This window comes from Prionailurus viverrinus, chromosome B3, assembly GCF_022837055.1.
Source record: "Prionailurus viverrinus isolate Anna chromosome B3, UM_Priviv_1.0, whole genome shotgun sequence".
NCBI lineage: Eukaryota > Metazoa > Chordata > Mammalia > Carnivora > Felidae > Prionailurus > Prionailurus viverrinus.
In genome coordinates, this window is record NC_062566.1 from 83,423,090 (window position 1) to 83,666,882 (window position 243,793).

Consider the following 243,793-nt stretch of genomic DNA (forward strand, 5'->3'; position numbering starts at 1 on the left):
TTAACCCTCACAACAACTATTTGAAGTAGATATTATTATTCCCAACTTATAGATTTAAAAAAAAAAAAACAAAAACAAAACAACTGAGGTTCAGGGAAGCCATGAAACAACCAAAGCTCTATAGTCAGTAATTCCCCATGTCTAAACATTTCTTTTTCTTTATAACTTGAAGTAGTGGTTCTCAAACTATGGTCTATACAACTCTTGAGCTCCAGTAGTTATCCAAGGGGCCACTGTGGGAATGAAAATCGAATGAAGCTTGGCTCCCACCCCTGCTTCAAAGTGCAGCAGCTCTCCATTTACCTATTTCTTAAATAAAAGGGATTCAGAGGGAACGTGGGAAGCCATGTAAGATTCCACTTGGAAATAAGGAATTTGGTGTTGAAAAAGCTTGAAAACCTCTTCCTTAAAAGAAGATGAGTATCTTTTTTTACCCTACAGAGTTGCTCCTGAACAATTCCCAGCTGCTTAGTTTAATATCACTTTTCTCCTTCTCTAGTTTGACTCTCAGATTAAGGGTGAGAACTGCTTTTTTAATATCATACTGGTACCATCTAATTGCTCCTCTCCTCAATTGATGACTCCTACTAAGAAAAGATGCTTTTAATTTATCCCAGAGTTTGACAGACTGTTAGCACTCTTGGCCCTCTGCATTCTGCCTCCTCTCTCAAGACTGAAGTCCAGGAGCCTTCTCTCCCAGCCGGCTCCAAAGCCACCTGCTCGCTCCCTCTCCCATTTGACATGAGACTTCATGTTATAATCCAGCCTTCTGCTAAGTCTGTGGGACTCCGTAAAGGAGAAAAATTAGTTTTACTCTAGAGAGTCTAAAATCATAAAACATATGTAACAATTTTAAAATAAAGCCACACAAAGAAGTCTACTGAAACTCAGATTGGCCCGCTCCTTCCCCAGCAAGCCAGGAATGTCAGATTGCAGCACAAAGGGAACCATGCATAAGGTAATGTACCTTCATTTCACATAAGAACTTTGCATTAAGTCAAATCCAGGCATTAAATGAGGGGTACTAAGAAGTACTTGTCCTTGACCTAGAATTTGTAAATCTTTTCACTTATAAAAATTAATTTTATTTCAACTGAATCTAGTATTTCAGTCGTTATGTGAAAGTTATATATTATTATCCTTTGGGAATGAGGTAGGGTATAAAGATTATAGAATTTGGGTCATTTGTAATTAGTTATTAATATGCACATAAAGAAAATCTTTGTGCATCTTAAGCTTTGTCAAAGAATTTCTGCAAGTAATCAAAGAGCCATAATATGACATTGGGTAAGGATGCAAATTAATTTTAAGCCATGTGGAGCCATTAAGAATGAAAATGAACATGCCATGGAGAATTAAGGGCAATTAAAAACACTTATGGCTTTTTAATCTGTACAAAGCAAACTATAACATTTTATCATCATAAGCAACTAGTCTTCATAATATTTAAATGCTCACATAAGAATTAGAGAGAATACCTTAAATCAAAGGAAAATAATCCCTTAGGGTTATTCTGTGTAGCTTTATCATTTCCAAAATACTTTTCCTGATCACTCATACACACTAAAGAACGTTTTTTTTACTCAGGAGAGGTATCTATGCCCAGAGATATTTGGTGTTAAGCCAAAGATCACACAGAAAGGTGAAGAAAAAGACTGACATATAGGTCTTCTGTCTTCTACTAAATTACACACGGAATCCAACAAGGCAAATCAACATAGTAACATGCTTTTGTTTGCACAGTAGTGTAAACATATGCTCGTGTGCACACACAGGCTTTACTTATAGCCTACATCTAAAGGAACCATAAAAAAATTCAAAATTATTCCAAAATATGGCATTATGAAACTATAAATTCACATAGCTAAACTTAATTCTGTTACATATGCATTTTTCACATTCTGCCAGGTATTGGTATATTTTTATACATCTCTATTTCATTATTAGACCACAAACTTCTTGAGAGAAAGGACCATACCTTATATTAAGTGTATTTTTTGTCCTCAGAGAATTTAATAAAATGTCTTACATATAATGTTTTCAATATGAAGAATGAATTACAATTCAAGCATAACTATATCACAAATCTTTTAAGACTAAAACAAATATAATTGTTTCTACATAGAAGTGAACAGAGGCAAGATGTTTTGTGAATTAACCGAGGCAAGTTAGTGTCAGCATCAGATCTAAACTGTAAAATCTAGACAACATAACAATAGAATTTTGAGATTCAGAAGTCTTTTCATAGGCTTCTGTTTACCCATTACCCCTGTTTTAGGTAGCTTTGGGTATGATTAAATCTGTGGTCAGAATCCTAAATCAATGCACATCAGCTTACTTGACATATATGTATTGAGCCACTGCTAGATTCAGAATAAAAATACATTGTGTGGGGGCGCCTGGGTGGCGCAGTCGGTTGAGCGACCGACTTCAGCCAGGTCACGATCTCGCGGTCCGGGAGTTCGAGCCCCGCGTCGGGCTCTGGGCTGATGGCTCGGAGCCTGGAGCCTGTTTCCGATTCTGTGTCTCCCTCTCTCTCTGCCCCTCCCCCGTTCATGCTCTGTCTCTCTCTGTCCCAAAAATAAATAAACGTAAAAAAAAAAAAAAAATTTTTTTAAAAATAAAGTGTTTAAAAAAAAAAATACATTGTGTGAATGAATGAAGGATGCCATCAGCAAGTAGCCCAGTGACACCAGAAAGATGCTGTGCAGTGTGGCTCAGGCTCCAGGCATTGATTTCCACACCAAGTAAGATTATCAATTGTTCCTCCAGCTTGTTCAAGTCTCCCCACTGATCTGAAAAGCAGATGGGTCATATGCTCACATGCTACACCACTTACATCCTTATTAGCCTACAAAAAGAGCTAACTTGCTGCCATTGAGGCCGTAGTAAACTAAGTTCTTACCTTCATAGCAAAGTCCCAGCTCAGGACCCGTCAGCTTCACTCACCTGACAGCCATTGGAGAGAAGAAACACTCCTTTACACTAGGCACCTCATTGTGAGTCCTCTTCTCTCATTTTTTACTGTGAGATAAGTAAGCACTTGGAATTTTTATGGTCAGGCCAAAAATGAATGAATAAGCATTCTACCCAGGACCGTATAAGTTGTATACAACATACATCTCGGACTTTCATAATAAAAAATGTTTTTCATATTACATTCCCCAATTACATTTAAACCCTATAGTTAACAACTTTTCACTAACTTAAGATTTCATTTAGGGGTGCCTGGATGACTCAGGTGGTTAAGCGTCTGACGTCAGCTCAGGTCATGATCTCACCATTGGTGAGTTCAAGCCCCACATCAGGCTCTGTGCTGACAGATCAGAGCCTGGAGCCTGCTTCAGATTCTGTCTCCTTCTCCTCTGCCTCTCCCCAGCTTGTGCGTGCGCTCTCTCTCTCTTTCAAAAATAAACATTTAAAAAAATTAAACTTTCATTTAAAGATGAAAAAAGAGTAGCTTGACTTTATTTCTGAACATATAGATATGAAAGCCATCTCTTATTTTTTAAATTCCCTATTGGAAGTTTCTAAAAAGTTCTTTGATTTTCATTAATCATGGGCCTTGCTATGTTTTAACCTAATACTGAAGAATCACTGTAGCCTGTGTGTCCTACATAAAACCATAGTCAATATTTCTCACAAACTCTCCTGATAAAAAGTTTGGCTATGTGTATTTAAGTAATAAACGAGCAAAGGGGTTAAGGAACTAACATAATATCAGTAAATCAATCCTTCTCAAAAGCAAATTTGAACATATGCCACTTCACTGCACACATTACCTCCTTATCAAAATTATGTGAAGGATAGTTTTAAAAATCATCCAAAATCTTCTCACACAGCTCAGTTCAAGACATATGAACTGCAGTGTTTCAACTGCAGTGTTCACACTTTCCATGCTGAACTACCATAGTGTTCATTTTGTCTCATTTCACGTAATGAGATATTTTGTGATATTTTCCTACAAAGCGCAGCATATTAAAATAAACTATACAAGGGAGAATGCAAATAATTTTTAAATTTGGAAGAGAACCACACATAAGTAACATAATTTCAGTGCTCTCCTGAGCATTTACAGACTGATCTTTATTGGTGGATTTGTCTTTGTTTTACTTAATAAAAATTAATTTATTAACAAAAATATAATCCTACACTACCCTACAAAGACTTGTTTCTCCCAAAGGAAGCTTTGAAATACAGGAAAGGAAGTGTGACTATTAGCTGATATGACAGATGGCAGAATGACATTCCAACCAGGCATAGCTGTGATTAATGTATGTGCAAACATCCATTCAAAAGAAAAATCTCTACAGCACCAAGTAGAAATTCTGACCAAATCACGGGTTGTTATGACAAGTCTTCATTGTTTTCATAACCCTGGAAACTGTTACCCAGTTAGAATCTAATGGTTCAACCAACCTCCTAGAGGTAAAATAAGGACAGATACCCCTAAAAAAACTTTTACTTATTATGGGCATGTTCTCTGAAAATGGCCTCTCTGAGCCCTCCTAGCTCTCTTTCTATTACATGGTTGTGCAAATCATGGTTGGTTAGACTAAGGACGGATGCTCAAACCAATAAGCATAATCACGTTTTTCAACTGAAAATTTGGAATTGGAATCAAGGAACCAGTCAGCAACATGCCAACCTGAGCACCACAGAGTACCTCAGAAAATGAGTCAGTGGTAGGACTAGCTAGAGAGGAGGGGAGACAAAGAAAGGAAGAGCGGCTTTCCCATTCTCTCCAGCCCCTTTTCCTGAATTCCTGCTTTTGTGATATGTTCCTGTCTCCTTATAATAAATTCCTCTGCCGTATTTAATTCCCCTTGAGTTGCATGCTACCTGGAACTCAGAGCCTTAAGTAATCATACACCCATACATTAAATTAGTTGCTCTTATATTTTTATTTACACTTCCATAAGTCTATAGCTTATCTCCTCATCCAAAGTGTAAGTTCTCTGAGAGCAAATATTTTTTTTTAATTTTTTTGTCAATTTGAGTATAGTTGACACACACTGTTACACGAGTTTCAGGTGTACAATTCAGTGATTTGATAAGTTTATACATTACACTGTGCTGACCACAAGTATAGCTACCGTCTGCCCCATTGTATCACTATTACAATATCATTAACTGTATTCCTTATTCTCTGCTTTTTACTTCCGTGACTTACTTATTCCATAACTGGAGGCCTGTATCTCCCTCTCCCCTTCACCTATTTCACCCAACCCTCTGTCCCCCTCTCTTCTGGCAACCATCAGTTTGTTCTCTGTATTTACAGTTCTGATTCTGTCCTTGTTTATTTTTTTAGATCCCATTTATGTATGACTGGAATCATATAGTATTTATACTTCTTACATACACACACCACATACCCAAATATAATATATTGAACATGCAAGTATACATTTATATTACTTGAATATAGCAATGTATTAAATATAGTCAGCCAACTTTAAATATTGCTCAGTAATTACAGCTCTGTGTTGACATCTTTTTTTCCTTTTATTCAAAAATGTTGTTGTTTATAATCATGATCCACTGTATGACCCACATACAAATACATATGTTGTTTTTGGAGTATTTCCTCCGTATTTGCAAACACCAGGAATTAACCCCCTGGCTCTGTTTTGCAACTTTTAGATGACAGATTGTGTTATGTTCTGTTTCTTATATTGCTACTGCAAATAGACCACGTTAAAATGCAAGCTAAGAAAACCAAAGAGCACCTCTTGGGAGAATAGATATACTTCCCTGAGGGGAAGTAAGATCCCCTTCCCCTGGAAAAAAAAAAAAAAAGAAAAAAGTTCACATAACCAAACCAGAAGTTCTGCTAAGTTCAGCTAAGTTCAGCTAAGACTCCACTGCAGGTGGTGGGGAAGAGGAGAGCTATCTTTAGTTATCTTCTAGCTTTCTTTCTTGAAGTCTATTTCGGCCTGTACCCATCACCTCTTGTCCTGAAATTGCCACTGGACCCCTGACAGTTCTATTTGGATTATTTAACCCCAGAGTGACCAAGAGCAGGTCTTTGCTTATTCGTGTGAAGGTCCTCGTATTCATACCTTTCTATTCCCAATAACAAGAGTCAATGTGCTCATTACTTCACTCTAGATCTGGCAACAATCTCCTAGTGATACTCTTTGGTTTATCTCATTTCTTCTCAATTTGTCTTCTATAATACTACCAGTTCTAAAGTCGTGCGTATCTGTATCACTCCTTTACTCAAAAATCTATATGGCTCTCAGAGGCCAAAACTGCTCCCATTTCTTACTATGTGCATCCATCCATTCAACAATGTATATCAATCACATGTAAGGGCACACATTTGCTAAGCACTAGCAACACAGTGAGGAATACAGACAAGTGAACAGAATGCAGGACCGTGGTGATAAGCAGTATAATAGAGAAATACATATAGTGTTAAGAAACCATACAGGAGGGGCGCCTGGGTGGCGCAGTCGGTTAAGCGGCCGACTTCAGCCAGGTCACGATCTCGCGGTCTGTGAGTTCGAGCCCCACGTCAGGCTCTGGGCTGATGGCTCAGAGCCTGGAGCCTGTTTCCGATTCTGTGTCTCCCTCTCTCTCTGCCCCTCCCCCGTTCATGCTCTGTCTCTCTCTGTCCCAAAAATAAATAAAAACGTTAAAAAAAAAAAAAAAAAAAAAAAGAAACCATACAGGATACTTCCTGGGAGGAAGATGGTAGCAAAAGAGGACGCTGGGCTCACCACATCCTCCTGATTGCTTAGATTCCACCCACATCTGCCTAATTTACCCCGATAACCACCAGAAGACTAGCAACACAGACCCTCCAGAGCCAAGCGTAGATAAGAGGCCCACAGAAGAGGGTAGGAAGGGTGGAGAGGCGGTACACACTACACGGACTGGCAGGAGGGATCCAGGGCGGCGGAGGGGCAGCCAGCCCACCAGGCAAGGCAGAGCCCCTGAGTCTGGCTTGCCAAAGTGGAGGGGCTGGACGGAGTGTGTTCTGACAGCCAGTGGGACTTAACATCTGGACTGTTATAAGTCAACAGCTCTGTTCGGAGAGCGGGAGGGAGAGTTGTTGAGCCCCAGAGGACAGAGCTCAGCCTGGCGGGGAACAAAGGTGCTGGGAAGCGGTGTCTTCCTGGCCCATCCCCCAGCCAAAATCCCAAAGGGAGGTAGTTCCCATCACGGAACTTGCTTGCACCACGCAAACACCCAAGCTGTGCTTCTGCACATCCATCCCTCTGAAGGGTCTGCCTCCCTCCTGGTGCCGCAGGGCCCCACCGGAAGAGGACCACCAAAGGAAAAGCGAGTTGAGTCTGCCCCACCCACCCCTGTGCACCTTGCAGATCCACCCAGCTAATACACCAGATCCCATCGAAGCAGCACCACAAGCCTGGCAGTGTGCAAGTAGCCCAGACAGAGGCCACACCACTCCACAGTGAGTCCTGCCCCGGGGAGAGGGGAAGAGAAGGTACACACCAGTCTGACTGTGGCCCCCCAGCGGCGAACTGGGGGCAGACATCAGATCTGACTGTGGCCCCACCCACCAACTCAAGTTACTCCAGACAGCACAAAGGAAGAGCCCTGCAGTTCCACGCCGCTCCAGGGACTATCCAAAATGATGAAACGGAAGAATTCTCCTCAAAAGAAACTCCAGGAAGTAACGACAGCTAACGAACTGATCAAAAATGATTTAAGCAATATAGCAGAAAATGAATTTAAAATAATAGTCATAAAATTAATCGCTGGGCTTGAAAAAAGTATAGAGGACAGCAGAAAATCTATTACTACAGAGATCAAGGGACTAAGAAACACTCAGGAGGAGCTAAAAATGCTATAAATGAGCTGCAAAATAAAATGGAGGCGACCACAGCTCAGATTGAAGAGGCAGAGGAGAGAATGGGTGAATCAGAAGATAAAATTATGGAAAAAGAAGAACCTGAGAAAAAGAGAGATAAAAAAATCCAGGAGTATGAGGGGAGACTTAGAGAACTAAGTGACATAATTAAGCGAAATAATGTACGCATAATTGGGATTCCAGAGGAAGAAGAGAGAGGGAAAGGTGCTGAAGGTGTACTTGAAAAAATCATAGCTGAGAACTTCCCTGAACTGGGGAAGGAAAAAGGCATTGAATCCAAGAGGCACAGACAACTCCCTTCAGACATAACTTGAATCCATCTTCTGCACGACGTATCATAGTGAAACTGGCAAAATACAAGGATACAGAGAAAATTCTGAAAGCAGCTAGGGATAAACATGCTCTAACATATAAAGGGAGACCGATAAGACTCGTGATGGATCTGTCTACTGAAACTTGGCAGGCCAAAAAGGAATGGCAGGCAATCTTCAATGTGATGAATAGAAAAAATATGCAGCCAAGAATGCTTTATCCAGAAAATCTGTCACTTAGAATAGAAGGAGAGATAAAGGTCTTCCCAAACAAACAAAAACTGAAGGAATTCATCACCACTAAACCAGCCCTACAAGAGATCCTAAGGGGGATCCTGTGAGACAAAGTATCAGAGACATCACTGTAAGCATGAAACCTACAGACACCACAATGACTCTAAACCCCTATTTTTCTATAATAACACTGAATGTAAATGGACTAAATGCACCAACCAAAAGACATAGGGTATCAGAATGGATAAAAAAAACAAGACCCATCTATTTGCTGTCTACAAGAGACTCATTTTAGACCTGAGGACACCTTCAGATTGAAAGTGAGGGGATGGAGAACCATCTATCATGCTACTTGGAGTCAAAAGAAAGCTGGAGTAGCCATACTTATATCACACAAAGTAGACTACAAATTAAAGGTTGTAACAAGAGATGAAGAAGGGCATTATATAATCATTACAGGGTCTATCCATCAGGAAGAGCTAACAATTATAAATGTCCATGCAGTGAATATGGAAGCCCCCAAATATATAAAATAATAACAAACATAAGCAACCTCATTGACAAGAATGTGGTAATTGCAGGGGACTTTAATACTCCACTTACAACATTGGATACATCATCTAGACACAGGATCAATAAAGAAACAAGGGCCCTGAATGATATGCTGTATCAGATGGACTTGACAGATAAATTTAGAACTCTGCATCCCACAGCAACAGAATATACTTTCTTCTCGAGTGCACATGGAACATTCTCCAAGATAGATCACATACTGGGTCACAAACAGCCCTTCATAAGTATACAAGAATTGAGATCATACCATGCATACTTTCAGACCACAATGCTATGAAGCGTGAAATCAACCACAGGAAAAGTCTGGAAAACCTCCAAAAGCATGGAGATTAAAGAACACCCTACTAAAGAATGAATGGGTCAACCAGGCAATTAGAGAAGAAATTTAAAAATATATGGAAACAAATGAAAATACAACAATCCAAACACTTTGGGGTGCAGAGAAGGCAGTCCTGAGAGGAAAATACATTGCAATTCAGGCCTATCTCAAGAAACAAGAAAAATCCCGGGGCGCCTGGGTGGCTCAGTCGGTTAAGCGTCCGACTTCAGCTCAGGTCACGATCTCGCGGTCCGTGAGTTAGAGCCCCGCGTCGGGCTCTGGGCTGATGGCTCAGAGCCTGGAGCCTGCTTCTGATTCTGTGTCTCCCTCTCTATCTGACCCTCCCCCATTCATGCTCTGTCTCTCTCTGTCTCAAAAATAAATAAAATGAAATAAATAAATAAATAAACAAACAAACAAACATTTAAGAAACAAGAAAAATCCCAAATACAAAATCTAACAGCACACCTAAAGGAAATAGAAGCAGAACAGCAAAGACACCCCAAATCCAGCAGAAAAAGAGAAATAATAAAGGTCACAGAAAAAATAAACAATATAGAATCTAAAAAAACTGTAGAGCAGATCAATGAAACCCAAGAGTTGGTTTTTTGAAAAAATAAACAAAATGGATAAACCTCTAGCCAGGCTTCTCAAAAAGAAAAGGGAGAGGACGCAAACAGATAAAATCATGAATGAAAATGGAATGATTACAACCAATCCCTCAGAAATACAAGCCATTATCAGGGAATACTATGAAAAATTATGTGCCAACAAACTGGATAACCTGAAAGAAATGGACAAATTCCTAAACACCCCACACTTCTAAAACTCAAACAGGAAGAAATAGAAAGCTTGAAGAGACCCATAACCAGCAAAGAAATTGAATCAGTTATCAAAAATCTCCCAACAAATAAGAGTCCAGGACCAGATGGCTTCCCTGGGGAATTCTACCAGACATTTAAAGCAGAGATAATACCTATCCTTCTCAAGCTATTCCAAAAAATAGAAAGGGAAGGAAAACTTCCAGACTCATTCTATGAAGCCAGCATTACTTTGATTCCTCAACCAGACAGAGACCCAGCAAAAAAAGAGAACTACAGGCCAATATCCCTGATGAATACTGGATGCAAAAATTCTCAATAAGATACTAGCAAATCGAATTCAAAAGCATATAAAAAGAATTATTCACCGATCAAGTGGGATTCATCCTGGGCTGCAGGGCTGGTTCAACATTTGCAAATCAATCAATGTGATACATCACATTAATAAAAGAGAAGAACCATATGATCCTGTCAATCGATGCAGAAAAAGCATTTGACAAAATTCAGCATCCTTTCTTAATAAAAACCCTCGAGAAAGTCGGGGTAGAAGAAACATACTTAAACATCATAAAAGTCATTTATGAAAAGCCCACAGCTAATATCATCCTCAATAGGGAAAAACTGAGAGCTTTCTCCCTGGATCAGGAACACGACAGGGATGTCCACTCTCATCGCTATTGTTTAACATAGTGTTGGAAGTTCTAGCATCAGCAATTAGACAACAAAAGGAAATCAAAGGCATCAAAATTGGCAAAGATGAAGTCAAGATTTCACTTTTTGCAGATGACATGATACTATACATGGAACCTGATAGACTCCACCAAAAGTTTGCTGGAACTGATACATGAATTCAGCTAAGTCACAGGTTACAAAATTAATGTACAGAAATCAGTTGCATTCTTATACACTAATAATGAAGCAACAGAAAGACAAATAAAGAAACTGATACCATTCACAAGTGCACCAAGAAGCATAAAATACCTAGGAATAAACCTGACCAAAGATGTAAAAGATCTGTGCTGAAAACTATAGAAAGCTTATGAAGGAAACTGAAGAAGATATAAAGAAATGGAAAAACATTCCGTGCTCATGGATTGAAAGAATAAATATTGTTAAAATGGCAATACTACCCAAAGCTATCTACACATTCAATGCAATCCCAATCAAAATTGCACCAGCATTCTTCTCGAAACTAGAACAAGCAATCCTAAAATTCATATGGAACCACAAAAGGCCCCGAATAGCCAAAGGAATTTTGAAGAAGAAGACCAAAGCAGGAGGCATCACAACCCCAGACTTTAGCCTCTACTACAAAGCGATAATCATCAAGCAGCATGGTATTGGCACAAAAACAGACACATAGACCAATGGAATAGAATAGAAACCCCAGAACTAGACCCACAAAAGTATGGCCAACTAATCTTTGACAAAGCAGGAAAGAATGGAAGAAAGACAGTCTCTTTAACAAATGGTGCTGGGAGAACTGGACAGCAACATGCAGAAGGTTGAAACTAGACCACTTTCTCACACCATTCACAAAAATAAACTCAAAATGGATAAAGGACCTGAATGTGAGGCAGGAAACCATCAAAACCCTAGAGGAGAAAGCAGGGAAAAACCTCTCTGACCTCAGTCACAGCAATTTCTTACTTGACACGTCCCCAAGGCAAGGGAATTAAAAGCAAAAATGAACCATTGGGACCTCATGAAGATAAAAAGCTTCTGCACAGCAAAGGAAACAAATCAACAAAACTAAAAGGCAACCAACGGAATGGGAAAAGATATTTGCAAATGACATATCAGACAAAGGGCTAGTATCCAAAATCACCAAACTCCACACCCGAAAAACAAATAACCCAGTGAAGAAATGGGCAGAAAACATGAATAGACACTTCTCTAAAGAAGACATCCAGATGGCCAACAGGCACATGAAAAGATGCTCAATGTCGCTCCTTATCAGAGAAATACAAATCAAAACCACGCTCAGATATCACCTCACGCCAGTCAGAGTGGCTAAAATGAACTAAACAGGAGACTATAGATGCCGGAGAGGATGTGGAGAAACAGGAACCCTCTTGCACTGTTGGTGGGAATGCAAACTGGTGCAGCCGCTCTGGAAAACAGGGTGGAGGTTCCTCAAAAAATAAAAAATAGACCTACCCTATGACCCAGCAGTAGCACTGCTAGGAATTTACCCAAGGGGTACAGGAGTACTGATGCATAGGGGCACTTGTACCCCCAATGTTTATAGCAGCACTCTCAACATTAGCCAAATTATGGAAAGAGCCTAAATGTCCATCAACTGATCAATGGATAAAGAAATTGTGGTTATATACACAATGGAGTACTACGTGGTAATGAGAAAGAATGAAATATGGCCTTTTGTAGCAATATGGATGAATCTGGAGAGTGTTATGCTAAATGAAATAAGTCATACAGAGAAGGACAGATTCCATATGTTTTCACTCCTATGTAGATCCTGAGAAACTTAACAGAAGACCATGGGGGAGGGAAAGAAAAAAAAATGGTTAGAGAGGGAGGGAGCCACAACATAAGAGTCTCCTAAAAACTGAGAACAAACTGAGGGTTGATGGGGGTGTGGGAGGAAGGGAAGGGGAGGTGATGGGTATTTAGGGCACCTGTTGGGATGAGCACTGGGTGTTGTATGGAAACCAATTTGACAATAAATTTCATAATGATAAAAAAAAAAAGAAAGAAACCATACAGAAGACATACCATATCTAGTCTGGATATGTTTATCAGAAAACATTTCCTGAAAGAAATGATATCAAAAAATGAAATCTACAGGGCAAGAAGTTATTAGGAAGTTGATGATGAACAAGAAAGTAGCCTTGGGAGAGCAAGGGGTAGGATATGGAGAAAGAAAAGTATTTCAGCGAGGAAGAAATAGGCTAATCAACAGGTGGTGGCAAGGAAGATGAAGAAAAGTAATGAAGATGGGGAGAATCAATAGGACTTGGTAACAGATTAGATGTGGGAGGTGAGGGAGAGGGAGAATCTGAAAATGACTACCAGAGATCTAGCATGAGAAACTGTGTGCATAGGAATGTCTTATAATGAGGCAGAGAGAAGTGTTTGATAAGGTCACACAATCTAAAAAGAACTTTTGTTCATTATGGCATCTTGGGTACAGGTGAGAACATTTTAAAAGCTGAGCTCCTGAGAATTATGAATCAATATATTTTTACAGAAGGATGTGCACCAAATAGTTAACATTTTCTAAATCAGGATAGTGGCCTTTTTATTTATCTATATTTTCTGAATGTTCTGATATGAGCACATATTACTTCGTGACATGAAAAATATAGGAATATTTTAAACAAAGTATTATTTAAAAAATCTTCATATATATATGCAAATATATATGTTGTATTAAGGCTTATATGAGATAGGAGGATGAGGCAAGATTGTATGAAAATATAACAATTTTTACATTTTTCTGGGACCAATATGATCCCTATTTCTCGTTTAAAAAAATAAAAGAATTGCACTTTTGTAAAAATACAAATGAGGTAGCACCATCTGGTATCCAGAGCAAATTCGTCTGGTAATTGTAGCAAGGCAATATTTCAAGGCTCACAACATCTACTCCTGTGTTCTCCATGGTGTTAACTTCCTCCACACTGAAGAAAGCAGTAAGCAACGCTGATGTTCAGGGCTCAGCATAGCTCATCAATAGTGCTAAGAAATTAAGGCAAAAATATTTCTCATAAAGATTATGAACATCATTATTTGAATCTGTGTACTTCTACCCCAGGCTTTCTGGCTTGTATCAGTCAAGTTGTTTTACCATTAGAGGCATGAATGTATTTTTTTTATTTGTTATTTTCTGTCTTCATCTCAAAGAGCTTGAGGTCACTACAGACCTTTAGCTCCCCATGAAAAATGAGGAAACCACCATATTCTCGCCTCACAATATTCAGCACTTTGAAAAACTAAGTAATGTTAATTATATCAGATAATGGCTATGAGGAAGAGATAATGACCATTAGCTGATTACTCAGTTTAGCACCCATGGCAAAAACAGACTACTTATCACCAAACAGGTTTCATGTTCTCCCTAGATGCACAACTATACTGGGTGCAGCCACATGGCTATTTGGAGGAGAATGGTGGCAAGTGGAGATGGAGAAAAGTGATGGATTTGAGGCTAGATAGAATTATTAAGACTCAGTAAGAGATTGGATGTGGAAGGTGAGGAGAGAAGGAGGTATCAAAAATGAGTACCAGATATCTAGCATGAGGAGCTTCATGGACAGGAATGTCCCATAATGACATAAAGTGGTAGACTGATAAGGAAATCATAAAGTAGAAGGGAGAATTTTAGTATGACACCTTTGCATGGGTGAATACAATGGAATGTGATCAAAAATTATGTTTGCCACTTATCCTGGTCCATAAAAACCACCCACTACCCTCATTCATTCTCTTTCTTCACCCACTGGCTAAATGCAGTATACTCCAGGCCCTAGTATCTGGTGGAGACATCAAAAGAAAAGAAACTGGCTCCCTGAATGACCATAGAAGCTATTTTATTTTCTCATGGCCACTGTAACAAATTACCACAAATTTAGCAGCTTCAAACAACACAGATGTATTCTCCAAATTTCCTGGAGTCTGTAGTCCTAAAATGGGTCAGCAGGGCTATGTTCCCTCTGGAGGCTCCATTTCCTTGCCCTTTATAGCTTCTAGAAGCCAAATGCATGGCTCATGGACCCATCCTCCATCTTCAAAACCAGCAGCACAGTATTTTAGTCTCTTGGTCACATGGCATCTGAGCCTGTCCTACTTCCCTCATTCCCTTTTAATAACCCTTGTGATTACACTGGGCCCACCCAGATAATCCAGGATAATCTTCCCATCTCAAGATCCTTAACATAATAACATCTTTAAAATCCCTTTTCCATGTAAGGTAACATGTTCACAGACTGTGGGGATTACGACATGGGCATCTTTGGGGGTAGGGGTGGTGACATTCTATTTACCACAGAAAGTACTTTGGACTTCACATGAAAGAAAGAAAAACAGGTAGTGTGTTAATTCATTACCTTCAAGGGGTTTATTTCATACTAGCTGATATTACTTTAACCAATAGCACTTATAAATCCAACAGTAAACAACTGTTCCTAGCTGAATTGTAATTAGGACAGCAACCACACCTTACTTCATTTTGTTACTAAAAAAATGCCATATAAATAACATGTTATAATACCCCAAAAATGTTTATAATGATGATAAGGACATCATGTTAATGATAGCTAGAAATAGACTAGGAGTAGATCAAATTTTATTTTAGCAAATAGCTTCAGCCTTTACCCGTCTTAAAACTTTAATCAGAACTTTTAACACCTGAGGGAAAATTGGCTATTTTACATCTTAACCTTTCTTTGCCTGAATGATTTCTAGTAAAGGTGCTACCAAGAAATAAAACGGTACAAAAAGAAACAGGAAACACAAAAATATAAGATAACTTATGGAAAAGTTCTAAGTAGTCATATACTTAAAGGTTTTTTCCTCCTTTTCACGAAATGTAGAACTGTGGAGTTATTACTTTGAGGTCAAGTCAACCTCAGTGTCCATGGACTTTACTTTCTGTAAACTTTGTATTGCAATCATAATTGGGTTATCACCAAATGTCGTTTTTATGAGAAGAAAACTAAAAGATGAGGTAGGTCATGTTCCCTCTAGACATTCATCACCAGCAAATTCCTTTATTACTCTAATGACTGTTCAATGGGAAAATATTTTAATGCACTTTCATGTTTTCCAATTTAAAAAAAGAATCAGAGTTTAATGCGAATGCATTTTTAACATTTTTCTGTGCTTTAGGGAAGCTGCTTTTAGGAGGGAAATGTAATGAATGTTTTTAATCATACTAAAATGGTTTGCCCAGAGTCTGTGGTTTAATTCAACTTTTCAATGACAACAAAATAGAAAAGACTAAGCACATTTATCAGCCAGGGTTCCTCCCTTCTCAACATGGCTACCTACTGCTTAAATATATCTGGAAGATAAAAGTTATTTAGAAAATAGGAACAAAGAAGGCCACCTGGTTAATTTTCAGTCTTTTTATTCCCATGTAGATCTGTATGGATCATTGCCACTCCTCAAGAACCCCTAACCGCATGATCCAAGCTGTTCCCATCCTCAAAATACTCTTTACCCTATCCCACAGATACCTTCCCTTCCCCCTTTTCCCTAGTTTGTTTTTATGTGCCCTTTAGGTTTTCAATAAATTCTTAATGTCATCGATGAAAATGTCACTGCTAAGAGATTTAAGTCCCATTGTTCTACTCAGGCCTTTAACTTCAAAGTAAACAATGCTTGCTATAAGCTTGTCCTCATATTTAAACTGAACAGAAATCAAAGAATAATTTCTGTGCCATTTTTCTCTTCCTTGATTTGAATCATAACCTCGGAGATTCTATCTAAATATCTCCCTGAGGATGTTCCAATCGCCTCACAATATCCACATCGCCTCACTGCTTTCGAAAGTGCCACAACCAAACTTCAATGACACTCTAATAATATCCTTTCCTTAATATCCTATCCTTAATAATAGCCTTTCTTGTCTCAGTCTAGAAGACAGGATCTATCATGGGGAGGCAGATTTGAAGACTGTACTAAGGAAAGTGACAAAGGCTTTTACACATAATGAAGAATTGATCTCTAAATGTTGACTGGTTCTTTAGTAGGGGAGAGTGGATACAGGAAATAAATTATCTAAGAGAAGCGTTTGTCCTACTATTTACATCTACTGCCCCCACGAGATATCTGTGCAATGGATAGCCACAACCTTAATGAAGTTTCCAGAAAATGAAATATTTAATCATTATCACGTTCTACCATTAAAGATGTTTCAGAATATATATGAGCTGTTAGATGATACCACACTTACAAGTTTTCAATTAAAAAAAAAACTCACTTTGGGATGAGCACTGGGTGTTGTATGGAAACCAATTTGACAATAAATTTCATATATTGAAAAAAAAAAAAACAACTCACAAACTAGATTGTGGAAAATGAAATGGAAGGCTGATGCAATCAAGTGGGTAACTTGTGCGAAATCCACCTGCCTCAATTCTAGTAATTTTAAGTAGTCCACTCCCCTATCCACTTCTGTTGGTTCTCCATAACATCCATTTTCCAGTCCATTTAATGAAAAGAAAAGGTATCATGCAGATGTCCTAGGCAACAGTGGGAGGGACTGGTGAATGTAGACCAGTGAGTCCCTGTGCTTGCACCATCCAGTTTTGCCTGGCTCATTTCTCTTTAGGCTCCCCTGGGTAATGTTCCCTCTATTGTCTTTGCACTCTGGGTAATATTACAAGGTAGCTCCAATAGCTGGCAAAAATTTAAATGTAACAGGGGCCCCTGGGTGGCGCAGTCGGTTAAGCGTCTGACTTCAGCCAGGTCACGATCTTGCGGTCCGTGAGTTCGAGCCCCGCGTCAGGCTCTGGGCTGACGGCTCGGAGCCTGGAGCCTGTTTCCGATTCTGTGTCTCCCTCTCTCTGCCCCTCCCCCGTTCATGCTCTGTCTCTCTCTGTCCCAAAAATAAAAAAATAAAAATGTCGATGAATGAGGAAAAAAAAAAAAAAAAAAAAAAAATTTAAATGTAACAGTTATAAAGTAGCTCCAGTAACTCTCATCATTGTATATGTTAACTACCCCCTCTCAAGATCTACCCCCAAGGATATAGGACAATAGACTTTATTCTAAGGACTTCAGAATTCTTCACTAAAAGGTATGATTAAGGACTAAAAATATTACTATCCAAACTAATTAGAGGGAGTTACGGTCTAATTTAGTTCTATGATGTGAAGCTGTTCTGAGCTGATTTTATTGGAAACACAAATTCTATTATATTCTAAATTCAATTGCACAATTCCACAGCAAAGAATTGGGTAATCCATATAGCTCTTCAATTTTCTTGCTAAGATTCAAAGTTTTGCTTATTTCAGGTTCTGAAATATGAATTATTTCAGTGAATCAACCTCTAATTTCAAGGAGATTTGAGGAACAACTCTTTAATTAGTCTTTATCATGCTTGCTTAAACCTTGCCAGCCATCTCTCTCCAGAAAGTAAATTAAAGTGAGAGGGGAAAGAATCTGAATGACCTGTCATAACACAGCTGGCTACTTGACAGATAAGTCTGCATAAGACCCATCATTCTGAAGAATGACATAATTTTAGTTCCAAGCACCAAGCGTGCTCAGAAAAAGTTAGAAGGCAGTGTCATGACAAGTCAGGGTAATAATTTGTATGTGTGTGCATGAATAGACTATTTAGGTAAATATTTACATTTGATAAGTAATGCATGCTCATTATTTATCATTCATTTTTAAAAAGTAATATTTATTTTCTTTTAGCCATCATAAAAGATTAGAAGCAGAAAAGACATGAAGTAAATAGACTGACAAATACTTCTATTTTGTGACTCACAGACGAAGTAGCTACTATTATGTGCTCCCAGACATTGTACAAAGTACTTTACATGGATTATCTGATTTAATCGTCATAAACACTCTCTAAGGATCTTCTGTATTATTTCCATTTGATCAGTGAAGAAACAGAAGCTCAAAGAGGTAAAGAAATTTGCCCAAGCCCTATAGCTAGTTAGAAACTGGCCTGCAGTTTAAGTCTAGATTTGTCAGGACAAAGTGCTCAATCACTGTGATATGTTGCCTCTAGGTACAGGCCCAGGCCCACCTACAAACTGACATGTGACACCTGCTCACGTGCTAAGGCAGAGATGGTAAGCTGTCTACAGTTTGTGCCATCCTTCCATGCATAATGTTGATGCTGGTAAATGTCCACTGAGGGACTACATTTTTAACCCCCTTTATATCTAGGTGAATCTGTAATACTTACCAATGGAGTAGGGACAGAAGTGATGTATGTCACTCTCAGACCCAGCCCATAAAAACCTCCGAAGGGATTCTCTATGGTCACCCGCCACCCCATCTTTTATTTGATGTCAACTAGGGTTATCAGATAAAATGGAGGACACACAGTTAATCTTGAACTTCAGAAAAACAGCAAATGTTTTAGTGTGAGCATGTCCTATACAATATTTGGGACATACTTGTATCTGGGGCATTGACATTTGGGTTGCCAGATTTAGCAAATAAAATGCACCAAAAATGTAAGTGTCCCAAATATTGCATGGGACATACTTATACCATGAAGTTATTTTTCATTTACCTGGAATTCAAATTTAACTGGTGTCTGTGGTTTGACAAACTGGCCCCCATACACAGAGGGTAAGAAGAGACCAAAAAAAGATGCAGGACACTCCAGACTGGTAGGTGGTATGTTTAATAAACAAGGGAACTTAACTTACAGGCTTGTCTTAGGCAGCTGCAAGACAAGTAGAGGTCCAAATCTGTGGGCCAGAATCTTAAAAGTTCATATAAAGGCCTTGACTGGATTCGGTCACATATACCATCCAGAGGGTCTTAACACATTGGTCTCTCCAGGCAGCATCCTTGAGAAAGTTTCCCACTCTGGGAATGGTGGACAGGATGTGCATTCCTAGAAGTCATGTCATCTCGATGACCTCCTCCAACAGTGTCCTATGTTTTAACTTGCTAAATCTAGCAGCTCCAATACCAACACCTCTAGAAACCTCAGAAGATGTCACAGGCTGAAGGTGGCAGAACCATCAACATGGTCTGATGGGGGCGCCTGGGTGGCTCAGTTGGTTAAGTATCCGATTTCAGCTCAGGTCATGATCTCACAGTTTGTGGATTCGAGCCCCGCATCAGGCTCTGTGCTGACAGCTCAGAGCCTGCAGCCTGCTTCTGTGTGTCCCTCTCTCTCTGCCCCTCCCCCACTCATGTGCTCTCTCTCAAAAATAAATAAAAATGTTTAAAAATAAAAAAAAATGGGTCTGATGACTATCACCTAGAGCATCTCCTCCTTTGAGCTTTACATGGATGAGAAATAAATCCCACTGTGTTAAGCCACTAAGATTTGTAAGCTAACTAATACAATACAAACAATACTGACCTGACTAATTCTAATACAAATGCCAAGAATCTACCATTCAGGCCCTATAGAGAGGCAACCCAGAGAGCGGAAATCACTTAGGTTTGGAGTCGCACCAGCATGTTCTGGGTTCAAATCCCTGCTGTACCACCTCCTAGCTTTGTGTTTTTAATTTTTAGCCTCAGTTTCTTCATGTGTAAAATGGTAAACCCAATTCTTTCTTGAGAAACTATCATAAAAATTAGATAATATATGCAAAAAACCTAGAATAATATTTGGCACATAATAGATCTATTGCTGATTCTTATTATTTAAAATAATAGGCTCATTTTACATTTTTTAATGTTTATTTATTTATTTTGAGGAAGCAAGGGCAGAGAGAGAAAGAGACAGAATCCCAAGCAGGCTCCACTATCAGCCCAGAGGCCAATGCAGGGCTCAATCTCACAAGTCATGAGATCATGACCTGAGACAAAATCAAAAGTTGGCTGCTTAACTGACTGAGCCACCCAGGCACACCAAATTTTACATTTTTAATGCTTATTGAGCTGTAAAATTATATGCCTTTTTAATTAAAGCTCATTTTATTATATAATTATTTAATCCATAAGACTTGGCTTCATAATTAGTTATTTTTTATCTCACTGTCTTTGAACTCAATAACTGGCTTTGCTGATTTTTAAGCTGAGATCAGCCTTTTCCCTGAGTTTTCAATTTGGACTGGCACTCCCAAATGGACTAGTTTTTGCTCATGGCTCTCAATACAAAGCCCAAATGGCACTATAGACAAAATCTGAAATCTGCCTTTTCTCCATATTGCTGAGTATATCTCAAATTGATCAGCTCACCAGGTAGAATTCAAAAGCCACTTTCATTTGAAATTGGATAACCAACAAATCACTCTATTACTATTAAAAGCCAGGATGCTCACCATCACAAATCATAAGACAAAGGCATACATTCAGAACCTGACTGCCCCTAAGCACAAAATTTTGGCCCCCTTTCTGACTTATGCAGCTTGCTGTAAAACAGAAAAATTGAGGCCCAATTTGAAGTCACTTTTTTGAAATAGTTTTGGTTGAAACATTTTAATCAAAGGTTTTTCATCTTGAAGGTGATCAAAATTAAGCTGTGTTTTCAAATGTAAATCAGTTACCATAACTCTCTTCTCAAAGAAAAAACTAAAAATGAAAGTGAATCCCTGGTCTGTTACTGATTTGGAATTAATCATTTTGTTACAGTCTCTAACCTCAGTTACAATACCACAACTATAAGCAAATTTTTAAAGGGGCTTAACCTGGCGTGTATGAACCTCCTAAAGTTATATGCAAAAGCTATGTGCATTTGTGCACAAATATACTTTTTCTCAGATTCCAAAAGGCATTCAGGCGCTTACAGAGTGTTCCACAGGGTTTATGTCATTGAAAGCAATAAAGCCATGTTTAAATTATGACTTTTTTTTAAAAACTTAAGAAAGGAATTAATATTTCCCCTTCTCAAATAGCATTTTGAAGGACCTCCAAGTGTGATTCAAGTAAGCGGAGATCCAAAGAACACACCCATATCCAGTTTCCCACACAGCTGAACACAGCCAGCTGCCAGAGTTCATGTTGCCACTAAACAGTTACACAGGACTTTTATTTTTATTAGTCAACTGGTTGATTTCCACCTATAATGGACTATTGGTTAAATTCAGGAAGTTTAAGGAACATCAGCATTAACACCCAATTTAAAGAGTATAAAAGTGATAATAATTCTCAAATTTCACCTCAAAGTCATCTTTTTCAGATTTCTAAATTGCATTCATAGGATAAAAATTCTTATCTAGAATTTAAAAACATCTCCAATACTGTAAAAGCAAAGTTATGAGGATGAAATAGAGTGACAATTACATTAAATTTTGCTTTCTAATTCACTGGAAAAAAGCTCATCCACACCTGTACAGCATTGCCGAGAAGTGCTTACAAAATAGCAGGCAGAAATTTTGGTATTTCGTCACATGGAAACAAAACACAAAAAAGATACAAAATAAAGCAATCACTTTTCATTTAAAGCACAGAATGCAAGAAATCCACACATCAGATTTTTAAAAACACACACACATTTTCTCCCATTTCAGATGCCTCCAAACAATATGATAGGATATCATGTCTTGTTCTTGCAAGGGTAGGGAGGTAAAAGTTATTTGTCCTATTCTTACAACCCTTCTAAAAGTTTGAGATTCATTCAAACTTTTAAAAGTTAATCTATATTTAAATATCTTTTTATCCTAAAAGTCAAACACAAATAATGTCATTTTTAACTTATTTGTTGAAAAACCATACTCTATCTGGGGCGCCTGGGTGGCTCAGTCGGTTGAGCATCCGACTTGAGCTCAGGTCATGATATCACAGTCCGTGAATTCGTGCCCCACGTCGGACTCTGTGCTGACAGCTCGGAGCCTGAAGCCTGCTTCAGATTCTGTGTCTCCCTCTCTCTGACCCTCCCCAACTTGTGCTCTGTCTCAAAAATAAATAAAAACATTTAAAAAAATTTTAAAAAAAAGGAAAAACCATACTCTATCAATTTAAAGTGAATAGTATATATTTCTTGCTAAATACATCTAAATGCTTTCGGATCGTTATATTTAAATGTATTACATTTAGAGTGCATTAGGAAGACTGCAATCTTATGCTGTGCTTTTTATCTCCATGACTTGTAATAGCAATGTAATGGGGCAGATAGCAGCTACACTTGTGGTGAACAGTGGCCTAATGTATAAACTCGTCAAATAAGTTGGACACCTGAAACTAATGTAACATTGTGTGTCAACTGTACTTAAATTTTAAAAAGTAAAAAAAAAAAAAGATACTGCAATCTTTAATAATCTTATCTAAAATAAGATTTTTAACTTCACAATATTACTTTATCATATAATTTTCAAAAATGATGGAATGAAATAATGAGATTATCTATTACCATGAAAGGAGTTGGAGTATCAAAAAGGTTTGTAAATGCCCAAGCTCCATTGTGTTCATTACTGATCAATTACAGGACGGGAAAAATGGAGCTTGGAGGGTCCCAGCTCCCGGAGAAACACCTGTATCTCTCAGCAGAGTATACAAGGATGGATTTGGAGCCGAGGGACACATAGCTTCACAACTGGTATAATTGGAAGCTGTAATTTAGAGTTTCCCAATGAACACAATTGCTCAATTTTCTATAACAGATGAGTTTAGAAGGCAGATGGTTATATTGGTCCAGAGTTGCAAGTTTGATAGACAGATGCGATAGAAAACAGAGGGCAAGGGAGTTGAAAATTCTGGGGAGAGAGTAATTCAAATTACTCACTAGATAGTATAGGTCCTAGATAGATTGGGAAAAAAAGGTATAAAGAAGCCAGGTGGGGGATGATAGACTGGGGGGAAAGGGGGGTGGGGAACTGGGAGGATCAGAGCATAAATATTAGAAATGGGGTATTTACGGAGGGAAGAAATTTTGTGGTTGTGTTTGCAAAATGGAATTCTGGCTGTTAAATAGTTTTTTGAGGGTAGAGAAAGGTTGATAAGAGAACTTGTGGTAAAATCCTGTAGTGGTGTGGAGGTAAAAGTCACTATATAAAGAATGTCAAGAAAACTCTAATGGAGTTGGAGGGATTTTCCAGATGAATATTGTAAAATACCCAAACAGACAGGAGTTAGTGGTAGAGAGGAATATTATCATTCAGATGCCAGGGGGTTATCTTTAATTTTTTTTTTAATGTTTATTTCAGAGAGAGAGAGAGAGAGAGAGAGAGCACACGTGGAGGAGGGGCAGAGAGAGAGGGAGACACAGAATTGGAAGCAGGCTGCAGGCTCTGAGCTGTCAGCACAGAGCCCAATGCGGGGCTCAAACTCATGGACCACAAGATCATGACCTGAGCCGATGTCAAATGCTTAATCGAACTGAGCCGAACTGAGCCACCCAGGGAACCTCCAGATGCCAGGGTTGTTAATGAATTCTGGGGTTAACCAGAATGCATTGTTAGGAAGATGAATTTGGGGATGTAAATAGCAAGGCTTCAGGTCCAAGTTCTTCCACTTACTAGCTAATCTTGGACAAATTATTTACTTTCTAGGCCTCTTTTTCCTTATCTGTAAAATATAGTTAATGACGTTGCATAGGATTTTGTGAGGATTAAAGAAAGCTATTTAAAGAAACTTAAAATAGTGTGTTAGAGAAACTTGTGTTTCTCTATGCCCCTTTATCTCTGTTTGCACACCTGAGCTCATTTCTTTCTTGTATAATACCTTGACAAATGCACCCAGTAGTTATCAACACACACCATTATCATTTTCCTTTCCAACCTCTCCCCATGGAGTAATACTCTCCTTAGACACATGTCTACCTTCCAAGGTAGTGCAGGTACCTATCTTACCAAGTGTTTTACCAAATGTATTAGGTGGATCTTCATTTTCCAGCCTCCAGTCATATTCTCACTGCCCACTAATCAATCTTAAGCCAGTGTCACATTTTTTTCAGATGTCTTCATGGCAGCACTCCACTTCTGGGTATGAAATTCTATTAGGGTCAAGATATTTAATGCTATGGCTAGCATTAAACATTCTGAGCATGTTTGAAGGTGTTGGAAGAGAGGGCCCTGGAAAGATGATCCAGGAGGGAGGAAAGGAAGAGCAAACCTAAAGGAAAAGCAGAGGTGACACAATGGACTTGCTCTTCAGGACAGGGACTAAGATATTCAGAATGGAATTAAGTAGCCTTGATTGAGCTCCTGTTGGAATCTAGGAACAAATGAACTCCTTGGGTGTTGAAACTGGTGGTGGGGGTGGGGCTCTAGGTATTGCTTGGTTTGATAACTAAGGTGTCTCATTTATCAGAATTCTGGTTTTATTACGTCTCGGGGTCCTTCAATTTGAACTTTTGTAGTCAGGCCTGCTGTAGCACTTCTAAGCAGTACCCAATTCTTGACACCCAAACCCTTTTGACAAGGGTACAAGATTCACAAAAAAAAAAAAAAAGGTGAGACTGACTACTACTATCAGATAAAATCCTGGATTGAGTTTTCTCAGAACTTACTGCTTGAGAGGAAACTGAAAATTTGTTCCAGAATTATGCTTTTCAGCCAAGTTTTCCTAATTCTACCATAACACATAAAATTGACTCCTTAAATTTTCAAAAATAAGGGGACAATAAAATCCAAGTGATATGATTGTCATCACTATGAAATAACCACCATTACACCACCACCTCAACGGCCATCATCATGACCTTTCTCTTTCTCTCCATCCTTCTCATCACTAAATATTCTTGAGTGCTTACTTTCCAAGGACATTGTGCTAGGTGCTGGGATTGCCCAGATGCAGTCTGAGGCAGAACTCCTTGTTTAGTCTCCATAGGACATGCTGGTAATGAGTAATGTTGGTAAATACTCTTTTCTTTTTTTAAGCCTTATGTGCTCAAGAAGTGCTTACAGAGGTTCCCCTATTCTACCCCAGGGCTTTGGGCCAGTTGCACTAACTTCAGCATAGACTTTGTCATTTATTGAATAGAGCGCTACCAATGTCCCCAAAGCTGTTGGAAGGAAAGCAGAAAGGCAGGAAGGAAGAAAGGAAGGAAGAAGGGAGGGAGGGAGGAGGAGGGAGAATCTAATATACCTGTGTTTAGGGAAATAAGAGATTGCATTCAAATGAGAAAATTGAACAGTTCACAAATTATGAATTAAGCAGGTTTGCAACTTACTAGATCCACAAATTCCTCAGAACTCTTGAATCTATTACCTCCTTAGAATAATAAATATTAAATACATGCACATACACACACACACCATAACTTGTGTGGCTCTGTTCAAAGAATATTTAAAGCCATTTACCTTATCAGTGCTAATAGAACCTGAATCACCAGAATCTGCCTCTTTGTAACTTCTGTCCATTTGTGTGGTTATCACCCAAGAAGACAGGCCACATCTCATTTCTCAACTATTTTAAGTCAATTATTGTGACTCTCATAAATCCTTTATCCAAGCTGAACACTCTAGGAGCCTTCTACTCTTCCTTGACGGATAGGACTTCAGTTCTCATGGCTGCTTTTCTCTCTGGAGTATTCCATTTTGTCCACATCAAAGATAGCACTCCTGGTAACAGAGCACTCTCCCAGACTGGATTGGCACTCTCAAAACCAAGTATTTTACTGCTGGTATTGCATCCAAGGATGGCACTATTCTTTGTTTCTTTTTGAAATTTTCCACTAAAGACTCGGTTTTACATTTGCTGTGAAAACAGTCACCCCACCTGCACCAATTTCTGTGCCTGAGGAGTCTGCCAGTGACTACTTCTTAGCACTCTCCAACTACCTCGTATTGTTCTGCAGTGCTGCAGGGTATTTAGAGTGAGGGGTTAGATCCTAGAGTTCATAGTTATACTCTGCAAATAAAGTATTGTTATGGTTGTTAAAATTTTACAAAGGAAATGCTCTCCAGCTGCTCTTCTTTCCCTGAATTAATTAGCTTTTCTGAAGATGTTTAACCTTAGGAGCTCATTGTATAAGGCATGCAGGATTTCTCCTTACAGTATTGTTACATTTCATATCTTAAGTCAGAATTTTGTTGTTTTGAGCTGTTACAAGATTTAGAAAATAAAACAGATATACTGAATGATTTTATTTTAATCTATGTTTATTTTTTGTGTGTTTATTTTTTTTTCAGAGAGAGAGAGAGCACGCTTGTGCATGTGGAGGAGGGGCAGAGAGAAAGGGAGAGAAAATTTTCTGCAGGGTCCATTCCCAGTGCAGAGCCTGTCGCAGGGCTCAAGCCCATGACCTAAACTGAAACTGAGTCAGACACTTAATTGACCATGCCACTATAGTATGATTTTTTTTAAGATGATAAGAATCAAACAACAAAAAAATTCTTCGTCTATAACTGAATTAAGAGGACACAATATACAAACCAGCAAGATGACAACATCAAACCAATATATCACCACATCATTTTAACTATATAAGTAATAAAACAGCCAGGGTGTGTTTACTGCCTCTTATGTGTCAAAGATAATTCTAAAAGCGTTTATATCTACCATCTCATTTAATCCTCAGAATAACCCTATGAGATGGATATTGTTATTACCTGCATTTTACAGATGAGGAAATGGAAGCCCAGAGAGCTTTAAAACATGTTAGTGAGCAACAGAAACAAGATTTGAAATGAAGCTACATCAAACACATACCATTTCCTGGTACCCATTACTTCCAGTCAAAGGAACTCTGCCTGAAAAACCCAGTGATGTACGGTAAGCACATGGAGTGTGTGGAATCAGGCTTCAGTGACCGCTGGAAAGAGTGTCAGCTGGTACAACCCTTCTAAGAGTAATTTGGCACTCTCCATCAAAAGCCTTACAATTTACCCTGCAGAAATTGAACAAGTGTTGAAACATGTATGTTCAGCAAGGTCAACTGAGGCAATGTGAATAACAGCAAAAAAAAAAAAAAAGTACCTATTATTCAACACAGGTTTTGGTAAATAAATGATGGCACATTATACAGCGCGATTATTGCCCAGTCAAAAATTACGATTTAGATGTTTATAGTTATAAAAATGTAGACACAATTTACTGAAAATATATGTATAAAACAGAACCTAAAATACATCATTTATATATATACATACTTTTAAAAGCTCAGAAAGATATAAACCTAAATACCAAAATGTATCCCTGTATATTTTTCCATTATTTCTTCATTTTTCTACATTAAACATATATTTTTATTAAAGAAATAAAAAAAGTTTTAATTCCTATTTTTAATGATCGTTTAAAAAAAGAATGACTGATAAGATGTATACTGTGTTTAAATATGAATCCAAAACAAAAAAACTGTAATCTCATCTTTGTGAAAATATGCATATTTTTTATTAATATTAATATTATATTACATTATATGAATATACAGTAGGGGCGCCTGGGTGGCTCAGTCAGTTGAGCGTTTGACTTGGTTTCAGCTCAGGTCATGATCTCACCATTGGTGGGATCGAGTCTCATATTGGGCTCTGTGCTGACAGCATGGAGCCTACTTGGGATTCTCTCTCTCCCTTTCTTTTTGCCCCTCCCCTGCTCGCACTTGCTCTCTCTCTCTCTCAAAATAAATAAATAAACTTAAAAAAAATGTTTAAAAAGGATACACAATAAATTTACCATTATGTCTGAGTGGTAGGATTAAGATTGTATCTTTCTTCATTATGTTTGCATTTTAATTATGTGCTTTTATAATTAAAATGTGTTATTTTTAAAGGATCTACTATTAATGGTAAGCATTAATGAGTTGTATGAAAAATAGAACTCAGGACACCTGGGTGGCTCAGTCAGTTAAGTATCTGACTTATGCTCAGGTCATGATCTCATGGTTTGCGAGTTCAAGTCCATGTCAGGCTCTGCTCCAACAGTGCAAGCCTGCTTGGAATTTTCTCTCTCCCTCTCTCTCTGCCCCTCTCTCCCTCTCCCCGCCCCCTTTCAAAATAAATAAACGTTAAAGAAAAAGCAAAAAGAAATATAGAGCTCAAAGTTGCATAACCACAGCACAAGAAAAAAAAAAGCATTGTGTTCCAAATTCGGTAAACAAATGTAAATTGTTAATTGTCTCCTAGCACTCAGAGACTTGTCCGCTGTGATGCCCAGTGAAGAATATTAAAATTAAAGCCTTAATGAAACTTGAAAAGATGAGGATTTCAGCTGCAGTTCTGAAATGTTCTTAATACAAAACACACACAAAAAGCCATCAATTTGTTTGTTTCTGAGACTTTTTTAAAATGACAACTGGGAAACATTATAGTTTTATTATGAGGTAAAAGATATTCGTTCAATAAAAGCTTTAATATTTATTAAATGGAACTACCCTGAGATTTCTCCATAACATAAAAATTAACTTTTCAAATATATGAAAATGGCATATTAACGTTTGTATAATAATAATTTATTATTGCACATGCAATAAATTTGTCAAAATAGGGAGGTATAGCATGTTAAATAGCCTCTAATTGAATCCCAGTATAACTCATTATGTTCTTTCCAATAGCTCTTCACTAACTTGATGTATAGAAGGCAGGAACAAGAAAAAAAAGAGCTAAATGCAAGCTTAACAAAGCTTGTACAAGGGGAATAATTTGCTGTCAGAGAACAAGAAAAGATGCATGTTATTTAAGGTTAAATAACAGACAAGGAACACTAATAAAGAATCAATAGTTTTGACAAGTTAGGGCAATTACTCTGTAGAAAAAAAGAGAAAATCACACGAGGTAATAAGAAATATTTCACAATAATTAGAAATTCAGTTACTTGAGTCTTATTTTATTCTAATAAAATATATAGCAAATCTGTCTACCTTAAGAATGAGAAGTAGAATAACGGGCAATGAAAGCATCAAAAATGCAGCATGGAAGACAATTCTAAGAGAAATACCCACCAGAAACCATGATAGACTCCTAATTTTCTCCAGGCTAGAAGGTGTAATCAATACTCTTTCCAACCATTTGATTAAATGATTAAAGAGTTAAAGATGCCCAGATACAAAAAGCTCCACTTGACTAAGATTAATGTGCATCCTTGCCAGAAAACAGACCATTTCCAAAAATACTGAGTAAGTGGAACCAGCAGATGCTAGATTGGACACTTTTGTTGCCTTATAAGCAAAGAAGAGAACTACTTTAAGAAAAGCCCTTGTAATATGTGTTTTCAAGGCAAAAGCTATCATTTCCCACAAAAGAATCAGTGCTGCAATACAAACCCTGGGGCACAAGTCACATAGAGCACAATGGGGCCTCTGGAGCAAAATGGTGACCTGATACTGGGCAGTGCAAAGAAAAAAGCTGATGAAACAGAACCAGTGACATAAAATAAATGTCACAAAAGGAAACACTTAATTTTAATGTCACTAACCACAAAGGATTGGACTTTCTACTGACCAAGCTAAATATCTCAATAAAAAACATTGCTTGAATACACAAGAAGATTCTTTTTGCGTGAAAATGTGTATTGTTTTCTTTTTCATACTCTTTATAACCGAATCCCTGTTTCATTAGCTAGTCTTCAGCATAGAAATGCAGCTACATTAACAGGCAATCACAGGGTTGGTACCGACAGAGTAAGGTTAGTTCAATCCTTCAGCAGTCAGCTACAGGATGAAAGGTTGAAGGACACCAAGTCTAAGAAAGTTTCTCTACAATATATCCATCATTAGAGTAATTCCATGGAATTAAGCCATTGTACCACTTCAGTGCATCTATCAAATGCAACTAGAAGACATCTGAGGATATTAAGAATGCATTAAAAAAAAAAAAATTGCATTCAGTGCAAGATGCCTAAATCATCTAAGTGATTTTCTTATTTCATGCCACAGTCTTGGGGGAAATCTCTACAGAGCTGGTATTCACCAAGGACCCAGGTCCTTCTATATTTTTGCTCTGCATTTCTTCGTGTAGGACTTTCTTCCCCAAGGTCACAAAATGGCTTCAGTAAGTTCTATCCCCTATTAAAAAGCTGAAAAATGACAATAGCAAAAAGTAACCTGATAACTCCAGAAACCAGAGTTTTAAAGCCTCCTCTTCCATTCTTCTCTAACAAGAATAAGACTAACTTCTGATACATGCGATTACTGCCTGTATTAGTTTCAGTTGCATACTTAGAATAAATTGTTCCTCTGAGCTAGCAATGACATTGTAAAGAAGGATCAGTTATAACACCTTACCTTTCGAAATTGTTTAATTTGGAAACAGGGAAAGACTTCTAGGTAAGTGCCAAATATTTCACAGCCAAGGCTAAAATGTCCATATCTCTTACCAAATAGGGAAGGACCAACAGGGTGGGCCTGGAATACGATCTACTTCTTAGTAGATCAGTAATAACTACAGCAACTACAATAATGTGAGCACTAATTGTCTGACAGATGCTGTGTTAAGCACTTTATACTTACTGCATGAAATCTGAGCAATACCCCTGTGTTTGAGATAATTCTGTTAGCACCATTTTATTTTTTTTAATTCTATTTTTTATTTTTTAAAATTTTCATCCAAATTAGTTAGCATAGAGTGCAACAATGATGTTCCCCTTACCCATTTAGCCCATCCCACCTCCCACAACCCCTCCAGTAACCCTCAGTTTGTTCTCCATATTTATGAGTCTCTTCTGTTTTGTCCCCCTCCCTATTTTTACATTATACGTTTCCCTTCCCTTATGTTCATCTGTTTTGTCTCTTAAAGTCCTCATGAGTGAAGTCATATGATTTTGATCTTTCTCTGACTGACTAATTTCACTTAGCATAATACCCTCCAGTTCCATCCACGTCATTGCAAATGGCGAGATTTCATTCTTTTTGATAGCTGAGTAATGCTCCATTGTATATATATACCACATTTTCTTTATCCATTCATCCATCGATGGACATTTGGGCTCTTGCCATACTTTGGCTATTGTTGATATTGCCACTATAAACATGGGGGTGCATGTGTCTCTTCGAAACAGCACACCTGTATCCCGTGGATAAATGCCTACTAGTGCAACTGCTGGGTCGTAGGGTAGTTCTATTTTTAGTTTTTTGGGGAACCTCCATACTGTTTTCCAGAGTGGCTGCACCAGCTTGCATTCCCATGTTAGCACCATTTTAAAGCTGTAGTACCTGAGGATTAGGTTTAAGTAACTTGTTAAAATCACACAGCCAAGAGGTGACAGAGCTAAACTTAACCCTAGATTATGTAAGTTGAGTAGGAGGTTAACACTCAAGTATTCATAGCCCCTTTTTCAAATGGACTGTGGCAGTAGGCCAAACGCTTTAGTAAAACACCTGTTGCTCTTCCAGAAACTTAGAATACTTTCAGCTGAACAGGAAAAAAGGAGGCAATAAATTGCAGCTTCAACACAGACCATTAAGTTGCAAAAAAACCCTGTTCATCTGTGTAGCCCATTTGGTAGACCCAGGGATCCAGAGCCATGAGGCTTTAAAAGATTTTATTTTTTAATTTAGTTGCTAAAATCTTTTCTATGAACTATTATATCTTCCCATAAATTAAAATGAGCCAATACAAATCACCAACATCAACTCAGCTTAGATATTACATCCACTTCACAATTGTCTATTGCTACAGGAAGAGTCCTTGTTTGATCATCGGACCAAATGGATAAATGCCATTGATACATTTTTCATATTAAACAAACAGATACTCATAACATCAGAGAGGGAAGAAGCAATACCAACCAAAACATCTGAATAGTGAAAGATACGGGGTGGCCTTCATGGCTCAGTCAGTTATAGGCATCTGACTTCAGCTCAGGTCAGGATCTCAGTTTATGAGTTCGAGCTCTGCTTCAGACTCTGTGCTGATAGCTCAGAGCCGGAGCCTGCCCCAGATTCTCTGTCTCCCTCTCTCTCTGCCCCCCCCTCCTCACACTCCATCTCTTTCCCTCTCTCTCAAATATAAATAAACATTTAAAAAAATTTTTTGAATAGTGAAAGTTATTAAAACCCATGTACCACAAACCAAGTTTAAGAGAATATAGTAGTACAATGAAATCTATCCTTATAAAGATCAACATATCCTCTATTCAGTTCAAACAACACACAGGTGCATGAAAACTATGCAGATAACATGAGAGAACAGGATTGTTGACACTCCCTTAGGTCAGTAAAAACCCACAGTCAGAAAGCCTCACAGGTAGCAGTGTCATGCTCCTGCAAAGTAATAAACATGCCTAATAATTTTAAAGGTTAAAGAACAACAAGGTAATCCTTCTTTTTGCTCTGTTCTGTGCTCTTCTTAAGCAAATGGGCTACTGTTTTGTGAGGCCATGGCTTGGGGAAGTTGGAACTTCGAAGATTTTGTGGATTGGGTTTTTGCTTTCTTTTTTTTTTTTTTTTTTTTTTGCTTTCTTTTTATGGAGGTGAAATTCATACATCATAAGATTAACCATTTTATAATGAACAATTCAGTGACTTCTTAGTACATTCACAATGTGTGCAACACCACCTCTCTCCAGTTTCAAAACATCTTTCTCACCACCCTGTACCCACTTGGCAGTTGCAACGTACAGCACCCTTCCCCCAGGCTCTGGCAATCACCACTATGCTTTCTGTTTCAATAAAGAACTTATGAAATGTGTGTTTAGATAACTTTACCCAGAAGTTTTAAATATTTTTACAAGTTTTTATTATATAATCACTAAGTAAAAGGGACAGACTTACTAAATCAAGGAGATAGTACAATTTAGATTCAGCATCTCTAACAAAACGGCTCCACATTTTTTTCCCCTTTTAGCATTTTTACCCACAAAATCAACAGAGTGCCATGTACTCTGGATGTAAATAACCGCTCACGCTAAAATAGAGAAAGGTGGGAAGCCTGCCCAGGATGATTCTCTGTCCTTCCCTATCTATGCCAGTTGTCTAGAATTTTGTTTGGCTGATTCTGACAAAGACACTATGTGGGCTCCTAACTGATATTCCTGTACCTCACTTTACAAATGTCAAACCATCCCCCATAACAACAGTGAGCTACACTGTTAGCCATAATATCCTGTTACAGAAAACCATCAAAATAAAACCTGCTAACTTCCAGGCTCAATTCTCTGCAAAGGGTATAGGAAATAGTTGTTATAGTAGATAGAAGTTCATCTGAAGGGAATGAAAAAGAACAGGACTAAAAGACACTCAATCATTCCACAGGGGCTTATGATCTGCAGCCTGGGAGCACAACCTGGTAGAAGTCACTTGGAAGGAGATCAGAAAATAATCACAAATACTTAAATAGTGCTTACTCTGTTCTTGGTACTATTCTAAGCATGAGTGATTGTGTTTAATAAATTAATTTAATGAGTATATGTATTCATTTAATTTTCACAACAATCATGGAAGAGAAGTATTTTTATCATCATCCTCGCTCACTTTACAGAGAATGAAACTGAGACACAGAGAGGTTAAGTGATTTATCCGAAGACACACAGCTCCTAGAGTCAGGATTTGGCCCAGGCCACTAGGCTCCATGGTTCATGCTCTTAACCCCAAGGTCAGGCTGATGTTCTGCCCAAGTAAAAACTCAGAGAAACCTGCTATTTCGTTGCTGAACTACCCATGGCATAATTGATTACATCCCACTCAGTACAAAAAAGAGAAATTCTCATTTTATTTGGTGCCTCAATCCGTATGAAAATTATCACAAGGAACATTCCCATGAAATGCAATAGATAAAAATCTTCCAAAGTATATGGTGTAAAAAGTTAGCTAAGCTTTAGATGGGTCTTAATTTTATAATTAATTTAGAAAAAGAATGTTTTCTATCTATAAAGAAACAACAATGAATAATAAATTTGCTCAGCATTCACCAAAAAAATGACTTACAGAACCATTCAGCTTTGAAGTAAATCTTAATTCTACACAGAGAAGTATTGTGAGATGACAAAATACATATAGTGGTCTCTGATCCAGTTCCTGGCACAAAGCTCCTAAAACCCTTGTAAATTTCCTAAGTGAATAAGAGCACTATGAGCATTTCTTGTTCTAATATTTGGTTTTTGACCCTGTCCCTGACATAGTCTTAAATCCTTGTACAGTAGCCCCTCTCACCTGCAGGCTATGTGTTCCAAGACCCTGAGTGAATGCCTGATACTGCAGATGTACTGAACCCTATATAAACACACAGTCCCTGACTTACAATAGTTTGACTTGGGATTTTTTTTTTTTTTTTTTACTTTAAGATGGTGCAAAACAGATATACATTTAGTAGAAACTCTACTTAGAATTTTGAATTTTGACATTTTCCCGGGCTAGCAATACACAGTACAATATTCTTTCATGACTGAGCAGCAGCCACAGCTCCCAATCAGTCACACAATCACGAGAGCAAACAACCAATAACACAACCATTCTGGTTTTCACTTTCAAGCACAGTGTTCAATATATTACATGAGATATTCAACACTTACAAAATAGACTTTGTTTCAGATGATTTTGCCCAATTGTATGTTACACGTTAAGTGTTCCGAGCACATTTAAGTTAGGCTGGGCTAAGCTATGATGTTCCTTAGGTTAGGTGGTATCAAACGCATTTTCAGTTATAGTATTTTCAACTTACGATGGATTTATTGAGCCGTAACCCCATAAGTCAAGGAAGATCTGTACTATGTTTTTTTCCCATACCTACATGCCTATAATAAAGTTTAATTTATAAATTAGGCACAGTAAGATACTAATAATAACTGAAAATAAAATAGAGCAATTAAAACAATATACTGTAATAGTTATGTGAATTTCATCTCTTCCTCTCTCTCTAAATATCTTATTAACATCTTATACTCACCCTTCTCCATCTTGTTATGAAGCGAAATGATAAAATTCCTACGTGGTGAGATGAAGTGAGGTGAATGACACAGGCATTATGACATAGCGTTAAGCTACCACTGACCTTCTGACAATATGTCAGAAGGAAGATTATCTGCTTCTGGGCCACGGTTGAATGCAGATAACTGACGCCATGGAGAGCAAAACCATAGATAAGATAGAACTACTCTAAATTCCTAAGTGGTAAGAGCTGAAGGAGCATTTTTGTTCAAATGAGGCAAATCTGGGTGGGCTCCTCGATGTCTTCTGGCTGGTCACCATAAATACCAAGCCTGATCAGAAGCTTGGAATTTTCAGCTCCTTCTTCCTCCCCACCTCTCCAGAAAGGACAGCAGGGCTAGAAACGGAGTTAATACAAGAAGCTACACAGGAGGAAGCCTCCATAAAAATCCCAATACCACAGGGGCGCCTGGGTGGCTCAGTCGGTTGCGTGTCCGACTTCAGCTCAGGTCACAATCTCACGGTCCGTGAGTTCGAGCCCCGCGTCGGGCTCTGGGCTGATGGCTCAGAGCCTGGAGCCTGTTTCCGATTCTGTGTCTCCCTCTCTCTCTGCCCCTCCCCCGTTGATGTTCTGTGTCTGTCTCAAAAATAAATAAACGTTAAAAAAATTTTTTTTTTTAAAATCCCAATACCAGAGGTTTCGGGGAGTTCCCAGGTTGGTGAACACATCTACACTGGAAGGGTGACACACCCCAACTCCATGGGGAGAGAAACTCCTGTGCTCAGGACCCTCCTAGGCCTTACCCTACGTATCTCTTCATCTGGCTGTTTATCTGCAGCTTTTTTCATATTCTTTAATAAACTGGTAAATGTACGTAAGTGTTTCCCTGAGTTCTTTGAGCCACTCTAGCAAATTAATCAAACCTGAGGAGGGGATCACAAGAATCTCTGGTATAGCCAATGGGCCAGAAGCACAGGTGACAACCTGGGCTTGAGATTGGCATCTAAAGTGAGGGCAGTCTTGTGGGACTGAGCTCTCAACCTGTGGGATCTTATGTTATGTCCAGAGAGATAGATAGTATCATAACTGAGTTAAACTGTAAGACACCAGTGAGTGTCACAGAATTGCTTGGTCTGGGAAAACCCCATACACATCTCGTCCCAGAAGTGTTGTGAATGCAGTAGTAGTGTGAGGGTAAAGGAGAGACACAGGAAAAGACACAAGAGGTTTTTCCCTACTCAGGAGGGAGGGACTGGGTGTTTTTCCTGATACAAATATTCAGTGGGTTCCCTGAATTTTCCAAAACCACAATATTCCACTCTGTCCCTCTTTGCTCTAACTTGGCCAGAGGATTCTAAATATTCTACCATAGATGCATCCCTACCTAAAGAAGTTTTAAAAGTTTTTTGACTAAATCACAGGAGAAAGCATAAGTTGACGATTGCAATTTACAAACTACAATAGTGCATGGCCACATGGCAATTATAGTAGTTTATTTGTCTGTTTATTGCTATATAGAAGGATCTAAGAAAAGCCTACAAAGATACATGGAGAATTGCAGTACTCTAGCACCTGATAAATTCAGTTTTTAAAAAAGGCACCTTGTTTTAAGGATATACCAAGTATGTATTTTCATGTTCTGATTGTTTGAGCCTCATGTTGTCTAATTTCCCAAGATCACTACCTATCTCCAAAATCCCATTCCATCCTTTTCCAATACTCTCCTTCATGTTCCCTATATTCTAGACCAGACCTACCCAAAGAATTTTCTGTGATGAAGCAAATGTCTTGTATCTGTACTATACAAGACAGTAGCCACTAGCCATTTGTATCTAATGAGTACTTAAAATATTGCTGGTTCAACTGAAGATCTAAATATTGAGTTTATTTCATTTCAATTAATCAAAATTTAAATAGCCACATCTGACTAGTGGCTACCATATTGGACAGAGTATCTCTAGACAAAAAGACCTAATTGTCCTTCTCCATCCGTTACTCATTATTCCATAAATATTTATTGCCCATCTGCTTTGAGCTGGCACCATGCTAGGCTCTAGGCATTTAATGTTGAACAAGACAACTCTGTCTTTATGAATGCTGAGGGAGATAGCTATTACTCAATTACACAAATGATTTCTTAATGCCAAATCATAGTACTATACCTTATCAATTTAGTTTTTTCATATATTAACATTTCTAAAGTCAGGATGTATGCCTTATATCAACAGCATCTTATAACCACTTCCAGCCAGGCCAGTCATGGCAAATTGTCATTGCCTACACATACAAGAACTCAGTTATTATTCTTAGTGGGATGACCAGACAACATGCAACTCCTCAACATTTCAGCCAACAAATTAAATGAGGATCATTTAAATAAAAGGTATGAGTCCTGGCCATTATCAGAAAATATTCAGTTAACACTTCTGGTAAGATCACAGTATCTATTTGCTGCCTCCTAGTAAAGTCAAGAGGTATAGATTAGGTGCCCAGTTGCTTAGAATAAAATTCCAAAGACACAAGTGGAGCACCCCGTTCACTGATGCACTGAAAAGCACAAGGATAACACTGTGTAGAAGAACATGGATATTACCAATTCTACATGGAACAGTGATTCAGAAGAGTCAGATTCTGAATTTAAAAACCTATTAGGAATATTATTTTGTTTATATTTTCCTTTTTACAAATGCACAAGAATAAAATATGATAAAATCCACATTACATAAATCTGAAAGCACTCTTAATAGCATGAAATAAAAATTATGAAGAAAAAAAATCATATAATGTATTAATTGGGATTGGGCTTTTTCCTAATATATAAAATTGTTGAGTATTTTCCAATAGATGCATCTTACAATCAATGGAATTTGGTAAACGCAATACTGAAATGTTCATGCTTCCAATTCTTTTTTTGATACTTTCCCCTCCACCTGAAATGCCCTTTTTATTCATCTTTCTGCTCCAGGTCAGATGCCAACTCATCTCTGATCTTCATGTCTTTTCCATCACAATTAATTTTTCCCTCCCCTGAATTCTCAGAGTACCTTCCCAATACCTACTACAGAGCACTTAGCATTCCCTTTGTTGTGTTATCATTACTTGTGTGTGTCCTTAGCTCCCCGAGCAGAGTACCTGGAGTCTAGACTCCTTACAGTCTAATTGCATGTCTTATTCAGATATTATATCCCAGTTGGGACACAACTTTGCCCTTCAAGTATTTAGCAAATATAGGAAGGCCCTATGCTATATAATGTAACAGGGAGAAACTTAGCATGTCTGGCTGCATGTTGCTTCTATTTCCCTTGCTGCTGTGATCTACAGATTAAGAACTTCTGCTTAGCCCTGTATGTAGGCATGTTAATCATCAAAGGAATTTTGCTTATAGCTAAGATTTTCAAAACTGCTCTTTACCCAAAACCTACCTTAGCAGAGGAGACAAGGAAAGCAGGCAGAGTGGACACCATCCCCATTCCTTCAAGACTGAAGAATGATCATAACTTACGGGGAACTGAAACTATGTTCCATAAGGTTAATGAGGTAAACTAGCAGGAAATTTAAAATTTGTTTTCCAGAGAACTGTTTCTGCTTAATCAGCTATTGTGTCTTTTTGGACCCCACTAATAAATCTACTCAGTATCTCTGCAGAAACCTGGACTCAAAGTCAACTAATATGGTTCCAACCTATGGGCAAGCAGGGCCCTGTACTCCTTACCTGAGACAATGAGCCCAAGACCCCACCCAGTTTATACCAGCTCTTAGAGAATGCCCATAGCCCCTTCTCCTTGTCCTCTGATAACCTCCCTAGGTGAGGAGCTGAATTTTGCTTCTTTCTGATGTTAAGTCTCCACACCAAAGTGAACATGGGATGTATGTTACATATACACTTGCTCAAGCGCTTTCCTCACAAATAGTCACATTTCCCCACTCTTCAATAGGTATGTAATCGCAACCCCTATGATTATAAAATCTTTTTCTCTCCTTCAGGGAGGCAGATTTGAGTCTTGCTCTCCTGTTTCCTCCTGTGGCTGCCTCTCAAATAAGCCCTTCCTTGCTGCAAATCTGATGTCTCAGTGATTAACTTTGTTGTGCATGAGGCAGACAGATTTGGATTCGGTTATAATAATGTCACATAGATCCCCACATAGTGATGTAATGTCCTTCAGACCTGGAATTTGGCACGTGCTATTTAATAGTAAACTTCCAATTGGGTCAACGTATAGCATGAATGAGATATGCCAAGAACCATATCTGCAGTGGTCTGGGAGCAATGCCACAAAGGTATCAGGTCTCTCAGTGCTATCTTCAAAGATCTCACAGGGTTAAGCATAGGTAATTGTACACAATCCTTGTGCAAGTGATTACTTCTGCTTCTTCCCCAAAGCCCAAAACGTAAAAGTAAAGGAAGTAACATTAATAAACCAAAATACTAAAGAGCCTGAAAAAGGAAATGACGATAAAGTGTCAACAAATCTTGGATGCTGATAAGCAGATGAACAAGAAATTTTCAAAAATGAGAAACAAAGCCTGCCTCATAGGTGGGGTGTGGCACAGTGCTAACAATAGAAGGCTTTATAGAAATTCTGCATTAAGGGTAGAGACCCAGGTCCCCTCCTTCCAGCAGACAGTTTTAGTTTTGGAGAGGCTGAACTGGAGGAGCTCTGTGCTCCATGTAAATCTACATTGAAGTATAATTAAAACAGAGGAATAAATTGGAACTCTGCACTATGAACAATGGGACCCTTAGCCTACTCATTCAGCTCTGAGAATAAAAGCTTATATACTTCCAGAAGCAGATAAGTAAATTCTTCTTCATGGAAAGTAATCACTCTCTCAAATATAATTCTGGTATTAGCTATTTAAAAAGATAATATTTGGAGCACCTGGGTGGCTCAGTCAGTTAAGCACCTTGACTGCGGCTCGAATTGTGACCTCATGGTCAGTGAGTTCGAGCCCCACATCAAGCTCTGTGCTACAGCTTGGAGCCTGGAGCCTGCTTCAGATTCTGTGTCTCCCTCTCTCTCCACCCTCCTCCGCTCATTCTCTCTCTCTCTCTCTGTCTCTGTCAAAATAAATAAACATTAAAAAAAATTTTTTTAAGAAAATGCTGGTATTATCTCCCACGAAATACTAACTTCCTTGAAGGACAGATCTGTGTCCTATCCATATTTCCAGCCCAGAATATCAAGCTTTGTATGTAATAAGTGCTCAGTAAACATGTGTTAAATGTAAACAGAAAACTTCCAAGAATACAATGTTTACTACTATCTATCCAGACATGGAGTTTGATTCTGAACAACCAAAAGCTGTTCAGCAAAAACGTCTCACCTCCAACTAAAAACCAAAAATAAAATGGCCATGAGCAATAATTGAGTCCACAGTGAATGTATACGACAAATTCCTCTCTCAGCTCCCAGCAGGGTAGTGATCTGAAGCTCACTGTGCATGCTCTGATAAGACTGTAGTGTTAATTTTCATAGTGAAAGCCAAAGGTTTAATGGTTGGTGCCCACACAATCCAAAAAACTCTATCATTTCTCTACAGCCTATTTAGCAATATTATGGCTGCCTTATAAAAACATTTATAAATGAAGTTTTAAATTTAAAAATGTGTTAAAATTTTCAAAATTTTTCTGATGTTTTATTTTCCTCAAATATAGTTCAACCAATTGCATTTGATATTATTAATGTACAACAGGTAGGCATGATAATTTAATGCTACAAAATATAAAAAAAAATTTATAAGATAAAAGTTGAAAAAATATGCTTACTTTACTTCCATAATTTTTTGACATTTCCTAACAACAACAACAAAAAAAGATCGCTCAGACCCGATTGATTTTATGCTGTCAGTTCTGGGAAGACATCTGTGGTTTTCATCATTATCCATTAATATTAGCTGTTGATAAGCATCACTGAGTGATTTTAAGGTTTTATAAAGCAATTGGAGCCTTGGGAGTTCTCCACAATGCTGTGCATATACCAAGAGTTGGCAACATTTCAGCAATGGGGTGGCCAAATTACTGACCCCTTTTCCTTAAGCAGAGGTACATAAGATGAAGAGTGGCAATAAAAGGAAAAGGCAGAAGCCAAGAATCTCTTTTTTCCTATTGATGAGATCAGCTTCATTTAGGGAGTAAACTTTTACATTATGATGCAGGGTTGGAAAATAGCAATTTCAAAACAAAGGATATGTCCAAGGTGGGCAATTGTAGTTGATCTTCACAACAGTCTTGCCTGTCAGGTATTTTCACTTCCACCCGATGCCCAGAGAGCATGAGTAAGAGCCCAAACTACTGGTGACTGCCTTGAAAACCCTCTTCCTTCACCCTTGACAGCCAATGTGCTGACACCCAACTGAGGCTTGCTTCTCTCTGGCAGCATAGAGCTCTTCAATGCCAGAGTGATAAAGAAACAGCAGTCCCAGACAAGCCAGGGTGGGGCTTAAGGAAACCAAAAGTAGTACCAGGTAATGCTTTTAGAAATAACTATAAATAGACCATGTTTAACTTTAGGTACATTTTATACCCTACCTCATTTCAACAAGGATTTGAAGGAGGGCTACAAAAATACATAGCATATTAAGATGGTTAATTTTATGTGTCAACTTGGCTAGGCCATAGTGCACAGATATTTCATCAAATGTTATTCTAGATGTTTCTGTAAAGATATTTTTAATGACATTAATATTTAAGTCAGCAGACTATAAGTAAAGCACATTACCCTCCATAATGTAGATGGGTCTCCAGTCAGCAGAAGTCCTTAAAAAACAAAAAACAAAAAACAAAAAAGGAAACACTGACCTGCATGGACCTAGAGGGTTATTTGAAATAAGTGAAATAAGTCAGAGAAAGACAAATACTAAAATTTCACTTATGTGTGGAATCTAAAAAACAAAACAAATGAATAAACAAAAAGGAGAACCAGACCTATGAATACAGAGAACAAACTGGTGGTTGCCAAAGGGATGAGGGTAGAGGATTGGGCAAAATGGGTGGAGTGGAGTGGGAGATACAGGCTTCTAGTTATGAAATGAATAAGTCATGGGAATAAAAGGTTCATCATAGGGAATACAGTAAATGGCAATAGCATGTATGGTGACAGATGGTAGCTACACTTGTGGTGAGCCTAGCATAACATACAGAATTATCCAATCACTATATTGTACAGCTGAAACTAATGTGACATCATGTGTCAACTATACTCAGATTTTATTAATTAATAAAATTAAAATAAAATAAAATAAAATAAAATAAAATAAAATAAAAGACTGATCTCCCTAAAGAAGAGGGGATTATGCCAAAAGGCAGCCTTCAGATTTCAATTGCAGATCATCTCTTCCTCGGGTCTCCAGCCAGCCAGCCTACCTGCAATTTTGGGACCTGCCAACCTCCACAATTACATGAGCCAATTCCAAGAAAGAGAAAGAGAGAGACAGAAACAGAGACAGAGGAGAAGAGAATGGAAGTTTAAATTACTTAGCTATCACATGAATGCTTTCCTGGACTGTTTTTCAGACAGTTGTTTAATGTGGTATAGGTGCAGTCCTAACTTTCATATTAGCTCTAGACCTGGCTACTGGACAGGGACAGTCTTTTACATTATTATCAAATATAGCATTATAAACTGTATTAAACCTGTTTTATCAAGGAGGGTTATAGATTGCAAACTAAAAGGACTTCTTGGGTGCCTGGGTGGCTCAGTCGGTTAAGCAACTGACTTCGACTCAGGTCTTGATCTCATGGTTCGCGGGTTTAAGCCCCGCATCGGGCTCTGTACTGACAGCTCGGAGCCTGGAGCCTGCTTCAGATTCTGTGTCTCCCTCTCTCTGCCCCTCCCCCACTTGTGCTCTGTCTCTCTCTCTCTCTCAAAAAAAAATGAAATGTAAAAAAAAAAATTTTTTTAAGGACTTCTTAGCTGTTTGGGGAAATTATTAATTCCAATATAAACTTTTCCATTCCAACAAGCTATTATTTTTTCAATTCTGATGTCATATTTAAAACATATATTGAAGTTATATTTCATATATATATAAGAACTGCTCCCACTCAACTTCATCACCATCACTTTTTACTAATTGCCTTGTTTACTTGAATTACTTATTCAGAACAGCATTTGATTATTCAAAATAATACTGCTTAATTTTAATTGAATCCTCAAGCAAGCCAGCATGCAGCTTCTCAGCTTGCATGGTAATTCATCAATACATTTATTATGCATTTCTTATGGATAGGACATGGATTAAAATAAGAGATATGGTTGAAGCTTTGTCTACTTTTCTTTAGGCAGAAAAAAGAAGGAGAAATAAAATACACATATAAAGAGACTTTTTTCTAAGAAGTCTAAATGCTCTATAGAATCATATCAGTTTTTTTTAATTTTTTTTTTTAACATTTATTTATGAGTGGGAAAGGGGCAGAGAGAAGGAGACACAGAATCCAAAACAGGCTCCAGGCTCTGAGCTATCAGCACAGAGCCCGACACAGGGCTCTAACTCACGAACTGCGAGATCCTGACCTGAGCCGAAGTCGGACACTCAACCGACTAAGCCACCCAGGCGCCCCCATATCAGTTCTTTTTAAGTTTATTTATTTATTTTGAGAGAAGCACTCAAGTACGGGGCACAGGGCCAGAAAGAAAGAAAAGAGAGAATCCCACTGTCAATGCAAAGTCCAGCACAGGGTTCGAACAGATGAACCGTGAGATCATGACCTGAGCCAAAATCAAGAGTCAGACACTTAACGGACTGAGCCACCCAGGCACCCCTCATGTCAGTTGTTTTTAACTTTTATAAGCACCTTTACTCTGGAGAGTTAAAAATATCTGTCTATACTCCAGGGAGTGACATTTTTATCTACAGCCAAAGGATGAATGGCTTGAGACCCACAACAGCTAATTAGTTGGTCCAAAGTCACAGATGGTTCAATGGAAGAGACTCTTCCAGAATGCAAAAGGCCAAACTCCTTCCTGGGTCAGTGCAGTTTCTGTGACTTATACCACACATTTTAACATATAAAAAAGTAATTGGAAGGACTACAACTGCATTTCCATAGAATTTGTATGGTATCATCACTTGCAAATGGACAGCAGGAACAGAATTCTGCTCTACATTTAGAAGTGGTTTTTTGTTTGGTTTTTTGTTTTGTTTTGTTTGTGATTGTTTCATAATGGATTTGAACACTTCTAGGCTAGGATATACTTCCCAGGCCACCAGAATCCTTGTCACTGACTAAAGTCTTATCTGGACTTCACTCTCTTAGGCAGTCTGCTAACGTTGAAGGCCTTTGGGCTTATGTCTGATCTATATGGACTACATACTCTATTTCCAAATTTTATCCTTATTGTTCTTCATCTTTAAAGCCATTTCTTCCTTTTTAAGTTTTTTATTGTCATTCCTTAAATCTTCTAACCCAGTCTCACTTTCATAAATGCATGTTATCAAGTGTATTTATTCAGCAAATGTTTACTGCATCTTTACTAGTATGGTCTACGTCAACAAAAAAGACAAGGCAACCTACTGAATGGAAGAAGATATTTACAAATGATAAATCCGATAAGGGGTTAATATCCAAAATATATCAAGAAGTTATACAGCTCAAAAATCAATAATAATAATAATAATAATAATAACTAATAATAGTCTGATTAAAAATGGGCAGATCACCAGAATAGACATTTTTCTAAAGACATACAGATAGCCATCAGACACATGAAAAGATGCTCAACATCACTCATCATCAGGGAAATGCAAAGCAAAACCACAATGAGATATCACCTCACACCTGCCAGAATGGCTAAAATCAAAAACACAAGAAACAGCAATTATTGGTGAGGATGTGGAGAAAAGAGAATCCTTGTGTACTGTTTGTTGGAGGAAATGCAAAATGGTGCCGCCACTGTGGAAAACAGTATGAAGGTTCCTCAAAAAATTAAAAGTAGAATTACCATCTGATCTAGTAATACCACTACTAGGTATTTACCCAAAGAATATGAAACATTAATTTGAAAAGATATCCACCCCTATGTTAATTACAAAATTATTTACAATAGTCAAATTATGGAAGTGGCCCAAATGACCATCAAAAGATGAATAAAGAAGATGTGATAGATATAGATACAGATAGATATAGATATAATGGAATATTACTCAGCCATAAAAAAAGAATGAACTCCTACCACCTGCAACAACATGGATGGGCCTACAGGGTATACTACATGAAATAAGTCAAAGACAAATACCATATGATTTTACTCGTATGTGAATGTAAGAAACAAATGAGCAAACAAAAGAGACAAAAAAGTAGACTCAAATACAGAGAACGAGCTAGTGGTTGCCAGAAGGCAGGTGGTGGGGGTATGGGTGAAATAAGTAGAGTACACTTATCATGGGGTACCTGGGTGGCTCAGTCGGTTGAGCGTCCAACTTCGGCTCAGGTCATGATCTCGCGGTTTGTGGGTTTCAGCCCCGTATCAGGCTCTGTGCTGATGGCTCAGAGCCTGGAGCCTGCTTCGGATTCTGTGTCTCCTTCTCTATGCCCTTCCCCAACTTGTGTTCTGTTCTCTCTGTCTCCCAAAAATAAATAAATGTAAAAAAAATTTTTTTAAAAAAGAGTACACTTATCATGATGAGCGGTGAGAAATGTCTAAAATTACTGAATCATTATATTGTACACCTGAAACTAATGTAACACTATATGTTAATTATACATCAATCAAATGACAAAAAAGAAAAGAATACAGTCCCCAAAAGTATTTGCTAAGACCCAAATTGAATACATACCCATTTATACTCTATGAGCTGTGCTACATTTTGAAGTATTTTTTTTCTTTTGCAGTATCAAGTGATGTTTCTATAGCTAGCAGCTTTGTGGAACAAATATCTTTTTTAGGAGTCTCCCTTCATTTTAATTTTCACCAGAATAGCTAGTGTTTCAAGGAATGTGCTTCTCAATACTTCTTTTGCAAGCAGATCCTACTCCTTTTTGCAAACAAGTCTTACTACCTTCCTCCCTTTCCCATCATCCTCTACCACATTGTAGTTCACATTATAAGTTGAAATATAAAAACAAACTCACATGAAAAAAAAATGTTCATACAGAAGAAACTTTAAATTCTTCTGTATTTTAGATCATTGGTTCCCAAGTCAATCTGCTCATCTGGGAAGTTGGTTTTTTGGGGTTTTTGTTTTTTTGTGGGGGGTAGGGGCGGTGGGTAATGTAGATTCCTAGGCTCTACTCCAGACCTATCTCAAAATAGAATCTTCAAAGTAAGGTTCAAGAATCTGCATTTAAAATAAAATTTTTGGGGCGCCTCGGTGGCTCAGTCAGTTAAGTGTCCGACTTCAGCTCAGGTCATGATCTCGCGGTTTGTGGGTTCCAGCCCTACATCAGGCTCTGTGCAGATAGCTCAGAGCCTGGAGCCTGCTTTTGATTCTGTGTCTCCTTCTCTCTCTGCCCCTACCCCACTCACGATCTGTCTCTCTCTCTCTCAAAAATAAATAAACATTAAAAAATTTTTAATAAAATAAAATTTCAAATATTAAAAAAAAAAACCTCCCCAGTTGATTTTTAAAAAGTAGCTGGACTTGAGATCCACTTTTGTAAACTGTAAGGACTTGAGAAATTCAGAAACCATAAATCTGTCATGGCTGAACAGTCAGGGAAAGCTCTGTGGCAGAAATGGGATTTGACCAAGCCGAGTAGACTGTCAACTATAGTAGACTGCAGACTAACAGGCGGGGAAAGGGCATGGAATTCTCCAGGAATGAGTAATAATATGACAAAGGTAAGAAGTAACATAAGCTGCTATATCTGTGGCTCTGTGAGATCATTAAATTCACCAGAAAGCAGAGAGGGTGCAAATAGGTCAGATAAAGTGGCACCTTACAGATAGTTTTATAAGTAATGGCTTCAACTTCAAGATAGATGAGTGTGACAGAAAGAAGAGGAGAAAGGGAGTCATGACCCTTCCTGAGTTTTATCACAGCTCTGATCTACCGGTGGAAGTCCCAAAACAGGTGATTCTGGATTATGATTCTGAGCAAAAGGAGATTTTGTCCTCATTTATGATTCTCAGTAAAATGAAAAGACAAGACTAAATGGCATCTACGATTTCTTCCAGATCTAACTTTATGATTCTATTTTGAAGTCCCACTGTTTCATCATTTCCAATGAATCCTTTTAAGCATTCTTTGCTGTTCTTTGAATTTTACTCCCCTCCCTTATGGACAGATTAAATTGCCCAGTAATGTGAGCAATGGCGGGTGGTATTTTCATTAATCTCACAATAGGAAGTCCTGCATCTACATTCTAGTAACAATCAAGCTGGAACGATACATACCTTTCTCCAAGGCTTGCTCTACAAACTTTGTCACCTTAATACCAATTTTTTTTTACAGAGATAAGGCCTTAAAACACACAGACTAAAGATGGATTCATATGCCACATTGACCTATAAGAATAAAAGTCTGCAGCAAATACCATGTTAGATAAATCTGACCTGACAAGCACTTCTGCAGTAGTAGCCATTTTTTCCCAAGGGACTTAGTGATATATGAAGACTCATATACTCGTGGGATAAAGACTACACCCTCTATTTCCAAGTACACTTGATACAACCCCAAATCAATTTTCTTCTCTTTTGAAGTTAGTTCCAATCTGTCAAGATCCATCCCTCGTTGGCCTCATCTCCGGCCATGTCTCTTTTTCCATCATATTATATAATGACTACCATTGCAAATCACAGAGATGAAGATTCAACAGAAGATAAAATGTTGTTGCTGAAATAGAGAATTCAGTATTACCCACTTTGAAACTGTCTTGTTGAAAGCTCATGAGATTATGCTCATAATTCTTAGGACTAATTCTTCTGTTACTTTCCATAAAGTATAGAATAAGGTCCAAAAAAGATTTCAAGGACAAAGGAACTATGATAAAGGTCTACCCACAAAGCAAAAAGCAAGATGAAGTTAATAAAGCCTCTTTTCCTTAAGTCTACTTAGTGCTATGACTCTGTACTGTATTAGGGATATCTGATGGTTTATCCAAGTTCCAAATAAAAAACTTACAGGATAAAAGCTGTAGAGGAAATAGAATGATTTACTCTGGAAGCCCTAGTTCTGTTCCTCTTATATGATTTGTGTCCTGACAAACGATCTCTTTAAAAGTGGTGCCACGGGGCGCCTGGGTGGCGCAGTCGGTTAGGCGTCCGACTTCAGCCAGGTCACGATCTCGCGGTCCGTGAGTTCGAGCCCCGCGTCGGGCTCTGGGCTGATGGCTCAGAGCCTGGAGCCTGTTTCCGATTCTGTGTCTCCCTCTCTCTCTGCCCCTCCCCCGTTCATGCTCTGTCTCTCTCTGTCCCAAAAATAAAAATAAAAAACGTTGAAAAAAAATTTTAAAAATAAATTAATTAATTAATTAATAATAAATAAATAAATAAAATAAAAGTGGTGCCAGAAGAGACTCTTAAAAACTGAGAACAGGGGCGCCTGGGTGGCGCAGTCGGTTAAGCGTCCGACTTCAGCCAGGTCACGATCTCGCGGTCCGTGAGTTCGAGCCCCGCGTCGGGCTCTGGGCTGATGGCTCAGAGCCTGGAGCCTGTTTCCGATTCTGTGTCTCCCTCTCTCTCTGCCCCTCCCCCGTTCATGCTCTGTCTCTCTCTGTCCCAAAAATAAATAAACGTTGAAAAAAAAAATTTTTTTAAATAAATAAATAAATAAATTTCCAGGAGAAGAGCATCATTACCAAATCCCTAATTGTTTACTGACCCATGTTGACTATAATTAGAATTATATATAATAAAACATTTACATATTTTATGCATATTTATATATAATACATATTTTATACATATATTTTTATATATTATATAATATTTATAAATTTTATATTTTTTTATATTTTATTTATGTAAAACAAAGTTTCAAAAGCTAATAAGCTAGTGGATAAGTAAAGTGTTACAAAACAAAATCTAGTATATACTTATTACAGTGCACATAAAGCTAATCCCATATGTGATGAATAATGGTCTTTCTTAGCTCTAAATTATCAGGGATACATTTATGGAAAACCAGATGTGAACTAGACTTTGATGGATCAGCAAAGTTAACGACCTTAATATTTTGAGGGTACCCTCCGAATATCCCTGTCAATTCTACCACTAAGTGGGTTTTACATTTGTTCCCTTCTCCCCATCTGCTCTACCACTGCCCTAGTTCCAGCCACCATCATCTCTCACCTAGATGACTGCTACAGCTTCCCTTCTGTTTCCAATGCAATCTATTGATTATGTCAGCCTCCTTACTGTTCCTGGAACATACCAAGTGCTTTCCACCTCATTGCCCTGTCTGTAGCTTTCACTGTTGCAGTGTGTCTGGCACATTAGCTGCCCAATAAATATATGCTGAATCAATGAACAATTGTTTCTTCTGCTTTGTAAGTTCCACAAGAACAGAGACCATATTTGTTGGGTTCCCCACTCTATTCCCAGAAGCCAGCATAGCACTTAAGACATAGTAGGTGTCCCATAAATATCTACTGAAAGAAGAAATGTAGGAAGGAAAGGAAGGAGGGAGGGAGGGTTAGAGGGAGGGAGGAAGGAAGGAATAAAACAATAAAGCCTATTTGGCCCTATTAGAATTGTCTTATAAATATTTGACAAAATGTGCTGTTCTGAAAAATAAGAAATAGTAATAAAAATTCCATAATTGCACCTAAATTAGCCCCAAGCATTATCACTAACACCTACAGTCTGTATTTCCAAATGCTAGCTAATAACTAAATATACACATTTTCCACCATTTTAACGAGGTTTTTTTTGAATCTTAAAAACTACTAGGCACATGATAGAAACTATCTTATAATATCCATATTTGGTAGTTTGATTTCTACAAAATAATTGCATATGCTCAGAGAAACATCATGTTTCTAATGCTGGAGGTAATATTACTTCAGTGACACTATCAAAATGAATTGTACTTCTTGTTAAGTATAGCAAGGGATATGCCATTATCTGTTGGACTAACAAACATATATCATCAAAGCTGTTTCATATTTAGTACCCCAGGGTATACTATGCAATAATAAAGCATTATGAAAGGAAAATTGTTTTGCACTCTTCCTTGTAAATTATTCTTTCTTTCCCATCTCCATGGCTTCAGAGATTTTTTTCTTTTAAAAAGGTAACATTGTTAAGCATAGAGATGTGCATGGTACTTGACCAAGGTTAATAACAAAATCATATTTTGTCAGCCCACTAGGAACTTATAATACAGTATGAAAACAGTGTGAAAACACAGAAAACAGGATGAGAGGATGTCTTTGGTTTTTTGCTGTTGTTGTTATAATATCAAGAGAGCTGCACAGACTGCTTTTGGTAAGGAATTTACAAAAATATCCTATACTTTGTGGGGTGTATGTAAGGTCTGCAAAGGACAGTTTTGGTCTCATGCACCATAACAGAAATGTCAATCTCATAAAGAACATTAACTATTTTTCTCAAATCAGAAAAACAAAAATTGAATTTACTTTAAGGTGAAAATAAATAAACTTGAACAAAGGAAGTTTTTAGAACTAAAGTTTCCTAAACTTGAATAATCTTTGATTCTGTTTTAAGAGTACTGGTTCAGGAGTGCTTGGGAATCAATTAAGCCTCCAACTTTGGCTCAGGTCATGATCTCACAGTTCATGAGTTTGAGCCCCATGTCAGGCTCTGTGCTGACAGCCTGGAGCCTGCCTCAGATTCTGTGTCTCCTCTCTCTGCCCCTCCCCTGCTCGTGCTCTCTCTCTCTCTCTCTCAAAAATAAATAAACATTAAAAAAAAAAAAAAAAAAAAAAAGAGGGGCACCTGGGTGGCTCAATTGGTTAAGCGTGTGACTTTGGCTTAGATCATGATCTCGCAGTTCACGAGTTCAAGGCCCGTATCAGGCTCTGTGCTGACATTCAGAGCCTGGAACCTGCTTTGGATTCTGTGTCTCCCTCTCTCTCTGTCCCTCCCCCACTTGTGCTCTGTCTCCCTCTCAAAAATACATAAACATTAAAAAAATAATAAAAATTAAAATTAAAAAAAGAATACTGGTTCAGTTTTTATGAAGCAAGATTTCTCTAAGAACAGTACACTGCCATCTCAGGAGTTATTTCACTGGGATTATAGTTGACCTTAATGATTTTCTTTGCTGTCAATTTTTATGATTAATTTGATTGATCTTCTGCTGATATGTTAATAATACAGACCTAATATAGCAAACTATTCAGTTTCATTCTCTGCTTTTCATCATGACCATTAAAAACAATAGTGTACATTATTTCAGTAGATTTATAAGTTAGGCTCTTTATATCAATTTTAATTTCTTCTAACTAGACAGAAAATTGCAAAATATAGAAGAGCTCTAAAAATAATACCATTACCATAGTGAAGTCAAATTCAGCCCCAGTCCCATTATACCGGTAACTGAGCCAAACGGCTGTCACATGCCCTAGAACCCGGGGATAAATTTGTCTGCAGACAGGGCAAAAAAACAGACAAATAAATACTACTATTCTGCCTTCAAGAGTTAATCACTTGTAACATTTTTGTCATCCTTTTCTAGTTAATGCATTTTAAGTAGTCATTCAGGCAATTAAGAGACAAATATTTATTGGGGCACCTGGGTGGCTCAGTCGGTTGAACGTCTGACTTTGGCTCAGGTCATGATCTCACGGCTCATGAGTTCAAGCCCCGTGTCAGGCTCTGTGCTGACAGCTCAGAGCCTGGAGCCTGTCCCAGATTCTGTGTCTCCCTCTCTCTCTGCCCCTCCCCCGCTCATGCTCTGTCTCTCTCTCAAAAATAAACATTAAAAAACAATTTAAAGAAACAAATATTTATTGATTGCCTACTATGTGCTAGTCATTGTTCTAGGTATTGGCAATACTACTATGAACATAAGAGTTAAAATGTCTGCTCCCATGAAACTAACATACTAATAATGGAAGTGGATAGTAAATAACTATATAATATGGAGTGTAAGTACTCTGAAGAAAAAGGATTTCAGCTAAATGGTGTAACTTACAGAAATAAGAACATTGGGAAAAGAAAACATTGAAAACAATCACAAGTGTAGGGCTTTTTAAAAAATGTTTTATTTTGAGAGAGAGAGAGAGAGACAGAGCCCACAAGTTGGGAAGGGGCAGAGAGAGAAGAAGAGAGAGAATCCCAACCAGGCTCTGCACTGTCAGCACAGAGCTCCATATGGGGCTTGAACTCACAAACCATGAGATCATGACCTGAGCTGAAGTTGGACACTTAATCGGGGCTATGGTTTTAGATATACTCCGTTTACAAGGGCCATTAGTTCATCTGAGTAGTGATGGTACCCTATTTTTCCTGTTTGTGGTCTGCTTTTCCACTGGGCCTTTTATGGGGGTTTTCGCATTAAAAAATACACGTATCTGTGGGCGCCTTGGCGGCTCAGTCGGTTGAGCATCTGGCTTCGGCTCAGGTCATGATCTTGCGGTTTGTGGGTTCAAGCCCCGCGTCAGGCTCTGGGCTGACAGCTCAGAGCCTGGAGCCTGTTTCAGATTCTGTGTCTCCCTCTCTCTCTGCTCCTCCCCCACTCATGCTCTGTCTCTCTGTCTCTCTCTCTCAAAAATAAACATTTTTTAAAAATATATGTATTTGGTAATACTAAAAACCTACCTAGAAAATTCACCTATTGGTGAATATTTAATTGTCCCCTTCTGATAATTATAAATAAGAGTTATCAGAAATTCTTTGCATACATATTTTTAGAAATGCCTAATTATTGTTATAGTAATTCCTAAAAATGAAAATATATGATCAAAGAATAAGCGCATTTTAATGCTTTTGATTTTTATTGCCAAAAAGATTATGTAAATTTTCACACACACTAATTTGCTACTAAGTATTTTATCTTTTTTTGAAAAATAAAGTGTTTCTTTTCTATGATATAATGCAAAAATTAAAGCTAGCATTCATTGAGAAATTATTACTTGTCAAATGGTCTGGTATGCATTTACCTGTATCATTTCATTTGAAACTTATGAAATCAAAGTTTTAAGAGCTAATAAATTGCCATCGGCTATTAAGTCAGAGCTAAGATCTGAATTCAAGTCATCTAGTTTAATAACCTCTTTCTATTAAATCACATTATATGCAACTTAATTAATAAGTGATTTGTAATTAGTGTTTAATTATCAGTGTAATATTAATATATTTTATATGTTCACTGGATTTCTTGTAATTTTCATGTAACCAACTCATTTGTACATTTATTTTTTCTGTACCATGATAGACTCTGTGGAAATGATGTTGCGTAAAAACAGACACAGGCTCTTACCTCATGGAGGACATACACAGCCCAGTGCGGGGAAAAAGAGCAAATTCAGATTAGAAAAAGAACTGCAGGCAGAGGTTTGTTTTTTAAATCCATTTCCAGTATTGGCAACTGTGGAAGGTCAGGGCCAGGACTACTGCTTGGGAGGGCACTCATCCGGACTCTTTACTAAAAGTTGGAGAGTCCTGAGTTCTGTGGCTCAACTAGAAACCCAACTTTTAAACTGCAGAAGTCAAGCCCAAGTTATGGAGCAGCCACAGGACCAATGCAGGGTTTAGGATGTAATGCTGTGGCTTACTGAATTGGAAGGTATGATGGTTATTTTTATGTGTCAGCTTGACTGGGCTAAGGGATGCCCAGATAGCTGGTAGAACATTATTTCTGGATGTGTCTGTGGAGGTGTTTCTAGAAGCAATTAGCATTTGAATTGTTGAACTGAGTATAGCAGAGGGCCCTCTCTAGTGTAGGACATCATTCAATCTACAGAGGACATGGATCAAAGAAAAAGTTAGAGGAAAAGCTAATTCATTCTTTCTGCTTGAGGTATATCTTGACAGAGACAGAGAGAGAGAGAGAGAGAGAGAGAGAGAGAGAGAGGATAGAGAGAGAGAGAGATAGGGAGAGAGAGAAATAGAGATAGAGATAGACTTAGAGATAGACTTAGAAATAGACTTAGAGATAAAGATAGAGATCCCATTGGTTCTGATTCTCTGGAGAACCCAAATACAGGAGTGAGGGAATTCATAGCTCCTCTGCTTGGCAGGTCCCCCACCCATATGAACCAGAGGACCCAGGGTACATCTTCATGTAGGATGAGGAAAGCACACAGTAGCTTATCCACTTCACCAAGGTAACGTTTCGTCTCTCTAGTTAAAAGCCTCCTTTCTATAGACTCACTAACTTGCAGAAATCTTGGGTTTCCACAGCTTGGAAAAGCAGCATTTTACAGAGAAGGAAACAGTTTCTAAATCAAAATAATGAGCAAAGTGACCTTTGATCAATCACATCATCAGAGATTGAAAAATATGCCACTAGAAATGATTCCTGAAAAAATGATAAATTGAAAACTTCCAGTCAATTCCACCAGGATCAGAATACAGAAGGTATCAGCTAACGATAGCTAAACAGAGGTATCCGCAGCAGAACAGACCTGAGAGCATCTTATTTGACACACTGAGGAGTTGGTCTTATCAGCTGCTTAGTGTAAAGAACTAGATTTGCCAGAGGATCCTTGTATAGCCTGTATAGTATTGAATTTACCATCATTTAGCTGATGGAGAGTCGAGTGTATATGGTTTCATTAGGAAGTGTAGATTCAATCATTCTCATGGAATCCTTTTGTCATCTTCCTAAAATCTAAGCTAAGAACCTCCCTTTCAAAGTATTACTGTATATGGATTCCTGAGCAATGAAGTCAAGATTCTGGTGCCTAAAATGAGCAGAACCAGATGCACAGCCTCTCTCACAGAATGCTGTGTGCAGGCTTATTTCTCGTGGGCATGCTGTACTACTCTTTCATATTCATCATTTAATTTCTTCCTTACAACAGTCTCATGAATTATGCTAGAACAAACACTATTAAGCCCCCAAAAAGAATGGATAAATTAAGACTCAAAATGGGTGACTGGTCCGAGGTCATAGAACCACTCAGTGAAGCCTGGAATTCTGGCTTCAACCACAAACTCAGTTCTTTTCCATCTCATCGGACTTTCTGTAGCTCATCATGATTTTTAAGTTTTATGGGAAAAAAAGAGAATTATATTAAGACTCTTCAGTTCAATAAGCTAATCATCAAACTTGCTTTTTAAAATGGAGGTAACACAGTTGGTCAGAGGCTGTAAAAACCCTGCCTGTGGCTTTGAGAGCCTTGTTTACTGCTCATTGATCGCCGTGACAATGCTACCATAAATAACCCCAGATAAATTGCTATGTATAATCACAGAAGACATCCATATGCATGAGTCACCTGTCAGCTCTCCAATCCCATCATTTCCAGTACCTGTCAACATATCAAGGACTCTGAGTTTGTGACACAAACAAAAACTTACTCTCTCAAGAAGGAGAAAATCACGCAGTGCTACACAGATTTGTGGTTGAAGAAAACAAAATAAAAAGTGCCTGCCATTTGGGACAAAGAATATGTATGGATTCAGCAGATCACTCTGAACTGTTCTTTGACCCCACCCCCACAATGGAAGTATCCAGTCTCAAGGACAGAAATTCAAACCCACTTTTTACTTGTGGTTAAACAATACCCACTGACTCACACCACATGAACCATGAGGCGAGGCATAGAATTTTCTTGGAATCCTCTAGAACAAACTACCAAATGCAAACTTACCTGACATGGTGTATGTCAGCCACACCAATTTTTCAGGAAAGGCTCTTGTCTCTTGGGGAGGACTGGTTGTGATGGTTGAGTATAACCAGGAAGATGTTTAGACTCGGAGGTCATCAGCAATATAAGGGCAGGTAAGAATCAAAAATCAGGACACAAGGACTAGCCTCCAGGTCAGCAAGGTAAGCAGTATCCAATTCCTCGAACCCAGGAATGGAAGATGAAATTCCATCAGGCCAGACCCGGGAACCAAACAATTCACAGCAAGACAGAGGCAAGAAAGCAGTAATCCACATAGGCAATCCATAGGTAGGGGAAGGAGTAACTAAAGGAGTTAGTCACTGAGGAAAAAAGTGAGTCAGCCCAAAGCATCAGTAGTCAAGGCATCATGTTGTAAATTTCATTCTGATACAAGACATATCTCCTCCAAGGGTCTCTTACATACTGGCTGCCAAGTCTCAGCACACAGCTGCAAAGAGATGAGTGACTTCACCTGTCTAGGAGACAGCCTCTGGTGGTTCTGAAAAAGGCAAAAATAAAAGCTCAAATGAGAGCGAGTTTGCAGTCTTTGTGAACAAACACATGTGCCATTTAAATAAGGCTAAAAATGCACAAAACTATACCCTGAATCTATGTCATACCTATAGGAAGTGACTAATATGGGTAACAATAATAATGTTAGTAATAATAACACTGCTACATGCCAGATACCTTTTTAAAAGAATTTTTTAATGTTTATTTTATTTTTGAGACTGAAAGAGACACAGAGACAGAGAGAGAGAGACAGTGAGGGGGAGAGGCAGAAAGAAAAGGAGACACAGGATCTGAAGCAGACTCCAGGATCCATATTGTCAGCACAGAGCTCAATGTGGGGCTCAAAGCCACAAACCGTGAGATCATAACCTGAGCCAAAGTCAAACACTTAACTAACTGAGCCACCCAGGCACCCCAAATGCCAGATGCTTTTTTGCGGAGAACAGCAAAATAATCATAACAATACTAATAGCTAATTTGATCAAGCAGTTGTTAAGCACCAAGATCTGTTTCTAGGTGCTTTACATGTGATGCCTTTTACTCCTCTAAATAATTCTCAGTTAGGTACTGTTATTATCTCCATTTCACAGATGAGACACAGAGGCATTAAATAATTTTCTCAAGGTCACACAGCCAGTGAATCTGGATTTGAACCCATGTTTCCCAACCTCAGCCACCATGCCTATGAGGAAGGTCTAACATGAAACTAGATCTTATGATGGATCAAAGGAGAGAGAAAAATGTTAACTCTACACTCCAAAATCTCCCTTCTCAATTCTGATTCCATCTAGCAAATAGCCTAAAATTCTCAACTTCCCTCCTGTCATCTCCTTCTTCTGATACCTGAAAATGCTAAGGATAGAAAATGGCAGGAAATTGCCATTCACTGAAGTGTATGTCATGACCTGTGGCAGGTTCTCTGCTCAATACCGTATATATGTACCCCCATTCAGCAGCTACCTTTAGAACATTCATTTCTCTGTTCACGCCCCTCCAAAGCAAGCCAGAAGATCTGAGTGTAACCTTACTAGCAGCCACTGTTGCACAAAGCCAGAGAGCAAGTACCAAATTATGCCAAAAGCATAGTTAGAAAGGTGGGTTTCAGAGATGGGGGTAGATCAGTAATGGAAGGTAGATGGGGCACCTGGGTGGCTCAGTTGGTTAAGCGTCCAACTCTTGGTTTTGGATCAGGTCATGATCTCATGGTTTTGTGAGTTCGAGCCCTGCATCAGGCTCTGTGCTGACAGTGTGAAGCCTGCTTGGGAGTCTCCCTCTCTCGCTCTCTCTTCTCCTCCCCTGCTCACGCTGTCTCTCTCTCTCTCTCAAAATAAATAAATAAACTTAAAGAAGAAAGAAAGAAAGAAAGAAATGGAAGGTAGAAGCAAGAAGAGAACTTGTGAAGGTCTTGATGAACACTATAGAATATGAGCTCTATGAAAGGTGCCTAGATGCTTGTGTGTTTGCAATAGACCTTGGTGTGAGCAAGTCAAGGTATCTGAAGAGCCTAGAATAAAAGAAACAAGTTCTTTGAACTTCTCAAGGTTGGGCCAAGCTCAGCATTCCACATTTCCTGTGTGATAAATATAAAGTTCACTCAAAACTATCTTTCCAACCAGTAATGAATATATGGGGACAGTAACTCCTTGTTTATAATCAGACACTGAAAAATTATAAGAAATGGAGAATATAATATAAAATATAATAAATTTTACAATGAGGGCCTGAGTGGGTCAGTTGGTTGAGCATCCAACTGTTGATTTTGGCTCAGGTCATACATAATCCAAGGGTCATGGGATCAAGCCCTGTGTCGGCCTCCACACTGAACACAGAGCCCACCGGATTCTCTCTTTCTCTCTCTCTCTCCACCTCTCTTGCCTGCTTGCATGCTCTCTGTAAAATAAAATAAAGTAAAATAAAATAAAATAATAAAATAAAGTGAGGACATATTGAAAAGAAATGAGGAGTGAATATTATCATGAGTGTGAGAGCAGATAGTTAAGTGGCTGTTTCCATTCAATCCATCTAACCTTTCTCATGAGGGCGTGTCACACATTAAGAAGGGACAAGAAAGCAACCAATTAAACATCTGTCACCACTTTCCCGTTAGTGTTTAATTTTAAACAACTTTGTATTTCCTTCTAAATAAGAGTTGATTATTCAGAGGAGAGCTGGCTGCTTTGTACATGACTTTGGCTTGGCCTAGACTAGCATTAATCAGTCAACACATCATGTTGAAGCCTGCTGGTTCAAGAAGATGGAAAAGGAACATTTTCATGATGGTTCAGCAAAGCTGCCTGTATGAGCACTTCTTTCATTGACAGTAACAAGATTAATGAATACAGCCATCTGGGCGGTGCTGTGAACATTACTCTCAAGCTGGTTTTCAAATACTGTTAACCAAGGAGCCAAAAATCACGTAATGAAACATATCTAATATCTATATAGCAATACATCTATTAGAGATTGTGGGAAATGCTTCATGTTTTACCTGAATCTTAATTTTTCAGGTCTTAATTACGAGGAGGCTACCCCAATAGCCTTTGTGATGCAAATATACTATGACTATTAGCCCTGACTGACCCTTCTTTTTTTTTTAATTTTTTTTTCAACGTTTTTTATTTATTTTTGGGACAGAGAGAGACAGAGCATGAACGGGGGAGGGGCAGAGAGAGAGGGAGACACAGAATCGGAAACAGGCTCCGAGCCATCAGCCCAGAGCCTGACGTGGGGCTCAAACTCATGGACCGCGAGATCGTGACCTGGCTGAAAGTCGGACGCTTAACCGACTGCGCCACCCAGGCGCCCCTAGCCCTGACCCTTCTTAAGAAGTCCAAGGATTTTCCCACTTGTGCTCCTTTTGCTCCATGATCAGGATTAAAAAAATTTTTTTTTCAATGTTTATTTATTTTTGGGACAGAGAGAGACAGAGCATGAACGGGGGAGGGGCAGAGAGAGAGGGAGACACAGAATCGGAAACAGGCTCCAGGCTCTGAGCCATCAGCCCAGAGCCTGACGCGGGGCTCGAACTCATGGACCGTGAGATCGTGACCTGGCTGAAGTCGGACGCTTAACCGACTGCACCACCCAGGCGCCCCACCATGATCAGGATTTATAATACAAGAGGTAGTAAGCCAAGTAGCCAGCTCCTTCATGGTTATCCAGTTATTCAAAAAACAAGCCTAACTTTCTCACCTCCCACCACATCCTCTCATATGTCCCTGTCTCCAGCCCATGAAGCTGTTCATCTTTGTCTAAGCAACCATGTCAGACTCTATCCTCGTAAGAACTTTTTCCTGTGTGCACACAGAGATAAAGACAGCTCTGGTATCTCTTCCTCTTCTCACAAGGACACCAGTCCTGTCAGACTAGAGCCCCACTCTTATGATCTCATTTAACCTTAATTACCCTCTTCAAGACCCTATCTCCAAATGCAGTCACACTGGGGGTTAAGGCCTCAACATATGAATTTGGGGGAACACATTTCAGTCAATTGCCTTTCCCAATCACAGATTTGAATTATTCAGAGTAAATGAGAACTTGGGCTCAACTAAAAAAAAAAAACTACAGGGGCACCTAGGTGGCTCAGTCAGTTAAGCATCTGACTCTTGATTTCAGCTCAGGTCATGATCTCATGGTTCATGGGATTGAGCTCCACATCTGGCTCTGTGCTGACAGCATGGAGCCTGCTTGGTATTCTCTCTCTCCCTCTCTCTCTCTCTGCCCCTCCCCTTGCCTCTCTCTCTCTCAATTTAAATAAACATTTTAAAATATAGATAAATAAATAAAACTATATATTCATTCATATTAGATATAATTTTCTTATATAAAATAGAGATCCTTCTATATAATTCATTTGAGTAAAATGAAGAAACAAATTAACCCTTTTTTTTAAAGTTTATTTATTTATTTTGAAAGAGAAAGCACACAAGCAGGAGAGGGTCAGAGAGAGAGGGAGACTCCCAAGCAGGATCCACACTATCAGCACAGAACCTGATGCGGGACTCAATCCCATGAACCATGAGATCATGACCAGAGCTGAAATCAAGAGTCAGATGCTTAACCGACTGAACCACCCACATGCCCCAAGAAATAAATTAATCTTTTTTTTGTCTTTTTTTTTTTAACTTTTTTTTTCAACGTTTATTTATTTTTGGGACAGAGAGAGACAGAGTATGAACAGGGGAGGGGCAGAGAGAGAGGGAGACACAGAATCGGAAACAGGCTCCAGGCTCTGAGCCATCAGCCCAGAGCCTGACGCGGGGCTCGAACTCATGGACCGCGAGATCGTGACCTGGCTGAAGTCGGAAGCTTAACCAACTGCGCCACCCAGGCGCCCTTTTTTTTTTTTTTTTTTTTTGACAGTCAGAACAAAGTTTATTGCAATGAGAGGCAAGGCCGACCGATCGGGACTGACACTCTTGATCAGAGTGCAGCCAAATTAATCTTAACTGAGAGTCATTCTAACAACATTGAGATGTTCATGAGACTGTCATAGCTACAGTTAGTAGCAACAGTTAGTCTGAAAATAAGTTTACAAGTAATAAAATACAGAGCTGCAAGGCAGTCAAGTTTGGGTCACATCTTTCAGATCAAACCAATTATGCACAAGCTTCAGTATGATTGTGAGATCTGCAGCTGCCACTGATGATGCACGTGGCTCCTTGAAGCGGTTCAGCAATGTTGCTAAACACTAAATGATGAGACAGATCACCAATATCCAGGACCTGAAATGTAATCAATGCTCTGACAAAGAAACTAGGCTTCTTACATTTCAGCATGGCTGGTTTAAATGGATAGCAGCAGAATACAAAAACAGTTCTTCTCTGTATTTTTATGAGAGGGACACAGAAGAAACCCTTAATAAATGGGACAAAATACAGCTTCACATGCAAGAACAAATTTTGACTGAGCAGTCCCTCTTGGCTCAGGGACTGCAATAGACCTGACAGCTAAGAGTTGCTGCCAAATATCAGCACAGACAGCCAACCCACCGTAGTGAGGAATGTGAGAGATGTGAGTTCTGTTTGACTAACATTTCACGCTGATGGCTGCTCATCACTGCACACAATCTCCTTGATAAAAACGCACCTAAGAGAAAGCTATTTGAATGTCAAGGGTTTTAGTGTGGATTTAATCACCTAGCAATTCATTTTGATAAAAAACTATTAACCAACTCATAATTTTTTAATTTAATTCTACAAATTAGTTTCAATATACTGTGTGATTATACATTATCTTTCACAAACTGATTTTCTAAGACAGAGGAAGACTAAGAAGCTGATTGCAGAAAGCTGTTCACTTCAACTGTGAGGACTCAAGCAAGCCAGAAAATAATGTTCTGGGAGCAGACTATAGAAATGTTCTCACAGCCGGGGTGCCTGGGGGGACTTTGGCTCAGGTCATGATCTCGCGGTCTGTGAGTTCGAGCCCCGCGTCGGGCTCTGTGCTGACAGCTCAGAGCCTGGAGCCTGCTTCTGATTCTGTGTCTCCCTCTCTCTCTGCCCCTCCCCCGCTCATGCTCTGTTTCTCTCTCTCTCTGTCAAAAACAAATAAACATAAAAAAAATTAAAAAAAAGAAAAGAAATGTTCTCACAGCCTCCATTATACTTGCAAAAGTAATCATTAGCCACACATCACCTTCCCTTACAAAGAGTAAAAAGATCCACATACATATATAACAATGACAAGTATAAAATGACAGGATTGGGGGTGCCTGGGTGTCTCAGTAGGTTGAGCATCTGATTCTTGATTTTGGCTCAGGTCATGATCATAGGGTCATGAGATGGAGTCCCTCATCAGGCTCCACGATGAATGTGGCACCTGCTTGAGATTCTCTCTCTCTTCCTCTGCCCCTCTCTCTCACTCGTACACTCTCTCTCTCTCCAAAAAAAATAAAATGAAATAAAATAAAATAATAAAAATAAAATAAAATAACAAGATTGATTTTCTTATACAACTTGGTTTACTTATACAAGTCTCATTTCTTTGTAATTATAGCAGATATACCTTGAAGTACAAATGTGAATACCAAAAAAACTTACAGTATCATGAGCTATAGATTACCAAGTACTGTCATGTACATTATCTCAAATGATTCTTAAATATCCTGAAATATTATTATCCCTAATTTCAGCTGTAGAAACTAAGGTTCAGAAAGGCCAAGTAGCTTGCCCAAATGCATGCAGCTGGTAAAGTCTGAGCCAGAACTTTGCCACAAAATCTAATTCCAGCCCTTTTTCCAGTGTACCACTGCTGCCTCCATGTATCTGTGTGGATCCAACCACAACCACATCTGCATGACTGGTAATATGAATCCACCCCTTCAATAAACATTTATTAATCATCTACTAAGTGCTTAGCACTATGTTAAATGCTGGGTATTCAAAGATAAACCACGTAACTCCACTGACTCCTCAGGAGCACACAATCTACTGGGAAGACAGTGACATCATCAGCATTATCAAAAGCATTAGTATTTACCATGTGCCAAGCACTGTTCTATGCAACCTACAAGTATTAACTCAATTTAATCTCATAAAAATTCTATGAATCGGGTAATATTACTATCCCCATTGTGCAGATAAGAAAACAAAGGCAAAACCAAACTGACATAAAGAGTAATAATTAGAAAAAGACAGTGTTAAAGAAGTTCCAATAGAGTAGATCCTATCTGAGCTAAGCTGTAAAACATGCACTGGGCTGTGCAAGGTGGAAAAGAAGACATTCCAGGCAAAAGGCATAGCATGAAAAATGTTGCCAAGGCTCAAGAGCTACACTACCTCCTCAAATGTGTTACCTGCTCTTTGGGCTCCCTGTCTTGACACATTATTCCGTTGGCTAGAATTTTCTTCCCCCTTATCCAACCTTCTATATCCATCAGGACTAATGGTTAATTGGACGTGGTTGGGAAAAAGAACAAAGTCGAGGACAACTGCAAAATATTAGACTGGAACAACAGGAAGGATGGAATCGCTATTATCTGAAATGAAAACCTGTGGGAACAGTTTGAAGAGAAAGACAAGGGAAGCTGCAAAAAAGAGAAGCCAAAGCAGTGCACCCTACACAGGCAGCATCTGTCTAGAGAAAGATACGTCTTTTTCTAATTTGCTATAAGCAAATGTTATGCGAACTCTAAGAAAAATCAAAAGCCTGTTTTGGGGCATGTTAAGGGATTTATTAGATATCCAAGAAAATTGGTCAAGTAAGCAGGTGAATAAACAAATCTGGAGTTCCCTGAACAGATCCAGAAAGGAAATATAATTTTGGCGTTATGAGCTTAATTATATTGCTTAAAACCATGACACTGGGTAAGTTCACCAATAGAGAGGGAAAAAAAATGAAGGTGAAATGCAAGGACTGAGGTCCAGAGTATCCAATGTTAAGAGATTAGAGTGAAGAGCAGGAACCAGCAAAGGAGACCAAGAAAGAATAACCAGTGGAGTAGGAGGAAACTTGGAAGGTATCCTGGAAAATTAAAGAAAGTAATGTCAAATACTGCTGACAGATCTGAGAAGTAACCCTGGAGTTAGCGATCCAGCAATCAGTTGGTGACTTTGACAAGAGAAGTTCTGGTGAAATAGTAGGGAAGAAAGCTTGATTGTACTGAGTTTAAGAATGGGAAGTAAGGAATTGGAGACAAGAAGAGACAACTCTTTAATAGTTTTGCTGTAAAGAAAAGCAGAAAGGTGGAGCAGTTGCTGTCCGTTGTGTTAACCACTATTTTATTTATTTTAGGTTGGGAGAAACAGAAATGGAAACTATCGTAGAACAAGGGTAAATGATGATGCGGGAAAAAGAGGACAGAATTCAATGTCCTTGCATAGATAATAAAGAATGGATCCAGGGCACAAGTGGGATGATTGCTACAGCTAACAGCAGAGACCATTCCTCCATAAGCATAGGAGAAAATGCATGTACAGGGGCAGTGATGCAGATGGGGAGGTAGAAGTTGTGAATTGTGAGCTGTGGCGTGTCTATTCCAACTGTATTTTCTCAGAGAAACAGGAGAAACAGTATTCAGCTGAGAATGAGGACTGCAAAATATTGTGAGCATTACTGGCAAGAAAATTAAAATTTGATACAAAAAAAGGAGTTGTCAAAGATTTTAAACAACAGAAACCTTCATATACTACTGGTGGGCATGAAAATTAGTAGGACTACTTGGAAAATACTGTGATATTATTCAGGAAAGGCAAAGACATGCATATTCTATGACTCAGCAATGCCATTCTTAAGTATTCATCCTATAAAAATGTGTGTGCCTGTAATTGTGGCCCTTGTATAAGAGTAATTATGGTATGATTGCTCTTATAGTAGGTGGTAAAATTATTTAAAAAAAAAAAAGAAAAAAGAAAAGCAACAATAACCAATCATCAAGGTAGTGTTTACCATTAGGAGGAAGGAAGGGGTCTATGATCATGAATGAGCATGCTAAAAGATTCTCAATTACTAGCAGTATCTTCTTTCTTAAACTGGACAATTTGTTAAGCCGCACAAAGAGGTTCTATGTATTTTTATATACTGTTCAATTTCAACATCAAAAAAATGAATTCTGTTATGTTTCTCCAAAGAGTTTTATTTTCGTTTGTCTGTTTATGTCACAAAAAGTTAACTAGGCTGAATTCAAGCTCAGAAATCTCAGCTCAGTTCTTTAAGCCTTGGCTGGGAAGCTTGGAATCTTCCCATATGTGTGTCATTCAGGGCTCATTCATACATTTGGGCAATTGATAGGAAGAATTTGGGCTCCCTCTCCGCAGCTCTCTCTTTTCAAAAACTACCCCCTTGCATTTCAACTGCTGTGGTTGCCGCAAACTTTAAACTCAGGCTATAGGGTTTCTATCCATGTTTGGTTTTCTATTGTGACAACTGGGACTTAGCTTCAGACTGAAACCTGTAAGAAATTGGAAACCCACTCAGTACTGCTCCCTTCCTCCAAAAGTCCACATAAAATACATACGATAAGTGCTTACTTTGGTTTGCTTCCTGATGTCTTTAGATGGTTGTGTTTTTTATTTTATGCAAAGTTTATAGTTATTTGTGGAAGGGTTATTCTGATAGAAGCTACTAAGCAATTACCAGAAGCAGAAACTAGCACTTGTTGTTTAAATAAATTAAATTAAATAATTAAAATCCAGGAATTTTGTATCTATTGTTTCTAGTGCTGTTGTTGTCATTGCTCAATCTAGATAGAAACTCAATGAGATCTTTTTCTTCTGTGTTTCTTGGTATTCTTCCTTCCCTTGGCACTATAGGATTCAACCTCACTGTCTAATCTTAATGCTGCAAGGGCTAAACAAAATAAGGGAAAAAGTGCATAAACATTTGAAAATATCCCTCTATAAATGCAAATATATCAGGTTAGAGGTAACACATTAGAATAATCATTTGAACAAATTAGGTTGCGGTTTAGGAGGTCCTGAAGGTGAAGGATACATGAGAGGAGAGAGTACAGAAGGAAAAAAAACAAAACAAAACACCTAGAACCTGTAAGAGACACAGCTGAGTGAGTCCCCTTAGTTAGGTCTGAGATGTGGCGAAAAGGCTCACAAATAGTAAATGAGGGAGGTGCTCCAAAGACAGCTTAGAGACAATAGACAATCCCTAAATTTTAGAATTATAGCCTCATGCCATTTTAAGCCTAAAAGATAATTGTCAGATCATCTAAATCTTAAAGCCTTATTCTGGGGACAGGGAAACTGAGTCTCACACTTTGCCTGCCTCATAATTTAGTTAAGGTGCCCAATCCTCTCAGCCAAGTTTCGGTGCTGTCAGATTCTTTTTAACAACCTGGGACCTGTTCACATTTATGTTTTGATTAATCAATGTTGTGTATGATGGCTTTAGGTCTGAGCCACTCAATTCATTCTTAAACATGCTGGAGAATTCCAATATAGAGCTTTTTGTTCCTTCTCTGTATATCTTGGAGTTTTAATCACAGAAGAGTGAATTGAGGCTTTTTTATGATTGCATAGAATACACCAGGCTCTAACTCTTTTCTAATTATGAGAAAGCCATGTGGCCTCTTATGAATTGCTTGGTATAGTGTCCAGGTATAGATGGCTCATGGGATTTTACAAAGATTAACTCAGATTAGCTCATAAATTTATTGAAGGAGGTATCTATTAGGTGTTCTTGTCAGTCTTTGTGACTGCTATTGACAATAATAAAATGATATGAGTTTCAAACTCCCCTGCCCCGTGCTGCCTTCAGATTTAATCATTAGTCAGAATCTGCATTCTTCCCTAAGGTATCTTTTTATTATCTCAAATAAGAATGACAAGTTGAGATCAGTGAATTTAAGAATTTTATTTTAAATACTACCTCTATTTCCACAGGTTTATTCTCTCCTCTCAATATCTAGGCTACAATAAAAATTAACATCTTCTGGGCAAATCAATATACATCAAAATGATTATAATTGTCTTTTTACTCAAAAGATAGTATGCGCTTCTAATGACAGCAGTAGCCAAGTGAAGTAAGAGTAAACCATTGTGCACAACCCAAGATCAAAAGTCACTATGGTTTCTTTTAAAATGATGCACTATATCCCTCTGCCCTCTTCCAACCAATAAGAGCCTGAATAGTAATTTAATAAACAGTCCCAAAGTGTTTGATGTAACCAAAGAGTAATTCTAGGGGTGCCTGGGTGGCACAGTCAGTTGAGTGTCTGACTTCGGCTCAGGTCATGATCTTGTGGTTCTGAGTTCAAGCCCTGCGTCAGGCTCTCTGCTATCAGCCCGGAGCCTGCTTCTGATCCCCTGTCCCCCTCTCTCTCTGCCCCTCTCCTGCATGCACTCTCTCTATCTCTTTCTCAAAAATAAACATTAAAAAGCAAAAAAAATCTTTAAAGAAAAAAAGAGTAATTCTCCCACAAGTAATGGGGCTTGTTTTTATTTCCTTCTCTTAAATAGAAAAAAGAAATGTTAATATTCTTTTAAAATGTACAAATATTTACCATATTATTTTTGAGACTGTAACTGTATAGCCCAAAGGCAATTTAAAATTTAGCACGTGGGGACACCTGGTTGGCTCAATCAGTTTAAGCAACCAACTGTTGATTTCAGCTTGGGTCATGATCCCATGGTTCATGAGTTCAAGCCCTGCATCCAGCTCTGTGCTGGTGATGCAGATCCTGCTTGGGATTCTCTCTCTCTGCCCCTCCCCTGCTTGCTCTCTTTCTCTCTCACACACACTCTCAAAATAAGTACACTTAAAAAAATTTTTTTGATAAATAAATAAAATTGAGCACTTGGAAATAAAAACAGCATCCATTTGTTTAAGCAACTGTTATGTATAGAGTCAAAGAGCAAAAATCATGTTATACCCAACCCACTGGGGACGTTAGGGTCTCTTTTCATGCCCTAGGGATCATTTTTTTTTTAATTTCTTGGTTTAATATTAAAATCCTAAGAATATTTTCCCAGATTACTGCTGTTAGTTGCAGTGACAAGCCTGGCAACCACCACAATATATAATCAGAATTCATATGCAAATAAGACACTACATCCTGATCATTTTTAAATGTAAGATAAATTATTTATTATTTCTCAACAACTACCTATGTAAATATACTAGGGAATAAATTCTACCTGATTAAATAAATTTACACAATCAATAACAACAAGCTAGGGTCCGAGATAATACCTCAGATATTGCCATCGGGGTCCCATACCAGGGCCCTTGCCAATAGCACTGGTTAGCACCAATGAAAAGCAGCAGAAAGGGGAAGTGAAAGAGACATCCTTTTAATACTTTGACACCATCTCTTTGCACTAGATTTTTTTCCACCGTGTCCCTGACAGTTACTGGACTGTATCTCCAATAACCCGGAGAAAATAAATATTAATGCCAGCTCCCTTTAGCCTCCAGACTTCACCTTATTTGAATACAGAGTAAAACCTTGGATTGCAAGTAACTTGTTCTTCAAGTGTTCTATAAGGCAAGCAAACCATTTCTAATAAATTTTAACTTGATAAACAAGCAATGTCTTGCAAGACAAGTAGTATGTGACACCGAACATCACATGATCACAACTGAGCCAATGGTTCTTTTCTCTCTTTATCTTTCTCTCTCTCTCTCTCTCTCTCTCTCTCTCTCGCTGTAGGATTGTGGGTGATTGTCTCTCATGTTCGGACGTTCAGTCTTGGGTCTCGGTATTTGGCAGAAATCGGTGATTTTTCAGAATATTGGAAGGTGCCCACAACAGACACTAGTGTATTTTTTGTCACTTCAAAGCACCTATGGACAGTCCTTTGATTTCCCATACAAGAGTAAGCTTAGGAATGCTTTGCTTCAATTCTAGGTCAGGCTGCCTGCAGATATAGACCCTTTCCTGTGCTGCCTTATTGCCAGCTCATTAAATACAGTATATGACTGTATTTAATGTTGTAGTGTAGTCAACATTCATGCAAACATATACAATCGTGCCCATGCAGTAAAAGATTCCATTGAACCAATAGATAACAGTGATTCCATTAATGATAGTCAAAGTCATCCTACACAATAACCTTCCTCTCTCTTTTCTCCCTCACACCAACCAAGAAGATTTTCAAAGGTAAATGCAGGTTAATTTATTTTTCTTTATAGTTTGTATTTTATTATTTTGTATTATATTAAGGTATTGTAATCATTTTTATATGGATATTTTTGGGTTGGGGAGATAAATCATCTCAGGTTCCATTATTTCTTATGGGCAAATTCACTTTGATATGCAAGTGCTTTGGATTGCAAGCATGTTTCAGGAATGAATTATGCTCACAAATCAAGGTTTTACTGTAACTGGTATATAATATTAATGGACACGTTTCTACCAACTTATTTTTTTGTTATTGTCTACGATTAACTTAAAAAGCTCCTCTCTAATTACTGAATGTACTCATTCAATGGACAAATATTTGGGTGCCTGCCAGGTGTCAGGTAACATAGAAAATCAGGACCAAACTAAAGAAGGGATGGGCAGAGGAAGGTTTGTGCAGTTTTCCTCATGCCAACCAAGTGCATCTTTGGCTGTTCAGTAGCCTCTAGCCACTGAGCAACACTGATCCATCTGGGGTCTTGGGTGGTCTTACCTCTGTTAATCCTTGCCCATTAAAGAGAGAGTCTTTGTCAAGAAAAATAGATTCCAATGTATAAAGACCTATTTCAGTGGGAGCTTGTAGTTCACCCCAAATTATTGATAATCCTTGAAAATGAATCCATCAAGCTAATTTTCAAGAAAAACAATGTGAGAGTCACATGTTATGTTAGTACCTAGGTAAGTGACTACTAGTGTGGTAGTACAAGATTTTCATATGGGAAATGCACTTTTGTAATATAATGTTGTATGTCAATTATATCCCAATTTAAAAAAAAAAGAAAATGCTTTTTTACATACATGCTTCAGTGGAGTTAACAGTGTAAATGACAGGTAAGCAAAGTGTAAAAGACATGTGAGAACAGTGGTATCAACAATATGGTTTTTAAGATGAATTCTATTTTATAGCGTCTAGAAGGGTTTTTTCAGAAACTCTAATGCTAACTAAAAATGCCTGAATAGATAAATTGTCATCACTAAGATACATGTAATTTTTGGCCTGATCATACTTTAGCAACAAAACATAAACCCATTTCTTATGTATCATAATTCCTTGAGGTCTTTACGAAACAAATGCATCTTGAAACAAAACGAAAACTATAAGCTGAGAGCCATACTTGGTTAGATTGAAAAAGAATACACTTGCTTGTAGTTTAGCAGTATAATTATATTTCTAATATACAGCATGTCCCTGAGGGTTTTACTGCAGATACAATCCCCTGTGAGTCCATCTCAAGACATTAATACATACATGTATACATGATGTATGACTAATACAAAAATGTAATGTCTTAAGCTTTAAACAAAGTATATTAGTTTATTCCTTTTTAAAAATGAGTATTTATATTATTCCAAAAAATGCATTATGAGTATAATATTTAATATTAAAACTGAAATACAAAAATTAAATGCAAGGCTACCTCAAACACATCCCCTTAAGGGTAAATAAAAAAGAAAACTATAATAACCAACTGAAAATAATATCAAGTAAGATTGTAAGCATCCTGGTGAAAAAAATAAAGAAAGCTACATTATTTCAGATAGAGGCAAAAATTTGGGCAGAGTTAAGCTCTTGTTACTACAGTTTTCTAAAAACAACTGAAAAGGAGAAGGGAGGTAGGGAACTTCCAGAAGACCAACTCTAGTCAGGCACTGTGGTGGGCTCTTGGGATTCACTAAGGAACAAAACAAATTCATCCACTACCCTTATGAAATTTACATGAGAGAAACAAATGAGAATTGAGAAAATACAGTATTGCAAATAATGAAGAAACAACCAAGTGCTATGAAAAAGAACAATGAAAAGCTCTACTTGGAATTAGTTCCCAAAGATTAATACAGGACTTTTTGCTGCTGTTTTAATGTTTTTTTCTAGTTGCTATGCTGAGTGGAAAAAAATAAATGACAGCATCAAAATTTTTAAAAAAACTTTATCTAGGTCTATAATCACTGTCTTTGGACTGTAAGTTTGTGACTCATGTTTTCTTGTGTTGTGATAAAGCCATAGTGTTTGTTTTATACTGAAAAAAATCTTTATGAAGAATAATAACCCATTTCAAGAATGACTTATATATACGTTTAACCCCAGCAATAGTACCACACAGAATGTATGGCCCCTGGCCCAGCCAACTTGAAAAATACAAATGGACATACATAACATGGTTGCAGTATTCAATCTGGTCTTTAACCACCAGTTCCAGGCTCCATAAAATTGACTTAGTCAAAACAGACATTGATCATGAAGACAGCTAAAGCAAAGAGGTGAACTCTATCCATTTCTCCTCATTTTCCCAACAGCTTCTCAAGGTCAAGGAACATGTTTACCTCATTCTGTAAATCTTCATTAGGTCTAGGACAGGGCCATCTACAAAAAGAGCCCTTCCAGATACCCTTAAAGGAAGAGAAGATATTAAAGGAATTCAGTGAGTTATTTTCACGGAAAGTAAGGACAGCATCTTGAAACAAGTAAATAGATAAATCTGACTGAGAAAAACATGCATGTGAGAAAACAGAAGAAATGAGATTGGAATTGTGGGTAGGGGGACAGCCTGAGGAAGACCTGGAAAACCAGGTCAGAGAGCTGGAACTCTGTGGAAAAGGAAAAGTCATTAAAGAGAATTCCAGATCTATTTCTCTTCTAGAAAACTACGGGGAGCTTGGGAGGGAAGAGAGGCAGAATTCAGAGAAACTACCAAGATGTGATTAAAGAAAGTGGAAAAGGATAAGAGCCAGGAGTCTGGTGGCAATGGAATCATAATAATTAATGGTATGGGGGCACCTGGGTGGCTCAGTCGGTTGAGCGTCCGACTTTGGCTCAGGTCATGATATCACAGTTCATGGATTCGAGCCCCGAATCAGGCTCTGTGCTGACCGCTTGCTCATAGCCTGGAGCCTGCTTCAGATTCTGTGTCTCCTTCTCTCTCTGCCCCTCCCTCGCTCATGCTTTGTCTCACTCTGTGGCTCAAAAATAAATAAATATTAAAAAAAAAATTTTTTTTAAATAATTAATAGTATGAAGGTGTATGGGGAAAGAGAGGGAACCAAAGGATACTAAAAGGCTCTCACTCGTTTGGCTGAAAAAATAATAGTGTCACTAACTAAAGGATCTCAAAAAAATCAGGAAGGAAGTCAATTTGGAAAGAGGTTAAAGAGTTTAGTTTTAAGCATGCTGAGTTTGAGGTGATACTGAAAGATGTAAATGAAAATATTCAATCAATAGGTTGTTTTATTTATTTGGATCTGCCAAATAATCTGCCACCTGTTTTAAAAAAGATTGAATTAAGATTTTTAAATTCACAATAGCACATGATACAATTGCTTTTTTTAATGACAGCGATACAAAAACCCATTAAAATAATTAGGGAAATAGCTATTACCAGATATCAATGACTTGTAGGGAACAACTGGAAATTCAGAACTGTAGCTGAAATGTGAAGTCTAGAACTATATATATACATGTAGAGGTCATCTGCATACAAATATTTTTAATGTCTGCTCTAAGAGGGCAGGTGGCCAGTTCAGAACAAGCAAAGGGAACAGGGCACAAAATTAGATAGAAGTAATAAGGACTTTACAGATGACACTGAAGCTCAGAGTGGTACCCATGCATACCCAGCTAGAAACAGAGCCAGTTTCAGAATGCAGGTGAGTTTGACTCAAAGCCTATATCCCTATCTAGTTCAGCAGACTCCCCAAACCTCATCCTAAGGGTCACCTAGGGTGTGTGTTAACATATAGATTCCTTGATCTATGCCAAAACCTCAAAATCTCATAGGATGAGAATCAGTTAGAGCCCCACATAAAAGACACAGTACATACAAATTGGATAACTGGAAGAGAACTTAATAAAGGACCTGTTTTATTTGCCTGGGGCTGCTATAACAAAGTATCACAAACTGGGTGGCTTAAACAACAGAGATGTATTGTCTCACAATTCTGGAGGCTGGAAGGAGAGTTCCTTCTAAGGGCTGTGAGGGAGAATCTGTTCCAAGCCTCTCTCCAGCGACGGTGGCTTGTTGGCCATCTTTGATATTCCTTGGCTTATGTCGAATTTCTGCCTTTATCTTCACACGGCATTCTCCCTGTGTGTGTGTGTGTGTGTGTTTCTGAGTCCAAATTTCCCTTTTTTTATAAGGATACCAGTCACATTGAAATAAGGACCACCCTAACGACCTCATCTAACTTGATCATCTACAAAGACCCTATTTCCAAAGACCCTCCAAATTTCCAAAGGTCTTACATTCACAGGTTAGGACTTCAATAACTTTAAGGAGATACAATTCAACCCATAACTTTTTTTTTTTTTTTTTTTTACAAAGATGTGGCAGGGAAAGCACAATGGATAGTTCAATATTTGAGACTAGCCTCAACTATTACCTCCCACCACTCACAGTGGCCTGCAGGAAGAAAGCTAAGCAGGGAAGTACCCCAATTGCCCTCCCTCCAACCTCTTACTGATTGAACCCAACCAGAAGCCAGGAGGAAGAGGAGCTCTTTCAAGTGTTAATAGAGGTCACCCTCCTGGGACATGGAGCTGGATGGAGAAAAGCCAAAGAAGTGGGTCCAGAGGAGCAAACACAAGCTATCTAATCAGAATGCCCTGAACACCTTTAAAATCAGACCCCAGAGAATTCTCATGCTCCAGTGTAGTTTAGGAAATGTTATGCTACATTAAAATGGTTAGAAAGACAGGGTCTTGAGTATCAATCACTCCGGCTTGTGTAACCTAATACTTCTTTCATTTTTTTAAAAGGAAATATGGAAGACTTTGAACTACTTAAGAAAGACATCTATTAATTGCACTGGAGGTAAGAAAGGGTTTTTTTATTTTTTACTTTAACAACCTGCAGCTTGAAATAACATCCCAAATCTCGAAACTTAAGGCCAGATGATTTGGGAGATGAAGACCAGAGTTATCACAATGGGACGAAAAGCGCCCTGATTGCTGCTCATCATCAGTGACTGTCTTGTTCCTCTGCGATCCTGGGCTCACAGATACTGTGAACTAATTGAGAAATCCTGGAGAATTGGGCCCAGAAGCTCTGATGCAAACACACACGCACACACAGAACACCACACTGAAAGAGCAGTCACCTGGGAGGCTAAGTATCTAGTTCACATGGCTGTGTGTTGATACCAGTGAACTCTCATTAAAATACTATATCCCCCCAAAATCCTGTATTAAATACTATATCAGAAACACTAGGGGTGCCTGGGTGGCTCAGTCAGTTAAGCTCAGGTCATTATCTTGCAGTTCATGAGTTGGAGCCCTGCACTAGGCTCCGTGCTGACAGTGTGGAGCCTGCTTGGGATTCTGTCTCCTCTTTCTGCCCTTCCCGCACTCGTGCTAGCTCTCTCTCCCTCTCAAAAATAAATAAACAACAAAAAAAATACTATATGGGAAGCGTTGCAGAGGCAGGGCTATATGCCACCTTAATGCCCACGGAGAGTTTACAGAGGCAGAAACCTCTCTTTTCTCCCACCAGCTGTTAAAGCCTCTTCTTACACTCTTTGTCAGTTGCCCACCCTGATTTAGGCCCATTATCTTACCAGGACAGAATTAAATACCTTATTGACGGAAACTCCCCCACCCCCCACCCCTGCCAAAAAAAAAAAAAAAAAAGGACACAGAGACACAGGAGGGGATGGAGGGGAGGGTACAAGAGAGGAGAGGAGAGGAGAGATCAGAGGTATAATATCTTTTGGCAAAGTATCTGAAAATTTCTCAATAAGGCATTAAGCTTGTAAAAATGTTAGAATGTGAGTCATTTATGATAACAAATACTTGGCAATTGGTGAACTCTTCAACCACAGGGGATTGGTTAAATATTCATTATGGACTAGCCATACAATGAAATAGTCTGCTGTGACTTAAAGTTATGGGATAGACCTGTTTTCACTGACATGGAAACTTGTTAAGTAAGAAAAACAGGTTACAAAACTAGAAATATAATGTGATCTCATTTTTAAAATATGTTTGTTTGCATGTATCTGAATATGTGTGTATGTATACACAGAAAAAAAGGGAAAGGGAAGAAAGATTTGATTAAGCACCAAGATATAAATGGATATTTTTGGAAGACAAAACTTGTGGATGATTTCTCTTTGCTTATTTCTATTTTCTAATTTTTCTATAAGAACTATGACTTACATGGGTAAAAAGTAAAAAAACAAAAACAAAAAACTGCCAAAAAGAAAACTGAGTAGCTATGGCTGAAATTGATCATTTAAGTAGTTATCTAGCATTTACTTATTTCTTTTTACTGTATCACTTTTTTTTTTTTAATTTTTTTTTCAACGTTTATTTATTTTTTGGGACAGAGAGAGACAGAGCATGAACGGGGGGGGGGGGGGGGGGGGGGGTGGCAGAGAGAGAGGGAGACACAGAATCGGAAACAGGCTCCAGGCTCCAAGCCATCAGCCCAGAGCCTGACGCAGGGCTCGAACTCACGGACCACGAGATCGCGACCTGGCTGAAGTCGGACGCTTAACCGACTGCGCCACCCAGGCGCCCCACTGTATCACTTTTTAAAAGCAAGCAATATTATGCCCTAAATACAGTGATAAGATTTGTACACAAATTTCCAGAGTCCACATCTAGTGCACTTTAAAAATCATCAGTTTTTACATATCCAACATGTATTAAGTGAAAAAGCAAAATGAAGAGGCAGAAAATATAGAGTATGCAACCAACTGTTCATAAAAGAAGGGGAAATAAAGAAGATACATTTGATTGGTTTATATGTGCATACGTGCATAAAGTTATCCGAAGGGTAAGTAAGAAACTTCAAACAGTGTTCACCTGTGAGAAAACCAACTGAGCTGATGGGCGACAGGGATAAACCTCTTATTTTTTGATGTTTGAAACTTGTAACTGTATTACCTAGTCCAAAACAAAATTTTTAGTTAGTCTTGTACTTCTCAGTGACTTATCATGTATTCCCAGAATTGTGCCTAACTGATGGGTTTAGTGGTTTAGTCTTTATATATATATATATCAGTTGTATTCAAATATCCATCTGCATGATTTTTTTTATATATATATCTACCTCATTTCTTTTCAAATGTTAAAAGGAAGATGACCTGGGTAGAAGGATACAGCCATACATTTCATATATTTTCACCTCATCTTTCTTAATGGTAGGTTTACCAAGGTCAAATACAAAATAAACCACAGTTGAGAGTTTGCTGCTAACAGGCATGTAGGAGGCACATGTTCTCATTCATCGTTCTATTTTGGATCCAATATTAACTTCTCTTGGATGACAATGCTGCCTCCATTATTTCCCCATTAACACAGTGCACCCAAGGGGAACATCTGCCCAACACTAATGAGCTATTCACAGGAGAAACAAGAACAGGGTACCGGGAGCCAAGGTAAAACAATTAGAGGGAAAGGAAGACTGTTGGCTCCTGACCTAAATTGAATTGCTTTTAAGAGACAGAAACAGATTTTTAATTATGTAATCCCTTTGTTTCTCATTTCCTTTCAAACTTAAAGGTCAAATTCCCCTTTCAAATGCTAAAGGCCAGATCTGATATTATTGGATCTGTGAGGACTGCACTGAAACCAGAAGTGGTACCCTGTTTAACCCAGATAGAAGCAAAGCATTTTTTTTTCTTTTTGTGGTTAACCAAACTACTCTTTGGAAGATTTCGTTAATAACTGCTTTCTCTTTTTGCATTTTATTTTTCTTTCCAAATAGTATTCTAAGAGAAACTGAGTATGTCTTTATTAAGAAAAAGAACCACAGGGCGCCTAGGTGACTCAGTCAGTTAAGCATCCGACTCTTGATTTCGGCTCAGGTCATGATTTCACGTTTTGTGGGTTTGAGCTGAGACCAGGCTCTGCATTGACAGCACAGAGCCTGCTTGGGATTCTCTCTCTCCTCCTTCTCTCTCTGCCCCTCCCCTGCTTTCTCTCTCTCCCTCTCTCAAAATAAATAAATAAACAAACTTAGAAAAAAAAAGAACTATTTGAAGATATAAATAAATATCTGGGATGAGAGGAAGTCTAGTTCACTTCCGTTTCTGCAAGACTTGACTCTACTAGGAGACTGCTCTAACCTATTCCTCTCTTTCTCACATTTGATCGTTTGTCTTTCAATAATGGAAGACACTTCTCTTCTCACACCCTTTCCCTCAGCCCTTCTTTCTCTCCATTCACCAGGCCTATCCATCTCCATCCTCCTGAGTCCAGCTAAGTCCACCACATCTACATCTTCCCAGTCGCATCGGCTGCCTCTGATCTTGCTCTTCTCTGACCTCCTGCATCTTTCTGTCTTTCCACTCACCCTGGCCTATATGGTCTTCTCTTTCACTGACAAGAACGAATTCTAATAAATGGCCCACATTGGTTCCCATAAGAGGAAGGAGAAGGAATTAAGGGCCAGCTCTGTCCACACATTCTATCAGTGTCATCAGGATCTCTGCCTCCTTCTCCATCCCTTCAGCTGTGCTTTTCCCTCTGCGGTTTCTTTCCCAAGCAAGCTCTCCCCACAAGGTACTTTGTATAATCCTAGCAGTTGGAGACCCAGGAAAAGAGATCCTCTTCCCCAAAGTTCTGGAAGAAGTCCTGAGGCTATTGGTAAGAGGCCCGGCCCTGAGTCACAGGGTCACCTCTGGCACAGGGGTCAAAATCAGCTCCACCCAAAGTCCACACACTAAGAAGGGGGAAAAGAAGACAGATTTTGTGTGTAAAGTCAGGCCCTTTAGGAGTTCAAAATATCTTTGATATGCCTGAAATTTTTAAATACACATAAAGACAATTATACAATAGTGAGACTACTGGTCTTTTTGCAAGAACAGAATTTCAAACTTAAAATCCTATCTTGTCAGGCAAACAGGATTTTAAGAATGGAAAATAACCTTAGCTGTTGTGCCTTTGGAAGACTCCAACAATGTAAATGCAGGCACCATCCCTGCAGAAGATACAAATGCATGTCCCCCTGAAGGTAGCCCGGCCTGAAAATAACATGTAGTTTCATCCCTGCCCTGCTTTGTCAAGCTTTATCCTCTTTGCTCTTGCTGCACATATGTCTATGTCTCCTTCCCTCCTGAGCTAAGCTCCACCTAACAAACCAGAAGGCATCTGAGGAATGGGGGTGGCCTAGAAAGATTCTAAAACCAAGCACCTGTTCAGAAAGGACATCAAACATCCCAGGTGTGGAGTATGAACTATCACAGAGCTTAACGACTGTTGAAGTACACAGCCTTCCTCTTAGGGAAACTCTTACCCATCTCTCAAGAATCCACCTCACTCACCGTGCATCCATGACTTGGCCTCAAGCACTCCATCTCCATACAGAATTCTTCTCTCAGGACAGATCTGACAATTGTATAAGGACTTAATAGCCTTAATTCAGTATTATTTATAAGTACTTCTATATTAACCTCATTTCCAACTAGAATGTAACCTTTTGACATCAATTTTGCTTCCTCATATCGTTGACCCTTTGTCAATATCTACCACAGCAACAGCCACTGTGACAATCTATTACATCAGTAACTCCCAGTGAACCACAACACCCATTATTCACACATTTATGTACTTTCCCTGTCCACTTAATTGGGGCATATTGCTTCTAATCAGAGACTTGGAAGTGACACTGTTAATTCCTGGTCTAAGCCTTGAGAAGATCTGGAACTTCTACTTTTGAGCCCATGGGGGTTCTGAGCTACTATATAAGAAGTTGGGCTGCTCTGCTGAAGGGAAGGAGGCCCTTGTCATCCCAGTGTTCCAAATTAGTCCAACCCTCAGCTGCTCCCCAAGTTGAGTGAGCCACAGGAGTGACCATCAATAAGATCAATCAAACTCTGCAACCGAGCCCATACTGCAGAACTATAAGAAAACTGAGCTTTTTTATTGTTTTAAGCCACTAAATTTGGGGATTTATTATACAATAATGGATAACTGAAACAGGTACTTGAAAAATATTTGTTGAATGAATGAATGAATGGAATTCATTATTTTTTTTATTACTTTTGCTACAAAACTACCATAGCAACAAATGAGACATTAAAAACTCAAAAAGAAACGAAACAAATGAACAAACAAAACAAAACTCACAGATCAGAGAACAGATTAGCTGTTGTCAGAGAGAAAGGGGGTTAAGGGTAAAATGAATAGGTCATGGGGATCAAGAGGTACAAATTTCCAGTTGTAAAATAAATAAGTCATGGGGATTTCATGTACAACATAGTGACTATAGTTAATAATACTGTATTTCACATTTGAAAGTTGCTAAGAGAGTAAATCTTAAAAGTTCTCATCACAATAAAAACATTTAAATTTAAATTTAAATTTTATAACTTTTATGGAGATAGATGGTAACTAGAGTTATTGTGGTGATAATTTCAGTGTATACAAACACTGAATCACTATGTTGTGCACCTATTACGTTACATATCAATTATACCTCAATTTAAAAAAAAAATTTTTTAGGGAAGGGTACCTGGATACTCAGTCAGTTGAGCATTCAACTCTTGATTTCAGCTCAGCTCATGATCCCAGGGTCATGAGATCGAGCCCTGCATCGGGCTCTGTACTGGGTATGGATCCTGATTAAGATTGTCTCCCTCGACCCCTCTCCCCTGTTCGTGCTCTCTCTTTGTCTCTAAAAATAAAATTAAAAATAAAAATAAAAAAAATTTTAAATCCCATTCACTCCATCTGAAAAAATTCTTAAAAACTCATAAAGAGTGGATTGAAAAGAAGGAGAATGCATAGATAAGGAGAAAAAACGTATTTCTTGAGAGCCTTCTATGTCCCAGGCCCTATACCAAGGCATGTTCACATTCACATTTTATTTTCTCAACAACAACCCAATGAGGTAGATATTATTTTCCTTCATTTTTTAATGAAAAGAACTGAAGCTCTGACAAGTAGATTAACTTGGTCAAAGTCAAACAATTATAAAGTGTAAAAACTTGGATTCAAATATTAAACTTTGTGCTTACAATGCCCTTGTTGTTTCTATTCCATCAGCCTGCCCTCATGGACACTTGTAGCCAGTGAGGTGTAATCAACAGCCCCAGTTTTAACAGTGGTTTTCCATGGGATTTTAGACTTCTTCCATGACCCCATACACTCAAGTTTCAGCTCCCTATGCATTATATTACTGGACTCATATTGCCTCCTCTTCCCTAAAATCCATCCCAACTCTGAAATTGTTACAAAATGTCAACAACTCCCTCTTTTTGTTTTTTTTGTTTTGTTTTGTTTTTTTAAGGAGAGAGATGGAGCAAGCAGGGAGTGGAGGAGAGAGAATCTTAAGCAGGCTCCACACTCAGCATGGAGCCTGATGAGGGGCTCAATCCAACAACCCTGGGATCATGACCTGAGCCAAAATCCAGAGTCAGACACTCAACCAATTGAGCCACCCAGGAGCCCCTCAACAACACCTTCTTGAAAGACAGTTGCTTTCCCTTCAGGACAGTCTATGCAAGGAGCCCTTAGGACCAGAAGACCAGACCCAACGATCCCTCTGGGCCAGATGTAGCTGTAAGGATAGCATTTCAGAGTCTTAGAAAAACAGAAAGAGAAAATGTATACCCAAGTCCAATGCATTAAAATGCATACCACATCCAGGCACACCCATGGGTATACTATCTCAGTAAGTCTGGGTGTGACAGCAATTAAGTATAGATTTTTTACAAGCTCCCTAAACTGATTTAGATACACAATCAGGTTGGAAAAACACTGTCTTGGTCCATTTAAAAATATAACTAATTCAGGAAAAACTAGTAGTTTTTACTCCTCAGGGTACATATGATAGTAATGGTATGTGAAAGAGGATACATTTTTAATTATGTGGATTGTCTATCTTGACATCGTCAATTCACTAGACGTCATCAATCTGCTTTTATGCTGAGACATAAAATTAGTTTAAATAGCTCAAAAGGTAAGTTTTAAAAATCTCACTAGTCATCCTAAAACTGGTACCATTATCCCATAAAATGACAAGATAGATTTAGATTTGATTCTTCACAAATATTAATGCTTCCTTACTATAATGTTTCCAGCTGATACGGTTCAGATTTAAGACTATATACGTTGCCTTCATGTGTCTCTACTTTGCTAATTATGTGTAATGTGTTATGCCTTCCAGGCCAAAGTGGAATATGGTTAACATCCTCCCATAAAGGTGCTCCTATGTTTGCACTGAAATAGCCATGAAAATATAAGACAAAACTCACCACACATATAACTAAGTGATCAATAACCTTGTGCCTGAATCTTAGTGGAATCAAACAAAGTCCAAGACTTCTGGAAATGTACAAATAGAAAAATCTATTTGTTCATCATGCCACATACTCTGGTTTGCATCATGACAAAGAAGCCACTTAGGGGAAAAAAAATACAGATTTTTTATTGACACAAGCAACAAGATTTTTTTTATTAAAGTGTAATATAGATACAGGAAAGCTCATGTATCCTAAATGATACATTGAATTTTCACAAACTAAACTCACCTGTGTAACTAGCACTCAGATCAATAGAAAGATTACCAGCTGCCCAGAGGGTGCCCCCAGGCCCCTTCCCAACCATTAACCCACCTCCCCCACATTACCACAAGGGCTTGAGCTTCACCTCAAACTCAAAAAAGATATTTTTATCCACCCCACTTTCCATTCACTGACTCAGAGTCCAAAAGAATGTAACCCAGAGAAAAAGGTCACTGCCCTCTATGCTCCCTTAGGTGATTCTCCATGTGCCAAATACAATATCACCCCAATGCTCCCTTTCCCCACCCTACTCCCCCAAATCTCTACCCAAGCAGAGACTGCAAATGCCAGGAAGCTGTGGGTGATAAGTATGCGTACAGAGCTGCAAGAAGATGCATCGCGGGTTCGGTGGCAGCTGGTGGCTTCTGCCATAGTAACCTGACTGCTGGGGATAGTAGTTTTTATGTATTACAATGCTTCATATATCACAGAATCAAGCATTAGAGATAGATGGTGTTAAACAATGCCTACTTACAAATGTGAAGTTAGGTGGGGCGCCTGAGCGGCTGCCTCAGTCAGTTGAGCATGTGACTCTTGGTTTTGGCTCAGGTCACGATCTCACAGTTCATGAGTTCTCCACATCAGGCTCTGCATGGACAGTGGGGAGCCTGCTTGGGATTTCTCTCTCCCTCTCTCTCTCTCTCTGCCCCTCCCCGGCTTGCTGTCTGCATATGTCTGTCTGTCTGCCTGTCTGTCTGTCTCTCTCTCTCTCTCTCTCAAAAAATAAATAAACATTTAAAAATTTTTTAAAAGAAATGGGAAGTAAAGTTGAAGGCTCAAGTGCATTAACCTGCCCTTCTCTGAAAAAGAAACCATTAAAAACATTTATCTCTTCTGGAAAAGAGACCATATCAAAACATCTTTGGACCATATCAAGACATCTATACGTTTTTGTGGGAGATATGAGTGAAGTGCAAATAACAAAGGACCTACTCACCCTGTCTGATGATAAATACAGTCTGGATTCATCTCACCTTGTTCAAGGAAAATAAAGAAGAAAAACCAACATGAGTCTATGGGAAGAAATCACAGGATAAAGAAAAAGAGAACAATATGTAAGAGACGAAGAAAAAAAGAACTAACCTCCGAAAATAAACTCTTTTTATACTCCAGAAGAAATTTTCCAAACTCTGATTAGCTTTTTAAGGAAAATATAAAAAGACACAGGATTTAATGAAAAGAAGTGGGACAAGGAAGGAGCAGGCTGAAATGAGGCGGCAAAATGATAAATGATTTTAAGGAAATCACTATGTGCACTATGGCACACAGCACTGTTTGGTGAATGGTTTGATGATATCTACTAGGCTAATCATATGCACACCCTATTAACCAATAAACCCTCTCTTAGATCTAATATTTATCCAAAGAAATGTCACAGGGGCACCAGGATACACACTTCAAGTTAATACTATATTGAATACCAGACATTTGCTAAGAGAGTAGATTTTAGATGCTGTAATCACATACAAAAAATGTAAGTATAGGAGAAGAAGATATGTTAAATTAGCTTGACTGTAGTAATCATTTCACTATGTAAATGTATATCAAATCACCACATTGTATAGCTTAAATATATAGTTTTATTTTTTTAAGTTTTTTAGAATGTTTACAGCAGCATTGCTTGTATTAGCAAAAAAAGACAACCCACTGTCCAACTGTAAATGGGATAGTATGTTAGTACACACAAACAATAGAATACTCTTCAGAAATGAAAATGAGCAACCTAAAACTACTCACCACAGCACTCATCACATACACTGTGGAAGAAGCCAGACAGAAACATTTTTTTAATTTTTTAATACTTATTTTTGAGAGAGCACGGGCGCACGTGCGCGTGTACACACACACACACACGTGCAAGTGGGGAGGTGCAGAGAGCAAGAGGGACACAGAGAATCCAAAGCTGACTCTGCATTGTCCGCATAAAGCCTGATGTGGGACTTGAACCCACCAACCACGAGAACATGACCCAAGCCAAAGTTGGACTCTCAACTAACTGAGCCACCCAGGTGCCCCTAGAAGTTGAAATGCTATGATATTTAGGGATGCATACGTAGGTAGTCAAATTATTAAAAAACAAAAGTAAGGCAGTGGTTAAGATCAGAAGTGTGGCACATCTAGGGCACCTGGGTGGCTCAGTTTATGATCTGACTGCTGCTCAGGTTATGATCTCATGGTTTGTGAGTTTGAGCCCCGCATCAGTCTCTGTGCTGACAGCTCAGAGCCTGGAGCCTGTTTCAGATTCTGTGTCTCCCTCTCTCTCTGCCCCTCCCCCACACACTCTCCCCCCACCCCTCAAATATGAATAAACATTTTTAAAAAATTAAAAAAGAAGTATGGGACATTTGACAGGAGCAAAGGGTCTGTGCCTGAGATGAGGCCTGTGTGGAGACCCTGGAATGCTACAATATTCTTTCTCAACCTGACTTGGTACCCACTTTGTTCTCTTATAATTTCTCAAGCTGTACGTTTACGATGTAGACACTTTTCTGTATGTTCATATTTCACAACTTTAAAAAGGTTTAGACACATATTAGCAGAATTCAATCTAGGTTGAGAGAAAAGGCAGGTATGATAAAAGAAAAAAACAAATGAAGGCAAACTTATATACTCATAAAATACAGAGGTAGAAATCAAAGATGAAAGCAATGAGAGAGGGGATGATGACCATGGAGGAAAAAGAAAGAAGACATTGAAATTTAGACAACAGATATCCCCAGAAAAAGAAGTCCAAAATGAAACAGAATGGGAAATCAAATAAATGATAACAGATGCTAGGCTGTTATATAAATTAACTCACTGAATCCTCACAATAACTCTGTGAGGTTAATCTCAACATCAGTTTCCTTCTTTACACTAGTGGGAAAACCAAGACCTAACTTTTCCAATATCCTATGGCTGGTAAGTAGTAGGCAGATAAGTGGTAAATAGAAGCCTTGAACCCCTGTTTGCGAGGTACTCGTGTCAGTCCTCTGAACCATTACACCACACTACCACCTATTTTTCCCAACTCTGGATTAAAACACGATGTACTGTAAGATTCAAGGCCAACGGTCATTGGAAAAAAGCTTTTAAACCTTTTAAGGAGAAACTCATTTTGATCCAAGAATTTTATGTGCAACCAAGTTGTCTCACACTTGAGAAAGCAATAAAACAAATAAATATTTCAGAAAATATACCCACTCATGTATAATTCTTTTAAAAAATACATAGAGGAAAAAAATACATATTGGAAGACAAATTTCAAATGACCAAGAGGCCTAAAAGGAAGTTAAAAATGAGGGAGTCATAACACAAAAGGATTTTTATGTTTAATTTAAATACTGCAGAAATAGGTTTAAAAAAAAAAAACTAAACTAAAGCAATATCAAAACATAACTTTAAAAATTTTTATGGGGCGCCTGGGTGGCGCAGTCGGTTAAGCGTCCGACTTCAGCCAGGTCACGATCTCGCGGTCTGTGAGTTCGAGCCCCGCGTCAGGCTCTGGCCTGTTTCTGATTCTGTGTCTCCCTCTCTCTCTGCCCCTCCCCTGTTCATGCTCTGTCTCTCTCTGTCCCAAAAATAAATAAACGTTAAAAAAAAAAGCTTTTTTTTTTAATTTTTACAATAATCTAGATGTAAAAATCCAGATCCCATTAACAAAAACTGGGTGGGTGAGGGACAATGAGGAATGAGAAGGTGGAAGGTAGATGAAACTACTCTGCCGTGGTAATCAAAGATATAGTTCTACTCGTTTATGGTAGAGAAATGTAAGTTGCAGAATGCTTTTGAAAAACTTTGAAACTAAGTACCACGAGCAGAATTCAATTTGTGTGTGAGTATCTCCAAAGGAAGATAAAAAGCAAAGAAAATGAGAGCCATACTTCAAAATAATGAAAATGCAAAAAAACAAAAAAGAGGAAAATAAAACTTGAAACAAGATGAAAAGTAAAACCAAATGTCTTATAGTCAAATGGGTTGCAGATTGTCTTTAAGAGCCCTATCTTGGGGCACCTGGGTGGCGCAGTCGGTTAAGCGTCCGACTTCAGCCAGGTCACGATCTCGCAGTCCGTGAGTTCGAGCCCCGCGTCAGGCTCTGGGCTGATGGCTCGGAGCCTGGAGCCTGTTTCCGATTCTGTGTCTCCCTCTCTCTCTGCCCCTCCCCCGTTCATGCTCTGTCTCTCTCTGTCCCAAAAAAAATAAATAAAAATGTTGAAGAGCCCTATCTAATACAAAGTGACATAAAGAGATTAACAGTTAAAGGGAAGGAAAATGTATGAAAGACAAAGACAAATATAAAAGAAGCAACAATGAAAATACTAATATCAAATTAAGAGAGGAATTTAAGGCCAAAAGCCTTACATGGGATAAATAGGATCATGTTATATTAATAAGTGACATGATCCTTAATACCATCATAACAGTCAAATCTTTTATGCTGACTAGGATGTATTGAAACACATACAGGAAACAGGTGTTCAGAAATACAAGAATACACTTTCAGCATCTCAGTAGTAGCAGGAGACTTTGACACAGTCTCTATCCTGAGAAATCAAGTAGGCAAAAAATAAACAAGGATGATGTTTCAAGAAATACATAGTAAGCCCAAGTTAATGGATATGTACACCAGAGATACGGTATAATGTATGCCATGGATATGATATACATATAATAGATATATATACTTCCTATAAACCTATCAAGTAAAAGAAAAAAATGAAAGCTATGATTAGGATCAATTGAGAGATACCAAAATGAGAACACTACATATAAAAGGATATATCACCAATGAGACACTCAGACAAAAAATATTAATAAACACTTTAAATATTAAGCAAGAAAACATTAAAATAAATGAACTGAGCATTTATAAGAAAACAATAAACAAGTCAAGGGTAAGCACAAAAAAGGAATAAAAGAATAAAGTAATGAATAAGAAAACAGAATTGATAAATAACCCCAAAGATAGCTCTTTGAAAAAACCCATAAAATGGACAAAATTCTGTTGATTTTAATCAGCAAGCAAAGACAGAAGTACTCAGAGGATCAGGAATTGAGATATGACAACTTTTTTTTAAATACAAGACTAAAAGTTTTGAAAATCTGCATCAAACAATAAAATACAGTTTCAAACCAGTTTAGCAAAAATCATAAAAAAACTGACAATAACAAATTAGACTAGACTATTGAAGCCTGCTTTAATTTTGAGGTCTTGCAAGATGGAAGACTTCAAGCAGCTTAAGCTGCTTTTATTTTGGTCCACTCCCAACACAGCAAACAGTGCAAAGAGTATCTGTCTAAAATGCAGGTGGCTAGATGCAGCTCCCCATTACTTCCCTGCTTTCCATGGTGGCACACTGGAATTTTATTTAGCTCACCAAGTCAGAGAAGCATAGAATGGAGAGCTCCCTGATTTGTTAATGCCTCAGACACATTAAAATCCAGAAACACCATTTGCTACTCAAGAAGCCAATGCCAATCCCTAATGTTCAGATTGCACGCCTCAACATTCTTGTTGCACCAGCTCTAAGATAATACCCTTGTCTGCATTGCAGGATCCAGGTGTTTTCCATTTGTGCCTCTCAGGGAAATTGTGTGTCAAGGGCTGGCCATAACCCTTCACAAAATAATACCTACTACCCTGATAAGTCTATTCATTAGTTCATTCATTCATTTATTCATTCAACAAATATTTGATAGCCTTTTATGAGCCAAGCAATCTAATAAGCCCTGGGAATACAAAAACTGGGCAAAAATAACTGCCCTGAATAGGGACAGCAGCACATTCTAGTGGGAAAGACAGACACAGTAAAAAATAAATAAATAAAAATAAATAAAATAAAATAAAATAAATAAAATAAAATAAAATAAAATAAAATAAAATAAAATAAAATATATATAGGCAACTGTGTACAGGTAGCTATGGAGCAAGCCATGGAAAGTCAGAAAAGGCTTTACTGGGAAAGTATCTTTAAAAATAAGTATGCAGTGGGGCACCTGGGTGGCTCACTAAGTTAAGTGTCCAACTTTGGCTCAGGTCATGATCTTGCAGTTCATGGGTTTGAGCCCTGCTCAGGCTCCATGCTGACAGCATGGAAACTGCTTGGGATTCTCTCTCTCCCCCTCTCTCTCTGCCCCTCCCCCACTTGCACGTACTTTTTCTGTCTCTCTCCAAATAAATAAACTTAAAAAAAAAATAAGTGTGCAGTATTGTGCAATATTTGGCTTTCTGTGTCTGCTTATTTCACTTAGCATAATGTCTTCCAGTTTCATCCATACTGTTGAAAATGGCAGGATACCCTTCTTTTTTTTAAGGCTGAATAATCATTCAATATTATATATATTACACACACAATGAACAATTATCAGCCTTAAAAGAGAAGGAAAAAATGGGGCACCTGGGTGTTTCAGTCAGGTAAGTCTCCGACTTCAACTCAGGCCATGATTTCAGAGCTTGTGAGTTCGAGCCCCGCATCTGGCTCTATGCTGACAGCCCAGAGCTTAGAGCCTGCTTCAGATTCTGTCTCCCTCTTTCTGCTCCTCCTCTGCTCACACTCTCTCTCTCAAAACATTAACAGAACATTAAAAAAAAATGTTAAGAAGGAAACTGCAACAAAACTGCATTGTATACTTCAAATTTGCTAAGGATCTCAATTTAAGTCTTTTCACCACACACACTAACACAAAATGGTTACTAGGTAGAGATGATGAATAAGTTATATAGCTGGACTGTGGTGATCATTTCACAATGTATACATACATCGAAACACCAAGTTGCACACCTTAAACACATACAATTTTTACATGTCAAACATACCTCAGTAAAGTTGGTAAAAAATAAAGAAGTGCAAATTTTCTAGCTGAAGTGAGGTAACTCTGAGCACAGGCTGCCTGTCTCCTCTCCCTCCCACAACCAATCTCCAGGTAGTCCTACCACTTCTACTACCTTCCTCCAAGAATCCCCCATCTTGCACAGATGAACACAAGTACTTCCCATCTGCCCTCCTTCTTGATGACATCCAGCCTACCACCCTGCAGACTTTTCTGCTCAGACCAGGCATTGCCCTGCATATGCCTCGGGAAACACACTGCCTTCAAGATAAGATCTAAGCTTCTTAACCTGGCCTTCAGGGCCCTTCAAGATCTGACCCTTGTCTATCTTACCAGTTTTATCTACTATATTTTCCCAGTGTATTAATTGGGAGTAGAAATTACCCAACTGAAATGACCCTGTATACCCCTGCCAGATAATTAATTACTTGTTAGATTTTCTTGCAAGTACCAACATTCTCTTTGCGACACATGTCTGACATAGTACCAGGGTCTGGGATTGTTTTATATACTCTCAGTGGTGGTGACAATGCCAGTGGCAATAATACTGGGGGAACAGACGATATCTCCATTAAAAATAAAGAAATCAGGAGCCTCGGAAGAGAGGGAGAGGAAAGTAGGAGATGGGTAGTAGTAAAAGAAGGAGAGTGAGGACATGAGTGTGAGGCCTTGTGTCTCTAGCCAGCATCAAAGTGCTTGGTGGAAGGGATAAGGAGTAGAGATCCAAGTGTAAATCCTCAGTCAAAAGAGGCTTGAGTCTTTGTTCCTGCCTAGAGTTCTGTTCTAAAGGTGACTATATAGATAGTGGTATAGAGAAGGCCAGAGATAACAGCGAGTACCTGGGTATGAGCAAGGAGCTGGAAATAGCCACAAGAGGTTTCAAACCCCTTCATGAAGAGTGCAGAAGGTACCTGAAGACCAGCACACTGAGCAAGAGGTCATCTCAGTTTACAGCGGCGATGGCCCACAGCCAGTGGCCACTGTGGACCCGCTTGAGTTTGGGAAGGGCTGGAGGACCAGTGTGAGCAGGTAGGAGTCTGGTCAGCAGGGCTTCATAACCAGGCTCTCTCCAAGCATCGCCAAGAGAAACAGCCCACCCGTTATAGAGACAACAGTTAGGAAAAGGTTGATGGCCAAGACTAACTGGGATATCCTTCCAGCCAGAAGCCTGTGATGATCGAATGACCCTTTGTGGGTTTGTAAACTTGCCACCATACACAGAGGACAAGGAGAGACTGAAAAAAGAGGCAGGCCATTCCAGACTGGGACGCAAGGGAACTTACTTAGGAGGCTCATCTTGGGCGGCCTTAAGACAAGTAGATCTCTGCACCTGCTGGCCAGAATCTTAAAAGTTTCTGCAGCTGCCTTGACTGGATTCAGTCAACCTCTATCAAGGCTGTGTTACAAAGAGGGAAGGGTGCTGGTGGCAGGGGGAATTTACATTACAAGGACAAGGAGGGGGTGAAGAGCCTCCAGTTGCCTGGGGCCAGCCCACAGTTCAACCCTCTCAATGACCTCCACTAACACACTTCCCTGACCTCCAGCACGTACAAGTTCCACAGGAATTTTAGCCACCCTCAGGGAATAGGGCAGAAAAAGAGCAAGTATTCTGGAGCAAACCACCTGGGCTCTCTAGTCCACCACTAAGTAGCTATGTGATCTTGAGTAAGTTATTTAACCACTCAGTGCCTTAGTTTCCTCATTGGCAAAATGGGAATAATAATAGTGCCTGTCTCAGAGGTTATCCTTAGCACATAGAACACTGGCTGGCATTTATTAAATGCCCTGTAAGTGTTGGCTGTCATCATTGTCTCGGGAGGCCTGACTGCATATTACAAGCACTGTCACTTAATCCTCACACAACCCTATGAGGTAGGTACTATGATTGTCCCCATCTCAGAGCTGAGGAAGCAGGCCCAGAGAGGCTGCACAATGTGCCCAAGGTGATTCACCCAGGGAGTGGCAAAACTGGGACTTGAACCCATGTAGTGTCCATGCCCCTAAACATCTCACTCTGCCATACTCTGCTGTCTACATTTGTGCTTAAAGTCAACATCAGTTGATTTTTTTTCCTTACAAGATATGAACTAGAGGCAGCTGGGTGGCTCAATCGGTTGAGCTTCCAATTCTTGATTTCAGCCCAGGTCATGATCCCAGGGTCCTGGGATGGAACCCGGAGTTAGGACCCACAGTAAGCGTGGAGCCTGTAATATTCTCTCTCTCTCTCTTTCTCTCTCCCCCTCTGCCCATCTCCACTCGTGCTCACTCTCAAAAATAAATAAAATAAAATAAAATAAAATAAAATAAAATAAAATAAAATAAAATAAGTTATGAACTATATCTGTTTTCTTTTCCTTGCTAGATGAAAACATATCTGATTATTATTTCTAAAAAAAATAACAGAAGAAAAAAATCTCTGAAACTAAACTATCTTGGATTACCCCAACTGGAAATAAGAGCAAATACTCAAAAGTTAATGCTTTAAAATGCTTTAAAACAGGGGCACCTGGGTGGCTCCGTCGGTGAAGCCTCTGACTTCGGCTCAGGTCATGATCTCAGGGTTCATGAGTTTGAGCCCCGCATCCGGCTCTGTGCTGACAGCTCTGAGTCTGGAGCCTGTCTCAGATTCTGTGTCTCCCTCTCTCTCTGCTCCTCACCTGCTTACACTCTGTCTCTCTCTCTTTCTGTCTCTCTCTCTCTGAAAAATAAACACTAAAAATTAAAAAAAATAGCTGAAACATGCACTATTTCTAACATTTACCAAAGCTGTTTATCCCCATAGAAGATCTCCACTCATATGATAAGTAATTCACTCAAGCACAGAAACTGAACACAAGTGAGTTTTTAACATTTTAGCATCTTCCACTGTAAAATATAACTTTCTGACACAAATTCCTCTGATTATGGCTGTTGTGCTTTTCCAAAAAAAAAAAAAAAAAAAAAAGACGGTCATGGGACGCCTGGGTTGCTCAGTCGGTTAAGCGACTGACTTCAGTTCAGGTCATGACCTTGTGGTAGAGCCCCTCCCTACAGAATGTGGTGAAAACCTCAAGACAAAGGAAGGCAACCTGGCTATGTGCGCGTGCGCAACATTCCTCACCACTCTGTAACATAGACCGCCATTCAGACTGTATGTTACCATATATGGGAGACAAAGGAGCAAAATTTGTACAAAAGGCAACCCCTGCCTCTGCCCCCGCTGTGCTCGGGGCTCAACCTTTTGGGGTCTTGGCATGCTGAGCCCATGTTGGCATGGAAAGAAAAGCCTCAGTGTACCGACTCTGTGTGTGACTGGCGACTACATTTCATGGGGGCTCACCCCGGAAGCGGAGACGGTGTTTCACCACCCTTGTGGCGGGGGTATGAAACTTGGGGCACCGGGAGAGGCAACATCACCTGGCGCCAGCAGACCGCTTGATCCATAGTAGACTAGCCCCTCCCAGCGCACTGGGGCAAGGACCCAGGTGCACAAAGGTACCCAGTGAAGCCCAGGAACCACCTCAAGGAGCACCGCCCATCAGACTAGTAAGCACCCAGGATCGTTTGGGCAGACCTGCCCCTAAGAGGCAGAAGAGGAGCCTGACCACCTGCAGGGTTGCTGGAGTAGGGAACCGGAACCACAACGCTAAGGCGCTGGGCACTGGGCAGCAGGATGGAGTCACTGTGTGGCTGTGTGTGAATGCAACCGACAGCAGAAAAGTTCTGACCTGACCAATGAGCCGAAGCGAGTGTTGAGTCCTGGTCCGCGGTTCCCTGGCAACCCCATATGGCTTAGGGCGGTGTCAGACTTCCCGCACAGTCTATCCGAGGCAGGGCTTGATACTGAACCCGTCAATACTAAGAGGCGCGTGAAATACCTCTGAGAGGAGAGCAGCCGGAAACGGGCCGAAGCGCGTGTGCGTCCGCTCCAAATTAGTCCCTCCCTTCCCCCTTTTCCTCTCTTGTGCACGTAAGTTGTCCGTTAGGGGGAAGAAAGCAGAGTAAACTGACTCCCCTACAGTGTATGTTGAGGAATTTCAAAAAGGGATGTTCAGGAGATTATAGTGTGAAAAAAAACTCCCAGAAAGCTCCGGACATTCTGGGAAATTAATTGGCCATTGTTCTTGGTAAGCTGGCCCTCCAAAGGCCCACTTGAAAATGAACTCGTTGGGGGCACCTGGGTGGCTCAGTCGGTTAAGCCTCTGACTTCAGCTCAGGTCACGATCTCGCGGTCGGTGAGTTCGAGCCCCGCATCGGGCTCTGGGCTAATGGCTCAGAGCCTGGAGCCTGCTTCCAATTCTGTGTCTCCCTCTCTCTCTGCCCCTCCCCTGTTCATGCTCTGTCTCTCTCTGTCTCAAAAAAAAAAATAAATAAATAAAATTAAAATTAAAATTAAAAAAAAAACATTAAAAAAAAAAAAAAGAAAATGAACTTGTTGGCCGAGTGTTCAGAGTCGTTGTGGGGGATCCAGGCCACCCTGACCAATGTCCTTATATTGACTGTTGGCAAGACCTGGTCCTATCCTGGTCGCCTTGGCTAAAAGTCTGTATTGAAGAGAACTGTAAAGTTATAATGGCTCGTGTCACGGCTTCCTCCAGATGCCGGCCAAAACCTGAAAAACCCATTCTGTGGGGAGAGCCTGAGGGGACCCCACCACCATATTGCCCACTGTACCCCTCACTGCCACCTGCACCTCCAGCTGCCCCGGCTTCTGAAACCCCACCGGAGCCTGCCCCTAGTCCTGAGGCCTTGCCTCCTCTAGCACCACCAGCCTCTCTGGATGTGACTGGCTCACTGGGTCCTAACTGCATACACCCCTGCTGGAAGGCAACTAGAAGATCAGGCCAGGGAAGACAGTCGCTCCCTGCAGCAACACCAGGGAGCCCTACAGATGCCACTGAGGGAAACTAGGGGACCCATCTATTATGATCAGGAAGACCAGATCTGAGGAGTCCAGTGTTTTTGTGTACCAACCCTTTACCACTATGGACCTCCTAAATTAGAAGCACCATACTCCCTCCTATAGGAGAAGCCCCAGGCTATGATTGAATTAATGCAGTCCATAATTCAAACCCATAAACCTACTCGAATGGACTCCCACCAACTCCTCCTGACCCTCTTTAACACGGAGAAGTATCCCAAATTACCCAAGTGGCTCTAAAATGGTTAGAGGAGAATGCCCCAGCTGGGACACTAGACACTCATGCTTATGCTCAGGCTCACTTCCCTAGGGAGGGCCCCAAATGGGACCCGAATGACTCAAGTGCATATGAAGGGCTCACAAGGACTGAACAGTATCAAGAAACCCTTCTAAATGGGATGAAGAAAGGCGGGGGTGTGGGGGGGGGGGAGGCCATAAATATGAATAAAACATCAGAAGTGCTCCAGGGACCCGAGAAGAGCCCAAGCCAGTTCTATGAGAGACTATGTGAGGCATTTCATCTCTACACTCCTCTTGATCCAGAGGCACTCATTAACCAGCCGATCGTCATTGTGGCTTTCATAGGTCAGGCTGAAGGGGACATCCAGTGCAAGCTGCAAAAGCTAGAGGGTTTCACAGGCATGAATGCCAGTCAGTCACTGGAAGTAGCAACTCAGGTGTTTGTCATCCGTGATCAGGCAGTGCAGAGGAAAGAACACAAGAAGATTCAGAAAAAGGCAAACTTGTTAGCTGTTGCCTTGGTAAAGCAGTCAGAATGCTCCTGGAAAGGTGCCCCACAGGACAGGGCCGGGGCCACAAAGGGGAATGTTGGGGAGGGTCATCTCACCCAGGACCAAAGTTAGAACGGAACCAGTGTGCTCATTGTCATCAGGAGAGCCACTGGAAAACTGAGTGCCCCCTGTGGCTAGGTAATTCTCAGCAGGGCCCCAAGAAGAAAGAAAGAGGCCATGTGGTCCAGGGCCAGTACCAACCAGCATCACAGCCTCATGGGGCCCCTGAAGATGATTTTGTGGAGCTAGCCACCGTGGAGGACTATGAGGAGGGAGAGCACAGACCAGGCTCTATTTTGTTAAGGCCCCCAAGAGCCTATGGTCTGAATTAATGTGGGGAGGCCACCCATCGACTTCATGGTAGCTACTGGGGCAGTCACTCGGTGATGACCCAACCCATGGGCCCCCTCTCACAGAAACAAGCCACCATTGTGGGGGCCATGGGCAATCAGACACACCATCCTTTCCTGCTGCCTCAGTGATGCAATTTAGGTGGCCATGAAGTCATCCATGAACTCCTGTACCTCCCCAACTGCCCCATGGCTTTAATGGGCCAGGACCTGCTGGGAAAGCTGCAGGCCCAGATAACTTTCAACTCCCATAGACAAGCTGCTCTGACTCTAAGAAAACTGGAAGAAAAGATTATGGCTCTCACAATTCCCCAAGGAGAAGAATGGCACCTCTACAGTCTCATGGAGGAGCCACAACAGGGACTTGAACTTCCCTCTGAAGAGTACCGGGGGTGTGGGCTGAGGACAACCCACCAGCACTGGCCCGGAACATACCTCCAGCAATTGTACAACTAAAGCCAGGGTCAGGGCCAATCCACCAAAAACAATATTTCATCCCTTGTAAAGCACAGGTGGAGATACAGAAGCACCTGGAAAGACTTCTAAAATACGGAATCCTCTGACCCTCTCAATCATCTTGGAACACGCCTCTCCTCCCAATCCAGAAACCAGGTAGTGATGACTATCGGCCAGTCCAAGACCTGCGCCCAATAAACCAGGCCGCCGTCACCCTGCACCCGGTTGTCCCAAACCCATACACTCTCTTGGGTCTTATCCCTGCCGTAGCTGCCTTCACATGCCTAGACCTCAAGGATGCCTTCTTCTGCATCCACCTGCCCCCCCCCCCCCCGCCACGCCCAGAATCAACTGATCTTCACCTTCCAGGGGGAGAATCCTGAAAATCGTGACAAGAGCCAGTTGACTTGGACCAGATTGCCTCAGAGGTTCAAAAACTACCTCACCATTTTTGGCACTGCATTAGCCTCAGACCTAAGAGCCTTCCCAGTGGATCAACATGGCTGTGTCCTGCTTCAGCACATAGATGACTTACTGCAGCTGGAAGGTCTCGGGAGGACTGCGTGGAAGGAAATAGGCAGCTCCTTACCCTCCTATGGGAAACTGGCTATAAGGTATCAAGGAAAAAGGCCCAACTCTGTCAAAAGAAAGTACCTTGGCTTTCACCTCTCCCAGGGGCAGCGCCTACTCGGCCTGGAGAGAAAACAGGCCATTTGTTCGATCCTGGTCCCATCAACCCGATGTCAGGTTCAGGAGTTTCTCTGGGCCACAGGTTTCTGTAGAATCTAGATACCTAACTTCTCGGTCTTGGCAAAACACCTTTATGAGGCCACAAAGAGAAGAGAGTGGGAACCTCTGTTATGGCAGCAAGTATAGCAAAGGGCCTTTGAAGAGATCAAATGGGCCCTTGCCAACGCGCCTGGTCTGGGGCTTCCAGACATGTCCACATCTTTCTTCTTGTACGTTCATGAATGTACTGGCATCACAGTGGGATTCATAACCCAGATGTTGGGGTCATGGCATCACCCGGTGGCATATCTCTCTAAGCAGCTTGACTGTGTTGCCCAAGGCTGGCTGTTCTGCCTATGGGAACTTGCAGCCATGGCCTTCTTAGTGTCTGAGGATGACAAGTTATCTATGGGACAAGAATTGGCAGTCCAAATGCCACATTCAATATTGACAATGGAATACAAGGGACAATACTGACTAACCAATGCCTGGATGATCAGATATCAGGGAATGCTATGTGAGAACCCACACATTCACCTAGAAGTAGTGAACCCTAAACCCTGCAACCCTACAGCCTGTCAGGCCAGATCAACCAGACCATGACTGCATTGAAGTCATGGATAAGGTGTTCTCCAGCCGACCAGACTTGAAGGACCAGCCCCTCAAGGACCCTGACACTGAGTATTTCACTGACATAGCAGTTTTGTGAAAGAGGGAGAATGCCTTGCAGGGTGGTGGTGACCCTGAATTCTATCATTGGGGCCAAACCCCTGCCAAAGGGGACTTTGGCATAGAAGGCAGAGCTCATCGCACTAACCTGAGCCCTCCAACTGGTGGCAGGCATACATGTTAATATATACACAGACTCTAAGTATACCTTCACCACCCTCCACATACATGTGGCTTTATATAAAGAGAAGGGTCTAATAAACTCAGGAGAAAAAGACATAAAGTGTGATAAGGAAATCCTTGAACTCTTAGACACTGTGTGGGCCCCTAAAAGAGTGGCAGTCATGCATTGTCAGGGAGATCAAAGGAGAGACACCACGGCTGCACGGGGAAACCATAAGGCAGACCGAGAGGCAAAGCCTGCAGCCTCCAAAGAAACAGAATCAGCAGCTTTAGCCGCTGCACTGTTCCCTAGTCCACTGGCAGAATGGGACCCTAATTACAACATGACAGTACCTGTTTTATGACTGAAAATGGAAGCTACCTCCCAGGTGGATGGTGGAAATTTGAAGACAGCCAAGTAGCAATTCCTAAGGCCCTGGCTCCAGCTTTTGTCAAGCAGTTCCATCAGGAAATCCATATTGGCTGGACAGCTCTCAAGACTACACTGAGCCGACGTTTCTACATCCCTCAACTCTCCAGCATTGTCTGACCCGTGTGTGAGCAATGTGAAATGTGTGCCCAGAATAACCCACGTCAGGAACCCAAGGGTGCCCCTGGGGTGCAGAGTGTCTGGGGAGCCCCATTTGAAAATATGATGGTGGACTTCACTGAGCTTCCCCAAGGAAAGTTCGAGGTCCGAAGCTGTAAATATCTGTTGGTCTTTGTGTGCCCTTTCTCAGGGTGGGTGGAAGCCTTCCCTACTTGCACAGAAGAGGCACATGAAATGGCCCAACTTCTTCTAAAAGAAACCATTCCTCAGGGCCTCTGGGTGGCTCAGTTGGTTAAGCCTCTGACTTCAGCTCGAGTCATGATCTTGAGGTTTGTGGGTTCAGGACCCATGTCGGGCTCTGTGCTGACAGCTCAGAGCCTGGAGCCTGCTTCCAATTCTGTGTCTCCTTTCTCTCTGCCCCTCCAACACTCGTGCTTTGTCTCTTTGTCTCTCTCTCTCTCAAAAATAAAACAAACACTAAAAAGAAAAAGAAATCATTCCTCGGTTTGGGATCCCTATCACTATGGGATCAGATAACGGGCCAGCATTCGAGGCTGAGGTGGTGTGGCTGGTGGCAAAGGGGTTAAAGATCACCTGGAAGTTACACATGGCATACTGACCCCAGAGCTCCCGGAAGGTGGAACAAGTGAACCAAACCCTGCAGCTGCAATTAAGTAAACTATGTCAGGAAACCCACCTACACTGGGACCAGATGTTGCCAATCACCTTGTTAAGAGTCAGGTGTAGCCCCACTAAGTAGATGGGGGTTCTCCCCTTATGAAACCTTTTATGGATGCCCTCCCCCCCATTATCAAGGGCATAAGGGGTGATCTAAATGAGATAGGCAATCTAACCCTAAGGCAACAGATGCAGGCCCTTGGCTCTCCCTAACCACCTTACACCACTGGGTTAGGGAGTAATTACCTGTGAGTCTGACCACAGCTGCTCACGCCTTTAACCAGTAGATGCTGTATAGGTGAAGGAGTGGAATGTCCAACCCCTAAAACCCCTCTGGAGAGGCCCGTTCACTATTATTTTGTCCACACCTACTGCAGTAAATGTAGCCAAAGTAGGTCCCTGGATTCACCACAGCAGAGTGAAGCTGGCATCTCAAAACTGGGAGTGCATTCCTCATCCATTAACACCATGCAAGTTGACCACACAGAAGAAGCAATCTGCAACTCCAGAGGCTCTGGGAGACTGCAGCCCTGCTTTAGTGACTGCAGAAGCTAACTAATCTACACACAGAAGCTTGAAGAATCAACGGTCCAGTGAAACAAACACTGTCCTTATTTTCTATATCTGTTTCCTTACTATGATGCACCACCACCCCTGTGTCTCACTGTTATTGTGGTTCTTGCTCTACTTTCTGCCATAGGATTGGCAGAGGCCGCCCCACCTAGCTGGGAGTGTTCTAAGAGGTTTCTGTTAGCACGTACCTTCCTTTTATAGATAGGATGCTTCATTTGGTATTGGTTGCTTCTAATCTGGACCCCTTCTGTAGACCTAGATTCCTCTTCTTGTGATGCATGTATTCACATAACCAGGTCAGGCCAGGGAGTCACCTCGACCTTATTATATCATACGCGCTTGTCATGCCAAGGAAAAGTCCTGGAGACCTGCAGACACAATAAGACCACCTATTCTACCTGCCAACGGGAGAGTCAGTACACTTGCTTTGACCCACAATACTCCCCTAGTGAAGATTGGTTGGAAGTCCGATCCTCCTAAGGTGGGGGGAGGGTGGGCTTTGGTCAGTCAGACACAAATTATTAACCCCAAATGACTGGTATCAATACTGTTTGATATATGTGCGGTTATAGGTATTGGCCCAGAGGCATCTGTCATATGAAAAAAGTGGGCACTTTTCATAGAGGGCCCAAGGACTATTGATATACCATGCAGAGGCTTAGATTGGGAGCGGGAATACCCACTCAATGACAAATACGTGTGTGAGGAAAACGGTTTATGTGCCTATACACCTGAGTTTTTATGCCCCAGCTGAAGCTGTGTTTCATGGGCTACTTGGGAAAAAGAAGGCACAACAGTGCTCCTTAAGAAGGGGACCACTACATCAGGTTGTCAATCAAAAGCCTGTAATCCTGTTAATTTTACCATCATTAACCCAGGAGACTAAAAATGGCAAAGGGGCACCCGAATTGGCATCTGGATTCATGGGCAAGGGAGAAACCCAGGGACTGTGCTATATTTCAAGAGAGTCATTACCACCCATCCAACCATGTCCCATCAAGGCTTCTACTCCTTCTATGAAGAAATAAGAAGTAGCCCCCTCCCATTTCAGTCACAGCAAGAAACTTGTTTCTAGCCCTAGCAGAGACTATAGCCCAGATTCTGAAGATCTCTTCTTGCTATGTATGCGGGGGAACCAACATGGGAGGTCAATGGCCATGGAAGGCTAGAGAATTATATCCTTGCAAACCATATAAGGGAACAGAATACCCCAGTCCTACTACCAGGGCTTAGCTCCTCAAAACCTCAATTATTGGGAAAAACTGCCTTGCCCAATGGGGAAGAAAGTTCACCATTTATGTTGGAAGCTTAACATGCCTAGGCCAAAGATTTTATAACTCAACTGTCTGGGAAACCCAATGGTGGGGCTCCCCAGATCTCCTTGAGCCAGATCCCCACCCCTTGTCTAACTTCTCTGATCTCTAAAGGCTTGGGACAATTTCAATGCAGCCATCAAGTGGTGGGCCCCAGGTGGACTATACTGGATATGTAGAAGGACAGCCCATACAGTACGTCCCTCAGGTCAGGGTCATGTGTGCTGAGAACTATTCGTCCATCTTTTTTCCTGTTCCCACTTGCCAGAGGGGAACAATTGGGAGTCCAAGTGTATGGGGACAGGGAGACTCAATGGAAATGACGTGCCCTACAAACTGGCGATTGGAAAGATGATGAATGGCCTCCCGAGCATATAATCCAATATTATGTCCCTGCCACCTGGGCAGAGGATTGCTCCTGGGGCTACTGCACTCCCATTTACACGCTAAACCACATAATCAGACTGCAAGCAGTTGCAGAAATTATAACCGATGAAACTGCCAGAGCTCTTAACTTACTAGCCAAGCATCAGACCAAAATGCACAATGCTATCTATGAAAATTGCTGGGCCTTAGATTGCTTGCTTGCTTCTGAGGGAAGAGTTTGTGGAATATTTAATCTGAGCAACTGCTGCCTACAGATAGATGATGAAGGAAAAGTCTTAGAGGAGATCACAGATGGAATGAGAAGGGTTGCTCATGTCCTAGTCCAGACCTGGAAAGGTTGGAACCCCGGGGAGGTATTTGGAGGATGGTTTTCAACACTCAGGGGATTCAAAACCATCACAGGTATTATCCTCTTGATTTGGGGGCCTTGCTTAATCCTACCTTGCCTAGCTCCCCTGGTTATATGGTCTGTCTCCAGCCTTATTGAGGTAATTGTCAAAAAGAAAACTGCCACGCATGTGATGATGTCATGGAAATATAAACCTCTAAACTAAGATGATGCTCTTTGACCCAAGATAGGGGATCTGAGCATCAAAGGGGGGAATGTGATACAGCCCCTCCCTAAGGAATGTGGTGAAAACCTCAAGACAAGGGAAGGTAACCTGGCTATGTGTGCATGCATGGCATTCCTCATGACTCTGTAACATAGACTGCCCATTCAGACTGATTGGGAGACAAAGGAGTAAAAATTGTATCAAAGACAACACCCCACTGCACTTGGGGCTCAGCCTTTTGGGGTCTTAGCCCGATGAGCCTGTGCTGGCACAAATAAAGCTGCTTCCTGGAAAGAAAAGTCTCGGTGTCCGGACTCTCCGTGTGTGACTGGCCTCTACAATCTTAGGGTTTGTGAGTTTGAACCCCATGTCAGGCTCTGTGCTGACAGCTCAGAGTCTGGAGCCTGCTTCGGATTCTGTGTCTCCCTCTCTCTGCCCCTCCCCTCTTGCCCCTCTCGTGCTCTGTCTGTCTCACAAAAATAAATAAACATTAAAAAAAAAAAGAAAAAGACTATCATCATACTTTAAATCTATATTTAGGTTATGACAAGAGTGGAAATATGGTCAAAATATTAAATATTCTACAAGAAATTATAGGCCAAAAATATGGTCACATCTGGAGATACTAGGATAATGTATGACCTCAATATCAATGCAGCCTCTCTTATTGTGTTATAGAGTCCATAATCACTGCTTTTAAAAGAATTGATTTACAAAGCAAATAAAAAATGTCATGTATTTATAATTTTCTTCTGGGAACTCCGATTATGAAAGCTTGTCATGCATGATGTGGAACTAAAGTCATCTCCAATTTTGTACACTTTCAACAAACTATTTTTCTCTTTTGAAGTCCAATTATTTCAGACAGGAGTAGATATTAGCTTTCAGAAAACAAACACTAAAGCATGGGTGTTGATAGGAAAAAAAATCACATAAAGAACTAGAAAAGTTCAGAATTTAAAGTGCAGGAGGAAGATATTAAAGCATGATTTGTTTTCAGTTATGTAGTAGCTACTGCCCCCCTGAGGTTAAAAAGTGTTAGTGACTCCAAGCAATATTCCCCTCGATTGAAATTTATTATTAGCACTTACTTTTTTTCTTTAATTTTTAAAAGTTTTTACTTATTTTTGAGAGACAGAGACAGAGCATAAGCAGAGGACGGACAGAGACAGAGTGAGACACAGAATCTGAAGTTGGCTCCAGGCTTTGAGCTGTCAGCACAGAGCCAAACACAGGGCTTGAACCCACAAACCATGAGATCCTGACCTGAGCCAAAGTCGGACACTTAACCAACTAAGCCACACAGGCTCCCCTATCCTTAGCATTTTCTAACATGTTTCTCTGAAATGCTTCCCTTTGCTGTTTTTATTATGTTATTATTTATTTTCTTCCTTTAGTGATTCTCTCCTTTGTTCACTGAAGGCTTAATAATATAAAAAATCAGAGTCAATTAAAGTGTTCCCTGAATTCAAGAACTAGTTCAGCAATTCCACAAATAATAGAAAGTGAAAATAATACAGAGAAATGTAATGACACATTCCTCAACGAAAAAAAGAACACAGAATAATTTTTGTCTCTTGACAAGTTTTGTCTCACATCCTTCTAAAAATTTAATAGTAAAGAATTTGCTAGAAATAAAACTTTATTAGTTTTATGAAATCACAGGATTCAGAAATAAATGACAATTATACTCTATTGTATGAGTCCTCTAACACATAAAAAAATCTTTCATTGATGGACAAATATTAAATATGCCTTCCTCCCTACAGATATCTGACTGGTAGGTTAGTTCTATAACTTTCTAGAATCATCAGCAACTGATATTTTTAGCACAAAGCACTGCTGTATAAATCATTTTTACCTCTAATCTCTGAGGGCTTATGTAACCTACATACTATTACATATAATATAGTGATTGAATGGTAGTATCTCTGAGTTACTTTTTAGCTACAACTTCCAAGAAACATTTATGCTACATATGGTGTCATTGACTTGTGAAAAGAAGTGTCCATTTTTAACCCAGACTCCAAGCAGGGAGGGACTTCCTGTGGTTATAGCCCACAAGGAATCCCCACCCAATAGAGTAGACCCAGCAGGCAGAAAAGACCATAACCACACAACATTGTGCAGAGAGCTGCTGCCTCGTGTCACCTTCCTCATTAACAAGAAAAGCAGGCAGATGGCTTTGTCCAGCATTTTAAAGGCAAGCATAACCTTTCATTAGAATTGGCTGATGAATGGGAACCTGGGTGGCTCAGTCAGTTAAGCATCCGACTTCAGCTCAGGTCATGAGTTCTGCATCGGGCTCTCTGCTGACAGCTCAGAGCCTGGAGCCTGCTTCAAATTCTGTGTTTCCCTCTCTCTCTGCCCCTCCCACACTTCACACTGTTCCTCTCTCTCAAAAATAAATAAACATTTTAAAAAATGTAAAAAAGAATTGGTTGATGAAGGTTCAGCTGTTAAGGTTTACTTTGAGCAGTTTATAAGCAAATCCTGTAACTAGGAATAACAGTAAAAACTGTATATCACGAAATAGAGTGTGGAGGAAGAGTCGAGAGAGTGGGACTCAGGAGAAAAATCTGGGCAAAGAATGTATCAGAAAACAGACCCATTCCCAAGACATGCTGATTAAGAAGTATCTGTGAGAGGGGCATCTGGGTGGCTTAGTTGGTTAAGTGTCCGACTTCTGCTCAGGTCATGATCTCACAGTTCATGGGTTTGAGCCCCACAGCAGGCTCTGTGCTGACAGCTTGGAGCCTGGAGCCTGCTCCAGATTCTGTCTCCCCTTCTTTCTGCCCCTCCCCCGCTCATGCTCGTGCGTTTTCTCTCCCCCCAAAATAAATAAACCTTTAAAAAATAATAATAATAATAAAAAGAAGTATCTGTGAGAGAAGCACCAGAGACTGACAGTGGGATTCTCTTTATGCATACCATTCATACTCTTCTTGTGGGTGTGTAACAAAGGGCTTGGACGAAGATGTCCAGATAACATAGATAGCAGATCCCAGAGTGAGCTGTAAGATAGGCCATCAAGCAGAAATATAAATGGGGTGATGCATGCTTCCCACCTAGCACAGGACCTAGCCATTGTTAAATGGGACTATGTCTGACTTAGAGTGATCTTTAAGTCTATTTGGTGGGAGTAACCTAAAAGTGATCAGCCAGCTACAGTCTCCATTAGGTGGCTGAGGGGTGGGAAACTACACACGCTGAACAAGTTTAAAGGGACAGGCAGACACAAATTACAGTAGCTTTCATAATTATGGCTCATGATCCTACTCATTCAATATACTAGTTACAAAGATGTGGAGTGAATCATATATAACTCCTGTTACTCATTGACATTAAGGCTTTTGTTGTCTTCAGAAAGCTGTAAGTTAGTAATCCTGCTGGATAGTGTTAGAAAGACCCCTAAACCAGATGGGCAGATAAAACACTACGACTCCTGGGACTGTATCCAACTGTGCCACACTCTCAGTTCCTCTGATTAGTTTCATGAATACCAAATCCCTATTCTTTGCAATATCAGGTCAAAAGGTAAATTTATCATGGTCACTGTGATCTTCGTTTCACCAATAAGTTTAATTCTTCTCACATAATGGGGATTTGTTGTAGGGGCACATTTGGGAATCAGGATGAAAGGATTCCAGAAATAGCAATTCTGTAAGATTCAAGGCAATCTAGGAACCATTCCCCAGCTGGACTTCATGGATCTTAACCTTAATGTTCCACACATTTTGTTTCTTTTCTATCATTTTTCCTCTCATTACAGAATGGCTACTGTTCTCTGGATTTTTCTATTCAACTTTTAGGAGTGCCTTTAGAAAGTTTGATCCCATCCCTTTGTTTAGGAAAGAGACAGGTTGGCTGCTTAACTCAGCAGAGGGCTGTAAGAGGGAGGACATCTCGGGTGTAGCAGGCATGGTGACTGACATGTCTCATACACTATGTAAAACATTTGGTTTTCTTCATCTGTAGTGGTAACCTTAGGTTTTAAGTTATAAGTGGGTTTTAACTGTGACAGAAACTGAGCCATATATAACATATATCATACCTACATCATTATTAAACACATTTTGTGATTATATTCTTAATAAATAAAAGTATTCTCTGGACAAATTTAAATGTATCTCTGACAATCACAGCTTCATAATCTATTTAATCAAAAGAAATCCCCACATCATTCCACAGAAATATGATTTTATGGAAGGTCTTGCAGAAAGGTGGAGAGTTTTTTCAATCCAGTTAGTCTCCTTCATTAGATACAGTCAGATTCTTAAGTTTTACAGACAACAAATGCTATTAACTTAGAACTGTAGGGGCGCCTGGGTGGCTCAGTCGGTTGAACGTCTGACTTCGGCTCAGGTCATGATCTCACAGTTTGTGAGTTCGAGCCCCGCGTTGGGCTCTGTGCTGACAGCCCAGAGCGTAGAACCTGCTTCAGATTCTGTGTCTCCCTCTCTCTCTGCCCCTCCCCTGCTCACGCTCTGTCTCTCTCTGTCTCAAAAATGAACAAAAAACATTAAAAAAAAATTTAAAATAAATAAAACTGTAAGGTGCAGGTGGAGAAGCAGATGTAGCTGTCACCTGTATAGGCTGAGTACGCGCAGTGCTATGAGTGGGTGATGAGTGTTCCTGCCAGAGAACCTGCAATAACAAAACATTAGTTCCCTGAAACCATGCTGGACTTTAGACTCCAAATGGAAACTAATCATTAGAGTCATTTACAACAAGCCATGTCAAATGTGTGTATGACGTTCAATAAGCAAACATAATCGAAAAGGTTCACTGTAAATAGATGAGAAGATGAGAAGACAAGAACATACACAAAACTGTAGTCTGTTGGTCTAAAGTCTGCTCAGACTATCAAATTTATTTTTCTAACTTTGGCAAGATCCATGTCTACCCTCATGCATAATAAACATACCTAATTAAGAACATTTCATAACATGTCTTAGCAATCTATCTCATGGTCCTAAAAAATGGAACATATCATCCTTAAAATGATTAAAGGCAATTGTTAATTAAGCCATTTCACAGATTATTACTTAGGATCTTATTTTCTCAAAACCCCTGTTAAAATACAGAACCTAATTCTGGGTATTATCAAAACCTGGGATTCAATGAAAACATTCTCTTTGGTCACATGATATTGTACTACCATTAATATTTCAGTAACTTGATAGCTTTTCTAATAGAAATACTTCCTTGCTGAAAAAGATATATTTGATAAATCAGTTGGCTTAATGTTCTCATTAAAAATAGAATTTTAGAATTAAACGTTGCAAGAGACCATACATGATGGCATAATCCATGCTCAACAGAGGAAGACTGCCTGACTGTGCTCCCTACATACATTGTTAGCACTTAGTAAATAATTAATAAAAGAACTTCATCTAATTTCATAGCTTCAGCTATCAAACTCTATGCTTATGGTTCCAAAACCTGAGTCTCCTGATTCCAGAATGCACATTTCCAACTGACTGTTGGACTTCTTTGTATGGAAGTCCCAAAACATGCTGAAAATGTTGCTTTTAGCATAACTTGCTATTTAAATTGTGGTCCAGAAAGCAACACTGGTATCACCTGGGAACTTGTTAAAAGTGCCAAACCTCAGACTCAGTTTCAGACCTACTTCAAAATCTGCATTTTGATTATCTGTAGGTGATTCCTATGCATGTTCAAGTTTGGGAAGTACTGCTGTAAGATACATCTCTGTTGAATTTTACTTCTTCACAGATGTTTTCAAACATGCAAAGTATTTGACCTATCAGCATCTCACAAGGATTTTATGAAGATTAATGTTTAAACCTTTGCAGATTAAGTTATTTTTAAATTGCCTTGAAGACAGGAACTATCTGCTCTAATGCACTAAATAAAGTGAAATGTAATCCTTCATTTCTAGAGGTTCTTTTATCAGTATACTTATCACAGTTCAAAATGACATCCTTACTGTAACTCAAAAGCAATCTCCAAATTTGTTATTCTTAAAAAAATCTCTAACCTCTACAAAAATTGTTGATTCTATGGATCTCCCTACTTTGTCAAAACAAACAGTGTAGTTCCCAGAATAGGTTAAACATATACAGAAGGATCATTCTGGGACTGCTCTGCCCTGTTACGGCAGCTGAGCATTATCTGGACCCAGGGCAGAAAACAGCATTTTCCCCAGGAGAGCAAGCCACATTTCCTATGGAAAACAGATTCACACCACTTGGCTCTGCAATGCACGTTTCTTTACTTAAATACTCTGGTTATTGCAGCTGGAAAACACACAGTGCTCTGTTAGAAAGTAGGTGCACGATGTCCTGCTTGGAAGCGGTTTTTCTAAATTGGCAAACACCTCCTGCATTATAGGCCGCCCTGCTCTCTTTTAATGACAGTATCAGAGAATGCCGGATGGCTTTGTAGGTCAATGATCACAGTTCCTCAGAATGTGTTGTATAAAACAGATTTAAATATTCTCCATCAAATTCTAGTCAAGGTTTATTTTGGTATGTGACATGTTATTCGTTCCCAATTCACTAACATTATCTTTAAACGTGTTAAGTCATTTGCAGGATTCAGCAATTTACAGCTATCATGTTTTACTTGTCACTGAAAGTACTTTACAGAGATCAGATGACCAACAATCTGGGGCTTTGACAAGGAATTCTTGAATTGGATAAAGAGGTAGGACTTGACTTCAGTGGAGCTTTGAACTCCAAAATTCCACAATTTCTCAAGTTTGAAACTACTTCTACATTCCTGGGTAGTAAATGTATGATTATAACATCTAATCTTCCCTGAAATTCATGAGAGGAAAAATTTTAGATGGCTTGGTCATTAAACAACTAAACAATTATGCTTCTTGGGGTGCCTGGGTGGCTCAGTCACTTAAGCATGTGACTCTTGATTTCTGCTCAGGTCATGATCTCACGGTTCATGGGCTCAAGACCTGCATCGGGCTCTGTGCTGACAACATGGAGCCTGCTTGCAATTCTGTCTCCCTCTTTGCCCTTCACCCCACTCTCTCTCAAAATAAATAAATAAACATGAAAAAAATGTTTTAATAAAATAAATCATTACATCAGTGGAACAATTTAGAAATTTTTCTTGGTGTAAAGTTTTAGATGACATTAATCAAAACTCAAAATAGTTGCAGTCTAAACCAGGCTTAAACAATTTACAGTAAAATGCTAAGTTTTAGGGGTGCCTGGGTGGCTCAGTTGGATTAAGTGCCTGACTTCTACTTAGGTCATGATCTCATGGTTCATGAGTTTGAGCCCCACATCGGGCTCTCTGTTGTCAGCACAGAGCCTGCTTTGAATCCTCTGTCCCCTCTCTCTCTCTCTCTGCCCCTCCCCTGCTTGTTCTCTCTCTCTCTCTCTCCCTCGAAAATAAATAAAAATTAAAAAAACAAACACTAAGCTTTAGATCAGCACACAGAAACTGTAGAGAAGACAATTAAATATGCAGTAACAAAATATAAGAAAATAAACATTTATACTGAAGAATCAAATTTCAAAGAACACCATGAAAGTAACAGATGTTTGTCCTACATGGTCAAAAGAAGTAAGCAATATTCAAATGCCTTGATCTATAACTAACTGGACATTTCTTCAAAACCAAAGGATCAAATGTCAATATGCACCATCACTCAGCCACTTGCTCTCATTTTTGTGAAAGAAGAAAAACTTCAGAGGGTTTTACCAAATGTAATAGGAATTTATCTTCAATTTTCTAGTTTATATACTATAGTGGAAATTGTTCTACCAAGAAGCTTTTTGAAAGTCGCTAGCATCAATCCCGAAGAAAGTTTTAAGAATTTAGGAATTTATGAAATTTGTGAAAATATCAAATTTAGAAAGTTTTGCTATTTATATCTGTTGCTTCAAATGAAAAAAAAAACTTGAAATTAATAAAAAGTGTTCTTCAAATAGTACATGATTTTGCTCATTACAGTGGAAAACCATTAAATGTTTTTCAATTTTAATAAAATACACTAAAAAGTATTAATCCAGTATTTTTTCCTTTGTCTTTTACCATGCTTTCCCTTTGCTACCTTCATTTCTCTTGCCTTTTTTTTTTTTTACCACATTGCTTTAATTTTTTTAAATGTTTATTTATTCTTGACAGAGAGAGAGAGCACAAGCAGGGGAGGGGCAGAGAGAGGGAGACAGAGAATCTGAAGCAGGCTCCAGGCTCTGAGCTGTCCACACAGAGCCTGACATGGAGCTCGAACCCACAAACTGTTAGATCATGACCTGAGCCGAAACCAAGAGTTGGACACTTAACCAACTGACTGAGCCACCCAGGTGCCCCATGATCAGATTGCTTTTATTGCTTTTTTTCTTCCACTGGTTTGGAAGCTACATGATCTGGTTTGAAAGTTTCATTGGTTTCATCTGTGTTATCCTTAACTTTTAAAAATACATAGCTAATTTTAGGTTGATTAAGCCTAAAATTGACATCTCCATCCATCTTCCAAATGCTTGAGACATTTTAATATTTTTGGGTTTTGTTTTTTTTAATGTTTCCTTAGGAGGGAAAAAACCCCCAACTTCCCAGTATCACATCCTCAACCCAAATTATTGGACTTTATGTCGGTATAATCCATAGATGGGAAAGAAAAAAAATCTGAATTTCTTTAGTAATGTAACTTCATTATTCCATATCTAGTATTGTATACTGATTATTATATTCATCAGATAATAATACATTAAATCTAGATCAGCTTTTGTTTTTCTATTAAAGAAAGGAAGGATGAAGTGTTTTAATTTCACTACATAAACTATTAAAAAGCAAGCAAGAGAAACCATCTGAATTACTTGATAAAATGCTCAAGATGAATGCAAATCAAGAATGTGGGAGTATAAACAGTATGCATGCATGTATATCGGAAACATGGAAAATGAAAATAAAATGGAAAGATGAGCATTAGAAAGCAAATAATCCTAATTTGTTGGTGTTTGAAAAATAACTGAAAAATTATTTTCATTTAAAATAAAACCAAGTGCAATAAGCCACAGCACTTAATTTGTAACAGTTAATGAAAAATGCATTCGCTTTTGTCACTATATAATTCCCAAACACTACACCTAAGACTAATGCTTAGGTAGAACTAGAGACCTCTCTCCAATACTGCACATCTTTTCATCTGCACCCTTGTGCTATTTTTCTAAAGGAGATCTAGGAACAAATTGATATGTAGTATGCAATGTTACTGGATCAAAGTATTTGGATTTTATTATTAGGGCAAAGGGAATGACATCATCAGATTTGTATTTCAGTGAATTGAAGAGAGGGGTGGAGGAGACTGGGGAAAGTAGACTGGTTAGGGGGCTGTTGCCCCAACCACGTAAGATATGATGAAGGTAGAACAGCAGTAAAACAGAGAGTAGTAAATAGATTAGGGGGATTATTAGAGAGGCTGAACTGGTGAATATAGTTACTAACGATGTGGAGAGTAATGATTCATTGGTTTCTGGCCTGGACAAGCACATTCTCAGATTCAGTCTGTGGAGGTAGGGAATATAAGACACAAGTTTATCAGTCAAGTGGGGAACTGGATAGAGAAAATGTCAGCTCACTTTTGGAATCAGCCAACAAAAGAATAAATTTATGTTGTTACAACAAAATAAAACTACACAGATGAGGTCTAAAGTTGTTTTTTAATTTTTTTAATGTTTATTTATTACTGGGAGACAGACACAGAGCGTGATCAGGGGAGGGCTAGAGAGAGGGGGAGACACAGAATCTGAAGCAGGCTCCAGGCTCTGAGCTGTCAGCACAGAGCCCGACGCGGGGCTCGAACTCACAAACTGCGAGATCATGACCTGAGCCAAAGTCAGTCACCTAACCAACTGAGCCACCCAGGTGCCCCTAAAAGTTGTTTTTAGAGATAAGGCCACTAGGGGGCAGTAGGCTCAACAGTGAATACAAAATAGTTCTGGACCTACTGGAGCTTCTCAGTGCTGCTGCTGAGTTCACAAATGCTCTTTATTCACTCTAAATTTCATTAAAAGGGTTAAACATTTCGTTCTTCAACAATCAAATTAAATAGCTAATAATTTAGTAATATCTAAATTAGACACAGATCCCAGGTTATTTCTTTTAAATGTCAAGTTAAAAGGGCATGATACATTTGCTCCTCCTTATCCCTTCAATACAAAGGTGCTTCAGCTTGTGTAATTGAGTTAGCAGTAAAGGGTAAGTACTGACTTCTATCATTCGAGAGTAACAATGCATTCTTAAAGAGCTTAAGTTAAGGGGCCACACAAATAAACATGTATCATCATCACAGGGGCTTTCAAAAGTGTGTTTAACTCCAAAACACAATTTCCTTATAGCCAAAACAACTACTTTGGGGGGGGATGAAAATACTCGAAAACTGATGGTGGTTGGGATACCTGAGTGGTTCTGTTGGTTAAGCATCTGTCTTAGGCTCAGGTCATGATCTCACAGCTTGTGAGTTTGACTCCCCATCAGGCTCTCTGCTGTCACTGCAGAGTCTGCTTCACACCCCCGTCTCCCTCTTTCTCTGCCCCTCCCCTGTTTGTGCTCTTCCTCTCTTCCTCAAAAATACATAAAAACATTTAAAATAACTGTGGTCGATGATTACACAACTCTGAATATTCTAAGAACCTCTGAGCTGTACACTTTAAATGGGTGAATTGTGTGGGTGTGTGAATTAAACCCCAATAAAGCTATTCTTAAAAAATGAATACTTTTTAATCTACTCATAGCAGATTTTATAATTGGTCTAATTTTACATCAGGCTTCTCAGGCTTTATTAGACTTTGAAGTAAGCAGGAAAACACAGAAAAAGTATATTTTATTGGTATTTAGGCCTAGCACAGTTCAATTCAAATAAAATGGAACAGAGCAATTTATTTAATTGAATACAACATATAAACATTTTTTTTTAAGTTTCTGTTTTATCATACGATTGTGTTCATGCAAGTACAATCATCAAACTGTCCTTCCAAGCATTTATCATAGCACCACCTTTTATTTGCAGTACTTGATATAAATTTCATTGTCAAACATATCTGGCTTTAGCAATGTAAACATTTGCTGCAAGTAAACTTTAAAAGGTAAAAGTGAATTATACTAATGAATAAATCAAAATAAAACTGAGCATCACCACATGATATAATTCAACAAAATATTATATAATACTGTTTGAGTAAGAACTTAATACATTTCACAATATGGAAGCAGAAATAAGAAATAATATGTAAACTCCCAAAATAGTGTTAAAATACTGAAGGATATAATGTAAAATTTACCTCAGAAAAACAAGGGGAAACAACATAACCATGCAGTAAAAACCAAATTTGCTTTAGTAGTGATGACAGTTATTTTACTGCAAAGCCTTCCTAAAACGCATTCTGACAAAATGGTTTATTTTCTATCTCCCTTTTTAAAAAACTTATCACGTCTCATTACATAGGTTGGGTACTTTATGGGAATTTCACATTTGTCAGTTGTGGGATTGTTACCCCAAAAAACTTTCCATCTCTAAACTATTTTTCCAAATGACCAAAAACATTAAATTATCTTCATGAAAATTACCATATATAAAGTCAAATAATTCCTAAACAAATCATCATAAAAATAAATCTGCCTTAACAGAATAAGTACAGAAAAAGGTGTATACATAAGTGCTTGAAAATCACAGATATATTTCAATGAATAGGCAAAAATGTTCACATTTATCATTACTGTCAATGATTTTGCTTACTTGGTTAAAATCAAGAAACAAGTTTTCAAAAAGTCAGCAAGGACATTCAGTGCCACTTTGTATTTTTCTGCAATATACAAATGAGTTATGTCTCTGTAGTGCAAGGCCAACTCTATTTCAACTCTTTAACATAATTAAGTTATAAAGACCTCAGATTTCTAAAACCAGCCATAATACTGTGGCAAGCAAAATAAATTTGTTCTTATTGCTCTTATATTCCAGCTTATTCTACAAATGTGAACATTTTTCCACATGTCTCAAACCATACTAATACAAAGAGTCTAGAGAGATACCTGTATTGGTCTCCACAGATAAACTGAAAAAGGAAATTGAAGTATTATTTCATCTTAAGTGTCCTTAATATGTTTAGCACTTCAAGCAGCACTTGACACAGCAAGTTTCTTCAAGTGATCCATAAACACTTGTAAACTAACATCATCTGTGAGAATAGGTGCTCCAGACTCCTGGAAGAAAAGAAAGATATTTGCTATGATTAAAACATAGCAGTTTTTTTTTTTTTTTAATTTTTTTTTCAACGTTTATTTATTTTTGGGACAGAGAGAGACAGAGCATGAATGGGGGAGGGGCAGAGAGAGAGGGAGACACAGAATCAGAAACAGGCTCCAGGCTCCGAGCCATCAGCCCAGAGCCCGACGCGGGGCTCGAACTCTCGGACCGCGAGATCGTGACCTGGCTGAAGTCGGACGCTTAACCGACTGCGCCACCCAGGCGCCCCTAAAACATAGCAGTTTTAACATAGAGTGTGCTGACAGCACAGAGCCTGCTTTGGATCCCGTCTCCCTCTCTCTCTCTGCCCCTCCCCGGCTTGTGCACATGTGTGCTCACACTCTCTCTCTCTCTTTCTCTCTCTCTCTCAAAAATAAAGGAATAAACATTTTTTAAAATGTAAATAAGTAAATAAATAAATAAATCACAAGAAAATCACTGTAAGCAGAATAATGCCTATGCTCCAGTTGTATAATACAGAATCTGACTGGCCTTACTTAGTCCCAGGTTCCCTAGAGGGAAATTCCTTGGAATTTCCTAACATAGTGTCTTTGAAAACATAGTGTCTTTGTTATTCATAAGCCGTCAGATCACACTTGAGTTTATGCTTTGAGATGAGATAACTCAGGATGAGGGCCAATCACCAGAAAGATCAATATGATTAGAGGGTGGGATGGGGGGATTTAAGACAGCCTGACCTCTAGGGAAGGGAAGTGAGGTGAAGGGAGGGAAAAGAGGAAGGGAGCTGGAGATTCAATCAATCCTGGCTGGTAGTAAAGAAACAAACAAGTAACTCTGAACACCAAAGCTCAGTGGAGCTTCCTGTTTAACAAATTTATCAATGCTAGGAGGGTGACACAACCTGATTCTACAGAGAAAGAACACAAAAGCTCTATCTAGAACCCTTCCAGACCTCACTCTGTGGGTCTCTTCGCTAATCCTTATTTGTAATCTTTAAAATAAAACTGTGATCATAAGTAACAGTGCTCTCCTGAGTTCTGTGAGTTGTTCTAGGGAATTATCAAACCTGAGGGGGGGCTTGTGGGGAAGCCACCTCCTACAACCACACACACATACACACGCACGCACACGCGCGCGCGCGCACACACACACACACACACACACACACACACACACACAGATCTGTAGCTAGTTGGTCAGAAGTACAGGGAACCTGGGATCCCACCTGCAGCTGGCATCTGAAGTTGGGGGCAGTCTTGTTCTGAACCATGTCCTTTCACTTGCAGAATCTGCATTACCAGTAAGTGGTCAGCATCAGATTTTCACCGCAGAATCAGAATAGCTCCAGACCCAACTTAATCTTTATAGTACTAAAGTAAGTGCTCATTTGTCTTGACTGTATTGCCGCTTTTATCACTACTAAGGAATAAATCTCTCTTGGTGAGATTATTGCTGCCTACTAAAATACACTTGAGAGGCACCTGGGTGGCTTAGTCGGTTGAGCTTCTGACTCTTGATTTTGGGCTTCTGATTCTTGATTTTGGCCAAGGTCATGGGATAGAGCCCTGCACTGGACTCCACACTCAGCATGGAGCCTTTTTAAGATTCTCTCTCCCTCTCTCTCTCTCTCTCCCCCCCTCCCTCTCCCTCTCTCTCTCCCCTCCCTCTCTTCTCTCTTTCCCCCTCTCTCCCTCTCTCCTGCTTGTGCTCCCTCGCTTTCTCTCTAAAATAAAAATAAAAAAATAAAATTGCACATATTTCGGGGCACCAGCGTGGCTCAGCTGGTTGAGTATCCACTCTTGCTTTTAGCTCAGGTTATAATTCCAGGGTCATGGGATAGAGCCCCATGTCAGGCTCTGTGCTGAACATGGAGCCTACTTGAGGTTCTCTTGTTCTCCCTCTCCCTCTGCCCCTCGCCCCTGCTCACAAGCTCTCTCTCAAATAAAAAAAAAGAAAAAGAAGGAAAATAATATTGCACATATTTGGGGGCACCTGGATGGCTCAGTCAGTTGAGCATCTGACTGTTGATTTTGGCTCAGGTCATGATCCCAGAATCCCGGGATCAAGCCCCACGTTGGGCTCTGCACTGAGCATGGAGTCTGCTTGAAATTCTCTCTCCCTTTCTCTCTGGCCCTCTCCCCGCCACTTTAAAAAAAAAAAAAAAACTGCACATATTTTAACAGAAATGCCAGTTGGAAGGAAGAATATTTACAGTGTTTTTATTTATTTTTAAATTTTTGTTTTTTTTGAGAGAGAGGGAAAGAGAGAACAAGTGCGGGAGGGGCAGACAGAGAAGGGGACAGAGAATGTGAAGCAGGGTCTGTGCTGACAGCAGACAGCCCAATGCAAGGCTCAAACTCATGAACTGTGAGATCATGACCAGATCCAAAGTCAGACACTTAACTGACTGAGCCACCCAGGCATCCACACAGCATTTTTAAAATAAACTATTCTTATAACTTTTCATTCAAGTCACTTTAATTGATCTCTGTGGGTTCTAAGTAACAAGAGTTAGGGAAAATTCCTATCCTTTATTTTAATAAAAACTGTGTTGACAGAATGACCCTGGTAATCCAATCCACTAATAATGAAAAAGGTTTTCTAGGGGTGCTTGGGTGGCTCAGTCAGTTGAGAATCTATCTGACTCTTGATTTCGGCCCAAGTCATGATCTCACAGTTCCTGGGATTGAACCCCAGGATTCTTGCTTGGGATTCTCGCTTTCTGCCCCTCCCCCACTTACTCTTTCTTTCTCTGTCTCAAAATAAATAAATAAATAAATTTTTTTAAAAGTTTTTCTAGATTTTATATCTGGATTTTTAAATTTTTCACCTAATACTCAAGTTCTCATTTATAAGTAAATATAAAAAATCTAAAACAAAGTAGTTAGGTAATTTTCAGAGATCAGCAAGTGAGGATCAACTGTAAGATGGAAATTTATAGCTCTTGTAAATTCTAGTCTGGCATAGCCACAGACCTGCCATAACTTCTGCTGAATAAAGAAAAGTCCATTTTATTATGTATTTTCATGAGCTAATTATAAGAATTTTAAAAACTTGTTAAGGAAGGGAGACAATAGTACTGGGATTAACAGCTTGGAGTTTGGAACCAGACTGCATGGGCTCAATTCCTTGCTCAGCCACTTACTGCCTGTATGACTTTGAGGAAGTTACTTAACCCCTCTGTGTCTTAGTTTCCTCATCTTTAAAATAAGGATAATAACAGGACCTATTTCACATGGTTGTTATAACGATTAAATAAGTTCAACTGTATAAAGAAACAGAATACGTGACACACACAACAGGAATACGTTTCAACTATTATCATTATTACTTTTTCTGAAAAACCTATTATTTTATAACACTGAAATATCTTTCCTTATTCAACATTCACAGTTAACACAGAGAAGCAAAGGTCTCAAAAATATGACTTAGACTAGTAATAACCTGGTAGCTCTTGGATTTTTTCTTTCTGCAACTATTCCTGATTTTTCTTCAATTTACACATTTTCCACCTCAATTCACCCGATCTCAGATCTATTTCTCCTGGTCAAGGCAAAATATATATCAATTTTCTAATTTATATACTGTAGAGATCTTATTTGAAATTATAAATAGTAACGGTCACCTCAAACTTATCAAAAACTTGCAGCTGATTGATCTTAATTTTTCAACTGTGCCTTTTTCCTCCTTAAAATATATCCAGGTTCAGGCAGAAAGATCTAAACTTTATATCATTTAGTATATGAAGCACTACAAGCAATGGGGAAACAGTGTTGCTGTGGTGCCCTCTTCAGGCCATCCATAGATAAAACTCACTGGGGACTCGATTTCTGACAAAAAGAAAACTAAAGTGTAAGATTGTATAATTTTTAGTAAAATGCCTGGCTATGAAGTTAACTTCCTAAATAGCAATCATCAATTTAATTTAATGATTAAAAATTCAGATTCTCCAGTCATAAAGGCCTAGAGTCAAATCCAGACCTGCCATAATTTGCCTATGTGATCCTGGATAAGTTACTTAAGCTATATAAGCCTCAATTTCCTCTTCTGAAAAATACAGTTAATAGTACTCCCTCATAAGAGTGTTTTGATGATTAAATAGGACTGCATAAAAATCTTAGCACAGTAACTAAAACAGCATAGATTCAATTTATTAGTTATGATATCTATAAAAATATTAGCATAATTTACAAAAATCGTAGGTCAAGAAAGACCTTAGGGCTCTCATTTATGCCTCTAATGCCTTTGCTTCCAGGCTATAATAATTAAACTTCAAAGTTTAAAACAGATTTTCTTTCCTATTTAAAATATCTTTAGGGAGAGACTTAATTTTTTTCCCCATTGATAACAAGAAAAACTAATATTTACCAAGTCTTACCGTGCATATCAAGCACGTATTAAACTCTGTAATACACAAGGAAGAAAAGGCAAAGAGAAGACTTTGAAAACTTATAGAGGTTTCAACTACCAGCCCAGAATGATGTTTCTCCATGTTTAACGGCTCAACAAGTTCTTTATAAGTCTACTAACTACATCTCCATGTTGTAATTTTTTTTTAAGTAGGCTCCATGCCCAATGTGGGGCTTGAACTCACGACCCCGAGGTCGAGAGTCGCATGCTCTACCGAGTCAGCCAGGTGCCCCCATGTTGTAATTTAAACCCGGAAAAGCAAGAAGCAAGTTATTATTTACATGATCTAAACTACATTAAAAAAAATTTTTTTTAAATGTTTGTTTATTTTTGAGAGAGGGAGACAGAGCGTGAGCAGGGGAGGGGCAGAGAGAGAGGGAGACACAGAATCCGAAGCAGGCTCCAGACTCTGAGCTGTCAGCACAGAGCCAGACGCGGGGCTCAAACCCATGAACTGTGAGATCATGACCAGAGCCGAAGTTGGACGCTTAACTGACTGAGCCACCCAGGTGCCCCTAAACTATATTTTTTAATGTAGAAATTAAGCTACAAAGATATATTTTATTTGGTCTGCATTAATGTGGGCTCACAACATTTTGTTAACTAAATTATGTGAATGGCAACAATCAGCTGGAGGGGAGGAACAGTTACCCCCTTTGGAAAAGGATTTCTGTATCCTTCCCATAAGCCCTCTGACCCCAGGTATTGCCTCTTCACAATGAAGAGTATCAGATTTTCTTATATTCATCCAGCTTCACTCATCTGTTAGTCGCCTGGCCCCTCAGAGCATTTGATAGGGGACCCGACAAATACTATTTTAAAGTATCCTTCAAGCTCCCCTTCTCCATATTGATGATTAATCACCATTTCCATGAACTTTATTAACTGGTGCTACTTTCCTGTTTTCTTGCAACTTTTTTCCCTAAACAAGTTTCTCTTTAGTTGTGAGATCCAGAACTAAAACCAGTACTCAGATAACTAAAGTATAATGGAAAGGCTGACTTATGGTACATTCTGTATTCCAAAATTCCACGTCATAGTTGGCTTTTTGTTCTACAGCAAGTGGAATGGGGTAGAGGGTGATACTGATGATGTATATGTATATCCATTATATGGGCATACATTTTTTACTCTCATGTGCTATATACTCTTTCTACATCTTCCCAGAGTGAACTCCTGTCCTCACTATAAAAACCTTACCTTTCAGAACTTTTAGACCATGGAGTCAACTTATTTATCTATATCATAAATGCTCCTTAACTCCTGAACACCTCCACAAAGCTCCCATACTCTAATCTCTGTTCTCCTGCCCAGATCTGTAATACTCAATACATGCTACGTTTAAGTACTGTGGAAAGTCAAAAATTAAAAGGACATAGCTATTACTCCCAAGTAACTTACAAACTAACGGGAGGGATAAGACGCAACAGAAATGGATGAGGGGCACCTGGGTGGCTCAGTCGGTTGAGCGTCTTGACTTCGGCTCAGGTCATGATCTCGCAATCCATGAGTCCGAGCCCCGCATCAGGCCCTGTGCCGACAGCTTGGAGCCTGGAGCCTGCTTCTGATTCTGTGTCTCCCTCTCTCTCTGCCCCTCCCCCGCTCAAGCTCTGTCTCTCTCGCTCTCAAAAATGAATAAATGTTAAAAAAAATTTTTTTTTAATGGATGAAAATAAGGAATGAAGGGGTAGAGATAGTATACAAATCAAGTCATGCAATGACAGAAAAAATTTCAAGAAGTAAGTGAACTTTGAACTCAGCCTTGATGGACGGCTACCATGTGTACAAGTGGTGATAGGGACAAGTCACACAGAGGGTAACCTGCTTAGTATATTCAAAGTGGAATAAGACTAAACAGTAGCTAAAAGTGGGAAAACTTATTTGGATTATGCCATAAATGACCCTCAAAGGAAGGTCTTATAAAGAGTTAATATGTAATTCCATAAGGGGTTATTTAAGATTAAAGATTTCTAGGAAGTACTCTGACCAAGAACTGCATTACAGAGACTACTCTGGCCAGTGCCAAAACGGAAAGAAAAGGGCTGAAGCACTGACAGTCTATGTGAATAGTAACAGGGCTTGACCTCAGTTAGTGACCAGGAAAGGAGGGAACAGATAAGGGAAATAGATCCAACCATTTGTGAACAGTTAGAGACAGAAGGGAGAAAATAAAATGCAAATGACTACAGTTCCAAGCCTTGGGAAATGAGATATGGTGGGGCCCTCTGTAAAAATGAGAAAGTCAGGCAGAACAAGATGGTATGAAAGAGAAGTTCAAGTTGGGACACACAGCTTATGAAATGTCTACAGGAAACTCAAGTGATGTGTAACAGTCTATAGCTCAATGTGAGGCCAAACCAAAGGGAGAGGTTTGTAAGTTAGCCTCAGATGAAAGCTGAAGACACAGGATGTATGCAATTGCCCAGAAGAAGAGTGTATGCAGAGAAATGAGGGCAAAATATTGAGGCACCTCTATATTCAAACAGAAGGCATCTTCATCCTAATCACGGCTTCATTTATTTTCTACCCAGCCTGAACTTCATAGTCATTTAACATTGCTCTAAATTATTGCACTCCCTTTAATGTGTCCATCTTTCTTATCTGAAGTGCTAAATCACCCCCCAAAGTCTATCATCTTGGATGCAATGCCTGAACTATAAAGCATGGCTAAAGAACATAATGGAAGCAAGCTACAGAAATTAATAGTAAATAAAGTGGCCCCTCACTGCTGTAAAAGCTTCTTATTTACCTGCTGTTGCTTTCTTATATTCTGTATAGCTGTTTGTTTGTTTTTTTTAACGTTTATTTATTTTTTTTGAGACAGAGAGAGACAGAGCATGAACAGGGGAGGGTCAGAGAGAGAGGGAGACACAGAATCTGAAACTGGCTCCAGGCTCTGAGCTGTCAGCACAGAGCCCGACACGGGGCTCAAACTCACGGACCGCGAGATTATGACCTGAGCCGAAGTCTGATGCTTAACCGACTGAGACATCCAGGCGCCCCTCCTTATAGCTGTTTTAACATCTTTTCTATTTTCTAGTCCTTTACCCCTAGCATTTCTCACTCTTAGCAAATAATTCACCATTACTGAAAAGAAATAGGCAATTACCCAATGTGAGCTTTCTCTCCTCAATGTCCTTCTCTGTCATCACCCTTGATACCATTTGCTTTTGCAGAAATAAATGTCCTGCCTCCTTACCAATGCTGAAACTCCATATCGTGCTTGTGATCACATGATCTGCTTTTGAGGATCTTAAATATCTATAAGCTGTTATAAGCTGTTATTTTGTCAGCATCTTACACTTGGTCTACAAATAAACTCCATGCCTTTACCCTAATAACAATCAACCTTCTATCCTATTACTTGAAATCAGGCTAAATTTGAAAAGAACCATTTACAATTACAACCTCCACTTCTTTAGCACCCACTAATTCCTTACAATCTATCTTCTACTCAACCACTATTTAAAACTGCCTACCAGAGGGGCGCCTGGGTGGCTTAGTCGGTTAAGCGTCTGACTTCGGCTCAGGTCACAATCTCGCGGTCGGTGGGTTCGAGCCCCGCGTCGGGCTCTGTGCTGACAGCTCAGAGCCTGGAGCCAGTTTCAGATTCTGTGTCTCCCTCTCTCTGTGACCCTCCCCTGTTCATGCTCTGTCTCTCCCTGTCTCAAAAATAAATAAACGTTAAAAAAAAATTTTTTTTTTTAAATAAAACTGCCTACCAGAGGGGTGCCTGGGTGGCTCAGTCAGTTAAATGTCCGACTTGGGCTGAGGTCATGATCTCACAGTTCATGAGTTTGAGCCCCACGTTTGGTTCTGTGCTGACAGCTCAGAGCCTAGAGCCTGCTTCAGATTCTATGCCTCCCTCTGTCTCTGCCCCTCCCCTGCTCACACTCTGTCTCTCTCTCAAAAATAAACAAACATTAAAAAAATTAAAATAAAATAAAATAAAATAAAAAATAAAAATAAAATAAAATAAAATAAAATAAAATAAAATAAAATAAAATAACTGCTTACCAGGGCCACAAATGACCCTTGAAATCCATCTACCCTCACCCTCCTTCAAACATCTGCAGCATCTCAGAATCTGTTAACTCTCTTGCTTCTTTTTTCTATAAAGTCCTCCCTCACCTATTATGCCATGGTATAGTATTCTTTTCATTTTCCTCCCACCTCTGTGATTATTTATAAAATACTCCTACCACTTGTACTTCCTCAAGGTTTTATCTCATCCTTCCTCTACCTCTCTGCACTCTCCTTGGACAAGTAACACTGATGACTTTAAATATAACTTGTCCATGATCAACTTTCACATCCTTGCCTCATCACCAAACCCAAATTTCTAACAGCCTGCTCAATCTGGCCATCTAGATGTTACCTCAAACTCAACGTGCCTAAAATCAAACGTTTTCTCTCTACCTTCCCACTTACTGGCACATGTTCTCCTAGTTACCCAGGCTCAAAACCCTACATTTACCTTGTACTCCCTCAATTATTTTTTACATTTATTTATTTTTGATACAGACAGAGCACAAGTGGGGGAAGGGAAGGAGAGAAGGAAGAGAGAAAAGGAGAGAGAAGGAGAGAAGGAGAGAAGGAGAATCTGAAGCAGGCTCCAGGCTCTGAGCTGTCAGCACAGAGCCCGACGCAGGACTCGAACTCACAAACTGAGAAATCATGACCTGAGCCGAAGTTGGACACCTAACTGACTGTGCCATCCAGGCGCCCCTCCCTCAACTATTTTTTAAAAATTCAAACCTACAGAACAGTTGAGAAAAAAGTACAATGAACACCCACATACTCTACCTAAATTCACTGATTAACATTTTATTTTGCCACATTTGCTTTGTTTCTATATATTCTTCCTCTCCTTTTTTTTTTTTGTTGAATCATTTCTGTAAGTTGAACACTTCATGATATTTTAACCCCAAACAGTTTTTTTTTAATGTTTATTTATTTTTTAAAGATACACAGAGTATGAGCAGGGGAGAAGCAGAGAGAGAGGGAAACACAGAATCTGAAGCAGGCTCCAGGCTCCAAGCTGTCAGCACAGACCCCAACACGGGACTCAAATGCATGAACTGCAAGATCATGACCTAAGCCAAAGTCGGATGCTTAACCGACTGAGCCAATCAGGTGCCCCACCCCCAAACACTTCAGGATATATCTCCCAAGGTCAAGGACACCCTCCTATATAACCACAACAGCAGAATCACACTCCAGAAATTTAATATTATACCTGTATCTGATATATGGTCCATATTCAAATGGGATACAAATCATCCCATTTATGTTCTTTATAGCTGTTTTCTCTAATCTAGAATCCAATTAGAATTCAGATTTTGCATTTAGCGATCTTGCCTTAGAGTAACTTTTACTTTCCTACAACTTCTAGCAAATCTCACTGGTTCCACTTTTAAAATATCACCAAAATCTATTCCTTTTCACTATCTTGCCTTCAATCCCCCTCATTTGGATTACTTCAAAATATAGTTTCAACCTACAGACTGTTCTCAATTAATCTTAAGATTCAACTGTATTTTCTAAGACTCAAATTTGCTCCTCTGCCCAAAAGCCTTTAGTAATGTTTTATTACTTACCAATAGATTCAGCTCCTCAGCACTCAATCTGGCATTCAAAATCCTCTACAATTTAACTGCACAATACATTTCCAGTTTATTGTTCTATTCATCCCTATATGTCCCTGTACCTTACTGTCCTCTATCTGGAATTCCCTTCCTCATACAATTTCTACTTCTTCAAATAGTAACCATTCTATAAGGAAATGTCCCCTCTCCTGAGCTCTTTTCTTATCACACACTGTCTCCTGCTGCCACCATGTGCTCTCTTCCTCTCTTCCTTCTCTAAACCCTCTATATTTTATATCTTTCTAAAAGAACATATCTTATAATGACTCGTGTATTTTAATTACTCAGATATGTATCTTTTCCTAATACTAGACTACAAACTCTTTAAAAGCAGGGATGATCAAGGGGCACCTGGGTGGCTCAGTTGGTTAAGTGTCTGACTTGGGCTCAGGTCATGATCTCATGGCTTGTGAGTTCAAGCCCCGTGTCAGGCTCTGTGCTGACAGCTCGGAGCCTGGAGCCTGCTTCAGATTCTGTGTCTCCCTCTCTCTCTGCCCCTCCCCGGCTCATGCTCTGTCTCTGTCTCTCTCAAAATATAAATAAACATTTAAAAAAAAAAAAAAAAAAAAGCAGGGATGATGAAAACAATGAATCACTAAATTCTACTCCTGAAACAAATATTACACTGTATGTTAACTAACTAGAATTTAAATAAGAACCTGAAACATAAAAAAAAAAAAAAAAAAAAAAAAAAAATGGATGATCACTATGTACTCTAAAGTACCAATATAGAATCCTGTACATTGGACACTCAATAAATGTTGATATACTGTATCAAGAGGTAGGACATTTAAAAAAATTAAAATATATTAACAATGATTTCCAGGCTTCCTGCCACTCTTATTCAACTACAATCCCTGACCTCTCCAACTTACTATGTGTGGCCCTTTTGTAGTTCATGTCCTAGTATTAGCTTAAATCATCACTTCCTATCTTATACACTATATTGCTTTTTGTCTCAAGGGTGTAGTACTAAACTTGGGATATGAAGGAATTCTATTTGACATAATTACTTTTTATTTTCTATGGTGCCACCAAATGCTTAGTTCGATTTTCTACTCATTTTTTCATTACTTTTGCAACAGAAATCATTAGCAAATATGCTTAACTGACTGAGCCACCCAGGTGCCCCCCAATTTTTTTTTTAATGTTTATTTTTTGAGAGAGAGCGAGAGACAGAGAGAATGTGAATGGGGGAGGGGCAGAGAGCGAGAGAAGCAAATATGTAGGAAAATGTGTAGTTCTCATTAAAATGACAAACTATAAATACATAAAGAAACAATTTCCCAAATCCACTATTTACACTTACCTGTCCCCAGGCATACATATTATTATGAGTCTGGGAAGGGTTGACTTTTGAAAGCAGGAAACGGGCCTTAAAAGCAAAGAAGAAATAACATCCATCAAAAATAGATTTAGTTAATATGAGCCAAACAAATACATTATGTGATCTAAAATTTAATTAAAAGGCAACTTTTTAAAAATGAACTAATTTTGGAAATATGTAGGCCACTACATGTTACAAATAAATATACCCTCTTCTCTCTAAATCATACATTCATAACAAATAATAAATCAGTCAAAAATTCAGTATATAAAAATTATGTGTGTAACAAGTAGGACAAGATTAGTGTAAATTTTACTAAACACTTGGGTCTGAAACATCATCAGAGGTTTGAAGTTCCAAAAAGTGACCTACACATTCTTTAAACAATGACTCTCAAACTTTTTTAAACTGCAGGCTATTCCATAAGACAAGTTACCTAACATTTTAACCATCTATCCATTAAGTCATATCATTGTAAAAATAATAACCAAAATAAAAGCAGAAAATAGCACTATACATGGTAAGATGGTAAGACATTGATGAGAGAACCAGGCATGAATATAATTTCATATTGGAAGAACACAAGCAGTCCTATCTTTTGAAATTTAGTACAACACAAAATCATTTTCTACTCTATGAGTAAGCAGCTTAACACAAGAAAATTGGCTCTAGAGTCAGAACACCTAGATTCAAATCCCAGTTTCTCCATTTACTGTGTTTCCTTGACGACAAGTAACCTAAGTCTTGGTTTTATTATCTGTAAAATGGAGGTAACAACAGAATTGTTAGGAGGGTCCAATGGGATAAGGTGTGTAAAGTACTATCAGCTTTGCAAATTCTCAATACGTGGTAGCTCCTATTATACATATAATAAAATCCTAAAAATAACTGCTATCATTTCTGAATAACAGTTACTGATATTTACCACCTACTTTATAATACTGCACTAGGCACTACGGATACAACAATAAATGAAGCAAGATCCCTGCCTTTAAGAAGAAGAGAAACAAACTTATAATAATTTATAATTACTTTATTATAATTCTAATAAAATTACAAGGGAGAAGTAAAAAGTGTTTTCAGAGTGTACAGAGGCACCTGAGGCACCTGGGTGACATAGTCGGTTAAGTGTCCAACTCTTGATTTCTACTCAGGTCGTGATCTCATGGTTTATGACACTGAGCCCCACATCGGACTCTATGCTGACAGCACAGAGCCTGCTTGGTATTCTGTTTTTCTCTCTCTCTGTCCCTCCCCTGCTTGCTCTCTCTCTCAAAATAAATAAAAACAAAGTTAAAAAACAAGTGTATGGGGGTGTCTGGGTGGCTCAGTAGGTTGAGCATCCAAGTCTTGATTTTGGCTCAGGTCATGATCCTAGGCTCATGGGATTGAGCTCCACATCAGGCTCCATGCTGAGCATGAAGCCTGCTTGAGATTCGCTGTCTTTCCCTCTGCCCCTTTCCCCCACTTACTCTCAACCTCAAATTAAATTTAAAAAGGCGAAGGGGAGGAGCTCTTGAGTGGCTCAGTCAGTTGGGTGTCCAGCTTTGGCTCATGTCATGATCTCGCAGTTTATGAGTTTGAGCCCCACGTTGGGCTCTGTGCTGACAGTTCAGAGCCTGTTGCATGCTTTGGATTCTGTATCTTCCTCTCTCTCTGTCCCTTCCCTGCTTGCACTTTCTCTCTCTCAGAAATAAATAAACATTTAAAAAAAAAAAAAGAGTGTATGTTAAGGGGTCTTCAACTTAGCCTTCTGAAAGGCTATATGCACACATATATGTACATGTGTATATGTACATGTATCTTATTTAATCCTAATAATTCTAAAAACCACAAAGCCTTTTGTAATATCATAATGTTTTCCTATTACATAACATTTTCTAGAAAACTGAAATGACAGAATAAAGAAAACAAAAAATTGTTACCATAAACTTCATATTCATAGACTTTTTCATTAAATACACAGATTAAAGAAAATTACACTGAAAAAGGTACACTAAATTATTTTCCAACTTGCTCTTCTTGCTCAGCTAAAGCAGACAAACCACCATAACACCATCCTGGCTCTGTTATTAAATTTGGGCTGGTAGCAGAAGATGGGAGAAACTGCTAGCTTTAGGTAACGAGTCAATAACCACTGCTTTGCACTCAAAGCTAAGGCAAAAAGCAAGCATATTTTCCCTTGTAAACCTCCTCCCATCCATCTCCTCCCTCTTTTACTTGCTTTGGGAAGCAGTCTATTCAAATTAAAGTCAGAAGGCAAATAGCAACAACTCATTACAAAACTAGCAACAAGCAAATTAACTGTACTTACCTGGCTACCTCCATGTTCAGTATCAATGTATCTTGGCATTGGAAATCTGGAGTGAAGAATCTCCTGGGCATCATCCACTGGGGCTTGTAGAAGATGGCGGAAATTTTCATATTCTGGCATGTCTTGGTATCCTGACTTGCGCCACTGTGCAATGGTCTAATTTTAAAACAATTAAAGGAATTATTACTTTTTAATTTCTTACCTATTCAAAATCTTTAAGAGATTTTTACAAAGGAATTAATCTTCAGAAAATAAGAAAACTATAGATCATTATTTCATTTATCTCAGGTTTTAAATTAATACTACGTATTTTTGAGTAAATACATGAAAAATGAGGTTACTTCTCCTTTAAAAGTAAAAAGAAGTAATAAACCAGAAAATTTGCTAACAGAAGACTTCCCAGATACTTCAAAATTAATCACCGACTATTACAAAATCTTTATCAATGGAGTTACATTCTAGCAAGACATGAAAACATAAAAACTTTAATAATAATAGCAATAACACTATAAATATGCCTGGAAAGAGCATCTGAGTCAATTCTTTTATTAAGGTAATGGCTCCAAAAAGCATGGGATTAAATCGACCAAAAATTTAAATTTGGTTTGGTTTCTAACTTAACTGCGTCAATACATACTCTGCATCACTTTATATCTTTGTAGTTAACAGAGGAACAGTCATGTGCATTTCAGACTTCTCCTTTAATTACATTAACAAGCTACTTAAAATTACACACACACACACACACAAAAGCAAAATATTTCACTCTGTCATGTAATAGGCATTATTCTTAAAAATTAAAGGACATTAGTACTGATATCAATTAAAAACAATAATCAGTAAATCTTTAAAAGGTCTAGATAATATTACTCAAAAGGATATTTTGAGTAACACTTCTACTCTTACAGTGCAAATCTAAAATCACAACTAAAACAATTGGAAAAGTAAATCTGCACAAGTTACTATAATTCTAGACTAGAAGTTTGAGTGTGGGTCTATGAAAAACGAATCTCTATCTTTCAAGGCATCCAGAAAACAGTACTTTCTTATACAGAGAAAGCATTTAATTATTGCTGAGTAAGTGCAGGAATGAACAGACCTCTGCTAAAGAACTGAATTAAAGTTTACTGACTACTCAAATATTCTTCTCTTTTCAATAATTTACCATTCCAATTAAGAGAAGGTATAAATTTTAATTCACTTATGCTTTAAATGAGTTTTTAGATCATGTGGAATATTTTTAAGAATAAAGTGCTTTATACACATCATACAGAATACTTTTTAAATGATTACGTGAAATAATGAAAGGGAAAGCCTGCCTACTGACAAAGGCAGACTTTTCTCCTCTTGAGGTCTTCAGGTAAAATCAAAAGTATTATACTCCTGTGTTTATATCAATGTCCTTACTTTCACAATACTATGCTTTGTGTAAAATCCACTTGTTGAATCATATGTAGACAAATGGACAAAATAACCACAGGTGGGTAAACTGCAAATGAAGTCTAAAAACCTGTAGTAGGAAAAATCATATTTAAACCTATTTTATAAAAATGGAAATAAAAGTTTATCATAGAGGAAACAGTAGCCATTTAGTGAAGAGGGGAAAGTTTCCATAAATAAAAAGACTTTATTGCACATACATGCATAGCTTTAAATGCTATGGAATCTTACCTCACCATGGTAAATCAAAATCTGGAAGAACGTGTCCATGAGAAGAATGCGATCTGCAAGAATACTGCTGCTATCAAGAAGAACTGGCTAATGGAAGAAAACAATGAGAGAAGAGGAAGATGGAAAAATAAATTATTTAAAGATACAAAATAGATCTTTCCAAGATATTTTTAAAACTTTAAATTTCTACCTTACAACTTAAGACATCTTGCTTTCATGAATTCTTACAGTATATTTTAATTTTCTGAGAAATCACAACAACTAAAGTAACAATAGAAAACCAGAGTAAAGCCAAGAGAAAATCAGGGATAACTCCTAAGTCTGGTGATGACCCCACTGAGTGACAGACAAAAAGCTTGGGAAAGGGGAAATTTGGAGACAGAAAAATAGTTCTAAATAGAAAATGAAAGGGAGTGGCCAGAATTAATGACATAAATTTGGGTATCACATGCATAAAGATGGTAATTAAAGTTATGTGATTATACTGTATCACTCAGAGAAAGGAAGACAGAGAAGAATCCAGAGATAGAGCCCTAGAGCATGCCACCACTTAAGAGATCTGAAAGGAAGAAGTCAGCAAAAGGAGACGGAGAAGGAACAGGCAGTGATTAGGAAGAAAACTAGTAGGTACTGCAGGTGTCAGTGAAGCCTAGGACAAAAGGTTTCTAAGGACAATCCTCATTAGGTAAATGCTGTTGAGAGTTCTGGCAAGATGTGGGACATTGGTAGCTGCTTGGTAAGAGTTGTTTCAGTGTAATGTTAGGGACAAGAATCTGAATAATCTAGGTTGAGAAGAGAATGTGAGGTGAGATCATACAGTTACTCAGGTAACTTACTGAGTTTAGCTGCAACTGAGACCAAAGAAATGAGGTGGCAATTAGAAAAAATGTGAAGCCAAAGGTGGTTCTGTTTGTTGGTTTTTAACGTGGGTGCTATTTAGGGTTCTATGTTAATGAGAATGATCCAGAGGAACAGCAGGTGATGATGCAGGAAGGAGGAAAACTCCAAAAGCAAAGCCTTAAGTAAATGAAGCTAATGGTGTTCATGGATTAAATGGCAAGGTTAGAATTTAACAGCAGCAGGTGATAGGGATGGTGGGATTCCAAATTTCTTCTAAACAGTAATCTACATTTTACAGGTATCTAAATTTACATATATTACTCTGAAATTAGAACAAAATCTCTAAAACTTTCTTTCCTGATTCAAAGAACTACAAGACCAAATAAATAACGAGACCATCACATTAACACCTTATATTTTCTAGAAAAGTAGAAACTATGACAAACTACCAAAAAAAAAAATTATAGTAACAAAATAGAATGTTTTATAAACTATTTTTTACAAAACAGTATATAAAGGCATCACGAGAGATCATGAATCAAGAGATATTATAAATACCCCCTTTATACTGACCATTCTTCAATATTATTTTCACATATAGTCATTATATACTTTTAAGTGGTAAAACAGACAACATTAGCTACAAAACAGAAAAAACTGTTTATTTGATAATAGGTTAAAATAAGTGGGACAGTTTGCTAGGAATGGCATAGCTTTATCACGGATAACTTTATCATCACCTAAGCATACATCTTTATAATCAATTGTATCTCATGTTCAAGAGAGGCTACAAGAAAATGACATTTTAAGCAAGAAGCTTTGTTCAGACAGAATGTCCTGTCAGACACTAAACCCTGGAATAAGCTACAGGTTCTAGAATCATTACCTCTGGGCACTGTTAAAGATATGAGAACAATCATAAACCCTACAGAATTTGATCAACCAAATAACTGCATAAATTGATCTTAAAAGTTTCTTCCACCTCAATTTTTCTATTTTTTTAAATGATTTCCTAGTGCAATCTAGCATATAATAAGCACTCATAAATATCTGCAAATATATGAATAATGTAACATAACTTCTTAAACTAAATTCTTATATGTAGTAACTATATTCCAAGAAAAACTTAATTGTTTTCACTTTTTGATGACACATCACAGCAACAACCAATTTTTGTTTTCTGTTTCTCTTACCTCTGGTGGTCCACTAAAAGAATATGCATACAGAATAGGCTGAATCATGATTAAAGACTGAGTCAAATCTTGACGCATAAAATGATGACGATAATATGAACTCTCATCAGGACTATTGTTAAAAACTTGCAAGAAAGGAGATCTTCTTAAATGAAACATAAACTACAAGAAAAAAACATGTGAGATAGGTTTTACTGATTTTATTGCAACAGTTTACTATTACAAAAGCATCTGATTATAACTATTAACACAATAAAACAAGTTATAATAAGAACATTCTAAACTGTACTCCTCAGAATCTTACTATGATCTTTATCAGTTATTTAAAAATATAATTCAACAACAAGACACTCGGTTGAGTGTCCAACTTTTTTTATTTTTTTTTTTTTACATTTTATTTTTGATATATATATATAGAGAGAGAGAGAAACAGAGCACAAGCTCTGGGCAGAGAGAGAGGGAGACACAGAATCCGAAACAGGCTCCAGGCTCTGAGCTGTCAGCACAGAGCCCAACGCAGGGCTCGAACTGACGAACCTAGAGATCATGCCTGAGCAGAAGTAAGACACTTAACCGACTGAGCCACCCAGGCGCCCCATTGAGTGTCCAACTCTTGATTTTGGCTCAGGTCATACTTTCAGGGTCATGGTGTCCTACACGCAGCATGGAGCCTGCTTGGGATTCTCTCTTTCTCTCCCTCTGCCCCTCTCCCCAGCTCACATGTGCACTCTCTCCCTCTCAAAAAATAAGTTAATTAAAAATATGTGTGTAGGTGTGTGTGTGTGTGTATGTATATACAGAACAATAAAAAAAATTAAAGTAAAAGAGGTGACTCAAAAGGAAAACAAAAATAGGAACAAAAAACTCCTTGCTCTGGTCTAAGTTATACTACATGGTGCATTATCAGCATCCTTTGTTTTTATTCCTCATGTCTTTGGCCACAACTCTGAACTTTTTTATTACTGTTCCTTACCACCATCAAAAGACTCCAAGAGTAAAAGTAGATTAACAGATTTTCTACTTTTTGTAGGGCTCCCAAAAGTTGTACTGGGAAGGGTCAGCGATGACAAAAAAAAAAAAAAAAAAAAAAAAAAGAAAAGGACTTACATATATTCACATTTTTAAGTTATTCCTCATCCCTAAGAAACATTCTCTAGACTTTTTTTCATTACTTCTTTCTCCTTTCACTTTCCTTCTACCCACTCCTCATATTAAAGAGCTCAAAAGGGGAAGAGTTAGGCCTGAAATAGAGTCTCAGATACAATCAACAGAATCAGCTCTCCAAAGAACTCTCATTTGTCTTGGAGTTTCCTCCCAACTTCCTTCAGCCCTCAGGGCCCAAGTGCTTGTGTGTTGCTCCTGCCTGGGACTCAGTCCACGCTTCCCTCCCAGCAAAGGCAGCTCAGTGACATTCTCATTCCTTTTCTGTTTTCAGTGATCAGAACTCACTGAGAGGCTCTCTCATCCCTCACCACTTTAGCCATTCCTTACTAACAGAAATGTGTAATTGGTAAATTTGGGGGTAAATATTTTAGAAATAAAGACCTTCTTTAAATATAAGCTATGCCACCTTTTGGAAGACCATCAGGCTTTGAAACCCCCCCCAAAAAATTATTTCTGGGCCCTCTGCTATTTCCAATAGAGGGGAAAAGATGGGATGCCCAGATCTCTTGGGAGATCTATCAACTATCAAAAGCCTAAAGAGAAGGTTTGGAGTTAGGAGAGAAGAAAAAGGAAAGTGTATGGCTTTCAGTCAAATACTTATTAGGCTAATGCCTTCATTCTCTTTCCTATTAGTTTCTGCTACTAATAGGCCTAAGGATTCCCAAATCAGAAACGGTTCTGTCTGCTTTAAAACAAATAGACTCTGCCTTTTGCTAGTTCTCCAAACCTGCAACCAGAGGTTTAGGGAAGTCTCCCTGCATAAACAACAAGTTTCTACACCAGAGATCAATAAAAAATGTTCAAAAAAAATATTAATAAGAGTAGTTCAGAAAAGAAAGCTGAAGGTTTAAGCAAAGTTTTCATGGGCAAAATTTAAATTTCCACATCTCAATGTAATCATTATTCTAGACTGAGCTAAAATGCTCCTTCTTCTATAAAGGTGTATCACAACATTCACTTGGAAGGATTCCTCTAAATTTCCTTTAAGTTTTGCATATCTCTCATAGCATTTCTTTCTTTCTGTTCTGCATTAGGTATATTTCAAATGACACCCTTCAAACTGAAAGATCCTTGAAAGGAGGATCCATGTCAGCCATCTTTATTCTCCTAAAGTTCCCTTCACACAGAACTCAGGTGAATAAATGTTATCTATGCTATTCATCATATAAATAAGCAACCTAGACTTTTTAAAATATTGATCAAAATAAGACAGGTAGATTCAACTACCCAAGTGGAAAAACTTCCCTAAGATACATAAAATCAGCTCTTTCTATTTACCTGGTATATCAGATTGTTCTGTAAGACTAGGTGACCAGTAAAGTTACTTCCTTTTGGTACTACTGTAATTAGATCCTTTATATTAGATGGAAAGTTGAAAGTTAATCTGCCTGACATCTGATTCTACTCCACACTAGGACTCCAGTGTAAATTTCTACTCACCACAAAGAGATGAATATTTTCAAGGCCATCATAAAAATACTATACATTTAGGGGTGGGTGTAAAAAAAAAAAATACTATATACTTTTCACTGACTACTCAAGCACAATAGTGATTTCTCAGCTATCCCAAACTTACAACATTACCAAAAGAATAACCCAATACAACAGGTCCTATAAGATGAGTAATAAAATACAACAGGAAAAATGAGACCCAATGCTACTGTCAACACTAAGAAAAGAACATGGACCTTTTATCTACTCACCTGAGGGTAAAGGGAGAAAGTTTCTGAAAATCTGAAGGAGCTTGGATCATCTTTGTGATATTCTCCAAATTTCTGACACTAAATAAAATAAAATGTGTTAGCAATATTTTCCCTGGCACACAGCTAAACAACCCTCTTGCCTATATGTTTTCTATTTTTAAAAAGCTATTACTCTTTAGAAGGCAGATCATTGATATAGGATAAAATTTGAATATTACTTATAGACTTACCAAGAGAATAATTACAACTAAAGAAATACATTTGAATTTGAGAAGCAAACAACATATTGCTCCAATGAAGTAACCAGTCATCTTCAAATGTTTGATTTTTTTTTTTTTTTTTTTTTTTTTTGAGAGCGAGAGAGAGGGCACAAGTGAGAGAGAGTGAGAGAGGGAGAGACAGATAAATGGGGCTCACCAAAAGCAGGGCTCGAGCTCACCTGATGTGGGACTTGAACTCACAAACCATGAAATTATGATCTGAGCCAAAGTCAGATGCTTACTGACTGAGCTACCCCAGCTGCCCTAAGAAATCTTTTTTTTTCTTTTAAGTAAGCTCTATGCCCAACATGGAGCTCGAACTCATAACCCGAGATCAAGAGTCACATGCTCTACCAAATGAGCCAGCCAGGAACCCATTGTTGTTATACTTGGGTAACCAGTGATATCCACAAGGCTAATTTTCAGAGTAGGGCATGTTTGAGACTTATGTCCAAAATTTTCCTTGCATTATTAACATTTTGTATATCACTAAATATAATCTATTATTCCATTGAAACATTTTTCATATCACTAAATATAATCTATTATTTCATTTTTAAAAGCTGACTAGCATTCCACTACATTAAAATATACACCATAACAATCTTATCTAATCCCTCACTATTAGCATATATATTTATCCTGTTATCTTTAGGATAAATTCTAAGTGGTAGAATTTCTAGGTAAAAAGAAGTTTTTAAGTTTTTGATATATGTCACCAGCTACCTTCTACATATAAGGTTATACAAATGTTTATAAAAGTTGTACAATTCAAACCTACAAGCTATGATGCTGTTTCCCTGAATACTAACCAATTCTTAAGCGTTACTGTGTTTTTCTAATTCTTACCAGTTTGACAAATATTGTTGTCTTTTTCTATTTTCTAACTTTGATTATAAATAAGATTGATAATTTTTTCATATGTTTACTGGTCACTTGTATTCCCTCTTTTGCTAATTCCTTGCTCATGACCTTTGCTCTTTTTGCCCAAATCTTATTGATTTATAAGAGCACATATACATGAATATTTCCACATTCTGCCAAATGCAAAGAATATGTCCTACATACAAATCATACATAAAAGATGGCATTAAATTCTGCTAATGGTATTTTTACTACACAGATTTTGTTTCATTTTAATACATCTCTTAATATTCTTATTTAATGCTCCTGCTTTTCATTTCATGTTAAAAGTCCTTCTGCCTCCAGGTTAAATGCATATTAACCTATTTCCTGATAAATATAGCCTAAAGTATAAACTATATATACAACCTAAATAAAGTATGTATCAGGTATAAGTATATATGTATAGGTTAAAGTTGTATGGGTTATACTACAGATAACAATACAAAACTTGCATTATATATATATATATATATATATATATATATATATATACACACATACATATACTCATTTCTAAACTTTGCATTACTTCTTAAAAAAATTTTTTTTAATTTTTTTAATGTTTATTTATTTTTGACAGAGAGAGAGACAGGGCATGAGTAGGGGAGGGGCAGAGAGAGAGGGACACACAGAATCTGAAACAGGCTCCAGGCTCCGAGCTGTCAGCACAGAGTCTGACGCGGGGCTCAAACTCACAGACTGCAAGATCATGACCGGACGCTCAACCGACAGAGCCACCCAGGTGCCCCACTTCTTAAAAATTTTTTGAACATTTATCAAGTGCCCTAGCATTAATTACTGGAATCATGAGGAGCAGTCCTATACAACCTAACCAAAATACAAATATAGATGGGAAAAAAAAAAAAGATTGAAGCATAAAGGAAGTGTATCAAAGATTCATGGTCTGACTTATTCAAGAGTTAATAAAACCAGGCAGATAAAGCAACAGTAATATAATTTTCTTGAGGCATACAAATAAAAGGACCCTAATGGTCAAAGTCTAACCTCTATAAGAAAATGGTGGGGTGCCTGGGTGGCTCAGTCGGTTAAGCTCCGACTTCAGCTCAGGTCATGATCTCGCGGTCCGTGAGTTCGAGCCCCGTGTCGGGCTCTGTGCTGACTGCTCAGAGCCTGGAGCCTGTTTCGGATTCTGTGTCTCCCTCTCTCTCTGCCCCTCCCCCGTTCATGCTGTGTCTCTCTCTGTCTCAAAAATAAATAAACGTTAAAAAAAAAAAAATTTTTTTTTAAAAAAGAAAATGGTACTGGGGCACCGGGTGGCTCAGTCGGTTAAGCGTCTGACTTCAGCTCAGGTCGTGATCGCCCAGTTCGTGGGTTTGAGCCCCAGGTCGGGCTCCGTGCTGACAGCTCAGAGCCTGGAGCCTGTTTCGGATTCTGTGTCTCCTTCTCTCTCTGACCCTCCCCCGTTCATGCTCTGTCTCTCTGTCTCAAAAATAAATAAACGTTTAAAAAAAAAATTAAGAAAAAATAAAAAGAAAATGGTACTGACAAATGTGGTCATCTTTTTTTTTTTTTTTTTTAATGTTTATTTATTTTTGACACAGAGAGACACAGAGCATGAACGGAGGAGGGGCAAAGAGAGGGAGACACAGAATCCGAAGCAGGCTCTAGGCTCTGAGCTATCAGCACAGAGCCTGACGCAGGGCTCAAACCCACAGACCGTGAGATCACGACCTGAGCTGAAGTCGGACACTCAACTGACTGGGCCACCCAGGCACCCCAGAAATGTGGTCATCTTTAAAAACAACACATCTAGGGGCGCCTGGGTGGCGCAGTCGGTTAAGCGTCCGACTTCAGCCAGGTCACGATCTCACGGTCCGCGAGTTCGAGCCCCGCGTCGGGCTCTGGGCTGATGGCTCAGAGCCTGGAGTCTGTTTCCGATTCTGTGTCTCCCTCTCTCTCTGCCCCTCCCCCGTTCATGCTCTGTCTCTCTCTGTCCCAAAAATAAATAAACGTTGAAAAAAAAAAAAAAAATTAAAAAAAAAAAAATAAAAACAACACATCTAGGGGCGCCTGGGTGGCTCAGTCGGTTAAGCGGCCGACTTCGGCTCAGGGCATGATCTCGTGGTGAGTTCGAGTCCCGCGTCAGGCTCTGTGCTGACAGCTGAGAGCCTGGAGCCTGTTTCGGATTCTGTGTCTCCCTCTCTCTGACCCTCCCCCATTCATGCTCTGTCTCTCTCTGTCTCAAAAATAAATAAACATTAAAAAAAAATTTTTTTTAAATAAACACATCTAAAGTGCCTCGTCACACTAATGTTAAGAAAAAATTTGGCTGGGGTAGCATTTAGTAGGAAAGTCCCAAGAGTCTTAAACAAGAGACATTTCCTAGGCCAAATCTAATCAGATGAACTGAACAGGGAAAATACAATTATTTTCAAAATAACTAACAAGGGGCGCCTGGGTGGCACAGTCGGTTAAGCGTCCGACTTCAGCCAGGTCACGATCTCGCGGTCTGTGAGTTCGAGCCCCGCGTCAGGCTCTGGGCTGATGGCTCAGAGCCTGGAGCCTGTTTCTGATTCTGTGTCTCCCTCTCTCTCTGCCCCTCCCCCGTTCATGCTCTGTCTCTCTCTGTCTGAAAAATAAATAAATGTTGAAAAAAAAAAATTAAAAAAAAAAAAAAAAAAAATAACTAACAAAACACTTGTTAGTGGTAAACCAAAAGTCTAAAATGGAAAAAAAAAAAAGTCAAATATCAAGTTTAAGTTGTAAAAGGATGTCACTCAGTAGAAAAGGTCAGGAGTCAAAAATGTAAGGAACAACAACAAAAAAGGTAAGAAACAAATCCATGAAGCTGGGCATAAATAAGATGGACTCAAAAAGAGACTGAGGATGGATGCAACAAATCATATGTTGATACCAGTGTCTTAAGTGATGCTGACAAAGGGAAGCAAAGACTTACAGTAAAAGTGTCAGAAGCAATTGTGGTACAGCACCGATCTGGCCATACATTGCCCCATTACCTACAAAACAGTCTTTTTTAAAAAAGATGTTGGGTTTCGGGGCACCTGGGTGGCTCAGTCAATTAAGCATCCAACTTTGGCTCAGGTCATGACCTCACGGTTCACAGGTTCAAGCTCCATGTCGGGCTCTGTGCTGATAGCTTGGAGCCTGAAGCCTGCTTTGGATTCTGTGTCTCCCTCTCTCTCTGCCCCTCCCCCCCCCATGCTCTGTCTCTCTCAAAAATAAACATTAAAAAAAATTTTTTTTTAAGATGTTTGTTTTGTTTTTTGGGTTTTTTTTATTTTTTTTGAGAGAGAATGCATGCACACAGGCTTGCATGCAGGAAAGAGACAGGACATAGGGAGAGAATCTTAAACAAGCTCCGTGCCTAGCTCAGAGCCTCAGATGTCACTACCGTGAGAGCAATGACCTGAGGAGAAATTAAGTCAAACACTTAACTGATAGAGCCAACCAGGTGCCCCAAAAGATGTTTATGTTTAACAAAAATTAGAGTCATCAAGAAAAAAAGAAAATTATATTCACTATGCCAAATTAAGGCAAGAAGTTTAATATAATTTCATAGTTTTTTTTCATTAGCAAAAATTTACAAAAGTATAGTACCTAAAAGGTATTACTAACCCCTTCTCTATTTGTTATAATTGCTACAGCTAAAATTTCAGCAGTGCGAAATCAGTACAAAAGTGTTTAGCTTCCATAACTAAGGTTCATTGGTCATCACCTGAAGCTTCACTTCAACTCAGTAGGTTGAGTCAGGCTCAGTCGGTTGAGCGTCCGGTCATGATCTTGCGGTCTGTGAGTTTGAGCCCCGCGTCAGGCTCTATGCTGACAGCTCAGAGCCTGGAGCCTGTTTCAGATTCTGTGTCTCCCTCTCTCTATGCTAATATTCAATCAAAGAAAAATGTAAAGATCACCTTCTCACCACATTTACCACATGAGGGTCTCTTAGTCACTAGGGGTTCATAAGAGACTGTGATTTTGTCAAAAATTGGTGTTTGAACTCTGCATACCATAAAATGCCAGCCACGATGATGGACAGTTTTCTAAATCCTATTAGCAATTTCTTCTAGCCATCTTACAGTCCTGTGTGGCACTATGCAGTAGGACTATGCTCACTTGGAGAACTCCATTTCCAGTTTTTGATGTAAGACAAGGGAGGCCACCAATAACTGGTGAAAGCTATTTTGCCCAGAAAGCAGGGTGATAGTCTGATAATGCCAGCCTCTCCTTCCCAAATTACCTCTACCAATTTTCTCTTACACACATTTGCCAACTGAATTATAGGAAGAGACAAGCTAGGGGTGCCTAGGTGGCTCAATCATTTAAGCGTCTGACTCTTGATTTCGGCTCTAGTCATGCTCTCATGATTGAGATGAAACCTTGCATCAAACTTCACATGGAGTCTCCTTGGAATTCTCTCTCTCCCTCTCTCTCTGCCCCTCCCTGCTTACATGCATGCTCTCTCTCTCAAAATAAATACGTTTTTAAAAAAGAGAAGATATGGGGCACCTGAGTGCCTCAGTTGGTTGAGCGTCTGACTTTGGCTCAGGTCATGATCTCACGGTTCACGAATTCAAGCCCCGCATCGGGCTCTGTTGCCGACAGCTCAGAGCCTGAAGCCTGCTTCGGATTCTGTCTCTTCCCTTCCCCTGCCTGCACTCTGTCTCTCTCTCTTAAAAAATGAATAAATGTTAAAAAAAATTTTTTTAAAAAAATGGAAGAGACAAGCTATACTGGTGTGACAAAAGAGTAAAATTTTCAGCATGCCATGACTCATCTATTCTCTATCCCCAAAAGCCCTGCACTGCCATTGTAATGCTATAAAACTGCAGAATGTGCAGACATGAATTATAATTTTAGGTTTTTGTAATTTTGTACTTTTTGTTTAACTGTCTCATTTAGTTCTTTACAAGGCCATTTTGTTTTATATTTTAATAGTATTTCTGTTTTACAAGTATGTCAAACAATGCAGCAAATTTTGAAGTTCAGGTATAAGATAGAAGAAAAAGATTCTAGACATAAGCCCACAAAGAATTCTAAAGAATTATAATCTTCTGAGTCATTTCACTACACTCGTGCAGCAAAGGACACAGAAAAGGTCTATATTTACAATGAAAGCTACTTATCAGTGGGTTTTATGTGGACTGATAACCAAGTTGTACTATTAAATTTTATGTCATATTTGATAACCTACAAATTCAGAAATAGTTCTAGTAAAATGCAAAAGCATTTTCCTACAAATCACAGCCATTTAGCAAATAAAGGTGCTGATTACTTCAAATACCTTCTTCTCAAAACAATAAAGTGTTTATTAAAACAAAGTCACCTTCATTGAAAAGGCTCAGGAAAGGGGTTGCCTATCTGGCTCAGGAGGTAGAGCATGAGACTCCCAACCTCAGGGTCATGAGTTAAAGCCCAACATCGGGTATGAAGCCCACTTAAAAATATAACAGCTTCTCTATTCAGTTTGATGAGTCAACTGATTTCACTAATGTCATGTCTAACTGCTAAATGATAGTGAAATTCAAGAAAATGTTTCTGCTGTCCTAAACTAGCAAAAGTCAAAATATATTTAATATTTTATCTTCCTATCTAGAAACAACGGTTCATCTTAGAGGAACTGTGTTGGTATTTGTACTGATGGTGTCCAATTGATGGTTGACTCTATGAGAGGTTTTACCTCTTTAATTTTTTTTTTTTAATTTTTTTTTTAACATTTATTTATTTTTGAGACAGAGAGAGACACAGCATGAACGGGGGAGGGGCAGAGAGAGAGAGAGACACAGAATCGGAAGCAGGCTCCAGGCTCTGAACCATCAGCCCAGGGCCCGACGCGGGGCTCGAACTCGCGGACTGCGAGATCGTGACCTGAGCTAAGTCGGACACTTAACCGACTGCGCCACCCAGGCGCCCCAGGTTTTACCTCTTTTAAAAAGACATGCTGAGGGGCGCCTGGGTGGCGCAGTCGGTTAAGCGTCCGACTTCAGCCAGGTCACGATCTCGCGGTCTGTGAGTTCGAGCCCCGCGTCGGGCTCTGGGCTGATGGCTCAGAGCCTGGAGCCTGTTTCCGATTCTGTCTCCCTCTCTCTCTGCCCCTCCCCCGTTCATGCTCTGTCTCTCTCTGTCCCAAAAATAAATGTTGAAAAAAAAAAAAAAATTAAAAAAAAAAAAAGAAAAAAGACATGCTGATGCTGTAACACTGTTTTCTTCACAGAGAGGTGCTAGTATAAAAACACTCTTGAAGTTAAAATGAAAAAAAAAGTTCTGGATGACGCTACTTAACGACGAATTTTATTTTATTTTTTTAATTTTTTTTATTTTTGAGAGAGAGAGAGAGAGCCAGACAGAGCACAAGAGGGGGAGGGGGCAGAGCGAGAGGGAGACAGAATCTGAAGCAGACTCTAGGCTCCAAGCTGTCAGCACAGAACCAGATGCAGGACTCGAACTCATGGACCACGAGATCATGACCTGAGCCAAAGTCAGACGCTTAATTGACTGAGCCACCCAGGCGCCCCTCTGATCTTATTAAACAAAGACTAATTCACTCAAGAATGTGTTAAAAACTACACAAAAATCTAAACAAAGAGCACAAAAAACTCCTGCTAGAAACAGAAATCTGATAGCTTAGGGGCGCCTGGGTGGCTCAGTCAGTTAAGCGTCCAACTTCGGCTCAGGTCATGATCTTGCGGTTTGTGAGTTCGAGCCCTGCGTCAGGCTCTGGGCTGACAGCTCAGAGCCTGGAACCTGCTTCAGATTCTGGGTCTCCCTCTCTCTCTGCCCCTCCCCTGCTCATGCTTTGTCTCTCTCTGTCTCTCAATAATAAATGTTAAAAAAGAAAAAAGAAACAAGAAACCTGATAGCTTAGCAGAGAGAGTTCTCAACAGGGTGTTTGACTAAAATGATAGGCCAGAGTTTGCTGAGTAAAAACGGGGTATTAAGAACAGAACTTAATTGGGGTGCCTAGGTGGCTCAGGCAGTTAAGCATCTGACTGTTGATCTCAGCTCAGGTCATGATCTCATGGTTCATGGGATCAAGGCTCACATTAGGCTTTGTGCTGACAGCACAGAGCCTGCTTGGGATTCTCTCACCCTCTTTCTCTGCGCTTCCCCTGCTTGCTCTCTATCCCTCTCTGTCTAAAAAAAAAAACAAAAAAAAACAATACAACTTAATTGGGCCACCTGGATGGTTCAGTCAGTTGCACGTCCACCTTCAGTCATAATTTCATGGTCTGTGAGCTCAAGCCCTATGTTGGGCTCGCTGCTGTTAGCACAGAGCCCGCTACAGATCCTGTGTACCCCTCTCTGTCTGCCCCTCCCCTGCTTATGCTTTCTCTCCCAAAATTAAATATGTTTTTTAAAAAAACTTAAAAAAAAACCCAGAACTTAATTAAGCATTCTAGGTCATACTGTAAATAATGGGTTCCTGCCGTGTCAAAAACCCAAATATACCATCATTATCAATAACTTTACTAACACATACTTTAGTAACATAGATCCAGATAATCAAAACTTACCCATATTTTTGTATGTTAAAGTGTATAATTTTTATATCCCAATTAACTTCTCTTAAATAAACACAGAAAACTAAAACCATAGCAATGAAGAAAAAATATGCAAATAAGCACTAAAAAACAGTCACAATAATTTAGGATCAAATTTGGAACAAATGTGATACCAGCACCCCCCACCAAAAAAAAAAAAAAGAAAGAAAAAGAATAGGTTACATAATTGTCACTCTTTCATTTTAAAGAAAAAGGTATTTTAGCTCAGTTGGAGACATAAAGGTACTTACTATTCATTCAAGCTGCCTTTCTCAGCAAGTTGAATAGGTATCCCTCATACAGTCTTGCAGTTAAAGTGTTAAGTATGTTGAAAGAGATTATCAGCAACAAGTACTTATGACAAACAAAAACATACAGATTGAATAAAGCACCATGTTTCCATCTTACCAGTCGAATGAGCTGTCTGTCTAGCCATCTAAGTACATCTGGTCCTTCCTCTGTTTCCGCCCTGTAGATTGCCAGCCGGGCCATAAGAATGGCAGCTGCCTCCTGGTCAAAAGATGCAGCAATGTTTTGGATTTGAGTTTGAGCATCCGCCCAGCTAAAGCCAAGAAGAAAGCATAGAAATGCGCTGCATTATTATATTCACAATATCATAGTTGACTATGACACAGATTTAAATTAAAATGATGCAGAAAATTACTCCAATATTTCAAAATTCCAACATCATCTGGAAAATTAACATTTTAAAAATCACTAACAGCAGTTTCAGTATAGCATTATTTTTCAGAAAAATATATCCAAACCTAATAAAGTCCTCTAAAGTAATTATTTTATTTATGTTTTTATTTTATTTTTGAGAGAGAGAAACAGAGTGTGAGTGGAGGAGAGGTAGAAGGAGAGGGAGACAGAATCTGAAGTAGGCTCCAGGCTCTGAGCTGTCAGTGCAGAGCCCGACATGGGGCTCGAACTCACAGACTGCGAGATCATGACCTGAGCCGAAGGGATGCCCAATTGACGTAGTCACCCAGGCACCCCAAGTCCTCTAAAGTAATTATAAAGACAAATCTCCAAACACACTCCTTAAGACATTAAGATTTTTACAACTAAGAAAATAGCACAGGTATGTGTGTGAATGTGCACATGTGCACATAGATACTCAAGTCTCTATATCAGACTTTAAATTGTATTTCTTCAAGGGCATCTGGATGGCTCAATAAGTTAAGCCTCCGACTTTGGCTCGGGTCATGATCTCCTGGTTTGTGGGTTTAAGGCCTGCATTGGGCTCTGCACTGGCAGTACAGAGACCATTTGGGATTCTCTCTCTCTCTCCCTCTCTCTCTGCCCCTCTCCCACTTGCTTTCTCTATCTTATTTAAAAAAAAAAAAAAAAAGAGGGGGAGACTGAGTGGCTCAGTTGACTGAGCACCCAACTTCAGCTCAGGTCATGATCTCACGGTTTGTGAGTTCGAGCCCCACATCAAGCTCTGTGCTGACAGCTCGGAGCCTGGAGCCTGCTTCAGATTCTATCTCCTTCTCTCTCTCTGCCCCTCCCCACTTGTGCTCTGTCTCTCAAAAATAAATAAATGTAAAAAAATTTAAAAATAAAAAAATAAAATAAATTTTTAAAAAGGAAAAAAAAAGAAAATTTATTTCTTCAATTTTTTAAAGGCACAAACATGGAAATATAACAAAAATAAGTAACTCATTTACTAAACTGTAAACTAAAAATTATCAAAAATTATTTTCTCATTGGTATTTAATTCAATTAATGGAAAAAATAATACAATTATAGTTTCTATGTATTCTTTTCCTTCCATGCTAAATGTTAGTAAAAATTTTAGTCTAAGGGATTAATTTGCTATTACACATAAAATAGCAGTAATCTATTAAATTCACATGTTCTATAAATACAATCCAGTCAAACTAATCCTGGGGAGACCCAGCAACAGTTTTTGTCTAATGTTTCACAGAGTTTTATAATACTTCAGCTGATTCTAATTCCAAAGTACCTTACTTTAAGGAGGTCTAGAAAAATTTAAAGATTTTTGAAAAGCTAGACCACTTTTCATGACTCAAAGATGCAAGAAGTCATCCCCCCAAGATTTAGGCAGTAACATATTCAAAATTCTTCCTTCTTTCTCTATTTTTAATTTTTTTCAAGTAGACAAATAATTTTTTAATATTTTCCAGATGACTGGTAACTGTTAAGTATCTCAGTCTAGAGAAATAGCAAGAGGCAAAAGAGAATGAGAATCAGTAAAAAAATAAGAACCAGCAATTTTGAAATTATTTTTAAAGTAATTTAAACTTGGTGGTTATACTAATGGTTTACATTATTTTTTAAATTTTAATTAAAAAATTAATTTTAAAAAATTTTAATTTAAAAAATTAAAAAATTTTAATTTAAAGAACTAAAACCAAAATTATCTAAATCAGCATTTTCCCAACTAAGATGACCATGATATTCTCTTGCTGCAATCTGAAACATAAAGGTGACATTTTAACTACATTGACAAATAAGCGCATGCAAATTCACAAATTAAATCTTATTTAGCTATAAATTAAAAATTATGCTCTTAAAATAAAGTTTAAAGAGTTTGTTCACATTGTAAAATCTATCTTATTTCCAATATCCCCTCCTCACTGTAGTTCTTACAAGTAGTTTTAAACCAAACTTTCCAGGTCAAAGTTGTTTTCTATATGAAAAATAGGGTAACTTTTGACTGTATCTCAGGAACCTGAGTTCTTTACTTTCACATGGCTCACTTAAACAAGTACACTCGCCTAGGCCCCTAAAATCATATTACTAGTAAATAAAGAAAAAATAAGTGCTGATTATTGAAAATAGGATAAGTTAATTTGAAAAGATGGGTGTTTGGGTGAGACATAATGACATAACTACCACCAAAACATACATGATATATAGCTCTACAATGGCCTCATAAATTCTGTGCCAACTGAAAATATATAGGGGCACCTGGATGGCTCAGTGGTTAAGTGTACGACTCTTGGTTTCAGCTCAGGTCATGATCTCACAGTTTCATGGGTTCAGGCCCTACACCGGGCTCTGTGCTACCAGCGCAGAGCCTGCTTGGGATTCTCTCTCTCCCTCTCTCTGACCTCCCCCACTCATGCTGTCTCTGTCTCTTCTCAAAATTAATAATAAAATAAAAACTTAAAAATATGTAAACCCATGAAATTTCTCCAAGAAACTCCCTTTCTCTTAAAAGACTACCTATTATTGTTTGTTTCACGTTTTTATTTAAATTCCAGTTAGTTAACATATAGTGTCATATTAGTTTCAGGAGTAGGATTTAGTGATTCATCACTTACATATAACACCCAGTGCTTATCTCAACAAGTGCCTGCCTTAATGCCTATCACCTGCTTAGCCCATCCCCCACCCATCTCCCTTCCACCAACCCTCAGTTTGTTCTCTATAGTTAAGAGTCTGTTTTATGATTTGTCTTTCTTTTTCCCCCCTCTATGTTCATCTGTTTTGTTCCTTAAATTCACATGAGTGAAATCATATGGTATTTGTCTTTCTCTGATTTATTTCACTTAGCATAATACATTCTAACTCTATCCATGTTGTTGCAAATGGAAAGATTTCATTCTTTTTGATGGCTAATATCCCACTGTATGTATACACACCACATCTGTATCCATTTGTCAGTCAATAGACATTTGGGTTCTTTCCATAATTTGACTATTGTATATACTGCTGCTATAAACATCGGGGTGCATGTATCCCTTCGAATCAGTATTTTTGTATCCTCATGGTAAATACCTCGTAGAGCAATTTCTCAACTGTAGGGTAGTTCTATTTTTAACTTTTTGAGGAACCTCCATACTGTTTTCCACAGGGTCTGCACCAGTTTGCATTTCCACAAACAGTGTAAGAGGGTTCCCCTTTCTCCACATCCTCACCAACATCTGTTGTTTCCTGTGTTAATTTTAGCCATCTGACAGGTGTAAAGTGATATCTCATTATAGTTTTGATTTGTATTTCCTGATAATGAATGATGTTGAGCATCTTTTCATGTCTCTATTGGCCATCGGCATGTCTTCTTTGGAAAAATGTCTATTCATATCTTTTGCCTTTTTTTTTTTCCCAGAAAGAGAGCAAGAGCACGAGTGGAGGAGAGAGGCAGAGAAGGAGAAAGAATCTTAAGCAGCCTCTACACTCAGTGTGGATCAGTCGTGGATCCCATGACCCTAGGATCATGACCTGAGCCAAAATCAAGAGTCAGAGATGTTCAACCAACTGAGTCACCCAGGAACTCCTCTGCCCACCCCCCCCCCCCTTTTTAAGTTTATTTATTTTGAGAGAGAGAAATGAAAGAGATAAAGTGTGAGCAGGAGGAGGGGCACAAAGGACAGAGAGAATCCCTATCAGGCCCCATGCTGCCAGCACACAGCCTGACACAGGGCTTGAACCTAAGAACCATGAGATCATGACCTGAGCGGAAACCAGGAGTTGGACACTCAACCGATTGAGCCATTCAGGCTCCTGCCTGGGTCGCCTGCCCATTTCTTCACTGGGTTGTTATCTAACTTTTTAAAACTTTTCATTTTAAAAATATTTTACACATAAAAGCTATGAGTAGAATAAATTCCTATATATCCATCATCTAGATTTATCAATTGATAGCATTTTAACATATTTGCCCCATCATTCTCTCTTCCTTTATACATAAACATACTTTTTCATTTGCCAAACTTTTTGAGATTAAGTTAGAGATATTATGACCCTCTCCCGTGAACACTTCAGTATATATCTCTTAAGAACAAGAGTATATTATAGTCTTATATAGCCTTAATTATCAATTCATGAAATTACACATGGATTTAATATTATCATCCTATACATAAACCATATTCAAATGTCTCCAATTGTCTCAATGGCATCCTCTATAGCAAATATTTTCCTGACACAGGATTTTATCCAGAATCACATATTGGCTTTAGTTGTAACATCTCTTTAGTCTCCTTTAATCTGGACTGGTTACTAATGCTTTTCTTGCCTTCCAAGACATTTTTGACAATTCTAAGCCAGTAACTTTGTAAAATATCCCTCAACTTGGTATGTCCAGTTGTTTCCTTAAGTAAATGTTCTGAATGTCCAATTTAAGTTGCACGTGTGTGTGTATGTGTGTGTGTGTTGAGGCGCATAAATAAATTGACATGTTTGCCAAGAATCAAACTTCCAAGTTCCTGATATGAAGTATTAACAAATCTAAGTGAATGCTTAGTCAGCTGGGATATTTACCTCAAATGAATAATATATTCCCCTGACACTGATGCAGGATTTTAAGTCAAAGCAAGGTAACAGAGGACAATAAATAAATCTACGTATAATCCTGTGATAAGTAACAGACCATACAACCAATACTCAGTTCAAACATAAAGCTAATGTCCATCACTCACCAAAACAATCTCATGATTTTCAGGAATGAAGCTAGAGTATAAATACAGTTCAATAAAATGAGAGCTTCAGATGTCTCTGTGTTCATTTTCTAGCCCATGCTTAAATCAGGTAAGTTTATACTGATCAACACTTTCCCTACCCAGACAATCAAGTTCAAGACAAACAGAAATAGACCAAAAACTGGTTTGCTTCTAGACACACCTCATCTAAGAATCCTTTCCTGACTAATTTTATTCCAAAATGATCTTCCCTTTGTTTTACATGTCACAAATATATACAGAGGGGTTATCAAAGGAGCTGAGAAATAATTTATTTGTAAGAAAACAGAGGGGCTATAGGTTCAGTTCAACCTGTTCTCTGTGCAAATGCTGTGCAAGAACACGTCACCAAATATATGTCTTATTCAGAGAATACATCATATAGATACGAACAAGAAAAGGCATCTGTCATGCCTAATCACTGCCTTTTGGAAACTTAACTACATTAATAAATGTAGGACATGGCTTTGTTACACAAAATACTACCCTATAATATTAACTGTGAAGAGACTTCACCTTTTGTGGTCTCAACCAGTGCTACTCAAAGTGTGGTATACAAACCTAGTATCAGTTCACCATGTGGTAAGAACAGAAACTGAGACTATATGTTTACTAATTTTTAAGCAATTTAACAAAATAATTTTTTGTCTAATAAGTCTAATAATAAAAATAGGGACCTGCATTGTGAATTTTTTAAATTTCATTTTCTAGTAATGCATTTTTAGTGTATTTACAAGTATCAGTCTCCAAAAAATTGGAAGGAAAAAAACACTGTCCCCTCACTACAGAGAGGTTGAGGACTGGACTCTTCCATATCATATAGCAGACCAAGTATGTTCAAGTCCTTTGCATTCCATACCCTGCCCCAAAATTACCTATGCCACAAAGAAGACGCTGAATGAAAATTTGGTAAATGAATTAAATGACATTATAATAAGAGTTGAAAAAACATACAATGATAATAGTAGCTAAGAACTTTATCATCAATTGAAAAGTAATGCTATTAATTATTGTGTTATATGAGGTATGTATATACATATTATTATTGCCTATAATAGGATGTTTATTAGCATTTCTCCTCCTCTCAGAGAAATATGGTAAATAAAGGAAATTTTTTTTTTAATTTTTTTTTTTTCAACGTTTATTTTTTTGGGGACAGAGAGAGACAGAGCATGAACGGGGGAGGGGCAGAGAGAGAGGGAGACACAGAATCGGAAACAGGCTCCAGGCTCTGAGCCATCAGCCCAGAGCCTGACGCGGGGCTCGAACTCACAGACCGCGAGATCGTGACCTGGCTGAAGTCGGACGCTTAACCGACTGTGCCACCCAGGCGCCCCAGGAAATTTTTTTTTAATGTTTATTTATTTTGGAGAGAGAGACAGAGACAGAGACAGAGAGAGACAGAGTGTAGCAGGCAAGGGGTAGAGAGAGAGGGAGACACAGAATCCAAAGCAGGCTCCAGGCTCCAAGCTGTCAGCACAGAGCCCAACGCAGGGCTCTACCCCACAAACTGTGAGATCATGACCTGAGCCAAAGTCAGATGCTTAACCACCCAGGTGCCCCAATAAAGGAATTATTTTGAAGAATATGTCTTAGGAGTAGTTTTTTAAATTGCTTTACAGATCCTAACAATGAATATTCTGGCAAATAACCTAATTAAAAAGAAATAAAATGCTATTAGTCATAAATATTCATTTTATAATTATGAATATCACTCAAAACAGAAACCCAGTTTGGAAGCATGACCCAGGATAGTTTTGATACGTAAATTAAATCTCTAAAAAATACAACTTACTTCCTAGCAATGGTGGTCACTCGGATGCGTCTCTGTCCACTTGAATGCTGATACTGAGTCACAAACTGGATGGCACCACGCCCTCCTTGAGGAATTGGAGCATTATGCTATATATAAATAAGAGTAAAAACTAAGCAAAATCTATTACAGTCTTATCATATAGTTACTCTAGCATTAATGAAATTCATTCTAAAATCGACCAGAGGGATGCCTGTTGGCAGTGCATACCAAACAGCTATGATTTTCCACATAAGAGAAATGGACCTGGGAAAGGGGGAAAATGATGAAGGATAGAGACATGACTCCAGCTATGATATCAATTGCAAGTAATATGTAATTCAGAGGGACATGAAACAAAATGAAGGGAGAAGTATAAAGAAATGATGAGATACAGAAAGGCATAAGTAAGGCAATTTTGCCTAATAGTAATTGGATAAAGAGAAATTGAAGCAAGTTCCCCTCCCCTCGCTACGAAAAATGAAAACACAACTTTTAGGAAAATAATCACCTGATGAAGAGGTGACCAACAGAAAACTATTAATGAGAAAAGCCCAACAGTAGTATATAATAATGGTCCTCAGAAAGAAATAGCAAGTGGTCAATAAGAGAAACTTTCTTCATGACCTTTCACAATTAGCATTCTTGTTTTGATTTTTTTTTTTTTTTTTTGGTAAGAACAACTCTTTTTCACCTATTTTGACGCTTAAAGAAAAAAAATGCCTGTACATGTCTTAGGAAGGCTATTAATACTTTGTGGTTCATTTTATGCCTAAAAACTATTAATATGTAAGTCAGTAATTTGTACATTATATCGTTCTTTAATATGATAACTTCTTCCTGCAGCAGAAAAAAAAAATCTTTTCAAGTACTGGAATCTTTACCTTCCAATCCTTTTTTATGAATTTTGACATATTAAACTTTCTTGTAGAGATTTCATGTATCATTATATACCTTGTGACAACCAGGAGGAGCTAGATGACTAATTACAAAAATGCATAGCTAGAACAGAATTTAAGATTTATTTAGTCTTCAATTTTATATTAAAACAACAACAACCACAACAAGAAAACTGAGACTAAAAGTTGGGTTGTCCAATGCTGGGAATTTGCAGGTTTCCCTAACATCTCTTTCTATTATAGTTTATCCTCTCACCAAAGAGTTTAGTCTTGAAAAACAGAAAATGACAAACAAAAATTCCAAAACAGAATAAGCTCTAGGTCATAATTACTATTAGAAAAAATATGAAATATTTATGGCCTAAATTGAGTACTTCAAGATAAAAAGTCATACCTGATTGACAACCTCAAAATATATGGCTAAGGTTGTAGTGGGACTGAGTCCACATATCTTCCACTGACAAGTGCCACCTGTTCCTATCTCCTGTAAAAAAAAAAAAAAAAAAATAGTATGTTTGAAAGCTAGAGAACACAATTTTTTAAGATTTTTTTTTTTTAATTTTTTTTCAACGTTTATTTATTTTTGGGACAGAGAGAGACAGAGCATGAACGGGGGAGGGGCAGAGAGAGAGGGAGACACAGAATCGGAAACAGGCTCCAGGCTCTGAGCCATCAGCCCAGAGCCTGACGCGGGGCTCGAACTCCCGGACCGCGAGATCATGACCTGGCTGAAGTCGGACGCTTAACCGACTGCGCCACCCAGGCGCCCCTAAGATTTTATTTTTAAGAGATCTCTATACCCAAGGTGGGGCTCAAACTCACAACCACAAGATCAAGATTCACATGCTCCACTGACTGAGCCAGCCAGGTGCTCCCAATTTATTACTATAATATATATTAAGGTAAAAGGGGGAGAAAAAACTCCAGTAAGAAAAACTAAATTTCAGGTGTCTAACTAATTTAATGAATGTTAAAAGTCTAAGATTTTTAAAGTCATATAAACTTATCATGAAACAAAATCAAGTAATTTTTACACAACAAAATTATAAAACAATTGAAATTCTTTCTAAATATTGATACAAGTTCTTAATATTGTAGGCTTTAACAGTATAAACTATTTAATGAAGTAATTACAACTATCTTTCTACCAACTGTTTCATTGATATAAAGAGATACTGACTTAACACATAACATATGCATATATAGAATACAGGTTCTCTAGATCAGAATTCCATAAATCAAACACTCTGATTCCCAAAAAAACTTCTTAGATAAGAATTTTTACCATGGAAACTGCTTAAAATTAATTTTTAAACTCTGACACTTTACAGATGATTACTCACCTTATTTGCTCCATCATCCTCTCTACAGGTACATAATTCTACCATTTTAAAGTGTACTATACATCCACTAGATGGGTAACAAAAAAGAAAGGAACTGAAACTAAAATCTGGCTAATTTGGTTACTTTGTGGAAATCCTACTAACAAAAAAAATTTCAGATTTGACTTTCAGAAGTCTCCAAATTTCCAAATCACAGTTGTTGGGTTTTTTAGGCACACTGGGGGAAGGAATAACTTAGGCATAAAAAAAAACAAAAGACTGGTGACAGCACGAAGGTTTTAATTTAGGGGTAGATGGTAAAAAGGGTATGAATAAAGAGCAACCACAAACAGATGTATACTAATGGAAACAGAACCACATTCTACTGAAAAACTTAGCCCACACAATAATTTTGAAAGGATTACTATAGGCTGTCATTCTAAGTCTATTGTTGGTCTGTCCTTCAAATTAACTAGATTTTCTTTTTAGAGTAAATTAAAGGTGACTTACATTTTCAGACACACAAGGTCCTTTAGAATTGAGAGACACACAGGGTCCAATAGCTCCTGAAATCTTTATTTCCCTTGAGGTCTGCAAAATAAGCATACAGTGAACACTTTAGTGTCCTCAAAGATAAGTTCAAATATACATTCAACTTTAAGTACATAAGAATAAAGACATCTGGGGCGGCTGGGATCAAGCCCCATGTCAGGACCCACACTAAGTATGGAGCCTACTTAAGATTCTCAGTATCTCTCTCTCTCTCTCTCTCTCTCTCTCTCTCTCTCTCTCTCTACCTCCCTCCTTCTGCCCCTCTCCCCATGCTCACACTCTCTCTGGCTCTTTAAAAAAAAAAAAAAAAAGAATAAAGACACCCTTCCACATTTATAACCCAGAGGTTAATGAAAACAAACTAATGTTAAAAATAATAGGGGCGCCTGGGTGGCTCAGTCGGTTGAGTGTCCGACTTCGGCTCAGGTCGTGATCTCACAGTCCGTGAGTTCGAGCTCCACGTCAGGCTCTGTGCTGACAGCTCAGAGCCTGGAGCCTGTTTCAGATTCTGTGTCTCCCTCTCTCTGACCCTCCCCCGTTCATGCTCTGTCTCTCTCTGTCTCAAAAATAAAGGTTAAAAACAAAAATTAAAAAAATAATAATAATAATAAATCAGGGGTGCCTTGGTGGCTCAGTTGGTCGAGTGCATGACTCTTGATTTTGGCTCAGGTCATGATCTCATGGTTCATGGGATCAAGCCCCACATCAGGCTCTGCACTGACGGTGCAGAGCCTGCTTAGGTTTCTCTCTCTCTCTCTCTCTGCCCCTCCTCTGCTCATGTGCATGTACATACACTCGCTCTCTCTTTCTCTCTATCAAAATAAATAAATACACTTAAAAAAATAACAATAATGAAATCAGTGGACACTTCTAGGTTTATAACTCCCAAATTTACAATCTAGCCCTGACCTAACTTCAATACTCTATTTCCAGCTGCCCATAGGAGGTCTCCATTTGGTAATCTCACCCTCAATTCAAAATAATACCATATCCATAATTCATACATGCTAATTCTAAACTTTAAACACTATCTTCTGTTTTTCCTCCTGTAGAAAATTTGTCACCAAGATTGGTTTCTTTCCAATCTCTGACATCAAAATTTAAGCCACTGTTAGTTTCCATCTAAGAAAACTAGAAAACCTAATTCACTTTTCCTACTCGAGATTCTTCTTCCTGACAAACTGAATACCATTGTCAGACAAATTTTACCTGAAACACTATTCTTTATTAACTTACAATTGCTTCTTCTGGCTACACATGCATCACCAAAATACAACTGACCACATAATTAAAACTATTTCCCTTACACTGCAATACAAACCATCCACTCTCACTGGGAAGTTTCCCCAAATATATCACGCTGACTCTCACTTCTTTACCTTTCCTCACATGGGATCCTACTAAAATGTGTTTTCCTCAACGAACTTAAATTCTGCCATCTTTCAAAACCACTGTAACTCACTATAAAACCATTTATCACCAAGAATAAATTGTGTCCTGCAAACATTCATTTTTCTTCCCTAAACCTTTATAGGACTTTTATAATCTACTGTTATTTCATTCTATCACAAATGTTAATTTCATCTATCAAAACTAAGTTTCTTTTTTTTTTAATTTTTTTTTAACGTTTATCTATTTTTGAGACAGAGAGAGACAGAGCATGAACAGGGGAGGGGCAGAGGGAGGGGGAGACACAGATTCTGAAATAAGCTCCAGGCTCTGAGCGGTCAGCACAGAGCCCGATGTGGGGCTCGAACTCACGGACCGCGAGATCATGACCTGAGCCAAAGTCGGATGCTTAACCGACCGAGCCACCCAGGTGCCCCAGTTTCTTTTTTTTTAAAGTAGGCTTCCCACCCAATGTGGGGCTTGAACTCACAACCCTAAGATCAAGAGTTACATGCTCCACTGACAGCTAGCCAGCTTCCACAAGACTTAAGTTTCTTCTTAAGAAGCACTGTGCCTTATATATCCCTTGAGATCATCATAATTCCCCTGCCTAATGCTATACACATAGCAAGCATTCAATAAAATAAAAAGATTACGAAGAAATATTTAATGGAAGTTCAAAGTCAATGATTTTGTAATACGCTTTTATAACACTAAACGTTTGGGTTTTTTAAATCAAAATTTGAAGTGAACAATATCAGGGAACCTGGGTGGCTCAGTTGGTTGAGCACCTGACTCTTGACTTAGGGTCAGGTCATGATTCCACGGTTGTGGGATCGAGCCCTGCATCAGGCTCTGTACTGGGCATGGAACCTGCTTAGGAGTCTCTGTCTCTGCCCCTCCCCTGCCCACATGTACACACATGCGCACGCACTCTCTTTCTCTAAAAAAAAAAAAAAAAAAAAAAAAAAAGAAGTAAATAATATCAACAACCTACTAATCAAAAAACAATTACTGATTATCCAAATGGAATAGATTTCTCTTCAGTTACTGATTCCCAAAATAAAATAAATCTAGCACTCACAGAAGCAAATACAGCACTAAAAAAGAAAAAACACACTTAAAAAGTTAAATGCCATATAAAGAAAAAGCAGTTAAAGGAAATTTTACCTATATAGTATCTCCTTTTCCAATAATTATTTGTAAATGCTCAAGTAAAATTTCATGTACATTTAATGATGATACATTTTTCTGGTAAACAAAATCTCTACTTTTAAAGTCTATATTGAATTTGATTAATGATATTTAAATATTATGGTCAAGACTACAAATTTCTTTTTTTTTTTTTTTTTTTTCAACGTTTATTTATTTTTGGGACAGAGAGAGACAGAGCATGAACGCGGGAGGGGCAGAGAGAGAGGGAGACACAGGATCAGAAACAGGCTCCAGGCTCTGAGCCATCAGCCCTGAGCCTGACGCGGGGCTCGAACTCTCGGACCGCGAGATCGTGACCTGGCTGAAGTCGGACGCTTAACCGACTGCGCCACCCAGGCGCCCCTACAAATTTCTTTTAATAACATACCACACATGTCAAGTTCTGATGCTTACCTTTATTTCTAATGTACCACCAAAGCCCATTTTAAACTGTCCATGCATATCTTTGGTAAAAACTCTTTGAAAAGTCTGCTTGAATAAGGAAGTGTTGAAAGAGTCACCCATTACCATGTATCCTCTGCACAGAAAGAACAAAAAATAATATATGTGACACAAGTACTGGGCCTATGTGTTAAAACCAGAAAAGTAAATTACCTCTCAATACTACCAACAAATTTTAAAGATACTTTCTAAATGTACTCTACTACCATTAATTTTAAAAACTCAAATATATGAGAATATCTTCACCCTACAAATAATCTCAATCCTGAGAGCATCTGAGTGCCCCTAACACTTGCATTTGTTCTCAGTAATTTATTAACATTATTTTTTATAAATAGATAACACATCCACATACTACAAAAATTCAAAAGATACAAAATGGCACACAGTAGCAAATGTGTCTCTTCCATCCCAGCCACCCAGTTCTCCAGCACACATTCTCATTCTTGAAAACAAATATATACCTGTATATATATATATATATGCATACACTGTCTGTGTGTATCAATCACATCAGACATAACAGGATCATGAAACTTAGTGAAGAAGAATAGGAGGATGCTGTGGAACGATTTTCACTTTAAGCACTATGTACATGTACTGTACAAATTTTTTCAGTAAGCATGTACCTGTTCTCATTTTTTTAAGTTTTAAAAAACATTAACTATCAAATAAAAACAGTTCTGAGGTACCATTTTTTCTCTAATCAGCAAAAATCACAGCCTGATGACATATTCTGTTGGTGAGGCTGTAGAAACAGTTACCCTCATATACTGCTGGTGGGAATGCAAAATGATGCAACCTCAACACAGGGGAATTTGCCAATATCTAACAAAACTACACTTGTGGTTTCTCTTTAAATCTAGCCAACCCACTATTAGGAATCTATCCCAAAAATATTCTGGGAACAAAAACAAAAAGTAAATATATGCACAAGGGTATTCAGCATTACTAGTTATAAAAGATTGGAAACAATCCGGAGGACCATCTATTAGAGACTAGTTGGGTAAAATATGGTACATCCACACAATGAGGTAATATACTGCCATAGACTACTATCTAGAATATAAGTGAAAATGCAAAGTGGATAAGGATATGTAGAATTTTCTCCTGTTCTACAAAAAGGGGATAGATACACCCATAAACTCATATGCATACAAACATTTACATACATTTGCTCATATTTTTAAAATATTTTAGGTAGCTTTCAAACAATACAATAAAAATTAAAATAGGCAAAAGAATAAAACTGATATGGCATAATTAATTAATGGTAATTTTTTAAAAAAAATTTTTTTTTTCAACGTTTTTTATTTATTTTTGGGACAGAGAGAGACAGAGCATGAACGGGGGAGGGGCAGAGAGAGAGGGAGACAGAATCGGAAGCAGGCTCCAGGCTCTGAGCCATCAGCCCAGAGCCCGACGCGGGGCTAGAACTCACGGAACGCAGGATCGTGACCTGGCTGAAGTCGGACGCTTAACCGACTGCGCCACCCAGGCGCCCCAACTGTTCTTTTTTTTTTAATGTTTATTTATTATTCAGAGACAGAGAGAGACAGAGCATGAACATGGGAGGGGCAGAGAGAGGGGGAGACAGAATCTGAAGCAGGCTCCAGGCTCTGAGCTGTCAGCACAGAGCCAGACGCAGGGCTTGAACTCACAAACCACGAGATCAGGACCTGAGCCAAAGTCAGACGCCTAACTGAGCCACCCAGGCACCCCTCTGTTCTTTTTCTAGTTCACTCTAAGTCAACTTGCACTGCTCTTAGATTGCTAAATCTTACAATCTCATCCATTTTTACTGCTATTAAAAAAAACACCAGTGGGGTGCCTGGGTGGATCAGCTGGGTAAGCATCCAACTCTTGATTTCCACTCAGGTCACGGTCTCACGATTCATGGGATCAAGCCCCATGTTTGACTCTGCACGGACAGAGCAGAGCCGGCTAGAGATTCTCTCCCTCTCTCTCTGCCCCTCCCCTGCTCATACTCTATCTCTCTCAAAATAAATAAACATTAAAAAAAAACCATGCACACACCATATTCAGACAACTCCCACATTTATGTCTCCAGCCCAGATCTATCTTCTGTATTCTATGTTACAATATCAAACTGCCTACTCAACATTTCATGGATATCAACTGGCATCTTAAACCAAACATGTTCAGAACTAAACTCCTAATCTTCTCCCCAAATACTCTTCTTTTCACAGTCTTACTCATTTCAATAAAAGGCAATTCAATCCTTCCAGTAAATTCCTTTGATTTTCAGTTTTCCCCAAACCCTGATCCAATCTATCAGCAAATCTTCTACTTCTAAATATATCCAAAATCCAACCACTTCTCAGCCACCACTTGGTATTCCTGCATTCCTATTCACCACTGAAGGTAAATGGAGTCAGATGATCCTTTTTACAGCATTACAGATCATATCACTCCTCTACTGATCTTACTCAAAGTGAAATCCAGGGGCGCCTGGGTGGCTCAGTCAGTTAAGCATCCGACTTTGGCTCAGGTCATGATCTCACAGTTCGTGGGTTAGAGCCCCGCGTCAGGCTCTGTGCTGACAGCTTGGAGCCTGGAGCCTGCTTTGGATTCTGTGTCTCCCTCTCTCTCTGCCCCTTTCCCGCTTGTGGTCTGTCTCTGTCTCTCTCAAAAATAAATAAACATAAAAAAAAATTAAAAAAACAAAAGTGAAATCCAAAGCCCTTACCATAGTCAAAAGACCATCACAATCTGTCCCTCTCACTCACCTCACTCCACTACTGTGGTCTCTTTGCTATATTTCAAACGCCCTATGCATGTTCTCAACTTTGCCCTTGCTATTCTGTTTGAACACTCTTCCTTCATCTATGCATATGGCTCACTACCTCATTTCCTTAGGTCTTTGCTAAAACCTCATCTTCAATGAGGCCTTCCCTTCTCACCCCTTTAGAACTGCAAACCTCATTTCCTGCGTTATTATTCTCCTTAACATTTGTTACCTACTGACATCCTATCTACTTTACTTGTCTCATCTCCTCTCACTAGAATTGTGCATCCAAACATGCGGCTATTTAAATTTACATGTAAATGGGGCACCTGTGTGGTTTAGTCAGTTAAACATCCCACTTTGGCTCAGGTCAAGATCTCGTGGTTCATGAATTCAAACCTTGCATCAGGCTCTGTGCTGACAGCTGAGCCTGGAGCCTGCTTTGGATTCTGTGTCCATCCTCTCTCTCCATCCCTCCCCTGCTCACACTCTCTCTCTGTCTCTCAAAAATAAATAAACGTTAAAAAAATTTTTTTTAATTAGAAAATATAAAAACTTACATGTAAATCAATTAAAATTAAAATTTTAAATTCAGTCCCTCAGTCACACTCACCAGATTTCAGTGGGACAACACAGAGAACATGTTCAATAGAAAATTACACTGAACACTCCTACACTGGAAGATAAGCTCCATGAGGGTAAATTTTTAGGTTTCATTCATTGTGTATATCCAATACCCTGAACAGTTTGATACATAGTAAGTGCTCATTAATATTTATTAGATGAATAAAATTAAATAAATAAACCTGAGAAATGAATTGACATACATAATTTTTTTAATGTCTTTGTATTTTTTTTTAATTTTTTTTAATTTTTTTTTTAACGTTTATTTAACTTTGAAACAGAGAGAGACAGAGCATGAGCGGGGGAGGGGCAGAGAGAAAGAGACACAGAATCAGAAGCAGGCTCCAGGCTCTGAGCCATGAGCCCAGAGCCCGACGCGGGGCTTGAACCCACGGACCGTGAGATCGTGACCTGAGCTGAAGTTGGACACTTAACCGACTGAGCCACACAGGCGCCCCTGTATTTTTTAGAGAGAAAGAGTGTAAGCAGGGCAGAGAGAGAGGGACCCAAAGCAGCCTCTGCATTGTCAGCACAGAGCCCAATGTGGAACTCGAACTCATGAACCATGAGATCACGACCTGAGCCGAAGTCGGATGCTTAACCGACTGAACCCCCCAGGAGCCCCCCTAATTGAGTTTTTTAAAGCCTATTTAAATTATCCCCGAAGTAATGGTTACCAATGCAAGAGGAAGGAACACTTCCCAACTCATTTTATGAATCCGGTATTATCCTGATGCCAATACCAAAGACATCACAAGAAGAAAAATAAAACAACTATAGATCAAGATCCCTTAAGAAGATAGACACAAAATCCTCAAAAAATATTAACAATTGAACTCAATATATATCCAGCAATATATAAAAAGTATTATTCACAAATGAGATTCATCCCAGGAATACAAGGTTGGTTTAACATATAAAAATCACTGTAATACAACATATTAATAAAAAAAGGACAAAAACCATGTGATCATCTCAATAGATGTAGAAAAAGCATTTAACCAAACCTAACACCCTTTTATGACAAAATCCTCAACTAAGGATAGAAAATCCTTCAACCTGATCAAGGCATCTACAAAAACCCACAGCTAGGGAGCCTGAGTGGCTCAGTCAGTTAAGTGTCCGACTTCAGCTTAGGTCAATGATCTCACAATTCGTGAGTTCAGGCCCCGTGTCAAGCTGCTGACAGCTCACAGCCTGGAGCCTGCTTCGGATTCTGTGTCTCCCTTTCTCTCTGCCTCTCCCTGACACACACTGTCTTTCTCGCTTGCTCTCGCTCTCAAAAATAAACATTAAAAAAAAAAATTTTTTTTAAAAAAAACTCACAGCGAACATCATACTTAACGGTGAAAGATGAAATGGTTTTTCCCTAAGATCCAGAGAAGGTAAATCTATAGACAGAAAGTAGATTAGGGGTCTAGGCTGAGAGAGAAGGAGAAGGAAACCGCAAAGGGCATTGACTGCTAATGGGTACAGTTACTTCTTGGGGTAACGTAAATGTTCTAAAACTAAATTTGGTGATGGTTCCTCAACCTGTGAACAGATCAAAAAAACCCACATTCAATTGTATGCTTTAAATGGGTAAATTTTATGGTGTGTGAATTATAGCTCAAAAAGCTCTACAATAATAAAACAATGACTGCAGGACATCAAGATGAACTTTTCAAACAGAACTTGTGCGTTTATAACTGAATTTTAGAAAAAAATGTAAAGTGAGCTTTACTGAAAGCAATATCAAAAACTGTTAAGAGCTGTCCTGGAGTGGTAGAATGATGGCTGTTTTTCCTAAACTGTCATTATTGGTCTATATTTTGTAAACTAATTATTAGCCTATAATCCTAAAAACTACAAAAATTTAAATACATACCCAGTAAGGTTGGGACAGCATTTCATCTCCAGGAGACCTGTCTGATCTAATGCACAGGCATAGATATCAATAACATGACCAGTCGTAGCAGCTCGATTAGCCAATGCTTCAAAATGCTACAAAAGATTTTTTAAATCAAATCAAATCAATGTAAAAACTCAACCATCCTATAAATCATTTTTCCCATAAAGAGATCAAAATGGCCTAAAAAAATACTAAAACTATAACCCATAATAATTTAAGTGTGATATGTTCTAATTTTCTATAATAGAAAACTCCTCATAAAGTGATACAATAACTTCTATAAGTCTGACACTTTCACATTTTTAAGGCATTCTAATAAACTCCTAAATTAAGCTAAACTTGGAGAAAAGGTATAACAAATATCTTGCTCTTCATACATAAACATAGTAGAAGAGGAACACAGAACTCTTTTTCTTGGCTGAGTCCACACCCAGATAACAAAAACACCAAAATACAGAAAAACACTAACAAAAGCTGTAAGATAAACAAATACAAAACATTTTTTGAAGCTCTAAGAAAACTTCCAACCTCAAAAGGGAAATCTGGTGGCAGATTTCCAGTAATAGTGACAAAAATTATGTTATTATTTACACTTTTAAAAATATTATGACTACCAAAAAGAAGTGCTAACATAGTACAACTAAACTAAAATTGTAAACTCCAGAGAATTTTTTTTTTAAAAAGGAACACTAACAGCAGAACCAATTCAAGGGAGTCAATAGTCAAAAGTGAAAATGTACTAGCACAAACTCAAATAAAATTAAAGTTACATGAACAGAAAACAACTCATAAGTCAATGATGGACTATTCACCCTCTGAACAAAATACATATCTAGAGGAAGCCTCTTACAAATGAAAAACTGGAAAATTCAAGAAATTTTTCCTGAAGCAGGAAAGATATTCTTTAACATGAATATCAAAAAAGGCACACAGGGTTTCTCTCAGGAGTAATCTTTAAAGAGACACTTACTGGGAAAAAAAAAAAAATACAACCACAAAAAAAAAAAAAAAAAAAGAGCTACCTACTGGTGTTACTATTAAGTCTTTAAATATTTACAACCAGAAAAATTGTAACTTAAACTATCAAAAAAAAAAAAAGAGAGAGACTATTTCTCCAATTCTCAACAGTAGTTACAGCATCAGACTTCACAATATCAGATTTCTTATTATAAAGTATGCGTATTCTTCCTCTTCCATCAAATGAAATTTTTCTATTAAAACAAAAAACTTAACCAAATTACCTTTGTTCCCTTTTTAACATATTTGGCATTGTCTTTTTCAATGTCATGCCATGATCTTATAGGTGTCTTCAATTCATCTCCAACCACCATTCCAGGCCCCTGAGTGGCTGGACCGCCAATGAACATCATGATACGAGCACCAGTGTTGGGAAAAGTACACTATCAGAAAAAAGTAACTTGTCAAAAGAGTTTAAAGGAAGATACAAGGATATATATTTCTAAAAGTGAATTCTGATATATTCTTTCTAGAAAACAAGAAAGCATAAATTATCCAAGAATAATCAAATGTTTAAAATGAAATTTAAACACATGGTATTTGAATACCTTTCTTTTGAAATCTTATCTTAAATGATCATGCCTTCCTAGCTTTAAAATAATTCATATGGGGTGCCTGGGTGGCTCAATTGGTTAAGCATCTGACTTCGACTCAGGTCATGATGTACAGTTCATGGGTTTGAACCCTACGTCAGGCTCTGTACTGACAGCTCAGAGCCTGGAGCCTGCTTCGGGTTCTGTGTCTCCCTTCCTCTGCCCCTCCCATGCTCATGCTCTGTCTCTCAAAAATGAATAAATGTTAAAAAAAATTTGTTTTAAATAATCTATAAGCCTGATCCCTATAAATAAGGATGCTGCTCCTGCTTAACCAGTCCTAGACTGGAAGGAGTAGAGAAGGAGTAAGAAAAGGGACACCTTCCTGTTTTGCTGCTGTAGTTCTATTTTTCTTTTTTATGTTTAAAACATATGCATGGCTGAGTATTCCAACCTACCTTTCCTTCTTCCAAAGTGAAATGAGAAAAATGGTAGAATTTTTAAAATAAATAACTACATAAATGAAAAATAAGAGTGCTATCAGTAGACTAGAAATTTTGAGGACTCAAAACAGACAGGATTGCAAAAGCTGTATCATTTACATTCTTTTCTGAAGCTATAATGTAACTTGAAAAATGTGCTCTGTATTTTTGTCCAACAACTGCTTACGGATATTGCAAAGTATTTCTAATATAATTATATAAATACCATTAACTGTGGAACAAAGTAATTATACACAGAAAGAAAGAGATGTAAACTCCATAATGATATTAATAAATAAATATAGAAACTGAAAGTTTTATGCAGAATGGGATATTTGCTTGGTTTCAAAGACTCTCATTTTCTAATGTTTATTGATTACAAAAGGAGGGGAAATAAGAGTAATTTTACAGTGGAAAAATGTGGCAGACACAATCTTAGTAAGTGATCATGGTGATTATATCACCTTGAATGGGGCAAATGAAAATCATGTGCCACCTGACAGGGTGTAATGAGAACACAGCATTATTTCTATGATAGTCCTGCTGCTATAAGACCTGAATCTAATTGTGAGGACATATCAAAACAAAAGTAATTTGAGAGTCTATAAAATAACTGGCCTGAATCTTCCAAAGCATCAAAGTCATGAAAGTCAAAGAAAAGTTGAGGGACTGTTCCACACTGTAGGAGACTAAATAGACATACCACTAAATACATGTCTCTGAATGTATTTTTAGTAAAATAAATTTTTAATAAGATTCTTTTTAGTAAAAGAAATTATTGAAATAATCTATAAAACTTGAATGAGATCTGAAAGCTAGGTGGTAGTAATGTATCAGTGTTAATATTATGATTTTAATAATTATATTGTAGTTATATACAAAAATATCCTGATTCATAGGAAACAACTAAAGTATTCAAGTGGTTAGGAACATCATGTCAGCAACTTAAATAGTTCAGAGGGAAAAATGTTCTTTACAACTTTTCTGTAAATTTGATAGCATCTCATTTTTTAAAAAGCTTTTTTTTTTAAAGTCTCTTTTCTAATTATAAAGCTAAGGTATGTGTAGTGTAAAATTTTCAAATTCTACTTAAAAGCAAAATTCCCCTTATTCTACCACTGTTAACATTTGGATGAACAAACACCCTTCCAGATGCATCTCTATACACAAAAAAATATACCACAGATCAAATTTTAAGTATTTGCTGTCTTAATGACCTAATTTTTTCACTCAACATTGCCTTGTAGATATCACTGATACACAAACATACAAGTTTACATTCCAAAACAAAGCTATTGTCACTACCTCAAGTAGTCCTACAGCTATGGAAAGTGCCACCCCAGAGGAACGCAAAGGTCTCTTCCCCTGTGGTACAGGCCAAGGGTCTCGCTGCAGTTCTCCCAGAAGATCTGTGAGATTCATGTCTATTTTCTGTACTGGCTGCAAGAATCTGCAAAACAAAATTAAATCAAAAGTCATTTATAAATGTTTATGGGTAAGACTGTAAGAAACAAACTGTTTCCTTTTTTAGAAATAGAAAAAATAATTTGAATACATGGTAGACCCATGGTTCTCTAACTTTTGCGTGCATAAGAATTGGTGGGAGGACTCATTTTAACAGATTCCAGGGTCTTGTTTCTGCAGGTCTGAGGTAGGCCCCAAGAATGTGCATCTCAAACAAGTTCCCAGGTGATGCTATCTACTGGTCCACAACCAAAGTTTTAGTACAACCACTGTAAGTGAAACACTCACACCAAGTATTATATCAGGACTACGTCTTTCATTTACCAGTTAGTCAGCCTTAGGGCTACTGAAATAATTATAAGAAGATATGTCAACTCAATTTTAGTAATACTACTTCTGATTAGTAAGTTTGGGGAGGGGGAAACTACCTCTAAGGCTAAATGAAAAGTTTTTCAGGCCCTACTTTTGTTTGGCTGCCTTCAACTAGTTTATGAACTTAAAAACAGGAGATCAGGAATATATCAAAACTAAAAAAGTCCTTAACACTGTAATAATAAGAAACCAACCATTTCAGTGGCATGATTCTGCCTCAACTTTTTAGAAGATGTACTAATGCTGTGTATTTATATTCCTAAAAATATAACAATATAGTATTACTGAATGTCTATGTTCCAGTTAAGGGTACAGGATGCTTAAAAGAGCTGCACAAATTGTAAAATTCTCTTTGCCATATTTAATAATTACCTATTGGAAGGAGGTGGCTGTTGTACCTGAGGACCACGTGTAGCTTGAGTAACGGGTACTTTAGAGAGTCCCAGCATTTCCTGTAAAGAGATTATTTTTGTGATATCCATTTAAGTACTCCTACAAAGATGTATCAACTATTTACCATATGCAAAATCCTGTGCTAGGTATTAGGAACACAAAAATAAAGAACATAAAGTCTCTTTCCTTAGAATACAAAAGGTCTAGTTAGGGAGACCCTCAGGTAAACAATAACAATGCAAGGAAATAACAAGCATAAGAGAACAAAGTATAAGGTACTATATGAGCAAACAGGGATACTAGCTCAGAAATAGTTTATTTCTAATTAAGAGTCAAAAAGTTACTATGTAACATCAATGTCTGTACTTCTTTTAAGTTTTATCTTATTTATTTAGAGCGAGAGAGCACACACGAGTGCCAACAGGGGAGGGGCAGAGAGAGAGGGAGAAAGAATCCCAAGCAGCCTCCCTGCTGTCAGCAAAGAGCCCGACACGGGGCTCATCTCATGGGGCTCAGTCTCATGAATGTAAGATCATGACCTGAACTAAAATCAAGAGCCGGAGGCTTAACGGACTAAGCCACCCAGGCGCCCCACATGAATGTCTATATTTTTTAACTTGTATTCATCCATCCCTTTGAGCAACTATATTTCAAGTACCTGCTATGTGCCAGGCATCTAATGGTAAAAAAAATATATATATAGCCCCTGACCTTATGAAATTAAGATCTGGTGAAACAGACAGCAGTTAATAAAATCATTAGCTAAAAAAGTATAAAATTACAATTGTATTAAATGTTATAAAGGAGAGGTACATGAAATCGTATAAAAGGGGTTATAAGATATACATATGTATGTCTATACTTAATTTTCTGACTTAATTCCTAACCAGTTTTGTTTTGATTTTTAAGTGTACAAAATTCCTCTGTAGACACATGAAAATAATGTTATTTTACTGAGGTTTTCTTGAATCTTGGTCATGAAGTAACAGAGTAAAAGTATACAACAGAAAATCAGAAAGTCTAAAGATTTGCAAAGAAAAAATTATTGAACTAATCCTATATTTCCTACATTCCTAGCAGGAAGAGCAACTTTTTCCTAAGAACTTACTACGTGCTAGACTCTGTGCTAAACTCTTCACATATACTATTTCTTCACAGAATAATAATGAAGAATATTTTTTAATCCCTGCTTTATAAATGAAAACTGACACTCAGAAAGGTTTTTAACCTGCTAAAGCTTACACAACTAGTAAGTTGCACAGCAAGATATTAAGCCAGGGTTTGCCACAAAGCCCTGTAAGAGTTAACACTATACTGACTGTTCTTACATTATTTCCCTTAGCATGAATAGTAACCTGGTAAAGTAAGAATTATTTACCCTTTTCCACAGAGGATAAGAAAACAAGCAGAGATCAACCCAATATTACACAACTAGAAGGGTTTCAGATTTGAATTCAGGACTATTTGGGGAGCAAAGACCAGGCTCTTTTCAACCAAATGGATAGAGAAGGAAAACAAAAACATTTCATCACAGCACAGCCCAACAATAGTTAATGCTCAGCTATGGGGACCATGGGAACTTTCTGAAGATGATGGAACTGCACTAGGGTTGAAACTAATGGCTGTAGAGTTGTGTTTTTCAGCTTGAATCTCACCTGTGATTTACTTTTGGTTAATGTCCTTTCATGACTTGATTTCTCTCATATGCCAATGTATTTGTAGGTTTCCTAGATTTTATTTTTAGGGAGTGGGGTGATAATATCTTCCCATTTTTTGATTAAGCTGGTTCAGCTATGGTGCTATTCAGTAGGTATCTTCAGTGTCAGGTTCCATAGCTGAATGCCATTGTTATTATAATAATTACTTGTAATCACATTGTAAGCTTGAATTTGGGCTTATACCTGCATCTTTAGTATTTTGTACATTCAGTTATTTAGACTTTGGGAGACCTCCTAATCAACTTTGTAGGTTAAATAGACTTCATCAACTACAGTCTATTTTGAGTTTATAGTTTAATTCAGAATTGTATTAAACTGACATTTTGCATTTGACTTCATTTTACATTAGTTTGAAGTAAATTATTTCATTTTTGGATTCTGGAATTTTGAACATTTACTGTAATTGTTAATATAACTGCCGTGAAATATTTGAATAAAGATGGCAAAAAATAAAATAAAAATAAAAACATTTCAATGGAGGAAAAAATTTACCCTGTAGGCATTTATTGCCTGCAACAAAAAAGCAGGTATCTTATGTGTTTCATATGCAATAACATAACTCAAGTAAAATGTACTCTACAATCAGAAGTAACACTACAGAACTTTAAATAAGTTTGCAGCTTCAAAATAACAATAGCAAACAGTTACAGGCACAATCCATTCAATTTTCATGACCACTGTATAAGGTAGACACTATTATTAACTCTTCCACAGATGAAAAAAACTAAGGCACAGAAAGATTAAACTTGCCCACTTTCTGTCCTGTCTCATGGAAACTGATGAGCCTCCTCTCCAAGGTACTCTGCCTCCTCTCTTCCTGAAGGCATCCCTATCATGTCCTCTGAAAGTTCAGCTCACTCTTGCTTTCAATTCACCCTCTTTAGTCTCTCTTCCCCTTCTATGTATAAACACATTCAAGTTCCCTTCCTAACCTAAACCTGTTAACTCGGTTCTCTCAAATTCCCACACTACTGTCCTCCTTACCTTCAACAAACCTCTGGAAAGAGCGCAAACTCTAATTTTCTTCACCTCCTCAAACCTTATTCGTGATCTTATTCACTGTTCATCATCCTCCCCATCCAAACTTGCAAATTCTTCCACTACTTTCTATCTCAGTTAACTGCAGCACTACTACCCCAGTCTGCTAAGCTTCAAATTAGAATCATTTAATATTGTTCTCAAAATCTTCTTTTCCTTTTCATTTGGGATACCTGGATGCTCCAAAGTCTGACTTCCTAGCTGTCTACTTTATGCAAGACTTACCTGCCATCTTCCAGGGTAACTGTTCTTATCAAGATTGTATCAGAATCATTTATAAAGTTTTCCAAATGCCTTACATGAACAATCCTACCCTTTCAACAGCCTCCCAAAACAAGCACACATTCACTTACTTTCTCATGGTCTAACAAAATCTCTGGGCAAAACATATATATATATATATATATATATATATATATATATATATGATTGAAAAATATCCCTAGATGATCCTAGTAAGTCACACATAACCTCTCTGCCTTGGAAGATAAAGCTTCAATTTACTCCAAAAATAAAAATGTTGTCCTAGTGTATGAAAAAATATGTACTCTTGGTTCATACATACGTACAACTCTCAAGACTTAAAATACCTCCCCCTGCCAAACATAGTAAGAGTGTTCAGGTCCTAAATGAGATGTCAAAAACAAAAGCTAATATTCTGTGGTTGCCTTCCCTCAGTCTTCAGCATGACTCTCCCATTAGCCCTTCAAATCTCTAGCAAAACACCTTCAGTCTCACCATTAAAAGTGAGGGGTCTTTGGGGCACTTGGGTGGCTCTGTTGGTTAAGCGTCTGACTTCGGCTCAGGTCACGATCTCACCGCTCATGAGTTTGAGCCCCACGATGGGCTTTGTGCTGCCAGCTCAGAGCCTGGAGCCTGCTTTGGATTCTGTGTCTCCCTCTCTCTCTGCCCCTCCCCTGCTCACATGTGTGCACAAACTGTCTCTCTCAAAAATAAATAAACTTAAAAAAAAACTAAAAAAAGAAAAAGTGAGGGGTCTTCCATCTGTATAACAACAATTCAAGGGCAAATGAAAGAAAACTGATGTCAACATTAAATAAAGCCTTTGTCATAATACAATTATATTAGTCATTCACAGTAAAAATATTTTCTAGAAACTTAAATCCAGAAGACATTTATAGACATTTATGGAGTGATGCCCACAGATAAGGCTGAAACTACCATTCTTGTTGTTTACCTGCAGTTGTTTGGCAGACAGATCTTTTGTTCCTCTGAACACGTAGCTTTTTGAAATGCCCTCACATCCAAGTTCATGAACCTGTACCATTCTCCCAAAAGTAATAAGTCCAACCAAAGCTGTAGGTGGTAAAAGACTCAATGACATCTGCATAGATTCTTTCAGGGCTTGTAAATCTTCATCTTCCATGCAAGTATCAACCACATAGAGGAATATCAAAGGCATCTGAGGACCACGCTTTTAAAAAATGTTGTAATAATTAGGAAATAATGTATTAACAGTCAGCACAATATACAAGGATAATTAGTAGAGGATAAATAATTGACAATACATTCATAAAATGAAATCTTAATAAAATCATTTCAGAAATGAGAGAAGTTATCTATGCATGGAGAGATATATGAGACATACCAAAGGAAAAATTAAGTTTAAAAACATTATTTATAGTTACATAAAGGAGACTTTCATCTTTGATCTGTTTAACTGCATAAGGCTTCATTTCTTATAACAAGTATTTATTTCTCCTAAAATAAGGAAACAGTAGTTATAAAGCTTAAAAACAAAACAATAAAGATCTCAGCCTGAATTAGACCATAAGAGAACTGGGAACTAGCTAGGCTGCTACTTCCTGGCACATGTGAACCATACTCTGCTTTCTCTACTAGAATCACAGAGGATATCGTTACTTTACAACTTAAAAATGTAAACAACTATGTAAAGCTGTTCAGAAAGGGAAGAAAAATGATTTTCTTAACAAGGACCAATGCAAAAGTAACTTTAACAGTTAGACTTGGGGATATATCATCAGGTTCTAGCATCATAGTAACTTAACTATTTGTGAACTGACCTTCCAACCACACAGCAACATTGAGAGTGTACTGTTTATTGATCTACTCAGTATAGCAAATCACACCACACCACCCAATATCCTAGCCACCCGTTAAATAACTACAACAGGGAAATTACCTTGTTCAAATTGAATAGGACAGTTCTTATCTCTGAAATGCTCCATCAATTCAATGTGGGAATCAGGAACAATGCCCTTTAAGTCATCTCAATTTAACAATTCTATTGGTATAAAGTAAATCGCTGAATATTTAAGACTTTCTTAAGGATTTATGTTCTTACCAGAACTACATATTCAATGCTAGAAAACTGAGGTAAGAGCTCCGCAGGTTGATTCAATTCAGATATACCAGCGTAAGTAGGTGGAAACTACAGAGAGAAAACAATGAACATTTTGAATGAATTATTTGCCAGAATGAAATTTTAAACTGCAAATAATTTTCTGATCACTTAACTACTAAAAACTATTTTTCATCATATGAAAAATTATTTCATCTTTGTTTAAAATATGCATTTTTCTACATATTAAGACCAGTACTACAGCATTAACATCTGCATTGGGGGTTTTCTTACCTGATTCCTTTGATAACAAAAGTTGCAAGCCCAGAGTTTTGCTCGGTAATCCACTTGACTGTTTTAAGAAAAGATACAATAGAGCTCATGTTTCAGTTCCATCGTACAATGATCCTAATTTTAATAAAATTAACTTCTTTCTAAAAGAACTCATATTTTTAACTGTATATACAAATGTTCAGTTAAATGAACATATTATTACTTTTAATATATAGCAAACATCAGTAAAAATAATTTTTTTTCAAATGATTCAGTGATTTCTACACTCAGATCTAGAAAACATTCATTTAATTCAAAAATGTATTTATTCAATGCTTAATATGTACCAGCCATTATCCTAGGTGCTGGTGATACAGCAGTAAACAAGAGATCAAAGGTCCCTGCTATCATGGAGCTTATTCTGGAACAGAAAGACATACAAAAAGAAAGTAGATGTAAAAATACAAATGATACTTTCAGACAGTGACAATAAGAGACTAAAGATAACAAAGCAGGATGTGAAAGTGTGTTTGGGAGGACTACATTATTTATTTTTTAAAGTTGATTTATTTATTTTGAAAGAGAGAAAAGGGAGGGGCAGAGAGAGAGGGAGAGAGAGAATCCCAAGCAGGCTCTGTACTGTCAGCGCAGAGCCCAATGGGGTGGGGTGGGGATCAAACCTAGGAACCACGAGATCATGACCTGAGCTGAAATCAAGAGTCAGACACTTGACAGACTGAGACACCACGGTCCCCTGGGATGGCTACTTTAAAAGAAGACCTTCTGAAATAAACAATTGAAATTTGATCTAAATGAAAAGGAACAGGTCACAGGAAAATCTAGGGGCAGAGTAATCCAGCAGAATATACAGCTATTATACAAATTCCAAGATAGGCATAAATAGGTATGTTCAAGGATCAGAAAGTGGGTAAGGTATAAGGTAGATAACAATAAGGGAAATGGATGATATAACACATAGGGCTTTGTAAGTCTTAACTAGCAGTTTGGATTTCTCATTCCAAGTATAATAAGACAAAACTGAAGGATTTTAATAATCTGATATCCATTTGTAACATTCTAGCGTCTGGATAGAGAATAAACTACTGAAAGACAAGAATGGAAACAAGGGGGCCAGTTAGGTGGATAATGAAATTGTCCAGTAAAAAGATGGTGTATCTTAAAGTAGAGTGTACTAGCAGCAACTGAATACAGGAGACAGAATCAGTAATGTTCTGGAGGCAGAATCAATCTAAGTTGCTAACGGATTGGGTGGGGAGACAGAATGGAAAGAGGAATAAAGGAAGATTCTAGATATTCTGGTTTATGCTATAAGAAATTGTAACATTTTCAATTCAAACACCATACCAATCAATTATGACTTTTCTAATGACACGAGATGGGTCTAATGACACACAGCATCTAGATATACTAGTGATTGGATCTAACAGTTCATATAGTGACAATTGTACATTTGGTCTGTAATCAACTCACTACAACTAGAATATCCTTCAATTTTACAGCTCTTTGGATTTGACTATCCTAATTTGAAAAAATAACTATAAATAAAAAAGACATTTTTATATAAATGAACAAGAAACTACATTTTTAAATCATATTGCCACAGGGGCGCCTGGGTGGCTCAGTCAGTTGAGCGCCCGACTTCGGCTCAGGTCATGATCTCATGGTCCGTGAGTTCGAGCTCCGCATCGGGCTCTGTGCTGACAGCTCAGAGCCTGGAGCCTGCTTCAGAATCTGTGCCTCCCTCTCTCTGCCCCTCCCCCACTCATGCTCTGTCTCTCTCTCTCTCTGTCAAAAACAAACTTTAAAAAATAATAATAATAATAAAAATAAATCATATTGCCACATTAATTGTTTCAATATATTTTAATTACCATAAAGGATTCAAAACTGCACGGCAAGTGGTCCTGCTACACAGAACAGGTTCATACTGAATAGGTGGTAAATCAGGTCTCTCCTTCAGTGGTGTAAATAAGGCTGCTACGGGAACAACCATTCTTGTAGCTTCTAGTCGACTTGATGGCCAAACATTCCAGCTAAATCGGACTCCATCTCGTTCTTCATTTTGTTGGATGAATTCCAAATAGGTTGTCATTGTAGAGCCTGATTCTTATTTCTGTGACAAAATTTAAGATGTTTAAAAATCCTCGTAAGGAAATCTAAAATAAATATTTTTCCCATGTTCAGCGATATTAATCCACGAGAAATCAAAATGAAATAAAAGTATTCATCTCAGAAAAAAATTAGCAAGCAACAATAACCTCACTTATAACAAAAATAAATAAATCACCCTCCAGAACCCAATGCTCATTAAGCCCAGCAAGAGGTATTTTATCCTTATTTATTCATTCTTGAAAAAGCTAGAGCAAAAAATAATAATAATAATGAAATATGTGTCCTATTTATTTAAGTGTGTATAAGAAACAAAGATAAAAATGGGGGAAAATTTAGATCCTATGTTTTCCATATCAGCATTGTAAGTTATATTATTCTAATGAACAGATTACTGAAACCATTAAATTCTAAAGTTCATATGGTTTTGTATGTAGAAAATGACAAGTTTCTACTAAACTTGCTAGAAGTGAATGCTTAACAGTGCATAACAAAAAGATTTTTCTAAAACTAGGTACTTCTGTTTTAGACAGGTAATCTTTTCATTGTGCAAATATAGGGTATTTGTGGCACAATAAATGCTTAATAAGTGGTGTTCCCTATGATTTATATGCCATTTAACTTCTTTTGAAGAAAATTAAGCCAGAATATTTTTTTAAATGTTTATTTTTGACAGAGAGAGCACATGAGTGGAGGAGGTGCAGAGAGACAAGGGGACAGAGATATGAATTGGGCTCCATGCTAACAGCAGAGAGGCCAATGTGGGGCTCGAACTCATGAACCATGAGATCATGACCTGAACCAATCAGACACCCAACCAACTTGAGCCACCCAGGTGCCCCTCACCCAGAATATTTTTAATATTCCAATTTAGGAGGGCATTTTTTTATTATTATTTTGGAAAGTGGGAGAGCATTTTAAACTCTAATTTGAGATATACAATTTCAATATAATCATTTACATTTATTAGCAGGGGGAAGAGGATGCCACTCTGGTTCAGGCCCAGTATCAAGAGACAACTCCATCTTGTTACTCTCTTACTGCCTGTCTAGAATGCCAGCTTTCCTACCTAGGCAACAGTTCTATCTCACAATCTCAAACTTCAGCAGTGATCAGTGATGGAAAGAAATTGCAAAATACACAGTTCTGAGAGGACAGAGAGTTTCAAGTGTTAGATGGCTGGCCAAAAGATTTGTAGGAGAGATGAAGGACATCAAGAACTGAAGAATTATGAAGGTAGGATGCCAAAAAAGCCAACATGGAGGGTGAAGTTGCAAAGAACAACAATAAGATGAGGAACTGATTCTAAAATGTAACTGAGAGAAGAAAAGGTATTTGAAAAAAACATACTGAATACAATAATTTTAATTTTAGAAAATTTTTCAAAGATTTGATAATAAAAATTCCAAAAAGTGAAGCTCAACAAATATGACTACCTTAGCAGCTAAGAATTTTCTTTTCTTTGAAAGAAATAAGAATGTTATATATTAAACATACCTCAGTTTAAAAAAAAAAAAAGAAAAATTAAACACTATTTCCTATCAGAATCTCAGACACAACTAGAGAATTTTACACTAATCAAAAGCAGACACAGAGTTTTCAAAGGCTGATAAGGATAAACAGGAATCCTAAGGTAACTAAATTTGTTTAGAAAAGATTATCTTTAAACTAAATATAGAAGGCAGTTTGGAGAGAGAGACTATGAGTTTTCAAGAAAATGTGGGTGTTGAAAAATAATGATAAAACAAAGATCTGGGATAGTCAGAGGTGTGTTACATGCCAATCTCAGTTTTATTTGTTTATTTTTTAATTTTTCTCACATTCATTTATTTATTTTGAAAGAGACAACATGAGAGTACAAGCAGGGAGGGGGTAAGGGGGCACAGAGAAACACAGAGAGAGAGAGAGAGAGAGAGAGAGAGAGAGAGAGAGAGAGAGAGAGAGAGAGAATCCTAAGCAGGCTCCAAGTTATCAGTGCGGAGCCCCACATGGGGCTCAATCTCACAAACCGTGATATCATGACCTAAGCTGAAATCAAGAGCCAGGTGCTTAACCAACTCCGCCACCCAGGCGCGCCCCCCCCCTCAGTTAAAGGAGAAACAGGGGCACCTGAGTGGCTCAGTCATTTAAGCATCCAACTTGGGCATAGGTCATGATCTCATGGTTCCGGGAGTTTGAGCCCTGTGCCGAGCTCTGTGCTGACAGCTCAGAGCCTGGAGCCTAATTCATAGTCTGCAGATTAGCAATAGCTTCTGTGTTACAGATGTGAATATAAATTCCGGGACTATTCAATCCTTCCCATAATTTCTACAGAATGTTAAGCAAATGAAGTTTTCTGTTTATTACCTAATTGCACGTATAATCTATGTCATCTAAAATGCATCACCAAAAAGCACTAAAATACCAGACCAATCAGGGTTTTTTATCTGAACCACAAAAACACAAAAAAATGTTTTGACTATTTTCTCAATTCTCCAAAACTGGTACATAACTAGTAGTTAGCTATGTGGCATACATTTTCTCAATAATGTTGAAGTGAGCCTGTAACCTGGAAAATAATTGACAGTATTTATTAACAATGAAAAAATTTGAGTTTTCAAGCAAATATCAAAATTTTTGAAAACCTTGGGTCCACTACCATGAGCTTCACAGCTTGCTAATATGTAAAGATTTTTCTGAGATCAGTGATGTTATTATCGTGATTTTTCTATTATATAATGAACCATGTCCACATTTAGAAAATATACCTTACTCAGTGAAGCAAAATCTCCCAAATGATCAATTCACGATGTTACAAAATCATGCACAGGTCAGGATCCATGCATGAGTAAAGACCCATTCAAAGTGCAGAACAGACCAATGAATTTTAATGCAATAGAGTGCAAAAAGTTCATTTCTAAGATTTCAAATTTCACACTGCTATTAACCCTTGATTTATGAGTTAAAACCATCAAGTTGTAGTGCAGTATCTCTCTCTTTTTTTTTTTTAAAGTGGCTCTGCACTGGGTGTGGAGCTTGAACTCCAAACCCCAGCGTGGGGCTCGAACTCATCCTCTTGTAGGGCTGGGATCAAGACATGAGCTGAGATCAAGAGTAGGACGCTTAACCCACTGAGTCACCTAGGTGCCCCTGCAGTGTAGTATTAAAGAAGAATATGCAGAATTATCTGAAAAAGCTATTAAAATATCCCTTTTTCCAACTACATATCTATGTGAAGCCAGATTTCTTTCATACAATTCAAGTATAATAACATATCACAATAGACTGACCGCAAAAATAGATATGAAAATCCACCTGTCTTCTATTAAGGCAGGTGTGTGGTTTTTCTTTTTTGTTTTTTTTTAGAACCTCAGTAATGTTTAAGAGTCTAAAGTGGTCCTAAGGACCACCATCTTAGGACAATACGGCTTACTTAATTCGATCAAGGAACCCAGTAGAGAAAGGCTCTATGAGATTTAGCATAAAGACATTTACACACAATAACCAGATTGTAACTCCACATCCTGACTTTTTATTATGACACACTAAATACCACCTGTGTGATATTTTGTGCACAATTAACTTCCTTTTCCTCACTTTTTCCTTTCAATCTCTCTGCTCTAAGATCATATATGCTCACTAAATAACATGTTTTATTTTGTACATTCTCACTTTCCAGTATTATTTTTTAAAAAGTCCCACCTGTTTCTTCTGAACTGGTCCAATGACATGGCCATGCACAACACCTCCTTGACTTCCCTCACTTTTCCACGGTAGGCATTGTGCCTTTTCAAAATCACTAATTCTAGATTTTCTAGGTAATGTTTTTTCTAGTGTTAATTTCTAGATAGCTTTCTAGTAGAACATCTGCCAGGCTGGGCCCCATATCCAACAATGGCATATCTGAAATAAATTCTTTTCACAAACTAGCTTTTTATAAAATATCATTATTTGATCAGCACTCTCTCCCCTAAAATTATGTTAAAGCCAAATAAAAATGATTCAGACACTATATTAGGATGGAGATTTAATATAGTAGTCATATTTTTTTAAGTGGTACAAATACAAAAGACCATTCTAAAGAAATGTGTCATTTCCCAGCACAACTTATTGTGAGTGGAGTTACTTTGGTTAATTAATTTCTCCTGGTATAACTAAAAGCAAAGAAGCAAAACACTTAATGCCTCTTTAACCTAGCATATCAAATACATGCCCACAGTATTTTTAAAAGCTTCACTTATTCAATAAATAATTGGAAATTTTCAATATTAGAGCATTTTTATAGACTCTAAATGAAAAATATTCTCAATTGCAAGTAAAATTTGAGTTTCTTCCAATCAGATGTATTTAACAATTAAGTATGCCTCTCTACTTTTCAATTGTAAAAACCTCAATAAAGTGTTTTCAATTGCTTTCCATAGCTGTATGATCTTGGACAAGAGCTTAACCTGTATGATCCTCAATTTCTCATGAAAAAGATAAGGGGCTTAGGCTAGAAACTACAAGGCCCCTTCTAACTCTAAAATTGTATGAGTCAAATAAAAATGATCAGACTTCCAAAACGATGTTAATTAGGCTACTGAAAAGGAGAGAGAAGGGAGACTTAACATTTATATTTAAATCTAAAACTTTTTTTAACCAAGTTAGTTTGTCTAGGTATACATGGCTTTGCAGGGCAGAGGTCGAAGAAATTCATGTGAATTCAACATACCCCAGAGGTTACATGTAGATTGACCATGCTTTTCCCTTCCCAACAAAACGGGAAGAAAACACTAGCACAACAGAAAAGACTGATTGGATCTGAAAACTGAACTCCACTTGTAATTGAGGCCTAAGGCGTTAGCTTTACCTGGCAATTAATTCTCCTTATCCCCTTTGACTCCCAAGGCCGAACTACCGGTGACGAAGTCACCTGGGTTCAAAGTCTAGGGCACTTCAGATCCAGCAAGGTAAGAACCAAGAAGCCCAAGGGTCCAGAACCGGTGATAGGCTGGAGTAAGGAAGGCAGATCGCCCGAGAGGCGGGAGTGGGCGCTGGGCGAGATGATGAACTACCTTTTTTTCACCCGACTTCTATCTTTCGCACCTTATCCAAGGGAGCCTGGTGAGGGGACCGGGCCCCCAGGCCCCGGAAAAACGAAGCAGAGCGGTTGGTGACAGGGCGAAGGGGTCAGGATTCAAGGCTGCCCCCCAGAGCCCGCTCGCCACAGCAGGCGCGTCCAACCTGTTCCCGAGTATCATGAAGGCAGAGCGGGCACCATCGCGGAGACCCCGGCCCACCCGCCCGCCGGCCCACAGCCGCACAGCTGCCCCTCCCCCGCTTTCCGCTGAGAGCCCGCGGCCCCTCCAGGGAGCCGGGAGGAGGCGGCCCAGAAGTCAGTCCCTACCACCGTGCCCCCAGACAAGATCCGCGCCGGTTGCAACCTCCGCGCAGCAAAATCGGTCCTTTCCGACGAGCTGGAGCAGCCGTGGCACTCGATCAGGGCCGGCGCCGCCCCGCCCCCGGCCTCCGCGCAGAACACGACTGGGCCAACATGGCTGGTGCCGCCTCTGCCACGTCAAGGGCTGGCGGGGCGGGGCGGCCGCGCCGGGGAACTTAAGGGGAGAGTGCGGGACCGCGCAGAACCGAGCGGGTATAGGGCGCGAGGGGAGAGGAGGGAGGTGGAAGGGGCGGGGACGGAGCCGGGGCGGGGCTACCAGGGGAGGGAACTAATGGTGAGAGTGCGGGACCCGGGCGGAGCCGAGTGGAGGGTGGGGAAGGAGAAGAGACTGGAGGGAAGGGAGGCTACGGAGCCTGAGGGGCGGGGACAACCAAGACAAACCAGACTGGGAAACGCCAGAGGGCTAGGGACCCCAGCGGAACTGGAGCGCCTTAATCCCTTCCCAGGAACCGCGGCCGACCCCACTCCCTGAGGGCCGCAGGCCAGAGTGGCACCTTCTGCGGCCACTCAGACAACGTCCAGTAGGAGGACATCCTCACCTGTAGGGCCCTGGTTGATTCCTAGGACTACAAAACCGCATCTCCCCAAAAAAATACAAAGTGAGAAGTTCGTTTGTTCACTTAGTGCAACAAATATTTACTGAACATCTACAATGTGCCAGGTACAGTAGCAATGCTAGTGATATTGATGTAGGCAAAACAGGCCAAAATTCGTGGCCTGTACATTGGATTTTTGTATTCCTAGACAGTCTACCTCTTGCCTCCTACACTACATCGGCCACCTCTCCTCCCCACTACTGCAATCTCTGGCTGATTCATCTTAATGTGTTTTCTGCTTCTCTTTCCCAAAGGAAGAGCTGAGCAAAATGGGAGAGACAGAAACGGGTTGGAAAGACATTACAGCTTGGGGATCTCAAGCACCCCATCCCTAAGTGAGGTTGCTCATGGAATTAATTCCAGACATGACTACACCTAAAACCTTGCCAGGCTTAGCCTTTGAAGCATTTTAAGGAGTTGGAAAAAAGATCAAATCCTTGTTCTTCATTATAGTTGAGAAATAAGATGTGCACCAAACATGTATTTTCTGCCTATAAAGTGTATGCTAAGGTTGTTTTGTAAGGTAGAAGAGGATGACTTTGTCTGTCAAATTTGAATAAAATTCTGAGGAGGAAATGGGAATCAAACAAAATTTAGGGGTGCCTGGGTGGCTCAGTCTGTTGAGCGTCCGAGTTTGGCTCAGGTCATGCTCTCCTGGTCTGTGAGATGGAGCCCTGCGTAGGGCTCTGTGCTGACCGCTCAGAGCCTGGAGCCCGCTTTGGATTCTGTGTCTCCCTCTGTCTCTGCCCCTCCCCACTCTGTCTCTCTCTCTCTGTCAAAAATAAACACTAAAAAAATAAAAAAAATAAAAAACCACAAAATTTAGCATAGGCCTGCAAATAAGGTGAGCTCAGGATGCTACCTCAATGAGGATTCTTGACTGAAAGCACAGCAAGTAAACAGCTGTGGACTATGGTATAAAAGTGGAATAAGGACATTCACAAAAAGAAACACGATCCAAGAATCAATAGACATAGAAGAGAGGATCCATGAGGATCTTGGAATTCAGTGAGGAATAAACCAAAATACAGTACCTTCGGTAATTTCATTCATTTCATTGTCCCCAGAAATGTGTCTTGCCACCATGCAGCTCAATGAAGACTAAAAAGTCATAATTCCCTTGTTCTTAGCTGAACAAAAGCCTCTGTTACCTGTTACAATGAAACAGATGTTAGGATGGGTAATGAATTCATTTAGATCTGTCTTTATGTACTTTAAGATGAACTGGTTTGCATTTAACCATCAGATACAGCATCAAGATCTACTGGACCCAACTTTAGTTTTCTGGAATTTTCTTTTTTTGGAATTCTATATGTAAGAATCCATACTTAATGACTTTTTAATCTCTCATAGAGATCTTCCAAAGAACACAGAAAATAATTTTTTTAATTTATTTATTTGAGAGGGGAGTGAAGGGGGAGAGGCAGAGAGAGAGGGAGATAGAGTATCAATCCCAAGTAGGCTCCATGCTGTCAGCACAGAGCCCAACATGGGGCTCAAACCCACGAACCATGAGATCATTACCTGAGCTGAAAGCAAGGGTCAGACGCTTTTTTTTTAAAAAAAAAATAGAATAAAACTTGCAATTGCTTTATGAGTCCATTGGACTCTTGTAAATCTAGGATACATTATGGGATCTTAGTGATCTTATTTTTCCTATATCTTGAAACATTCTGCTAATTCATCATGAAATGATTTACTCATCAATTATTCCAACTCTTCTTTTAAAAAGACTAAAATAATAAGAAAACCAGAAAAATGATAGAATTACCCAAGACGATACAATAGTGGAGTAAGCTATCATTCTTGCATTTTCTCTTTGCAATGCCTAAAGTACTGCAGCATTTTTCAAGACCTTTGTACATGTTTTTAGTTTTCAATAAATATAGTTGAGAATTCAGAATTTGGAAGATGAATGCCAAGAGACAGAGAACAGCAATCTAGATCCTGATAATGACTGTGAAATCTTAGACTGTTAATCTTTGGATTACCATCTCCTAGATGAATTTCTCAAACTCAAGGATCATCATGTTAACATTATTTCTAAGGTCAAAAAAATATGTTATTTTCATCCAGTTATTCATTCAAAAGGATAACTTGATTACACAATATTTTGCAACAAAAATCTGGACCATCTCATTTTGTTAAGAACACATATTACAGTATTTCTTTCATCTTTTATGATGTTTATGTGGATAAATTTACTTAATATGATTCTTTTTTTTTTTTTTTAAATTTTTTTTTTTTTTTTCAACGTTTATTTATTTTTGGGACAGAGAGAGACAGAGCATGAACGGGGGAGGGGCAGAGAGAGAGGGAGACACAGAATCGGAAACAGGCTCCAGGCTCTGAGCCATCAGCCCAGAGCCTGACGCGGGGCTGGAACTCACGGACCGCGAGATCGTGACCTGGCTGAAGTCGGACGCCTAACCGACTGCGCCACCCAGGCGCCCCCTTAATATGATTCTTAAGTAGACAAATGCTAATGGCAGCTATGTATACACAAGATGATATCTAAGGAAATAGATAACCTAGAAATTAAAAATTCTTTAGGTTAATTACTTATAAAGCCAAAAATACAAAAGTCTTACAATTAGGGAGCAAAGATGGCTGTCCTTTCTTCAACAAAATTATGAGCCTTTTGAGGTCTCAAAAAATTCTTCAAGTCCTGTGTTTTGATGATACAAATGCATGAAGAACCAGAAGTAACAATTAGCTAGGATGTAGTAGTGATGCATCTGAAATCTGCAATCACTGTTTACAAGATAGGTATGTTCCAGATTCATGTATCACAGGCAATAAGCTGTTAGTTGCATTCAGAGGACATTGCCCATTTTGGATATGTCTTCAAAACCAGGAAAATATGAAGTGGGTGATGGGCATTGAGGAGGGCACTTGTTGGGATGAGCACTGGATGTTGTATGGAAACCAGTTTGACAATAAATGAAAAAATAAAAATTTAAAAACTTAAAAAAAGGAAAATATGGAATGAAAATTGGTATTTGCTATGCTTACTTAAATTTTCAATAAAGTTGTTTTCCATTATCCCTTTACTCTTTTTATAACAGCTTTACTGAATATCCCTTTACTCTAATTTGTATAAATTCATGGAATGATATAAAGATATAAAAATTAAAAAGAGTCAATTAGACCCAGCTTGTAAATGGTGAATACTATTTTTCTTGGTACTGAAAGTTAAGAGGTTTTGGGTTGAGGAAGAAGAGAGAGAAAAAGAGAGAGAGAGGAAAATTTCTTGAGCTCCTTAGAAAGGAGAGTCAGACTAGGAATTGGAGAAAGGGGAGACTCTCCTAAAACAACCTTCTCTGGCTTTCTAACTAAACTATAGACATTCCTGGACCAAGGCATTTGAGATTAATCTGTGAATCTGAAGGATATTTGTTAAACATTTACCAACATGCAACTGATTGCAATTGTTTGCTCTCATTACAGCACTTTGTCAGATCCTGACACAAAATGATTGTTCCTTAAATATTCATGAATAAGCATGATAACCTAAACAATTATAAATTATTATCATCACTTTAATGTTTTGAGATTGACTATGAAAATATAAAACCTGACATAAGCCCCCAAAAAAATTCCTTTTTATTTTCATTATTTAAAAACATTTTTTTTTTAATTCCAGTAGTAGTTAACATAGTGTCATATTAGTTTCAGGTGCACAATATAATGATACAACAATTCTATACATCAGTCAGTGTTCATCACAGTAAGTGTACTCAATCCTCATCACCTATATTACCCATCCCCCCACCTACCACCCCTCTGTTAACCATAAATTTATTCTGTATAGTTAAGAGTCTGTCTTTTGGTTTCTTTTCTTCTTTGTTCATTTGTTTTGTTTCTCAAAATCATATGAATGAAATATGAGTGAAATCATATAAATGAAATATGAATGAAATGAGTGAAATCATATGGTATTTGTCTTTCTCTGGCTTATTTCACTTACCATTATGTAGTCTCTAGATCCATCTATTTTGTTACAAATGGAAATATTTTATTCTTTTTTATGGCTGAGTCATATATACACACATACACTTATATATACACTTCTTTATTCATTCACCTATCAATGGACATTTAGGTCATTGCAAATAATGCTGCAATAAACAAAAGTCTTTGTTAAAAGCCAATACTCTAAGATCATTACTTCCTCAAACTGGCATTTTTCAAAATGCCAGAGAATATTACAAAGAGACAGGGAGGGGTGGCTGGGTGGCTCAGTCAATTGAGTATCTGACTCTCAATTTCAGCTTACGTCATGATACCAGGGTCTTGGGATCAAGCCCCACATGCGGCTCTGAGATAAGCATGGAGCCTGCATGGGATTCTCTCTCTCTCCCTTTGCCCCCTCCCCCCCCCTCACCCCAAATGCTCCCACATGTGTGCTCTTTCTCTTTCTCTAAAATTAAAAAAATAAATAAATAGAGAGAGAGAGAGAGAGAGAGAGAGAGGTTCTATAGTCAAATAAAGTTGGGAAACACCAGTTAAATTATGAAAAACTTGTCTTTTGACTTGTCAGGGATTTTAATATGCTAACATTTATTGTGAACCTTTAAGAGCAGGATTTAAATACATTTCCCAAAGATATTTGATCTTGGAACTTTTTTTTCCAGGGACTATCTGGGATCAAGTATTCTAAACACCCTGTGACTTTGTTTTCAGTCATTAATTACCTTAAATACTAGTTAATGTGTAACAACCAGTATTTTCCTTCCTACTTCTGAACCCACAGATGTTTCTAAACTGAAGATTGTAGCCAGAACTTCAAAGACAGTCAAGTGAAGTATATCATAAATTTCTTGGAATTTTACATGGTTACCACCAGATGGCGCTTTCACCTGTACTTTTTCTTTTTGGTTTAATCCATTTCCTAGTACAAATGAAGCACTTTGCGTTTTTTTTTAACATGGATTCTCTTCCATTTGTTCAGATGGTGACATTACATGGCACTGGCCAACTCTTTTTGTAGTACTCACTAGAAAAACAATAATCAGATTGTTCTAACTTTGAATTTTCAGCATCAATAGGGTGTCAAGTCCATATATAGGAAGGATATTATGGGTCTGGTGCTCTAGTATGCACACACAATTACTACAATCACATTAGATATAGTAATGCTAAATAAGGCTAATTAATAAATTACACAGGAAGTTACGGAATTCTAAATTCAAACAGACCTTAATGATCATTTGGTCTAATCCCTGTACATGACAATGAATGTAAAGATAAGAGAGGTTAAATTGCACATCCAAGGTCAAGGTGCTGAGGCTCATTTAAAACCTACAACACTGTTTTCATTTTATGGCTGTCTTTTCACCTTGAAAGGCTGACAAGACTTGCCTTTAAACTTTCCAGCTCTTGTTCAAACAGCAAGTGCTTCTCTTCCACAGAGTGACCTACCAGGATTATACTCCAACATCACTTCATTCTGCCACTCTGACCAACTCCAGAATGATTACTAAGAGTTTTATTTAATCAAGCTAAACAAAGGAAATACTTTCATCTACTCTTTTTTTTTTTTTACATTTATTTATTTTTGAGAAACAGAGTGGGACAAAGCGTGAGTGGGGGAGGGGCAGAGAGAGAAGCAGACACAGAATCTGAAGCAGGCTCCAGGCTCTGAGCAAGTGGTCAGCACAAAGCCTGATACGGGGCTCGAACCCACGAACTGAGATCATGTCCTGAGCCGAAGTCAGACGCTCAACTAACTGAGCCACCCAGGCACGCTCTACTTTTTTTTTTTTTTAATATAATTTATTGTCAAATTGGTTTCTATACAACACGCAGTGCTCATCCCAACAAGTCCCCTCCTCAATGTCCATCACCCACTTTCCCCTCTCCCCCACCTGGCATCAACCCTCGGTTTGTTCTCTGTATTCAAGAGTCTCTTGTGGTTTGCCTCCCTCCCTCTCTAACTTTTTTTCTCCCTTCCCTTCCCCCATGATCTTCTGTTAAGTTTCTCAAGATCCACATATGAATGAAAACATATGGTATCTGTCTTTCTCTGACTGACTTATTTCACTTAGCACAATACCCTCTAGTTCTACCCACATTGCTGCAAATGGCCAGATTTCATTCTTTCCCATTGCCAAGTAGTGTTCCATCGTATATATAAACCACATCTTCTTTATTACTTTTATCTACTCTTAAACCATTTACAGTGACACAAAGAAACAAATAATGGATATCTTTTTAAATACACAGGGTTTTTATTTTATTTATTATTTTTTTAATGTCTTATTTATCTTTGAGAGAGAGAACATGAGCAGAGGAGGAGCAGAGAGAAAGGGAGACAGAGAATCCTAAGCGGGCTCTGCACTGACAGCAGAGAGCCTGATGCAGGGCTTAAACTCATAAACTGTGAGATCATGACCTGAACCGAAGTCAGATGCTCAACCACTGAGCCACTCAGGTGCCCCTATTTTATTTGATTTTATTTTGTTTGGTTTTATTTTATTTGTTTTTTGTTTTGTTTTATTTTATTCTATTTTTTTTAAGTAGGCTCCATGCTCAACACAGAGCTCAAACTCACAGCCCTGAGATCAAGAGTCACGTGTTCTACCAACTGAACCAGCCAGGTGCCCCTTCTTTTTACCTAACATTTATATTTTGATTTGTAAAGAACATAAAAATTATTAAAACTCATGTAGCAAAAAAGGGAACTTCCACTTCAAAAGGAAGAAGCTGGGCTTGTATTTTTACTTAAAAATATTTTTTTAATGTTTATTTTTGAGAGAGAGAGACACAGAGCATGAGCAGGGGAGGGGCAGAGAGAGAGAGACAGACAGACAGACAGACAGACAGAATCTGAAACAGGCTCCAGGCTCTGAGCTATCAGCACAGAGCCTGATGTGGGGCTTGAACCCATGAACCGTGAGATCATGACCGAAGCCAAAGTTGGATGCTTAACCGACTGAGCCATCCAGGCACCCCTGTATTTTTACTTTAAAAGAGGAGTAAAGTTTTGATTTTGTTTCAGGTTCTATAATTAAACTAGTCCTTGACTTGATTTTCTGATATCAAGTTAGCTTTGTAGTCTTCTTTGTCGATCTGTACCCCAAAGAATGAGAGATGGAGACCTAGAGACAGAGACATAAAGAGACTGTTCATGTCCAGAGGATGTATATTAAGACACACTCCTTATATTTATCTTTTCATTGCCTCTCTCGGCTCTATGCCTCTCTCTGCTCTGGTCATTAAGTCTCTATTTAGCTATTAACTTTTATTGAGCTGTATCTTGTGAAAAATAGGGATTTAGAGCAATGGCTCCTTAAGTCTGACCACGCAGAACAGAATCTCAACTGCATCCACTTCCTAGTTGGGTGACCTAGGCATGTCACATAACTTTTCCTGAGTTTCCAAAGTTTCCATAGTGTCTTCATCTGAAAGCGAAGATAAATACAGTAACCTGCCACTTAGGATAACAACATATTGTAAGGATTAAATGAGATAATCTATATAGAACATTTAGTCCTGAGAAAGAAAAGGAACTTCTTTTTTTTTTTTTTTTAATTTTTAAAAAATGTTTATGTATTTTTGAGAAAGACAGAGACAGACCATGAGTGGAGGAGGGGCAGAGAGAGCGGGAGACACAGAATCTGAAGCAGACTCCAGGCTCTGAGTTGTCAGCACCGTGCCCGATGCAGGGCTTGAACCCACAAACAAAGAGATCATGACCTGAGCCAAAGTCTGATGCTTAACCAACTGAGCCACCCAGACGCCCAGAAAAGCAGCTTCTAAGAGCCTGAAACTGGCCTGGCTTTATCAACTGGGCCTAGGTGTTTTTAGGAGCTGTCCTGGCACCCACAGCAAGACCATATTGTTCTCCTGTTAAATATAAAACAATTCACGGCACACCAGCATCAGACAAGGTCACTTAGTGTCCCTGAAGGATCAAGACAAAAGAAAGACAACTCTGTAAACGTGTCTGAACTCAGACAAATCAGGAAGATTGTCCAAACCACAAAATGACCAAATACCTCCCTAACTGGCTATTTTGAATGACTGCTATTTCTTTACCAATTATAGCATTAGCTTCCCTTTTTCATTCTGCCTTCTATATAAGAAATTATTAAGATACCTAATCACAGAATTTGTCAAGTGCTCAGATGAGCTGGAGAGAGAATTGAGCTGCCAGATGTCAGAGTAGGCAATTAAAACAAAAATGAGCCAAAATGGAAATAACAGTGAAGCCTCTAATTACTTACTATGACTGTATAAGCGAAAGAGTCTGTCCCATTACCCCATGGAACCAACTCTCCCACTGGTTGAGGGTCAGGTGGATCCGTGCAAACCTGGAGGTTATCTCACTATTGAGGGAGTCCCCAACAAAAGCTTTCTGCAGATTTATGGAACCAGGGCCATTGTCTGGGGAGGGGGGAAGGGGAGAGGGTGACAGGAATGGAAACGTACTGCACAGTGACAGAGTGGGTAAGTTTCCTGATAAGGAGACCTCCAAATGGGAACACCTGGCTAGGAATGCAACTATGCACAACAGCAAGGCCAGCCAGGTGGGACTGAGTCTTTGACTGCAACTCCTTTCAGAGACTGCAGTGAACTGGCTGTGCACCAAGCTGGTGCAGGAGCGCAGTTTCGCCCTGTGAAGCCTACCAGGTAAAGCCTTTTTAACTGCTTACGGTGAGGTGCAAAAATTCACCCATAGGTTTTTAAGCAGCAGTCAGACTCAAAACTATCCTCAATTCCTCCACCATCCCCAAATCACTAAGGCCCCAATCCTACAATAAATAAGTTAGTATTAGCATCCTTTTACTGAGACATACCCTAGTTACATAATCATGTGACTACAAGAGTGTTCCGGTAGTCTTTGGTTGGAGGGCATTGATAGCCCCCAGCACACAGCAAGAAGGTGCCCCATGCATAACTATAAACAGCTACATTTCTCACAACCCTTTCCAGGTCCATTCACTCCCTACTTTCTATGCATCAGCCATACTGACCTCCTTCCAATTTTTCCAACATGACCTACTTCTTCTAGTAATAAGGTATTGAAAAAACTCCTCTACCTGCTGAGATTGAATATACAAATGGGCAACGGCCAGACCACATATATATAAAAATAGAGGACTCTGGCCTACAATCTGCAGCAACTATCCCAGGAAACCAACCTATTATTCTACGGTAACCCGCCAGGGAAAGCAGCCTAGAAGTCAGACTTGTAGGATGTCATATGGCTATCTCTAGCAACAATCCAGGAAGCCAAACAAAAACCTCATAATAATTGTCCCAGAACTTGATTAACAGTTGACAGCTTTTCTAATATTTCCCCCTGATTCCAATTTAGGATCAACCAACCAAAGAAAGCCAAATATGCACCCCAAACCAATTTCATAGGATGTCCCTCTTCTAAGTAGAATAGGGGTTCAGAGCATGCCACCCCCAAATATGCCACTTTGGCACTTAAAGGCACTTTTTAAAAAAGCATATGCAAGAAGGACCTTCTGACCTTCCTTTTCCTTTTTTTTCCTGAAAGCAGGAAATAAAATTCTCATGTGAAAGGTAACCTTCCTATACCAGCAGGACTATCACCAGAGACAGGGGGACTTGAAGCCGAGATAAACATGTACAAACAAACCTTGTTAAACTAGACTCTTATCTTCCTACTTTCCTGCAATTAACTGTGCCAGCCCAGACCCCTTTGTCTTGTTACATTTTTCAAAATGTACTACTCTTTGTGCAACCTATTATATAAGCTTTCAGCCCTGACTCGTTTAGGTCTTGATTTTTCTTGTGAAGCGCCCCACGTACATGTAAGAAATACTGAACAAAATTTGAATGCTTTTCTCCTGTTAATCACTCTTATGTCAGTTTAATTATTAGGCCCAGCAACTCTTATAAATTTTTAATTTACTTTCCTCTTTCCTGAATGAACTCATTCCTATGTATTTAAATTTTACGGGCCCCTGGGGGGCTCAGTCGGTTAAACGTCTGACTTTTGATTTCCGCTCAGGTCATAATCTCACGATTTGTGAGGTCGAGCCCTGCATCAGGCTTCGTGCTGACAGTGTGGAGCCTGCCTGGGATTCTCTCTCCCTCTCTCTCTGCCCATGCCCTGCTCACTATCTCCTTCTCTCTCTCTCTCTCTCTCTCTCTCAAAATAAATAAATAGATAATTCAAAAATAAAACAAAAATTTAGAACTATTTCAATTCATTCACGTACTTAATTACTCACCTCTTCTTTGGAAAATAATTATTTCCCAGGACAACCTTTGTTCCATTCTGCTATTCTCCTCCTCCATGCGTGGTTCTGCCCCATACTTACACAGTGAGTCCAGTGTTAAGCATTGTTCCACTGGTGGTTAGTCTTCTAGGTAATCACCTGTTCTTTTCTCCAAAAAATGAGTGGAAATTTCTAACAAGTTAGTTTCAAAAAAAAAAAAAAAATTGTGAGAAAATCCAGAAATGAAGTCATTACTTACTGTTTCTAATTTTTTCTTGATTATTACCAAAACACTTAGGGACAGAAGTCTCCACATTTTCCTCTAAGTTTGTCTCTTACAAAATCAGTAAAAAAAAAAAAAAAAATTGTTGTTGTTTTGAAATGCTAACCACCATAAATGTAGTTACCATCTGTCACCATACAAAGTTACTACAAAATCAGTAACATTTTTAACCAAATAACATTCTAGTTTGACTGCAGCCAAGCAATGTGTTTCCAGTCTCCCAATTGTTTAGTTACTGTTCAGAAGTACAAATTCTTCAGCACTTAACCTAAGGAGTGTGTCTTGACTTTATTTTCAAATGAGAAAGCTGCGTTCTGGTTTTGAAACCAGTTGCCTTGGGCACTTGGGTGGCTCTGTTAGTCGAGTGTCCGACTCTTGATTTTGGCTCAGGTCACAATCTCATGGTTTGTGAGATCGAGCCCCTGCGTCAGGCTCTGAACTGACAGCACAGAATCTGCTTGCGATTTTCTCTCTCTCTCTCTCCCCCTCCCATGCACGTGCAAGCACTCTTTCTCTCAACATAAATAAATAAACATTTAAAAAAAGAAGAAATCAATTGCTTGCAAGCTAACAGCAGTCTTTAAAAAAAAAAAAAAAACTTAAAAATAAACATAAATCTTAGAAAATAAAAGTCAATTGTATTCACTCGGAGCTTGTTTAGAAGGAATGAAATATAATACTTTCATTGTTTCTTGGAATTTGTTACCCAGCACAAGTTACTTAATCCATTTCTGACTTGTTTCCTCACCTATAAAATGGAGCTATAACAGTACCTACCTCACAGATTGGCTCTAAGATTAATCATGGTAACTTTTGAGTATTGGCATTAGCTTTATCCTTTCACTATTTTTATTTAAGCAAAGGGATCTTTCTAGAAAAAAAAAAAAGAAGAAAGTGATGGCTACTCAAGGACTAACATTCATTTCAGACAAATATAAAGTGATCTTTCAAGTAACCAAACACAAGAAATTTCTCTGGAAAATTAATTCATTCATTTGGCATCAGATAAATCTGGGTTGGAAATGGCTCTTTCTCTTCGGGAGAAAGTCACAGTTGTAGTATTTAACCCCTCTTTGCATTGATTTCCTCCCCTACAAAACCTGGATAATATCACTTACTTCAAAAGATTGCTGTAAAAATTACATGAGTAAATATAGTTGACGTGTCTACCAGGAGTTTAAGAATCTAGAGCTGAGAAAGAAGGAAAGAAAGAAAGAAAGAAAGAAAGAAAGACAGAAAGAAAAAAGTTTCTTGAAGACAATTAAAAAAAAAAAAAGAATCTGGGGGTGCCTGGCTGGCTCAGCCGGTTGAGCATCGGACTTCAGGTCACGATCTTGGGGTTCCTGAGATCCAGCCGGGTATCTGGCTCTGTGCTGACAGCTCAGAGCCTGGAGCCTGCTTCGGATTCTGTCTGTCTGTCTGTCTGTCTCTCTCTCTCTCAAAATAAATAAACGTTTTAAAAAATTAAAACAAAAAAGAATCTGGAACTCAATAAATGGTAATTACAGTAACATGCTCGTTAACTCAAAAAAGTTCAAGAATCCCTCATTACTGCAGATGCATAAAGGTTAATAATCCTCAGTCTTTACCCTCGCCTTATAAGAGAAAACAAAGGGAAACACGAAGAAATACTTCAGAACCATCTTTGCAAGAAACGAAATTCACAGTCTTCGTTACGCTACCGAAACCTTAACCTCTGGACAATCTGCAGGCTTCCTCAAGAACAATTACGCCCCCTAAGCCCTGCCTCCCTCAACTCCGCGCCTAAGGTGCCTACTTCTGCGCCTGCGCCGTGACCTAAATTTGGCGCATGCGCCGGATGGGACTGCTGGATTAAAAACCATGGCGTGGATACCAGCAGAGTCTGCAGTGGAAGAGTTGATGCCCCGGCTGTTGCCAGTGGAGCCCTGCGACTTGACAGAAAGTTTTGATCCCTCCGTACCCCCGAGCACGCCTCAGGAATACTTGAGGCGGGTCCAGTGAGTGATCTGACCCTTGAGGGTGGGCTGGTCGTCCTCTCTGCCCCCTAAATGTGATAAAGCGCTCTGCCCCCGCCTCTGTGGCCGTCCCCAATCTCTCGCGAGGTAGGGTCGAATCAGGATCACTTGATTATATCTTTATATGGGCGAGTTTTACCTGTGTCAAGTTTGGTGCTCTTAAATTCCTTGCTTTCAGTCCAGTTAATTTCAGAAATATATTGTTTAGTACTTCAATTGCAATTCTGAACTTTGTTTTCTAATTTCGTTAAGAACTGTAGAAATGGATCGCTTGTTTTACTACACATGAACAAAGCACAGCCGTAATCACATTTCTTGGATTTATTACTTGTTTGTAGGATTGAAGCAGCTCAATGCCCAGATGTTGTGGTAGCTCAAATTGACCCAAAGAAGTTGAAAAGGAAGCAAAGTGTGAATGTTTCTGTAAGTTATATTACCCAGCAGGGGATTCTTCCTCCCCGCCCCCGCCCCCGCCGGAATTGAAAGATCAATGCTATGGTATCCCACAGTATCTCTGATGATATATGTAAGATTTGACTACTCCCTGTGACTTTAGACATTAACTTGTACTTTTTCCCCAAAAGGACAGTTGGCATTTACTGCTTCCAGAGAGGTTTTCAGTAACCCTGGCATTCATGAAGACTTACTGATCATATTTTAAGGAGGTGATCCAATCCTAAAGGACTCTTTAAATAGGTTACTTACACTATCCTTTATTTTTAGGGAACCTTTTCCCGTTGTCTTCATAATTATTCTTGGACTGGTGTTTAATCTTATTTAGTATAGTTTGCATGTTTTGAATTTGACTGGGTTTTGTTTTTTAAGAATAGAAACTCAAGTTTCTTACATTTTTCTAACTACTTGAACACCTTGAACATGTTTTTTCATTTATATTATCCAGAGTATTTTTTTAAGTGTTTATTTATTTATTTTGAGAGAGAGAAAGCAGGGGAGGTGCAGAGAGAGAGGAAGACAGAGAATCCCAAGCACGCCTGATATGGGGCTTGAACTCATGAACTGCGAGATCATGACCTGAGCTGAAATCAAGAGTCAGACGCTTAACTGACTGAGCCATCCAGGCACCACATATCCAGCATATTTTTTAATTAAGCAACTAGGTTGTGCCACTCACTGGGAATACAACAGAGAATAAGACAGAAAAATCCCTACCCTAGCAGAGTTTACATTCTCCTGAGGAAGACAGAGAGCAAACAAGCAAAGTAATAATTATATATTGTGACTCTTGCTATGAAGAAAATTAAATGTATAATGACCAATAAGTAACAAGATAAAGTAGTCATAGAAGATCTCTTTGGGAACTTACTATTTAACCTAAGGTCAAAGGAAAGCAGCAGTTTGTAAATTGTGATAAGTCCTTTTCCTTTTATGTTCTAAGTAATTTCTTTATCTGATGTTTATAATCAGGAAATTTTAACTTAGATACTGTAATGTTTCATATCATTCCTATTTATAAGTTTTTAGTTGATGGAAGAGAAGGTCTTATATACTTAGCTTTTAAAAAGTGGCCGTACTGTTTTATTTCAAGGCAGTATGTGATTAATTTTGAACTGTTGTGCTGTCTTAGGAAGCTGAAGTAGCCCTTGTAAAGTCAAGTGTCTTAAATTATTTGAGAACATTCTACCCATACCAAAATCCTTTATTTGTGATGTATCTATTTGTTTCCAAAGTTTTATTTTTTTTAATGTTTTTTTTTTTTAATGTTTATTTATTTTGAGAGAGAGACAGAGGGAGAGCAGGGGAAGGGCAGAGAGAGAGAGGGAGACAAAAAATCAGAATCAGGCTCCAGGCTCTGAGCTATCGGCACAGAGCTTGATATGGGGCTTGAACCCACAAACCGTAAGATCACGACCTAAGCTAAAGTCAGACACTTAACCAACTGAGCCACCCAGGCGCCCCAAACAGTTTTGTTATTATAGAAAGATAGGACTAGATTATATCTTCAGGACTCATATAATATTTCTTAGTTTAGAAACTTCAACTATGAACCATTCCAGATTGCTCTTATTGAAGTGACTATGCAAGGATCATTTCCTAATGTTTAATGTGTGTTTGTTTGAGAGAGAGAGAGAGACAGAGAGCGCGTGCGCTCAAGTCGGGGAGGGGCAGAAAGAAAGGGAGACACAGAATCCAAACCAGGCTCCAGGCTCAAACTCAGGAACCATGAGATCATAGCCTGAACCACCCAGGCTCCCCGTTTACTAATGTTTAAATTTGAACATAAATAGTAAAGTGAAAGGCCTATGTTTTGCATGTGCAAAAAGTATAGTATTTTTCTTATATGGTCTTCATCATCTACTTTATTACTCTTCATCTTGATTCTGCTTTTACTTTACAGAGGCATGAGATTCTACTTATACCAATGACATTTACTGTAGTATTTATGAATTGATCTCTAGCTTTCAGGATGCCAGCCTGCTCCTGAAGGATATTCTCCCACACTTCAGTGGCAACAACAACAAGTGGCACAGTTTTCATCTGTTCGACAAGTAAGTGTACTTTATTTAAACCAAATTAAACCTCTCTCCCCTCCCTCCCTTCCTCCATCAAGATTTATTTCTGTTCTTAGACCATAGTTGTAAAAATAAGATTCATTATTCTGAAGGATGAAGTTAAAATATTTATGAATCAATTACCCAATAATAATTATTAGAGATAATACAGTTTGAAACATGTTTTCCAAATTTCAGGATTGTTAGAATGTTGCACAGCTGATTTCTTTTTAGTTATCCATTCACTGGAGATCACTTGTCTAACTTTTCTTCCTTCAGAGTGTGATCAGACATAGAAGTCACTGGAAATCACAACAGTTGGACAGTAATGTGACCATGGTATGTAAGTTTCTTTAAGTTGTACAATGTGTACCTATTTGAGACGGTTCCTATTTATTGCCACTCTTTAAAGATTCACCTACTTAACCTATATTATTTTTGTTCCTTTTCACTGACCATTAATAGAAACAATTCCATTATATTGGTGGTCTTAAAAATATAGAATCAGTAATGCAAGCTGTTATTTTATGACAGTTTTAATCCATAGCATCTTGAGAGGCTTTGGATAGGTATTGTTAGGCCTCTACAAATTTTAAGAGTTCTTCTAGACATTGCTTTTTTAGAAAATAAATATATTTTTTAAAGAAAGAAAATAAATATATTTTCAGTATTTACAAAAAGATTCAATGAGGTAATGGTGCCATACCACAGACATTTTGCTAAAGCCCGTCATGCATACTAGAAAGTAGTATTTTCTGTGCTTTATCAACTTAGATATAATTTTAAACTCTTCAGGAAATATGTTCTCTCTGGACTACTGAATAAAAAGGGGAGTTGGGGAAGAGATGGATACATTTTTCCAGGACAATACTTTTAATGTTTTAGGGAGTCTCATGTTCTTCCTGAGAATCAAACGCAAGTTATTTATCTTCAAAGGAGAAAATTGTGTGCCCCAGCACACAGTTTTGCTCACAGTTTCAGGTAGCTGGTAGATTCCAGGTTTTAGAAGCTTCCTATAGGCAGTGCTTCCTAATGTCTTTTACGTGGTGACACGTTGGGATAAACGGAGGAGGCTGCTTGCATAGCCTTGGACTACCAGCTGAAAGCTGAGAGATTCACTATATAGACTCTACTTTCTTCTCCATACCAATTGAAAGCTCTGCTCTAGGAAAAGTGTGAAATGAACTAACGTTACTTGCCCACAGTCATTTAACTCATAAAAGGGATAGCTGAAATTCAAATTGAAGTTTGTTTGGCTATAAAGCCTTTTGCTGTGTTGTGAGGCCTCCTGGTAAAAAGGGGGTAGGGGAGGAAGGGTAGATGAGTAGATTTTTTTTTTCTTGCTCAGCATCAGGACTTTAGGGTACATGCTTACTAATTGAAAAAGAAGCTGCAGGGGCGCCTGGGTGGCGCAGTCGGTTAAGCGTCCGACTTCAGCCAGGTCACGATCTCATGGTCCGTGAGTTCGAGCCCCGCGTCGGGCTCTGGGCTGATGGCTCGGAGCCTGGAGCCTGTTTCCGATTCTGTGTCTCCCTCTGTCTCTGCCCCTCCCCCGTTCATGCTCTGTCTCTCTCTGTCCCAAAAATAAATAAACGTTGAAAAAAAAAAAATTAAAAAAAAAAAAAAAAAGAAGCTGCATCAGTAACATTATGACAACATAATTTTGTCAAAAATGTAAATGACCTAACATAATTGATTGAATAAATTCTGGTCCATCAAAACAGTGGAATATTAATAGCAATAACATGTTCATCATGGCAAAAGTAATCGTTACGTAAATAATGAAATGAAAAATGTCTAAAGCATTCTGACATTTATTTTTTTTTTTTTTTTTTTTTTTTTTTTAAATTTTTTTTTTTCAACGTTTATTTATTTTTGGGACAGAGAGAGACAGAGCATGAATGGGGGAGGGGCAGAGAGAGAGGGAGACAGAGAATCGGAAACAGGCTCCAGGCTCTGAGCCATCAGCCCAGAGCCTGACGCGGGGCTCGAACTCACGGACCGTGAGATCGTGACCTGGCTGAAGTCGGACGCTTAACCGACTGCGCCACCCAGGCGCCCCAAAGCATTCTGACATTTAAAGCAACTATGTAAATATAAACATTTATTGATCTATTCAATCATTTATTATAAAGTACCTGCTGTAGTTAATAATCCAGGAATTATTCAGTGTTACCTGAAGCAGAAATAGTCTCTGACCTAATGGAATAATGGAAAGGGCAAATACATTGTTTTAGTACAATAGACCTTTTCGGGGTCTCATATCTGTCCTGAGACTCTAATGAAAGCTATTTATCCTCAGGGGGAAAAACTGTACCTATGCAAAGTAATGTGCAAGTTGATATGTACAAATAAAAATTGTTTCTTAATGTGGTTACATTGAGCCGAATGCCTCTCCCCACTGGTCCTACATTTGATGGTGTAGTATAAACCTATTCTTTCTTTGACTGAACTGCCCTTCCAGGTATGTGAAGTACGTCATCCTGTCTCTTTCCCTGGTATAAACATCCTTTGTTCTTATAAACATTCTTAGTGTGTTTTTTTCCATACCAGTTACCATCTTTATCACCCTTTTCTGAGCCTACTCTTGTTTGTTAGTGTCCACTAAAGTGTGATCCAAACTAGACATGTCCCACGTAATATGTAACACTTGGGCACTGTATTAGTTTGCTAGAGCTGCCATAACAAAATACTACAGATTGGGTGTTTTAACAAACAGTAATTTATTTTCTCACAGCTCTATAGACTGTGAAGTCTCAGATCAAGGTGTTAGTAGGTTTGACTCCTCTTGAGGCCTCTCTGGCTTGCAGATGGCCGTCTTCTCACCGTGTCCTCACATGGTCTTTCCTATGTGCACAAGCATCTCTAGTGCCTCTGAATTTCCTCTTATAAGGACAGTAGTCAGATTGGATGAAAGCCCACCCTAAAAACCTGATTTTAATATAATCCATTATAAAGGTCCTGTCTCCAGATACAGTCACAGTCTAAGATACTGGAAGTTAGGGCTTCAACATACGAATTTTGGTGAGACAAAATTCAGCCCATAACAGGTACCATATCTTTGTGTTGAAGTTGTGGGAATACAGAGGACCTCACTTCTTTTTTTACTATTCAGTAAAAGAAAAATACATAGAAATAAGTAAATTCCTTTTTTTTTTTTTTTTTTTCTTTTTCTTTTAGCCAAAGTCTGAAGATGAAGAAGGCTGGAAAAAATTTTGTCTGGGTGAAAGGTTATGTGCTGAAGGGGCTGTGGGACCAGCTACAAGTGAAGGTCCTGGAATCGATTATGTACAAGTAGGTGATATGTGGATAAACAAAACAAAAGTGTTCTAATTTTGGTGTGTAATTTAACATAAAGACTTCACAAACTACAGCCTAGGCCAAATCTAGTCTGCAACCCGTTTTTGTGCAGCCAATGAGCTACGACTGTTTTTTATAATACTAAGCGACTGAGACCGTGTGTGGCCTGCAAAGCCTAAAATACTTACTGTTTGCCTCTTTACAGAAAATGTTTGCCAACCTATGACTTAGTTAAGTGGCTCTTTAACTTAAAAATGTGCAGCCCAGCTTTGCGCAGTGGAGTATCGTAGCCAATGAGGTTTATCCGAGGCGCGATTATTGCTAATTGAAAACTTTTCCCAAAAATGTGCAGCCCAGTTTTTGAAACAGTGTACTGTGACCTTTCTTAGGTGGGCTTCTTATCTCTTAGGTTTTAGCTATGTGATAATTTTGTGAGTTAAATAAAATTCAGGGTTTTTGTTTTTTCTTTTTAATGTTTATTTTTATTTTTGAGAGAGAACCACGCACATGTGCACATGCGTGCAAGCAACGGAGGGGCAAAGAGAGGAGACAGGATCTAAAGTGGGCTCTGTGCTTTCAGTGCAAGGCCCAATGCGGGGCTGAAACTCAGAACTGTGAGATCACGACCTGAGTGGAAGTCGGATGCTTGAGCCACTCAGGTACCCCCAGGGCTTTTTTTTTAGCCTGGGTTATGAGTTTTGAGTCGTCAGGGAAACAAAGGAAAACATGACACAGATGCTTAAAAATGCTTAGTAGATTTCAGGGGCACCTGAGAGGCTTGACTGGTTAAGCATCCAACTCTTGACTCTTGGTTGTGGCTCAGGTCATGAACTCACGGTTCCTGAGTTTGAGTCCTGCGTCAGGCTCTGCCCTGACAGTGGGAAGACTGCTTGGGATTCTTTCTCTCCCCCTTTCTCTCTATTCTTCCCCGACTTGCATGCGTGCACTCTTTTTTTCTCTCTCAAAACAAATAAATAAACCTAAAAAAAATACTTAGTAGATTTCATATTCTGGAGATGAAGTGTTAACAACACTTCACAAAACAACAAAAACTAATTGGTCCAAAAAATGTAAAATCTCCAAAAATCATGAAAAGATCAAGAACCCAATTAAAACAGAAAAGGCAAAGGATATAAGTAGCTCACAGAAAGAAAAATATGAATTTCTGTTACATGAGAAGATGCCCGCATTCACTTGTAATAGAAATATAAGTCCACTGAGCTGCTATTTTCCAGCTAACGTTGACAAAGGAAATTTGATAATCTGTGTCAACAAGGGTTGGGAAAATAGGCACTCTTACACATGGTGGTAGGGGTATAAGTAAATTCAGATCTATAAGCTAGCTATCTTGACACTGTTTCTTACACAATCTATTGTTGTTCTGGGTAATATCCGTAATGTATGTTACATTTCAAAATGTATTTTAATTTGACAATTAAAACTTATTAAAATTTATTGTATTTATTTTACTTATATATACAAGTAAAATACATCATGTGAAAGAACCATTTAAGGACACAGAGTTAATGCATATCCTCTTAACTTTCTCAGAAATCAGTGCTGTTTTCATAATGAGGGATCCCAGCATTAAACTTCAGCGTACTTTTTTAACTGAATCAGATTAGGTTTGAAAAAAAAATCACTCTAAGTCAAGTACCTTTAATTCCTAAAATGTTAGCTTTAGCTGAAGGTTTTGAAAAAGTGTATACAACATGTTATTGTCATAGTATCAATTTTTCATATTATCATTTTAAGAAATTTCATACTTTAACATTTAATTACTAAAATCATTATCTTTAAATTTATGTAGTCAAATTGAAAAACATTTTTCAATACCTCCTTTATAATACCATTTAGTAAATTTCAGTCTCATTTTTCTTTCAGATTGGTTTTCCTCCCTTGCTTAGTATTGTTAGCAGAATGAATCAGGTAAAATCCATAATAAGGATGTATTTATTCTTTTATTTCCAATGTGTATGAAAGTATTATGAATATATTTATTGAACACTTACAATATGTAAGATCCTGTCCTAAACTCTTTAACAGTTCTTATTTAATCACCAATATAACCCTTTATGGGGAGTTATTATTAATATCCAACTTTTATGGATTAGGAAACAGAATTGGAGATGGTTTTTCAGCAAAATTTAATGGCAACACTGGGATTCAATCCCAGTTTGACCTAATTCCAGAGCTCATGCTAAATCATTTTGCTAAACTATTCAATTGTGTACATTTCAGTTATAAGTCTTAGATTTTGGGATTTGAAGTAAAATGAAGGTGAAATTGCTATGAAATACACAGTGGCGCCTGGGTGGCTCAGTTGATTAAGCCTCTGACTTCGGCTCATGTCATGATCTAGCAGTTAGTGAGTTCAAGCCCAACATTGGGCTCTGTGTTGACAGCTTAGAGCCTGGAGTCTGCCTCGGATTCTGTCTCCTTCTTTCTGCCCCTCCCCTGCTTAAGGTCTGTCTCTCTTTACCTCTCAAAATTAAGCATTAAAAAAAAAATTAAAAAGAAAAAGAATGAAATAATTTCTTAGACAAAAGGGGAGAAAAATGGACTTTGGTTCTTCAGTCTTTTAGGATGAGGAATTCTATTACCTACTTAAAGAGCAAGTAAAAATTTTGATTGTTTTGCCTTCACATAGCACTAGGTGCCCTTGGAAGATAAATTTTTTTAAGGGTCATACGCTGTTGTAAATCATATACTGGCTAACAGTTTCACTTACTTGATCATTTGCATTAAATGCTGTAGTAGTCATTCTCAGTGTCCAACTATACTTGAATAAGCGAGAGAATATTTTCAACAGTTTAATAAATTCTGTCTATATAGCTTTAAAACAGATCTTTCTCCACAGTAACTTTTTTTTTATATTTTTACTTTGACTTAATGAAAATAACTTGAAGGTATTTATGGAAAGATTTTTTTTAAGAGCACATGGAATTTTTTGAGTATTTGTAAACTAAATCGTAGTTACAAACTAAATCCTAGGATTTAAAGCAAGATATTGATACTTGAAAGTATATAAGAATATTTGTCTAAAAAGTCTTCTCACTGAGTGAGCCACCTAACCAATTACTAACTACAATCATAATTTTCTCTGGAAGTCTAAAGAATGGGACCATTTTAAATATCAGAGTTGTTTTCTAACTAAATTTAATGAAACCCATGTTGAGCTTGTCTTTGTTTTATTACTAATTCATTTCTTCCACTTCCCCTTTCTCCTTTTTTTAGGCAACAGTAACTAGTGTCTTGGAATATCTGAGTAATTGGTTTGGAGAAAGAGACTTTACTCCAGAATTGGTAGTATTGCTTCTTTTTATTTTAATAATGCAGACAAAATTATACATACTTATTTAATGTATGAGATATGACTAACATGTTTATGTATAGGTTTATGTATCATACCTGTGTATAATTATGTGTATGATGTAAACTATGTTTGTTTGCACTGAAATTAGTAATTTATGCTAGCATGCAAATCAACATGCTACTTCTTTTGTTGAAAAAGACTTGCCTTAGAAAAAGTCAACTAAAGAGTTGATTTATATCCTGAGAGAAGCAACATATCTCATGGCAGTGTAGTAACAAACAGTCACAAACTGGCATCCAGTCTGGAGGTCCCATTTTGACTGGCTTAACAAAGTTTGAAATACATTTTCTCAAATGGCTTTGAAATCCAATCCACAAAAGAATAGTAAATGCCAACAATAATACCAAGCACTATGTGCCAGGCATTACTCTAAGAACTTTGAATATAGTGACTCCTTGAGTCCTCCAGTAACCTATGAGCTGTTATTTGCATTTTACAGATAAGGAAACTGGAGCACATAAGGATTCAGTAACTTGGTTAAGATCACACATCTCATAACTGGCAGAACAGAGATTCACACCCCAGCAGTCTGGCTATACTCTTAACAACTACGCTTCAATGGCCCCTCTACTTTATAGTTTTATATTCACAGCTCATTTTTCACCTTCAAAAACGGGGTCAGTTTGATGGGCATTATATAAATGAATTATCTGCATTAATCCCCTAGTAAGAAATTTTATTGTCCTTTGAAGCTAGATTTGATTTTTAGAAACATGTATTTTTTATAGTTAAAGATATTTGTAAAAGAGTGTACCTGAGGCTCCAAAGCTCCCTGTCAAAGCATAAGATATAATCTTTGCCCTCCAGAAGTTTAGAATCTGTCTGGGAGAAACAGATAAACCAACATTATATAGTGTACAAATTTCTAAGCTTGCCATTCAGCCAACTGGCTTAGATAAGGCTCTTACGTAAGTATGATGGTGATATCCTTTATCACTAGATTTTCATTTTTTGTTTTTGTATTTTATTCTTTTAAGTCTCTGCTATGTTACATGTACTTTTCTTAAGGGGAAAACAATGTTTAAAATCACTGCTTCTAAAAAATAAATCAAAATCAGTCACTGTTGGGGCACCTGTGTGGCTCAGTTGGTTAAGCGTCCGACTTTCGCTCAGGTCATGATCTCATGGTTCATGAGTTTGAGCCCCAAATTGCCTCTGTGCTGACAGCTCAGAGCCTGGAGCCTGCTTCCAATTCTGTGTCTCCCACTCTTTCTGCTCCTCCCTAACTCGGGCTTTGTCCTTCTCTCTCAAAAATAAATAAAAGCATTTAAAAAATGTTTTTAATTAAAAATAAACAAAAATTTAAAAAATAAATCACTGTTTCTGATTCAGTGCTCAAACATGTTTTTTACATAGTATAATTAACGTATTATTCTGGAATTTTTAGCTCATATTACATATATATGTTTCCGTATGATAATATAATTCACATAATTTCCATTGTCTTAATGCCTTATAGTTTACTTTGATTCTCTCATTATGATCATTTGAGTTCTTCCTTATATTTTACAATCATGACTAAATTATAAACATTTATATTAATTTCATTTTAATTGTCAATTTCTTAGGATATTGCTAGAATATAATTATTGGGTCAAGGTTTTATAAGCATTTGTAATACTCTCCCAGATTGCTTTCCAAAAGGAATGAGCTAGTTAAGAATGCCATCAGCAAAGGATTCTTATTTCTTTTCCCTGCAACTCTATTTTTCTGGAGCCATATGCAATTGCTATTTCTGTAGTTTAAAAACATTTGATTATCAGTAATTCAGTATGGTTCAATCTAACATTTTATAATTTCTGTTTTCAAATTGAGTGAATTTATAGTAGTATTTCAAATTAAAGACAATTTATATTTCTTTCAGTGTCAGTGAAACAATATTTTTCCCATGCATTAGTATATTAGCTATACCTTCAATAGAAAACTTGGTTCATATTCGTGTTACTTGTTCATTGGCATCTGTGTATTGAACTCTAAATTCTGTATCAATTCTTTCTGTCTGATAGTGACCTTTTAGCAGTATTACATGACCTGTTTTCCTTCTCTTCCTTTTATTTTTTTAACTCTGTGCTGTAAGATTTTTTTTGATTTTTTTTTTTTAACTTCTAAAGATTACTCACTGAAGAGGGTGGTAAGTTTGGCTTTTCCTATTAATTAGTGAAAGCATATTACCAAAAAGTAACTGTATTTGCCAGAGGAACCATCGAAGTGTTTCTGAACCAATGACAACTGCTTTACTAACTTGTAACCTAGTTAATCCTTTGAATCTAACTTTGAGTAACTGTCTCTTAAATCAACAGTGTTCAATTTCTGTATCCAAGTAACCATACCATCAGAACACTCCTATTGAGAATATCAGTGTTTAAAGTAAAAACCTAGATCATGAAGTTTGCTTATCATATACTAACAAAAGGAAAATGGAACTTTTTGAAAATTTCTGTACTTGGGATTACTTTAATATTTTTTTGAGAAATACAGCCTCATTTTTCATCCAAATATAAAAGTATTAAGGAAAATTTTTTGCTATTTTGTGGTGGGTTTTATGTTTTAGTATTGCCACAGTGTGCTCACTGTTTGCTGACCTTTGAAAAAAGGAACCTCTCAGTATAAATCTTAGACAATCAGAGGTTTAAGCACCATTTGAATACCTGAATGCCAGCTATATATAGTAAATGTGGTGCTGAACATGTGAGTCAAGTTTAAATGTACAATAGCTTTTTTGATACAGAAGAGAATTCCACTTACTATTTATTTAAAAAAACCTAGATGTGAATCTTTTGTTTAGGAAAAAGTTTTATTGATTTTGGGGTTGCTTGAGGAGCTAATTTACTTTTGTTGCATAAATTGCTATGTAACCGTTGTTCTAATATTCTTTACGTTTCTCCAAAGTGATGTATTGCTCAGATTAAACTCTGTCATATACACTGCTGGTAGAAATATAATTGGATACATCTTTTATAGAGTAAAATTTAGTGGTTATATCTCAGAAACCTTTATGAACATACATACGCTTTGATACCACCATTTTATTTCTAGGAATTTAGCCCAAGAAATCAATGAGAAATGCTCTAAAACTTATTTTAGGGATATTTATCACACTATTTATTATATAACAGCAACAAATTAAACCTCTTAAGTGCTCAATAATAGGAAATTGACTAAGTAAGTTTTGGTGCATCCAAAATGGAACATTCATTTCACAAATATTTTAATTAAGCTCCTGTTGTGTTCCAACTCTAGACTGAGTCCTGGGGGTATAATATCTATCATTATAACCTCACAGAGTTTGGGGGAAAGAAAGAATAAACCAGCTATGATAGGAAAGTATGATAAGTACTTGGTTAAAGAGTATTTATATAAGTGCTATGTTGAGATTAATAACACTCCCTCGTTAATCCCATTTAACAATGTTGGGAGATATTTATTATGTATTGCAAGTAAAAGAGATGGTAACAAAATGTTATTACCCCACTATTAATGTTACAATAATGATAAAACTTTATCTTTTAAAAGTTGTATGTGTAAATAGGAAAAAGATTAACATTTTTTAAGTTTTAGCAAAAATTTTATCTGAATGGTGGGATTGCAGGTTTATTTGTTTGTGCTTTTTGTATTCTTCAGTTTTTCTGCATTAAGTATATATTCCTTTTGTAATTGAAAAGAAAAAAAACCTATTTTATTTTATTTATTTTTAGTGGTCTGAAAAAACCATTTTAAAAGAGGATGGGGATAGATTTCATTTGCCACGGTACTTAATAGAAGTATAGAAGTATCAAAACATTATTTCATCTAGAGTATAGTTCCTTTGTATAGACACAGGGGACAGAGTTATAAAATTATAAAATTATTCATGTATCTGTCTATGGACGGAAGAGGAAAAAATGTATCTTAATTTTTGCATGGACTTACACACTTCTTAATGTAGTTTTCTGGTCATGATTTAGGACTTCATTTATAGTAAGAACCTCTGAAATGAACTCTTTAGGGCTAAGGGTATTTTGAAGTGTCTGATGTTCTGTGTTTCTAGTAAGAGGATACAAAAGAGATCAGCTGGCTGTCTAGATGATCCTTTGTTGTCTGTATCCAAACATAATACAGTTAAATGTTACATAAAGTTATCCATAGCAAATAACCAGACACAACATTGGACATTTTTAAGTTAAACTTATAGTGTAGTATTTGCTACTTACTATCTTTTAAAATCCTGTTTAGGGAAGGTGGCTTTATGCTTTATTGGCTTGTCTTGAAAAACCTTTATTACCTGAGGCTCATTCACTGATTCGGCAGCTTGCAAGAAGGTGCTCTGAAGTAAGACTCTTAGTGGTAAGTTACAACTTACTATTTCAAATTGAAAGCACTTTTCAATTTATATGGTGATAAAAAGGATCCCATTGAAATAGGAAAATGTGGAATATTTTATTAGTGGAGGTTAGATTTAGGCACATAATAAAAATAGGCCTAAAATAACAGGTTAAACAAAATGGAACTGTTTTTTTTCTCAGATAAAAGAAGTCTGGGGGTGCCTGGCTGGCTTAGTCTGAAGAGCATGTGACTTGATCTCTGGGTCATCATTCAAGCCCCACATTGAGTGTAGAGATGACTTAAATCAAGTTTAAAAGAAATAAATATTAAGGGGTTCCTGGGTAGCTCAATCAGTTAATTGTCTACCACCTAGGCTTGATCTCATGGTCATGAGTTCAAGCCCCAAATTGGGCTCTGTGTGGAGCCTACTTAAAGAAAAAGAAAAATTTAAATAAGGAAAGTCTGCAAGTGGATAGATCAGATCTAAGATGGCAGTAACCCAGGCCTTTCAGTTCTGCTTCGTGGCTTCCATCTTCAGGCTCACCTCATGATCCAGGACAGCTGCTGGAGCTTCAGCCACTATATTATTTGCTTTTAGAAAGCTAGAAAGAAGAAAAGGTATCCTCTAATAAAGTTTCCCAGAGGTTCCACAAGCACATCTGGCTATATAGCTCATTTAGCCAAAATTTAGTCACATGGCCATAAGGAACTGTGGGAAATGTTTACTTTTAGCTGGTGGCAGTGTCCTTAGCTAAAACTGAGCTTCATTTGCTAAATAGTAAGGGGACACAAGCTGGAATGGTCAACTAACAGTCTCTGACAAAATGATTATTTTGAATTTCTCCAGTCAGATGCTTAACTAACTCATGCCTGCAGCATTATAAATAAATTTTATGCTGGATTAAGCCCATTTGTAATTTTTTCTTTCATCCCTTCTTTCCCTTCCACAAAATGTATACTTGTTCTCCACTGACTACTCCAAAATATTTTTATTAAACATCCATGCTATGGCCCAAACTAACTTATATGGCCTGTACTCCAAGCCAAATGTACTTGCTACTAATACTCAGTAAATATTTCCCATGTTTTGTTCCTAGAATTTATTTCCTCTACAGAAGTGCCTTTTCAGGCTTCTAGTTCTGCATCTAAATACCATTTACTTTTTACAATCTGGCTCATATTCTACTACTTTTTTTAAAGTTTTTATCGATTTATTTTGAGAGAGAGAGAGTGCAAGCTGGGGAGGTGCAGAGAGAAAGGGAGAATCCCAAGCAGGCTCTGCACTAATAGTGCAGGGCTAAAACTCATAAACCTTGAGATCATGACCTGAGCCGAAGTCATACACTTAACCAGCTGAGCTACCCAGGCCGCCTCATATTCCACTACTTTCTATGATACTTTCCCTGATCCTAACAATTAAGAAGAATCTCTGTATCCTCTATTTTCCCAGTATACTTTGTATCTTTTTTATGGGCACTTAGCACATTTTTCCTTTGATTAAAGTTAATACAGATATTTCATCTTCTGTGCTATTAGCAAGTAGTAGGTTTTATTTAGCTTTGTTCCATATAGCACTTGACACATAGAGTTGAGTACACTAACACCATGGAAGTTTGTCCTGAGTTTGAATTAACATGGGATATGTCTGTTACAACATTACTCAATAGGTTATTGTGACTATATCTTGAAATGTATAAAAATAAATATCAAGGGCGCCTGGCTGGCTCAGTTGGCAGGCCATGTGACCCTTGATTGTGGGGTCGTTAGTTCAAGCCCCTACGTTGGGTGTGGAGATTACTTTAACAAAATAAAATCTTGGGGTGCCTGGATGGCTCAGTCAGTTAAGTGACTCTTGATTTCTGCTCAGGTCATGATCTCACCATGGTTTGTGGATCAAACCCCACATGGGGCTCTGCACTGTCAACACAGGGCCTACTTGGGACTCTCTCCCTCTCTCTCCACGTTTTTTCCTGCTTGTGCACACACAAGCTCTCCAAAATAAACTTTAAAAAAGTAATTTTTAAAAAATCTTAAAATGAAGAATGAATGAATGAATAAATTTTATACTCTGTAAGACCACTTTATAAAACATACAGTTCAGCAACTACCTTCATTACAATTGAGAACCCTTACCTGAACTGGTTTCTGGTATGTCTGTTATTTTTTTTACATTTATTTATTTATTTTTGAGAGACTGAGACAGAACACGAGTGGGGGAGGGGCAGAGAGAGGGGGACACAGAATCTGAAGCAGGCTCCAGGCTCTGAGCTGTCAGTACAGAGCCCGACATGGGGCTTGAACTCACAAACCGTGAGATCACGACCTGAGCCAAAGTCGGATGCTCAACCAATGGAGCCACCTAGATGCCCCTCTGGTATGTCTTAATTTAGAAGGGGTGCCTGGGTGGCTCAGTGGTTAAGCGTCTGACTTCGGCTCAGGTCATGATCTCACAGTTCGTGGGTTCGAGCCCTGCGTCAGGCTCTGTGCTGACAGCTCAGAGCCTGGAGCCTGCTTCAGATTCTATGTCTCCCTCTCTCTCTGTCCCTCCCCGGCTCACCCTCTGTTTCTCTCTCTCTCTCAAAAATAAATAAACATTAAAAAAAAATATTTTTTTTTAAATTTAGAAGCCAGGATTTCACTCCTCAGTTGTAAGCTCTTTAACACATTTTTATATAAATTTTTTCACTACTGTCTAGTTAGGATATAGGCTCCTTTTTTTTTTTGCTCCTCTACTTGGAACAAGAAAAGATCTCTCTCCCAAGTTATTCTCCTTTGAGCCTTCAACTGTTTCTTTTCCCTGTTGAGGATCTTTTTTCAAAAGATCATGTTAGATGTTCCTCAAGGGTTATTAATTCTATAGTTTTATCCTTTTTCTTTGAGGTTTTCTATTGCCGTGTGATTATTACTATTATCTAATAAATTTTTCATGTTTTACATCTTAAGAGCAAATTTGCTTCAGAAATATTAGGGAGAACTCTACATTTTTCTGTTTTTTTCCCTTTAGGACAGCAAAGATGATGAGCGGGTTCCTGCTTTGAATTTATTAATCTGCCTGGTTAGCAGGTAAGTAACCCTTGGCTCCTTGCTTTATAATAGTGTTATTAATGGAGACTATTGTTTTCATTTTCTTTTTTTTTTTTTTTTTTTTTTCTTTTTTTTTTTTAACATTTATTTTTGAGACAGAGAGAGACAGAGCACGAACGGGGGAGGGTCAGAGAGAGGGAGACACAGAATCTGAAACAGGCTCCAGGCTCTGAGCTGTCAGCACAGAGCCCGACGCGGGGCTCGAACTCACAGACCGCGAGATCATGACCTCAGCCGAAGTCGGCCACTTAACTGACTGAGCCACCCAGGCGCCCCTATTGTTTTCATTTTCTTTTTTTTTTTTTTTTTTTTTTTTTTTTTTTTTTTTCAACGTTTATTTATTTTTGGGACAGAGAGAGACAGAGCATGAACGGGGGAGGGGCAGAGAGAGAGGGAGACACAGTATCGGAAACAGGCTCCAGGCTCTGAGCCATCAGCCCAGAGCCCGACGCAGGGCTCGAACTCACGGACTGCGAGATCATGACCTGGCTGAAGTCGGACGCTTAACCGACTGCGCCACCCAGGAGCCCCTATTGTTTTCATTTTCAAGCAGAGTAAATTAAGGTGTAAAGAAACAATATTATATGTATCGCAATTCCCTATTTTTAAAAATTTTTTTTTAATGTTTATTTATTTTTGAGGGAGAGATGGAGTGTGAGTGGGGAAGGGGCAGAGAGAGGGAGACAGAGAATCCAAAGCAGCCTCCAGGCTCTGAGCTGTCAGCACAGAGCCTGATGTGGGGCTTAAACTCACAAACCATGAGATCATGACCTGAGCTGAAATCAGACGCTCAGCCGACTGACCCACCCAGGTGCCCCACAATTCCCTATATTTCTAGTTTTTCTCTGTAAGTAATGCTTCAGTGAAGATCCTATTATTTCCTGAAGGCAAACTCCTAGAAGTAAGTTGAAAGGCATGCCATGTAGTTTTATTTATTTATGCATGTAATTTTTTTTTTAAGTTTATTTATTTATTTATTTTGAGGTGGGGGGGCAGAGGGGAGAAAGAGAAACCTAAGCAGGCTCTGCACTGTCAGCATGGAGCCCAATGTGGGTCTTGAACTCAACCCGTGAGATCATGACCTGAGCAGAAATCAAGAGTCAGATGCTTAACTGACTGAGCCACCCAGGCATGTAGTTTTAAAACAGATATTTATTGGGGCGCCTGGGTGGCGCAGTCGGTTAAGCGTCCGACTTCAGCCAGGTCACGATCTCGCGGTCCGTGAGTTCGTGCCCCGCGGTCCGTGAGTTCGAGCCCCGCGTCAGGCTCTGGGCTGATGGCTCAGAGCCTGGAGCCTGTTTCCGATTCTGTGTCTCCCTCTCTCTCTGCCCCTCCCCCATTCATGCTCTGTCTCTCTCTGTCGCAAAAATAAATAAACGTTGAAAAAAAAAAAAAAAAAAACAGATATTTATTAATAGTTTCCCTTCCAGAAACTCATACCTTTCTGTATTCCCAGAAAGTGTCAGTGAGACCGCCCATCTCCTATTCAACACTGGGCATTTTCAATTAATATAAATATTTCCATTTTCATAATAAAAAGATGTAAATTATTTTTATTTACTTGTGTTTAATTACCAGTGAAGGTAAAAAATATTTCATTCTACTGCAATTTTGTTTCATTTGATTATTTTTTATCTTGTTTTATAATTACATAAAATACTTACATTATTCCAAAGTTAAAATTTTAATTCAAGATACATTTGAAATATTTTAGAATTCACCTTTATCGTCTTTAGCCTTTCTCCCCCTTAGTTTTCCATTTTATTATAAATTTTTGGTTTATCGTTCATTGTTTCTTTTTAAAAGTATAAGCAAGTATATATAAATATATCTGCATTTGTACACATACTCACAAATGTAGCATACTAAACATACTGTTCTGTACCTTGCTTTTTTTTTTTTCACTTATTAAATCCTAGAAACTGCACTATAGCAGTGTAGGTATTTTCCTCATTCCTTCTGTACAGAAGCCTCATAATCTTCCACTGTGTTGATGTACTGTTATTTATTCAACCAGTGCCCTTATTGATGGATATTTGGGTTATTTGTGGTGTTTTGCTATTACAAATAGTGCTATTAACATTTTTTAAACGTACGTTAAATTCTTTATTAGGTATTTTGACCAACGTGATTTAGCTGATGAACCATCTTGATGTAGTTGATCTCTCAGGAATGGAAGATACTGGTGATGAAGGCAGCCTGAGTCTGAGGATATACAGTGACAACTCAAGTATCTTCAGCACTATTTGAAGGATCTTCATCTTAACCTGTGCATCTCAACTTGATATTCAGAAGATAAATTGCATTGCTTTGAATATCCAAAGTATCTTTGGAAAATCCCAGCAAGTTTTTGATGAATAGTTTAAACAGTTTTCTGTAATCACATGCTTTTAAAACAAATTGAGTGCCATTTATTGGTGAAGCATCCTGTACAGAAACTGTATGGTGAAATTGTACAGAGGAGCTGTTTCATTGTGTTTTTACATATATACACATGAACTTTTCTTGTAAATGTGTTTTTTGGGGCACCTGGATGGCTCAGTCGGTTGAGTCCAACTCTTGGTTTTGGCTCAGGTCGTGACCTCACAGTTTGTGTGATCAAGCCCCACATTGGGCTATGCACTGACATTATAGAGCCTGCTTGGGATTCTCTTTCTTCCTCTCTCTGCCACTCCTTCCTATTTCTCTCTCAAAATAAATAAACATTAAAAAAAAAAATCTTGTTTGACTCTTGACAAAAGATAATGGATAAATGTCCTTACTATTAGAATTAAGATAATTTTGATTGGGGTGCCTGCGTGGCTCAGTCGGTTAAGTGCCCAACTTCGGCTCAGGTCCTGATCTCACAGTTCGTGGGTTAGAGCCCCTCATCAGGCTCTGTGCTATTAGCACAGAGCCCGGAGTCTGCTTCAGATTCTGTGTCTCCCTCTCTCTCTGCCCCTCCCCCGCTCACACTCTGTCTCACTCTCTTTTTAACTTGTTAACTTTTTAACATCATTTTCAATAATACTTTTTCTTAACACATCATTTTGTCTGTCAAATCTCTTATTCATATCACTTATAATTTATGTATTTTTTATCTATTTCTTTGTTGGTTAGGAATATTTTCTACTTTAACAGATTCAAGTAGCAATGGCTTTTCAGTAGGGGATTATTTTTCTCACACAACAAGAAGTCTAGAGGAGCTAGAAGAGATGGCTACTAGCATTGGTTCCATGATTGATCCCACAATACCAATGTCTCTGAGAATCTTTTGGCCTTTCCCTTGTGATAACAAGATGGCCACTGCAGTTCAAGGCAATGTGTCTGTACTCAGGACCAAAAAAGGGGGAAGGAGCCAGAGCCTTTCACATCTGATTCTTTTGTCATGAAGGCAAAACCTTCTCCAGAAATTCACAGCAGATTTGTGTTCATCTGTTGGCCACAGTGTATAACAGGATCACCTGTAGCTTGGAGAAGGGTAGGGAAGCAAAATTGTAAGCCTTTCCAGTCTTTCCAGTAAGAGGTAGAAAAGGAAAAGGGAGGGGGGGGGCAGGGGAGTGAAAGGAAGAGGGGATTGGAAATACCTGTGGACCAAGCTACCAGTAGTTTTGCCACGAGTTACAAATTGACTAGAAAATTTGTATTTGAATCTTGTTACATCTTAGCTGATTTTTAAATTATAGCCTAATAATCCAAATTGTGTTTTACCATAATTTAAACACTCTCATTGTTGGGTATCTAATCTGTTTTCAGTGTTAATCCCATATAGAAAATGCTACCATGAATATCTTCATGTATAAAACTTTTTCCTTTCTTTGACCAGAAGTTGCCAAGAGTAGGGTTGCCAGTAATGAATTTATCAGTTAATACTGCATTTGAAAACTGAACTGAGGTTTTAAAAATTAGGGATTTACTTTTGCTTCTCATAATAATTGTGGTGTAACAAGTTCAGGGTTGGTAAAGCAGCTCTACAATATCTTAAATGCCCTGGACTACGTCCAGATTTCTCTTTCATCAATTTTATTTTTTTTTCAACGTTTTTATTTATTTTTGGGACAGAGAGAGACACAGCATGAACGGGGGAGGGGCAGAGAGAGAGGGAGACACAGAATCGGAAACAGGCTCCAGGCTCTGAGCCATCAGCCCAGAGCCTGACGCGGGGCTCGAACTCACAGACGGCGAGATCGGGACCTGGCTGAAGTCAGACGCTCAACCGACTGCGCCACCCAGGCGCCCCTCTTTCATCAATTTTAATAGCTTTCATCTTTTTAGTCATGATATGGTTGCTTTATCTCTTGCCTCATATCTAGATTCCAGAAAGAATAAAATGGCACCACTCCCTCTTGTCTATATCAGGGGAGCAAAACATTACAAGAAACCCTCAATTTATGTATTATTTGCCAGCAATCTATAAAATTTTCTAATTATAAAAAAAGCTGGAAAGTATAATTTTTTAGCTGATAACACTGTCAGGCCTGCCAAAAATGGGGGTTCTGTTAGAAAAGAGAGTGAATATTGGGTAGGGAGCCAGCACTGTCTACATTAAAGAGTTTAGATTTCCAACCTATACCCCAGTTACCAGTGTACAGCCTCACATTTTTTGCTGATTTGATGCTTAGGGGGTGAGGGGCTGGGGGTTGATTTAATAAAGTTGAAATATCAATTATTCTTTTAATTTACATTTCTTCTATAACTAGTGGCTGAGCATCTTGTTACACATGCTGCTCACAGAAGAACAGAATTCGTATGGACTAGATTAAAAGCAATTTTGCATGTGCAGAAGACAAGTGGTATAAATTAAGTAGTTACACCTCTATTTTCCAGCAAGCCACAGAATCTCTAATAGTGAACTGAGAACTCTTGTTTATAAGGACTCATCTGGCATAGGATATTTTTCAGGAGTGTAGAGACAAATGAAAGTTAAAGACATTTTAAACCACTCATGTCCTAAGAATAAAGTAAGAAGACTACCAATATAGCTTTAGTGTTTATTAAGCCTTTCACAATTAAAAGTACCTTTGATTTTAATGAGAAATTGAGGAGAAAAATTTCCCCAACTCTTAGGTAGAAAGCCTTAAAGTTCAGGGGCGCTTGGGTGGCTCTGTTGGTTAAGTGAGTTCAAGCCCTGCATCGCGCTCTGTGCTGACAGCTCAGAGCCTGGAGCCTGCTTTGGATTCTGTCTCCCTCTCTTTCTCTGCCCTTCCCTGTCTCTGTCTCTCAAAAATGAATAAACGTTAAAAAAAAATTTTTTTTTAAGAAAAGAAAGTCTTAAGCTTACTGAAAAATTACACATCTTAAATGTGAATTTTTTTATTTTTATTTTTAAAATTTTTAACATTTATTTATTTTTGAGAGAGAGAGCATGAGCAGGGGAGGGGCACAGAGAGGCAGACACAGAATCTGAAGCAGCTCCAGGCTCTGAGCTGTCAGCACAGAGCCCGATGCAGGGCTCAAACCCACAAGCCATGAGACTGTGAGTTGAGCTGAAGTTGGACACTTAACCAACTGAGCCACTCAGGTGCCCAAAATATAAAATTTAGAGGTATTTTGAAAATTACAGCTACCAAATGGTAGTTTAATCATGTCTATGATGGGAGCAGTGACAAAGTAAATTAGATTGCACCTATAATTTTTTTCCACATAAAAGATTACTTCTTTTGTTCAGTAGGATATTATATGTTTATTAAATTGTAATATTTTAATTAAAATTATATTCATTTCTATTTCTAAAAATAAGATTATTTCATCTGTATCTTTTAGCAGAATAAGCAGTTAGAGGCCGAATTAGATTAAAAGTGGTTCAGGTTATCAGTTCTAGCATCTGGGGACAAAGATAAAAAAAATGTTTTAGAGGGGTGCCTGGGTGGCTTAGTCTGTTAAGCCTCCGACTTTGGCCCAGGTCATGATCTCACAATTTGTGAGTTCGAGCTCCACGTCAGGCTCTGGGTTGACATATCAAGAGCCTGCAGCCTGCTTTGGATTCTGTGTCTCCCTCTCTCTCTGCCCCTCCCCACCTGCTCGCGCTCTCTCTCTCTCTCCCTCTCTCTCAAAAAATAAATAAACATTAAAAAAAAGAAAAATGCTTTAGAAATTATTGAGACAGGTCAAGTTGACCTGTGTTCATGCCAAGATTATATTTTGCCTATATATGTTACCAAATTCCCATCAAATTTGTAAAAAAAAAAGTTTCCCAAATGACGCTAGAATATTCATTTATGTGAGCTATTAGGGTTTCTGAAAAAAAGAAATGGTACTGTGATCAAGTACTAGGTAAAATAAAATTAAGCTGATTATTGAGGTTTTCAGAACCTGTAAAATGTCATTAATGTGCATTAAAGATCTACAAAAGAGGATGGATTTCCAAAATATACTTGATCACAATGCTCATTTTTCAAAGAGCATTTTGAAAAGCTTTTGTAGGTTCTGTCCAGTTTCTTAAAATTTGATGACCCCCAAAACTGTGCCAATTCCAGTTTCTGCAATCAGTCTAAGGGCCTGAATGAACTCCCATCCTATAGCTATATTCTAGTAGAGCTTTGAAACAGTTCACCAGGCAATGTTGGCTCTAGGATTTTGTTTCCTTTTGTCACTGCATATTGCGTCCTGCTGTGGACTGGATACTTATGTCCCCCCAAAATCCATATATTAAAATCATAACCTTCAAAGTGATATTAGGAGGCAGGGTCTTTGGGAAGTGATTATTAGATTATGAGAACTCTGTCCTCATTATGTGATTAGTGCCCTTATAAAAAAGACCCCAGAGAGTTAGTTAGTGCCCTTCTGCCAAATAAGGACACAAGCAAAAACATCTGTGAACCAGGAAGCAGGTACTCACCAGACACTGAATCTCCTTGTCCCTTAATCTTGGCCTTCCCAGCCTCCAGAACTGTGGGAAATAAATTTCTGTTTCTTATAAGCCTATAGTATTCTGTTATAGTAGCCCAAATGGACTAAAGTTCTGATGACATCTCCAGTTACAAGGTTTGATTGCTAGACACAAGGACTCAAGCTGTGTCATTATGGTTAGTAGAAGCCACTGACTAAACACTTTATGCTGTCCTCATAGTTTGTCATTCATATGGTACACTTTTCTACTTTCTGCTCTTTAAAACAGGTATGCTACTCAGTAAGGGCCCTTGATGACTCTAATTAAGATGAAGTCATGCAAAAGGATACTGAAATCTAAGCCACTTTCTAATTGCAAAAGGCTTATAAACCAAAATATTCTGTGTGATATTTTTATTCTTTATTTCCATATGTACACACAATAGGCACTGTGCTATTTACACAGAATATCTCAATGTTTACACCAATCTTATGATTTTATCCCTTTTAGCAGGTTTCTAACCTGGAGCCCATGAACTTCAAAAGGAAAAAAATTACATCTCTATTTTTACTATCCTCCTTTTACTTAGCATTTCCTTCAGTTATAAATATAGGAAACAAACCATAGTATCACTCATCAATACCTGTGACTTTGTTAGTTAGCATCAGAAGTCCTAGATGTTTTCATATCAAAGTGTAGTTGCAGATGTTTCAGAATATTCACACAGTAGTTCAGAATATAGTAGTTATAAAACCTGCCTTTAGATCATGTCTGACTGCAGATTTCCTGTCTACAGCTTCTGGTGCCAACTAACTATAGGCCTGGAAGCCAACACCAAACATTGTAGTTGTATGTTCTCACTCTGGTTTCACAAATATCTGCATTACTTTCTGGTATTACCTAGGAAGACTGATCTACAAATGGAAGGACCTGAGCCACAAGACTACTTCAGTTTAAAGAACACCCCACAGGTTCTTAGGCAAGCTAAACAACAGCTGTCATTCTGATGTCTTCACATAAAAATTAATTTTAATTTGTCTCTCTCTCTCTCTCTCTCTTTATATATATATATATATATATATATATATATATATATATATATATATATTTCTAAGTTTGTTTGTTTATTATCTTTGGTAATCTCTACACCCAACATGGGGCTCAAACTCACAATCAAGAGTCACATGTTCTTCTAAGCCAGCCAGGCACCCCTTGCCTCTATTTTAAATATATTGCCTTGTTTAACATAAAGCACATATATCGCATTTTTTTTTAATGTTTACTTTTGAGAGAGAGAGAGACAAAGCGCAAGCAGGGGAGGGGCAGAGAAAGAGGAAGACACAGAATCTGAAGCAGGCTCCATGCTCTGAGCTGTCAGCACAAAGGCCGATGCGGGGCTCGAACTCAAACTGTGAGATCATGACCTGAGCCGAAGTTGAGCACTTAACCAACTGAGCCAGCCAGGCGCCCCTACATCACATTTTAAATACTTTGAAGTGCACCTGGGTGGCTCAGGTTAAGCACCCAAGTCTTGACTTCAGCTCAGGTTATGATCTCACAGTCATAAGACTGAGCCCCGCACCAGGCTCCACACTGAGCACGGAGCCTGCTTAGGATTCTTTCTCTCTGCCCCTCCCCTGTTTGTGCTCTCTCTCAAAAAAAAATTTTTTTTGATAACATTGTATCAGTACAATTGTTTCCTTTGTAGCCTTATGTATTTTATTTGTGCATTAAAAACATTATGAGAAGGAGTTCATAAATATCAACACACTGCCAAATAGGAGTCCCTGGCCCCCAAAAGGTTAAAAAACAAACAAACCCTATACTATGAGGAAATGAGTTTTCACCACTGTCCCATCCATCCCAAATATGGGTCCTGAGAGTTTTCCCCTTCAACATTCCTCCCAAGAACTCCTGCTACAGGGGCACCTGGATGGTTCAGTCGGTTAAGCATCCTACTCTTGATTTCAGCTCTGGTCATGATCTCAGTCTTAAGATTGAGGTCAGCCTCAGGTTCACAGTGAGTGTGGAGCCTGCTTAAGATTCTCTCCCTCTCCTTTTGCCCCTCCTCCACTTGTGTTCTCTCTCAAAAGATAGATAGATAGATAGATAGATAGATAGATAGATAGATAAAATAAAGAACTGCTTCAAAGAAGGGGTTATTATCCAAAAGGGGCAGTTTGGATGAGGCTCAGTACAACTTTGGGTGAGACTGGAGAAGTATTCCTTCTGCTAGCAGATCTATAACTGATAACCCATGGATTCCCCCTTTTGAAAGAGAAAACAACAGCTTACATGGTTCCTCAACACAAATGGCTGAAATACTTCATGATCTGCATCACTGGCTTGACTTCCACATAGTAAACGATCTCTTCTCTGTGGCACTGGGCATCTTGATGTACAATAAATCCTCTTTCCAGATGGCACCCTCCATAATGTCTTTCTCCTTAACCAAAGACCTCTGCTAGTTAGCCCTCCTGACTTAGGGATTGTGGGATGATTACTTTAAAACTCAAATAATATAAAGCTAAAAGTAAAAATCTCCATTTATTATACAATTTACTTGTAACTTTCCAGTCTTTTTGATAGTATCATGTATATTTATACATTATATGCGCAGTATCCTATAACAAACTTCTCTTAATACTAATTAACATTCATTTACATAAATATGTTGATCTAGTTCCTCCCTTTCACCAGCAGCACAGTATTTCCTTGTATGCCAGTACCATAATTTAATCAAGTGTCATCAATGAACACTTAACTAGGGGCACCTGGGTGGCTCAACTGGTTGAGTGTCCAACTTTGGCTCAGGTCATGATCTCGAGATTCATGGGTTCTAGCCCTATGTTGGGCTGACGGCTGTCAGCGCAAATTCCACTTCAGATCCTCTGTCCCTCTCTGCCCCCACCCCCGCTTGCACTCTCTCAAAAATAAATAACACATTTTTAAAAAATGAACACTTAACTAGTGAAAATCCTTATACATACAAGTTTGCCTACTCATTTTTCCCAGCTTGAGATATATTTGACATATAACATTGTCTTTTAAGTGTAAGGTGTAGAGTGTGCTGGACTAATATGCATATATATTGCAAAATGATTACAATAGTGAACACATCCACCACTTACTCCAGTTAACAAAATGTTGTGTGTGTGGTGAGAACTCTTAAGATCTACTCTCTTAGCAATTTTTTTTTTAAGTAGGCTTCAAGCTCAGTGCAAAGCCCAGCACAGGGCTTGAACTCATGACCCTGGAGATCAAGACCTGAGCTGAGATCAAGAGCCAGATGGTTAACCAAGTGAGCCACCCAGGCATCCCCAGCAATTTTCAAATATACAGTATTGTTAACTATAGTCACCATGTTATACATTACATCCCTAGAACTTATTCATCTTATAACAAGATTATACCCTTTGACCACATTTACCCTCATTTATTTTCTTAGGTTAAATTTATAGAAACGGAATTGCCACATTAAAGGATATCCGTGTTTTAAATTGATGTACTTTTATTTTTTTATAATGTTTATTTATTTTTGCGAGAGAGAGACAGCACAAGAAGGGGAGGGGCAGAGAGAGACACAGAATCTGAAGCAGGCTCCAGGCTCTGAGCTGTCAGCACAGAGCCCGATGCAGGGCTCAAACAAGGAACTGGGAGATCATGACCTGAGCTAAAGTTGGACACTTAACTGAGCCACCCAGGTGCCCCATTGATGTGCTCTTTTAAAGGGCAGATATGCACTTATGGCAAATATGGTATGCACTATATTTTCCCCTATTTTAACATTTTAAGTGTTTTCTGCCATGCAAATAGTTTTTAAAATTTTTGTCAACAGTTCTGTCTGCAGTAAAAAAATTAAAACACATTAACATGAAATCTACCTTCTTAAATTTTTATGTTTACAGTATTGTTAACTATATGCACATTGTTAATACAGATCTTAGAACTTTTTCATCTTGCATAAAACAAATCCTGTACTCCTTGAACAACCCCTAATTTCTCTTTCCCCAGCCCTGTCAACCTGCTACTTTCTGCCTCTATGAATTTGACTACTTTGGGTACCTCGTAAAAGCGATAACCTTTTTTTTTTTTTTTTTTTTTGGTCATTCTGTGACTGGCTTATTTCACTTAAGCATGTCCTTAAGGTTCATCCATGCTGGCATATGACAGGACTTTCTTCTTTTGGTTAAGGTTGAATAGTATTTCACTGAATGTATATACCATATTTTCTTTATCCATTCATCTGTTAAAGGGCAAGTTGTTTCTACCTCTTGGCTATTGTGAATAACACAAGAGACAGGAGAGTTCAAATCTCTTCAAGTTCTTGATTTCAATCTTCTGAATAGTCACAAGCAGGATTGCTGCATTATACAGCAGTTCCAGTTTTAGTTGTTAATGGAAATTCCATAGTATTTTCCATAGGAGTTATATCATTTTACATTCCCACTAACAGGGCACAAGGGTTCTAAATTCTCCACATCCTTGCAAAAAAATTTTTTTTGGATAATGCCATCCTAAAAGGTGTGAGGTGATATTACGGTTTCAATTTGCACTGGTGATTACTGATACTGAGCATCTCTTCATATACGTGTTGGCCATTTGTGTATCTTCTTTGGAGAAATTAAGTCCTTTGTCCATTTTTTAATTGGGTTATTTTTTTGCTATTGAGCTGTAAGAGTTCCTTATATATTTTAGGTATTAACCCCTATAGATACATAGTTTGCAAATACTTTTCCCATTCGGTAGGCTACCTTTTCACTGTTTCCTTTATGTATAGCAGCTTTTAAATTTGATGTTGTGCCATTTGTCTGTTTTTGCTTTTGTTGCTTGTTTTTGGTGTCAAATCCAAGAAAATATTGCCGAGACCAACATTATGAAGCTTTTCCTCTGTTCTACGAGTTTTTTGGTTTCAGGTCCTAAGTATCAGTCTATAATCCACTTTGAGTAAATTTTTATGTATGGTATAAAGTAAGGATTCAATTTCATTTTCTTGCATGTGGATATCCAATTTTCCTAACAGCATTTGAAGAGGTTATTAATTTTACTATTTTCCTTTATAACACTGTACATTTTTTAAAAAGTCCTTCTCTACTACAAGATAAAACTAGCATCTTCTTTAGTATTTTATGGTTTTATCATTTTACATGTAAACCTTTAAGTTCTTCTCTTCCCTCCCTTCCTGAGAGAAAAAGAAATTCAATTCTCCTATATTGTTTTTTGTATAAACTCTCTCCTTGCCTCAGCTAGAAGAGACTTCTTTTTGACTACAAGTAACAAAATACAGAACCAAAAGTGGATTGAACAATATAAGGAATTTATTATCCCATGTAACAAAAAGTCCAAAGGTAAAGCAGTTCCAGGATTGGTTAATTCAGAAGCACAATAAAGGTGCTTCCTATTGATGCATCGTGCTATCCTCAATGTGATGACTTTCATCTTCATGCTTGTCTTTTCTCGGTTATCAGATGGAAGAGGAGATGATAGACACACTAGATGAGCACTGACCCAACCCACTGAATAGACATTGTCCAATGAATGTTGGTGTGACTAAGCCAATTATCCACCCCTCTGCTCTTGGGAAATAGTAATTAGGGAATAAAAATAAGGATGTTAGAACCTTCACCAGTCCTTCCACACATGGGGAAAAAAGGTGAAAGTCAAAACTGTAACAGGAGTAAGTATAAAATTCCTTCCTAAAATGCCTAATAGTCTTTGGCCCTGGAGTCACTGAATTCACATTTAAATTAATCTATATTACACTTTAATTACATTAATGGAGTTCTCAAGGACTGAATTCTATTAAAGTAAAATTAAGGACTAAATTCTGTTAAAGTAAAATGAACTTTTTTGCAATTTAGGCGGTTAGATATAGTATATATATGTATCACACACATAATACACAATGTATATAATAAAATTTTCACAGGCATAAAAATTCTTAATAGAAATAAATTATAATAAAATAAAAAATGTTTAATTTAGTGTACTGTTTGCTTTTCTTAAATAACTAAAATAAATTCATAAAGCAAAACTGAAATTTGCTCATTTTTACAGAAATGATTCTGATTGATACATACTTTTTTAAATTAAAAAAAAGTTCGTAATGTTTTATTTATATTTTTGAGAGAGAGAAAGAGAGCATGTGTGCATGTGCTAGTGGGGGAGGGGCAGAGAGAGAGGGAGACATAGAAGCTGAAGCAGGCTCCAGGCTCCGAGCTGTGAGCACAGAGCCCAACGCAGGGCTTAAACTCATGAACCACGAGATCATGACCTGAGCCAAAGTCAGACACTTAACCAACTGAGCCAACCAAGCACCCCTGATGCATGCTTTTCTTAATGCTAATTTATCAAACCCTGAGTTTTGCTTTTCTATCTGTGGTTAAATACATACCAGTCTGAGCAAATATGAATGTTTAAAATAAGGGTTCTAAATCTTGGGGTTTAGTTGTTTGAAATCAGGTTTTCATTCTGAATAGTTTTAGTAAAATCTATGTTATGGTAGAGTGTGTCTTTATCTGCTTTAACTTGGTCTGTGTTAAATTAATAAAATACAATCCTGCTCCTGGTTAAGAGTGCATCTTTCATTACATAAATTAGCAAATGGCTTATATCAATACAAATGTCCAACTACTTGAAATACTTTATACACGAATAATTTATCTCTTTACACTGTTGAAGCCTTGCCTTGCATTTCAGTATGTTTTAGAGCTTCTGTATCATCACCTGAAATTTACCTAAAAAAAGAAAAATGAAAAATCATTCCTTGACTTAGGTACAAAGAAAACAAGCTTAAACATCAATTTTCTGTTCTATTAGAAAGTAGTTTCAATGGAGAAACCTGCTATGTCAAACAACTTTTCACACTTTTCACAATACTCAACAAAGCAAATTTCATTTTTATGAGGTGATTATTTGTTTTGTGAATAGATAGGTGTCTGCTTCTCCTCTTTGTGATTCCTACCTTTTGGGTATTTCACTGCTAATTATCATTGTGAATAAAAAGGAAATACAATGATGCTCAAGTCAATTTTATTCTTGGTTGGTAGCTCTGGTGAAAATATCTTTGGAAAGGAGTTTAGCAGTAAAAGACTAGTTGGCTTTATATAGCTTTATATATAATAGATGTACTCTAGAAAACTTCAGTGTTTATTTTTGAGACAGAGAGAGAGAAAGAGAGAGAGCATGAGCGGGGGAGAGGCAGAGAGACAGGGACAGAGGACCCACGCTGACAGCAGAGAGCCCAATGTGGGGCTTGAACTCACGAATCACGAGATCATGACCTGAGCCGAAGTCGGACGCTTAACCGACTGAGCCACCCAGGTGCCCCTAGAAAACTTTTTAAAAAAGACATTTTCAATGCTATAGGGCAATTTGCTATCTTAAAAGAATAATGCAGAAATTTTTCCTTTAAAAGTTAAGAATCATCACTTAAGCTGTCATAAATTTGGACTACTTTAGCCTAATTTCTTAAATCGTTACCATTATAAATTTTAAAATCTTTGAATATGAATATAGGGATGCTACATATTACTACATTAAATGTTAAAATTGGTAAAAGTAAAACAAAATGTTTTAGCATTTTAAATTTCCTCTAAGTTAACTCTAAGTTAACAAAAACAAACAAACAAAACCACCAGACTTGAAAAATAATCACTAAAAATAATCACATTTTTAAGAAATGTGAATTCAACTTACAGGCAGGCATTGAAGACACTTCAGCCGTTACAATACTTTTTATCCCCAAGTTTGATAAGCCACCTCTGATTAAGCCACAGGTAAATGCCAAATACTGAAAGGAAGAAAAAATGTAAAGAATATTAAGGATTTACTAAGAAAGCAATGCTATTGATAAATATGACATTGAGTCAAGCCTTCCTATTAATAAGTCATTGCTGTTTAAAAAAAGGTAGTGGAGGGGCGCCTGGGTGGCTCAGTCGGTTAAGCGGCCGACTTCGGCTCAGGTCATGATCTCGCGGTCCGTGAGTTCGAGCCCCGCGTCGGGCTCTGTGCTGCCAGCTCGGAGCCTGGAGCCTGTTTCGGATTCTGTGTCTCCCTCTCTCTGCCCCTCCCCCATTCATGCTCTGTCTCTCTCTGTCTCAAAAATAAATACACGTTAAAAAAAAAAAAAAATTTTATAAAAAAAAAAATAAATAAAAAAAAAATAAAAAAAGGTAGTGGAAGAATTTTTTAAGTTATTGAAAATTATGATTGTTAAAACAAGTTCCCAGCTTCCTGGCAACTAAACCATGGACACGTGACTTGGGTACTCCAGTCACAGACTCTGAATCTAGAATGAGTGAAAAAACAACCTGGAAACAGGTTAGAATTAGTTCTAGAGGCAGCAAACGTGGCTTGTGTCTGTTAGTGCAAAGGACTCTAACTAGACCCTGCCTGAGAAGTGACTTGGGCTGTCTTTCTGGCTGCCCTAACCTTCTACAGTTCTTTCTGAGCTTTCTGAGCTTTCTCATCAATTCTGTACGTTTTTTTCCCCTATTCAATCAGAGTTGGTGTCTGCTTTCTACAACCAAGAATCTTGATTTGTTCAAGACTTACAGCCAATCTGCCATAACAAAGAATTATCCCATTCAGAATCTCAACAGTACCAATGTGGGAAACCCTGTCATATGGAAACAAAAAAAAGGGAATGGGGCTGAGCTACAGCACAGAAAGCCAGATAAGAACAGGAACCAAAAAATAAATTATCCAAGGAATTTTTGATTATGCACATGTTTGTACTGCATGACAGCCAATAACACAATATATCTATGAATAATATAGATAATGTTATAATTACATAAATGGGTACTGATCAGTAATTAAATCTGGAGTCATGAAATTTTGACCTGGAAGGGACTTTAGAGATTGTTAATAATATAGGTACTATTATAACCAACTTTATTAATGTGGGAATTAAGGTCCAAAGGGGGTTATATAACTTATCCAATGTCACAAAACTATAAATTGCATAGTTTAAAATTTAGATTTATTTGGTTCCAATTCCATGCTCTTTCCACTATAACTATAATGCTTTTGTTAGATAATTTACGTACAGATAAATGTTTACAGATAAATAATAGCTCATACTGCCCCAGATATTTTAATCATCTCAAAAGAACCCTTACATTAAACTTGTCAGCTTTAATATATCTGATCTACTTATTGATTCCTAGCTGAGACTGAAAAACAAAAACTAGACAAAACACAGAAACACAGATATACTTAACACAAAAGACATATTCTTAGAAATACGTTAATAACAGGGAAAAGTTTTTGTTTTAAGTTTATTTATTTATTTTGAGAGAGAGAGTGCACATGCAGGTGCAAGCAGGGGAGGGCAGAGAGAGCGGGAGAGAGAGAGAATCCTAAGCTAGCTCCGCACTGACAGCACGAAGCCCGATGCAGGGCTCAATCTCATGAACTGCGAGATCATGACCTGAGCCAAAATCAAGAGTCAGATGCTTAACCAAACTGAGCCACCCAGGCGCCCCTCAAAAAATTTTTAATTAGCTAAAGGATATTATAAATATAAACTCAGGTGAGTAGTTTTGCACAGTTAATACCAGTTTTATAAGTTTGACTATCTTTTCTGATACACCTATGCTAAATTCAAGAATCTAACATTAATCTACATTTCAATGGCATTTTGCTATAGTGTTTCATTAATCATCATAAGCTACTCAGCTATTGGTTAATACAGATTATTTTAGTATGATGAACACCTGTCTCCTATTTCACAGAAAAGCACTTAAACAAGAAAAACAACAACTTTAAAACCTATTTTAAATTCAAAACTCTGTTGTGGTTGACATCGTACTCTTCCCTATGAAAATCCCAATCTTCTATTCCAATAAATACCTTAGATGCATGTTCTAAATACTGTTTTCCCGCAGACATCTGAGTAAGCAGACGAAATTTGTTGTCCTGAAGTACATAGATGCCCTGTTTCAAAAACAGAAAAAACATCCAGAGTCAATGTATGCTGTAGTCCTTAAAAATTTTCTCCTCACAACAATTAAGAGTTTTTTAAGTTATTAAAACTCTCCTTTCCATTGGTCAAATTTCTTTAAATGAAAGAGTTTTGCAATGTGTAGGCTGAAGAATTGTTGAGAACTTTATAAAGCTAATATTTATTGAAAGATTTAAGATACTATAGGTACAAAGATGCAAAAGATAGTTGCTACCCTTAAAGAACTCAAAGGAATCAGAAATACATGTCCAGGTGGAATTAACAGTTATATATTATTAGCTCATATCTAGAAAGCCAATAACCAAATTCACTTCCTCTCATTAGCATTTCAATACTCACAAGGTAACAGTAATATTGTTATATAAAAAAATGAAAAGTACTGGTAACTACTAGATGCGTTATTTTCATTTTCTAATATTTAATCAAAATGCCAAATCCACTCTAAAATATTTCCTTGAGTTTTATAAATCTATTTAAATGCATAATTTTCCACACAATCTATTAAATTTTATCTATTATTTTTTTTTCTTAAAAATCTTTTTTAATGTTTACTTATTTTTGAGAGAGACAGAGTGTGAGTCAGGGAAGGACAGAGAGAGAGAGAGAGAGAGAGAGAGAGAGAGAGAGAGAGAAGGAGGGAGGAAGAGGGACAGAGAGAGAGACACACAGAATCCGAAGCAGACTCCAGGCTCTGAGATGTCAGCACAGAGCCTGATGTGGGGCTCCAACTCACAAACTGTGAGATCATGACCCGAACTAAAGTCGGAGCTTAACCGACTGAGCCACCCAGGTGCTCCAATCTATTAAATTTTATTTAACAAATTATTTTAATAGAAAAATGACCAACAATGCAACAAATAATGCAAGAGTTACTTAAATATGCTCTATAAATTAGACATCAGAAATTACTCTAAAGACAAACATGATATATTTGTGGTTCTACATACAATCACCATTAAGTAATGATAACTAAGGAACCAAATCCTAAAACCTTTATCATTCTGATACTCTGCTACTTTTTAAAACTCAAGATAACGTTTTTATTTGGGGGAAAGAAACAGCTATCATTACTGATAACTATCTATTTGTTCTTATACACTGTATCCTATTAGAGAAAAACAATCATGATGTATTAATAACATGTAAGAGAAACATTTCAAAGTTGACTAGAAATTATTTTAAGTTTTATATACTAAATAACTAAAATAGGACATTTATATTAAGTCAAAGGACTTTAAAAAATAGGCCTTAATTTGTCTAAATACCTGATGATTTGTCCTTAGATTGTCGATTTGTTTCTTGAAAACTGTAGTCCAAAAATCTTTACAAATGAACTTCATGATATCTAATTCATCCTTGAACCTGGCAGTATCTTTTGTGAACCTAAAAAGATCAACTAAAAGTAATCAGTATTTTTCCTCCAAAGAAAGCAGGAGGGTCACATTATTCACTAATTTGGAAATGCCAGAACAGCACTGAACATTTATTGATGGTCACAAAGTGATAAGCACCAAGCAAAGGAGATCTCATCTCAATTTACATTCTGTTATGCAATTACAGTATGAAAATTAGTCTAATAGCAAGCTGCAATTTTAAGTAAAATTAATTCTAGCACATTAAAAAAAAAAAAAAAAGCTGGGCATAATCACGGTATTGTTATAGAAAATATAACCAGAGTTCAGCTATTCAAATAATGAGAAAGGAATAAGACCTTAAGACTGGATCTATAAATTGAAAAATTAGTACATACATTAACATAGACTCTAAAGAATTTCTATCCCTTGCATTTAAACAAAAATCCATTTAGGTTAAAGAACCTACTAGACCTTAAGTAGAAAAGGCAGCAAGATTTTATTATTTATTTTAATAAGCTTTTAAAAAATGCTTATTATTTTTGAGAGCGCAAGCAAGGAAGGGGCAGAGAGAGAGGGAGACAGAGAATCCCAAGCAGGCTCCAAGATATCAGCCCCGCACCCAACGCTGTCAGCCTAGCACCAACATGGGGCTTGAACCCACAAACTGAGATCATGACCTGAGCCAAAATCAAGAGTCGGACACTCAACCAACTGAGCCACCCAGGCACCCCGAAAATGCAACAAGATTTTAGATAGTACACCAAAGTTTTTAGGAAAAAAGTCTAAAATACAAATATATATTTTCTTCTGATATTAAAAGTTTTAACCGAGTTAAAATGGCATCAGAACTAAAGAGAAATTTCAATCTATGAGTTAAAGAACACAGGATAAATAAAATTTAGAAATTAAAATTAAAGTACTTCAAATTTTATGCAATCTTTTGAAATGGATCATCTTTGTTTATAACCTACCTGGAAGAAAATTTTCAAATCCATACTGCTCACCTTTCTATCAATCCTTGTCCCACTCGAAACCCCATGTTTTCCAGCTTAGTAATACAGCGTCCATTTTCCTATTTTAAAAAATAATTGTTTTGAATATTTTTAGAATACCAAAATATCAGTATTCAAAAATTGTTTTAAGATGTTGACTAAAAATATAAAAGTACTTATACTTTTTTTACTAAAATATTCTAAGAAAAAGTGAATTATAAGTTATATTTCAATTATCTTAGTACTAATCATTTCATAAGGCAATAAGGTAAACAGGGAACTGTTACTACTTCTCAGAAACGCCAAAGCCTCTGCCTAATTACTCCCTCTACACATTTTTTTTCCATTTTCAACTATTCTTCTCTCCTCAGTTATAGAAATGAAGTCAAAGTATCACCTTTGCACCAGTCACTCCCTTTGGGCAGTCATTAAATTCTATTGTTCCTGGCTTCAAAATGTCTCTTAGAGTCATCCAAGCTTTCCAGTCCTCAATGTGTCTTAGTTGATGATCCCACCATCCTATGTCAGAAATCATGCAATTGCTTTGTTTTTTCTTTGACAATCTCATCCAGTCTTCAGATTGTAAATACTACCGCTATGCTGAAGACTCTCAAAATCCTCTGGATCATCTACAAAGTTCTCTACAATCCAGATTTCTCTACCCCTCAGGTCTCAACTTTCTACTTTTCTTCACTCACATGGGCTCTAGCTACACTGTTCTTACTGTCCTTGAATATGCCAGGCATGCTCCCACCTCAGGGTTCCTGCATGGGCAACTCTTCTTCCAGATATCCACATGACCAATTCCCTTGCTTCAAGTCTTCACTCACATGTCACCATCTCATGAGGTCCATCCCCACCCCCCACCCCCCCGCCCTGCCCCGCTTTTTCAGGTGTACAATATAATCATTCAACAATTCTAATAGATTACTCAGTGCTCACCACAATAAATATATTCTTAATCATCCTAATCTATTTCACCCATCCTCCCACCCACCCACATCAGTGAGGCTCTTTTTTACTATCTTCTTTAAAACTAAATTATTCCCCTTCGGAAATTCTCTATTCTGATGATTCTCAAAGCGTGCCCCAAGACCAGCAACATTAGCATCAAAAGCTGCAAATTCTGAAACCCAGTGTAATCTGTGTTTTAAAAAGCCCTCTAAAAGTAGGGTGCCTGGCTGGCTCAGTGGGTAGAGCATATGACTCTTGATCTCAGGGTTGTGAGTTCCAGCCCCATGTAGGTGATAACTGATGCCCAATCCCATTTCTCTGCTTAATTTGTCTCAAAGAACTTCTTTCATCATTTAACATACTATATACTTTACTAATTTCACATTGTCCATGTCTCTCTATCCCCACCCTCTGCTAGAATACAGCTCCAAGATGGCATGGATATTTATATAATGGAGCCTGTTTCCACTTCTTAGTGGGAGTGGAAACTTCCATAGGCCTCATTATTTGCTCAACTTTTTTTTAAGGAACCATGTATTCTACTAATGAGGTTGTGACAACTAAATCTGTACTTTTATAGTACAGACTTCATGGGACAGAGCCATCTAGAGGTCCCACAGTTTCCTCAAATAAGGCATATTCAAAATGATATTATTTTAATGTCCTCATCCTGTGCTGCCTCTAAAATTCCTTAACTTCATTAAAAGAACCACTATTCATCTAGTTACCCCAACCAGAAAACTGCCATTTACTTTACCTCTTTATTCCCAACCTTCCACATGCACTGCAGTCCTACGAAGCCTATTATCTACATGCTTTCAAAATCCATCTCTCTCTATCCTTACTACTTAAGTTAGCCCTTCTCTTTTCCCTACTAGTTTCCAGTTAATGCCTTCCAAATTACCTCTTTGTCTCTAGTTTTTTCTTCCTTTGATTTACCTCCTATATTTCTGATATAGACTTTCTAAAAAACAAATCAGGTTATTTCTCTACTGAACCTTTTAACACCCTCTCCTCTTTCTTCAAAATAAAGTTCAACTCCTTAGCATGGCATTATGTGCCTTTCCTTAAATGATCCTGGTTAGTTAACCAGATTTACTAACAGCCATATATCCACAAACATCTCTCCTTCTTCCACTCTGAAATTTCTGCAGCAACTCCAGAGTTCCATGCGCATCCACTCCTTAGCACATGCTGTTCCACAGACTATACATCCTTTAAATTCAGTTCAAGTATCACATTCTCCCAAAAGCCTTCCTTGACACTCCTTTGGGTCCTATGCTGTCATAATGGTCTGCACACAAATATACTATCACAGTCATTCGTTTTTCTGTTATTCTCCAACTCATTTCAAAACATGTTCAGGTGAGAACAAACAAGCATGCTCAGGTAGAGTAAGTAACCCATAAGTTTTGTGGAACAATACGTTTTTTGTAGAATCACCCAAGAGTATGTTGATTAGCAGGAACTATGTTTATGTAGACATTCTCAAATACTATGATCACATAAGCTTTTGAATTATGCCCTAGTAAATACCTCCTGATTTTGCTACTTGTTCATTCACTTTGGCATCTGTGAATGCTCACTAGTGGGTACCAAATTTTTAAAGAAAATAAAACTTGGGAATATTTTATTCTCTATTAACCTTTTAAAAAATCTATTCTCCATAAATTGGTAAATGTCCAATTACGCCATTTTTAAAAATTTAATTCCTCTCCAAGCATAGTTTGAAAATCATTGATTTGAAGGGTAAAAACTACTGGTTCTTTCCTTTATTTCACTTCAAAGTTTATTTATTTTATTTATTTAAGCAATCTCTACACCTAATGTGGGGCTCAAACCCACAACCCGGAGATCAAAAGCCACGTGCTCCACCAACTGAGCCAGTCAGGCACCCCCCTTTATTTCACTTCAGAATTTAATGACTTCATCTCTGAAAAGGTATATAAAAACTACAGCTTAATGTCAGGATTACATGTCTTTCTTTTACATTTATTATGAAAAATTTGAAATACACTCAAAGTAGAGACACTAACACAATGAACCGTCATACACCTAGATTCCAACATGGATTCTAGTCTTCACAGCCACCTTTTTTTTTTTTTTTTTTTTTTAACCAGGCTCCAAGCCCAAGTTTGAACTCAGGACCTTGAGATTAGGAATCACATACTGTATGGACTGAGCTAGCCAGGCACCTATGCTACGTAACTTTTAAAAATCCTTTTGGCTTATATGTACTTTCGATTCCTTACTATAAGCAAAGTGCAATAAGCAAAGAAAGGTATTATTAGTTTATTCATTTATTTTTAAAGTAGTTTGTGTATTTGTTTATTTATTCATTTATTTTTAAAGTAGTTTGTTTATTTGCTTGCTTATTTATTTATTTATTTATTTATTTATTTATTTATTTATTATGTATTTAGCTTCATGCTCAGCACAGATCCACAGGGCTTGAACTCATGACCCAAGATTTTGTTTTAATGTTATTTTACTTATTTACTTATTTATTTATATACTTATTTTATTTCATTTTTTGAGAGAGAAAGAATGCATGAGCAGAGGAGAGGAGCAGAGGGAGACAGAGAAAATCCCAAGCAGGCTCCACGCTGAGCTTTCACTCCTATACTTAACTGAGTCCTTGAGAGTCTACCTCCTATTTTACAAACCATTCTCTCTTCTTCTGTCTTCAGATCTTCATCATCTCCTGCCTGGACCCCTGAATTAACAACTCGTCTCACTACAAAGATCCTCTCTCTCTAAACTAAACATGGGATTATCTTCCTAAAATGCAAATGGACCATGTCTTTCCCCTCTTTAAAAATTCTCCACGGAGAAGGTCAAATTCTTTAATCATACAGGACTCTTTCCAGCTTCAGCTTTTAACACTTCTCACTCTCCAATCATTCAATTTAGTCACAGTGAAATATTTAAGCATAAATACACCACACTCTTTCATACATCTGTGCCTTTACTTTTGCCCACTTTCCACCCATCTTTATCAGCAGCATTATACAAAGAGCTTCTGACTTGAGCATGACTTAGGAATATCTCATTTTTAATAACCATTACAACTCCATGATTCTATTCCTAATTACTACCCAATACATTAATTATTCATTGAACCCCTATTCCCCAGTAACTATGATCTTATCTAGCACAGTGTCAGGCTCACAATACACCTGATAAATATTTTCTGAATGAATCAGTGAATGAATGAGGATTCCCACATATTAGAGGTAACCTCCAGGAAAATGGAGTCACTGTTTCGTTCATTACTATACTCCCAACACACAAAACCACCTCTGACACATAAGGGCACTAGATAACATTTTTTTAAATTAAATTTGTTTCCTAATTATAGTAACGCCTGCAAATTTTCCTTTAATCTTAAATCTCATTAGCCTTCTGTCTTCGAGAAGCGTGAATACTGAGGGTTACGGAGAGGGGATAGGGGTTGATTCTCAAGTATGTCCAGTGGTAGTGCTGGAAGTGACAGAATTAAGTAGGGGTGCCAAAATCAGCGTTGCAATGAACCCTGCCATAAATCATGGTAGCAACAAGGCTAAAAGTAAGAAATTTTGTGACCTGCAGGAATCAGATATGGGCCTGGACCCAAAAAAAGTGTCAAACAGAAAATGCGAAAGAGAAGAGGATTAAAGACTGAAGACAGCTCACAGGTTCTAGTCTTAGGATACTTGGAGGTGGACCAGTTTATCTACACTTCGGGTGGTTTTGGGTGGCGATAGGACAGGGATTGAAGGAAAGAACTGAGAAGAAACAAAAAGTGTCACCGCGAAAGGACCTCAAGGGCCTGTGGGAGAACTCACCACCTCCCCCTGCTCCGCGGACTTGTACACTCCAGAAACCATCTCGTTATGTAGAAGCAAAAACAACGCCTCGTCCGCCATTTCCTGCTTATTCTTCCAAGCGCAGAGTTTAGGCTCCCGTTTCGGCCGGGCTCAAGGGTTCCGGCTAGCGCCTGAGCGATTTGCACTGTGGCGCCGCAGCTCCTTCAGTCCACAGCCGGTCCCTGGTTGCTAGGAGACCAGGAATTCGCTCCGTTTCCCCAAGGCTACTACAAGAGTGAGGCCGGTACCGGGGCGAGCCCACCCCAGGGCCAACAAGCCCTCAGGCCCAACGATGAAATCTGACAGCAGCCGGAACCAAACGGAGTCAGCGGAGACCCTATCCGGCCCCTGGGCGGGGGGCGAAAACCAACTTCCGGTCCCCTCTACCCCGGCATTCCGCCAGCTCTATGATCACAGAGTTCCTTTTCCGTGCTGAACTCCTCGCGTCCCCATAGGGTAAAGGTTCCTCCTCCAGACGCTATCGGAGGCGGGGGAGAGAGGGAGCAGCATAAAATAAGACAAAAGGAGCTCCCGCTGCCGTCCGTGTGTTACCTAGCTATGTGTTAGAACTGACAATTAGCTTCATCAAAAGCTTTTATTTTTGCCACATGTTCAATAGGGAGAAAAGTTGTAAAAAAAAAAAAATGAATAAATCATTTTTTCAGGCTATAAAGTTTAGATATATTGAGAAATTAGCCCAATCCATTGTGGATTAAGCCTGGGTATGCAAAAAGATTTAGAGTCATTATGGCCACAAGGAAGTTTACTGGGAGTGGGGTATAAGGGTCAAACGGGATGAAGTAAGCAAAGAACAGGACGTACTTGAAACAAAATACAGGGGCACCTGGGTGGCTCAGTTGGCTAGTGGGACTTCAGCTCAGGTCATGATCTTGTGGTTCCAGACTCTGTACCGGACCGCTCAGAGCCAGGAGCCTGCTTCTGATTCTGTGTCTTTCTCCTGTCCCTCCTCAGCTTATGCGCTCTCTGTCTCTCAAAAGAAATAAAAATTAAAAAAAGAAGAGAAGGAGGAAGAAGAAAAAAAAAGCAACTTCACTGTGAGAAGTAGTTCATAAGAATGTATGGCAGATGTGGGATTTAACTACTACACAGATGCAAATACATAACTAGATCATGTGCACCTCTTAAATTTTGGCAAATTCTGGCTTAAAAGTGTTGCTTAGCCTGTGATTGTTTCTTTACTTAGTAATTCACAAGGAAGATTTTTTTCCCCCAATTAATGTTTCCCCCAAATTAACATACTGACTTTTCTCAAGTTAACAGTAACCTCTCAATTCTCCATATTCTTCCACAGATATTTAAGATCATGTTCCATAATTAGAATTATGGCAGCTTTTTTTTCTTTCTTTCTTTCTTTCTTTCTTTCTTTCTTTCTTTCTTTCTTTCTTTTTTTAAGTAGTCTTTATGCCCAGTCCAAAGCCCAGCACAGGGCTTGAACTCAGGACCCTGAGATCAAGACCTGAGCTGAGATCAAGTCAGAAGCCTAACTGACTGAGCCACCCAGGTGCCCCTGGATCAGTTTTTAGAGGATCACATAAAAATTCCACCTAAGCCTTTGAAAACACTGTTAGAAAGAAAACCACAGGCCCAAAATGGAGTCATTTATGTTAGGCCCCTCACCAAACTGGAGCTTACCTCCAGAAATGTAGTCTTAACTGGTCAGTTACGAATATTTCTGGCCGGCACCAATAAGGTAATCTGTCACAGAGGCCCTCTCTAACCCCCAAAGATAGATGTAGTAAGCCACTTTATAAGCCCTTTTGTCCCCAAAGGAAGGTGACCTCACCTCAAATAATCCTTTTTTTGTTTATGACTTCCTTGTCCTACCTCTAAAAATCTTTCTCTTTTTGTAGACTTTTGGAGCTCCCCCTCTGCTTGCCAGATGGGATGCTGCCCAATTCATGAATCAATTAATAAAGCTAATTAGATCTTTAAAATTTATTGTTTAGTTTTTGTTATTTAACAATAGTAGTGAATTTCGAAGATTATTTTGCAACCATAATCTTACTTTTTCCAGCACTAATATTTCCATATATGAAATCAGGTCCCTTATGTCCTGACTGCATTCTCCCTTCATCACCACCATCAATTGTTGAATTGTCTAGAATCCTAGTAATGGGTCCTATGGAAGTAGGAACAGATCCTATGTTTTTGGTTGCCTCTAAAAGCATTTTCTCATGGGGCCACCTGGGTGTCTCAGTCAGTTGAGCATCCGACTTCAGCTCAAGTCACAATCTCTCAGGGCTCTTGAGTTTGAGCCCCACATTGGGCTCTCTGCTGTCAGTATAGAGCTTGTTCCAGATACTCTCCCCCCTCCACTCTGTCCCTTCCCCGCTTGCACTCTCCCAAAAAATATTTAAAAAATAAAAGCATTTTCCCATGTAAACATTGTTACATTTGGTGGTTAGGATCTACTATTACCACAATCTTATGCTTCATGTTCAATCTATTACACAGCCTTGTAGTAAGGATCATTGGAGACTAAGTATGTTTACAATCATAATTAATTTCTTATTTATCAACCCTTATCCCATTTACCCAGTTTTACTTTTTTTTCCTATAGCACTTGTCCATTTCTAACATGTTTTGTAATTTACTTATGTTTATTGTCTGTCTCCAAGCTCCTTGAAGACAAAGATCTTTTTGCACACATGACAGTACCTAGAAAAGTGCCTGGCACATAGTAAGTGCTCAGCAAATACTTATTGAATGAGTGAATGAGTTACATGAATGATTTTTGCTCCTTGAAGAGCCTACAAACTCAACAGAAGCAGGAACCACAGCGATCTTGTTCTAGGTTTTATCTTCAGAGACTGGATTACTGGTGATGCTCAATAGGAGCTTTTAAAGAGACGAATTAAAACGGTACCTAGAGTTAAATAGTGTTGTCTAATGCTTGGTGCAAGGTTGATGCCCGGCTAATAGACGATGAGAACCAAGGTAATTTATAACACTGTTTCTTGGGGAAATGTTTTCTGAGCTGTAATTTGTAAATGTATTTCTGGAACAAAACAGTTCTCATGTTGGCTCTGTACACAGAGCAGAACCACGAGCTAGAGGACACTGTCGTACACACACAACTAACAATAGGGCCGCTACTTCAGACCCCATCTTAAACCAGTTGTATAGGCCGGGTGTAGAGGATACCTGCGGTCTTTTCGTCGGTATTTTCATCTAGTATACCCTTGCGAGGGTCTGATCAGACACCGATTCTCAGCTGGCGTGACCTAGAGATAGTTACAGTATCTACTGATTCAATTTCCTTATCAGTAATAACAGGCAGCTTATTCAAGCTTTTGGTTTGTGAGGGACAAGTTATGTAAAACGTTTCATTTAGTATCGAACAAAATAATTGTTAGCTATTACGATCAATGATTTTTCATGTTCATTTTTTGCTTCCCTCATTTTGGTTTAATCCAATGAAGGGAGGACTGCGCCACCCCTCCAACTCCTCTCTGGGCATGCGCACCAACAGAATGGCCGCACCCTTTCCTAATCTGATCATTTACTGGGGAGAGGGTTAAATAGACTCGCCTCCATCTCACTGATGTGATTAGGTGGTTAAAACGATACAGAGCACGTCATATCACAGGTTAAAAGGTCTGGAAAACTCTGCGCGCCGCGCCACAAGAGCAGATCCGTGAGCCGGCGTCTTCGAGGACCCAGGAACTCTCAAACGCGCCCCTGCTCTGCGCTAGAAGCGGGGCCCCACCACCCGCTTCTAATTGGGGAGGGAGCCAACCACCTAGAAGACTTTTCATTGGCCCCGAGCCACAGAGGCCGTCAGCTTCTCCCCCTTCCGGACGCTGAGTGGTTGAGGCCGAAAAACAACGCCTATAGTCATTGGCTGGGCCCTGCTGTCAGTCCTCTCGCGTCTCGCAGCGCGACACAGCCAGGCGCGGCCTGTAGAGCAGTCTGGAAGCCTGCTGCAGAGAGAAGATGGCGGTCGCGGTGAGAACTTTGCAGGAGCAGCTAGAAAAGGCCAAAGAGAGCCTAAAGAACGTGGATGAGAATATTCGCAAGCTCACTGGACGGGATCCGAATGACGTGAGGTAAGAGGTGGATGAGAAATGCCGGGTCCGAGAGATAGCTAGCAAGCTGGGGTGAATTGGGGGCGGGAAGGGCGGCCAGCCTTGAGAAGACTAGAACATCGAGGCCTGTTCCCGGGAAGGCGGGAGAACCCCGTCCTGGACGAGGTGAGGAGTCTCCCAGGTCCTCGACGTAGGTTTCGGGGCTCAGGTGCGCGAGGAAGGAAAGTGGGTCCTAGCCATGCCGGATGGCTTCCTGCCGTGTTGGAAGGCCTGGGCTGCCGATTCCCGCCCTCGGCCCTGCAGGCCGGGAACTGCAGCACAAAGCCCCTTCCCCATCCGGCGGCTACCCGGCCTGGTGCTGGTCCAGAGACCCTCCTGGGACGCGGGCCGCCGCCTCTCCCCCGCAGGCTTTTGCCCACGTGCAGCTTCCTTGGAGTTGGCGAAATTCGGGCCTGATCCAAGCTTATTAATGGGTAGTGGCAATGAGGTAAATATAATTCCTGTGATGCTGGTTTTGTAAAAAAACAAGGGAGTTAAAATAGTATTTCCTGTCTGGTTTCAAGCACGTGTATTTGAAACCGTGTTATTTGAACCTTTCTGGTCATTTTTCTCTATGATGTACAGCATCCGTGGAATGTGGGGTAACATTAAGTAAGTCCACATGGTTTTCTTACTGGTTTGTAAATATCTTTTAGGCCTATCCAAGCCAGATTGCTGGCCCTTTCTGGTCCTGGTGGAGGTAGAGGACGTGGTAGTTTATTGCTGAGGTAAGATTTTCTTAGGACTTAATTTACATGCTAAGATTGTACAGACTTAATACTAAATTAAATGTTGGTCTAAAGATTCGTGGTAGGGTCAGTGTTAGAAATGTTTGTGTTTTGTTTAAAGCTGTGATCAGCTGTAGTTTTCCGTGTACTTGTCTTGGAACTTCATTTATATGTAAAACTAGAGACTGAAGAATACATTAACTACCAGCTTTGTGTAAACTTGGTTTATTTTTGTGGTTTTTAAAATAGTGCTAAAAAGCATCTTGGAGTGAATGCTTGTTTGTGGTTGCTATAATTAGAAGGGTTTTTTTTAAAACTCAAATTGTCTTGCTAAAGGGAAATATCATTTATCTTAAATTTCAAGTGTTTTCTGTTGCACATTTTTAATTGCAGGCGTGGATTCTCAGATAGTGGAGGAGGACCCCCAGCCAAACAGAGAGACCTTGAAGGGGCAGTCACTAGGTACGTTGGAGGAAAGGTTCCGAAGACATTCTTGTATGCTCTTTTCTGAGGTAGCATGTGAGTTTAAGTATTTAATAAATACTGTTCAATTGTGTTAGAGTTGAGCAGTATACCACTTCCCTTGATTCTGTTCCCTTTACGTTTGACTGAACTAAGCCGATGTCCCTCAGAACTCAGTTCTTCACTAACAATAACAGACATTTTACCAAAATAAAGATCATGAGAAGAATAAGATTGAGAAAATAGTTTGTGCCACTTTTCTGCTTTGTACTATAAAAATTTAACCACTTGAGAAACACAGGATATCAATATTTGGACTAAGCATTGGTGACACATTTTATCCTTTTACTACCAGAAGATAGAGTAGAATGGGATGGAGACTGACAAAATGAGACTTCTAGAAATAAGTCATAATAAAAGTAATCACTTGACCTTGGTATGCACTTAAATCAAATTTTAAAATTTGGCCTTTAAAATTCTTCTATGTTAGGCTGGGCGGGGAGCGTCGGACAAGAAGAGAATCACGCCAAGAAAGCGACCCAGAGGATGATGATGTTAAAAAGGTAACTGAGATCAAAAGACTTTCTATACCATCTTAGTATGTTTTGGAGTGGCACCCTTGAATATGCTTGTTAAATTACTGAGATTTGTTTTCTCCTGCAGCCAGCTTTGCAGTCTTCAGTTGTAGCTACCTCCAAAGAACGCACACGTAGAGACCTTATCCAGGATCAAAATATGGATGAAAAGGGAAAGCAAAGGTATCTTTAGTTTTTTATGTGTGAGAAAATTCCTGTCAAATAATGCAATTTTAGGATAATTTATTTTTTTTTTTAATTTTTTTTTTTTAACATTTATTTTTGAGACAGAGAGAGAGCATGAACGGGGGAGGGGCAGAGAGAGAGGGAGACACAGAATCGGAAACAGGCTCCAGGCTCTGAGCCATCAGCCCAGAGCCCGACACGGGGCTCGAACTCACGGACCGCGAGATCGTGACCTGGCTGAAGTCGGACGCTTAACCGACTGAGCCACCCAGGCGCCCCAAGGATAATTTATCTTTAAAAATTGTTCAAGTGCCTGTAGTATGTTTCTTTTAGGAAATGGTGAGCTTAAAAGTGGAACCTACTGAAATTGAATTTTTCTTTCTGTTCTTTAGGAACCGACGAATATTTGGCTTGTTGATGGGCACTCTTCAGAAATTTAAACAAGAATCCACTGTTGCTACTGAAAGGGTATTTACAATTTTCCTTTGCTTCCTTTAGGTTATCAAAGTAGTTTATCACATGTTTTGAAACAGTGGAAATGCTCTTGAGACTGAATTGTAAGCCTAAAATGAAGCTGAGAAAAAAACTTGTAAAATGTTCTGAATTTGTTATATTTTTAGCTGGTCTCTTTTTGAGGTCCTGTGAAGTAACAGAATGAACTTCTCTTTATAGAGCCAAGAGCCTTGGTCTGTGACTCAGGAGAATTAGGTTCTGATCCCAGCTCTACAACAGTCTTATTTTGTGGTCTTGGAGAAGACTTGTCATTCTTTAGGCCCCAAAGTACTTTCTTTCAAACAAGGGAGTGGAACTCAATCAGCATTGTAGTCCACTAATTCCACATAGCACTCTGGAAGTAAAAGCCTAAACATTCCCTGCCTTCCACAGTTTGTTTAACTATGCAATCTTGGTAGAAGTTTTTGTTTTATTAAACCTACAAAACTGTGTCCTTGGTGTTGAACACTCAAGTTATTCTCAAGGGAGAACTGTGGTGGAAAGGGAGATAACAACTCAGTTATAGATTAAAAAGTTCTATTATAGCTTTTATATGTTAACTTCCCTAGAGAATATAAAAGGCTTCAAAGCATCATGTTCGAAAATAGGATGTCCCTTCTGTCACATTCTTTGATTCGGGAGAAAGAATAACTAAAGATAACTTACAAAGACAGTGCTCTTCTTTTTTAGCTTAATTATGAAAGAACCTTATTTAAAAGTTATGTTAAATGGAACAGTGATTGATAGTATGGCTAATGTCCATGGTATTTCAATTTTTAAATGGAAAGGCTTCAGTCTGCCTTTCATGAAAGAGAAATTGGGATTAGCTTCAAATGCTAAGTACTAAGTTTGAATTAGCTGGTATCCTGAATTGCAAATATGAAACCTATACAGATAACTTAGTAAAATTGTAATGTTTCATATAATCACGGTATGTAATAAGTTGTTAAAGATCATCGCTTATTTTCAGCAAAAGAGGCGCCAGGAAATTGAACAAAAACTTGAAGTGCAGGCAGAAGAAGAAAGAAAACAAGTTGAAAATGAGAGGAGAGAACTGTTTGAAGAGAGGCGTGCTAAACAGACAGAACTGCGGCTTTTAGAACAGAAGGTTGAGCTTGCGCAGCTGGTGAGTAGTAGTTCAGAATTGGAATTCTAAGATTGGTAATCCTTCATGTTTACAAAAACCTGACCTTTTACCTTTTCTTTAGCAAGAGGAATGGAATGAGCATAATGCCAAGATAATTAAATATATAAGAACTAAGACAAAGCCCCATTTGTTCTATATTCCTGGGAGAATGTGTCCAGCTACCCAAAAATTAATAGAAGAGTCACAGAGAAAAATGAATGGTAAGTGTACATGTAGAGATACAGTGAAATTTTCTTAACGAGTAAGGTGATACACTCAACGTATACATGTTTCCTGTAATTGTGTATCAGTAGTTTTTTTTTTTTTTTTAAAGATTCTGTGAGATCGTAATGGGTTTGAAGCAGGAGTGTTTGATTTATGATGGAATTTAACCTGAAACTTACCATGTTTTAGGCAGTATTTACATAGATTTCTTAGGTGTCTGAATGAGAGGATTTCTTTTTAGCCAGATATAAATGCTAATGAAGCAAGACAAAAGTGAACATTGATGTAATCCATAGAGCACACATGGAAGGATAGACACTGCTGAGATGGTGATTAGATGATTAGTGTTTTTCTGGGATCAGAAAAATTAATGCATGATATGATAGCATAAAAATGATTGTATTTCAAACAAAATTTATTTCTCATCCAGCATGAAGTAAAATGGCAAAAAATTGTTTTGTTTTCCATCAGTTGGATAATGTGGTGTAGTTGCCTACTGATAATAGGTTTTTGGGGGGATCTTTGCTTGTGTCATTTTATGTCAATTTGTAATTGCTTGCTATAATCAGTCTTGTGTCATTATGTCTTTACAAAAAGACATTTAGATAAAGCTTGATGACAATTTGTGACTAAGTGTCAAATTGTGAGTTTGAGGATTTTTAATTATTTATACATGTATGTTTTTACCCTTTAGCTTTATTTGAAGGTAGACGCATCGAATTTGCAGAACAAATAAATAAAATGGAGGCTAGGCCTAGAAGACAATCAATGAAGGAAAAAGAGCATCAGGTGGTGCGTAATGAAGAACAGAAGGCGGAACAAGAAGAGGGTAAGGTGGCTCAGCGAGAGGAAGAGTTGGAGGAGACAGGTAATCAGCACAATGATGTAGAAATAGAGGAAGCAGGAGAGGAAGAGGAAAAGGAAATAGGTATAGTACATAGTGATGCAGAGAAAGAACAGGAGGAGGAGGAACAAAAACAGGAAATGGAGGTCAAGATGGAGGAGGAAACTGAGATAAGGGAAAGTGAGAAGCAGCAGGATAGTCAACCTGATGAAGTTATGGATGTGCTAGAGATGGTTGAGAGTGTCAAAAATGTAATTACTGAGCAGGAGGTAATGGAAATCAATCAAGTTGAAAGTGTAGAACCTTCAGAAAATGAAACTAGCAAAGAACTGGAGCCAGAAATGGAATTTGAAGTTGAGCCAGATAAAGAATGTAAATCTCTTTCTCCCATGAAAGAGAATGCCTGTGCTCTAGAAATGGAAAATGAGCCTGAGGAGAAAGAAGAGAAAGAATCTGAGCCTCAGCCTGAGCCTGTAGCTCACCTCCAGCCCCTGCCTCAGCCCCAGCCCCAGCCCCAGCCCCAGCCTGAGCCTCAGCTTCAGCCTGAGCCCCAGCCCCAGCCCCAGCCCCAACCCCAGCCCCAGCCCCAGCCCCAGCCTCAGCCCCAACCCCAGCCCCAGTCCCAGCCCCAGCCCCAGCCCCAGCCCCAGTCCCAGCCCCAGCCCCAGCCCCAGCCCCAATCCCAAGCAGTACTCCAACCTCAGCCTCTTTCTCATCCTGAGACTTTGCCATTAGCTGTTTTACAGCCACCAATTCAGGTTATTCAGGAGCAAGGGCATTTACTACCTGAAAGGAAGGAGTTTCCTGTGGAATCTGTAAAACTCACTGAGGTGACGGTAGAGTCAGTCTTAACAGTACATCCAGAGAGCAAGAGCAAAACCAAAACTAGGAGCAGAAGTAGAGGTCGAGCTAGAAATAAAACCAGCAAGAGTAGAAGTCGCAGCAGTAGCAGTAGTAGTTCCAGCAGCAGCTCAACCAGTAGCAGCAGTGGAAGCAGTTCCAGCAGTGGCAGCAGTAGCAGTCGAAGTAGTTCCAGTAGCAGCTCCAGCACCAGCGGCAGCAGCAGCAGAGACAGTAGCAGCAGCACTACTAGTAGTAGTGAGAGTAGAAGTCGGAGTAGGGGCCGGGGACATAATAGAGATAGAAAGCACAGAAGGAGTGTGGATCGGAAGCGAAGGGATACATCAGGACTAGAAAGAAGTCACAAATCTTCGAAAGGTGGTAGTAGTAGAGATACAAAAGGATCAAAGGATAAGAATTCTCGGTCCGACAGAAAGAGGTCTATATCAGAGAGTAGTCGATCAGGCAAAAGATCTTCAAGAAGTGAAAGAGACCGAAAATCAGACAGGAAAGACAAAAGGCGTTAATGGAAGAAGCCAGGCTTTCTTAGCCTATTCTTTGCAGCAGAAGATTTCTTGATGAGTAAAAGGATTACCTTTCCTTGTAAGGAGGATGCTGCCTTAAGAATTGCATGTTGTAAAAAATCTTTTTGGAAAATACAGACTGTTTGTTTACCAGACATTCTTGTACTTTTTGCATAATTTTGTAAGAGTTATTTATCAAAATTATGTGAGGTTCCAAAATATGTAAAAATAATAATAATAAAAAAAGATTAACATCCCTTGTCATCTTTTTTAAATAATCCTATACTCTTCAGTAAGAATCTGTATATTTTAATAGGTAAATCTTTAAGTCTGTTCCCTTCTAATTCTGTACCATACTTTGCTTTTGTAGAAATAAATGTGCATTTCTTTCATTAGTTTTGGGATGTCCTCGTTGACACTTGTATAATAAATACCCTCTTGATATCATTTTCAGCTTTTATCACTAGATAACGTGATTAGAATGTCTTTGAAGGTTTCTTCACTTTTACTTGCCTTAGATGATTATTTTGAGTTGTCAAAGTCAGATCTTTGCAGTTTTCAGGGGGAACATAGTTCTCAAAGTCATTTACTATTTTTTTCTAATCTCCCTTGTTATTTTAATCTAAGTATTTCCCCCTGTTTCTCATATATAAATCATATATTTGGTAGATAACTTAAAACAGTATAATTTGGTTGGCATTTTTTCATGATTATGGGAGCATCATTCTTTTGTCTCCATGGCTACTTGTGTGATATAGCATATACATCTATTGAAGAAAATAATCACTTTGTAGGGGAGGGAGGTAGAAAAGTATACTCTAAACTTGGTTTTTGAGTTTGTGGTCTTGTCTTAACTTTTGTGTTGGCTCTAACTGAAACATGCCAATATGTGTTTTCAAGAGTTTTTGTTTAAGTATTGTATGAAAGTTTACAGAATGAAGGAAGTTCATCTACACTTGAATCTGTAAGCAAGATAACACACAAGTGTACCAAGTGATTAACTTTGTTGTTTTATCAATTTGTATGAATTTGGAGTATCTGTTGCCATTACTATACATGTGCAAATAAATGTGGCTTAGACTTGTGTGACTGCTTAAGACTAGTACTTGTATTAACTTTTTGATGCTTTTACACAAGAGAGCACTTTAATTGCAAATGGCCTTTGAGTTCATAACATCGACTAGTATTAGGCTTGACAATATTATTTCTTCCCTTGACAAGTAAATGGTGACAGTGAAAACGTCAATAAGTATTTCCAGCACTGTAAAAATATGAGAGGACATATTCAAGTACTCTAAAAAAAATCCCTTCTTGGAATAATTATTAAGCAGTAAGTGAGTAGAACTTTTGAAACTGCAGAGCTAGCTACCTGCGTTCCTGGGCTAGTTTCCACCGAGTAACTTCATCCGGGGGTTTTAATAATTTCTGGGATGCAGTATAAATTTTATCCTGTATAACATGATAAGGAAAAGGTTGGTAAAAATTTAAAAGGGATGACCGTAAATGTAACCTGGTTCTTAAAATCCTTATTAGATGAATCTAAAATAATTGTATGTATTAAGATCCGTTGTAAAGATTAAGTTTTCACTCATTTTTACCTGGAAAACTTGAACACTTGTCATGATGCTTTTCAGGAATTAATTTTGGCTTTAAGCTCGGTTGTTGAAAGTGGTAATGGGGCTGTAATGCATGGAGAGAAAAAGAGATCTTTGGAATTTCAATTTTTAATTATCTTAAATTTTGATATATATATATATATATATATATATACACACACACACACACACACAATTCTATTTTAAATTCTTTTTTTTAACGCTTATTTTTGAGAGAGAGAGAAGGGGGAGGGACAGAGAGAGAGGGAGACCACAGAATCCAAAGCAGGTTCCAGGTGGTCAGCGTGGAGTCCCATGTGGGCTCAAACTCACAAACTGCAAGATCAGAGTCAGATACTTAACTGACTAAGCTACCCAGGCACCCCAAGAATTCCATTTTAAATTTTATAACTAGTGATATGCACTTCTAAATTGGAAGATTTTTTTTTTTTTTTTAATGTATTATTTGTTTTTGAGAGAGAGAGGGAGACACAGAATCTGAAGCAGGCTCCAGGATCTGGGCTGTCAGCACAGAGCCCAATGTGGGGCTTGAACTTGTGAACCACGAGGTCATGACCTGAACCGAAGTCAGCCACTTAACTGACTGAGCCACCCAGGTACCCCTGGAAGACTTCATTTTTAAAACTGAAGGATTTTTTTTTTTTTTTTTTTTTTTTTTTTTTTTGGTGGTGGTGGGGGGGGGTGTCTTTGATTTTTTGATGTTTCCAATTAATGCTTTGTCCTTAGAAGTGAAATTATATGGAATTTATTTTCAGAGAACCATGTAATTGGTTCCTTACAAAGATACAAGAAGAATGTAAAAGTAGTGACAGTTTCTTAGGGAAAAGAGATAATGGGGTCCTCCTGTTAGATGTTACAAATTATTGTTAATGGAAAATTTAGAAGCAGAAGATGGATAGGGCTCAAGACTTAAGGACTGAAATTAGTTTGGAGACATCAAAGGAGCTGTTTAGGAAACATCTTGATTAACTGAAATCCCAAGGTTTGCACATAGAAGATTGATCTTCAGTGAGTTGTATTTCCAAATAGGGCTCATTTATGCACTATTTCTAGAACTCCAGTAAATACACAAATACACTTTAGTAATTACGTTAAATCCCACCAAAGTAATAAATTATAAATTGACATAAATTTGGAAGTAAAGCTACTAAAGATTATATGGTGAAGTAACACGAACCAGTGTTTGTCAGAACAAGTCATTAAAATGTTTTGGGGTTCAATTACTTAAAACGTTTTAAAAAATTTTTTTTATTGTTTATTTTTGAAAAAGAGCAAGCAAGGGAGACAGAGAAAAAGGG

General features: G+C 38.4%; 4 protein-coding genes, 1 non-coding gene and 1 pseudogene across 12 annotated transcripts; 4 read left to right on the forward strand and 2 right to left on the reverse strand.

Annotated features, from left to right (window-relative positions):
• The first annotated feature begins 51,798 nt into the window (after window positions 1-51,798).
• On the forward strand, window positions 51,799-51,901 carry LOC125169333 (small nucleolar RNA SNORA5). The gene has a single exon (XR_007153641.1). It is a non-coding gene; the product is annotated as a small nucleolar RNA SNORA5 (small nucleolar RNA).
• Window positions 51,902-111,393: 59,492 nt separating this feature from the next.
• On the reverse strand, window positions 111,394-188,311 carry SEC23A (SEC23 homolog A, COPII coat complex component). Of its 4 annotated transcripts, none has more exons than XM_047861323.1 (21): window positions 188,023-188,311; window positions 178,843-178,959; window positions 171,556-171,797; window positions 169,685-169,742; window positions 169,394-169,480; window positions 168,266-168,502; window positions 164,291-164,370; window positions 163,388-163,532; window positions 161,292-161,450; window positions 160,027-160,142; window positions 154,739-154,862; window positions 151,700-151,780; window positions 150,262-150,351; window positions 148,972-149,078; window positions 142,153-142,306; window positions 133,062-133,139; window positions 130,195-130,356; window positions 128,162-128,248; window positions 126,491-126,646; window positions 124,159-124,224; window positions 111,394-112,787 (listed from the first exon to the last, which is right to left on the reverse strand). In XM_047861323.1, the coding sequence occupies exons 3-21, from the start codon at window positions 171,774-171,776 to the stop codon at window positions 112,698-112,700; spliced, it is 2,298 nt and encodes a 765-aa protein (XP_047717279.1). In that variant the 5' UTR covers window positions 171,777-171,797; window positions 178,843-178,959; window positions 188,023-188,311; the 3' UTR covers window positions 111,394-112,697. The 4 variants fall into 4 exon arrangements, with proteins under 4 accessions (XP_047717279.1, XP_047717278.1, XP_047717280.1 ...); XM_047861322.1 differs by lacking the exon at window positions 188,023-188,311 and adding an exon at window positions 180,400-181,310; XM_047861324.1 differs by lacking the exons at window positions 178,843-178,959; window positions 188,023-188,311 and adding an exon at window positions 177,196-177,322.
• Window positions 188,312-190,113: 1,802 nt separating this feature from the next.
• On the forward strand, window positions 190,114-209,464 carry GEMIN2 (gem nuclear organelle associated protein 2). Of its 2 annotated transcripts, XM_047861325.1 has the most exons (10): window positions 190,114-190,272; window positions 190,629-190,713; window positions 192,708-192,797; window positions 193,080-193,139; window positions 195,981-196,094; window positions 197,985-198,029; window positions 199,338-199,406; window positions 203,689-203,799; window positions 206,783-206,841; window positions 208,976-209,464. In XM_047861325.1, the coding sequence occupies exons 1-10, from the start codon at window positions 190,136-190,138 to the stop codon at window positions 209,013-209,015; spliced, it is 810 nt and encodes a 269-aa protein (XP_047717281.1). In that variant the 5' UTR covers window positions 190,114-190,135; the 3' UTR covers window positions 209,016-209,464. The 2 variants fall into 2 exon arrangements, with proteins under 2 accessions (XP_047717281.1, XP_047717282.1); XM_047861326.1 differs by lacking the exon at window positions 197,985-198,029.
• LOC125169382 (uncharacterized) lies at window positions 196,366-196,477 on the forward strand (annotated as a pseudogene).
• On the reverse strand, window positions 204,358-234,418 carry TRAPPC6B (trafficking protein particle complex subunit 6B). Of its 4 annotated transcripts, none has more exons than XM_047861329.1 (6): window positions 230,769-231,195; window positions 226,000-226,067; window positions 224,906-225,023; window positions 223,529-223,612; window positions 221,369-221,462; window positions 204,358-204,380 (listed from the first exon to the last, which is right to left on the reverse strand). In XM_047861329.1, the coding sequence occupies exons 1-6, from the start codon at window positions 230,847-230,849 to the stop codon at window positions 204,373-204,375; spliced, it is 453 nt and encodes a 150-aa protein (XP_047717285.1). In that variant the 5' UTR covers window positions 230,850-231,195; the 3' UTR covers window positions 204,358-204,372. The 4 variants fall into 4 exon arrangements, with proteins under 4 accessions (XP_047717285.1, XP_047717286.1, XP_047717283.1 ...); XM_047861330.1 differs by lacking the exons at window positions 204,358-204,380; window positions 230,769-231,195 and adding exons at window positions 219,864-220,407; window positions 234,342-234,418; XM_047861327.1 differs by lacking the exon at window positions 204,358-204,380 and adding an exon at window positions 219,864-220,407 and having other exon boundaries at window positions 230,769-231,186.
• On the forward strand, window positions 234,372-241,976 carry PNN (pinin, desmosome associated protein). Its single transcript, XM_047861319.1, has 9 exons — window positions 234,372-234,859; window positions 235,534-235,605; window positions 235,999-236,067; window positions 236,558-236,630; window positions 236,731-236,825; window positions 237,221-237,296; window positions 238,291-238,446; window positions 238,529-238,667; window positions 239,366-241,976. Exons 1-9 carry the CDS (start codon window positions 234,747-234,749, stop codon window positions 240,880-240,882), a joined length of 2,310 nt encoding a protein of 769 aa, XP_047717275.1. The 5' UTR covers window positions 234,372-234,746; the 3' UTR covers window positions 240,883-241,976.
• The last annotated feature ends 1,817 nt before the right edge of the window (window positions 241,977-243,793 follow it).

What these genes read in the sequence shown, in the direction of transcription:
- GEMIN2 (XM_047861325.1), top strand. Translation starts at nt 190,136, where the DNA reads ATGGCGTGGATACCAGCAGAGTCTGCAGTGGAAGAGTTGATGCCCCGG. An exon ending in GAATACTTGAGGCGGGTCCA is followed by an intron (nt 190,273 to 190,628) that starts GTGAGTGATCTG and finishes ACTTGTTTGTAG; the next exon opens with GATTGAAGCAGCTCAATGCC. An exon ending in TGGACAGTAATGTGACCATG is followed by an intron (nt 193,140 to 195,980) that starts GTATGTAAGTTT and finishes TTTTTCTTTTAG; the next exon opens with CCAAAGTCTGAAGATGAAGA.
- SEC23A (XM_047861323.1), bottom strand. Translation starts at nt 171,776, where the DNA reads ATGACAACCTATTTGGAATTCATCCAACAAAATGAAGAACGAGATGGA. An exon ending in TGCTGTCCCAACCTTACTGG is followed by an intron (nt 154,863 to 160,026) that starts GTATGTATTTAA and finishes CTTTCTGTGCAG; the next exon opens with AGGATACATGGTAATGGGTG. An exon ending in GACCTTGTGTGTCTGAAAAT is followed by an intron (nt 150,352 to 151,699) that starts GTAAGTCACCTT and finishes TTTTTTTTACAG; the next exon opens with GAGATAGGAACAGGTGGCAC.
- TRAPPC6B (XM_047861327.1), bottom strand. Translation starts at nt 230,849, where the DNA reads ATGGCGGACGAGGCGTTGTTTTTGCTTCTACATAACGAGATGGTTTCT. An exon ending in CCGCGGAGCAGGGGGAGGTG is followed by an intron (nt 226,068 to 230,768) that starts GTGAGTTCTCCC and finishes TTTTTAAAATAG; the next exon opens with GAAAATGGACGCTGTATTAC. An exon ending in GGACAAGGATTGATAGAAAG is followed by an intron (nt 225,024 to 225,999) that starts GTGAGCAGTATG and finishes TGATCTTTTTAG; the next exon opens with GTTCACAAAAGATACTGCCA.
- PNN (XM_047861319.1), top strand. Translation starts at nt 234,747, where the DNA reads ATGGCGGTCGCGGTGAGAACTTTGCAGGAGCAGCTAGAAAAGGCCAAA. An exon ending in AGGATGATGATGTTAAAAAG is followed by an intron (nt 236,631 to 236,730) that starts GTAACTGAGATC and finishes TTTCTCCTGCAG; the next exon opens with CCAGCTTTGCAGTCTTCAGT. An exon ending in CCACTGTTGCTACTGAAAGG is followed by an intron (nt 237,297 to 238,290) that starts GTATTTACAATT and finishes GCTTATTTTCAG; the next exon opens with CAAAAGAGGCGCCAGGAAAT.